Here is a 288,358-nt window from a genome sequence, read left to right on the forward strand (position 1 = left end):
CACAGTATCCACTATCTCCTCCCTAAGAGATCCCATGTGCCTGTCCCACGTTTTCTTGAATTCAGACATAGGGCTCCTTTTACAAAACTGCAATAGCGGTTTTAGCGCCACTCGCGCTAGATGCTAACACCAGCATTGAGCTGGTGTTAGTTCTAGCCGCGTAGCGCGGGTTTAGCGCACGCTAAAATGCTGTGTGCACTAAAAACACTATCATAGCTTAGTAAAAGGAGCCCATAGTCTTTCCCCCTATTTTACAAAGGCGCGCTAGCGGTTTTAGCGCGTGCGCTAGCTGCTACTGCCTCCTCTTGAGCAGGTGGTAGTTTTTCGGGTAGCGTACGCTATAGTGCGCACTAAAAACGCTAGCACACCTTTGTAAAAGGAGCCCTAAGTGTTTTAGCGTGCGCTAATACGCCCATAGATTAACATACACGCATTGGCATGCGCTAAAATGCGTAGCGCACCTTAGGAAAATGAGTTCTTTGTCTCCACCACCTTTACCGGGAGACTATGCCACACATCTACCACCCTTTCTGTAAAAATGTATTCTCTTGGATTACTCCTGAGCCTGTCACCTCTTAATCTCATTCTATTCCCTCTCACTCTGGAGTTTCTGTTCAACTGGAAGAGACTCGCCTCATGTGTATTTATGCCACATAGGTATTTAAACAGTAAAATGAAATGAAGCACTTCACAGATGGAACCAAAATCAGCTGTACAGTGGAACCTCTGTTTGCGAGTAACCCGATTTGCGAGTGTTTTGCAAGATGAGCAAAACACTCAGCAAACTTTTGACTCGTAAACCGAGCACTGCCCTGATAAACAAGCACTTACAGACCAGGAAGCGCCGCTTCGGGGGATTCCTCTTCCGTCTTCCGGCCAGCCTTCCACGTTGGAAGACCTCTGTCTGGGCCTGCGCGGCCAGGTGCTGTCCCGCCTGCACGTTGCGTGTGACGCGCACAGCATCAATCATCGGCGTTGTGTGTGTCGTGTGGGTGGGGCGGCGATCGGCTACGTGGGCTTGGGTGGGGGCTCTCCAGCATGCGAGGGCATCCGACGTGGAGGGCTGGCCGGTGGAAGGAGGAGGCATCCCTCTGAAGGCACTGTGGGTTTCTCTGGCGGACATTACATGCACCCCCCCCCAAAGCGGCTCTGTCAGGTTCTTCTTCTGATGACGGAAGGAGGAGGCAGACGGAGGAGGCGGCACTGTAGCACCCAGCCCCGGCAGGTACAAACCCCGGGTTCTGGAACCAATTGTTGCTGTTGCCACTATTGTCTATGGGGAACTTAGCTTTGATAAACGAGTATTTTGGATTACGCGCATGCTCCTGGAACGGATTATGCTCGTAATCCAAGGTACCACTGTATTATGTGTAGCGAAGCACTGACCTCCCCCCGATATTGCAACTTATTTGTGCTGTACCATAGTTTCCAGAGTGTAGGATGTCATACGTTGGATTTTTAAGAAGGAATCAGTATTATGAATGCTTATTTTGTACCTAGTGAACTTATTTTGTAGGCAGATTGTGTTCACGTTTTCTTATGCTTTTGGTTTACTGAAAAAGAGGGGTGTATAGTTGTTTTTTTCTGGATTGCCTGTATTTTGTGATAGTCTGATCTTAAAGTTGTTTTAGCAGGATCAGACTTGATTTCTGACAGCCAAAACTCAGAAGAGAAAAAATACATCTCGCTTCTTTCTGTCGGTAAGATGTTTGTATGTAATTTTTTTAAGCATTTAGTTCTGTTTTAAACAAGTTGAAATTTTCATTGCTTTAATATTTCCGTAGTGTAACAAAAATACCCTGTGCTTTAGAGCAGCATTTTTGTCCTTAATTTCCTTTATAGTTTTATTAGAATTTTTGTACTGCCTTATTTGTATAAACACTTGGGATTAAGTATGGTACACTTTTTAAATTGAAAACTGAGTAGTAATTAGGAAAAAAAAAATTTCCTTGAGTGTTTTCCTATTTGGTTTTCTTACCCTGTAACTATTTTCCAACAAGGTTGTTATACTTGTTTGATTTTGGTTTGAAACATCTAATCCAGCTCCACAGGGAGAACATCTTTAAACCTACCAGAGACTTTTTCCATTCTATGGACTTTCACAACAAAATTCAAAATTTCTGACCAACTGACTTTCCTGCCAAAATTCTAATTGGTGGACTGCCCTGTTCCCAATCATGTCAGTGAACCCACTGTTTCCAAAGTCACACTGCAGACTTCAGAGCATACCTTGAAGAAAGCAAGAGCACGGTGGCTGAAACGTCAGTTTCTACCTGACAAAGATGCAGCGAAACCCAGTGCAACAAGCACAGTGTCAGCTGTGGAAACCCTGAGAGAATATTTTAATGGAAAACCAGTCTAAGTTGATTTTCTCAGCCAAGTTATGTACCTAGTGCTGCCTTCCCTTCTGTATATCCTGCTAGGGAAGTAACTTAAATAAAAGTTATTGCTGCTCTTATTTTTTTTTTTGAAAGAGTGGTTAAGGTTGCATTTCATTTCCCTTTTCCCACAGATGGAGGAGTGGTTAGGTGGTTAAAAGTATTGGATTGGCATTTAGGAAAATCCTTTAAAAGGCCGGTCAGGAGACCCCTCTGTCACTGACTTTTTACTCTATGGGCTCCTATTACAAAGCTGTGATAGCAGTTCTCCCACTGCAGATGTACTGAAGCCCATTGGAATTGAAGTGGTCTTCAGTGTATTTTGCCGCAGGGGAATCGCTACCGTGGCTTTGTAAATGGAGCCCTATGTGACCTGGGACAAGCCCCTTTATTTCCTAGTGCCTGTAAGATCCAGCTGAAAGCATGTGTTGGTCATAGTTCAGTTTTCAGAAGTAGACAAAATGTAAATTGTTGGGCCCTTTTATTAAAGCACTTAATGCATTTTAACAGCAAAAATGGATTCATGGTAAGTAAAAAGGCTTAGCACTAACTGTTGGAGGGGTTCATAGTCAAAAGCGCGCGCCGACAAAGGCGCGCCGAGACAACTGAGCGCAAGGCGGAAGCCCGCGCCGAAGAAAACAGTGTTTTAAGGGGCTCCGACGGGGGGTGTTGGTCGGGAACCCCCCCCACTATACTGAATACAGATCACGCCGGCGTTGTGCGGCATTGTGGGGGGGTTGTAACCCCCCTCATTATACTGGAAACTTAACTTTTTCCCAGTTTTTTAGGGAAAAATTAAGTTTTCAGTATAATGTGGGGGGTTAAAAAACCCCACAACGCCGGCGCGCTCTATATTCAGTAAAGTGGGGGGGTTCCCGACTAACACCCCCCATCAGAGCCCCTTAAAACACTGTTTTTCTTCAGCGCGGGCTTCCGCCTTGCGCTCAGTTGTCTCAGCGCACCTTTGTCGGCGCGCGCTTTTGACCTGTCACCGTTGGAGGCATGCAGTTAATGCACAGAAAATTTTTTTCCTGTGCATTGTTTATTCACAGTGTGGATGCATTTTTAGGACTAGATTTTATAAGAGGCACCTAAATCGCCATAATGATCTTAATAGCTTCAATTATGAGCTTTAACAAGCTCATAATTGAAAAAAAAAATTAAGTGCCCAGTAGGTGCCTATCACATGGCACTTGCTTCAAAGCAAGTTTACACTGAGACCGTTGGTCAGTGATTACCCTCGATTTATACAGGCTTATGCTTATTTCTGTTTGCGGTTTAATTTGAAACTTTATCAACCTTGGACCCCTGATGAGGGTGTGTTAATTGAAACACGGACCATGTTGGGTCCCTTGGTTTGTTAAAAGGTGGTAACATTAACTGCATTTAATAATATATATAATAAACATAGCCTGCATCTTGAACGGTTGTCTGCAGGTTTTCCGTGTGCTGTTTTGTTTTCACTGCAGACCGTGTTGGATTTTTCTTTTTGTTTTTTCGCTTAGCAGCGTCCAACACCTAAGTGGGTGTATTTTAGGGTGAAGACAGGGTATAGATCCTGCTAGGTGCAATTCTCCAAAGAACTTAGGTGCCTGCAATGTAGGCCAGTAAAACCCTGGCCTAAGTTACCAATGCCTAAGTTTTTTGTTATAGCCCAATTATATATGGTAAACTTTCAGAATTTCACTATTAATTTGGAACTATTAAGAATCAACTTAGAGATTTGGGTCCCGAAATTCAAAGTCCAATATTCAACTTTTCTTTAGGTTTGTACGAAAGCCTTAGCCCCACCGCTGTAATGAGTTTTGACAGCAGGAAGACTTACATGGTTCTCATCACCGGCTTTCACACCCGTAGTTCTAGTTTTCAATTATTTAGTAATTCTCTTTAATATTGTTCCTCAACTCTAATAAAAATCCAGTGTAATCATTATATAAGAACTTAAGTCACTTATCTTTAGGCTAACATGACTCGGGAGAGATAACCAGACATGTTTTGCATGCCTGTGAACAGAAGGAAAAACATTTCAACTATCTTGTAAAACATTAACCTTCCTTATTTTATAAATCCCCAATTCTTTAACCCTCTAATCTTTTAAATAAATCCTTACCGAGGGTGTCACTGTCATCCGACTCTCTGTGCTGCTTAGGAGAGAAAGATGGCGGTGCGTCTCACCCCGGGGTTTAAATACTAGTGCATTTTAAAAGTTACCACCCCCTGTTTGCCTATTGGATCATTCTTCAACCTATCAGAGATGCCCATTCCAGCTCCCCATGCAGCCCTTTTGGTTCCACAGTGTCAGTCTGGAAAATGTATCTCTGTTTTTTTTCATTCAATTCCCTTTCAATATTCCCACCATCCCTTTAATCTTGTCAATGACCCGCCACTTAATTTCCTCCACCTTGTGAGCTTTAGTTATCCAGTGGCTTACCATGGGGGGCCTGAAGATGTTTGTTAGTAATGTGAGATTTATGTTCTGTTAACCGTGTTTTTACCGGTCTACTAGTCCGCCCTATGTATATTAATTCGCACGGGCATACTATAGCATATACCACATTCATCGAGTTACAGTCTGTGTCCATTATGGACTTCAAAATGACCTCCCTTCCCAGGACCTTCCAGCTAGCCCCTCCTATAGTAGTGGCACACCATTGGCATTTGCCGCACTTTCTGTGTTGGCCCCCCTCCCCACTCTCTCTCACCCCATATTTTTGAAAGTTAAACCGTTGTCTTTTCGTTATCCCCCTGGAGTATGCTATCCTAGGAAATTCATAAAGAGCCTGATGTATTTGTACCACATGCCAATGTTGTTTCATAATTCTAACCAAAAAATTAACTGCTGGGGAGAAGGGGAGAACACATGTCAAAACTTCATCTTCCTTCTCATCCACATGACCTGGCTCTTCTAGAAGGAGTTCCCTCTGAGCATATTTAGCTCGTATAAATGCTTGTTTAATGGCTCTACCTGGGTAACCCCTCTCTAGAAAACTCTTGGTGAGCAGTTTAGCCTGGCTTTTAAATTCCTCAAGGGATGAGCATGCTCGGCGAACTCTCAAGAATTGGCCAATAGTTAAGTTAAACCGTAGTTTAAATGGGTAAAAGCTATCGAAGTGGAGTAGCGTGTTTTGCGCCACCGGGTTTCTAAATAAAGAAGTAAACATCTCATCCTCCACCACCGAAATGGTGATGTCGAGAAATTCTATGCAAGTCTGGTGGCATGTCATTGTGAATTTTATGTGCTCATCCACAGTATTCAGGTGTAGTAAAAAAATGGTCTAGTTGCTCCCGTGTTCCTTGCCATAACAGGAACACGTCATCCAGAAACCGGACCCAAAAGGGTATATAGGAATAATGAGTAGTTCCATAGACAAATCAGGCCATGTACAGGGTGGCTACCGATGGAGCCAGGGTAGCCCCCATGGCCAACCCTGCACTTGTTGAAAAAAATCCTTTTTGTATTGAAAATAGTTGGATTGGATGACCCATTGTGCCAACCTCATCATAAATGTTGTGGGAATCTGCTGTAATACTTCCTCAATAATCTTCAAAGCTTGGACCTGCAGAATCTGGGTGTACAGGGACGTCACATCTAGTGTAACCATTCATATGTCGTGCATATCAATCTTAAGTTGTAACAATTTTCTCAAGAAATGAGATGAGTCCTTAATAAATGATGTAATTTTGGGACTTCACCCCTTAAGAAATGATCTATAAATTTTTTAAGAGGTTTCAATATTGACTGCTGGGTGTTTACAATAGGACGGCCGGCTGGTTTGTCCAGAGTTTTATGTATTTTTGGCACAAATGAAATCCTAGGAGCTCTTGGATATTTCTTAAAAAGAAAAACATATTCCTTTTTGGTAAGAACTCCCCTTTTGATCCAAGATGGCTGCTTCGAGTCAGACGCGCTGAGCTGCTCGCGTCAGGCTTGCTCATAAACTGTGAATTTCTTAACAATTGAACTCTGGAAAGGGTTCTTGATTACTTACAGATATGCCCAAGAGAAGACGGAGCACTGCTGCTGTCTCGCGGCGTCCCGAGGTTCCCTCTCTGGGCAATATTGAGCGGCTCTTGAGGCGAGTCCAGGAGGTTTTATCGAGCGTTGGAAGGCGGCCCGCTGAGGACACAGGGAGGCGAACCCGTAGCTGTTCCTCCAGGGCATGGAAGCCCTGATGCAAGGGAGCCGCCCCCACACTCTCAGGTTACCAGTTCTCCCAGGGGTGGGGAAACCCCGGAGTTGGAGGTGTTCTCTCCCTTAGAGGCAAGTTTAAATCCGGGAGAAGGTTTGGAGGTTGGGGCTCATGTTCAAGGAGCCCTAACAAATACACCTGAAGAGAATCCAGCTTTACAAGGGGGTGAAATCCAAGAGACTGGCCCTGAAGATTCTTTACAGAATGGTGAGCACTCTACTAATTTACAAGCTTCAATTTCTTTGGTAAAACCTGAAGTTGTAACCTTAGATTCATTATGGGACTTAATGGCAGGTTTTGTAAAGTTTACTACACCTAAATTTCAATATTTGGAAGGAAAAAATCACAGAACATACAAAAGAATTTAAAGATTTAAGAAAAGAACTGTCTGACTCAGATAAAACCATTCAGAAAATTGAAAAGGAAATAATTACATCAAAACAACTTCAAGAGACTTTAATTAAAGACAATATCAACTTGAGAAGGAAAGTTGAAATGCTTGAGAATAATTCTCGTAGTAATAACTTAAGGTTAATTAACTTTCCTAAATTAGAAATGGTAAATCCAAGAGAAATGCTTAAGAGATACTTGATGGAAATTTTAGAAGTATCAGAAGAAATGTTACCACCATTCTCACGTGTCTATTATTTGCCTATGAAAGTTTCTGTTAATCAACAAAAAGAATTGGCCCAACAAACTTTAAATGTTTCAGAATTATTGGAGACATCTGATAAAGACTTGGCATCACCAGCAACTTTGATCCTAACTGTGGCGCTTCCGCTAGATAAAACATGGCTATTAAGACTTTACTTTAAAAATAGACAAAAAATTTTCTTGGTTGTAAAGTACAGATGTTTCCTGATCTTACAAGGGAGACACAGAAGCGTCGCCGTGAATTTCTTCTTTTGAAACATGGGGTTACTTCTCTGGGGGCAACTTTTTATTTGAGACATCCATGTAAATGTATAGTGTGTTACCGTTCTGTTAAATATGTATTCTTTGAACCATCTCAATTGACAACTTTTGTAGCTACGTCTCGTTTGGATGGAGAATCATCTTGAACCCTAATATAATTAAGAAACCTCATTTTTCAGTGCTTCTGCTTTGAATATCTTGCAAAATAATTTCTAATTTTATTTTTTCGCTAATTCAATCTTGGATCCTTTAGGAGGACTTGAGCTTAAATAGTTAAATAATGTTTTCTTATCGGATGTTTAATTACCTCATGATTATCTTGTTATTATGACTATTGCTTTCTGTACAAGTGTTTAGCTTGATTTAAATTGAAAATTAATAAAGAAATAAAATATAAAAAAAAAAGAACTCCCCTTTTGTAGTGTATGGTAAGCCAGTCCAATATATCCCCTGCCAAATCCCCAGTAGGATCCTGATCTAATTTCTTATATGCCCGAAGGTCACTTAATTGTCGTAGGGCTTCGTTTTCGTAATCTCTTCTATCCATCACAACTGTTGCCCCTCCCTTATCTGCCTTAAGTATAATTATACTATCTTTCGCAAGTAGCTTTTGCAACCCTTGGTGTTCCTGTTTTGTAATATTATAAGGGCCTCCATTCACCCATTGGTGCTGCACTCGCCACAAGTCCTTAGAAACCAATTCCTTAAAGACATAGCACCTTACACATTTCCACAGACTGGATTACATCTTCCTCTTCCTGGTCAGTGTCTTCTCCTTGATTTTGGTTGGCAGGTAGGAAGCAAAGGGTAGGAGTGAAGGGCCACTACTCAGACTGGAGAAGGGTCACGAGTGGTGTTCCGCCGGGTTCAGTACTTGGACCGCTGCTGTTCAATGTATTTATTAATGACCTAGAAACAGGGACGAAGTGCGAGACTATAAAATTCGCAGATGACACAAAACTTTTTAGTGGGGTTAGGACTAAAGAGTACTGTGAAGATTTACAAAGGGACCTGAACAAACTGGGAGAGTGGGCGAATAAATGGCAGATGAACTTTAATGTAGAGAAATGTAAAGTCTTGCATATAGGAAACAGAAACCCGATGTGCAGCTATACGATGGGAGGACTGGTAATGGGTTAAAGTAGCCTAGAGAAGGACTTAGGGGTACTGGTGGATAAGACGATGAAGCCGTTGGCACAGTGCACAGCGGCCTCAAAGAAGGCAAACAGAATGCTAGATATTATCAAGAAAGATATTACAACCAGAATGAAGGATGTTTTCCTGCCGTTATATCGGGCGATGGTGCGCCTGCTTCTGGAGTACTGCGTCCAATATTGGTTGCCGTACCTTAAGAAGGATATGGCAATACTCGAGAGGGTTCAGAAAATAGCGACACGATTGATAAAAGGTATGGAAAACCTTTCATAAGCTGAAAGATTAGAGAAACTGGGGCTCTTTTCCCTGGAGAAGCGGAGGCTTAGAGATGTACAAGATCATGAAGGGCATAGAGAAAGTGGATAGGGACAGATTCTTCAAACTCTCGAAAACTACAAGAATGAGAGGGCATTTGGAAAAATTAAGAGGGGACAGATTCCGAACCAATGCTAAGAAGTTCTTCACCCAAAAGGTGGTGGACATCTGGAATGTGCTTCCAGAGGGTGTGATAGGACAAAGTACGCTATTGGGTTTCAAGAAGGGATTAGATGATTTCCTGAAGGAAAAGGGGATTGAAGGGTATAGATAGAGAATTACTTTACAGGTCTTGGACCTGATGGGCCGCCGCGTGAGCGGACTGCATAGCGCGATGGACCTCTGGTCTGACCCAGCAGAGGCATTTCTTATGTTCTTATGTTCATTCCTTTTCTTAAAAATGTTTGTTCCAAAGTCTCTCTTATTGTAAAGTAAATTTCTGTTGTTCATTAACATAGCTTTGTGCTGAGAGGCAAATTCAACTGTATGTTCTAACAAATTCACATGAGTCTTAAGAATTTTTATTTCTAATTCTTGAGACTCTGGTTCTTAGCGCTGCAGCCTGCTTATGCACCAAGGAAGACTGGAAAGATAGTTTTATCCAGTTCTTCTGTTGCTGATCAAATAGAATCTAGAAATGTTCTCTTGGGCTTCTGTGGCTGGTGTCGTGATTGCTGCTATCGCAGGACACTGAAGAGAAAAAGTGAAATTTAGAAACTCTTCATTCGGTCTAGCTCAGTCCTCTTGTAATCCAGGAGCAGAGGGGGAGCATTGCCCCCAAAGTGGGGAGTTCCTCTTACTCTACTCCAAATGTTGCCGCTATTGCTCCAAAAGCAGCCAAAATCTGTTGGCTGCATCCTCCTCCCTAAAGGGATTGATCTAGCATCTAAACCGTATATAAACTTAAGGTTTAGTTTAGTTTAGATTAGGAGCTTGCTCCCAGCAGTGTGTTCTTGGGTGTCAAGAAACATCCAAGTGGACATTCTCAAAACAAACTTTCTAGATGTCTTTATTTATTTATTCAATTTTTTTATACTGTTCTCCCAGGGGAGCTCAGAATGGTTTACATGAATTTATTCAGGTACTCCAGCATTTTTCCCCTGTCTGTCCCAGTGGGCTCACAATCTAGCTAATATACCTAGGACAAAGGGTGGGGTGGAATTAGGGGACTTGCCCAGGATCATGAGGAGCAGTGTGGCCTTGAACCCACAACCTCAAGGTGCTGAGGCTGTTGCTTTTACCACTGTGCTACATACTCTTCTCTGCTTGTTTTGTCTTTTAGTGCATCCAAATCTTAAGGAGGCGTGTTTTTGGCAGGCTTATGACTTGGACGCTAATCAGGCATAATCAAACCTTTAACAAAGGGTCCTGGGCTTTTTTTTAGATGTTTGGAGCTAGACCTGTTTTTAAAAGCATTTAAATGCTAAAAAGGTGCCTAAACTAACCATAGGTGCCTGTATCCCCACCAAGATGGTGACTGGGGAGGTTGCCCCCCTCCTATGCCACTATAAGTAACTTTTTCTTCTATGGGAGCATGTTAGGGGTGGAGAGTAGGCATGACAGTGCGGGACCCTTAACGTCTACTAAATAAGTGGTAATAGGGCTCACGTGGTAATTTTTTTTATTAATGGCTGATTGCTAATGGCATAATTAGCATGTGACCATTAATCCAGAAAATATTCCATTTTCCGGCCACGGCATAGATCTGCAGTTTGTCTTTATATCTAGTGGGTTCTCAAACCTGGTTGACTGGGGTTTGAGGTGGGTAGATTCCTCAATTTCCACTAAAATCCACCCTCCCCCTTCATGAGGAAACGTGGGGCTAGAAGCACAAAACTGTCCGATCATGTACTGATGGTCGCTAAACCATTTTGACTGGTTTAGCGACTGACAGAATTTGCCGCCCTGATGCTCAAAACGGCTCACCATTTGGTTTCCTGTGTGGTCGTACATTCTCTGATTCTGGCATTCAAATGAGGTAATTTAATATTAAAACGAGCTATGTGATCGATGGCCTAACATTGCATGCCATAAATGGATTGCTAAGACTGACCCCAAAAAACTGAAAACCTGTCAGTAACTGTGTACTTAAATAAAAAGCAGGATGGATGTCCACTCCCTCCTGCTGCCGCAAAATCCCTCCTGACCTAACACTCCTTCTACCAGGATTCACTCCCCCACCCCACCGAACTGACTCCTCCCCTCCCTCGGGGCCTTAGGTATCTGAGCCAATTGGCCTTAGGCCTCTCTCTGTGCATCCCAGGAAGGGGAAAGCCTGCCATTTTGGAGTGACAGGCCTGCGAGCAGGAGGGACTGGGCATCCCTCCTACTGTCTACTTCTTGAACAGGTATGGGGATGGTTCAGTGTGTGTGTGGGGAGTGGGCAACCCTCTCAAATTTTATTCAAGTACCAGGGTGGAGGGGTGTTTTGTGTTGGAAGGAGGGAGTAGGCATCCCTCCGGCCTCTTTGGGTTGGGGGGAGGGGGGCTGCTTGCATTTTTTTTTAAATGGGGTAGATATTGTGCGTGTGTAACACACACACATCTATGCTATTAAAGAAAAAAGCCCCAACAGCTGAGTGGCAGGAGGCTGCTTTGGGGCTTCCCTTGCTGCTTAGCTGTTCGGGCTTCCCCAAACAGGCTATATGCATGTGTCAAAGTCAATCTCACAGCGACCAATCAGATGGGATTACGGCACACCTCCGCACAAATCATTTGCATGCAAACTTGTTGGAACATTGATTGCTGTTACAGAATTGGCCAAAAAATTGGCCCACAGCGATCCACACAGTCTTCTTAGTGACTGTGTTTTGTGTATCTAGCCCTTAATCAGCATTGCCAGGACCCAGACAACTGCTGTAATCATGGTGCCAGCTGTGGAAGCCTAAGAAATTAAAAGTTTTAGTTCACTTTCCTTTTTCCTCAGATTCTGGGATGTTTTTCAGTTTGTTTCAGTAATTTTTTTGTATGTGTGTTATAAAATTTTGAACATGCACAAATCAATTGTTCATACAGTTATCTGTAGATCTATGCATATGATATTTTGTGCGCACACACAATTTTTTTTTAGGTTGCCCACACGACCAGTGTAGATAAAGAAAACAAAATACCTATCGCAAAGAGCCAGCCCAGCAGGAATAGCCAGTGGCAGCAGGGGGGCACAACAGCATGTCTCGTAGTCATGGATTTATTTCTTGCCCCTCTGAAGTTTTGTGTACTACATTTTTATGTTGCAAAAGTTAGAAATATGTATCTTTGCGCATTTCTGTGTGTCTCTGCATACTATGACCAAGAGAGTGGAGGTCGAGATAGTTTGAAAAGCACAGTTCCCTAATGGCTCGTTTGCACGGTGTCTTAAATCGCTATGCTGCAGAGGCTGGAACTGCTTCTGTCCCATATATGTGCACTGGGCCTTTTTATAAAGGGTGTGTTGGGGAGGGGGGGGTCTTAGCCAATTTTTAAACACATCTGTGCCAAATTTGGTCCCATACTATATTTTTGGACAGTTGTTTTGCTTCTTATGAATTTATTTCTGACATCAGTTGAGTTGGTGAGCTTTCGGAAAACGGTACTGCATACTCTCCGATCTCTCTTTCTCGCGTCCCCCCCCAGCGCACCCAACTTCTACCCTTCAAAGGGAGGTGGAGCTTCGGTGGCTTCGCTTCTATGATCACTAACCTGTTGCCGTGGCAACGGAGCCCTGACACTCGAGAGCGGGGGAAACGGCGGTGCGGCGGGCGTGCCTGGGCCCAGGCGTCTGTGCAGCTCCCAGGTCAGGAAAGACTAGGCACGGCGCTCCGCCCCGGAGACGTCCAGCAGCTGAAATGGACAATGCGTTCGTGGAAGCCGTGGCCTCCTCCCTGGTGAGGGAATTTCTCAGCAGGAAGGTAAAAATGCCCGGTCCCCGCTTTTTTTTTTTTTTTTTTTGGGGGGAGGGGAGAGAGAATGACAGATTTCCCTTCTCGCAATTAAAGCTGTTTTATAATGGATTCTATATTTGTTTTCTTCTCCTCAGCCAAAGCATCGTTTTATGTATCGACTCTTCTGTTCGTCTGTTATAGTTTTAGAAACTACAGCTCCCATGAGGCCCTGCTGTACTGTAACAACCTTGAAAGTAGAGAGATGCTAGAAGCTGCAAATTTACTCCCATGAGCTTTATTCCTTTAAACACTGGGCTATCAAATCTTGTTTTTCTTTTCGGAAAGATGAATTTTATTGTTGTCTTGTTCCTAGGAGACAATGGGTTCAATATGCCTGTTTATCACATTTTTCTTATGAAATGGTGCATATAGCAGAGTTCTGGTTATTACCTGAACAAAATAATGTTATGACTAGTGAAACTTGATAGGGATTGCTTGGCTGTTTATTGCAGCTTTTTAGTTATTTGAAAAATATTTTACATAAGAACATAAGAAGTTGCCTCCGCTGGGTCAGACCAGAGGTCCATCACGCCCAGCAGCCCGCTCCCGCGGCAGCCCATCAGGTCCATGACCTGTAAAGTGATTTTTGTCTGAAACCCTTCATTCCCCTTTTCCCTTCTATCTATTAACCTTCTTAGTCCTATCTGTATCCCTCAATCCCCGAGTCCTTCAGGAATTTATCCAATCCCTCCTTGAAACCCCGTAATGTACTCTGTCCTATCACATCCTCCGGAAGCGCATTCCAGGTGCCCACCACCCTCTGAGTGAAAAAGAATTTCCTAGCATTGGTTCTGAACCTGTCCCCTTTCAATTTCTCCGAGTGCCCCCTTGTTCTTGTGGTTCCCAATAGGCTGAAGAATCTGTCCCTCTCCACCTCTATGCCTTTCATGATCTTGTATGTCTCTATCATGTCTCCTCTGAGTCTGCTTCTCCAGGGAGAAGAGCCCCAGTCTTTCTAACCTGTCTGCGTATGAAAGGTTTTACATACCTTTTATCATTTTTGTCGCCCTTCTTTGAACCCTCTCAAATATCGCCTTGTCCTTCTTTAGGTATGGTGACGAATCGCATGATACAGCGGCATGATGACTTCCTTTGTTCTGGTTGTGATACCCTTCTTAATAATACCCAACATTCTGTTTGCTTTCTTTCAGACTGCTGCGCACTGTGCCATTGACTTCATTGTTGTATCCACCAGCACACCCAAGTCTTTTTCAAGGTTACTTTCCCCTAGTACAGTGGTCTCAAACTCGCGGCCTGGGGGCCACATGCAGCCCGCCAGATACTATTTTGTGGTCCGCAGTCTGTACTAGTGATGTCTGTACTAATGCTACCCGCTCTTTGCAGCATCCTCCGGCTTTCCCCCTGGCCTCTCACTCTTACCTTCAGATTATTGCCGCAGCCTGCAGAGAGGATTGCCGGTGCTATAGCGATCCTTGCAGGCTGCTGGCGTCCTCAGCAGCATGTTCCCTCTGCCGTGATCCTACCCCTGACGTCAGAGGAGGGGTGGGTCCGTGGCAGAGGGAATGTGCTGCAGAGGCTGATGACAGCCTGCAAGGAATTCAAGTTTCAAGTTTCAAGTTTAATATGTATTTGATTAATCGCTTTGTCATTATTCAAAGCGATTTACATGTAATTAAAATTACAATATAAAAGAAATTTTAAAATAGATGCTACAGTATCGGCGATCCTCTCTGCAGGCTGCGGTAATTAGCTAAAACTAAGACCGGGAGGCCAGGGGAGAATGCTGCAAAGAATGGGGGAACATGCAGGCCTTCAGGGGGGGGGGGAGTTTTATAAACTATAAGATTTTACGTCATGCAAAATTGTCATTTCTTTAATGACATTAACTATTTTTTTTTCTGCGGCCCTCCAAATACCTACAAAACCAAAATATGGCCCTGCAAAGGGTTTGAGTTTGAGACTACTGCCCTAGTACTAACCCCCCCATTTTATAGCTGAACATTGGGTTTTTTCCCCTATATGCATGACCTTGCATTTCTCTACATTGAAGTTCATCTGCCATTTGTTCGCCCACTCCTCCAGTTTGTTCAGGTCCCTTTGTAGGTCTTCACATTCCTCCACGGTTCTAACCCTGTTACAGAGTTTAGTGTCATCTGCAAATTTTATAACTTCACACTTCGTCCCTGTTTTTAGGTCATTTATAAATACATTGAACAGCAGCGGTCCGAGTACCGACCCCTGTGGAACACCGCTCGTGACCCTCCTCCAGTCCGAGTAGTGTCCCTTCACTCCAACCCTATGCTTCCTGCCTGCCAACCAGTGCTTTTACCCATCTGTGTACGTCCCCTTCCACCCTGTGGTTCCACAGCTTCCTGAGTAGCCGCTCATGGGGTACCTTGTCAAAGGCCTTCTGGAAGTCGAGATAAACAACGTTTATGGGTTCTCCTTTGTCCATCTGGCTGTTTATCCCTTCAAAAAAGTGCAGTAAGTTTGTTTGGCACGATCTTCCTTTGCAGAAGCCATGTTGGCTCGCTTTCATTAGTCCATTTTTTTCTATATGCTCACAGATGCTGTCTTATCAGTGCTTCTACCATCTTGCCCGGAACTGAAGTCAAGTTTACCGGCCTGTAGTTTCCCGGGTCAACTATCGATCCCTTTTTAAAGATAGGTGTAACATTTGCTATTTTCCAGTCAGAACTTGGGAGACTGGGTAATATAAAGAAATAAAACTACTACTACTAATCATTTCTGTAGCGCTACTAGACATATGCAGCACTGTACATCAAAGCATAGAAGAGACAGGTAATATAATAAATCAAAAACATAAAAGAGAGAAGGTGATATCTTTTTTAACGAGGACTAACAATGCATTTTTTGATTATCTTTCAAAGGTAGCTCTTCTTCAGATCTGGAGATTGGGAGGAAAGAAGGGACTGGCCCAACCATTAGACTGAACTTGTTAGTTGCCTAAGGCAGCAGCTTCTGGTAGCAAGAGCAACTGTAGTCATGACAAACCTTTGCAATTTTAAACAAGACGTAGAGGGGTATCGCCTACATGAATGGTAGATATAACTCTGGCCATCTTGTCAGGCAGGCTGGATATTTATCTGCCATCATTTACTGACAATCACATGAACATAGCAGTGGTCTTCACTAATTTTTAAGCTGGGGCCACTTTGGATCCAATTTAGTTGAAGGAGAGCCGCCAAATATCTTCCTATGCAAGATCATAACTTTGTTGTGTCAATGATATCCATTCCTACCAGCCTACCTCCAAATTTTTATTGGGTGTATCCTCATGGAGTTGGGCATTTCCAAATGCACTCTCTTCACCTATTGAGAAAAGCCTTGCCCTTCAAGCATGCAGCTTTTCTTCCCAACCAATTTCCCCTTTCTGTCATGTATGTGATTAGAGAAGCAGAGAGTAGCAGAAAAAAAGCCAGCATGGAGGCCTCTGGGGCAACACACATCATCGAGGGCCACCATTGACCTCCGGCCTTGCATTGAAGAACATTGACATAAAGAAACTATAAGAGGTATTTCTAGCAACAGGGATGGTGGTCAGTTTTCAAGTGGCCCATTTGTCAGATTATTCTGTAAAGTGGAGTATTTGGAGTGATTATGATTGTTGAGGGATCAAAAGGCCTAAAAGATAGGGGGGTATAAAAGGCTGAGGGTTTGCCTAGGCTGCCTAATACTGTTGCAACCAGCTCTTGTCATTCCTCTGATTCACCTCCCCATCATATTCTCCTGTTTTTCTCATTGTCGGCTTTCTCTCCCTTCTGAACCCCATCCCTAATTCACTCTCAAATACACACCTACTCTTGATGCTAATCCTCTCTCAGACTACCAGTGTCCACTTCCTTTTGCTCTCTCTTCTTCTCTCTTAACCCCTCCTCAGCCAATCTGGTCTTCCTCTCATCTGAAAACTGAACCCTTATTTCTGCTGTCCTCTCTTTCTCTCTCTTCACTCTCTCTTGGATGCACATCAATGTTTGGCATCAATTAAGGATACTCTCTTGGTGCTGTATTCTCTGGCTGTCGCAAAATAATAATGAGGTCATTTAGGAGCACCACGTCTGTTGAAGAAGTGCATTGCAATGGTGGGATTTCTGCCCAGCTTTGTGCTTTAACTACCGAGAAGTCTATTCCTGGTCAGAGTGAGTTAAAAGGGTTCCAGTGGTGATCTGGGAAATTAGACTGGCAAGCCTGACATCAGTCCCAGGCAAAATGATAGAAAGTGTTATAAAGAATTACAGTTACCAAACATATAGTCTAACACAGTGGTCTCAAACTCAAACCCTTTGAAAGGCCACATTTTGGATTTGTAGGTACTTGGAGGGCCGCAGAAAAATAGTTGATGTCTTATTAAGGAAATGACGATTTTGCATGAGGTAAAACTTTATAGTTTATAAATCTTTCCTTTTGGCTAAGTCTTAATAATAATATTGTAATTTATAGCTAAAGATCAAGAAACTGTTTTATTTTACTTTTGTGATTATGATAAACATACTGAGGGCCTCAAAATAGTACCTGGCGGGCCGCGAGTTTGAGACCACTGGTCTAACATGATTTAATGGAGCAGAGTCAACATGGATTCAGTCAAGGACATTTTTACTTTGCCAATTTTTTACATTTTTTTTTAAAGGCATGAATAAATATGTATGTAAAGTGAGTGAATTGATGGTGGTACATTTAGATTTTCAGAAAGCTCTTATCCAGAATATTGCCTTCTATCCCATGGCATTTTAATTTTCTTGGGAATCTCTCATGAGAGACTTTGTCAATATTCTATTGTGGTCTGGGAGCTGGTTAAGAGATATAAAACAGAGAGTAGAGTTAAATGGCTAGTTTTCTCAATGCAGTGCCCCAAGGAGTTATACTGGGATCCATGCTATGTAACATTTATAAATGATTTGGAAAGGAGAACGAGGTGTGTGAGGGGATTAAATTTGCAGATGACACAATAATAATAACAATAATTTTATTTTTTATATACCGCCTAACCAAAAAATGGTTCTAGGCGGTTTACAACAAATAATAACTAGTCATACAGTGAAGAGTACAATTTAAAAGGAAAATACAATTCTAAGCAATGTACAATAAATAGGAACTGATCTTACAGTGGAGAATATGATTTAAAAGAAAAGTACAATTAAAAAGAATGGTTCTAAGTGGTTTACAACAAATAAGAACCGATTGTACAGTAAAAATGCAATTTAAAAGGTGATACCTTACATAAAAGAAGCATGGAAGTTTTAAAAGAGAAAACCAGTTAGGGTACAAATTTTTCAAATAGTTGGGTCTTCAATAATTTTCTAAAATCAAGATAAGAAGAAGATCCTAACATAGGGCTCCTTTTATGAAGCCGCGCTAGCGGCTTTATCGCACGCACTTTTTTATTGCACGCTAACCCCTGCGCTAGCCGAAAAACTGCCGCCTGCTCAAGAGGAGGCGGTAGCGGCTAGCGCAGCCGGCAAATTAGCGCACGCTATTACGCACGTTAAACCGCTAACGTGGCTTCGTAAAAGGAGCCCATAATTTTACCGAACCAACCATTCAGTTTAGCAGCTTGAAAAGAGAGAGTTTTCTCCAGAAATACTATTAAAAATTGCTAAATTGCAAGTAGACTGAAGAAATTTCAGGAGAACCTTAGGAAACTGGAAGACTGGGCATCCAAATGACAGATAAAATATACCGTGGACAAGTGAAAAGTGAGCATAGTGAGAAAAATAATGCAAATCATACCTACTTGAAGCAAAGTTCCACATTATTAGTTATCACCCGAAAATTAAATCTCGATATCATGAAATAAGGATTAGTTTTTTAATTATGTAGCATGAGGCTGTTTATTTATGCAATGTTTAATTTTTTGGAAATGATTGCCATTAATCCATTCATAATGTTGCAGGAAATTTTTCTGTCTAGAAGATATCACAGATGCTTGGTTTTACATTTCTCAAAACTGTAAATTTGTGTTTGCAGAGATAACATGCTGCTTCTTCACAGAAAAAAATCTTTCTCTAGAAAACCATGATTTAAATTGATTTTAAATCAAATCCACCCTGATGGTGGCAGACATAAAAAAGTAAACAATGCTGGGAATTATTAGGAAAGGGATAGAAAACAAGACAGACAATTATAATGCTTCTGTGTCGTTCCATGGTGTGACCTTACCTTGAGTATAGTATGCAATTCTAGAAACTGCTCTCAAACAAGATTTAGCAACATTAGAAAATGTTCAAAGAAGGGTAGCCAAAGTGAATAAGGGGATGGTACTCATATGGGGAAAGGCTTAAGAGGTTAGGGCTGGTGGGAGAATAGATGGCTGAGGTGGATTATAATACAGGTTTACAAATTCATGAGTAGGATAGAATGGATAAATGTAAACCGATTGTTTATTCTTTCAAAAAGTACTAAGGCTAGGGCCTAGATGCACTAAAGCCAGTGATCCTCAAACGATCATCGCTAAACCGGTTTTGACTGGTATAGCGATCATCATGGTTTTCCGCAGGATCGCTCATTCTCTGATCCGGCCTTGCGAATAAGCGCATTAATATTGAAATGCCATGTAAACTAGCAGAGCGATTGATGCTCCAACATGGCTTCCCAATGCACAAAAAAATGCAATTGCTTTTAGTGATCCGAAAAAAATGACTGATCAAGACCAGTTGCTTACCTGTCCCACCGATAGAAAATAACATACCAAATCTTAAAAAAAAAAAAAAAATGAGCACAGCTACTGTATGTGTGTTACACACAGCACAATATCTACCCCATTAAAAAAAAGAAAAAAGCCCCCCCCACCAATGACAGCCCTCCCCATTTTCCTGACGAATTGGCATCAGGGACCGAACCCCCCCACCAGCGAAAATTGGTAGGAGGGATGCCCACTTCCTCTGGCCATGTTGATGCCCCCCCCCAGGCGCAAGAAAAAGTCGGCAGGAGGGTTGCCAACAGAGGCCGCAGCTTTACAAAGAGAAGTGTGGCTGGGAGAAGGCAGCCAGCCATGGGAGGTAAACGCCTGTGGGAGGGAGTGAGGCACGAATTTGGGATGCAGACTGGAAGGAAGGACTATGAGGGGCACGTTGGGACATGGAAGGGAGGAAGAGAGTCGCGTTGGGACAGGAAGGGAAGAAGAGGGGGGGTGCTTTGTCACAGGAAGGGAGAAGCAGGACCCCACTTTGTAAATATGAGTCTGTTGTAAGTTGGATGTTCTTAACCCAGGGACTGCTTGTATTCTTGTCCCTCATCTGCATGTTGATGAGGAGGGGTGGTTAAGTGAATTAAAGTAAACTAAACTAAACTAAGAGAAACAGAAAGGAAGAGCCTTGACATGGAAAGTCTCCATGTTTCCATGATTCCACGGGTTAAAGACACATAAGTTCTGTAGTGGGGACTTGATTTTGTGGCTCTTAATCTTGGTAGCGCAATAGTTGGAAGAACAGGCATGCTGACTGACTATTAAAAAGTTACAGATATACAACTGTATGTGTTTGGAATTTTGCAGGGTTTGAAAAGGACATGTACCACTATGGATCAGGAATTTCCACGATCTGAGCACAGCATCAATAATAGAAATGAACTTCGAAATATCTTACGATTGGAGTCCCTGTACAAACAAAACAAGGTAAACTATAATGCCTGTGTTTAATGTGGCTTGCTTGAATCTATATACCGTATTTTCGCGGATATAACGCGCACCCGTGTAAAACGCGCACACGGGTATAGCGCGCAGAAATCACTATGATATGTACAAAAACTTTTGTATACCGCGCTCACGGGTATACCGCGCATGATGCCCGACGCTCCTTTCGCCCGCCCTGACTTTCCGTGCGCTGTCCCGACTCTCCGTTCACCCCCCCTGACTTCCGTGCACTGCCCTGACTTTCCGTGCGCTGTCCCGACTCTCCGTTCACCCCCCTGACTTTCCGTGCACTGTCCCCCCTTGAAGTCCTGTCCCCCCTTGAAGGTCTGTCCCCATCCTGAAAGCCTGATGCCCCCCCCCCGACGTCCGATACATCCCCCCCCGGCAGGACCACTCGCACCCCCACCCCGAAGGACCGCCGACTCCCCAACAATATCGGGCCAGGAGGGAGCCCAAACCCTCCTGGCCACGGCGACCCCCTAACCCCCCCCCGCACTACATTACGGGCAGGAGGGATCCCAGGCCCTCCTGCCCTCGACGCAAACCCCCTCCCCCCAACGACCGCCCCCCCCAAGAACCTCCGCCTGTCCCCCAGCCGACCCGCGACCCCCCTGGCCGACCCCCACGACACCCCCACCCGCCTTCCCCGTACCTTTGTGTAGTTGGGCCAGAAGGGAGCCCAAACCCTCCTGGCCACGGCGACCCCCTAACCCCCCCCCGCACTACATTACGGGCAGGAGGGATCCCAGGCCCTCCTGCCCTCGACGCAAACCCCCCTCCCCCCCCAACGACCGTCCCCCCCAAGAACCTCCGACCGCCCCCCCAGCCGACCTGCGACCCCCACGACCCCCCCACCCCCCTTCCCCGTACCTTTGGTAGTTGGCGGACAGACGGGAGCCAAACCCGCCTGTCCGGCAGGCAGCCAACGAAGGAATGAGGCCGGATTGGCCCATCCGTCGTAAAGCTCCGCCTACTGGTGGGGCCTAAGGCGCGTGGGCCAATCAGAATAGGCCCTGGAGCCTTAGGTCCCACCTGGGGGCGCGGCCTGAGGCACATGGTCGGGTTGGGCCCATGTGCCTCAAGCCGCGCCCCCAGGTGGGACCTAAGGCTCCAGGGCCTATTCTGATTGGCCCACGCGCCTTAGGCCCCACCAGTAGGCGGAGCTTTAGGACGGATGGGCCAATCCGGCCTCATTCCTTCGTTGGCTGCCTGCCGGACAGGCGGGTTTGGCTCCCGTCTGTCCGGCCAACTACCAAAGGTACGGGGAAGGGGGGTGGGGGGGTCGTGGGGGTCGGCCAGGGGGGTCGCGGGTCGGCTGGGGGGGCGGTCGGAGGTTCTTGGGGGGGGCGGTCGTTGGGGGGGGAGGGGGGTTTGCGTCGAGGGCAGGAGGGCCTGGGATCCCTCCTGCCCGTAATGTAGTGCGGGGTGGGGTTAGGGGGTCGCCGTGGCCAGGAGGGTTTGGGCTCCCTTCTGGCCCGATATTGTCGGGAAGTCGGCGGTCCTTCGGGGTGGGGGTGCGAGTGGTCCTGCCGGGGGGGGATGTATCGGACGTCGGGGAGTCGGCCGGGCAAGAGGGCTTGGGCTCCCTCTTGCTCCGATCGTGGATGCGGGTGCGGGTGGGAGCGCGTGCGAGCGGTCGTTCGGGGTGGGGGTGCGAGTGGTCCTGCTGGGGGGGTGAATCGGGCGTCGGGCGGGGTGGGAACTATGTTTAAAAACTTTTGTATACCGCGCTCAGGCATATAACGCGCGAGGGGTATGCGCGGTAGGTAAAAACGCGTATAACGCGCGCGTTATATCCGCGAAAATACGGTAATTGGTCTGAGGAACTGAAAACCCCTACATTAAGACTAAAACGTGCAGAAGTCATTTAGCAAACAACATGTGCTAATGGAATTCATGAGTCTAGTTTACTGCAATTAACACATGGTAAAGAACTTTCTCTGCATAACTTAATGGCAAAATGCAGTGGTACCTCGGAATCCGAACTTAATCCGTTCACGAACTCAGTTCGAGTTCCGAAACGTTCAAGTTCCAAGACAATTGTTCCCATTGAAATCAATAGAAACTGCATTTTCAAATAAATATAACAGTAAACACACTAGTTTTGTTTTGTAATGTTTTATTCATAACACTCTCAGATATTAACCAATGATAATACAGTACAGTAGAGTAATTTTCAGTACAGTAATGTAAAGAAACCAGATTGTGAAAAAGAAAAGCAAGCAAGCTGGACTTATTTTTCAAAGGCTTCTGTGTTGCCGGTCTTGTCCACTACTTCTTATTGTTTTAGACACTACAGCACTGAAACTAGAGAACTGAACGTGGGACAACTACTGTTCTCACAATTCCAGAGCGCTGAAGAAATGATTATCTTATCATGAAACATTGACCATCGTCTAGTTTCAGCGCTGTAGCATTTAAAACAATAAGAAGCAGTGGACAAGGCAGGCAACACCGAAGCCTCTGTGAAATAAGTCCAGCTTATTTTGTAATTTTTTATTCATAACACTCTTAGATACTGTATTAACCAATAATACTGTAAAACAGTACAGTACAGTAGAGTAATGTTCAGTACAGTAATTTAAAGTAACCAATGATTACCAATCATGATGTGGAATCTGGAACATGAGGTAGATTATTGTTAGGAAGGCAAATCACTTTCCAGATTAGCCTCTGGTGGTTCAGGTGGAGATAGAATGTGAAAGCATGTGTTACCAGGCAGGTGTCTTCATTCTGCTCCCTTTTAGGCTCTTTGACAAAGTACCACTTGTAGAGAGCTTGGGATCACCTTCTGTGTTGGCATCAGGTGGTTCTGGTGTTAGTATTATGCTTCTTTTTAGGCTCTTTGACAAAGTGCTACTTGTAGTGGGCTTGGGATCACCTTCTGTGTTGACATTAGGTGGTTTAGGTGTCTTCATTCTGCTCGTTTTTATGCTTTTTGCCAAGGTACCACTTGTAGAGGGCTTGGGATCGATCACCTTCTGTGTTGATATCAGGTGGTTTAGGTGTCTTCATTCTGCTCCTTTTTATGCTATTTGCCAAGGTACCACTTGTAGAGGGCTTGGGATCACCTTCTGTGTTGGCATCAGGTGGTTCAAATGGTTCTGGTGTCTGTATTCTGATGGTGTCTTTTGTGAACTAACATTCCATAGTGGTTTGATGATGACCTTTTTGAACTTTTCAAAAATGTTCAATGATATTATCATTGAGTAATTTAACACACCTGTTAACAAGGGCTTTATCAGGGTGCCACTTCTCTACGACTGCATGTGTTTTTTACCAAATGCTGAGCAGATCCTTGATTTCAGCTGTAGGTATGGTACCTGTGTCTCCCTCTTCCCTAAAGAAATTTCTTGGGCTACTTCTTTCTGCTGCTGCTGATTGAGGTGCTGAAGCTCTTCCATTGTCAGCTCTGTCTTGTGATCATCCACTAACTCGTTGACATCCTCTTTGCTGACTTCCAAACCCATGGATTTGCCCAGAGATACGATGTCAGGAACAACAGGTGGTTCTTCAAAGCCTTCAATGTTCCTTTCAGCAACACATTCTGGCCAGAGGTTTTTCCAGGCAGAGACCAATGTTCTCAAAGTCACTTCCCTCCATGCTTTCTCAGTGATTCTTAGGCAATGGAGGATATTATAGTGATCCTTCCAGAACTCTCGCAGAGTCAGTTCCGTTTCATTTGTAACTTCAAAACATCTCTGGAACATAGCCTTGGTGTACAATTTTTTGAAGTTTGAGATCATCTGCTGATTCATTGGCTGAATAAGAGAAGTGGTATTGTGGGGCAAAAATTTGATCTTGATGAAGCTATATTTGCCCACCAAATTATCCTCCAGCCCTGGTGGATGTGCAGGAGCATTGTCGAGGACAAGGAAAGCCTTGATCAGGAGGTTTTTCTCCTGCAGATAAGCCTTTACACGAGGAGCAAACTCCTCATGTATCCACTCACATTCGATCTCTACATAACATTAAGTTTGCTCTTAATGATGTTATTCTTCTTAAAGACCCCTGGGTTTTCTGAATGGTATACAAGGAGAGGTTTGATCTTGCAGTCCCCACTAACATTACACCAAAAGAGTAAGGAGGTCTTTCATTGGCTTATGGCCTGGTACAGACTTTTCTTCCTTTGAGATGTATGTTCGCCTGGGCATCTTTTTCCAAAAGAGGCCAGTTTCGTCACAATTGAACACTTGGTTCGAAACATAGCCCTCACTGATCACAAACTCCTTTACAAACTCTTCAGCTGCTTCAAGATTAGAACTAGCTGCCTCCCCATGCATAACAATACTATGGATCCCAGTCCTTTTCTTAAAATTCTCGAACCACCCTCTACTGGCTTTAAACTATTCCTTTTCATCAGTAGTATCAGGCAGGCCTTTCACTAGATCATCGTGAAGAACTTTGGCTTTTTCACAAATGATTGTCCCTGAAATCACATCACCAGCAAGCTGTCTTTCATTAATCCAAATAGCAGTTTTTCCATCTCTTCCATGCTTTTTGATCTCCTAGAGGTTAATGTAGTAACCCCTTTGGCCACAATAGCTGCTTTGATAGCTTCTATATTTTTCAAAATTGTACACACAGTCGATTTAGGCATCCCAAACATAGCAGCAAGATCAACCACACGTGTACCGCTTTCATGCTTAGCAATAAGCTCTTTCTTAACTTCAATTGTAGCTCTAACAGCTTTCCTCTTGCTTTTATTTTCTGCTGGACACATGGTTAATATAGGTGGCCTGGGGCTGTGCAGGAACAAGATCGGACCCACGTGGCAGAAACAGCAAGATCAGGTCCCCTTGGCAGAGGCAGCAAGATTGGCCCAGTTGCAGAAACAGCAAGATCAGGTCACCTTGGCAGAGGCAGCAAGATTGGCCCAGTTGCAGAAACAGCAAGATCAGGTCACCTTGGCAGAGGCAGCAAGATTGGACCAGTTGCAGAAACAGCAGGATCAGGTCACCTTGGCAGAGGCAGCAAGATTGGCTCAGTTGCAGAAACAACAAGATTGGGTCCCCCTGGCAGAGGCAGCAAGATTGGGTCCCCCTGGCAGAGGCAGCAAGATTGGGTCCCCCTGGAAGATGCAGCAAGATTGGTCTCACGTGGCAGAGCATACAGGAACTGCAACCATTTCGCAGCCCAAAGCTTTCCTCCCAGGCGGAAACAGGAAGCTGCGTTAGAGGGAAAGCTTTGGGCTGAGCAACACGTGTTCAGATTCCAAAGCAGTGTTAGGATTCAGAAACAAAATTTACTACAAAAAAAAGTTTGGACTCCAAAATGTTCGAGTTCTGGGGGGTTCAGATTCCGAGGTACCACTGTATTGGGAACTTCTCCAACATGAAAAGGGGCTCATTTTACATTGAAAATAAAGATTAGAATTGTATATATCAAGGTCAGGCTGGTGCTCGGTACCAGTGGTATTTTAGAAATGGCTCTGCCTGTATAGAATATCTTCAAATACTAAATAGGGTAATGGTGAAATACAAAACTCATGCATTTGTAATAATACCTCTACCACAACTTTATATGTATACATACATTAAGAAGGAGGAAAAAACCTCAGATCACTCAGGATACAACCTGTTATAGCACTAAATAATTATAGGCATAAAAAAACCCTCCAAATCCACGGTCTACTATTTATTATATTGATCACAATTTTGTCCACATAAGTAAAAGCCACACTTATTTCTAATGGAAGAATGTTTCCATCTTTCAGCGTTGACCAGCGTTCCACCAATCTACATCAGGGATTTCGAGAGCTCTGAAAATTCCTTGGTGCTAATCAATACAATAAATAGACTTAGGGTTTGGAGGTTTTTATGCCTGTGATTGTTTAGCGCCATAACATGCTGTGTACCTGGTTGTTCTGAGGTTTATCCTTCTTTTAAAAAAAAAGTATACGAGGGTCAATTTAAATGTTTCCGGCCTAGTCAACAAAACCACAATTTTGGAGGGAAAATGAAATTTATTTTCAACATGGTCTCCTTTTAACTCAATATATTTGTTCCAACGTTTTTCCAGACCTTTCATGCCTTCAGTAAAATGTGAAACTTCTAAACTGGAAAAATAGCTATTTACAGCATCTATGACCGCAGAATCCGAAGAAAATTTCTTCCCAGACAGCCATTTACTCAGTTTCAGAAACAGAAAGAAGTCGCAAAGGGACAAATCCAGAGAGTACAGTGGATGGGGAATTAATTTAAACTGAAATTCATGCAATTTTACTATTGTGATTGCTATCATGATTGTTGATGTGTGAGTCAGGGTGGCATTCTGCTAGAAGAGAACTTTCTTCTTGGCCAAATGAGGACATTTTGTCTTGATTTTGGCGCTTAGACTTTTTACTAAGCCAGTATAGTATTCACCATTAATGTTGTCCCCTTTTCCAGATAGTCAATAAAAATTATCCCATGGAAATCCCAAAATATGGTCACCATTACGAGTTTTCGCTTTCTTTGCTGTCGGTTCATCTCTTGGAGTCTGTTTTTTGGATTGTTGTTTTGTCTCGGGAGTATAATGATGAACTCCAGTCTTATCTAGTCACAAAATGCCACAAAAAGTCATTCTCATTGTGCTTAAAATGCTCGAGACATGTTTTTGATATGTCCAATCAAACTCCTTTTTGGTTAACGGTTAGCAAACATGGCACCCATCACGCACTCAACTTCCTCATGTCTAAATATTCATGTAGTAGGATGGTGTGTACATGTTCTGATGAAACACCAGAAGTCTCTGCTATCTCATTTAGGGTCAATCGGTGATCTTCCATCACGATTCGGTGAACTTCATAAACCATTTTGTTAGTTGTTGCTGTTTTTGTAAGTCCGGAGTGTTCATCAACAATGCTTGTCCAACCACGTTTAAACTCAGCAGCTCACGCTTTCACCATTGAAAATGAAGGAGACGCATCAACATACACTGTGGGCTCCTTTTACTAAGGTGCGCTAGGGCTTTAACGCACGGAATAGTGCATGCTACATTGCTGCGCACGCTAGACCTTAATGCCAGCATTGAGCTGGAGTTAATTCTAGAAGTGTAGAGCGCGGTGTAGCACGCGGTAATTTCCTGCGTGTGCTAAAAACGCTAGCGAACCTTAGAAAAAGGAGCCCTGTGTCTAACATGAATTTAATTTCAGTAGATGATTTTCCCTTCAAATGAAGACATTTTTTTCTCAGTGCGATACTTGGTTTTGTGCAGTTTTTATAAAGTAGAGCAGTTGTTCACTTTAAAGGCTGATACGACAAAATTAGATGTTAATTAGATGTTAGACTGATTTGAAAATCTAGCCATAGACATTTGTCAATGCCATCTGCCGGACAGCTATAGAATTGTGATGCTAATCTTGCTATTTCTTGATCAGGCTGGAAACTTTTCAATTGACCCTTATATATATAAGTTTGCTGGCATAGAATCTTTTCTTAAATTCTTGTGTGATTATATGTGTATTTGTCCACACATACCAGAGGAGTAGCCATATTATAAATAAACACATTGAAAAAAATGAACACCATGAAATGATAACTTCCTTGTGTAAGTGATGTCACTTCCATATGTATCTAATTCTAATTTTAAGCCTAGGAGTGTATGTATTGCCAATTGTATAGTCTATGATTTCTCATTGATGTTCCATTAATTTTATTAATAGTAAAGCTTTTGGCTCTGTGTAAATTATGCTGACAGTCCACTAGGATACTTGATATTATTTGGCTCTGATTTATACAGTATTTATTGTCTAAAATTTCTAGGAGTATTTGCTTTAATTTGATTTTGGTTGTGATTTTGATTTTATCAATTTTGTAGATTTTTAGAATTTGATTTTAATTTTTCATTTGTTTTCAATATATTTTATGTAATTGTTATGCATTTTACATTGTATGCTTCACTAAGTGAACCCTATAACAAAATGTTTGCTATAAGGATCCATCCATAAGACCAATGATAATACTAATAGAACCAGTAGTGCCATATTGCCAGCTTTATTTCTATACAGCTTCTGCTGGTGAATTACAATCACAGGATTTATAAAAGCCCTCATTGTTATGTTCTTGAGGTCTGCTTATGTTTCCTTTTCAAGGAGAAAGGGGTCTTGGTTTGAGGAAAGAGAACTAATCTAATCTAATTTTCTATTTGTGCATCACACATACCTATGCAGGCTCTAGGCGACTTGCATAGAGAAGTGAGTGGAAAAAAGAGAGGCAGGGAGGAGGAGGAGAAGAGATACATAAGCAAGAAGGGAAATAGGGTGTAGTTTAAATATCAAAGAGGAGGGTTTTCAGTTTCTTCCGGAATGTGGTGTAGCTGGGTTCTGTTCTGGTCATTTCTCTGAGGTCATTCCAGGTTTTACTCCTAGGAAGGTTAGCATGGATTGAAAAACACGCTTGTTTTGGAGATTTTTTGTTGATGGGAGGTTTAGTTGTATCCTGTTGAAGGTCCTTCGGGAAGTAGACCATGCCTTTGAGAAGAGCTGGATGAATGGAGTTGCTGAGTTTCCATGAAGTATTTGGTGAATGATGCATCATGATTTGAACTTTATTCGTGATGTGATGGGTAGCCAGTGTAGTTGCTTGATGTAGGCTGTGATCGAGTCAAATTTTCTCAAGTTGAAAATTTTACAGCTGTGTTTTGAATGAGTTACATTTTATGGACCAGTGCGGTACTAATTCCCATGTAGGCAAAGTTACAGTAGTCCAGCTATGGTAGAATCATCAACTGTACAATCGGGGCAAAGTGGTTTTTATGAAAGTATGGTCTGAGTCTTAGTTGTCTCATGGTGACGAGGGATTTTTTCTGGAGATTGGAGATTTGAGGTTCCGTGGTAAGTGCAACCTAGGATTTTGGAGGTTTCATTGACAGTGAGGATGTTGCCCGATCAAAAAGTGATGCTGGTTGGTGCTGTCTGCTGTGCAGTGTGAAAGTATAGGACTTTTCTTATCATTAATAGCAGATGAATCCAGAGATGAGTGGGATTATGTCCATCAACCAGCAGGTGCAGATAGAGAGCACTGAGTTGTCCTCAGGTATATCTTGGATGCACAACCTCCTGGCTAACCAGTATACTCTATCTCCAGCAGGCTGATGGATGGGTTCCTCACAGCTCCTGGTTTCTGCGGTGGATTTCAAACCAGGCTTGGCTGCAGCTACCGGCTTCAGTTTCCTGGATTAGAAAAGAGAAATATTCCCGTGGCTTAGGCCTCAGTTGAGAAATATTCCCGTGGCTTAGGCCTCAGATGAGAGAGATTCCTGTGGCTCAGGCCTCAGTTGAAAGATATTCCTGTGGCTCAGGCCTCAGTTGAGCTGCAGGATGTTGGCTGTATGCTCTCCCAGGTCCCTTCCCACCCTACCCCAGAAGAACCTGGATACCTGAATCCCATAAGCTCACTTGTTCTGTGGGCTACAGAGGTCGCCTTTCTCTTCGGAAAGGCACTGGCAAGAGGAGTTTTTTTTACTCCTTTCCTGTGTAGGGAAGCTAAGGCTGTTTAGGCCTTAGTCACACGTGGTCATGTTTGGAAGTTGATTTTTCATCCTCCCCGTCTTTTGAGAGAGCAGTTGGTTACTCTGTTCCCTCCCTCCCTGTCTTTGGGCAGGGTGTGTGTGTGTGTTTGTGTTTTGGAGTGGAGTGCTGCTGTTAGTGATACGGGAGGGGTTTCGTGATTCTGCTTCCCGCTCCTTGCGCCGTTCTGGGTTGGCTGTGACTGTATGGGCGAGTGTGGTGTCATGGCAGCTGTGCTTTGCCGGAGTCCACTGGTTGTAGCTAGGTCGGTCAGCAGTGGGTGGTAGGAGGCCCTGAGGGCGGTCGGCCAAGGCCCTTCCTTCCCTCTGTGGCTCAGGGGAAGGGGGAAGGCTGTTGCAACAGCTGCCATCGCCGTCAGTCTTTCTCCTCTTGGAGGAGGGACGCCACAAGCGCTGGGCCCACAAGACTTCACCTCCAGTCACTGCCTGGCTGGCCTAGAACTTCCTCTCTGACGTCTGAATTGACGTCGGAGGTGAAGTCTTGTGGGCCCAGTGCTTGTACGCGCCAGGCCTGGCTCGGGGAAGCAGGGAGAAATCGGCATGGTGATTTAGGGGGAGGGGGGGCAACAGGGAGAGAGAAAAAGAATCGGGGAAGTGGAGAAATCGGCATGATGGCTTTGGGGGGCAGGGGGAGAGCGAAAGAAAGGCAGGCAGGGGGAGAGCGAAAGAAAGGCAGGCAGGGGGAGAGTGAAAGAAAGGCAGGCAGGGGGAGAGCGAAAGAAAGGCAGGCAGGGGGAGAGCGAAAGAAAGGCAGGCAGGGGGAGAGCGAAAGAAAGGCAGGCAGGGGGAGAGCGAAAGAAAGGCAGGCAGGGGGAGAGAGAAAGAAAGACAGAAATAAAGAGGGGGGCAGGGGGAGAAAGAAATAGAGACAGAAAGAAAAGGGGAGGGGGCAGAAAGATAGAAAGAAAATATTGGATTTACAGAAGAAGGAAGTGCAACTAGAGACTCATGAAATCACCAGACAAAAAGGTAGGAAAAATGATTTTATTTTCAATTTAGTGATCAAAATGTGTCTGTTTTGAGAATTTATATCTGCTGTCTATATTTTGCACTATGGCCCCCTTTTACTAAACCGCGATGAGGGTTTTTAGCGTCAGGAGCTGTGAGGGGCATTCAGCGCAGCTCCCTGCGCTAAAAACCACTATCACTGTTTAGTATAAAGGGAGGGGGTATATTTGTCTATTTTTGTATAATTGTTACTGAGATGACATTGCATATTTTAAAGTCATCTGCCTTGACCTTTGAAAAAAAACCCGAATACAAATGATAATTAACATTTTCTCTGCGTACAGTGTGTTTTATGTTTTTTAAAAATGTTATTGTTGGTAGATCATTTTGACTTGGTCATTTTAAAAGTAGCTCGCAAGCCAAAAAAGTGTGGGCACCCCTGCTATAAAGGTATTACAAGACTTTGGGAATTTTTGAGGTAGAGATTGTCATACCGTGCTTTTAAAGAGGTGATAGGTACAGTGTAGAGATGCTGCTGGAAGTATATTAGCTAAACATAAAGGAAAAAGATTACATACAGTAAGAGAGCTAATATGTTGGATGAAAGATGCCATGAGGTACAGATATTTTTTCAGTCAGTGCACATTTAGGGCTCCTATTTTAAGGTGTGTTAAGGCCTTAACGCGCGGAATAGCGCACGCTAAATTGCCGCTCGCGCTAGACCTTAACGCCAGCATTGAACTGGCGTTGTTTTAGAAGCGTACCGTGCGGTGTAACGCGCGGTAATTTCGTGCATGCACTAAAACTGCTAGCGTACCTTAGTAAAAGGAGCCCTTAAAGTTGAAGGCTGTGATCATAGCTAGAAATATACTCAATCTTATAAAAGGTTTGGACAAGTTTCTGGAGCGTAGCTCCCATTATCAGTTGTTAGCTGGATATGTGGATCTGGGAGTGAGAAATAGATACTAGATCTGCTGGGTATGTCCAGGGAATCCTGATGGGCACCTGTTGGAGAAAAGATGCTGGGCTCGATGGTTGCTCTGAGTCATGTTTCATCTGACATGGCAACTTTTTCAGAAAAAGGAAGTTGGGAAAAAAATATTGTGTAGACCTTTATAGCTATACATTGCCCTCCAGATTCTGTAAAGGTTGTTCATAGTTGGATGTGAATCTCAGATGTGTGCAGAAACTAATCAATCAGGTGCCAACAATCAATTATTGGAGTTAATTGGAATTTAATTGACATTAATTATGAGTTACAGCATTTTGCAAAAATCTAAAAACATGGATTTTTAAGGAATCCCTACCATGGGTCCAAAGAAACTCAGACTAATATTATAAGTCACCTGAAACAAAGACAATGTTAATGCTATTTATGATATATTACCTCAGACTGTATGTATAGTTTGATAACTTTATGTTGCTTGTATTATTCTTTGTAACATATTTAACACTATACAAAATTCTTTGTAACACTATGGGCTCCTTTTATGAAGCCGCATTAGCGGTTTAATGTGCATAATAGCACGCGCTAAACTGCCGGCCGCACTAGCCCCTACCGCCTCCTCTTGAGCAGGCAGTAGTTTTTCAGCTAGCGCAGAGGTTAACGCGTGATAAAAAGTCACGTGCGATAAAGCCGTTAACGCGGCTTCGTAAAAGGAGCCCTATGTTGCCTGTAACCCACCTAGAGCTGTAATTAATGAAGATTTGGTGGGATATAAAATTGCATATAACATGCATCTGCTCTGTATTGTATTCTATAGCATGGGCACCTAAATTTCATAGCGTGCAATTAAAAAGAGGGCATGGCCTGGGAGGGTCAGAGGCATTGCCAGTAACTAAGCACCTTATTATAGAATAGTTGGATTTTTGCACCCAGCCCCTAAAATTTGGTGCAGGAATTCGCTTTTAAGCGCCATTCTAGTGCAATGTATCTAGTGGTCTTCAACTTGAACCATAGTGGTATCTGAACCTGCAAGTTGCTTGCAGAAAACTGTCAATCATGTTTTTAAGAACATAAGAACAGCCTTACTATGTCAGACCAATGGTCCATCAAGCCCAGTAGCCCGTTCTCACGGTGGCCAATCCAGGTCCCTAGTACCTGGCAAAACCCAATGAGTAGCAATATTCCATGCTACTGATACAGGGCAAGCAGTGGCTTCCCCCATGTCTTTCTCAATAACAGACTATGCACGTTTCCTCCAGGAACTTGTGCAAACCTTTCTTAAAACCAGGTACACTACCTGCTCTTATCACATTCTCTGGCAACGCGTTCCAGAGCTTAACTATTCTCTGAGTGAAAAAATATTTCCCCCTATTGGTTTTAAAAGTATTTCCCTGTAACTTCATTGAGCGTCTCCTAGTCTTTGTAATTTTTGACGGTGTTAAAATTGATCCACTTGTACCCGTTCTACTCCACTCAGGATTTTGTAGACTTCAATCTTATCTCCCCTCAGCCGTCTCTTTTCCAAGCTGAAGAGCCCTAACCGTTTTAGTCTTTCCTCATACGAGAGGAGTTCCATCATCTTTACCATCTTGGTCGCTCTTCTTTGAACCTTTTCTAGCACCACTATATCTTTCTTGAGATAAGGAGACCAGAATTGAACGCAATACTCCAGATGAGGTTGCACCATGGAGCGATTCAGCGGCAGTATAACATTCTTAGTGTTGTTAACCATCCCTTTTTTGGCCGCCGCCACATATTGGGTGGAAGGTTTCATCGTATTGTCTACAATAGAAACATGGAGTATGATGGCAGAAAGGGGCCGTTGGCCCAACAAGTCTGCCCACTCGAATAACCCACCCCCCTAAGCACTTCCTTGAAGTGAACCGACATGTTTATCCCATTTATTCTTAAAATCGAGCACGTTGTTGTCCTCTACTACCTGAAGTGGAAGATCGTTCCATCGATCAACCACCCTTTCGGTGAAGAAATACTTCCTAGTGTCACCATGAAATCTCCCAAATCCTTTTCTTGGGCACTTACCCCCAAGGTGGACCTAGTATCCGATAACTGTGATTCATGTTATTCTTCCCAATGTACATCACTTTGCATTTGGCCACATTAAATTTCATCTGCCACTTGGATGCCCAGTCTTCCAATTTCCTAAGGTCCGCCTGCAATTTTTCACAATCAACAAGTGTTTTAACAACTTTGAACAATTTAGTGTCATCTGCAAATTTAATCACCTCACTCGTCGTTCCAATTTCCAGATCATTTATAAACAAGTTAAATAGCACTAGTCCTAGTACAGACCCCTTCGGCACTCCACTGTTTACTCAATTCCATCTCCTTCCCAGGGAGCTGCTCCTGCCCCCTCAGTGACCACCTAGCTTGTTTCATGGTTAATCTGTCCCTGCTAATTTGTTTCATAGATAATATTGCCACTGTGTTGTTTTCAAGTTTCAAGTTTTATTAGGATTTTATATACCGCCTATAGGGTTATTGTTGTTTTTTTTTGTAAATGCTCCTTTCCAAAATGAATGAATAAATGAGTGGTGGTCCCATGGAGAGCTCTGTATCCCTAACATTAAAATAATTTTGTTTCTCCATCGGTTAGAGCAGTGGTCTCAAACTCAAACCCTTTGCAGGGCCACATTTTGGATTTGTAGGTACTTGGAGGGCCGCAGAAAAAATAGTTAATGTCTTATTAAAGAAATGAACTACCGAATAGAGAGATAATTTACTCAGTAATCTGTGACACTTATAACTATATACTCTTATGATCACAGCTATAGTTCAAATAGAATTATTCTTCATTAACTTTGATTTTTAAACTCTTGTTAATTATTATATAAATTATTTGTGAAGTGCTCAGACCAAGAAACCCATAAAATAGTGATGTCACTACAATGAGGTTTTCAAGGGGACCATCATTGCCTTCACAAGTCCCCGGCCCTCCCTATACCTATCTGGTTGATGTATCCAGCAATTTATGTTGTTCTATTTCGGGGAGCTATCTACGATATCACTTCTCATTGGTGACATTTAACTTAACAACTAAATATGTGAAAAGGAGAATAAAAATAAAAAATAAAAGTGCTTATCTAAAATGTAGTGTTGCTCATGGGAGGGACGGGACTCCAATCAGACAATGAAACAATGAGCAACACTACATTTTAGATAAGCACTTTTATTTTTTATTTTTATTCTCCTTTTCACATATTTAGTTGTTAAGTTAAATGTCACCAATGAGAAGTGATATCGTAGATAGCTCCCCGAAATAGAACAACATAAATTGCTGGATACATCAACCAGATAGGTATAGGGAGGGCCGGGGACTTGTGAAGGCAATGATGGTCCCCTTGAAAACCTCATTGTAGTGACATCACTATTTTATGGGTTTCTTGGTCTGAGCACTTCACAAATAATTTATATAATAATTAACAAGAGTTTAAAAATCAAAGTTAATGAAGAATAATTCTATTTGAACTATAGCTGTGATCATAAGAGTATATTATTAAAGAAATGACAATTTTGTATGAAGTAAAACTCTTTATAGTTCATAAATCTTTCCTTTTGGCTAAGTCTTAATAATAATATTGTAATTTAAAGCTAAAGAGACATATGATGAAGATACTGTTTTATTTTACTTTTGTGATTATGATAAACATACCGAGGGCCTCAAAATAGTACCTGGCGCTTGTGGTCCCCGGGCTACATGTTTGAGACCACTGGGTTAGAGGATGTAAATTTAAAAGACATCATCAATATCTTTTCTCATATCAGGCAGCATTATGGGGTAAAGATCTGGAACAATTGCTTATGACTACTACTTATGGGGAATTTAGGAAACACCTAAAAACATATCTGTTCCTGAAGTATTTAGGCAACTGACCTGTACAATCTTATTCCACAATAACTGATCTCTAGAGCTGATAATCGCTAGCTTTTAACTTTGTTAATTCTACTCAATTTGTAGCATCTTTTAATCATTGTAAACCGCATAGAACTTCACGGTCCCGCGGTATATAAAGGGCTCTTTTTACAAAGGTACGCTAGCGTTTTTAGCGCACGCACCAGATTAGCGTGCGCTACCCGAAAAACTACCGCCTTCTCAAGAGGAGGTAGTAGTGGCTAGCGCACGTGACATTTTAGCGCGCGCTATTCTGCGCATTAAGGCCCTAACGCACCTTTGTAAAAGGGGCCCAAACTGTTGTTATTATTATTATTAAAAGTATCAATAATAATAATAATACCCTTAGCGCACATGCGCACTTCAATGCTTGTGGCTCCGTGCGTCTGTTGCTCCAAAGCCGGCAGAGAAATTATACAGGGTAGCAGAAAGTTGGTAAAGTGTGCGCGAGCGCGCGCGGCGCTTATGACGCGTGAGGCGCGCACGTTCATTTTTCTATGAGTAGTGGTTTACTTCTCCCAGCAGCGGTTATTTTGTGCCGGATGCCGTTTGATGCTTGATTAAAAAAAAAAAAAGGTAGGTGGGAGAAGGCGCACAATAATTTACATACCCCCTAAGATAATTTACATCCTCAATATTCCCCCAACATCACAGACCTCCATCGACATCCCCCTGACATCTCTACACACCCGGACAGGGGCCAAACAGACGGGACATTGACAGACTGACAGAAAAGGTGGCAGTGAAAGACACACACAGAAGGACAGGGAGCCAGGGAGAGAGATTGAAAGAAAAAAAACAAAATAAACAGTGGACAAGGAGAGAGAGACACACAGAAAAAAAGACAGACATACAGCGGCCAAGGAGACAGTCAGCAAAAAAAGACAGACAGACATACAGTGGCCAAGGAGACAGTCAGCAAAAAAAGACAGATAGCGGCCAAAAAAAACAGACAGCGGACAAGGAGGGAGACACACAGAAAAAAAGACAAACATACAGCGGCCAAGGAGACAGTCAGCAAAAAAAGACAGACAGACATACAGTGGCCAAGGAGACAGACAGCAAAAAAAGACAGACAGACATACAGTGGCCAAGTAGACAGTCAGCAATAAAAGACAGACAGACATACAGTGGCCAAGGAGACAGACAGCAAAAAAAGACAGATAAAACAATACATACAGCGGCGGCCAAGGAGACAGACAACACGGTAAGTTTTCAGTAAATTTGCTTAATTGTTAAGTCTGCACATCTATTCTAGCACCCGTTAATCTAATGGGCTTAAACACTAGTAAATTAATATAATACATAATTACAAGGCAGTGAGGCAGAGGAATAGCAGTGTAATTATTATGACAGCATTTCTTTTTTTTCTGGCATCGTACATTCTCTTACAGGTTTTTTTTTCTATTTTGTAGACGAAGGAGAATCCTTTAAAAACTATTCTTGAAATTATAACCAAATACTTTTTAGAAAATTTTGGGAAACCCAAAAATGCAATGATGGGAGGAGTGGAAAATCCAGAACATTCCATGCCAGAAAACATGCATTCACAAATGGCTCCAGTGACTTTGTGCGACATCTCGGATGAAGAGAGAGGTGCGAGTACAGCTGTGTCTGATACAAGCAAAATGGACACATGCAGGTATTTTCTAGAGTTTCTTGAAAAACATAGCTAGATGAATCCCTGCAGCTAAACTGCACCCTGCTGCATCAAAACTCATAGTATAGCATTTATTCAGTTTATAGCATAATAGCTTACATGCAGCTATTTTTTTATATTTTATTTTATTTTTGAAAGAAAAATAATAATAAATATATCACAAGGCCTTCCAATGAAATACTGTGTTTCTTCAATATATAAAATACCTTATTTCCAAGAAGACCATTCAAACTAAATAGCCCATCCTTAAACCATAACCCCCTCCCAACTCAACGCTAAGTGTAAGATCATAGGAGAAAGATGAGGCAATCGTAAGTTTTAAATTCTTATATATCCAACATCCTTATAATATAGCTGTGGTCCTTCTAGCTATTGTTTATACGCTTTCGAGGAACTGTATCAATCTGTTTTGTTGTAGTGCAGTAAGCTTGGACATCAAAAAAACATAGCTAAACCCTAGAGTCTTTTTCTGCTTCTATTCCGGCACAAGCACCATTCCATTTGCAGTCATTATACAGAACACTGGGTTAAGAATGTCCGACTTATATTGGACTCATACTTATGAACCGGGGTCCTGCCTTTCCCATCTTCTGCTACTACTACTACTACTACTACTATTATTACTACTATTGTTTATCATTTCTATAGCGCTGTAAGGTGTACTTCATGTCCTAACATGTTCTTCTTAATCCTGGCTAGCTCCCTCCTCCCAGCCACATTTCTCTTCACAAAGTTGTGAGCAGTGGCTCCTACATGCTGCCCGTGGCTGACCCAGAAGCCTTCCCTCTGATGTGAGAGGGAAGACTTCCTGGTTAACCTTGGGCCACATGAAGGAACTGCGGCTGCAGCTTTGTGAAGAGAAGTGTGACTGGGAGGAAGGAGCTGGCCAGAACAGCAGTGGTACCAAGGGGGCAGGGGGAGCTGTTTGCCCTGGGTGCAGCATCCTGAACTTCTTCCGGCAATGGCAGAGTTCACAATCCATTGCTCTACCAGCATAGGGCCTTCTTCTCTGCTGGGTCCTACTAGGAGAGAGGGAAGGGGAAGGGGAGAGAAATGCTGCACCCAATTTGGAAGAGGGAGGGAGGGAGAACAAAGACCAGGGAAGGGAGAGAAAAGGAAAGAGATGTCAGAGGAAAGGAGGGAGGGAAAGGAAGGAAGGAAAGGCAATATCAGAGTGAGAGAGAGATGCCAGGGCATGGGGGGATGAGAAGGAGACAGAGATGCCAGACAAGGGGGAAGGAAAGAGAGAGGGAAAGGAAGGAGATGCCAGATCATGGAGGTGGAGGGGGAGATGGAAGAGAAAGAGAGGAGAGGGATGCCAGGGCATGGGGAAAGGGGAGGGAAGGGAAGGTGTGGAGGCATAGGTGAGCTGTGGAGGAGGAGAGAAAAAGCCTGGTGCTGGTGTAGAGGCACAGGGGAGCAGTGGAGAAGAAGAAAATCCTGGTTTGGAGGCACACAATTGCGGAGGATGAGAAGGAAGGCAGAGCTTTGGACTGGGGTAAGTGAAACATGAGTTACACACAAATTCTCCTTAAGAATGGTTTTAAAAATGGAACTCGTTCTTAACCCGGGAACTTCCTCTATACATGGAGATGTTGTTTTCTTAGCTCTGAGGCCAGTGTTCAAGAGACAAGATACAATTGTTTTCACTAAAAGATGATTTATTTAGATGCATAACTTGATCCCAAAAGGTTTGTGTGCTGAGGCATGACCACCAAATACATTATGAGGTACATAATCGAAATGAAATTACGTCTAAAAATCTGCCTAAATCGGCAGTTGGACAATCTAAAAGACAAGTCGTCCAAGTGCCAATAATCAAAATGGGTTTTAGATGTATCTAGAGACATCTTAGGCCTTTTGACTGCCGCTGTGCGTCAAGAGTGAAAAGGGGCTTTTTTTCAAGGAGTGGTTAGGGTGGGAGGTGGGCTGACCAAACTTAGTCATCCTTCAGCGATAATTGAAAGTTTGACGAGACTGCCTAGATGGGACTTATACATTGTGACTTAGACGATCTAAAACGGGTATAAGTGCCCAAAAGGTATCCAAAGTGATCAGATAGGGAGAAAGTACAGACCCCCCCCCACACTCCCCTATTGATCACTGACCCACCCACATTGCCTTAAAAATCGGAATAAAAACATACATACCTGCCTCCAGAACATCAGCACCTAGCGTTGGAAAGCCTAGTAGAACTGCACAGAGATGGCTTAAGTAGTCTGGGGGGGGTGGGCTAGTGAATAATAGAGAGGAGGACCCAGGCCCATAAGCCATTCATGGTGGAACATGTGCGCCCCCCAAAACCCCCAAATCCCTACTGTACTGCTATATAGGTGCCACCTGCAGTCATAAGGGCTATTGGGGTTGTAGACAGATGGGTATAGTAGGCTTTGGGGGTGTTTTTGTGGGGCTCACCATGACCTGCAAGGGAGTTGTGAGATGTTTATGTGGCACCCTTTTTATGAAGTTCACAGCAGTGCCCTGTAAGGTGCCCCACTATTCTGTTGCCATGTCTGGGTGGCCAGTCCCTCACTTTGCTGACCCCTGTCATGTCCAAAAGTTTTTTTCTAGGTGTTTTGGTCTTGGATAATTTTTTGGACGAGAATGCGGTATAAAGATAGATGACTTTGTGGTCTGGACAATAAAACAGGGTGATTCTCGAAAAAAAAAAAAAAAAAAGGTTTGGATGTATTTTTTGAGAATGAACTTTAGACACTGCCGATGTCGGGCAACTAGCGCCCTAGGCCCAAAATGGACTTAGACTTTTTTTTTTAAATTATGCCGCTCCACGTATTCTGTTACCTACAGTCCATCAAACTCAAGTCAAAAACCAGTGATAGATTATCTTATAACCATTTTCTATCAGATATCTCACTTGATATTGAGACCTGGATTAGATTTTTGAATATTTGTGTTCATTCCTTGGCCTCATAATGATTCCACAGTCTGCTATGTTAAGGTACTTTTCTATACCTTGTACCTTCCTCCTGATCAGCTTGGTGGCTCAGTGGTAGGGCTGTGTATTTGGGTTTGATTTCTGGGCCAATTGTTGAGGTTCCTGGGCTGCCTATAGATCCCGTGGAGGCAGTGTTCACGGGCCTTGTGTGGAGGGAGTCTTGGACATCATTCATGTCTTAAGGTCCCTGTTGGCAAGATTTCAGAAGAAAACTTGAGTCTTTCTTTCCGCTAAGATTTGTTGCTACAGTCACTGGGCTAAGAGTTTGGGGGGATTGGGGAAAAAAAAGGGAGAAGTCCCTAAGCAGTTCATGGGAGTCGATTCCAGTTGAACTGAAAACCAACTACCATTAAAGAAGTTCATTAGGGGAGAAATAGTACATGGAATGATTTTTATTTTTAAATAGCTGCCCTTACTTTTGGACCTGCTTCAGTGCTGATGTAAAGTCCACAGGTATGTACAGCAGCCAAAGAAAATCCTTGGGGAGATCATCTCGGATCAGCAGGCTGTTCAAGGGGTTTGAAAATTATTCCCTTAGTGTATAAATTGACCTCTAGAAGTTGCTACAGCCTGCTTGGTGTTCCCCTCAAGTGTAATAATCTGCTCTAATGGGTAAAAGAAGAAGAGAGAAGAGTGATGTGGCATAAGAAGGGAGAGAGGAGGATAGCAGAAGAGTAAGAATAGAAGGCTGTGTTTTGATGAAATGTTCCTGCTTTGGGAGTCTACCATCCAGCTCCTAGATAATAAGTTTCAAGTTTTATTTGAGTTTGATGAATTGCTTATTTAGTTTTACTAAGTGAGGTACAAAATTGCTAAAAATATAAACATATTTAGACATACAATTTAAAATTAAAAATAATAGGTTAGACAAATAGACTTACAGACCAACTAATACAAAAGGTGAGAGGGAACAGAACTACAATTCAGTATTTTTTTTTTAAAGTACAGAGGAGAACCATATATGGAAAAAACAATAGGAAGGGAAAAGTGCAATCAAAGAAACAAATATAAAGGATACTCTACTTTTGTGTCCTGAAGAATCCAGTGTAAATGTTTCTGTGTGTCAACCTGTCTAGAACATTTCTGCTTGTTTAGAACCCATTCACCAAAGTGCCTTTTTCTTTACTGCTCTAACCCTCTGGAATTACCTGTCACTTTTCATATAGAGTCCTCCTAGAGGAAATTCCATTTTGGCCTAAAGATCCACCATTTCATATAGGCCTTTGAGGTTGGGGACACATAGTAGGGTGAAGTTTTTACCTTTCTCTCTGTCTGACCTCACTCCATTTTTTTCTCTCTTCCTTTTCCTGTCAGGATGAAGAAGAGCACGTTAGGACAGGGTGCGCTGTGCCCTTCCTGGATTTCACCCATGTGTGCGTCCACCTTCAAACTATGCAATATCACATTTAAGTGCCATTTTATTGAATAGATTGCTAGCTAGAATATTGGCAGATATGCACACATGTGCATACTAGTGTGTAAATGTCAGAATTCCGATCACTTTCACATGTGCTTGACACCTAAGCATTGGCATTCTCCATATAAATGAATCCCCTTTGGAGTAGGGAAGGGAAACTACTAGACTATGGAGGTGGGAGTTTGAATAAAAGAAAGGAAGATATTGGACTTTGGAGGGGGGAGACGATGCAAAGAAGATGCTGGACTGTTAACGTGGGATTGGGGGGTGGGTTTGGGTTAGGGTTTTGAGTTTCCCCCTGAAAGTTTGCTTAGTGTCGGGTATCCTTGGGCCGGCCCTGCTTAGAGGTGTTTATGACATTGATTTTATCATTCAGCAGAACTTATTTTAAATGTACCGTATGGGGCTTCTAATAAAAACAAAACAACTTGAGAATGTGATCCTGTCTCACTCTGAACATGTGACTTTTACTTTAGAGTTCTTAAAATGCAAAGCTGGATGTCTTAAATTTTTAAAAATACCTGGAGGCTTGGAGGTTATTAAAATTTAAACACCGATTAATAAAATATATTCCTTCAGTAGGTTTTGCATTCCTGTTCTTAGATGGGAAGAGGACGCATCTGTTTATAAACCAGCTACATCCAAGAGATGCCAACACAGAAGTAAGGGAGATTATGAGGCAAGAGCAACTAGCGGCAGTTCACCCAGGGAGGAGAATCTGAACCTGAAAGACAACTGTGCGCGTGCTTTGAAAATGGAAGAGACTGCAATGGAGACAAAGACTATGGCATCATTGTCGCACAGACCCAAGTTCTGTCGGATTATTCGAGGAATGATGACTGGACCTGTGGCCAGCTCAGAAGAGGTACACATTGGACACTTTATTTTAGATGGGGAAAACAGTTGCATGTCTATTCCTCTACAGTGCTGAAGCAAACAGATGCAGGTTGTTTTCAATTTCTTCATACTGCTGCCTGCCATTTTAGTAGAGTGAGACCGCTGAGTGATGAATCATAAGCGCTTAGATTCTGTAATAATGGAATTTTCAGTGGTTCAGTTTGATTTTATGTGTTGTTCCAAAGCACACAAGCTTTGTTTTGAGAGCTTGCATTTTCTTATATTGAATATTTAATGATGAAAATGATAAATTGTACCATACTAGTGTTTTTAAGCCCGTTACATTAACAGGTGCTAGAATAGATATGTAGAATTTTAGCACAATGGGGGCTGACGTTACTAATATAAAAATAAAATCATTCATCACCTTTGTTGTTTGATGATTTTATCTTTCTAATTTCTCAGTCCCTGACTCTGGTGCTGTTTCTCTATACATGCAGCATATTTCTGTGTTGTCAACTCTGTTTCCAGGCCTCCTCTCTGCTCATTATTTCTTGTTTTTCTCCTCCTTCACTTCCTGCTCTATACCAATATTTTGCATTAAACTTTCTTCCATTTTTCTTCCTCCATCTCAAATCTATCTAGTTTTCATCTATTCCATTCCCTTTTCCTCCATCTCTCTTCTCCTACCTTCCCCTCTTCTCCATGAGCATCATGTCCTCTATTCCAGCATCTTGTCATGCACTTGACTCTTCAACCCCCCCCCCACCCCATCCACGTACTCTGTCTCTCCTACCTGCCCTCCAAATGCCTACTTCTCTGCTCTGCGGTTAAATTGTACTATCTCGGTTTAGTTTTCAGCCCATATGTGCACTATCTCTTTCCATCTCCCCTCCCTGGGCAATATCTCTTCCCTTCCCTCGATCTATAGTCCACCACTTCTTCCTTTCTCTCTTTCCACTGCTGTCACAATTTGTCCTCCCTTCCATCCATGTTCACCATCTACTTTCATTGTTTTTATATCCTCTCCCTCTCAAAAATCCTCCCATTTCCACACCTATTCCAGCCTCTTTTTATGCACTTCTGAGTCTTCACCCCCACCCCATCCACGTACTCTGTCTCTCATACCTGCCCTCCAAATGCCTGCTTCTTTGCGCTGCTCAGTGGTTAAATTGTATTGTCTCAGTTTAGTTTTCAGCCCATGGTGCCACGGAGCATTTGGAGTTGGGCCTCACCCATTCTCGGCTGCCATTGGACAGCGTGCTCTGCGCAACACTCCCAGTTGGCCTTCTATTGGTCGTGGCTGCTGCCTGATTTTTTTCAAGCCTTCCACACCTCAGGCATGGCGCTGAGGGTTTTATTATTATAGATTCCATTATTGTCGAATCTTTTAACCAAAAGTTCTTCAGACTGAAGTTATGTTGCCATGACCAGTTTACTCTTGTAAGAATGCCCTAATTTGATTTCTTTTGATATGAGAGCTGGAAAATACATTTGTAAATTGTAGATATTAAATTAACCCTTTATTTACAGAAGCAATATATGTTTTTATGGCACAGGGCTTGATGAACCATTGGTCTGACCCAGTAAGGCTATTCTTATGTTCTTATCTGCATCTTCAAATGCCTGTTACTTAGCACTGTTGCTCTCATTCAATATCAAACATAGAAACATGATGGCAGACAAAGGCCAAATGGCCAATCTAGCCTGACCAATCCACAGTAACCATTATCTCTTTTTCTCTGAGAGATCCCACGTGCCTATCCCAGGCCCTCTTGAATTCAGTCACAGTCTCTGTTTCCACCACTTCTTCCAGGAGACTGTTCCACGCATCTACCACTCTTTCCGTAAAAAAATATTTCCTTGGATTACTCCGGAGCCTATCACCTCTTAACTTCATCCTATGCCCTCTCATTGCAGTTTCCTTTCAAATGAAAGATACTCGACTCATACACATTTAAACGACTCTATCATATCTCCCCTCTCCCACCTTTCCTCCAAAGTATACAGATTGAGATCTTTAAGTCTGTCCCTATATGTCTTATCACGAAGACCACACACCATTTTAGTAGCCTTCCTCTGGACTGACTCCATCCTTTTTATATCTTTTTGAAGGTGCAGCCTCCAGAATTGTACATGATATTCTAAATGAGGTCTCACCAGAGTCTTATGCAGAGGCATCAATACCTCCTTTTCCTACTGGCCATACCTCTCCCTATGCAACCTAGCATCCTTCTAGTTTTCACCATCAACTTTTCAACCTGTTTGGCCACCTTTCTAGCTTTCACCATCAACTTTTCATCCTGTTTGATCATCACATGCGATCACTCCAAGTCCCGCTCTTCCGTCATGCACATAAGTTCTTCACCCCCCTAAACTGTACCGTTCCCTCAGGTTTTTGCAGCCTAAATGCATGACCTTGCATTTCTTAGCATTAAATTTAGCTGTTCCTGACCCAGCCTGTCACTTTGGGATCTTTCCCAAGGGCACTCAGTTTATTTATTAGACGTCTGTGTGGAACACTGTCAAAGGCTTTGCTAAAATCTAAATACACCACATCTGGCGCACATCCTCTAACCAATTCTTGGTCACCCAGTCAAAGAAATTGATCAGATTTGTCTGACAAGACCTACCTCTAGTGAATCCATGTTGCTTCCAGTCCTGTAATCCACAGGATTCCAGAAACCTGACCATTCTCTGTTTTAAAAGTGTTGATGATACACTTATTATAAGTTTAGAAAAATGAATAAAGATTAAAAAAAAAAAAAAAAATTTCTATAGCGTTACCAGACTTAAGCAGCGCTGTACAGAGTCACAAAGAAGACAGTTCTTGTTCGAAGAGCTTACAGTTTAAACAGACAAGACAGACAAACAAGATGTCATGGATAGTGTTAAGTTGAATACAGTTAAGGGCTAGGGGAAATCCACTTCTTATTCCTGTTTTACTCTTTGGGATCTTGCCAGATACTTGTGATCTGGGTTGGCCACAGTTGGAAATAGGATAGTGGGCTTGATGGACCTGTGTTGTTTCCCAGTAAGGCAGCTCTTAGTTAACAGTGATTTTTAACACACCAACATCAATGTAAAATATATGCAAAATAGATAACTACCTATGGCTAGATGATTAAATAATGTGTGTTGAAACATATAGAGCTCCTTTTATCAAGCCGCGCTAGCGGGGTTAACGCGTGCAACTTTTAATCACGCATTAACCCCCTTGCTGGTCTAAAAACCACCACCTGCTCAAGAGGAGGCGATAGCGGCTGGCACGGCCAGCGGTATTAAGCGCATTGAACCGCCAAAGCGCCTTTGTAAAAGGAGCCCATAAATTAATACAGACCTATTAACATGAGAAACCTAAGTATATCTCTTTTTTTTTTTTTTAAACATAAGAACATAAGCAATGCCTCCGCTGGGTCAGACCTGAGGTCCATCGTGCCCAGCAGTCCGCTCACGCGGCAGCCCAACAGGTCCAGGACCTGTGCAGTAATCCTCTATTTATACCCCTCTATCCCTTTTTCCAGGAGGAAATGTCCAATCCTTTCTTGAACCCCAGTACCGTACTCTGCCCTATTACGCCCTCTGGAAGCGCATTTCAGGTGTCCACCACATGTTAGAAACATAGAAATTGACGGCAGAAAAGGGCCACGGCCCATCTAGTCTGCCCATGCCAATGTCCCACCCCCTGACTCCCTCCGTGAAGAGATCCCACGTGCCAATCCCATTTTTTCTTAAAATCTGACACGCTGCTGGCCTCAATTACCTCTAGTGGAAGACTATTCCAGCGATCAACCACTCTTTCGGTGAAGAAATATTTTCTGGTGTCACCATGAAATTTCCCACCCCTGAGTTTCAACGGATGCCCTCTTGTTGCCATGGGACCTTTAAGAAAAAAGCTATCTTCCTCCACCTCAATACGGCCCATGACATATTTGAACGTCTCAATCTTATCCCCCCTCTTTCTGCGTTCCTCGAGTGAATATAGCTGCAACTTATCCAGCCGTTCCCCATACGGGAGATCCTTGAGTCCTGAGACCATCCGGGTGGCCTTTCTCTGAACCGACTCAACTCTCCGCACATCTTTGTGGTAATGTGGCCTCCAGAATTGTACACAGTATTCCAGATGGAGTCTCACCATGGATCTGTACAAAGGCATTATGACCTTGGGTTTACGGGTGACGAAGCTCCTACGGATGCAACCCATGATTTGTCTAGCTTTGGATGAAGCTTTCTCCACTTGATTGGCAGACTTCATGTCTTCACTAATGATCACCCCCAAGTCTCGTTCTGCTACAGTCCTTGCTAGGGTCTCACCATTCAGGGTGTAAGACGTGCATGGATTTTTGCTGCCAAGGTGCATGACCTTGCATTTTTTGGCATTGAAACTTAGTTACCAGGTCCTTGACCAATGCTCCAGTAGGAGCAGGTCATGTGTCATACTGTCAGATATTGAGCCTTTGTCAGGCATTGTGCTTTTGTCTGTTGTGTTCTTGCCCACTATGTTGCATAGTTTGGTGTCATCGGCGAATAACGTAATTTTACCTCGAAGACCCTTAGCCAAGTCACTTACGAAGATGTTGAATAGGATCGGGCCCAAGACCGAGCCCTGGGGCACTCCGCTGATCACCTCTGTCATTTCTGAGGGGGTGCCGTTTACCACCACCCTTTGAAGTCTACCACTAAGCCAGTCCTTAACCCATGCACTTAATTTGTCGCCTAATCCTATCAAACTCATCTTGTTCAATAACCTGCGGTGTGGGACGCTATCAAATGCTTTGCTGAAGTCCAAGTACACGATGTCTAGGGATTCCCCCGTATCCAGCTTTCTTGTTACCCAGTCAAAGAAGCTGATCAGATTGGATTGACAGGACCTTCCCTTTGTAAATCTGTGTTGATGGGGATCTCGTAGATACTCCTCGGACAGGATCGTGTCCAATTGACGTTTGATTAGAGTTTCCATTAATTTGCTCACTATCGATGTGAGACTCACCGGGTAAAGAAAAACTTCCTAGCCTTCATTTTGATTCTTTCCCCTTTCAACTTTTCCGAATGCCCTCTTGTTCTCTTATTTTTCGAAAGTTTGAAGAATCTGTCCCTCTCTACTCTCTCTATGCCCTTCATGATCTTGTAAGTCTCTATCATATCACCTCTAAGTCTCCTCTTCTCCAGGGAAAAGAGTCCCAGTTTCTCCAATCTCTCTGCATATGAAAGGTTTTCCATACCTTTTATCAGATGTGTCGCTCTCCTCTTTACCTTCTCGAGTAACGCCATAACCTTCTTAAGGTACGGCGACCAATATTGGACGCAGTACTCCAGATGCGGACACACCATCGCCCGATACAATGGCAGGATAACTTCTTTCATTCTGGTTGTAATACCCTTCTTGATTATGCCTAGCATTCTGTTTGCCTTCTTAGCAGTCACTGCGCACTGTGCCGTTGGTTTCATTGTCATGTCCACCATTACCCCCAAGTCCCTTTCTTGGGTACTCATTTAATAACATCCCTCCCATCGTATAGTTGTACCTCGGGTTTCTGTTTCCCACATGTAATACTTTACATTTCTCAACGCTGAATTTCATCTGCCATCTCGTCGCCCATTCCCCTAGTTTGTTCAAGTCCCTTTGCAATTCTTTGCAGTCCTCTTTAGTCCGAGCTCCACTAAATAGTTTGGTGTCATCCGCAAATTTGGTGTTTGCTTGTCATTAACATGACAGGATAAATGGGCCAATAATACACATTTATCAACGTATGTTAGTACCTTGGTCCCATTATTTTGAAATGAGAAAACACTTTAAATAGAGACTGATTAAAGGCCTGCTATTTACAACTTCTTTTTTTTTTTTGTTAATAAAAATTTAATATATCAACTTTGGTACAAAACATGAATTTAAATCTTTAATGGTCTTTCATTCTCAATTTATTTTAGGATTTCAGCAAGAAACGAATGCCTAGGCGCTCCTCAAGAATTAATAGTGTATTGCGGGCCAAAGATGACGATCAGGAGCAAAGTCTTTCACAAATCCTAAATACAAGTGTGCAAAACACTATTGGAACTACACAGTATGTTAGCAATTACATTTCCTCAAACACATTTCTGAAACATGGGAAAGAGTTTTCGGATAAAGTTTTTGACAACTGCCTTACCGGTTCCACTCCTGACAAACTTGGAAATACATCACCTTGGACGTATGACTCATTTACTAAAAATCAGCCTGTAGGAGAGCTAACTCGGACTAAAAGCTGTCAGGAGAGTAATCACTTTCTACTTGAGACCCAGCCAAAAAGCTTCATGAGTAATCATTCACACGGGAATTCAGGAGATGGACAGGATAAGAAAGAAAGTCATATGTCTCTCAACAGGTGAGCTCTCCCCCTTTTTTTTCTTATCCAATTAACCCCCTCCCCCTTTACAAAACAATACAAGAGGTTTTTAGCTCCGGCTGGTGTGCAGAATGCTCTGTGCTGCTCTGATGCTTATAGGAACTCTATGACCGTCGGAGCAGTGCAGAGCATTCAGTGCGTCGGCTGGCACTTAAAACCTCTTGCGCAGTTTTGTGAAAGGGGGGGGGGCTGGGGAGCAAATGTACCAGTCAATTATTCAAAGCAATTTAAGCAACTAGGAGAGGCTCCTGATCACTTAAATCGTTTGTGTGGGGCTGTCCACTGATGTTCTTTTGCATTTTAACTAGTTAGGGCTGCTGAACTGAAAGCCGGTTTTTCACTTTTTCGGCAGTCCAGCACTTATGCAGTTAAGTGTTACTGAATCACTTAAGTGGCCAAATCAGACTGCATAAAACACAGTCCTGTTCTTCTGGGTGTCGCTTAGGAGGTTAAGAGCTGATTATCTCACTTGAATTGAAAGGAAACACCAGAGTGAGAGGGCATGGGATGAAGTTAAGAGGTGAAAGGCTCTGGAGTAATCTAAGGAAGTACTTTTTTTTTTTTTTTTTTACAGAAAGGGTGGTAGATACGTGGAATAGTCTCCTGGTAGAAGTGGTGACGACAAAGACTGTCTGAATTCAAAAAAGCGTAGGGCAGGCATGTGGGAGTTCTTAAGGAGAGGAGGAGATAGTAGATGCTTTGGAGGGGCAGACTGGATGGGTCATTTGGCCTTTATCTGCTGTCATGTTTCTATGTTTAAGAGATAGCTGGCTGCATAAACCCGGATATTCAATGCTGGTGCCTAGACATGGTCTAGCATTGACTATTATATTTTTGTAAGGCTAAAAAACTGCCGCTGACTGAATATCTATCCGTAGTATTATATTTAAAAGAAATGATTAGAAATCATTAAAGCATGTAACTTCACAATTAATATCCTGAACCTTGGCTTTGGAATCAGTAATACCAAAAGGACCCAAAATATATGAGGAACTACGTATAAGATCCTGGCACTAAGGAAAAGGAAGAAGGACTAGCTTGGGTGGGAAGCGAGATGATTGTAGGACTGCTCTGTCTTTGGAACAAATACTTATTTATTTAAGGTATTTTTTATTTATCACCTATCAGAGTTACCTAAGCAGTTTACAATCGAGTACTGAAGCATTTTCCCCTATCTGTCCCAATGGGCTCACAATCTATCTAATGTACCTGGGGCAATGGCAGATTGAGTGACTTGCCCAGGGTCACAAGGAGTAGCACAGGATTTGAACCCACAACCTCAGGGTGCTGAGACTGTAGCTCTAACCAATATGCCACTCCATCCTCCATATGTATAAAACCACTTTGGTTCTATCACAGAAAGGCAATATATCAAATATATGACCCTTGATAGAATAAAGTTTAGCGGACATTTAGGGCCTGTTTTACAAAGCCACGCGGCAACACCCTGGAAGCCCTTTAAATCTCTATGGGCTTCGGGGCTGTTACCGTGCAGCAGCCGCTAGCTCAGCTTTGTAAAACAGGCCCTTAGAGATGAATAAAACGGTTTTAGTTTAAATCTAGTCTTTCCTATGGGTTTCAAATAAAATTGAAATGAGAGGCCACTAATCGACTGATATATATTATTCTTTTGAGGCCCATTATGAATTTTGAAACTCCAGCATAAATGATTTTTCAGGATTCTTGGAAATCATGTGACATTTTCATAAATTTGTGAATATCTGCATATATTTTCATTAAAAAGTAATTTTCCAGAATGGATACATTTATTTGATTCTTTCTGTGAGAGAAATGATCTTCATGATCAGTGCTGGAAAGTGAAGAGGAAGTAGAGAACAGAGGAAAGAGATGAGATCTAAGGTGTGGGGAGAGAAGGGGGATATCTCAATAGCAGGCTCATAGAGGAAGGAAATTGAAATACGAAGGGTGCTGAAAAGTTCTCAACTGAACCAGCTTCCAAAATTCTGACCATTCTACTATACCTGAAAAGAGTGTTATTTTATTTTTCAACGTGCCAGTTTGCAGAATCGTAATTCTATATTTTGACATTATTTCATATCATTGTTTGAACCATGTCAACGAAAAGTGTGGATTTTTCAAGTGTGGAATTCCAAGCAGTCATGAAGTTCCTATTCCTGCAGAATAAAACTCCAAAGGAAACCCATGAATGTATGATAGTGACAAATGCCCATTGTACTCCACAGTGAAGAAGTGGTATGCAAACTTTCAGCATGGAGATTTTGATACTGAAGATGCAGCAAGGTCTAGGAGGCCTCAAACGATGTCAACTCCTGAAATTGTTGACCATATCCATGTCCTGATTTTGGTAGATTGGCGAATATTGGCTAAAACAATTGCTGAGATACTACAGATATCCAGGGAATGTGTTGAGTGTGTAATCCACAAGCAGCTGGGTATGCGGAAGCTATCAGCTAGGTCAAATGTTTGAGTGCTGATGAGAAACATCATTGAGTGGATACTTCCAAGTTGATTTTGCAGCATTTTCAGCGAGATGGTAGTTTATTATTGATGAAACATGGTTACACCACTATGATCCTGAAACAAAACAACAGTGCATGCAATGGCGGCACTCAGGTTCTCCAAGGCCAAGGAAATTCAAAACCCAAAAGTCAGCAGGAAAGATCATGGCCACAGTGTTAATGCAGAATGCTACTGTAACTTGCTGTGCCAATTAAAGGAGGAACTGGGAAAAAAATAAAGAGGGAATCTGCAGAAAGGAGTTTACTTTTTGCAAGACAGTGCACCTGCTCACAAGACTGGCAAAATGATGGATGTTTTGACATCCTCCCCAAAGAGCCCAGAATGGGTTACAGTTTACATTCACAGTGTTACAAAATAGGGTTTACATACAGTGTGTTGCAATATATCTTCATATGCATAGACCAGGCATGGACAACTCTGGTCCTCGAGGGCTGGAATCCAATTGGGTTTTCAGGATTTCCCCAATGAGTATGCATGAGATCTATTTGCATGCACTGCTTTGAATGCATATTCATTGGGAAAATCCTGAAAACCCAATTGGATTGCGGCCCTCGAGGACCGGAGTTGCCCATGTCTGGCATAGACCATTCACCCTACTCACCAGATCTTAATCCATCTGACTATTTTCTGTTTCCAAACCTTAAAATGTGTTTGAAAGAGTGACAAATTTTCAGTGATTCAGAGGTGATTGTAGCAGTGGATCAGTATTTCAGTGACCAGACATCAAAGTATTTTTGGGAAGGGTTACAGAAACTTCAGACATGATGTGCCAAGTGTGTTGAACTTAGGGGTAAATATATGGAATAACTTGTATGTTTCATGGCTCTACCTCATTTCCTTTTCAGCACCCCTTGGTAGAATCTGTAGGTGCCAGGAAAAAGAGGTAAAAGGGTGAGCAGAGAGTATCCATGATCAGGAGAGGGAGGGATAATTTACTTCCAACCTTATCCTGCACACTGATCCTATTCTTACTTAAATCCAAGACACTTTCATATTCTCTCCATTCCCTCATACTCTTGTCACATCTCTATCCCCCTCAACACTCCACAGTACTTTTCACCCCCTAACATGATCTTCTCCCCTTATCATCCTTATCACTTAGGTTGCTTGTGCCTAATCCCTCCAAGTACTTTCCTGCCCATTGCTGCCCTCCTATTCATTCACTTGCTTGTGCTCATTGTCTGTTATCCACTCCCCTCACTGTTTCTGTCCACTTGCTCACTCTTCCTTGCCCCTAGTCCCAAACAAGCTGTTCTCTGTGCTCTATTCCATCCCCATTCAAAGTCTTTTCTATGGAGAACCCCTGCCCTTTTGATCGTAGCAGGCACATTAGACCATGCGCTTCCAGCTGGATTGTCAGGATTTGAACTACATGCTTTAAAGCAGGTCTGCCCAAGTCCGGTCCTTGAGATCTATTGGCAGGCCTGGTTTTCAAGATATCCACAATGAATATGCATGAGAGAGATTTGCCTGCACTGCCTTCTTGGCATGCAAATCTCTTTCATGCATGTTCATTGTGGATATCTTGAAAACCTGGCCTGCCAGTAGATCTCAAGGACCTGACTAGGGCAGCCCTGCTTTAAAGCTAGAGAGTCCAGCTGGAAATGGAAGGGAGAGAATGCAGCTTGAGGTACTGGGCTGCTGCCAAAACTATGCAGCACTAGAAGAATGAAGGCAACAGTTATCGATGTTCTGAACTTCATTCTCCTTTGGTCATTCTACAAGGAATGAGGAATTCTGCTGGAAGGGATAGATTTTTCAGCTCTTATGTAGCTGTGGAATCACAGGAGGTGGGGCACCCTGTCATAGTTAAACCTGATAGACAGCAACTGAATATTCAAATAAAATTGTGTCTAATACTTAGAGATCTAAATTTAGATCTGAGCTAGACTGGAAGTGATTTGGCCATCTAATATAATTCATTTAAACTTATTCTCTTTTTTGCCAGATAATGTGGGTTAATTGTTTTCTGGCCCTTAAAAATAAAGTAAAAAAATGAGTGGTAACAATTCTTGATTCAGATTTACTGTATATATTCGAATATAAGTCAATCCGAGTATAACATGAGGTACCCTTCTTTTCCCAAAAAAGGAGGGAAAAAGGTTGACTCGAATTTAAGAGGGGGAGGGGTTAATATTCATGAGCCTTGCCAGGCTCATGCGCCCAACCCCCTCCCTCCCTGCACTGCCAGGCTCTGCACCCAGCCGAATTCCCTGTCCCCCCTCTCTCCCAATGTCCTGCAGGCCTCCACTGAGCCTGCCGTATGACCTGGTGGGCCGGAACAGGAGGGATCCCTCCTGTCTCCTGTCCTGGCCAACTCTGCAATATTTTTTACCTCCCTCCCGCCTCCACCCCATATCCCCCCTGCATAACTTCTTGCGAGAACTCAAGGCAGACATTCAGTGAGCAGCTCAGTGCCTGGCAGAAGCGAGGAAAACTTTCATATGCCTGGTACACCACTGGGCTGTGAGAACTCGAGGTGGCCATTCAGCGAGGGGCTTAGCGCCGGGCAGGAGAGCAGAAAGCTCACTTCTGCCCGGTACACCGCTGGACCACCAGGGATTCAAAAATGTACTCTGGAGGAGGCGGAAGGGAGGTAAAAAAAAAAAAAATTGGCAGAGTTGGCCAGGACAGGAGACGGGAGGGATTCCTCCTGTCTCTGGCCCTCCCTCCCCCAGGCCATGCAGCAGGCTCGGCGGAGGCCTGCAACAAGTCCAGGAGGGGGGCAGATGGGCAATGATCTGAATATAAACCGAGACCCCCATGTTTGGGCCCCAAAATCTTGATTTATATTCGAGTATATATGGTAAATAAGAACATAAGAATTGCTGCTGCTGGGTCAGACCAGTGGTCCATCGTGCCCAGCAGTCCGCTCATGCGGCGGCCCCCAGGTCAAAGACCAGTGCTCTAAATGAGTCCAGCCTCACCTGCGTACGTTTCAGTTTAGCAGGAATTTGTCCAACTTTGTCTTGAATCTCTGGAGGGTGTTTTCCCCTATAACAGCTTCATCGACTTGTCGATCAGAACTCCCAAGTTTCTTTCCTGGGAGGTCTCTCCAAGTACTGCCCCGGACATCATGTATTCATGCATGAGATTTTTGTTACCGACATGCATCACTTTACACTTATCCACATTGAACCTCATTTGCCATGTTGATGCTCATTTCTTGAGGTTGATTATGTCATGTTGCAGATCTTCGCAATCGCTCTGTGTCTTCACTACTCTGAATAACTTCGTATTGTCCGCAAATTTAATCACCTCACTCGTCGTACCAATATCTAGATCATTTATAAAGATGTTGAAGAGCACGGGTTCAAGCACCGAGCCCTGTGGAACCCCACTGGTGACGCTTTTCCATTCCAAGTATTGTCCATTTACCCCCACTCTCTTTTTCCTATGCTCCAGCCAGTTTTTAATCCACGTGAGTATTTCACCCTCGATTCCATGGCTCGCAATTTTCCAAAGTAGTCGTTCATGTGGAACCTTGTCAAACACCTTCTGAAAATCCAGATATACAATGTCAACCGGGTCACCCTTGTTTATCTGCCTGTTTATTCCCTCGAAGAAGTGCAACAAGTTCGTCAAACAAGATCTGCCTTTGCTGAAACAGTACTGGCTGGTCCTTATCTGACCGTGTCCGTCAAGGTGATCAATGATGCAGTCCTTTATCAGCGCCTCTATCATCTTTCCCAGTACCGAGGTCAGACCCATCGGTCTGTAATTTCCCGGATCTCCCCTCGAACCTTTTTTGAAGATTGGCATAACATTCGCTACATTCCAGTCTTCCGGAATCTTTCCCGATTTGATTGACAGATTGGCTATTAGTTGAAGCAGTTTAGCTATAGTCCCTTTCAGTTCCTTGATGACCCTCGGATGGATGCCATCCGGTCCCAGGGATTTATCACTCTTAAGCCTATCGATCTGCCTGCATACCTCTTCTAGACTGACTGTCAACCCTGTCAGTTTCCTGTCTTCATTTCCAGTATATAGCCTGATGGGTTCCGGTATGCTGTGTATATCCTCTTTGGTAAATACAGACGCAAAAAATGTGTTCAGTTTCTCAGCGATTGCTTTGTCTTCCTTTAGCACTCCCTTTATTTCAAGGTCATCCAACGGTCCCACCGCTTCCTTTTCGGGTCGTTTCCCCTTAATATATCGAAAGAACGGCTTGAAGTTTTTCACCTCCTTAGCTATTTTTTCCTCATAGTCTCTTTTGGCCCCTTTTACCACCTTATGGCATCTGTGTTGATGTTGTTTGTGCTTATTCCAGTTTTCGTCCGTTCTTGACCTTTTCCATTCCTTAAACAAAGTTTTCTTGTCTCTGATCGCTTTTTTCATCTCTACAGTGAGCCACACCAGTTCCTTGTTCTTTTTCCTCTTGGATCCCTTTTTGATATGCGGTGTATATAGATTTTGCGCCTCAGTGACTGTGTCCTTAAAAAGGGACCAAGCTTGCTCTAGCGTTTTTACAGTGCTTCTCTTCTTCTTAATCTTCTTCCCCACCATGAGTCTCAACCTTTCGTAATTCTCTTATCGGAAGTTCAGTGCCTTGGCTGTCGTTCTGGACTGATGTTTCGCCCCTGCGTCCAGGTCGAAGTAGATCATGTTGTGATCGCTGTTTCCCCAGCGTCCCTTCTACTTCTACACCTCGCAGTCCATTTAGAATTAAGTCCAGAATTGCATTTCCTCTTGTATTTTCCTTGACAAGTTGTTCCAGGAAGCAATTGCCTACAGCATCCAGGAACTTGGTCTCCCTAGAACATCCGGAGGTGCCTAGGTTCCAGTCTATCCCCGGATAGTTGAAGTAACCCATGATAACTGCGTTGCCTCCCTTGCAGTTGTGTTTAATCTCGTTTGTCATTTCTCCATCAATTTCTTCAGACTGCCCTGGGGGTCGGTAGTAGATGCCGATCTTCGTTTCCAGTCCATTTGTTCCCGGAATTTTGACCCATAAAGTCTCTAACTTATCTATCATTTGTGGTCATGACCTAGGTGGCCTTTCCATAGGTTCATCATGGTTCTGCACTTCCAGGACATCACAGAACTTTATTTGGCCACAGTCAAGGGGTCACAACCATAGAAAGATTGGGAAGCTTTGACTTTCATTTATGTTCCTATATTGTGACCTTACCATTAGACCAGGGTTCCCAAAACTGTTTTGGGGCCCCCACAGCCAATCAGGATATCCACAGTAAATAAACATGAAATCAAGCTGCTCGTGCTGGGTTTCCAGGGCATGCACATTTGCTTTCTGCATATTCATTATGTAAGTAATTCTGTGGGAATGATATCTCGTAAAAAATAATCTTGGTATTATTTTTATGTCCAAATAAATATGTTGCATAATTGCTATGGGGTCCTTTTACTAAGGTGCACTAGCCATTTTAGTGCACGCTAAACGCTAACGCGTCCATAGGATATAATGGACATGTTAGCATTTAGCATGCGCTAAAACAGCTAGCGTGCCTTAGTAAAAGGACCTCCATATTTTTTAGAGTGCTTTGCAATTTCTTATAGGAGGGAGAGCATACATTTTTTTTTTATTTTGCTTACAGTACGTGAGTCATAGTAATAAAATCTTTACTCCCTGCAATTTTAGTTTTAATTTTCCAGAATTTAAATACACCAGTACAACCAGTAGATGGCAGCAAATCTAGACATTTAGTAGTAGGAACAAATTAAAAATGTACCTAAAAAGTTGCAAGTAGTTACAATGTGACCATCCTAAGATAGCAGCATATCCTCAACACAATATTTTATTACAAACAAGTATATTCGCCAACCCTATATATCAAGTATGTCTGTTCAAGTTTGTAAGCTCTTCCGAGCAGGGACCATCTCTAAATGTCGAAATGTACAGCGCTGCTTATGCCTTTCAGTGCTATATAAATGATAGCAGTAGTAGGTGCAGAAGGGTCCTGATTTCATTCTCAGGCCAGGGCTTAACACTCCACTGGGTTGTCTAAGAATGCTCTGAAGGCACGGTTTATAGCTCCTAAGGGCAGGAGGCCAAGGGAACTGTGGCCACTTCTTGGGAGTTATGTCTAAATGGTCAGAGTCTGGCTTGCAGGGTTTCAAAAGAAGACAGGCTAAGCAGCCCCTGGCCCAGGATTTCACTCACTTTGGCCAAGAGAGTTGCTAATTTTACATTTCCTTTATCTTCACTCTCTGATACATTTGATACTCTTCCCATCTGCTATTCAAGCTGGCTTCTTAGCGTGTTACTACATTCAAGAATATCAAAGGCTTCCTAGTGAGACTCACTGTTTTGTGCTATTAGAAAATTCTCATCTTCTGTCATGGATAAATCACGTTGGCTAACGTGAACATGTGTATAAACTGAAAGGGAGTCTTGTTTCTGTTGAAGGTTGCTAGAGGCAGGCAAGAGCATAGCCAGGATTTGAGACAGGGGGGTGCAAATGATCTTAGACTGAGAAAACTACACTGGGATTGCACGTGAGCTTGAATACCCTGTGGGTCCAGCAACCATATCCCTTCCTCTTCCCTTCCCTCCACACTTTTGGTCCATCATCCATGTCCCCTTTTCTCCCCACCCCCAGTTGTGGTCTACCACCATCTCCCTTCCTCCATCTGAAGGTCTGCCCTCTCACTCTCTGACTTCCCTCCCCACACCTAGCATCTCCCTGCCGTCCTGTTCCTGACCTGACAACCCTCCCCCCTCTCCCGCATGGGTCTTGTCTCTGATCAACCCCCCCTCACTGTATGGAGCCGGTATCCACAAACTCTCCCAAAGTAGCAGTGGCAGTTGGCCAGCAGAGGCTGCTTGTGGCCAGTGCTGCCAGGGCCTTTCCTCTGATGCATTGGAAGTGAAGCGGCAGACAAAAGGCCCTGGTGAGGCTGGCTGCAAGCAGCATGCTTACAGCACTGTTCTGTTCTAGATTTTGCACAGGACAGGAAAAACAATATCTTAACAGAATAATAAGAAAGAAAGCAAACATTTTGCCAACCTTTGTTGGTTAATATTTTAAAATATGAAGAATTGCTTGTATTAGTTTTCAGTTGGGGAGGGGGTACAAGTGCATCCTCCCTACACCCTGCTGTCTATACCCAGGGAGGCAGGTGGAAAAGGATACCCCACATATTGCACGCTTTGACAGTAATCCCAATATAATAAACACAGAGATGTAGTGCTGAGAATCAGAGCCAGATTTCTAGTACTTGTTACTTCCTCCTTCATTTTTCCTTGTCTTTCTGGCTTTTTGCCATAGCCGTCGAAGAAGGTATAGTACTCCATCCTAATCTGGTGTCTGTGAGCCTACAAACAGGAAGGTCTACAAGAGTGTAGTTCAGCCAGCATCCAGCCTTAGAGCCAAAACTCATCACCTCTGTAGCAGGCAGTAAGCTTGAGAGTAACTTTTCATGTGACTCACATGGCACCAGTTTTAATGGCTGACACATTACGACGCCAGGTTTTATGTTTATGATTTCATATGGTACTATGAAACAAATCAGGGAAAGGAAAAATGTTGAACCGATACAAACTTGCATAACTCTTCTGGTGGCAAAAGATCTGGCGGGATATAAAAGCAAACATTCAAGAAAGATTAATAATCTATTGTGAAACATGTTGGTGTGCGTTAGCACATTCAGAGCTTTATGGATGGTGACGAACAACAGTTCCCCTCATTGTCTTCTGATTTTTTAGTAGTTCCCATAATAGTGTGAATAGAGGGACTGTATATTACCAGGAAAGGCAACCACCTTATTTTGTTTTGCTGCTTTGGAAAATGCAGGACTATAAAATAATTTTCCATGCCCAAGGTCTATTTGGTAAACCTGAACACCTTGAGTAGATTGACCACTGTGGAAACAAGACACTGGCTAGGTGGATTATTGGTCTAACCGAGTATGGCTATTCTTATATTCTTATCTCTGATGAATTTAATATTCATATCTTCTTGTGCAAACAGCGTATGATTCCTTTAGGATGGTTATGCATCCCAACTTGCAAGTTACTTGCAGAAGATATCAATCATTTTCTCTCCATCCCCTTATCTCTGGGCAGCATCCCCTTTCCTCAGTTTTAACTCTGCAAGCTAAAAGCAGTACTGTCTATAAGAGTTGTGGAGAATAATATCTGCTTAATTAGGATATACTCTCCTCATTGCCTAAAGGCAGATGCTTTTCTTCTGGAATGGACGAATCTCTTCCTATATGCATTCCCTCCATTCCCTCTCATTCTCCAGACTCTGGTCAAGTTGAAGAACCACCATGATTCTGATTGCTCCTCGGTGGCTGAGACAACCTTGGTACTCCCTTCTTCTTCAACTCAGCAGCAGGGAGCCATACCTTCTGCCAGTTTTTCCATCTCTCCTTACACAGAGTCAGTGTCTCTTCCTCATCCCAACCTGCAGTCTCTACACCTGACAGCTTGGTACCTCTCAACATGACTCCTCTTCAGTTTTCTCAATCTGTAAGAGATGTTTTAGAGGCTTCTAGGAAACCTACCACTAGACAATGGTATCACCAGAAATGGACTAGATTTTCTACATGGTGTTTTTCTCATGATAAGCTTCAACATTCCTCCTTATCTTCTGTTTTGGATTACCTTTTGTACTTATCCACTTCTGGCCTCAAGTCTATATTGATCCGAATCCATCTCAGTGCAATTGCGGCTTTCCATCAGCCTATTGAAGTGAAACCTCTCTCTGCTCATCCGGTGGTTTCCAGATTCATGAAAGGACTTTTCAATGTCAAACCGCCTCCTGTGGTTTGGGACCTCAATGTTGTCCTTGCTCAGCTGATGAAGCCTCCATTTGAACCAATTGACAAGGCTCATCTGAAGTATCTCACTTGGAAAGTGGTGTTTCTCATCGCCCTCAGTTATGCTCGACGAGTCAGTGAGCTGCAAGCTTTAGTTGCTGATCCACCTTTCACGGTGTTTCATCATGACAAAGTGGTCCTACGTACTCATCCAAAATTCCTTCCTAAAGTGGTATCGGAATTACATTGTTCTTCCTGGGTTCTTTCCAAAGCCTCATTCTCATCCTGGAGAAGTAGCTCTTCATACTCTGGACTGTAAACATGCTTTGGCCTTCTATTTGGAACGCACCAAACCACACAGAACTGCTCCTTAACTTTTTGTCTCCTTTGATCCAAATAAGTTGGGACATCCTATCTCTAAGCGTACCATCTCCAACTGGATGGCTGCTTGTATCTCATTCTGCTATGCCCAGGCTGGATTACCCCTACATAGTAGAGTCACAGCCCATAAAGTCAGAGCAATGGCAACTTCCGTAGCTTTCCTCAGATCTACACCTATTGAGGAGATTTGCAAGGCTGCTACTCGGGCCTCGGTTCATACTTTCACGTCTCACTATTGTCTGGATACTTTCTCCAGACGGGATAGACAGTATGGCCAAATAGTTTTACAAAATTTATTCTCCTAAATTGCCAACATTCCCACCATCCCATTCTGGTTAGCTTGGAGGTCACCCATATGTGAGAATAAGCTGCCTGCTTGTTCTGGGATAAAGCACAGTTATCCTAGGACAAGCAGGCAGCATATTCTCTACATTTGGGTGACGTCACCGACGGAGCCCCCTAGCGGACGTTTTCACAAGCAGACTTGCTTGAAGACCTTCAAGCTTGCGATTGACCCGCGCATGCGTGCGTGCCCCTCCCGCCCGGTCTAGGGCATGCGTCTCCTCAGCTTGTTCTCAGTTCTATGTTTCCGCGGAGCCAGAAGCACTGCTCCCTTTCTTCGCGCGATCTCGTTGTCCCTCATGCACCGTGGCTTATTTGGTTAATTTCAGTTAAGTGGCTGTGCCAGTGTTTTTATTTTTCTTTTTTTCCGTTCATATATTTTTTACCGGGTTCACCGGTCTTGCCCATGGCCTTCGGGCTCCCTTCCTCCTGGAGCCTTCCCCCCTCCCCATCGTGGGTCGTCTCCATCATTTCTATACCCAGTGGGAAAGTCTTACCACTGACGGGTGTTTTCTATCATCCGGGTGGGGTACTCTCTTCACTTCAGTCACGTACCCCCGGACCTTCCTCCAAGAGAGTTTCCTTCTGCCCGGGCTCAGCTGCCTCCTTCTGCAGGAAGCTGGGGCCTTTTTCACCTTCGGGCAGTCGAGGAGGTTCCTCCGAACCAGTGGAATATGGAATTTTACTCCCGGTACTTTCTGATGCCCAAGAAGACGGGGGATCTGCGTCCGATCCTGTACCTCCGTGCTCTGAACAAGTTTCTGGTCAGGGAATGGTTCAGAATGCTCACCCTTCCTACGTTGTACCCCCTCTTGGACGAAGGAGACTGGCTGTGCTCGCTGGACCTCAAAGAAGCGTACACGCACATTCTGATAAACCTGGCCTCTCGCCGGTATCTGAGAATCCAGGTGGGGGATCTCCATCTCCAGTATCGTGTTCTTCCCTTCGGACTGGCGGCCTCTCCAAGGGTTTTCACAAAATGTCTAGTTGTGGTAGCTACGGTCCTGCGTCTCCGTGGCCTGCAGGTGTTTCCCTACCTCAATGACTGGTTGATCAAAGCGTCCTCTCGCCACGAAGTTCTGCGGGCGACGAATCAAACCATCTTGCTCCTTCAGAATCTCGGCTTTGAGGTGAACTTTCCCAAGTCTCACCTCTGCCCATCCCAGTCTCTTGAGTTCATCGGAGCGGTCCTGGACACGGTTTGTCTCCGCTCCTTCTTGCCTCGGCCTCATCAGAAGGCCCTTGTCCGTTTGTGCCAGAGGGTGACCCGTCTGTCCTCGGCACCGGCTCAGCTTATGATGGTCCTCCTAGGTCAAATGGCCTCCACAGTTCACGTGACTCCTTTTGCCAGACTTCATCTCCGTATTCCTCAATGGACTCTGGCGTCCCAATGGAACCAGGACCGGGATTCTGTCTCTCGACTCATTGTCGTGACTCCTTTGTTGCGACGGTCTCTCCGTTGGTGGATGCTCTCTTCCAATCTTTCCAGAGGTTTTCTATTTCATGCTCCTCCTCCGCAGAAGGTCCTCATGACGGACTCGTCGGACTATGCTTGGGGGGCTCATCTGGACGGTCTACGCACTAAGGGGCTTTGGTCCAGTGCCGACCGGCTTTGCCACATCAATCTGCTGGAGCTTTGAGCGATTTTCCTCGCTCTGAAAGCTTTTTGTCACTTGCTTCGCGACTGAGTGGTGCTGATTCGCATGGACAACCAGGTCGCCATGTATTATATCAACAAACAAGGGGTCCCAGGGTCCCAGTCCCTGTGCAAAGAGGTGTTGCGGCTCTGGGATTGGGCCATCAACCGCAACATATTCCTTCGGGCAGCCTACATTCAGGGCCAGCGCAATTGTCTGGCGGACAAGTTGAGTCGTCTTCTGCAGCCTCACGAGTCGTCCCTCCATTCCTTGACCCTGCGTCAGGTGTTTGCTCGTTGGGGGACTCCGGATGTTGATCTGTTCGCGTCCCCCCTCAATCACAAGTTGCTCGCTTCTGCTCCAGGGTTTACACCCCTCTCAGGATCGAGGCGGATGCCTTCCTGCTGGATTGGACACACCTGTTTCTGTATGCGTTCCCTCCATTCCCTCTGATTCTGAAGACTCTCGTCAGGCTCAAGTCCATGCATGCCACCATGATTCTGATAGCTCCTCGGTGGCCCCGACAGCCATGGTTCTCCCTTCTGTTGCAACTCAGTTCCAGGGAGCCTCTTCTTCTGCCTGTTTTTTCCTTCTCTTCTTCTGCCTGTTTTTTCCTTCTCTGCTTACGCAGAGTCGGGGTTCTCTGCTTCATCCCAACCTACAGTCTCTGCACTTGATGGCTTGGTTCCTCGCGACTTGATGCCCTCATTCCAGTTCTCCCAGCCTGTGCTGGACGTTCTGGAGGGGTCTTGGAAGGAGTCCACTCACCAATGTTACCATCAGAAGTGGACCTGCTTTTCTTACTGGTGTGCTACTCGGCAGCAGGAGAAGCTATCGGCCTCCTTATCTGCTGTCCTGGATTATCTATTACACTTGTCTGGCGCTGGACTCAAGTCCTCTTCGGTTCGAGTTCACCTTAGTGCCATTGCTGCTTTTCATCAGCCGATTGACGGGAAGCCTATCTCTGTTCATCCTGTGGTTTCCCGCTTCATGAAAGGCCTTTTCTTTAAGAATGTATCCAGATGTGTCTTGTCTCACTCAAAGGCGAAGGAAATAATTATTGATTTTGAGACCGAAGGCCGTTCAGTTGGGAGCAACTTTTGTTTTGAGATATCCCTGTAAGTGTGTTATGCTTTATAAAGGGAATAGATATGTATTTTATGAGCCGCAGGAACTATCTAAATTTATTTCCTCTAAAGTACAATTTGTAGAAGCTTCCTGAGTTATTCCATTAAGTCAGCTCGAAAGAAAGAAAGGTTTAGGATCTGTATCGCCACATCTTTAGTTTTCCTTTAATATTTATTGCTTCATTTTATTTCAGCTCAATTTCAGCTCCTTCTTCATATGTATGGTGGACTAACTACAATCTGTATAATTTCTCATTTTTCCTGTAATTTGAAATATTTTGTAGTGATATTCCTTTGATATATAGACTGTTATTGCTTTTTGACTTTTTTTTTAAATTGTCAATTGTTAAAACTGAATAAAGAATAAAAAAAAAAAAAAGGCTTTTTTCACGTTCATTCGCCTCTTAAACCTCCTCCTGTGGTTTGGGATCTTAACGTGGTCCTTGCTCCATTGATGAAACCCCCGTTCGAGCTGCTTGTGCGGGCTCACTTGAAGTATCTTATTTGGAAGGTTGTGTTTCTTATTGCTCTCACTTCTGCCCGTCGGGTCAGTGAGCTTCAAGCCTTGGTTGCGGATCCACCTTTCACTTTCTTCCATCATGATAAGGTGGTTCTCCATACCCATCCTAAATTCTTGCCTAAGGTTGTTTCTGAGTTTAACATCAACCAATCCATTGTTCTTCCTGTGTTTTTTCCGAAGTCCCATTCTCACCCTGGAGAAGTGGCTCTACATTCTCTTGATTGTAAGCGTGCGTTGGCTTTCTACTTGAAGCGCACTGCTCCTCATCGTTCTGCTCCCCAGCTGTTCCTCTCAATCCTAATCGCTTGGGTCGCTCTGTTTCTAAGCGGACCATTTCTAACTGGTTGGCCGCTTGTATCTCTTTCTGTTGCGCTCAGGCTGGTCTTGCCCTGCCGGGTTGAGTCACAGGCCACAAGGTCAGAGCGATGGCGGCGTCTGTTGCTTTCCTCCGCTCGACTCTGATTGAGGAAATTTGTAAGGCTGCCACTGTTGAGAATATGCTGCCTGCTTGTCCTGGGATAAAGCAGAGTTACTTACCGTAACAGGTGTTATCCAGGGACAGCAGGCAGATATTCTCGCAACTCACCCACCTCCCCGTGGTTGGCTTCTTTGCTTGCTATCTGAACTGAGGACATGCTGAGGAGACGCATGCCTTAGGCAGGGTGGGAGGGGCACGCGCGCATGCGCAGGCCAATCGCAAGCCTGAAGGTCTTTGAGCAAGTCTGCTTGCGAAAACGTCCGCTAGGGGGCTCCGTCAGTGACGTCATCCACATGTTGAGAATATCTGCCTGCTGTCCCTGGATAACACCTGTTACGGTAAGTAACTGTGCTTTACTTACCATAACAGGTGTTATCCAGGGACAGCAAGCAGCTATTCTCGCAACCCACCCACCTCCCCTGGTTGGCTTCTCTGCTAGCTATCTGAACCTAGGAGATGCGCCCTACGCTGGGCGGGAAGGCACTCGTGCATGCGCGGTGCGGTTGACTCAAAACTTCGAGTTTCTTCAAGCAACTCTGCTTGCGAGCTTCCGCATCTGGGCTCCGCTGGTGACGTCACCCATATGTGAGAATAGCTGCCTACTGTCCCTGGATAACACCTGTTAAGGTAAGTAACTGTGCTTTCTGTCAATATGCAAGTATCTTTTATAGTATGAATTTTATAGATGGTCATGCACATAGGCAGAGTTTGTGCATGACTTATGTTTATGCACATTATTAATACTGTAAGTTACCTATGTATCTCTGGCATTTTCTCCGTGATGGTTCCAAGATGGTTGAATGCCCTCCTGAAGGAACTAAAACTAGAAAAGGATACCGGAAAGGTCAAGAAAGTCTTCATAGACTACCGAATTTTCTCGCATATAACGCGCGCGTTATACGTGGTTTTTACATACCGCGCATACCCTTGCGCGTTATACGCGTGAGCGCATTGTACAAAATTTTTTTTACATAGTTCCCCCCCACCTGGGGCGGGGCCTGAGGCACATGGGCCCAACCCGACCATGTGCCCAAGGCCCCGCCCCCAGGAGGGACCTAAGGCTCCCGGGCCTATTCTGATTGGCCCAGGCGCCTTAGGCCCCACCAGTAGGCGGAGCTTTGGGACGGATGGGCCAATCCGGCCTCATTCCGTCGTTGGCTGCCTGCCGGACAGGCGGGTTTGGCTCCCGTCTGTCCGGCCAACTACAGAAAGGTACGGGGAAGGGGGTGGGGGTGTCGTGGGGGTCGGCCAGGGGGTTCGCGGGTCAGCTGCGGGGGCGGTCGGAGGTTCTTGGGGGGGGCGGTCGTTGGGGGGAGGGGGGTTTGCGTCGAGGGCAGGAGGGCCTGGGATCCCTCCTGCCCGTAATGTAGTGCAGGGTGGGGGTAGGGGGTCGCCGTGGCCAGGAGGGTTTGGGCTCCCTCCTGGCCCGAACAACTAGCGGGGGGGGGGGGGTCGCCAGGGTCAGGAGGACTTGGGCTCCCTCCTGGCCCGATATTGTCGGGGAGTTGGGGAGTCGGCAGGGCAAGAGGGCTTGGGCTCCCTTTTGCCCCGATCGTGTCGGGGGTGCCGCAGTTGGCTGGGGCAAGAGGGCTTGAGCTCCCTCTTGCCCCGATCATGTCGGGGAGTCGGGACCGCCAAGAGGAAGCAGCAGGACACCGGTAGGAGCTTGTACATGATGGGGGGGGTCGGGAGGCTGTGGGGGTGCGAGCGGTCCTTCAGGGTGGGGGTGTGGGTGGGAGTGCGTGTGAGCGGTCCTTCGGGGTGGGGGTGCGGGTGCGTGCGAGCGGTCCTTCGGGGTGGGGGTGCGAGCGGTCCTGCGGGGGGGGGTGAATTGGACGTCGGGGGGGGGCATCAGGCTTTCAGGGTGGGGACAGGACTTCAAGGGGGAGAGGCAAGTCGGGGCGGGCGAAAGGAGAGTCGGGGTGGCCAGAGGAGAGTTGGGGCGGGCAAAAGGAGAGTCGGGCAGCATGCGCGGTATACGGGTGTGCGCGGTATATAAAAATTTCTGTAAATAAATTTGTGTTTTTCGCGCGCTATACCCGTGTGCGCGTTTTACATGGGTGTGCGTTATCTATGTGAAAATACGGTACTTTAGTCAATAAAACAATGTAGAGGAGACAGTTGGCTAGTCCCTCCCTCCCCCCCTCCACCATCAGGAACACGATAGGATGAACACATAAATAGACAAAGCCCAGAAAACTAGACTCTGAGGAAGATAGTATTTCAAAGATAAACATGATACAGATATGGGTATATCGATTATATTTAGTTGAATTGGCCAGCCTCCAAAGGAGGTGTGTAAATATTGTGTACGTAGCCGAAATAGTAAATCTAATATTAGATGTGAATATACGTAGTATGATTGATTTGGTCTAAACATATGCATATAAGTAGGATGATTGATGTGATGGTGGCATAAGTAAGACTGATTATGGCATAATTATGTCAGTATTAATAACTCTGTATTGTAACACGGCTACAGAAGCCCCTGCAACTCAGTATAGAGCCCATGTATTATAACATTCGCAGAAGATCTTTGTAATTCTGTATTGTAACACATTTTTTTGTTTAAAGCTTTATTGATTTTCAAAGCTAATACACAGTGCCATAAATTATACAGACATGAATAACAAAATAAGCACTTAAATTCCACTAGTAACAATGCATGAGATAAATATCCCTCCCCTCCATCAATTTAATCAAGAAATAATCCAAGAAGATATCTCACACACACATTTAAAGAAGCTCATACAAACTTCTCTGAACTGATTCCCCAGTCATTAGTAGCGGTATAGAAGCTCACAATAAACAATTTAGATGTGAGCATTTACACAAGGTGAATGTTTAAGTGTAACCTGTTACATTAGTATTCTTTAACGGAAACTGGGCACCTACCTTCCATTATAGAATAGGATCCTACTGTGTGCACTCCAGGTGCCTAATTTGAAGGTGCTCAGTTTTAAAATTGTTATATGCAATCTTATATCCCACAACATAGAAACATAGAAACATAGAAATTGACGGCAGAAAAGGGCTATAGCCCATCGAGTCTGCCCATACCAATGACCCACTCCCTGATTCTTACTCTCCTAGAGATCCCACATGAATATCCCATTTTCTCTTGAAATCTAACACGCTGCTGGCCTCAATCACCCTCTGAGGCAGCTCGTTCCAATGATCTACCACCCTTTCAGTGAAGAAGTACTTCCTCGCATCACCCTGAAATTTCCCTCCCCTGATTTTCAGCGAGTGTCCTCTGGTTACTGAGGGCCCTGTAAGACTGAAGATATCATCTTTCACCTCTATACGCCCAGTAATATGATATCAAAGCCTTGATTGCTTTATTGCTCATATATCGCAAAATTCTCGGAGAGAGCGAGACCAGAAGGCTTTGAGCATTTGCGCATGCTCAAAGCCTAGTCCAGCCCGGCGCAGGAAGAAGGAGGACCTCTCTCGCACCGCCCAGCCCAGCCCAACCCAACAAGGGAGGATCTTTGGGCACTGGCACTGGCACATCCTGTGCTTTGGTGCCGGTGCCGGTGCCCAATCGGGTAAGAGTTGTCTTTGAGATGCTGGGGGGGATGTAGGATCGCGGGGGAGGGGCAGGTGATGCGAGTGGGGGGGGGGGGAGGATGCCGGTTCGCAGGGGGAATGCCGGATTCGAATGAAATAAAAACGTGTACAACGCGCTCACACGTATAACGCGCATGGTTATGCACGGTTTGTAAAAATCGTGTATAACGCGTGCGTTATATGCGTGAAAATACGGTAGGTAGAATAGAATTGTTAATCAATGCATTGGATGTGCTTGTTTTTGAGTGCAAATTAACTCAAAACATGGCTGGATAGTCGACAAGCAAACACGCATTTCATCATCCACCATCTGCACTTATGTTCTTTTCGATGAATTTCTGTCAGAGCTGAAAATCCAAGTTTGCAAAGATATCAAGTTCAAAATGATATCAAAGCCTTGATTGCTTTATTGCTCAAGTTAGGATAACTACTACATAAAAAATAAAACTCAAATTACTTGCTGTTAGTTTTCAAGGACTAATCATGTCAAAGAATGATACTTGTCTGGGCCGTTGTAGCCTTATGCACACAGATGCTCATAACATTGACAGACTCTTGCATATGCAACATACGAGTACATGTCATCTATTCTAGTGTATACTTATGAAGGGAATTTTAAAAATAAAGTAAAATTCTGGAATCTCTCATGGCACACCCAGAATTTCTTCAGGGTATACCACTGTGCCTTGACACACAGTTTGAGAGACACTGTTCTAGAGGGACCTCTCTAGGGAGTTTGTATTATCTACCCAAGATGATTGGTAGAGGAGGAAAGCAAACAATCTTAAAAGCACATTTCCCATCTCTCCCCTTTCAATTTCCATTTCCCACTGGGCTTGCAGGGTGGGAGCGTATGTATGAGTAAGTAGGTAGAGTTTTACTATCAAGTGAGTGAAGGAGTTTCTGCATGCATTTTATCTGTAGATGGTTTCTGACTCCTCCTCATTCCCAATTTCTTCTTTTATCTTTGTTTCCTTCTCATATATTTCCCTCCTTTCCCTCTTTTTCTCTCTAACTTCTTCCATATTACATCTGCCTGTATTCTGGTGGCAGGTGGGCTCCAAATTCCCCACCTTCTATATTGCATGCTGTTCCCAGCTTGTTTTTGATATGGAAGGCAGGTCTTGAGCTCCAAAATTGCTATGTCACAACATAATTCCTCTGGTGCTGCTGTAGGGTTTGCATTCACATTTAACCAATTGGATACAGAACAGTGCATCTCAAAATAAGTGCAGATAGATGGAGAGATGTGAGCTTCACAACAGACATTCTTACTCTAGTGAGGCGTACATTAAAATACTGTTCTAGATAAGGAGAGATTTTGCAGGTGGTCATAGTCTATGACTGGCAGATGGAATGTATCCTTAGCAGCATGAACAGAATAACAGGGCAAACTCGATAAATTATGTTATGCTGAAGTTTAATTGTGATATAACATAGGTCAGTGGTCTCAAACTCGCGGCCCGGGGGCCACATGCGGCCCGCCAGGTACTATTTTGTGGCCCACGGTCTGTACTAGTGCTGCCCACTCTTTGCAGCGTCCTCTGGCTTCCCCCCTGGCCTCCTGCTCTTACCTTCAGATAATTACTGCAGCCTGCAGAGAGGATTGCCGGTGCTGTAGCGATCCTTGCAGGCTGCTATCATCCTCAGCAGCACATTCCCTCTGCCGCGATCCTGCCCCTGACATCAGAGGAGGGGCGGGACCGCAGCAGAGGGAACATGCTGCGGAGGCTGATGGCAGTCTGCAAGGAATGCTATAGCACCAGCGATCCTCTCTGCAGGCTGCGGTAATTAGCTGAAACTAAGACCGGGAAGCCAGGGGAAAGCTGGAGGATGCTGCAAAGAAGGAGGATGGGAACATGCAGGCTTTTAGGGGGGAGGGGGAAGATTTATAAACTATAAAGAGTTTTACCTCATGCAAAATTGTCATTTCTTTAATAAGACAGTAGCTATTTTTTCTGCGGCCCTCCAAGTACCTACAAATCCAAAATCTGGCACTACAAAGGGTTTGAGTTTGAGACCACTGACATAGGTGAACTTTGCTTAAGGCCCCATTTTACAAAGCTGTGGTAGTGAGTCCATGTGGCAAATGCAACACAGCCTATTCAAATCCAGTGGGCTGCTTTGCATTTGCCATGGCAGTATTCACTACCGTGGCTTTGTAAAAGGGGCCCTTAATATGCTAAATTGTTTTTTTATGACCTTTAATCTACAATATTTATGAATGAGGAGATACATTGCAGTAAGGAAAAAAAAATTTCTAAGAGAAATACAGGAAAGAATACTCATCAGTACAGCACAATCTCTGAGTTACATACTTACTAGGTACCATAATTCATAGTTGGGAAATCTGTATAAAAATGTACTTTAATGATACGCAAATTGTACTTCCATGTATTATGTTTATATAGTTTCCCCAAGAGCTCCAGTCTAGATCTCCTGGGATGAGCAAGTTGCATGAGGAGAACTATTTCCATAACTCGAGTAGGAGAAGGAGTGAGTCATTTCCTTCTTAAATGTTCGAGTATATGTTATGGAGCACTGGATGCGTGAGAGTCTCCTTTCAGTGCACTGAATGCTTTTGACAAAGAAAAAATTATCGGCATGGGAGGTGCAGTAAATCCTTTTGACTAGGAAAGCCCTGCATGTGTATTCTCCTTTATATCACTTATCACACTCAGAAGAGGAAATCAAGTTAGTGGAAAGTACCCAGGGCAGCTATTGTTGCGACAGCATTTTGCGTTGGAAGGGTGTTGGTGGGAAAACTATTCAGTACATTTTTCTAAAAGAACATGCTGTTAATGATGATTCTTTCATAATAGGTATGTTAAAATGCTCAAGTCAAAAGTAGACACCAGTAATGATCAAATGAAAATTAATTATAAGTATGTTGACATCAAAATCATTTTATGTACCTACATCTGAGAATTTTTAGTAGCAGAATATCATGACATTTTCTTTCTGGCTTCTTAGAATTTTTAAGGTAATTTTCTGGTAGTACTACATTGAAATTTGTTTTATTTTCTTATTTGATTTACCTAGAATGACCTCGCAATACATTTCAAACTTTGGCCATCAGAAAGAAGATATAATAATAGGTATGACTTGATTTTTTTAAAACTTCCTTCCTTAAAATCGTTCTTATTCTCTATTCACATAATGTGCATATTACTGTTATACTTGCATGGTTTATGTGGTGTGTTTTTTTTTAATAGTTTCCAACCAAGATCTGATTATCTGTCCAACTGTCTGGGGGCAAAATAACTCTGTAAAGAAGGAAAAGAAAGTTACACATTTGGCACCCAAAGCCATTCACACACAAACACATGCACATACCGAGAGACTCATTTGTTCATTCTCCAGGTTGATTAAAAAAAAACCAACCCCAAACCTGTGAGCTCAGCATGCTGTAAACACTGAATGTAACAGATAGCTTTTCAGTGGCACCACTGATGGGGGGGGGGAAAAAAAGATAATTGCAATACTTACCAATATTCCTGTGTTTGTTTTTTTTCTAAAAATAGGCTCAGTTACTACAAACCAGTCTGTCATAATTTTATACTTTAGGAAGTAGGCAAGGAAAATGGGCTCTCTGTACCAAACAAAATTATACAGTATTTTCCATTGATAAGAAACACTGTGGCTTTGTAAAAGGGGCCTTTAGTATGTTAAATTGTCTTTTATGATCTTTAATCTACAATATTTATGAATGAGGAGATAGATTGCAGTAAGATGAACTTCTTTCTATGTTTATAACAGTCATTCGAGTTCAAATTTTCTACCCCCACTTGGAACATGAAAGGGTAAACTCGCAAATAATACAAAGAAAGATGAATATATGACAATACAGAAACAATAATTATAATATATGTATATAAATGGTATATATAGGTAAGATTCACATATATTTAGCTCATGTATTGTAACACCATTACCGAAGCTCAGGTATTGTAACACCACTACAGAACTCAGGTATTGTAACACCTGTACTGAAGCTCATGCAAACGGCTCAGAATTGACTCCCCAGAAATTAGTAATGGTATAGAAGCTTCCAATAAACAATAAACCCTAGAACTGCATTGATTTACATTTTACCCAAGATCCCACTGGGATCCCACTAGGAAGGCCAATATTGTGTGTTATTGGGTCAATTTTAGAACCTCTCTATGGACTCATTTTTAAAACCCTTGGTTTTCTCTATTCCATCCTACATAGGTGATTCTTCATACATTATCAGCATCCTTGATGGTCTGTCATTTTCAGGTTATATCACCCTCAGATGATGGATATAGACTTCATTTACACAAATATACCCCAGCAGACCCAGGCACTTGAAATAATCTGAGATTTGTTGTAGAACAAATTTCCTCACAGGCACTAATGGGCAGATTCTGTAAAGGATGTCTAACTTTAGGCATCCACAATGTGGGTGTTCTTCGACTTAGCGTCCATATAAAGTGAATAATGAACCCAGTTAACGACTTTTCCAAGCAGTAATTGAAAGTTAGATGTCCAAAGGCTGGATGCGATTCACAAAATAGGCGTCCACAATTTTGTGGACGTCCATCGGAAAAAGCTGCGCCTAATGGGATAGATATGGATGTGGCTTTGAAATAGATGACCATTTACAGAATCGCATGCCACTCAGCATGCTAACGTGTCTACCTAATGCCTAAAATGTAGGTGTTGCAAAAGCAGTTCTACTTTTGAGTGTGAGTTGGGTGCAAGTTAGATGGACATGACTTAGGCGTCACTTAGGCATGCTGGAAGCATCCGCATATAGGTGAATGGGGCTTTATTTTTTGGGTATAGAGGACTCCATTTTGATATTAAGGTCAAAAGATGTTTAATAATGCATTACTTAAGCAAAGCACATGCAAAAAAAATATATTGTATACTAAACCTATTTTGGGGATAAAGAGGACTCCTCATTGATAATAAAAGAAAAAGATGGGGGGGCGTCGCGTGCCTGCTTTCAAGATGGCCGCTTAGCGACTTTTCTCCGTTGCAGCCTCGCTCGCCGATCATTTTTACAGCCCTCCCGTACACACTCTCAACACCCTAACCAGCTCTCGCAGCCGCCGGAATGTCCGCGAAAGCCAACAAGCAGGACGCCGCTTCTTCTGCGGGCTCCGCCGTGTCACACTCGGCTTCAAAAAGATCCAAGCACGAGCCACCATCACCCGCCAAGGCCTCCCACGCTGGCGCCACGGAGACAAGTTCCTCCATATCACAGGATCCCTAATGCAAGAAAATCTTGCTGCTACAGCTGACATTAAAAATGAAATGAGTACTATTCTAGTACAATTAAAACAGCATAATGCCCGTATTGATCTCGCTGAAGAGCGCCTGTCAGCACATGACTCTCAATTCTTGGCAGTTCAGCGAGATCTCAAAAAATTAAATACCCTGCAAAATGATCTGGAAGATATTTCCAACCGGATGCGCCGCTCTAATATACGCCTAATCGGTTTACCTGAATCTTTGGAAGGGAAAGACATGATAACATTCCTGCATGCTTTTATTCCTGAAAAACTGCATCTCCAATTCACTCCTCCACTTGAGATAGAACGGGCCCACAGGGTCCCCTCGGGCCCTCCTTCACCCTCTAAGCCTCCAAGGCCCATAGTTATGAAACTTCTGCGCTATCCACAAACTATTCAAATACTACAAGCAGCGAAATCTGCCTCCGGTCTCTCTATTGAAGGCAAACGTATTTTCTTTGCTCCTGATGTATCTAAACTCACAGCGCAGAAACGGAAGGCCTTCCTGTCTATGCGCCCTCAGCTCAAAAGTATTGGGGCACAATACGGGTTATTTTATCCGGCCCGAATGAGAGTTACATATCATAATGTAACCAAAAGCTTTGATAGCCCAGAAGATCTCCAAAAATACCTGGATGAGCATGTGGGAGTAATGACCTAAATTATTGTCACTATCTCTCATTTTTTCCACCATTCCAGAGGGCTGTAACTGACTTTCAACCTTCTTGTTAATAGCGAGATGAGCAATGGAGAATTTTGCTGAGCTCCTCTTGCCAACATGCGATCCCATCTTCGGTTCTTTACTTCTCTTACTAATCCAGACTGTTGCAAGTATGAATCCGTTACTTCTTTTTTCTGTTTACTTTTCATTTTGAATCAATGGAGTGATCGTTCACTTTTTGTACCTTTTTTGATGCACCTCATAACTTTCGCATTCATCTGGTTTTCATCACTTCTTGATCCCTCTTATGGTTAAGCTACATCTTGTCTCACTTAATGTTAAAGGAATTAACAACCCAATCAAGAGGAAAAAGATCCTGCACTACTTCAAGCACCTAGGCGCTGACATTTGCTTGCTACAAGAAACCCACCTGTCTTCGGAAGAAGCACTGAAGCTAAATGGAGGTTGGGTCCAACACTGTTTTGCTGCTCCTGCTCACAATAAGAAAAACGGAGTCATCACTTTAGTGAAGAAGTCACTCAACTTTCAGCTCACCTCTCACATCTCTGACCCTCAAGGCCGCTGGTCCCTCATTGAAGGTTCAATTGCAGGCCAACCTTTGACTCTTTTCAATATCTACGCACCCAATAAGGATGATCCCTCTTTCTTTCAGTCCTTACAGACAGTTTGCAACTCCTCATTAATGTCGAATACCATCTTTGCAGGGGATTTCAATTTCCCAATTGATCCTTTTATAGATCGATCTTCCACCTGCTGTCACAAACCCCCTTGCAGTCCAGGGCTGGCGTGTGACAAACACACTGCTTCGGGCGCGTCCCCTTTAACTAGGGGTACCTCCAGGATTTTTAGGCGGCCCCAGACAACGGTCTAGGCCCCTTGAGATATAGGGGAAGTACAAGGTTTCACTATATCACCAAGCAAACGAGTTCTTTAGGAAAACATAAGTGGTTTATTCTGACCTCCAGGTCAAAAGATATGCAACAGCAAAACAATATCACTTTGCAGGTCATTGAACAAAAATAGTAAATTGGCAAAAATCAAACTTACAGTACATTTTCAAGCAGACAAGAACTCAGTAGGCAAAAATCGTCACAGCACACTCTGTTAGCAGTACAGCTTTTCTCTCAGCTCCTACGTGCAGGCACAAATCACACAGCTGATTAGCTCCCTGCAACGGGAGTCACAGTAACTTTCCTACAGTTCCAACAGCACTTTAAACAGTTCAGCCTGCATCTGGTTCACAAACTTGTCTTTGAATGCATAACTTGATTCAGACTTCAGGCAAGTATTATTCTCCAACTTCCTATGCTTATACAGCTCAATATATATATCCCCTTCTTCAGGTTTAACTTGGGCAGCAGAGAGAGAAAAAAAACGATATGCAAAAAGAAAACACAAAGCACAAACAGTTTCCCTGTTGCTGCATTCTTTCATTCAGAATTCCATACCTTCTAACTGGCCTTCTACCCTAGGGCCAGCTATTTCTATCTCCATGCCTTCTACCTGGTCTGGCACTGGATAGTTTGAAGGGGTTAAGCCTTCCTCCAAATCCTGCATGGGATAATCCAGCACGTTCTCCTCTCCTGCCCTGTTCCACAGCTCCTCTCCTGCCTTGGGCTGTGGGAGTGACTCGCCCTCGTCACTCGCTCCTCCTCCTCCTGTTTGTCTCTGCCTGCTTTTAAACAGACCAGAGCCAATCCCCTTCAGCCTGTAGCGGGGGATGGGTTTTGGCTCTACAGCAGTTTTCCTCTGCCTGGGTTTTTCAACTGCAGCTACTTTCCTTGTGGCTTCTTTAGCTGTTCTAAAGCCCGGAAGCTGCTGTTGCCAACCTGCCTGCCTCTGTTCCAGCTCACTATCACTTTGATTATAGGGGCAAGGGAGGTCAGCCTCAAGTTGAGCGCCAGAATCAATCTGGTCCATTCTTCTGCACTTAATCCTATCAGGGACTGGGCTAGTGCTGGTGCTGGGTTTGTCACATTCCCCCACCCTTAAAGGATGACCCTCACTTGTACCCGGAGGAGTCCCTATATTCTCAGGCATACGTGACAGAATATCTACATTGGTGTTAAGTTTACCTGACCGATGCACCACCTTAAATTTCAACACCTGAAGGGCTAAATACCATCGTGTAAGTCTAGCGTTATTGTTCCGCATGGTATTTAACCATTTCAAGGCTGCGTGGTCAGTCACTGGCGTAAACTCCCTGTCCTGTAAATAATGCTCAAGAGTCTGAACAGCCCATTTTACCGCTAGGCATTCCTGTTCCACCGTTGCATAATTTTGTTCATTAGGATGGAGCTTCCGACTCAAGTACAGAATGGGATGTTCTAACCCTTGGCTTTCTTGACTTAGGACTGCTCCTAAGCCTGTGCCTGAGGCATCAGTTTGTAAAATCAATGGTAGGTCAAAATCAATAGCTTTGAGCACGGGCCTTTCACACAAACTAGCCCTTAATCTTTGAAAAGCCTGCCTACTCATATTGTCCCAACCCAGTGTCTCTGGTTTCCCTTTCTTCAACATGTCAGTCAAGGGTCCTGCCTGGGACGAAAAGTGAGGGATAAACCTCCTGTAGTATCCTACCAGTCCTAAGAAAGCCCTGAGTTGTTTTTTGTTGTTAGGAGCCGGGTATCCCCGAATGCATTGCACCTTATCCACTATAGGCTTTATCTGCCCCTTTCCCACAATATATCCCAAGTACTTTACCTCTTGTTGACCAATGAAACATTTTTTTGGATTTATTGTGAGACCGGCCCCCCTCAGCTTCCAGGACAGCTTTAAGGTGTTGCACATGCTGTTCCCATGTACCTGAATGGATCACTATGTCGTCGATGTAAGCGTCCGCGTACCCATGGTGATCCCGTAGCACCTCGCGGACTAGGCGCTGGCATGTAGCCGCCGCCCCATGTAAGCCAAATGGCATGCGCCTAAATTGAAATAGGCCCCGTGGCGTGCTGAACGCTGTTTTAGGTTTAGCCGATTCGGTCAGTGGTATTTGCCAGTAGCCTTTTGTAAGGTCAATGGTAGTTAAAAACTGGGCTGATCCTAATCTATCCAGTAATTCATCCACCCTTGGCATTGGGAATGCATCAAACTGCGACACCTCGTTTACCTGGCGAAAGTCAATACAAAAACGTGGTGTCCCATCAGCTTTAGGCACAATAACAATGGGGCTACACCATGGGCTTTGCGAGGTCTCTATAACCCCTAAAGTTAGCATCTCTTGTACCAACTCCTCTACCAGAGCTTTCTTTTCCTCTGACAGCCTATAGGGGCGTACCCGTACCACCTTCCCTGGTACTGTTATAATATCATGGGATACTACCCCCGTTTTCCCTGGCACAGAAGAGAACACATCCCCAAACTGTCGGACTACTTCCTTCACCTGATGGACCTGTACTTGTGTGAGGGCAGTTCCTACATTCACTTCCCCCTCAGCCTTGAAGTCCGTAACCTGAGGTCCTAGGTCATCTTCCTGCCCTTGTTGTGCTACCAAAGCCAACACCTCCCGATCTTTCCATGGTTTCAATAGGTTGACATGATAGGTCTGCAGTCTCCCCTTATCATCCTTGACCCGATAGTCCACCTCCCCTATCCTTTCCACAATGGTGGCTGGGCCCTTCCATTGTGCAAAGAATTTGTGAGTGTCTGTGGGTATTAATATAAGGACTCGATCACCTATCTGTAATTCCCGTTCCTTTGCCCTTCTGTCATAATAAGTTTTTTGCTGTCTTTGACTCCACTCCAAATTCCCTCTTCCGAGTTCCAGGGACCTCCGTAACCTATCCTTAAGCTGAGCTAAATATGTTATTACGTTACTCCCCAAGTCCTCGGGAAACACCCACTTCTCTTTCAACATATCCAGCACCCCCCTAGGTGGTCTCCCAAACAATAGTTCGTACGGACTAAGTCCCCGAGAATCCTGCACCTTCTCTCGCGCTGCAAAGAGTGCAAAAGGAATAAACATATCCCAGTTCTTAGAATCTCCTTCTATGCCCTTTTTCAGCATTTGCTTAATTGTCTGATTAAAACGTTCCACCATACCATTAGCTTGAGGGTGGTAGGCAGACGTTTTAATATGACGGATGCCAAATCCCTCATAAAACAACCTCATTTCACTAGATAAAAATCTGCTACCCTGGTCTGTAAGAATCTCCCGGGGAAATCCTACCACACAAAACAACCCTAACAGTTCTTTCATAATACTGGTAGATGTGGCCTTCTTTAATGGAAAAGCCCAAGGGAACCGTGTGGCTACGTCCATTACTACCAACATGAAATTATATCCCCTAGGTGTTTTCTCCAATGGTCCCACAATATCCATGGCCAACCGCCGTAATGGTTCCTCTACCACCGGTACAGGAATGAGGGGTGCTCTGGCCGGTTTCGCCAAAGACAGTTTTTGGCACGTGGAACAGGACTGACAAAAATTTATCACAGCCTGCCTTAATCCCGGCCAAAAAAACCGTCTTTCTATCTGTTTAATAGTGGCTTCTGTGCCTTTATGACCCGATAACGGGTGATCATGGGCTAACCTAAGTATCAGTCTTCTAAACCCTTGGGGAATCAATAATTGTTGTACCATTTCCCCTTCTAGGTCACCCGGGCCTTCTTTATACAGCAAGCCCTGTTTCTCGATCCAGCGTTTACCCTCTATACACCCCTTTCCTATTCTCTGCCATTCTTCTCCCAGGGTTGGATCGGTTTTCTGCTCCTCCCGAAATGTAGGAAAAGCATCCATAACATCCTTGGGGAGCCACGGGACTTCCCTGGTTTCCCCTGCCCGCTTCATGGCTCTACTTCTCCCTTGCTGTTGTCTTTTGTTCTGGGCCCGTGTCCTACGCCCCTGCCTTTGTTCATATTCCTGAAAGGCTTCTCCTGCAAAAGGAAATATCCTGCCTAATGTCCCTTCAGGTTCATGGTTAGAGGATCCCTGTGCTCTTGTGTTAACTAGACACTGTTTTTCCTGTAATGCTACCGGGAACCCTTTCCAATCCTTCCCCAGTATAACATCATATGGTGCCTCTGGCACTAACGCAAAGGAAGTTTGATACACTCTATCTTTATACCTAACTGTGGTAGGTCTCAATGGGTATTGTTTACTATCCCCATGGATACACTTGATTCTTACTCTCCCTACAAAATCATGCCCCTTTTCCCTAGGGAATACTGTGTTCCAGCACCGGTGGGCTAACATTGACTGGTCCGCCCCTGTATCAAGTAAGGCCTCCATGTCTTTGCCCCCTATTGATACCACCACCAGATATCTCCCCCCTGGTGTAATCTTACCCTTTTCCAGGTCACAGGGTACCGTAAAACCTTTTCTTTCAACACACTCCCCCTGTCGGTGACCTTTTCCCCCACACCTGAAGCAAACGATGGGAGCAGGGTTAAAGGGTTTCTGTACTCGCTTCTGAGGGTTCCTGGGTGGTATGTTATTAATAGTAGGAGCCTGAAGTGTAGTGTCCCTCTGGAACTGTGTCTGGGGTCTATAACTTGGGCCTGGTTTCTCGGGAAGTCCCTGGGCATCCAGATAGGCTTCTGCCACAGATAGTGACTGTGTCAGATCCTGGCATCCCTGCTTCTGGATCCACCCCTTTATGTTCTGGGGCAGAGCCTCTAGGAATTGTTCCCTGACTAACTCAGCAAACATAGCTCGTGGGTCTGCCAAGAAAGGCTGTAACCATCTCTCCGCAGCTTTCGTTAGGCGTTGTAACAGTGCCTTAGGTCTCTCTTTTACCTTTAACTGGAGAGCACGAAAGGTTTGCCTGTAATACTCTCTTGTATATCCCAGAAAATCTAGGATATGTGCTTTCACAGCTGGGTAACTACTGGCCTGATCCGCAGCAATGGTCTGAAAAGCCGCAAGGGTCTCGCCAGCCAAACATGGCAGAAGGCGAACCGCCCACTGCTCTGGAGGCCAACCTGCTGCAGCAGCAACCCTCTCAAAAGAGTTTAAAAAATCATCTGGGGCATCCTGTGGTGTTATTTTGTTCAAATTCAATAAACCTAGAGAGTTTTGCCCTACCACAGGTAGATTACCCCCAGTCCCCAATACCGGTATATGCATCTGTCCACCAGTCGTAGGCTTCAATAGCTGCGCCATTAATCGAGACTGCTGCTCCATGGCTCGCATAAAGACACTGTGATGACGTTGACTAGCCTCCTGGCTTGCTTGCCATAGTCCGTGGCTAGTCTCCAGGACCTTCTTTAAGTCCTCATTCTGCCTCTGACGTTCTCCCGCAACCACTGCTAACGCCGCCGGCTCCATGCTGACTCTGTAAAAAAAAAATGAAAAAACACACACTCCAAGTGCGATACCACACAGTTCTTTCTCCCCGAAACTATCTTTACCAGCCCCTCTGTTGTATATGCTTACCAGAGGTACTGATGCATCATCGCCTGCGTGCTCATTACAGGGTGCACCACCCTTCTTCAGAGACCTATTGGTCCCCCTTTTGTTCCTCGCCAGCTCAGGACGATGGCCTTGACCCCCGGTCTGCTATCCACTCTTCCTGCAGCCGCCAAACTCCGGACGCTGGAACCGATATCCTTGGAATGTTCAAGCCGCTTTCATTCACCAGCATTTATAATCCTGGTTCCGATGAACCAAACAATAGTAGAGATAAAAATAAAAAAAAAAAATTTTCCACCTTTGCACTCCTCAATCTTCACCTGAAGAGGTAACAGACCGCACTCCTGATACCAAACTGTCACAAACCCCCTTGCAGTCCAGGGCTGGCGTGTGACAAACACACTGCTTCGGGCGCGTCCCCTTTAACTAGGGGTACCTCCAGGATTTTTAGGCGGCCCCGGACAACGGTCTAGGCCCCTCGAGATATAGGGGAAGTACAAGGTTTCACTATATCACCAAGCAAACGAGTTCTTTAGGAAAACATAAGTGGTTTATTCTGACCTCCAGGTCAAAAGATATGCAACAGCAAAACAATATCACTTTGCAGGTCATTGAACAAAAATAGTAAATTGGCAAAAATCAAACTTACAGTACATTTTCAAGCAGACAAGAACTCAGTAGGCAAAAATCGTCACAGCACACTCTGTTAGCAGTACAGCTTTTCTCTCAGCTCCTACGTGCAGGCACAAATCACACAGCTGAGACGGTTAATCTAATTAGCTCCCTGCAACAGGAGTCACAGTAACTTTCCTACAGTTCCAACAGCACTTTAAACAGTTCAGCCTGCATCTGGTTCACAAACTTGTCTTTGAATGCATAACTTGATTCAGACTTCAGGCAAGTATTATTCTCCAACTTCCTATGCTTATACAGCTCAATATATATATCCCCTTCTTCAGGTTTAACTTGGGCAGCAGAGAGAGAAAAAAAACGATATGCAAAAAGAAAACACAAAGCACAAACAGTTTCCCTGTTGCTGCATTCTTTCATTCAGAATTCCATACCTTCTAACTGGCCTTCTACCCTAGGGCCAGCTATTTCTATCTCCATGCCTTCTACCTGGTCTGGCACTGGATAGTTTGAAGGGGTTAAGCCTTCCTCCAAATCCTGCATGGGATAATCCAGCACGTTCTCCTCTCCTGCCCTGTTCCACAGCTCCTCTCCTGCCTTGGGCTGTGGGAGTGACTCGCCCTCGTCACTCGCTCCTCCTCCTCCTGTTTGTCTCTGCCTGCTTTTAAACAGACCAGAGCCAATCCCCTTCAGCCTGTAGCGGGGGATGGGTTTTGGCTCTACAGCAGTTTTCCTCTGCCTGGGTTTTTCAACTGCAGCTACTTTCCTTGTGGCTTCTTTAGCTGTTCTAAAGCCCGGAAGCTGCTGTTGCCAACCTGCCTGCCTCTGTTCCAGCTCACTATCACTTTGATTATAGGGGCAAGGGAGGTCAGCCTCAAGTTGAGCGCCAGAATCAATCTGGTCCATTCTTCTGCACTTAATCCTATCAGGGACTGGGCTAGTGCTGGTGCTGGGTTTGTCACACTGCCGACCAGCCAAACTTGGAGTTCGCTCCACAGTTGTTAAAATGATGGATCTCTATGGGTGGTCTGATCTTTGGAGGATCCTGCACCCCACCACCAAAGACTACACTTTTTACTCGGCTCCCCACCAATCATACTCCAGGATTGACTATATTTTAGGCTCCAAAGACATTGTAAATCTTGTCTCCTCTTCAGGAATTCATGACATTACTATATCAGATCATGCGGCTGTCTCCTGTACATTCAACTGGTCTTCTTCCTCCTCTTCACGACAGTGGCGAATGAACAACTTTCTTCTTCACGATGAAGCTTTTGTTTCTCACATTAAATCGAATCACAAGCCTTCTTTGCCAACAACATCACTTCGGTTTCGGACTTCTCTATTGTGTGGGAATCCTACAAAGCCTGGCTCAGAGGAGAGATAATTAGTTACTCTGCTTTTCAACTTAAAAAAAGGAAATCCACTTTGCAACAGCTTGAATCGGACATTCATATATATGAATCACAACTATATCTTCACCCTGACCCTCTCCTATACAAGAAACTACAATGTCTGAAATTCCAATATAATGAAATCTTCAGTTCACTTGCCTCTGCTTCCATATTTCGTAGTTCTGCTACCTACTATTCTTCCGCCAACAAATCTGGACATCTGCTTGCTACTTATCTTAAAGGCAAACGCTCCAAAAATTGGATCACACATATTAAATCCTCTACTGGTCAACTCCACACCACAACTAAAGATATACTAGAGGATTTCCGTTCTTTTTACAATAATCTCTACTCTTCAGAAATCTCCTCATCCACTGGTTCCACCATGGACTTTCTTCAATCGATCGATCTACCCCACCTTACGGTGTTTCAACAACATTCCTTGCAGCAACCAATTACTCCAGTTGAGGTTCTTCAAGCCATTTCCTCTTTACCATCTGCTAAAGCACCTGGGCCCGATGGATTATCATCTGAATTCTTCAAATCATTTTCATCTGATCTGGCACCTCATCTAACATCATACTTCCAAGGTTTATTGTCATCTCCATGTGGTCCAAGCCGCTTCCTTGAAGCGAACATCGTTGTCCTCCCAAAACCGAACAGAGACCCTCAGCTAGTTCAAAACTATCGTCCTATTTCTCTATTAAACATGGACTATAAAATCTTTGCAAAAATTTTGGTGTTCCGTTTGGAAAAGGTTATATCTTGTCTGATCCATAGAGACCAAGTTGGTTTCATGAAAGGTCGCTATGGAGCCGACAACACCAGACTTTTATGTCATGTACTCCACTCCACTCTATCGGATGCTAACCCCGCTGTTCTTGTATCCTTAGATGCCGAGAAGGCGTTTGATAGGGTGGAGTGGAGATATCTCTTTGATGTCCTATCTAAATTTGGTTTTCCTCCTATGTTCATTCATATGATTTCCCTTCTATACAGGGCCCCCTCAGCTAAACTGATAGTTAATGATAAGGCCTCTTCCTCATTCACACTGCATAGAGGTACTCGCCAAGGTTGTCCCATGTCCCCATTATTGTTCAACCTGGCTCTTGAGCCTCTCCTGGTAGCTATTAGGCAATCACCAGACATCAGGGGCATATCCGTTGCTGACATTGAATTTAAAATCTCCGTCTATGCGGATGATGTATTGTTATATCTCTCAGATCCAAAAACGTCAGTGTCTTCATTAATGCAACTAATCTCTTCCTTCTCTCTTTCTGGATATAAAATTAACTGGGACAAAACCGAGTTCATGCCTCTCAATGACTCCTGTCTCCCTTTCACCATTTCTTCTCAGCCTTTTACTTGGGTTAAGAATAGTATAAAGTATTTAGGATTACAATTTGACAGAGACCTCCGTTCAACCATTCAACTGATATCTTCCAAGCTTCTAACTCAGATTTCTGCCTTAGCATCATGGTCCCCTCTACATCTTTCTTGGTGGGGTCGCTTAGACACCATCAAGATGATGGTGGTTCCTAAACTCACTTACATTTTCAACATGTTTCCCCTTCTTTTTCCTCCTTCCTTATACAAAGTATTGGAGTCAAAAATGCTTCGCTTTCTCTGGAATAACAAACCCCATAGGATTTCCCTCCCAAAACTGAAAACTCCTACCGAACTAGGCGGTGTTAATTTCCCTGACCTTAAACTCTATCACCGAGCTTTCATACTGAGGCAAGGTGCGGAATGGTTCTCTTCTTCTCCCTCGTCAGATATGCCCAATTGGTTGCGACTGGAAACGTCTCTTATGAGTCCATTTCCCCTACTCAGATTGATGGGCACAAAGAACTTTCCTAATCTCGCCAAAAATCCCATTATGTCCACCACTCATAAAATCCTCTCCGAATTAGACACATAACTCGATATTCCTTGGAATAAATCCATATTAAGTCCCTTATGGTTCAACAAACTCCTTCTGATTGATAAAAAATCCCTCTCTTGGCCCTCTTGGTATGCTCACGATATTTGGGATATAGGCTCCCTCAAACATCCAGATGGGTCCCTTCTTACCTTCAATGAACTGATGGATTCCTTCTCGCTGGAATCATCTCAGTTTTACAGATGGCTGCAACTTAGATCCTCGCTCAAAAAATCTAGCCTCCTTCCAAGTGTTTCCAATTCTCCTCCCTCCTTATATACCCTTTCCCGACAATTTTTAGCCTTGGGGCATACCGCTTCCCACTTTTACAAACTTCTCAAATCGATTCTTCCCTCTTCTATGACCCCATTACTAACTAAGTGGGAAACAGACCTTGGGATGTCGATCCCGGAAGAGGCTTGGTCCCATATTTTTCACTCCACCTTCCATACATCAAGATCAGCATCGAATCTCCAATCTATGGTCTTCCTACTCCACAGAGTGACATGGACTCCTCTAAAATCTCATAAAATTAATCCAACTTACTCCAAAAACTGCTGGACCTGCTTAACACAAATTGGCTCATTGAAACATCTTCTATTTGCCTGTCCCTCAATAAACGCATATTGGACCACGGTTTGGGAAACCATTAGTGCCCTCTTTCGCATTAATATTCCTTTAACATTTCAAATGCTGCTGTTGAAATCATTTGCTCTCTCCTCCAAAATCTCTGAAGCGGACCATTTTCTTTTTGACATTCTCCTCTCATTGGCCCTAAAGGTTCTCCTCTCTCACTGGAAGGATCTAGCGAAAGCTTCTCATTCACAATGGTGGAATTTAGTTTGTCTCACCTTTAGAACTGAAGCTTATTTAGCTAAATCTACTAACAGATTCACTCTCTTTCAGAAGAAATGGTCCTTATTGAAATCTTATTTACAATCTATTTCTACATGAGTTACTCACTTCTTCCTCCTTACTTTCCCTTCTTCTTTTAGATTCATGCTTGCTTGTTTAGTTGGGATATTTTCTTGTTATATAAAGGATATGTTTATATTACTGTTACTGTTATGTAGATGCATAATCATCGATTAGATATATATCTTTAAAGATATCCTGCTTGATTTTGTGCATATCTTTCTCTACTTGTTACTTATGCCTGTTTATATCCGTGTCTTGTAAATTGAAAACTTTAATAAATAAACCTTGACACAAAAAATAAAAGAAAAAGATATTTTATAATTCATTACTCAAGGAAAGCACATGAAATATATGTAGCATACTAAACCTCATTCCCAAAAGGCTAAGAAAATAAGAAGAAAATCCCTACTCACAACAGCTGTGGTTCAGAGCAAGTGGACATGTCTGATATACAATCTTGACATCATTGTGACATCATCAATATGCACCTAGATGGCAAAATGTCACAAAAAAATAATAGGAACCCCTGCCTAAATGAAAGCTCCTGTTGCTCAGTGGTTAAAAGCACTTTCATCTTCCACAGGTCATGAGCTCAAGCCACACAACCCACCACCCAGTACCTTAACAGCTTCTTTTTGGTCTCATAAGAAAGTATGGGTTGTGGACTTTTCTATTTACATTTGCACTCTTATCGTTTCTAGGATGCAGAGGAAAACTTACCTTTTTCCCCTGAGATGGCTATGATCTCTTAAGATATCATCTCACAATGCAGGAACCCCTGCCTAAAAGAAATCTCATGTGGCTCAGTAGTTAAAGGCACTTCTTCCATCTTCCCAAGGTGGTGGGTTCAAATCCCAGCACACATTCCTATTATTTTTTAGTGACATTCTGCCATCTAGGTACATATTGATGATGTCACAATGATGTAAAGATTGTGCATCAGATATGTCCACTTGCTTTGAACCACAGCTATTGTGAGTAAGGATTCTCTTCTTATTTTCTTAGCCTTTTGGGAATGAAGTTTAGTATATTATACAGTGTTCCCCCGGTTGTCCACGGTCGGTGGTTCGCGGTCCCGGTCATTCGCGGTATTTTTGGACCGCCAACCGCCAACAAGGAGAGGGCAGCGGGAGAGGGTAGCAGGAGAGCAGCCAGAGCACCCCGAGTGCAGGAAATCATTCGCGGTTCGCTCGGACTGCCTCTTTCTGCATGAAGTCTGGCCTTATCCAAGGCCAGACTTCATGCAGGAAGACTGCTTTGACATGCAGCTCCTGATTGGATAAGGCCCGACTTCGTGCAGGAAGAGGTGGTCGGAGTAAACCACGAGTTGTGACAGGGCCGGTACCTGTATTTGCCGTAACCCGGCCTCTGCTCACCCGAGCGCAACTCCGACGTGCTTCCGATGAAGGAAGGAAGTCCTGCTGGAATATCTTTTCTTGTCAGGAAGCAAAATAGCAAAAATAAACAAATCAGTTCACTTGTTCAAAGTCCCTTTATTCCTTGAAACGAAGTTGGGAGCAACGTCTCCCTTAAGCATTCATAAAAAAAAAACCCCAAAGTCCAAATAGAATGCTGCACACAGATAACCAAAAATAAAGTCTGGAGTGGACCCACTGGAATGGGTTGCCACTGCTACCTTCAATCAGGCAATTAAGGTAAGTATCATTTACATCCAAAAATAGCAAACAGAACTGTAGTGGGCTTGTCTTTACCTTAGGGAAGATAAAGCAACCTTACACCCTCTCACTCAAGTTCTGGGCCTCTAAGCTCAGCAAGTTTAAAGCTGGGCTGAATCCAACAGAGAAACTGTTGGTGGGGGAGGGGAGTAAAGGAATTCACTTATTACTTTTCTGAAGTATCAGAATGCCAATAATGGCCCCACTATCCCGACCTGGATCTTAAGTGAATTCTCCCCAAAAGTTATGACATTTACTTCCCTCACAGTCACAGAAATGCATCCCCAATTCAGGCCACTTGAGTTACAAAACAACAATAAAAAAAAACGTTTTTTTTTTTCTCAGCACAAGTCCCTGCACTTTCTCACACACAGCACAACTGCACAACAGTGTTCTAATAAACAGAGAAAGGCTCCAAACCTTCAGACCTGCCACTTATCTTTATTGCATGAGCGTATCTTCAGGCAGTCCAAGGCTCTCTACCCATTCCATGGGTTCAGGTGGGGCTGGCTGGTTGGCAACAAGGTCAGTGTCAGTTTCCATCATAGTCACATCCTCACAGTCAGGAATATAGTCAGGAGAGACCCTTCCCTGAGCTGGCTCAGGGCCAACTAACTTTCCTCTCCTCAGAGCAGCCTCTATATTGTTCAAACGAACACACCCTGCTCTCTGAGGGGGAGGAGTTACCTGCCTTGATTGCTTAGCTTGTTTTACATTTCTCACCATGGGCCTCAGCTGGGAGTGAACAGGAGGAGGGAGGTCCCTCTCAGGCTCTTCTGAGCTGTTCTGCTCTCCTTCCTCTACTCCCTGCAGTTCAGCCTGCTTCCAGTTAAAGGGAAATGTACCTTTTTTCCTGGGACTAGTCACAATCCTATCCCCGTGGTTAGCTCGCTGAGTGGCTGGATAAGGTTTAGCCACCGGCAGCTCTGGAATGAGCGGAGCCACTGGGGACGGATTGTGACAGAGTGCTTTCCTGTATTCGGGGCGCTCTGGCTGATGTCCTGCTACCCTCTCCCGCTGCCCTCTTCAGGTTCCCCCATGAAAAACCGTATTCACGGTTTTTCGAGATTCGCGGGGGTTCCTTGAACGGAACCCCCACAAATCTCAGGGGAGCATTGTATATATTTCATGTGCTTTGCTTGAGTAATGCTTTATTAAACATATTTTTCTTTTATGAAAGAGTCCTCTATACCCCCCTCCAAATAGAAGGTTTAGTATGCTCCTCTTGTTCCTCTGCTATGGAATGTTTATAGATTTTCATATGCGAGAGGCATTCATCGATTTAAACATTCTCTTCCTTCTAGGAAAGGCATTCAAGGAGTTAAGAATTTTAGCAGCTCTCTAGTGTTAAATTTCCTCAATTATGGAATGAACTTCCCCTAATTTTGAGGTGTCCCAATTACTTCCAACTCTTCCATAAACTTGTTTAAAAAAAAAAAAAAATTCTTTATTCATTTTCAACACATTCAATAAGTGAAAACAGAACAAAATTAAACATTTACACTTTAGGCATCACTTAAGTTTTATAAGATTCATACATATTAATACCCTCACCCAATCTAATCTTTATCATTGAAATAACTATAAATTTTTCCATATCTTCAGAAATATACTATATATATTGTAAACAGAAATTACATATATATAACCATTCAGACTTATTTATCAAACCACAAAAATTTACCACTCTTCCCCCCCTATTTTCATCCATAAAAATAATCAATAAAAACCTTGTATACCTCCCATCCCCACCCCCCTCCCTGGATGTGCATTTTATCTAACAACAAAAACATAACTATTGTGATTCTACAAAGGACGTCAATGGGCCCCAAATTAATTTAAAGTTTTTATTATTTCCTAATAGAACAGCGTTCCTTTTCTCATATTTATAGATTAAACATAGATTGTAAAGTTGAGACAATCCCAGTTTTTCCAATTTCTTGTAATCAGTTGTATAGCTGTACTTGTCACAATTAAAAAGAGACGTCTTTTTTGTTTATCTAGAGGATTTTTGATATGCAAAACAGTACCACAAATTACTATTTTATAAGTTAAAGGAATCTCAGAATCTAAAATATTATTATGTCCCAAGATTGATCTCTAAAAAATCATTATTTTAGGCCAATAAAACAATAAATGATTTAATGTTCTTATGTCTAGGTTGACAGTGCCAGCATCTATTAGATCTAGAATTATCTAACTTATTCAATCTAATTGGGGTCCAAAAAGAACGATGTAACAAAAAGAACCAAGTTTGTTTCATAGATGCTGACGCTGTACACTTTATCCTCCAAAAGCAAATACATGGCCATCGAGATGCAGAAATATGCTGCTTAATCTCGATGCTCCAAATGTCTCTAAAAGCATTTTTGGGTTTCTTATTCATAAGTTCAGATATTAATTTATACCACTTGGCGGCTTGATGTCCTAACATGTCTGCCTGAAAACAGAGGAATTTCAGGCTATAAAAATTTCTCAAATTACGCCACTCGGGGAACCCTTTCTGAATAGCCTGCTTCAGTTGCAACCATTTATAAAATTGAAATTTTGAAATACCAAAAGATTGTTGCAACCGTGAAAAATCCAGCAACTTTCCATTTGAAACAACATCCTCCAATGTTCTTATGCCTACTTGCATCCAATCTTTCCAGGCAATTTTAGACCCGCCTTTTTGTATCTTGGAGTTCAGCCATAGGGATTGACACATAGACTGTTCTATAGGAATTTCAGTTAATTTATTTATACATCTCAGGGTCTTCCAAGTATCCAAAATAATGTTATTATCCTTAGCATAACTCGGTAGTTTAATGCCCAATACATGAGACAGACGCATTGGGGACATAATTTTCTATTCCAAAATTAACCAGTCTGGATAATGTTCCATGAAGTCAGTACATACCCTGACACAGAATATAGGCCTGATGATACCTATAGAAATTTGGAAAATTTACCACTCCCTCCACAATTGGTTTTTGTAAAGATACTAAAGCTATTCTAGCAGTTTTGCCCATCCAAACAAATTTGATAAGAATACTATTCAATTTCTTGTAAAAAGAATTTTGAAAATAAATAGGTAACATTTCCATTTGGTAACATACCACAGGCAAAATCATCATTTTCACTGTTTGAATTCTCCCCCACCAAGATAAATGTAATGGATTCCATTGCTCACACATTTCTGTTACCTTTAACAATAAAGATTTTTCATTTATTTTCATTGTTTCTTCCAGTGTCTTATAAATCCATATTCATAAATATTTTATACCCTCTTCTTTCCAAAGAAAAGGGAAATGATCAAACAATCCTTTTTGAGAATGTATATTAAGCGGAAGGATTTCTGATTTATTCCAATTTATTTTATATCCTGAAAATTTTCCAAATCTTTCAATCAAGTTCAATAAATGTGGATTAGTAGATTCAGGATTCCTCAAATAAAGCAAAATATCATCTGCATATGCAGAAACTTTATATTCCTGAATAGCATAAGGGATACCCTGAATCCCCTCTGCCTGTTGAATAGCCAATAGTAAGGATTCCAATACAATATCAAACAACAGAGGAGATAAGGGACACCCCTGCCTAACTCCCCTCTTCAGACGAAAACTGTCCGAAAAAGAATTATTTATATACAATCTGGCCAAAGGGCAGCTATACAAAGCTTTGATCATTTGTATGAATCCATAACCCACCCCAAACCAATCCATTGCTTGGTACATAAAAGTCCATTATCCCAGGACAAGCAGGCAGCTATTCTTGACTGATGGGTGACGGCACCGACGGAGCCCCGGTACGGACACTTTTAGAGTGATTGCACTCTAAGAACTTGGAAAGTTCTGGATACCGCACCGCGCATGCGCGAGTGCCTTCCCGCCCGACCCCGGCGCGCGGTCCCTCAGTTTTCTAGTTTCCGCGGAGCTAAGAAGACGCGTTCACTTCAACGGCCGTTGAAGAGATTTTTTCACGCCTTCCCGCTCGCGTAAACCCCCCTTTTTACAATAAAGTTTTCTTTATTTCTTTTCTCTTTAAAAAAAAAAAAAAAAAAATTATAATAGTTTTTTCTCCTCTTTTTCGATTCGGCCCGGCGGGGCCTGTTGCCACGATCGAAGCCTCGGCTTTCGATTTGGCAGAGGCTGTTTTCCCGTTCATGCCCCCTCAGCCCGGTTTTAAAAAGTGCCAGCGGTGCGCTAGACCAATTTCACTGACAGACCCCCATAACTGGTGTCTGCAGTGTCTTGGTCCTGACCATCGAGCATCTACTTGCTCCCGCTGTGCAACTTTAAAAAAGAGGACCCTCAAAAACCGCCAAATCCAGCAGCGGATCCTTTTCGGTGCCGAGATGTCCGACTCCGCAACTCCGGCACCGACATCTGTTCCATCCCAGTCGGCTCCGACTTCGTCGACACCGCGTGATTCGACGCCGGTATCGCATCCCACAGGTAAGCCGGCTAAGAAGCCTTCCCCGTTGGAGCGTCCTCCGGTCTCTACAGCAGTGAGCCCAATCCTGCCGACCTCGAGGCGCCCACGGAAGCGCTCCGCTCCGATCGAAGTTAGTCCCTCGACATCGGGCTCTTCGTCGGAGTGTCGAGCGGCACCCAAGGCACCGCAGAAGAAAAAAGCGGTGCCGGTGCCATCCTTGGACGAGCGCATCGCTGCCGTTCTGCAGGTGCAGCTTAAGGATCAACTTCAAAAGCTGTTTCCTGCTCTCTTGACCCCGAACCTTCCAGTTCCAGTTCGGTCGGAGCCTCCGGTACCGATAGAGGAACGCCCTCTCTTATCGGCATCCACTTTATCGGTACCGGCACTTACCACATCGTCATCGATGCCGGTTCTAGCTCCTGAACCTAGGTCTCAGCACCAGGCGGTACAGACCTCGGTACCGATACATCAGGTTGCATCGCCTGATACCGTTTCTATGAGATCGGGCAAATCTACACATAAAACCCGACACGTAGACCCCTCCACACCTGAGTCTCGACACCATGGCTCTCAGGTTAGAGACCCTGATTTGTGGGGAGATTCAGAAGAGCCCTTCCTATCTGAAGGAGAATGCTCTTCCGATGAGGAGGAACACCTGGTAACAGACCCTCCTTCTAAACAGGATTCCACCTCTTTTACCTCCTTTTTGAAGGAGATGTGTGAATCCCTGTCAATTCCCTTGGAGGCTGAATCCAAGAAGTCCAAAGCATTCCTTGATGCTCTGGATTTTGACCAGCCTCCAAGGGAATTCCTTAAACTTCCTCTCCATGATATTTTACGAGAGACGTTTTATAAAAACCTTGAAACTCCCCTGACTGTACCAGGAGCTCCTCGTAAGCTGGACTCTCTATACAGGGTAATCCCCATTCCTGGGTTTGACAAACCCCAGCTCCCACATGAATCTCTTTTGGTAGAGTCTACATTAAAGAAATCAGCGGGGGCTAATGTGTATGCTTCAGTCCCTCCTGGCAGAGAAGGGAAATCTATGGACAAATTTGGCAAACGGCTTTATCAAAATGCCATGTTGGCCAATAGATCAGGAAACTATGCTTTTCATTTTTCTTTTTATTTAAAGCATTTGGTCCAGCAGTTGTCTTCATTTGAACAATTCCTTCCTGATCGTAAAAAACCTTCTTTTCATTCCTGTGCTTCCTCTCTCCTTCAGTTGAGGAAATTTCTTGTCAGATCAATTTATGACACCTTCGAATTGACTTCTAGAGCCACGGCTATGTCAGTGGCTATGCGCAGGTTGGCATGGCTCAGGGTCTCAGAGCTAGAGGTGAACCACCAAGACCGTCTAGCAAATGCTCCTTGTCTGGGGGATGAGCTGTTTGGAGAATCCATGGATTCAACAACACAAAAACTGTCTGCTCATGAAACCAGATGGGATACTCTTTTAAAGAACAAAAAGAAGACTCCCCCTGCTAGACCGTTTCGCCAACAATCGGCATACCAACGCCGATATGCTGCTCGGCCTTTACCTCAGCATTCCCAACAACCTAGGCGTCAGCGACAACAACAACAACGTCAACCACCTAGGCAAAATCAGCAACAACAGGTGAAACCTCCTCCACCTCAAAAGTCTACTCAACCCTTTTGACGTGTTTCTCCAGAACATAGCCATTATGCCTCCATCAGTTCAACTTCCCCTACCCATTGGAGGCCGTCTCACTTATTATCTCAGCCGTTGGGAGAACATAACATCCGATCAATGGGTTCTCAACATCATCCGCCACGGCTACTCTCTCAACTTCCAAACACTTCCATCTCAAAGTCTGCCAAGAGAGTCTGCTTTGAACACTCCCCAGGCTTCTCTCCTTATTCAAGAGGTTCAATCTCTTCTTCTTCTAAACGCTATCGAAGAGGTTCCTCTGGACCAGAAGGGGCAGGGGTTTTACTCCCGTTATTTTCTGGTTCCAAAGAAGACAGGAGATCTCAGACCCATCTTAGATCTTCGAGATCTCAACAAATGTTTGGTCAAGGAAAAATTCAAGATGCTCTCTCTGGCCACTCTTTACCCTCTTCTCAATCAAGACGACTGGCTATGTTCCCTCGACCTCAAAGAGGCATACACTCATATTCCAATCCATCTAGCCTCCAGGCAATACCTCCGCTTCATGATCAACAACTGTCATTACCAGTACAAAGTTCTCCCCTTCGGTCTTGCCTCATCTCCACGAGTATTCACCAAGTGTCTAATTGTGGTAGCTGCTTACCTACGCTCCCATCACCTTCAGGTGTTTCCTTACCTGGACGATTGGTTGATAAAGGCCAATTCATCTCAAACAGTTCTCCTGGCCACCAATCAAACCATCTTGTTCTTACAGCTTCTGGGGTTCGAGATCAATTTTCCCAAATCTCATCTCCTCCCCACTCAACGACTTCAATTCATTGGAGCGGTGCTGGACACAGTCCTCATGAGAGCATTCCTACCGTCCAACCGTCTTCAAACTCTCCAATCTCTGTGTCAGCAGGTACTTCCACAACGTTCCATCTCTGCCAAACAAATGATGATACTCTTGGGTCACATGGCATCCACAGTCCATGTCACCCCCCTCGCACGTCTTCACCTGCGCATTCCTCAGTGGACCCTTGCTACCCAGTGGTCACAAGCGACGGATCCTTGCTCACGGCACATATCTGTGACATCATCTCTTCGTCAGTCTCTACAATGGTGGTTGATATCCTCAAATCTCTCCAGAGGTCTTCTATTCCATCTACCTCCTCATCAACTGATCATCACCACAGATGCCTCCCCTTATGCCTGGGGAGCTCATTTGAACGAATTCCAAACTCAAGGTCTTTGGACAGTGCAGGAAATGAGACATCACATCAATTTCCTAGAACTCAGAGCGATGTTTTATGCCCTCAAGGCTTTCCAACATCTTCTCTATCCTCAGGTCCTTCTGTTGTGCACAGACAATCAAGTGGCCATGTACTACATCAACAAACAGGGTGGGACAGGCTCTCGCCTCTTGTGCCAGGAAGCCCAGAAGATTTGGACTTGGGCCACAGATCACCATCTCTTTCTGAAAGCGATTTACATTCAGGGAGAGCAGAATTACTTAGCGGACAAGCTGAGCAGAATTCTCCAACCTCACGAGTGGACACTCGATCCCTTAACTCTACAGTCCATCTTTGCTCAGTGGGGCACTCCTCAGATCGACCTTTTCGCAGCTCCTCAAAATTACCAGCTGCCTCTCTTCTGCTCCAGACTATACACTCCTCACCGTCTGGCAGCGGATGCATTTCTCCTCGATTGGTCCAATCTGTTCCTGTATGCCTTTCCTCCTCTGCCTCTCATGTTACGAACATTGTTCAAGCTCAAGAGGGAAGGAGCCACCATGATTCTGATTGCCCCACGGTGGCCCAGACAGCATTGGTTCTCCCTTCTACTTCAACTCAGTTCCAGGGAACCTTTTCTGCTTCCACTGTTTCCTTCTCTGCTTACGCAACAACAGGAGACTCTTCTACATCCCAACCTCCAGTCTCTGCACCTGACAGCTTGGTATCTCTCGGGCTGACTTCACAGGATTCTCTTCTGTCTCAGCCCGTTCGTTCTATTCTGGATGCTTCCAGGAAACCAGCTACTCTGCAATGTTACCATCAGAAGTGGACACGGTTTTCTTCCTGGTGTCTTCTTCATCATCATGATCCCACGTCCCTTGCAGTGGAGACCCTATTGGACTATCTACTTTCTTTGTCTAACTCTGGTCTCAAAACTACCTCCATCAGAGTCCATCTCAGTGCTATTGCTGCATTTCATGAGCCCATCCATGGAAAACTCCTTTCAGCTCATCCCCTGGTCTCTAGATTCATGCGAGGTCTTTTTAATGTAAAACCACCTCTTAAAGCACCTCCTGTGGTCTGGGATCTTAATGTGGTTCTCTCTGCTTTGATGAAGCCTCCTTTTGAACCCTTAGCTACTGCCGCTTTCAAGTTTCTCACTTGGAAGGTACTTTTCCTCATTGCTATCACCTCTGCCAGGAGGGTCAGTGAGCTCCATGCACTGGTTTCTGACCCACCTTTTACAGTCTTTCACCACGATAAGGTGGTTATGCGTACACATCCAAAGTTTCTCCCAAAGGTTGTCTCTGAATTCCATCTCAACCAATCTATTGTACTGCCTGTTTTCTTTCCAAGACCTCACTCTCACTCTGGTGAACAGGCTCTTCATACTTTGGACTGTAAGAGGGCTTTAGCTTACTATTTAGACCGTACTAAACCCCACAGATCTTCGCCCCAACTTTTCTTATCTTTTGATCCTAATAAGTTGGGACGCCCTGTTTCTAAACGTACGCTATCTAATTGGCTAGCAGCGTGCATTTCATTCTGCTATTCTCAATCCGGACTGGCACTGGAAGGTTCTGTCACGGCCCATAGAATTAGAGCTATGGCAGCATCTGTAGCTTTCCTCCGCTCCACGCCTATTGAGGAAATCTGCAAAGCTGCTACTTGGTCCTCAGTTCACACTTTTACATCACATTATTGTCTGGATACATTCTCCAGACGGGATGGTCACTTCGACCAATCTGTTTTGCAAAATTTGTTTGCCTAATGGCCAACCTTCCCACCATCCCTCTTGTTTGTTAGCTTGGAGGTCACCCATCAGTCAAGAATAGCTGCCTGCTTGTCCTGGGATAAAGCACAGTTACTTACCGTAACAGGTGTTATCCAGGGACAGCAGGCAGATATTCTTGCGTCCCACCCACCTCCCCGGGTTGGCTTCTTAGCTGGCTTATACTAACTGAGGGACCGCGCGCCGGGGTCGGGCGGGAAGGCACTCGCGCATGCGCGGTGCGGTATCCAGAACTTTCCAAGTTCTTAGAGTGCAATCACTCTAAAAGTGTCCGTACCGGGGCTCCGTCGGTGCCGTCACCCATCAGTCAAGAATATCTGCCTGCTGTCCCTGGATAACACCTGTTACGGTAAGTAACTGTGCTTTCTACACGATTAAATGCCTTCTCCACATCCAAAGATAAAGAAAAGGCAGGATCCTCCATGGATTGTGTAAATGTCAACATATGAAGAGCCAATCTAGTGTTATGTGAGGAATGCCTGTGAGCAACAAATCAGGTTTGGTGCATGCCTAGAATATAAGGGAGAGCCTTAGCCAAGCGTAATGCCAATAACTTAGCCAACAGAAAACTTTTTTATTCGCTAAACATTTTGAAAACTAAGGGCTCCTTTTACTAAGCTATGCTAGCGTTTTTAGCACGCGCTAACCCTGTGCTATACAAAAAATATTAATGCCAGCTCTATGGAGGCGTTAGTGTGTAGCGCGCATGACAAAAACTTCTAGCGCAGCTTAGTATAGGAGCCCCAACTCTCTTGTATTTCAGTTTACTTTATTTTTTTAATTTATTGTTAACCGCATCGAGCTTCCTTTGGTTGAAGACCCGGTATATAAAGTTAAGTTTTAGTTTAGTTTAATATACAGTGGTACCTTGGTTTACGAGTGCACCGGTTTGCGAGTGTTTTGCAAGACGAGCAAAACATTCGCAAACTTGGTGCCTTGTAAACCGAGCTTGCCTCGCTGTACGAGCGCCCCCCCGCGAACCAGCACCTTCCCCCACCGTGATCAGGCACCCCCCGCCGCCATCAGGCACCCCCCTGCCGCAGCCTGAGATCCCCCAACCTATCCGAACCCTCTTCTTACTTCCAGTGTAGCCTCTGCATCGGCACCGGCATCAGCATGTCCTGTGCCCGAAAATCTGCTTCCTGTGCCGGGCCTTGAGCATGTGCAGATTTTCGGGCACTGGACATGCTGGTGCCGATGCCGATGTGGAGGCTACACTGGAAGTAAGAAGAGGGTTCGGGTGGGTTGGGGGATCTCAGGTCGCGGCGGGGGGGTGCCCGATGGCGGTGGGGGGGTGCCGGATTGCGGGGGGGAGGGTGCCGGTTCGCGAGGGGGGCCTTCGGGGGGAGCAATGTCGGTTCTCGGGGGGGGGGGGGAGCAGCGCTGCTGGCCTCGGGGGGGGGGGGAAAGGTGGAGGGTGGGAACATATCAAAGCAAGTTTCCCTTACTTCCTATGGGGAAACTTGCTTTGATATACGAGCATTTTGGATTACGAGCATGCTCCTGGAACGGATTATGCTCGTAATCCAAGGTACCGCGAGTGTTTTGCAAGACAAGCAAAACATTCACAAAATCGGCGCCACCAGCACCAGCACCAATGCACAGGACATGCCGGTGCCGGTGCCCGAAGATCTGCGTCTTCTTGTTTGCTGGGCATTGAGCATCTGCGCATGCTCAAGGCCTTCGAGTTCACGCTCTCTCCAAGCAGGGGGGATGCTGGATCATGGGGGGGTGCCGGATCGCGGGGGGTGGGGATGGCGGGTCACACGGGGGGGCCTTTGTGAGTGGGGGCAGCAATGCCGGTTCTCGGGGGGGTAGAGCAGCACCGCTGGCCTCGGGGGGTGGGGGTGGGTTGGAACGTATCAAGCAAGTTTCCCTTAGTTCCTATGGGGAAACTCGCTTTGATATACGAGTATTTTGGTTCACGAGCATGCTTCTGGAACGAATTATGCTCGTAAACCAAGGTACTACTGTATATATTTGCATGTGCTTTGCTTAAGTAATGCATTATTAAACATCTTTTGACCTTAATATCAAATTGAAGTCCTCTATACCCCCAAAAATAGAAGCCCTGGTCACATATATGTGGATGCCTCAAGTACGCCTAAGTGACTCCTAAGTTGCATCCACCTAACTTGAACCTATTTAGCACCCAACTCGCGCTCAAAAGTAGACCTACTTTTGCAAGAAGTCCTCTTTCCACCAAAAAATAGAGAATTTAGTATGCAATATATATATATATTTTTTTTCCGTATGTTTTGATTGAGGAACATAGAGGCCAAAAGAGGAATTGGACAAGTGTTGAAGGTACATGTTTGATGTTTATCCTAGAGAAATGACTGCTTGTAAATCAAGAGGATATAAGCTTGGCTTTGGAATTGACATGCAGTTTGCTATTTGAGTGTGTGTGGTGCAGTGGTTAGAGCTACAGCCTTAGCACCCTGATGTTGTTGGTTCAAATCCCCCACTGCTCCTTGTGACCCTGGGCAACCGGAACAGAAGAGAAATGTGATAAAGGAGCCAAACGTAAATACCACATAGGATATAAGTAGTATATAAATAAATATAATAGTGGTGCCAGCATTTTACTGCATGCAATTTTTAATGGAAAAAAACAGCATAAAATCTCCATTCTAATGATGTCATAATGCTAACACACAATAAGGGTATAGATGTTATTAGGACATCTATGTAACGCCTAAAAGGCGATTCTACAAAGGACGTCTAACAACATAGACACGCTTAGATTTGCTTAGCACTGCTGAGCACGATTCTCTATAGTGTATCTATGAATTATAGAATCACGCTCAGCATTCTGCTCCTGGACATCTACACAACGCCTAATTTTTAGATGTCCTTTACGGAATGTGCCCCTAAGTTTTTAAATCTCTTATGTTTTAATAAATTTTCTACAACTTTTACTTTCTGGTATATTCTAGTCTGCACCCACTTGAATATTTGCAGATCATCACCGCCTTGTTTTCTGCTGGTATAAAATTATCCTCTTGAATTAAATATTTGATACTCTCAGTAACTGAATATTATATCTCTGCTAAACTTGATGTTCACTAACTAAAATATGCTGTAGTTAGTCTCACTATAGCAAAGCTTATTTTCATAGATGATTTTGAGATGGACATGATGGCTGAAGAATTTCAAAAAATCCTAGTTCCTGCACCAACAAGCAAAATTCAAGTAGCAGTGACGCCAATTGATTTATCTTTGGCAATAGTAAGTACAGTTTATACTATTTAAAAAAAAAAAAAAAGAATATAGATATTGCACGCGATGTTAAAAAACCAGTATGATTGTTCCATAAGACTGAGACCAGAGAGGAGCAGAGGTGGCCAGGGAGAGGTGTAGCAAGATCTAGCAGTCACACTGTAGATAAAAGCTTTATTGATTGACATGACACGCCTGCATTGCAACATGTGCCTTCATCAGGGGTCCTACCATAAATAAAACCAATTATGTGTACAAACATTGTATATGTAAAGAAGAGTACCAGAAAATAGAGCCAGCAAGGAGGAACAAATTTGCTGACACATGGTTTAATTAAATAATGCATTTTACCTTCATCCACAAAACAAAATATTAAGCTGAAAAAAAGCAACCAAAAGGAATAAAAAGTTGATTATGGCTAATGGGCATTAATAACTGTATTTATTCATTCAATGTTCTATACCGTTCTCCCAGGAGAGCTCGGAACGGTTTGCATGATTTTGTTCAGGTACTCAAGCATTTTTCCCTGTCTGTCCCGGTGGGCAATGTACCTGCTAACTCAGGGGTAGGGAACTCCGGTCCTCGAGAGCCGTATTCCAGTCGGGTTTTCAGGATTTCCCCAATGAACATGCATGAGATCTATTTGCATGCACTGCTTTCAATGCATAGTCATTGGGGAAATCCTGAAAATCTGACTGGAATACGGCTCTCGAGCACCGGAGTTCCCTACCCCTGTGCTAACTGATCTTTAAACCAAGTATTGTATATGTATTGGCTCTTCCTTTGTCCGCAATACATGTCAAAATGTGGATGTCATGCCAGTACAGCCCATTGTAGTCTATGGGGAAAAATAGAGGGAGTGGGGAGGGTGTGTGTGTGTGTCTAAATTTGTTGAATTTGAGGGTTAAGCTTATAAGAATAGCCTTACTGGGTCAGACCAATGGTCCATATATTCCAGTAGTCCGTCTTCACGGTGGCCTTCACGGTGGCCATTCCAGGTCATTAGTACCTGGCAAAAATCCAAATAGTAGCAACATTAGGGCCAGAGACAGGGTCCCATACCTGTAAAAACCCCTTCCCTGGCTGTTTTGGCACAAAATCACTGCTGCAATGGCCATCTTGGATTTTCTCTTTTTTTTAAAGCCTCTATCTACCTCAAAACCCCTCGTTTTTGGTTAAAATCAGTAGGGATGGATTCCTCTCGCTGTTCCACTACTATATATCATGCCAGATTTATGCTGGATGGTTGGCGGAAGAGTGCTTTTAAATATATGCCATTTTGTCATACTTATGTGTGCATATACCATTCATTCATTCAATTTTCTATACCGTTCTCCCTAGGGAGCTCAGAATGGTTTACATGAATTTATTCAGGTACTCAAAACTTTTCTTCCCTGTCTGTCCCGGTGGGCTCACAATCTATCTAATGTACCTGGGGCAATGGGGGAGTTAAGTGACTTGCCCAGCGTCACAAAGAGCAGCATGGGTTTGAACCCACAACCTCAGGGGGCTGAGGCTATAACTTTGACCACTGCGCCACACTCTTCCCCTCCCTCCCTGCTTAGTTTTACAAAAGGCTTTTTCATGTGTTAAACAGTCTTTACATATGAAAACACAGTTTCATAAAATTACTCCGTACAGTCTTAACTTGTCAGCTTTAAGGAAGGACAGCTCATAAAAGTTTTTCACAAAAGCCTAGAATAATTAATCTCTTTGCAATGTATTTTGGGAGAGGACATGTCTAATAAATACTGTCTTGGCTAAGTGCTATTCTCTAAATGGTATTTCAAGTTAGTCAAATAGGGTCTGATTCTGTATAGGACGCCTAGTCTCAGCAGCCGCCTAAGCGGCTTTTGAGAATCACGCACAGGTGTTCTATATGGGGATTGCTTTAGGTATCTACCAATTGAAGTCTTAGGTCATTCCCAGTGTATCCCAGAATGCACTGGGAAGGAGGTCTGACTCCGGTTGGCCCAGGTGCCTAAAGCCCTTCTTATGGGAGGGGCCTTAGCCGCCTGGGCCAATCAGGGCCTTAGGCCCCTCCCCAGTGCATCTCACAGGATGCACCTGGAAGGGGAAGGCCTGCCATTCTGAAGAGGTGGACCTGCTGGCCAGAGGGAGAAGGCATTACTCGGGCCAGCCTTGCAGATAAAGGTACCGGGGGAAAATCTGGGTGGACTTTAGGGAGTTGGGGGGTCATGTGTTCGGGGGGGGGCTGCCAGCAGGAGGGAATGGGCATCTCTTCTGGGGATGTTGTGGGGGGTGCCGGCAGGAAGGATTGGGTATCACTGATATGCATTCACGTGCCTCTCTGTCCCCTCTGTTTACTAATTTTCCTCCAGATTTCTTGTCACTCTCTCTGGAATTATAGTCTCAAACATGGAATCATTCTCTAGAATCACCAATAGTGGAAAAAAATTCCTTTTAGGAGAGTTTATTTTAATTCACGGAATAAACCTTGGTTTAATAAAGATTGCTGATTCTTTAAACGACTACAAATGTTGGAACGTAAATGGTGTAAGTCTCAAACTGCTTTTGATCTTCAGAATTTTCGCTTGTTATATTCTGCGTATTGTACTCACTTAAAAACAGTTAGACGAAATTATTAAACTGCTAAGAAAAAGCATGCTACCAATTGCCCCAAGAAGCTGTTTATGATTTTAAATAGATTATCTAATTCTAAATCTTTCTTTTTCTACTGATTCCACTTTGTCAGCTCAGAATTTAGCAGATTGTTTTTCAACTAAAATCTCAATATTGAGAGGAATTTTCCCTAGCTCAACGCCATTAGAATCTCTGAGGAAAGATGATGGCTCAATTTCTGACAATGTTTCATTTCATATTTCATCTACTTGGTCAAAATTCATACTTCGTTCTTTAACTTCTTTAGAACAGACTGTGAATTCAATGAGGAAGACAACCTACTTACTTGATCCTCTTTCTTCATCTTGGATCCTTGAACATAAGCATGGTTTGTCTCCACTGTTGTTAAATATGATTATTACTAGCTTGAAATCTGGAGTCATCCCTCCAGAATGGAAAACAGCAATTGTTCATCCTATTCTGAAAAATCCTACATGACTCTTCCTACATTAGACTCTTTCGCCCAGTTTCTAACTTACCTTTCATTTCTAATTTTCTCAAAAAGATTGTTTTTTTCCCAAGTTTCCCGTTTAATCTTCTTTTATGCTGCATCCATCCCAATCTGGCTTCAGAAGATTTCATTCCACTGAAACAATCTTAGCATCTATGCTTAATGATTGTTATACTGCCTTTGACCAGGGTAAGGCAGTAATATTAGTATCTTTGAATCTTTCAGCAACCTTTGATCTTGTTAGCCATTCTCTTCTCTTCTTATAAGTCGGCTGGAGTATTTTGGAATATCCGGAGAAGTATTGGAGTGGTTTAAATCATTTCTCACAGAGAGAACTTTTAAAGTTTCTTTTTCTTCTATTTGTTCATCAACCAGTAGTCTTCCCTGTGGTGTACCTCAAGGCTCTATACTTTTGCCTTTGTTGTTTAATATCTTTTTGAGTCAGGAACATCTAATTAAGTTCTTTTTATGCAGATGACACCTTACTGATTTTCCCACAACCAATTGCTAATCCAGATTTAGCTACTTTACAATCTGACCTCGGTACCGGGAAAGATGGTAGAGTCACTGATAAAGGACAGCATCATTGATCACCTTGACGGACATGGGCTGATAAGGACCAGTCAGCACAGTTTTAGCAAAGACAGATCGTGTTTGACAAACTTGCTGCACTTCTTTGAGGGAGTAAACAGACAGATAGACAAGGGCGATCTGGTCGCATTGTATATCTGGATTTTCAGAAGGTGTTCATCAAGGTTCCGCATGAACGACTACTTCAGAAAATTGCAAGCCATGGAATTGAAATACGTGGATTAAAAACTGGCTGGAGCATAGGAAACAGAGAGTGGGGTTAAATGGATAATACTCGGACTGGAAGAGCATCACCAGTGGGGTGCCGCAGGGCTCGGTGCTTGGACCCGTGCTCTTTAACATCTTTATAAATGATCGGGACATAGGTACGACGAGCGAGGTGATTAAATTTGCGGATGACACAAAGTTATTCAGAGTAGTAAAGATGCAGGGGGATTGCGAAGATCTGCAACGTGACATAATCAAGTTTGAGGAATGAGCATCGACATGGCAGATGAGGTTTAATGTGGATAAGTGTAAAGTGATGCATGTCGGTAACAAAAATCTCATGCACGAATGTCCGGGCGGTACTTGGAGAGACCTCCCAGGAAAGGGACTTGGGAGTTCTGATCGACAAGTCGATGAAGCCGTCCACACAATGTATGGCGGCAGCAAAAAGGGCAATCAGAATGCTAGGAATGATAAAGAAGGGGATCACGAACAGATCAGAGAAGGTTATCATGCTGCTGTACCGGGCCATGGTACGCTCTCACCTGGAGTACTGCGTCTAGCACTGGTCGCCGTACATGAAGAAGGACACGGTACTACTCGAAAGGGTCCAGAGAAGAGCGACTAAGATGGTTAAGGGGCTGGAGGAGCTGCCGTACAACAAAAGATTAGAAAAAACTGGGCCTCTTCTCCCTCGAACAGAGGAGATTGAGAGGGGACATGATCGAAACATTCAAGGTACTGAAGGGGATGGACTTAGTAGATAAGGACAGGTTGTTCACCCTCTCCAAGGTAGGGAGAACAAGAGGGCACTCTCTAAAGTTGAAAGGGGATAGATTCCGTACAAACGTAAGGAAGTTCTTCTTCACCCAGAGAGTGGTAGAAAGCTGGAACACTCTTCCAGAGGCTGTTATAGGGGAAAACACCCTCCAAGGATTCAAGACAAAGTTAGACAACTTTCTGCTGAACAAGAACGTGTGCTGGTAGGGCTAGTCTCAGTTAGGGTGCTGGTCTTAGAACAGAGGGCCGCGTGATGGACCACTGGTCTGACTCAGCAGTGGCAATTCTTATGTTCTTATGTTCTTGTATCAATATGATTAGTAATTGGTTAAATGATAATAAATTAGTCTTGAATCCACAGAAAACAGTTGGGATGTGTGTCACTAGTTCATCACAAATACCATCTTCATCACCTCTTTTGGGTACTCAACCCATAAAGCTTTCAAATCACTTGAAGTATTTAGGTGTCGCACTCACATTTCACTTACAAATTTCATCAGTTGTGAAATCTTGTTTCTGTTCTTTACGAAAGATTCATTCTATTTGTTCTTACATCGAGACCTCGAGCTGTGAGTCTCTCATTTATTTATTTAATTCAATTTCTATCCCGTCCCCAGTAGCTCAGAACGGGTTACAAGCCAACATTCACAGTGGAATACATTTGAACAGTACAATGACTATATAGCAACTTAGTACAAGTTAAGAAGAATGGAGAAGAGAGAGCAGAAAGGAAGGGGTAATTTAAGGGGGGGTTGATTGCAGTTAGAATTTTAGTTGAAGAGAGGGGTCTTCACCAATTTCCAGAAGGTCATCAATGAGTTCTGTAATCTGATTTGCGGGGGGAGTTGGTTCCAGAGTTGGGGATGAAGTGGCTTTAGGAGAGTTTGTGGGCAGTTTCTGACAGGAGAGACCTTCCTGGTGGGATGCATAGGCGTTTTCCGTTTCAGAGCAGAGGAGGCAGATGGGGGTGTACAGACTTAACTTGGATCCTATGTAGGCTGGGGTGGTTGCGTAGATTCTTTTATGAGCTATTACCATGAAGGGCAAGGAGAAAGTGGAGAGGGACAGATTCTTCAAATGTTCGAAATCTACAAGAGCAGACTACGCTTTCTGATATAGATTGGGAACTTTTCTGGTCCTCTACAAACCGTCCTCTTCTATCTTCCAGAGTCTCGCAATCAATGTTCTTCGTTATGTGGAATGCAGTATGGACCCCATTTCGCATGTGGAAAGCGAAGCTAAAACAAGACTCCAACTGCTGGAATTGTTTGAAAGAGTCTGGAACTCTTGATCACATGCTTTTTCATTGCACTATAGTTCACTCCTTCTGGATTCGTATTTGGGACACTATAAAATCTATTACTAAGTGTTCAGAAGAGATTTCCATGGACATTGTAATTCTTCGTTCTCAACACCCTTGTTTCGCACAAACAAACTGCCCACCTAAACTCATTGATGCCATGTTTGTAACAGCTCTTATGCATATTCTAAAAAATTGGAAATCATCCTCGCTACTTGACTACACCTTTTGGTGGAACTCTCTGAGCATGTATCACAAATTTGAATCTTATGCATATGAGAAAAACATGATTTCTCGACTCTCCAGAAACATGATGCGAAATAAATCACCTTGGTCATTCTTAGATTCATATGTTCATTCTAACCAGTAGACACTTCTGCCTCTCTATCTATCTATCTCTCTCTTTTTCTTTTTCTCCCTCTTTCTTTCCCTCTCTCTTATTTCACTTTCCCTGCTTTTCTGCCTTTCATATATCTTCTATTAGCAGTTACAAATACCCTGGATTCTTTTTATTAATCTGGTTGTATGTAAATGATTGTAGACATAGACTTTTTCTACACCATTGTGTCTTATTCAGATTTTGTGTGTTTGAACTGCTTTCTGTAAATTTCTTATAATATTCAATAAAAACTAATGAACCTCGAAAGCTACAAGAACGAGAGGGCATTTGGAAAAATTAAAAGGGAACAGATTCAGAACCAATGCTAGGAAATTATTCTTCACCCAAAGGGTGGTGGACACCTGGAATACGTGTCCAGAGGGTGTGATAGGACAGAGTACGGTTTGGGGGTTCAAGAAGGGATTAGATAATTTCCTGAAGGAAAAGGGGATAGAAGGGTATAGATCAGGGGTGGGGAACTCTGGTCCTCGAGAGCCATATTCCAGTCAGGTTTTCAGGATTTCCCCAATGAATATGCATTGAAAGCAGTGCGTGCAAATAGATCTCATGCATATTCATTGGGGAAATCCTGAAAACCCGACTGGAATACGGCTCTTGAGGACCGGCGTTCCCTATCCTTGGTATAGATAAAGGATTACTATACAGGTCCTGGACCTGATGGGCCGCCGCGTGAGCGGACTGCTTGGCGTGATGGACCTCTGGTATGACCCAGTAGAAGCACTGCTTATGTTCTTATGTTCTTACCAGGGCCTTGAATGCGCAGCATTTGTTGATCGGGAACCATTGCTCTGTGTGGAGGGCTGGGGAGATGGGGGTCGTGATAGTTGAGGTTGTGTAGGAGGCGATTGCTGCATTTTGTACACGCTGGCCTCTCCATTAAATAGGGAGTTGCAGTAATCTATCCTGGAGAGAACATAGGTGTAGAGGAGTTGGGCTAGGTCTGTTTTGGAGATGTAGGGTTTGATCCTTCTTAGTTGGCGGAGGTAGTAGGAGGTGGAAACTACTTGAGATATGTGGATGGACAGGGACAGGTGGCCATCTAATGTTATTCCTAGGCTGCGTACCTGATCTGCCGCTGTTAGTGAGGTGGAATCCCATGATAGTGTTTGGGCGTGTGTATTTGATACTTTTTTTCTTGATCCATAAGAGTTCGGTCTTGGAGGCGTTCAGCTGTAGTTTGTTGTTTGTCATCCAGGTTTTCATGTCAGAAAGGCAGAGTTGGAGGTTGGCGATTTGGGATGATCGGTTTTCGCCTAGTGGGAGGAGTAGCTGGATGTCATCGGCGTAGGAGTGGATTTTAATGTTGCACTTCTGGGCTATATCAATGACAGGTCTGATGTAGAGGTTAAATAGGAGGGGGGATAGAAGGGCGCCTTGGGGAACACCGTATTTGATAGGTTTGGGGTCAGATTTGTGTGGCCCTAGTAGGACTGTTTGGGTTCTTTGGTGAAGGAAGGAGGTGAACCACTGGAGGGCAGAGTCCTTGATTCCGAGGTCACAGAGTCTGGATAAGAGGAGGTGGTGGTCGATAGTGTCAAAGGCAGCGCTCTAGTCACTTCCAAATTAGACTATTGAAACATTGTTTATGTTGAATTGCCATCAGTTTTGATTAAGAAACTGCAAACTATCCAAAATACTGCTATCAGAGTCCTTGTTAATGCTCGAAGATCCAAGTTTTATTAAAATTTGTTGAAACACCTATCATGAATTCTAAGTGTTTTACAATATTAAAAACAAAGGAGAGATATACAAGGACATATAGACAGGACAAATTAAGGACTTAAAATAAAAAGAAAAGGTAAGTTTTAGTGAAATACAATATTTGGAGGAAAAGCAAAAATATAGAGGGAAGAAACACGAGCAGGGAGAGGGAGAAGGTCCTCTTTGATAAGGAGGCTGGAAGTAGAGAGAGTGTAAGAAAAGTATGAGGTAAAAGGAAGATGATATTACTCAAAGGAGTCTTTAAAAAGGAAACACTTTAGTCCTCCTTTGAATTTGTCTAAGTTTTGTTCTACCCTCAGGGTATTTAGTAGAGAGTTCCAGAGTGAGGGGTCTGTAACCAAGAAAGAGGTGGTTGAACGAGTGCTGAAAATTTTTAAGGAGGGGACGTGGAGAAGATGTTGAGAGGTGGATCTCAGAGCTGTGGGAGGATCATAGGGGATAAGGATTCTATCAATGAAAGTGGGTTCATTGGATTGTAGAGTTTAGAATGTGAAGATGTCTATTTTATAAGTTATTCTATGGGGAATTGGGAGCCAATGAGCTTTTTTTAAGTGAGAGGTGACATGATTGTATTTTTTGGAATTAGTTATGACTTTTATGGCAGTGTTTTGGATTAATTGAAGGAATATCATTTGCTTCCTGTAAAATTTCATCTTATGCCTATCAAGAAAGCGCGATTACAATCAGGTCCACCAGACTATTTAGGGAAATTATTAGTTCCCTATAAGCCTTCTCGTTGTTTAGATTCATTGACTGCTCACCAACTTGCCTTACCTGCTGTTCATTTGGTACTTCTAGCATCTATTCAGAAGTCTGCCTTTTTGGCAGCAGTTCCTCAACTGTGGAATTCCCTTCCAGTCATTATTTGTTCTGAGTTATCCTATGTAAAATTCAGATCAATGGTTAAAGACACACCTTTTTGGTTTAGCATTTTTATGAGATGATCAGTGACTTAGGATCCTGTTTCTTTTTGGCAACTATTTAAACAAGACTTAAATTTTTTAAAAAATTATTTATTTTTGCTTTGTCTTTGCTTTCCTATTTTAAAAGGCGTTTTTTTGTTTTTATATATTATGTACACTATGCTGTTGAAAAATCGAAGTGCGGTTACAATTTTTTAATAAACATAAATAAACCTAAACTTATGAGGCTCACCTTGGAAACCTCTGATGATCCTAATATAAAACAAATAAATAAATAATAGTGTAGGGGCACAATTATATGTTGGTGTACTCTTGTAAACTGTGCCGAGCTCTATCCTTATAAAGAAGATGCAATATATAAGCTTAAGGTTTAGTTTAGTTTAGTTTAGTTTAAAGTTAGGTACCACTTGTAGAAAAGCACCAGGATTCACGCCTAAATCAGTTGAAACCTCGTGCCAAAATTAGGGGAAGAGAAAGGGATTGGGATTTGTATACCACCTTTTTGTAGTTATAAAACCACACTCAAAGCAGTTTACATACAGGTACTTCAAGCCTCTGTCCAAGTGGGCTCACAGTCTATCTAATGTACCTGGGGCAATGGAGGATTAAGGCCAAATTCTGTAACCAGCGCCTAAAGTTAGGCACCTATTTTGGAGGCACCCAACTAGATAGGCGCCTATCTAAATTGAATAACAAGCTCAATTAAGCTTTTTAATCAGCAATGATTGAAACCTAGGCGCCTATCAAGAAAGCGCGATTCTGTAACAAGGCACCTCTAAAAATTTAGGCGGCCTTCAATAAAATACGCGCTATGCACGTTAGGCGTGGGCGTGGCTACATGTTAGGTGTCTTCTTACAGAATCACCGCTCTTAAGTGTGCTTATGCGCTCAACTAGGAGCCTAACTTTTGATTGTGCCTAGAGCTGGCCTATTTCTGGGGCGCCTCCAAAATAGGTTCCGCTCAGCGTGATTCATTAAACAGCACCCAATTTTACTTGAATCGCGCTGAACAGTGCCTAATTAGGCACCTAACTTTTGGTTGCTTCATATAGATTTTGCCCTTAAGTGACTTGCCCAGGGTCCCAGGGAGCAACACAGGGTTTGAACCCACAACCTCAGGGTGCTGAAACTGTAGCTCTAACCACTAGCCATACTCTCCTCCAATACAATATCAGAAGTGAGCCAAGGATAGAACAATGAAGCCATTGTGCCATCACTTATAAGGTTGGCTCTTAGGCATTGATGGAATGAAGCATTATGACATCAGGGAAAGGGATAAGGGACTTGTATATCACCTTTTTGTAGTTTTACAACCACACTCAAAGTGGTTTACGTACAGGTAATTCAAGCATTTTCCCTATCTGTCCTGGTGAACTCACAATCTATATAATGTACCTGCCCAGGGTCACAGGACTTGCCCAGGGTCACAGAAGCAGCGCAGGGTTTGAACCCATAACCTCAGGGTGTTAAAGCTTTAGCTCTAACCACAATGCCTATGCCCCTCATATAGCCATACCCCCTTCTCCGATCCATGCATAAGAATTTACATGCACTTCTTTTTAGAAAAGCATCTAGAAAAATGAACTAATTAGTGCCCAATTATTGGCACTAATTAGTTCATTACTCAGATTGTGCATGCAAATTGTATACATTACTATAATCTTTTGTTAACCGCATAGAACTTCATGGTCCTGGGACATGATAGTATTTTTTGGAAATGTCCAGTTAGATCTTTTTTAATCTGCCTAGAACTGCAAGGTACAGGCGGAATAGAAGTCACTAATGTAATGTAATGTATACAAGCTGATTGTTATGTTATGTTTGATCCATTTGCTTTCAAGAACTATAAAATTGTTTTGTGTATTTTTAAGGATATGAAAACTCTTCTGTTTGGTTCAAGCCTTCGTTGCTTCAATGGGGAATGGAAGATGCAAAGTTTTACATTTAGTGACAGACCTCAGCTAAAATACGGAATTGTACAAAAAAAGGTAAACAGCAATTCCTAGTGAACTATAAACAGTTCATTTCTTTCCTGCCTGTATTCATTTCTTTTAAGATTCCTTAGGGTATTTTAAGATGAGCAAAGCAAAATTACTTCATAGGTTGACTTACATCAGTCTTAGCAGTGCCATTTGTTGTGATCAAAAGATAAAGCATTTATTTTTAAACTGCATATATGATTCTGAAATGATTCTATGATTATGAATTGGGCCAAATCCATGGGTACATTTTACATTTTACTTGCACACTTTTCCCAAATTCTCTATATGGTACTCAAAATTTGTGCACATGCCCAATTTGTGTGCATGATTTCATTGAGTAATGAGCCAATGAACGCTCATAATGCATTAGGGGATTAATAATCGGAAGGAACTATATATACTGGGAAGTGAGAGGCTGATATGCACGGATTGGGAGAGGGACCTTGGAGGAAAGGAGGAAAAATGGTTGATTTGAATATAAGTTGGGTGGCTTAATATTCAAGTGCCCTGCCCTTCCAGGCACTGCATTCAGCCCCCTTCCCTCCATCCTCTGTCAGGCTCTGCACCCAGCCTCCTCCCTGCCAGGCACTGCACACAGCCCCCTTCCCTCCCTCCTTGCCAGGCTCTGCACCCAGCCCACTTCCCTCCCTCCCTCCCTCCCTCACAGGCTCGCCACCCTTTCCCCCCTCCCTGCCCTATCCATTGTACTTCCTCTGCCGCTGGAATCCCTGATGATCCAGAGGTGTAGCGGGTAAGAGTGAGCTTTCCGCGCTCCTGTCCCGCTGCTAACACGGTCAGTCTGTTGCCATGAATTCCAGCTGAGCGGTACCGAGCAGGAGCGCTTTTTGGCACTGCCGCTGCTGCTCAGCACTGAGCAGCTTCCTGAATGGCTCCTACAAATTCTTGCGAGAATTCGCAGGATCCATTCAGTAAGCCGCTCAGCAAGAATTCGTAGGAGCCATTCAAGAAGCCGCTCAGTGCTGAGCAGCAGAGGCGCCAAAGCGTGCTCCTGCTCGGTACCTCTCAGCGGCTGATGCCAGAACTCACAGCAGCGACCTGCCAACTAGGTTAGCTGTGGGGCAGGAGCGTGGGAAGCTTGCTCCTGCCCGCTACACCTCTGGACCACCAGGGATTCCAGCAGCAGAGGAGATAAGATGGGCAGATAGGGGGGACAGGGTGCAGAGCCTGGTGGCCTGGCAGATGTCTGCAATAAGTCTGGGAGGGGATTGGGTGGGTGCTGAGCACTGGCCCGAATATAAACCGGGACCCTCATTTTTGGAACAATTTTTTGGCCCCCAAATCCCGGTTTATATTTGAGTATATACAGTACTTGCAGGGGATAGACAAACACAACCCCTTCCATTTAGCACTTTCAATCCTCAAAGCCTAAAAACAGGAATGCAACACTCAATTCTTATTCACTGTGAAAATAAATAACTGAATACCGGGCACAATTTGGGAACATAAAAACAGGATAAAGAAGATAAAAACTGTACTTACAAATCAGAGTATCTTCTTTCAAACTGGCATAATTTTTATGCTCAGAAAAGCCAGTAAAGAAACTGACATGCTCAAACAGCAGCTAGTTACCCCCCCCCCCCCCCACACACACACATACTTTTACTAAGCCACTTTGACACTCATAGAATTCCAATGAGTGTCGGAGCAATTTAAAATTGAAACAAATACATTTCTGAGAATTATAAAGTTAAAAGCTGATTATAGCACTACAATCCTTGACTGATGGCAACCTTAAAAATGCAATTTTTAAACAAAAGTGTTATCAAATGGTCAAGAAATTGCACAAAAACGGCAGCTATATTGTATGATGTCATTGAATCACTAAAAGTTGAAAAAGCAAAATATAAACATCCAAAGTACCCAGTATCAATAAAAATACTTATAATGGGACAAAATAATAAAAAGAAAATATGGCAATAAAAAATAACATTTATATAATTAAAAAATGAAACCATGTTTGGGGCTCTGTGTGTGGAAAGCTAAAACATGAAGAAACATAAATACGTATAAAATTGCACAGATGTTAATATAAAATACATAAATATATATTTTTATATTCATAAACACAATGAATTCAAAGAAAAACAGATTGTGGAAATCCTGATGATGGCAGTAACCAAGGACTCATATTTTTCTGGTGAAAGGACAATAATGCCTTGATTCAGCTTTTCTAAAGACTGCTTGCTGCAGGCTTAATATCACCTAGATAGATTTCCACTTGCGTCCTAACAGTGGTTTTCCCACTCTCTCTCACTCTCAAAGTGTTTTAGCTGATCTTTCAACCCATTTTCTACCACCTTCATATCTATCCCAAAGATGCCAAAAATGTGTTTTAAGTTTCGATTTATTTGATATACCCCCCAATACAACCACAGTTAATCTAAGCGGTTTATAATATGCGGTTTCATGTGCTGCCTTCACTACTTCCACTGGTAGACCATTTCAGGCCTTGTCATCGTTTACTTTTATTCTTAGCAACACTTAATCCAAGACACATGCCTTTTTCCATGGTTTATTACCATAATGGTTCCCAAAGCCATTAAACATTGTGAAGCTACTGTTGAAAAATGTTTATACTATTTGATCTCTCATCTCTCGCCACCAAGGGTGACAGTAGTTTGCATTCAAATAAATATTAGTAGCATACATGTACAGATGGGGGAACAGAAGCTGATGTTGGACAAACTTCTACAGTCTGTGTCCTGCGAATGGCGAGATAAAGGTGAATTTTTGAAAACTCCAGTGTGTTAGATCATTTTTTGTCAAAAATTGCAAGTTGGAGTGCTGTGCAGCTTAGGGGGAGGTTGGGATAAGGCATCTTGACTGGTGAGTTGAATACTGTCAGCGATACTTGGAGTCTTGGTTATAACCGCGTATCATCCCCATTATGTTTGGAAGCCTAAATGGTATGCATGGTGCTGACTTCACAACCCGCACTTAAACATGGGTGAATAGGGCCTGCACAGAGTGGCAGGCATGACTGGCTACTTTGTTGGGCAGACTGGATGAACCATGAGGGTCTTTTTTTGTCATCATTTACTATGGGCTCCTTTTACAAAGGTGCGTTAGGGCCTTAACAGGCGGAATAGCGTGCTAGCCACTACCGCTTCCTCTTGAGCAGGCGGTAGTTTTTTGGTGCGTGCTAATCCGGTGCGTGTGCTAAAAACGCTAGCGCACCTTTGTAAAAGGAGCCCTTGAGATCTAGCCTCCCCATGTTTGTTAATGTTTGGATTTTAACCATGATCTGCCTAACCACATCACCTAATCTCTTGGAAGCCCAAAGTACCATTATTGCTTTGTTGAGGTTACTCAAATACCTTCTTGGAAGCCTGATGCAGTCATATAGTAACTAATACAGTAAAGTCAATTACTTTAGGGTAACATGTCTTAAGAGTTCTCTTATCTCATTGCCTTGACCGATAGACCATATCCCCGTAAATTACTGCAAGTTGGTATGCTTCCAGCAGCATGAAGAGAGAATTGGTAAATCTTTCCTGACAAGACAGATAAGGCAAAATCAGGGTAATTAGGATTTAAATGAATTCAAAAAGAAGATAAAAATATTATAAGCCAGATCACTCTCGCATAGACAAAAATGTGAAGGCTTTTAAAAGTGGCTGTATTTCAAGTTGGTGGAGTCTCTTTGAACTTGCACCTAGTATTCTATGCCAGCTTGTTTGTCCAATCATTTCACATTATTTATTTTAGGGTGGTCCTTGCGGAGTTTTGGCAGTAGTTCAAGGCTGTTTCCTGCAAAAGCTTCTGTTTGAAGAATGTACTGATAGTAGGTAAGTTTTATAGAAAAGTTATTTTTGTGATAAATAAGCTCTAACAGAACCTCATGCAGTATAAAACATTTATATTTTGAGTGTAATATTCAGAGGCACTTATCCAGATAGGAACAGCTAACTGATTTCTGTAAAGAATGATAAAAAATTTTCCCATGATAAGATTTTTGATTAGAGGGGATTGGGGTGGGATTTTATTTCTGATTATTATATACTATACCAATAATTGAATGAATTCTCAATAAAGTTGATTTTATATATTATTGTTTGGGAGGGAGGGAGGGGTGTGGGATTATTATATTAAATAAGAAGTATATTGATTTAGATATCTTGCATAATATTATAACTATATATAATATTAATTTTCTAATGAAATGTTAAAATTAATATTAATATGTAAGGTAATCAAGTGTGTATATTCAAGTTTCTAATAAGTTTATTTGAAACACTTGTTGTAACATAAGAAAATGAATAAAGATTTATAAAACAAAAACAGATAGGAACAGCTCCTATCTGGATTAGTGCTGCTCACCAGGGCCACTCATGGACTTTCAGATGCTGGAAATTATTTGACTGCCCCAGCACTGTGGTGGGGAATTCTGGGAACAAAGCCTGGGTGAAGTTTCTAGTTACTTGGTTAGCGGTGATATTCAGTCCGCTATCTAGGTAAAGTTAGGAAAACAAAAAAGCCATAAAAGATGTTCCTCATAATGATAAATTGATACTTCAAGGCATAGGAGCCAGTTTTTCAAAATTATTGGAGGTGCTAACTCAAAACAAACTGTTCCTCGTGGGGCACAGTGAAAGGGCGTTCTCTCAATACTGGGGATGCTGAAGCACCCACAACACCCACAGAGCTGGCACCTATGGGTGTGATGTAGCTTCCTGGAGTTGAAGGGTGGAACATCATGGCATTGGCTGAGCCAACACTACAGGCCTAATGCTTCTGTCCAAATGCACAGAACACAACTTGCAATCACTAACAGCATACTGTAAAGGAGTCTATAGGATACTGGAGATGGGGGATATAATAGAGATGTTTAAATATCTCCATGGTGTTAATGTACAGGTGAATCTTTTTCAAATGAAGGAAAACTATGGAAGGAGAGGGCATAGGATGAAGTTAAGAGATGATAGGCTCAGGAGTAATGTAAGAAAATACTTCTTTACAGAAAGGGTGGTAGAATAATCTCCCAATGGAGGTGGGGGCAATGAAGACTGTATCAGAATTCAAGATAGCATGGGACAGGCACGTGGGATCACTTAGGGAGATAGCGGATATTGTAGAAGGGCAGACTGGATGCACCATTCGGCATTTATCTGCCATCATGTTCATGTTTCTGTGCTACCACTCCCCCTGGTGAATACTCCTTCAAAGTGTGAGTGCCACTTTAACATATGTAGCTCCTCCTTAGGAGGAAGTGACATGGGATGGGTGGACTCAGGAAAGCAGCTACCAGAAAGTATAAGAGCCAGGGCCAGAGCTGGGTTAAGGAGTCTTAGGGAGTGGAAGGAAGCAGCGCCCTCCAGTATATCCCTTGACTGCAACCACTAGATACTCTTCTTGGCTGAGGTAAGCCAACTTCTTTTGCTGAACACTTGCGAGTCTTGTTCTGGGGTCTAGCTAGAACCAGACTGTGTTACCTGACTGGAGAAAGACTGTTGCAAGACTGTGTTTGGGGCATGGCAATCACAAACCACGGACTGTGTCTTGAGTCCTGTATCCACAGACCCATCTCAAGAGTTTTGCCTTTGAATTAAGAAACTATTTTCCTTCACCTGACCCTGTAATGTAACAGGATTCAGGTTACTGAGTTAATAGATTTTGTTGCACCTTTTACAATTATGTCTGACTGCATGTGTGCACAGGCCCAAATTCAAAACTGCTCTACACAGCCAAACAAGTATAAAAATATATCCATTCCAAATAATGACATCATCTAGACCAGTGTTCTTCAACCTTTTGACACCTATGGACCGGCGGAAATAAAATAATTATTTTGTGGACCAGCAGTTGAAGAGCACTGGGCTAAGTCGTGGGCCAGACCCCATCCATCTCCACCCCAGACCCCGCCCCATAATAGTACTAATTGTAACACCATTTTTTCCATTCATTTTTCATATATATACACACACATAATATAATCTTATTAACAACACAATGGTTAGCCACAAAATTAAACTACACAAAGCACACTGAATGCTTCTCAACATTCATTCCTACCAGAAAACAGATAACTCCATGCAAATACGGGACCAAAAACTAAAAGTACTAATATATACAAACAAACCCTAAGATGCAAGACTCTGCATGCAGTACAACCCCCAGAGAAAAAGAAACAAATGCATTTCTTCCTGAAAAGTGTAAAATACAGACAGCAGATGTAAATTCTCAAAATTGATTATTCAATCACTAAATTAAAAAATAAAATCATTCCCCCTACCTTTTGTTGTCTCCCTCCCTCCATGCTGTGCTTTACTTTCTGGCCTGCTCCTGCCTGGCCGTTTTATGCCACCCCCAGTATTATCTTCAAGCTGGTTTCCTCTTCCTCACTGCTGCAGTGCACAAAGCTGCGGGCAGCAGCTCCTTGCACATCCCATGCTTCATCTGGAAGCCTTCCCTCTGATGTCAGAGAGAAGGCTTCCGGTTCAGGCGTAGGAGCCACTGCCTGCGGCTTTGTACAACGCAGCAGTGAGAAAGAGGGAGCCGGCCCAAAGATAAGGCCGCATCGATCGCACTGCTGACTGGCGGCTGAAGAACACTGTCTCGAGCCCGATGCATGTGCTGACCCTGCGGACCAGCAGGAAATTTCTGTGGACCAGCACCGGTCTATGGACCGGTGGTTGAAGAACACTGATCTAGACTACAGCAAATCAATCTTTTTGATTTTACTGAGTTTCATCTAAACTTTACTATTGTCAGACAGAGGGTCATTCTTGCTAAAAGAGGGGCAGATTGCTGGTCTGATCACAGTGTAGTCAGAAGCCAAATGCCCATATTCAACTGAAAAAGCAACATCAGAGACAGAAGACTTAAAAGGAATTTAACCTTTCTAAACCTAAATATCTAAAAACTAAAGAGGAGTTAACAACATAAACTATACTTGCCCCTCCTGATTCACAGTTTTAGGACTTGTGATTTCGATAATTCACAATTTCCTAAAACCAGAATCACCCCACCTCCCGGACCTCCCCTGACCTTACCTGGTGGTCTAGCGGTCTTTCAGGGCAGGAGCGATCTTCCTATGCTTTTGCCCCATGTAGATCACTGATCCAAAATGGCTGCCGTGAGTTCCCATCATAGCCTCGAGAGCCATTTTGGATGAGTGATCTGCACAGAACGGAGCAGAACGGAGTTGTAGTTTGGGGAGTTTTCCTCGTACCCCTCATTCGCATGTGTTTCTATATATAGGCTATCGCCTGCTTTGGTATAAACTGAAGTGGGCAGCAGAACCCTCTGGTGAAAGAGGTGGTGTTGAAAAGCTGGAATGGATTCCTTCTGCATGGCTTGTGAGCAGGGGGGGGGGATTACCCATCTGTCCAGAATGACACACCAATCTACTAGAAAAGATATATGCAAGGTAAGAACCTAATCTTTTTATACTGCCCGTCATAATTGTAGTCTAGATCTGTACCTATACTAAGACAATCTACCCTATATTTTGTGTGCTAAATATTCAAAGGGGTGTAAGCAAGTAGAAGAGCAGGACTAGCTCAGGGGATTATGGTGTGCTGAGCCAACTTGCTTCAGCTCTTCCGCCCTCTCCTCAGTCCAGCATCACTCCCTCTCCCCCCAGGCTCATTCTGTATTCTGTCTATTCCCTCTCTGCATTCCCCTCCCCATGGATCTGGCAATTACTCTTGCTCTCTCTTTTCTTCCCTGTTCTCCTGTAAATGTTTACCCTCAAATTTTATAAATGGTGCTTAAAATTGCACAGGCAATTTAATTGAGTAACAAGCCTGGTAATGCCAATAATTAGGTGCTAGCAATCAATTACTGGCGCTACTTGGCAACAATTTTGATCTATGCGCATCTTGCTAGGCATAAATATTTTAGCATGCAGCTGAAAGGAGGGCATCTCCATGGGAGGGACATGGTCAGCTCAGGGACATTCACTAAAGATGCATGGTGTTAATGGAATTCAGGGGAACCACGTCTAACTTAAGTGCGGGGATTTACACCAGGTTTCAGTTAGTGTAAGTCCTCGTGCTCAAAGTTGGGTAGAGATCCCGATGCTATGCAATATTCTATAAACAGTGCCTAACTCTGAGCACGCTTTTTTTTGCACCCAAATTTGTGCATTATTTCCTTAATTTAGTCATTAATGTCATTTATCATGTTCCAGGAAATTGTAACAGAGGGAAGACCCAAGGGCTGACCAAAGGCTGTCTTCATGCAGCTCCTGCTGGCAATCCACGTAACATTTACAGCACTGTGAGGGAGTAATGCTGAATCAGCAGGGAGCAAAATGTGGAGACAGGAAAGAGAAATTGGGCCTGGGGATAGGGTGGAGAGAGATGATGGACTGACTGAAGGAGGGAGCGAGGGATGACCAGATTTTCAGGGAGGAGGATAGGAAAAAGAAGGCTTAACCTGTAAACCAGAAGCCCTCCTACTGGATCTACCTTGAATAATCCTTGGAGTCTAGTGGGAAGAGGCAATAGTGTTTCCCAGTTGCCTTGCTGGCACTGGCTTCAAAATGCCCTTATATATGACACCTTGACCCCTAGCAGTAGAATCACAAGATATTGCTGGTTCCATTTTGAACCTAACACTGGCAGGAATGATGCCCCATCTGCACTGAATCCTCACTAGTTTTTTCAAGAAAGGAAAGGAATTGGGGGGTGGGGCTATAAAGGTTAGGGCTCTTCAGCTTAGAAAAGAGACGGCTGAGGGGAGATATGATTGAAGTCTACAAAATCCTGAGTGGAGTAGAACGGGTACAAGTGGATCGATTTTTCACTAGAGAACACTTGATTAAGTTATAGGGAAATACTTTTAAAACAAATAGGAGGAAATATTTTTTCACTCAGAGAATAGTTAAGCTCTGGAACGCATTGCCAGAGTTGTGGTAAGAGTGGATAGCGTAGCTGGTTTTAAGAAAGGTTTGGACAATTTCCTGGAGGAAAAGTCTATAGTCTGTTATTGAGAAGACACAGGGGAAGCCACTGCTTGCCCTGGATCAGTAGCATGGAATGTTGCTACTCTTTGGGTTTTGGCCAGGTACTAGGGACCTGGATTGGCCACTGTGAGAATGGGCTACTCTTATGTTCTTATCAGAGGGGATCTTTAGGTCATATGTGGATACGGAGGCCCTGGGGTTAGTATATGCTGAGAGAGGCATCGGAAGAGGAGCATGTAACATAGTAAATGATAGCAGAAAAAAACCCTCATGGTTTATCCAGTCTGCCCGACAAGGTGACCAAAGCCTCGCCCACCACTCTATGTTGGCTCAGGGGGCTTTGCAGGAAGAGGCAGTTCAGTTATTATTGGCTGGCCCCTTTAAGATGTGGCTCAGGATCATCAGGCTGTGGCTGCTCTCAGGCAGTATGAATAACACTGCTTGCAAGGTCAGTCACTCCTGCAGTGGTTAAAGTCCAGATTTTACCACATCTTAATAACTACCCTCCTTACTTGGGCAGTGCTGTTGAATATCCCATCTAACTGCTGCAGCTCTGTCCATCTAGTGTCAGGAAAGCCTGTAGATGGAGACGTGTGGCTTCTGTTGATATTCAGAATATCAGCCAGCACTGAAGATTCGGATATCCAGGGCCGGCTCAATCTAAGAATACAGTGAAGCCTTGGTCCAGGGTGCCAGTGATAAAGGGCAACAAAATTCCAGTCCACGGTCCAGTCTACGTTCAAACTTCTAGATACCGGACTGAGATTTTGGCAACCTTTATCATTAGTGCCCTGAGCCAGTGCCTCACCTGGTCCAGAGAGAGAGGGAGACTCTGGATCACAAGTTGGGGTGGGGGGAGGAGGAGAGAGATACCAGATCGGGGGAGGGCACAGTCTCTTGAGCTGGCTCTGTCTAATTCAGCCTCTGGCTATCAGCAGTTTTAAAAATGCTGAATGCCACAGGCTGAATATTGCCCAGTTTTGTTTTGTTTTTAATCTTTATTCATTTTCAATTCTTCAACAAGTATACAATGTTATAATGAATAATATACAGAATCACTTGTAAATCCTAACCAATATTCTTTAAGTATTATAAAAATTCCACCCCCCCTCCCATCCCTCCCCACATCAACAATGAATTCCTGCAAAACATCTACTATACCCCTTATTTATTATAATGTTTCAAATAGATAAAGGTGTCTAATCATTTGAATATACAATCAATGGACCGGAATCTTTTTAAAATTAGCATAATTTCCATTTTGTAAAGCAATGACTCTTTCCATCTTGTATATATGACATACAGAATTCCACCAAAAGGTATAATTGAGTCTTGTATAATCTTTCCAGTTCCTAGTAATATGCTGAATGGCAACTCCTGTCAAAATTAGTAATAATTTATTATTGGACAATATTGCCCAGTTTTTATTTATTAATCTGTACATTTATGAAGGGAGTCACAGAAGGGTTTTTTGTTTTGGATTTTTTGTTTTTGCCAAGAACTAGATATCTGATATCTCTAACCTGAGCTTTTTTTATGATAGCCTAGTGCTAATAGGTCACCCTTGATCTTTTTTTCTGGTTCACTTTTTCTGCAAAGTGTCTTCCTCTCTTCTCTTCTTTTTTTTTGCGAAACACACACTGAACAATGATCACCATAAAAAAAAATTCTTGACCACTAGTCTTCATGTGTAAACTGTGACATGGATCAGCAAGCATCATACTGGTTTCTGCCACTCTGCAGTGGAAATTTTTGGCTATTTTTGATTTGTCTGAATCTAAATTTGTCATGTTGACTTATATATTTCAGCAGGTGTTTGCAGCCTTCGTGTGCCCAGAGGACAAAATGTCTTCTCATGGCTATTGCAGATATTTTGTGGCGTGCAGGTGACAGGAGCAGTGCAGTTGTGGCACTGTAAGTGAAGCATTTTCTTGTTTGCTTTGTGTTTTATGTAAAATTCAGGTTGATCATTTCTTACTGCAATTGAAGGGCTTATTTCCAAATCACTTTTAGAATGTAGCGGGTTTTGGAAACAAGCCCTTCAATTGTTTTGTCCATGTAAGATGGTCACTTACTTCTTAATCACAGCTTCTGCAATTACACGTTTGGCTACTTTAATATCATAAGCTATTTTGTCCACACGATGAAAGATTGTGAAGGTTAAAACACAATCCACAGAGCACATTCTAAGACAAAGTGCATTGTAATGTCAAGATCAGCAAGCACGCACGTCATTTCCTGTTATGAAAAGGCAGAGGAACTTTACTGAACTCTGATTATTTTTTATACTAAAGAGAGAAAAAGGGTCTTTTGTCATATCACAATTGCCCCTTTCACAGTTTTATTAATGATGCTCTTATTTAAAAATTAAGTTGAAATAACCACCTGATCAATTTATTATTAAATTGCCACTCCCCACCCATTGCAATTAAGTTTTAAATACAGTAGCTCCTGGATGATGGTTAATAATGAGGCTTGTCCACAGGGAGAATCTAAAGCTTTTTCTTTTGAAGTTTTTCTGGCTGCTGTACACAAATTACTGAATCCAGGAGATACTACTTTACAAGGCACTCATTTTAGTGTAAACAGCTGAATTTATTGCTTTTGAACTCAGTAAGGCAGCACCAATGGAGAGGTGTATATCATTGAATATACAGTGAAACCTCGGTTTACGAGTAACGCAGTTTGCGAGTGTTTTGCAAGACGAGCAAAACACTCACAAATCTTGCCTCGCACACCAAGCATTGACTGGATATGCGAGCCCCTACTCCCGAGAACCAGCATTGCCTATCCGCTCGCCCAAACCCTTACCACGATCGGGCACTGGCACGCAGCACCAACCCACAGGACATGCTGGTGTCGAAAGAGCCTGCCGGTGATCTCTGCTGGGCCTTGATTATCTGTGCATGCTCAAGGCCTTTTGGCTCCTGCTCTCTCCGAAATTCTCATGTACCTAAAGCCCTTCCCACAGGAGAGACCTAAGGCAACTGGAACAATTCCGGTTGGCCCAGGTGCCTAAGGCCCCTCCTGTGGGCGGGGCCTTTGGAGCCTGGCCCAATCAGACCCTAAGGTTTGCCATTTGGCAGATGGCAGGCCTGCCGGGCGGACGGGCTTGGGATCTGTCTGTCCGGCCAACTTCTTTTAGGTAAAGGAGGGTCACGGGGTCGGCGGATGGGGGGGTTCAGGGAGGGTGCATCGTTGGGGCATTGGGGGGGTGCATCGTTGCATGCATTGGGGGGGTGCATCGTTGTCAGGAGGGCCTGGGATTTTAGTGGGTGTAGGGGGGTCGCCAGGACAGGAGGGGTTGGGCTCCCTCCTGCCTGATCCGATCAGGAGTGGGGGCTGCCACCAATAAATAAAGCATACTATCTACCTTTCTCTAAAAAGAATTCCACACTTAATGATATACCTTTCGGTGAGAAACTGGTTACTGAACACGAGCTACAAAATCTTTCAGCGGTTTTGGAAAATTATTTTTCGGATGTCAAGGAGAAAGCTATCTTATCTTGATGGTTAATTTCATCTTTGAACAAGACCTCAATGCTATTATGAAATTGTTCTTCAGAAATTCTGGAACTCTTTTTGTGGTCAATGCTTATAGTTATATCCTCATGTAACTAAAACTACACAGGATAGACAAAGACAGTTTCTTGCTATGAGAGATGAAATGAAGGGGTTGGGTGCTACTTTTATGTTGGCCTACCCCTGTAAATGCATTGTTAAATATTTGGGTTTAAAATATGTTTTCTTTATTCCTGATCATGTAAGATCTTTTTGGGACCTTAAGGGTTAATCAGTGGTGAGGGTAGAAGCTCCTAAATGTGAAGACCAAGGGTTGTTAGTCGTATATTAGCCTTTGCTTTGAATAGTATTGTTATAATTTTTTCCCTTTAATTTCTATTTCTCTCTCTCATTAAGTATTGTGGTCTAAGGAAGAGTTAGATTCCATTTTTTTCCCTTTAAATATTGTTTCCTGAAGGGATGTTTAAGTTTGGATATGACTCTGAATTTCTGTTTATTGTGTATGAAATGAGTTTATTTTATTTTTAAAGAATCTGTCTTGGCATTTCTGAATTGATGCACATTCATTGAGAGGCTCATCCGGTTTTCTTTTGAGGTTTAGAGATCACTTTTGACTTTGTCCTGAGAGTCTAGAGTAGGAGGATATATTTTTATTTATTATTCCTTTACTTTTATGTCACTTTCTCCTTCAATCCCTTTTCAGGTGTTCAGGGAGGAAGCAGTTCTGTCCTGCAGGAAAGTACAAAGCTGATGGAATCTCAGAAACGGTATGCATTATACCAGTTCAAGTACAAATCTCCATGTATTTTGTGATCCTTTAAAATGTCTATCTATTCTGAATTACAAACTTGCATTTTTATTCTGTTGCATACGATGTGTAATGTATCATGCCATAAGTGGAAACATATTTTCCACTGAGTTAAACTTTACTGTGCTGGGAGCTAAGATTATTGATAAGAAGGCTGTTCACCCTATAGGAGGGACCTTAGGCATTTGAGTCAATCAGAAAGGGGAAGGCCTGCCATTTTGGAGTGGTGGGTCTTCCGGCGTAGGGTATAAGCATCCCTTCAGCTGGACATTCAACTACAGAGGTACAGGGGTGGGGTGGTGGTTTAGGAGGTGTTGGAGGATCTTAGGGTACTGGAGAGCCCATAGGTTTGGTAAAGTGGGTCACTGCTTTTTTTTTTTTTTTTTTTGGGGGGGGGGGAATTTCCGGGAGGATGAAGGCAGAAAGTGCCTGGAAATTTTTTGGTGGAGAGGGGGGAGTCAGAGGTTCCTGCAGGAGGGAGTAGGCATCCCTCTTGCTGGGAGAATTCATGGGGGGGAGGGCTGCCACAACCGCTTAGCTAATCGCAGAAGGGGATTCCCTTGCCATGATCAGCTCAGCAGCTGCAACTATTTGAAATATAGGCCAGCATTTCAGGCATCTGCCGCAGCCTTAGGGAGATGCCTAGGGCTGCTTAAGCTTGCCGAAGGCCACTTCCGAGCGAAACCACATCCATGCCCAGCCTTGGGCAAGCTTGTGTCCCGACTCCTCTCCCTCAACCGTGACAAATGCCTTCAGTGTAAGGGTTCTGCCTTGGGTTTGTTTGTTTTTAAATTTGCATTCTGATTGGTTGCTAGACAGTGATAGGATGCCTACCACTGCCTAAAATCAGAACACCCATTTATAGAATCTGCCCTAAAGAGTTTGAAAATGGGCCATATTGAACTGGGGGGGTTCCAGAGAAAAAAGCCCTTTCAAAAATGATCCTTACCATTGCTATGGGAGAAAGAATTCCCTGCTTCTGTAACAGAGAAAAATGGAATGAAACTTGGCATAAGGGAAAAAAACAGTTAAAAAACATATTATACATATATCTTCTAGATTGTTAAGATCAGAGTCTGCCATGAGGTTATCGACTTGGTGAAATCCATTACAAAATAACACAAATAGCAGCCATTTCTGTGGCGGGTCCTCTGAAATGGAATTCCTTACCAGGATATTTGAGATTATGCAAAGATAAGATGTCCTTTAGAAAACAACTAAAACCATATTTGTTTGTGAAAGCTTTTTATTAGGTAGTGGTATTTTAGATTTGATAATCTGTTATATCTAAATTTTTATTAGTTATATGCCAGTCTTAGTAGAAGTGTGATGAGTTGAGAGGATTTGGTAGGAAAATGCCATTATTGACTATGTCTGTTTATACATGATTATGTATCAAGAAAGGTATTGCTACCAGAAGCAAGGAGGTTATCCTCCCGCTGTATAGGGCGATGGTGCGACCTCATCTGGAGTACTGCGTTCAATACTGGTCGCCGTACCTTAAGAAGGATATGGCGATACTGGAGAGGGACCAGAGAAAAGCAACAAAAATGATAAAGGGCATGGAGAACCTTTCGTGTGCTGAGAGACTAGACAGGCTGGGGCTCTTTTCCCTGGAGAAGCGGAGGCTTAGAGGGGATATGATAGAAACTTACAAGATCATGAAAGGTAGAGAGGGACAGATTCTTCAGACTGGCAGGGGCAACAAAACTAGAGGGCATTCGTAAAAATTGAAGAGAGACAGATTCAGAACAAATGCCAGGAAGTTCTTCTTCACTCAGAGGGTGGTGGACACCTGGAATGAACTTCCGGAGGAGGTCGTAAAGCAGAGCACGATTTTGGGTTTCAAAATGGGACTGGACAAATTCCTGAAGGAAAAGGGGATGGAAGGGTATAATTAGAGGAGTACTATACAGTACAAATGCTTTAGAGTAATAGATCACTTACAGGTCATTGACCTAGGGGGCCGCCGTGGGAGCGGACTGCTGGGCATGATGGACCTGTGGTCTGACTCAGCAGAGGCGATTCTTATGTTCTTAGGCATTAAGCAGAGAAGAAATTTTAAAAATAAATAAATACTAAGGGCAGCAGATTAGTGCGCGCTAACCTTGCGCTATGCGGCTAGAACTAACGCCAGCTCAATGCTGGTGTTAGCATCGAGTGCATGCAGCATTGTAGCGCGCGCTATTCCATGCATTAATGCCCTAACGCAGCTTAGTAAAAGGAGCTCTAAGTTTGAAAATGGGCCAGATCAGACTAGTGTTTCCAGATGAATAAGCCCTCACCCCCAAATGCATTTCTATACAGTTCTATGTGAAATGGAGTTCCAACTAGAGAATGACATGGTGACTGTTATCCGTGGCTAGCCGCGGGTAACCCGCTGAAATGGAGATGAAAAAACCCTAGTCGCTACAGGGACAAGGCCATTCACCGCCCCGTGGAGTGGTAAAAGGCCTTGTCCCCGCAGTTAATTGAGGGAACGCACACAAAATACTTTAAAATCCGATCGCGCAGTCCGAGCATCTCCCTCCCTCCCTTGCCTTTACCTTTGCTGGTGATTTTCTTCTTAACAAGCAGCCGGAGCATTTCCTGAAGTCACATGCGGCTGGCTGGCTGCCTGAAACTTCTCCTCTAACGCAACTGGAAACAGGAAGTTGCGTCAGAGCAGAGGAGAAGTTTCAGGCAGCCAGCCAGCCGCACGTGACTTCAGGAAATGCTCCGGCTGTTAAGAGGAAAATCGTCAGCGAAGGTAAAGGCAAGGGAAGGAGGGAGATGCATGGACCGTGGCGGGCTGCTGCTGGGGACAGAGGATCCAGCTGAAATGAACCTTTTTTTTAAAAAATATATTAGTTTCCCATAGAGTTTGGGGGGGGGAAGGACACCAAAGCAAAGTGGCTGAGAAGTAGGAAAGAGAATGGGCAGAAGGACAGGTAGATGAGCCAGATGCTGGAAGCTGGGGGAGAAAGAGGGAAAGAAGCTAGATGAGGTTGGAGAGGAGAGAGATACATTGGTGTGGAAGAGGAAGAGAGGGGAAATCTGGACACAGGAAGGTAACAAAAACAGAGGGGAAATTATGTGCATTGAGGCATAGGGACAGAGACATAAAGGGGAGATACATGGGGATGGTATATTGACACAGGGTGGGCAATGCCGGACACAGGAGGGAGTATACAGATAAAGAGGGGAGATATTAGAAATGGGGAAAATAGGAACACAGAAGGGAGATGGTTTGTGCGGATGGGATCAGATAGTTTGCGGGGACGGGATGAGGACTAAGCTTGTGAGGACGGGATGGGGACGAGCTCACAGGGACGGGGTGGAGACAGGGACAAACTTTTTCCCCGTTCCAACTTCTGTAGCAAAGAAATAGGGCAAGGCAGTTTATAAAAGGTGGAATGCCCTACTTTCAAACATCCTACACCTCCAACTGCCTCAAGAGACCAAAAACTACTTTGTCGTACGAGCCTTCAACCTGTCCAATTTCCAATATCTACCCCCTGCAACTGCCTCATGACCCTGAAAGCTTCCCCTACAATGGCTCTCACACCTGAAAACTACACTTTCTGACTTCCATACCTCTGAATACTGCCCCCCAAACCTAAACTAATCCCCTGCAACTGTATACCCTACTTAACCTGCTCCCATCCATAAAACTCTCTTATAAACTGTTCCTCTTCAAAACTACTGCCAACTGCCCTACAAGTTTGCAAACTGTCGTGCCCACCCCTCAAAAACCCTACAGACTAATTTACACCCAGCTGACACAACACTCCAAAAACTATTCCTCTCAAATGTCCCACCTCAAAAACTATTCCCCCACAACTACCTCTACATCAGTGGTCTCAAACTCAAACCCTTTGCAGGGCCACATTTTGGATTTGTAGGTACTTGGAGGGCCTCAGAAAAAAAGAGTTAATGTCTTATTAAAGAAATGACAATTTTGCATGAGGTAGAACTCTATAGTTTATAAATCTTTCTTTTTGGCTAAGTCTTAATAATAATATTGTAATTTATAGCTAAAGAGACATATGATCAAGAAACTGTTTCATTTTACTTTTGTGATTATGATAAACATACTGAGGGCCTCAAAATAGTACCTGGAGAGCCACATGTGGCCCCTGGGCCGCGAGTTTGAGACCACTGCTCTACATGGTGCAATTTAATCCCTCCCCTTCAAACTTGCTACCTCATACATGCACAAAACAGAATTTACATCCATACATACAGACCCCCATAGATGGACACACAAAGTTAATCTGTCTTATCTCTCCTTATACTCCTCCCCGGAAGGGTTACCAGATTGGTTCATGCAAAACAGAGGACACGTGGCCCGCTCCATTCCACCTCCAGTTCCATCCTGTTCTACCCTCAGCCCTGCCCCGTTCCATCTCCAGCCCCACTCCCATACAAACCTCGTCTCTTCTTCCCTGAGTCTGAGCAGGTGCAAATGCAGCGGGATGTCACACGCCTGCGTGCATGCATGTGATGTGTCATTTCCACACATGCTCGGTGCCTCTCCAGATGTGGCCCTGAGCTCGGGGCCTTCCAAAACCTGGATAAACTGCCAGGTTTTGGAAATCCATCCGGGCACCCAGACAGTCCTCTAAAAAGAGGACATAACCGGGTTTTCCCGGATATCTGGTTACCTTACTTCCCGGGAACTCCATTCATCGGGCAAGTCTCTCTTATCTATACCCTTTTCCTCTAGTGCCAACTCCAGTCTACATTCCTTCTCTTTTGCTACATCATACGCCTGGAACAGAGTGCCTGAGTCAGTACATCAAGCTCCATTTGTGACAATATTCAAATCTAGGCTAAAAGCCCACTTTTTCAAGGTTGCTTTTAACTTCTAACCCCCGCGTGAACGGACTGCTGGACGCAATGGATCATTGGTCTGACCCAGCAGCGGCATATCTTATGTTCTTATGTTCACGTGCTTGTAAAACACCCATGCCTGAGAAACTCCCTCCCTACTTGTTCTGTTTGACTGAATTGTAAGCTCTACTGAGTAGGGACTGTCTTTTGAATGTTTTAATGTACAGAGCTGTGCACGTCTAGCAGCGCCATAGAAATAAGTAGTACCTGTAGCAGTAGTAATATTTCTCTACCCTTTTATTTTATTTTCTTAGTTTTTTCACAATAAAATGAATGACAATGTCAAATATCAGACGATTTTCTTGTTGGTTGCTAAGAAACATCTGTTGCCATCGGCAGGAACAAATTAAGACATTGGCGAACTTTGTGCATACTGTGTGCCCACATGTTTTGGGGACCTTGTGAGACATGCATGGAACTTGCTGAAATGCCAAATTGTCCAGTTCCAGGCTAGAGACTTTTTAGCCAGTCCAGGTTTTGAACTTACATCCCAAAGAAGTGTGGGATTTGTACTCCCTGATCCTATCCATTGAAATCTTTGCTGCAAGTTTTGTAATGCACGAGAATTGGGAGGTAAGAAATCTAGAACTGTTTCAAAATCTCTGGGTGACTTTGCACTTCTGTACTGAAGAGGTTAGGATAGCCAACTGTCTGGCTTTTTTTCACAAGTTAGCAGAATGTTACCCTAATATCCAGTGGTAATATGCCTAGATATTTCTCTTACTCAAAACATTCTATCTTAAGTTTTCTAGTCTTCCCTCACCCACGTGAGTGTGTGTGTGTCCTGTCTGCCTCCAGTGTAACTAGCAGGGATGTCTATGTTGCCATTCTTCTAAGAATAATGCCAGACAGATGTCCTTGTCTTCTTTTTTTCTGTTCATATGTTGGATGTTTGGAAAATAAATGTAAGATGGACATCTGTTTTGGATGTTATGAGCTGGATGTTTCTCTTCTAAATTGGTTTTGCTTTTGAAAATTCTCTGTGGTAGGGTTACCAGATGTCTGGGAAAGCCCGGACATGTCCTCTTTTTAGAGGACTGTCCAGGTGCCCGGAGGGATTTTCAAAACCCGGCAGTTTGTCCAGGTTTTGGAAGTCTCTGAGCTCGAGGCCGCATCTAGAGGCCCTCTGCACGTGCGCAGATGTCAACATGATGATATCATATGCAAGCGCAGACCTCAGGGAAGGAGGCAGGAGGTTCATGTGGTAGCAGGGCTGGGAGACAGAATGTGGTGAGGCTGCAGCTGAACAGGACGGGGCCAGATGTCCTCTTTTTTTAAAAAAAAAATAGGAAATCTAGCAGCCCTACTCTGTGGTATTTGGCCAGTGAAAAGGCAGTGGAGGCAGAGGATTGGAAGGCATCGTTGGGATAGAAGGAAATGATCTGGAGGATGTTTCTGTGCTGTTAAAGTGAATTTTATGCAACTAGTGGGAGATTTGGACCTTTATGTGATGAACCCTTATCGTATAAGAATTGTCAGTTTATTCTCTTGGGTGGGGGGGGGGGCGGGGGCAGATCCTTCAAATGGCCTAGTGGGATAACTAATAAGCACCGCAAAATAATAGTAATTGTTACTAATTATTAGTCAATGGGTGTTCCATCAGAGGCCAAAAAGCAATTATTAATAAAAAAAAAGCCTCAAACCTAAGTAAAAGCTAAACTACTATTTCAATTTATAAGTTGTCCTCAGTAATATCATTGGTGTATTTAGAAGTGACTCCGAGCTGGAACTTGAACTGTATCAGCAGCACTGAGCTCTCATTTGATATAACACAATATCTAGTGGATTTCTTTTTGAAGATAAGAGGTACTTTTATATAAGATACGCATTTTAGCCTATTTTTGAATAGTATACCTGTAAAAAATATATTTGAATATTGCACTTTAGGTGGAATGGAGTAATTTTGAGAACTGATGATGTTTTGAGAGGTCCACTTCCTGAACTATTACATGGACCTGCCTCTTTGGGTTTTTTTTTGTACTGAGGTCTTTTTTTCTAGTACCCTTTTGTCTGATGACATTTTGGTGGTGTGAAAAGGTTTAGTGTTAATTTGGGGTGGTTTTCTCTCTACTCTCAATGTTTTTGTTTTAGTCCTACAGCTAATCAGTCATAAACAAAAACTTTATAAAATAATTCAAAAGTTTAAAGTACAGGATCTCAGCGTTCAACTCCGCCCTCCTTTTTTAGAAAAAAAAAAAATCTGTTTAGGGTTTAAATTCCACTGAACCTATACAATTATTGGTCCTGCGATCACAATAGGTGGAGAAAAGGACCCATAACTAAAACATTAAATTGGTAAAAAAACTCTGTTTAAAATTTCCAAAGCAAAATCCAGAAATGGTTCTTTGCCGAAAGTCAGAAAACTCAAAACACAAAGGGCTCCTTTTACTAAGCTGCGATAGCGGTTTTAGCGCGTGCTGAATTGCCCCGCACGCTAGACCTTAACACCAGCATTGAGCTGGTGTAAGTTCTAGCCACGTAGCACGGGTTTAGCGTGCGCTGAAATCCTGCGTGCGCTAAAAACACTATTGCAGCTTAGTAAAAGGAGCCCAGAGCTTGCCAGCCAGTCTTCAGTTATGTGTCTTTATGTATAATAATGATCAAAATTGCAACTATACAGTAATAAAATAGAGCAGATATGTGCCACTATCTCATATTAATGCATAATTTTGAAACTTCCTGCAAGGGCTCCTTGTTTTGCTTCAGGTTACAAAAAGAGGAACACGTTCACATCATACCGAGACAAGCTATTTCCAAGATGGTTCCCTTTATACTAGATGCCATCATTCAAAACCACCAATCAGCAAACAGGAGCTCCTGAAACAAAAAAAATGTAATCTATCCAATATCAAAATTTAATTAAAATAATTCCATTCAACATGTTAGTTAAGTCCATATGGCTCAACCGTTTTCAGCAAAGAGATCCATGTGTCTCACATGGCATAGCTTGCAAGTATAGTACACTAGATAAATCACACTGGAAGATTGAAAGTTAGTTGCATATTTTCAAGGCAACAGTCATTCTGTTTGAAAGTCTACAATTGTGGGATGCCTTGGGCCTCAGAAGAAATCAAACAGTGGCCATGTTTGCTATGACCTTATTTCAATACTCTTATCATAATTGCTTAAATGCAAGATAAAAATGAGTGGTTAGTATTCTCCAATTTTTCCTAATAAGACATGATGGTATATTTCAATAAAGAATCCTTTTTAGCTGGTTTAGCTATATCTTGTAATATAACTCAAAATAATAATAAAATGATCTGTTACAAACATCCTTTAGCATCTGTCTAGAATAAATTTTGACTGACAACTTTTACGCTAACAAAATAAAACCCATACAATAAAGAAAAATGTACCCTGCAATAATGCAAAATGTGAGCAATGAGGTAGGCTAGATTTCACATCTATAGGATGCATACTGTCATAGTGCAAAATAGTATTTCTGTAGGTTTCTCATAAACTGGTAGTATTATTTGTCAATTCTGGCAATCAATTCTCGTGTTCAGGAATGCGGTAGTGGTATCATCAAATTTAATTGTGGGATGGTAGTAATTCATTTAACTCACTATTTAAAACCTTTCCATAAAACAAAAATATCATAAATGTGTATGTGCCATACCAGCACAAACACACAAAAATTTTGACGAATAGATACATCTTTAAAGAGAAGACCGCACCTTCAAAAAAATATAAACAGGATTGAGTAGATGATAGAGACATTTAAATAGCTCCTTAGCATAAACTCACAAGGAAGTGATCTCTTTCAGTTGAAAGAAAGCTCTGGAATGAGGGGGCATAGGATGAAGGTAAAAGGGGATAGACTCTGGAGTAACCTAAGGAAATACTGCTTCATGGAAAGCGTGGAGAAACCATGGAGGTGGTAGAGACGAAGACATCTCAATTCAAGACAGCTTGGGACAAGTACATAGGATTTCTAAGTGAGCAGAAGGAATAGTAGATGGTATGGATGGGCAGACTGGATAAACCATATGGGGCTCATAATCGAAAGAGAAAAACGTCCAAAAACCGGCCTAAGTCGGCATTTGGACAAACATTTCTCAAAAACGTCCAAGCACCGATAATAAAACCGGGTTTTGGACGTATTTTAAAACGACCTAGGCCTTCATAGTGCCGCTCAACGTCCAAAGCTAAACGGGGCGTTTCGGGAGGCGTGTCGAGGGCGAGAGTTGGGCGGGATGTGGGCTGGCTTAGACTTAGTCATACAGCATGTATAACCGAAAGTTTAACAACAGAGCCTAGACAAAACTTGGACGTTGTGACTTAGACCATGTAAAACATGGACTAAGTCACAAAAACCCACCTAAACTCACCAGATAAGCACTGCAAACACATAACACAGATCCCCACACACTACCCCAGTGATCACCAACGCCCCTCCCACCCCCATAAAAATTTTATTCACAACTTTAAATTTCAGCCTCCAGACCACCATCACCTGGCCGCCTGGCATAGGAAAGCCTAGTCGTCCATCACAGAAGCAGCTTAAGTTGTCTTGGGGGTGGGTTAGGGACCCATAGAGAGGAGGACCCATGCCCATAAGCCCCTGTAATCACTGCATTGATACTGAAACATGTGCACTGCCCTATACACCCCCAAAACCCTTTTTTTACTGGCATATAAGTGGCTCCTGCAGCCATATGGGCTATTGGGGTGGTCCAGGGGATTCTGGAGGTGGTTTGGGGGGCTCACCGTCACCTATAAAGGAGCTGTAGTGAGGAGAAGCCATGGCATCCTTTTTGTGAAGTTCACAGTGCTGCCCTGTAAGGTACCCCACTATTTAGGTGGCATGTCTGGGTGTGCAGTCCATCACTTTGCAGACCCCTCCCACGTCCAACAGGGCTTGCTCTAGGTGTTTTGGACTTGGACAGAAAGTTGGACGGAAATGTGGTATAAAGATGGACGATTTAGTGGCTTGGGCGATCAGATCGGCAGGACATATAATTAGACGATTTTTGAAAGAAAAAAAAGTTGGACGTATCTTTCGAAAATGTGTCTTAGGCTCTTTTTAACTTTGGACGATTTGCGAGATGGACGTAAACGGACTTAGACATCCCTTTTGATTATGCCCCTCCACGGTCTTTCTATGTAAAATCTGCCACAAACACGCTTGCTAGAGCAGGGGTAATTGATTGTAACGTGATCAAATTTGAATTAATAATTGGAATAAAAACACTAATCAAATCGACTGCATTAGCATTATTTTCTTTCAAAAGGGCAACTATGATAAAATGAGGAAATTGGTAAAGAAAAAGCTTAAAAAATGAGCAGCTACAGAGCTTTTAGTAAGTATAGTCCTAAATGTGATAGCCTGCCACTGCAAACCTCTACTTGTAGTTTTTCTGATTCCGCCAGTCTACTCCCTTGGCTACTTGTACAGTATAGAAGGAATACTAGAACCCATATAGTGACTTATATTATTTTTTCTTTCTTCTTCTCTTCATCATCCTTGCATAGTAAAACTTTCTGGTTCTCTTTCACACCACCTTTTCTGTCAAGTATGCATGTGATTCCCAAGATAGACGATTTCCATTTGGCCTGTGCTCCTGCTGTGATCAATGGCACAAAGCTAGCACTCTTCAGTCCTTCTGTCATCTGTAGCAGTGTACCTTTGCTCCTTGTTGCCCACTTAGAACCGACAGTATTGACTGCTGATTCTTCTCAGCAGCTTGATAGTGAAATGTCTTCTGGGGCAAGACTGAGAACATCTCAAGGGAAAAAGTCATAGGGCTCCTTTAAATCACGCGCTAAAAACGGTAGCGCACCTTAGTAAAAGGAGCCCATAGTAAATAGTCTGGCATTGTGCTTTGTTTCATTGGGTCAAAAAGGGATATTATTTCCATTATTTATTTATTTGAACACGTTCTCAGCTAGTTTTGGATAGCATATGTTGAGCTGACATCCAGAGAAGCTTGACTGATGTAGTGATGTCTACGTTTCACAACAGAACTGTGGTAACGTTTTTGGTTCTAGCTTATGGTAGGATTTTCTACAATTCATTTGGAATGTCTTCTTTCAGCTGCTGCTGCACACGTTCACTAATTTTGAAGATATGACTGTTTTCCTTCAGCAGTGCATTCATCAGGTACGGAAAAGTATAATCTAGAATTTTTTGTGTTAAAGTTCTTTTTGACATTTGGTACAAATCCATAGAAACTGAAAGCCAAAATTAGATGGATAGGAAGAATTTGTCTTTTATAAACCAACAACAGTTGTGTAAAAGTTATACTTTAACTACAAGAACTGTCTTATCAATACATTTGCTAACGTTTGTTTAATTATCACTGCTAGACTTGTAACAAAACATAAATATATTTACACTTATTCACAAAGCAAAGTATCACCTAACTTTCAGTTCTTTCCTTGCCTGGAACTTCTATACAGGGCAAGATTAATTCGTCGAGGGCCCTTAGGCACACAAGTATACTGGGCCCCACTGCCCCGCCCCACCACACCATGCCCTGCCCCCATGTATTTACTTCTTTATTTCCACTTTATTTTTTTATTTTAAAATTCAAAATCAAAGATTACCATACCAGTGCCAGTGTACAGTTTTTCTTTTCTGTAACCTCTGAACAAAACTCCCCTTCCTTCCTAGAGGAAGAGATCTTCAGCTGGCAGGGCTTTGAGAAGCCCACCAATTTATATTTTGCATTTGGGTAGGAGGCATGGGGCATAGCGGGAAGAAAATTTAGTGCCCATCATTTTATTGGACTAATACATTTCTTTCTTAGCTTTCAGAGGTTAAAACCTCTTTCTTCAGATCAGTAAACTATACTGCTGTTACAGTATCCCTGTCCTGACCTGAGGAAAGGAGTTATGGTCTCTGAATTTGTAAAAAATGTATTAAAATTAGTTCAATAAACAGTATCATCATTTCAATTTTCTATTAATAAACAATTATCAACTCAGCTACAATAATACCTTATCCTAAAGCAAAAATAAATAAATAAAACAAATAGAAATTTATTTCTACCTTTGTTGTCTGGTTTCTGCTTTCCTCATCTTCTCATCATTCTCTTCCTTCCATGCACTGTCTGCCCCTTCCAGAAAATATTTGTCTCCCTCTGCCATCTCTGCTCCTGCCCCCTCCCCCCCCCCCCTCGGTCTGGCATCCATCACCTTCCCTCTGTTCCCTCCATAGTCTGGCATCTCTCTCCTTCCATCTCTTCTTCCCTCCCCCCCCTGTGGTTTTTTTTTAGCATGTCTCTTTTCATTTCCTTCACTCGGATGTGATATCTCTGTGTCCTTCCCCGTTCTTTGGCATCTCTCTCCCCTTTCCTTTCCTCCTTTCCTTTTCTTCTCTGGTCTTCCTTCTCTATTTTCTTCCTCTATCTAAATTAAATTCTTTCTTACTATTCAGCCCTCAGTTTCCCTCTTTTTACTGTGTCTACTCACAGCTTGCCACCCCTTTCCTTCACTCCTCCACTATCTCACTGTGTGGCGCGGTGGTTGAAGCTACAGCCTCAGCACCCTGGGGTTGTGGGTTCAAACCCTGCGCTGCTCCTTGTGACCCTGGGCAAGTCATTTAATCCTCCATAGCCCCAGGTACGTTAGATAGATTGTGAGCCCACCAGGACAGATAGGGAAAATGCTTGAGTACCTGATTGTAAAACCGCTTAGAAAACCTTAGAACCGGGAAGTGGCTCATGGGAGCGTGAGAGCCACAGAAGGTGAAGCGGGGTTGTGACTGTTCGGCATTTCCCTGAAGAAGCGGATAACGAAACGGGGCCCTGTTGGAAATGGGCATTTGAAGAAGACGCTGCAGTTCTAGTTTGACCACTTTTCTATATTAAGCATTGGCTTCATTTTGGCGATTTTTTTTCTGCTTCAAAACAAGTCCAGCACTAGGATACTTTAAAAAGATAAGTAGGCATGGTTTTTTTCGAGCATTTGTCAAAATTTAATGTGGAAAGCTGCGCTATAGACACTTTATGAGACTTTGGATTATGCACTTTATATGATCAATTGCCTTTCGTAGATAGTTGCCCTTTGGAGTTTTTTAGAGTGAGGATGTGTCTCCCTGCTTCAAAATTTGTGTAATATTGAAGCAGGAAAGTCTATGTGGAGAGATTGTTTTTTCAACTCCTATTACACCTTGAGGTCTTTTTTCCAATTTTTAGTACATAGTGCTGTGAATAATATTGGATGTTTTTTTTTGTTATTGAGTTGATTATGTATTAGCATCCTCACTTGAGTTTGTTGTTCTTTTGTAAAAATATTAGATATTAAAACATCATCTATTTTATAAAATAAAATATCACTTTAAGGCAGGGGTGTCAAAGTCCCTCCTCGAGGGCCGGAATCCAGTCGGGTTTTCTGGATTTCCCCAATGAATATGCTGCAGATTCATTGGGGAAATCCTGAAAACCCGACTGGATTCTGGCCCTCGAGGACCGACTTTGACACCTGTGCTTTAAGGCAAATATGATTAGGTTTTGAATATTTTGCTATGTGTATGTCACAAAATGGATTAAGAGCCTGATTCATACAAGTATCTCTCCAATTCTGGGCATATGGAAAAAATACTGAATCAGGCTGTAAATATAAATAAAAAAATGGTAATTTTATTAAATTTAACACATGGCTGGTTAATCTAATATACAAATGTGGCCTATATTTTCCTATATTATTAGAGAGGCCTTAGTAGGTTAGCATCATGAATCACTGTTATACTGTGCCTTAAATCAGTGCTTTTTAAACCTCTCCTAGACATACACCTTGCTAGTTCAGATTTCAGGATCACCAAATATGCATGAGACATTTACATAGCATGGGTCTTTGCTGTTTTTAGATCTATCTCACGCATATTCATTGTTGTAATCCTGAAAACCCAAATGACTAGGTATGCTTCAGGTAAGAAACACTGATATAGTATCACATTAATTTGTCATAAAGAGTGCAATGCAGTTTCTTTCAAAATAAATTGCATTTGCTTTGTTCTTTATAGCTATACACTCATGATCAGATATCTTATTTCCTTACAAATGATAACCAAAAATATTGCGCTATACTTTGTTATGTAATCAAGGATCACTTGCCTTTGTTTTTATCCTTTGTAAATTCTGGGATTTCTTGTTGGTACTTTAATCTCCTATGTTCCTTATGTCATTGTTGATAATCTACCTTTTGGCTCTAACTACACATCATAGTTCATGTAAACTGAACGTGTCAGTGCCACAGTACCCTTCCAGTTGCGGTAAATGTAAAGTTCAAATGAACGCAGAAGTAAGCAGTGGTTATTTTTGCAGTTTGAAGCTGGTCCTTTTGGGTGCATCCTTCTTACATTGTCTGCCATCTTTTCAAGAACCATCGAATTGTGAGTATGTTCAACTTACTTAATTTGGTATGCTTCAAGTGGAAAGCTTTATAGTATCATAGTAATATAGTAAATGATGGAAGATAAAGACCTGAATGGTCCATCCAGTCTGCCCAACCATATATGCGCACTAAAAACTGGTACTGTAAAAATACAATCCCCGCCAAATAAATCTGAACCAACAATGGTATGAGAGAATGCACCACCAGCTAAATCCTACAAACAAGATATGTAAGGAAATTTAAAAAAAATCAAGAAAATCAATCAAACTGAAGACACTATTCAGTACGAGCCTGTATGAACCTTTGGGTTGACCAATGGCTCCGGGCAAGTATTTATTGAAGTGACAAGCACTTTAGATTGAGATCTAAATAAATCCTGCCCCGTACATCATCATGCCGTTTATATCAGTGTTTTTCAACCGCTGTTCCGCGGCACACTTGCCTGGTGTGCCGCAGGGCCGCCATCAGGGCAGTACTACCAGTCCTGCATTCAGGGGCCCGGAGCTGACAGGGGGCCCGGGCTCCCCCAGGGTCCTAGGCAGTGTTCTAAGGCAGGGGCGCCAGTAGCTCGCCAAGGCAAAGTGAGTCAATCACCCAGGACTCACTTTGTCTTGGCGATCTAATCTATCGAGCCGATAAGTCTTCTTCTCCTCGACGTCAATTCTGCAGTCGGAGAGGAAGTTCGGGCCAGCCAATCGCTGCCTGGCTGGGCGGAACTTCCTCTCCGATTGCAGAATTGACGTCAGGGAGAGCATGCGTCGGCGTCGGCTTTGGGGCCTGTTATCCATTGGTGGGTCCTGTTCCCCGATGGCAGTGGCAGTGGCTTGGGGAACGGCAGGGAGAAAGATAGAAAGGGGGCAGGCAGGGAAACAGAAGGAAAGAAGAGAAACAGAAAAAAAGAAAGAAAGGTCAGGGAGAGAGGAAGAAAAAGTTGGGGGAGGGAATGAGGTGTGGAGGAGAGAAAGCATATAGTGGAAAGTCTGCAGTTAAATGTGCCCACAGATTTTTTCCCAGTGCAGACAGTCTGAAATCTACATGCTTTAAATATTTGAACTAGCTTTATAGTTCTGTGATGGACAATTCTATAACTGGCTGCTTGCAGTTACATACCCCATCCACACATTAATGTACAACACTCGTACTAGCACTTATTTATGTGAGTGTACAATGCCTGTGTGGCAGGGAAGCATGGCACCTAAGCCCTAATCCATAATTGCGCACATATGTAACATGTCACAAAAATGCAAATGGGTGGGCAAGGAGTAGAGCGTTCATGTATGCACATACAGAGAGATATAACAAGAATTACAGGTGTATATGGAGCTCGAACAAGGAAAGAGACCACTCACAAATGCTTAACCACAAAATTGATATAAAAAATATGAATGTGTATAAAAAAAATATAAAATGTATAAAATAATAAATATAAATAAAATATATATAAGGCATGGCATATTACATTACATTACATTAAGGATTTCTATTCCGCCATTACCTTGCGGTTCAAGGCGGCTTACAAAAGATTTATAAACGGGGGTTACAATGGGAGAACGATTGATTTACTAGAGTGGTAAAGAGTAGATCTTCATATATAACATAAAAGACAAAAAACCAACAGCACATACTTCAAATCACAATGTCGCCCCCACAAATTTCATAGAAAAGCAGTATGATCAATCTCCTGGTTTATATCAAAAAGTTTTACAGTGTTCAGATCAAAAAACAATTTTTGTTCTTGCAACAGATGGCAATCAATATTTCCTTTATGCAGGATATAGACAAAAGACATGACACACAAACTTTTTGATTTTTGAAAATATGACCTACAATTTGGCAATATGCTACTAAAGGCTTGCATTCATTTTTTTTTTAAACATTTGTGTTCAGCCAAATGTTTCTATAGTTTTACACTTGTTTTCACAATTATAAACTAACCCCCTCTTCTACAAAGCCGTGCTAGCAGCTGCCGCACGCTAACAGCCCCGAAGCCCATAGAGCTTTGTAGAAGAGGGGGAAAGTTACAAGGACAAAGAATTTGTATACATCTTATTAGTAGAAAAAACTGCAATATAGTAATTAAAGAGCTAATGGGTGAAAATTTGTCTTTTATCATTTGTTTGCAAGATATACAATTTCCACATTTAAAAATATCCAGTAGCTGTTAAATCTCTCCTCCTCTATGGTAGAACTGAAGAGGTCAATTAATTCTATCCCCTTGTGAGTGCTATCAACAACCTTTTGCCCTGAAAATCATCCACATTCTGGACAATATGCTTGTGGGTTTTTTTTTTAATGATCTTAAGGTCGGAAACTAAATATGAAAACTGAAGTGTATAAGCCTTTCCTTACAAATGTGCTCTATTAATAGTCTTAGGGCTCCTTTTACAAAGGTGTGCTAGCAGTTTTAGTGCACGCTAGCCGCTACTGCCTCCTTTTAAGCAGGCGGTAGTTTTCAGGTAGCGCGCACTATAGCACACACTAATCGTGTGCGTGCGCTAAAAACGCTAGCACACTTTCGTAAAAGGAGCCCTTAGTTGTGATATATCTTAGTGATGCATTTATCTGGATACTTTTTTCCTTATATCTATTATACGTCGTGTGCTTTTGTTTCTCATTCAGTTTGTATAATGCATAGTCTTCTCAATTTCAAAAATTGGCTTATTGATTGGTTTTCTTTTAAACAATGAATATGATGGTTTTTATAATGCAGCAATTTGTTCCTATTGGTTGATTTTCTAAAAACTGAACTTTTCAGAATGAGCAGCTTTCTTTTTGACGAGTATATTTAAATGGAGATTTCTGTTTCATTATACTTCATTTGGGATTTGGCCTTAGGTATTTGGGCCAATCTGAGCCTTAGGCCTGTGGGAGTGCATCCCATCCTATGGGAGAGGCCTTAGGTATCTGGGCTAATCAGGGCCTTTGGCCCCTCTGTGGTGCATCTCAGGATGCACTGGGAAGGAGAAGGCCCTCTATTTTGGAGAGGGGGTATCGAGGTGGTGTATTGGTGGTTCGAGAGGTGTAGGGTTGGGATGTTGAGGATTTGAGGGGGCCTGGCAGCAGAAGGGAGTGGGCATCTCTTTTACTGATTTTGGGAGAGGGGAGGAGTGCTGGGGATGAAAGGCAGGAGGGAGTAGGCATCTCTCCTGCTGATCTTGGGGGTGTGTGTTGGGAGGTCCTCTGCTGCAGCCGGCTCAGCTGATCGCAGCAGGGGAATTTTCCCCCAATCAGCTGACCTGACAGGACTCCCTAAAGCTGTGGTTTCGGGGGAGGGGGGGATCCTGCTAGCTCAGCTAATCAGGGGGGAAATTTCCCTGCCACGATCAGCTCAGATGGCTGGACGTCAACTTTTACTGTTGGGAAATGTAGGCCAGCATTTTGTAGGCCTACATTTCAGGCATCTGTCCCTCGCCTACAGAGACGCATAGGGACACTTAAACACGTCTAAGGCCACTTCCGGGCGAAACCACCTTGGGCATGTTTAAGTGTCCCTACATATCTACCTAGACCCATGACAGACACTTACAATGTGGGTGTCTTTCCTTGCCTGCGTTTTTTTTTGTTTTTTTATTTTAAACATATGTGCTGATTGACAACCAGATGGCAGTAGGACACTTACCACCGCCTAAAATCAGGACGCATAGTTAAATCAGGCCCTTTGGGCCATATTCTATAAACGACATCATACGTTAGGTGGTGATAGGTGCCTTACCACTGCCTAACTTAATTGTTTTAATTGGTGCAGTAATTGACCATGCCATTTAAAACCAATTAAAAGCTTGTTAAAACAAGTAGATGCTGCTATCACATCTACAGCAGGATTCTTAATGGCGCCTTACGCCTAAGTGGGTGTGGTTAGGAGTGGAGTGGAACTTAAGGTGCAGTTAGGTGCGATTCACTTAAGAACTTAGGCATCTGCAATGTAGGTCAGTAAAATCCTATGTTTTCTTGTAGGCGCCATTGGAAGTGATTCTTTAAACGGCGCCTAAGCATGATTGACAAGCAGTTTTGTAGGCAGCTGCTGATTCAGGTGCCGTTTACAGCAGTGGTTCCCAACCCTGTCCTGGAGGACCACCAGCCAGTCGGGATTTTGGGATAACCCTAATGAATATTAATGAGAGAGATTTGCATATAATGGAGGTGAGAGGCATGCAAATCTGCTGCAAGCATAGTCATTAGGGCTATCCTGAAAACCTGACTGGCTGGTGGTCCTCCAGGATAGGGTTGAGAACCACTGAGTTACAGAATCTGGCCCTGTGTATATTTACAGAGACTCCGAAATTCTGACATATTGTCGTATCACTTGAATGGCGTTATTTTACTGTGTTTTAGCTCGAGCATTTTTAATGTGCAAAAATTCTAAGGTAGTAATGCTAAAATGTTAGTAACATCAACATAGCTTAAGATAATTATGTGTTGTTTAATCGTAATATGTAATTGTGATCACTAAATAAGTATGTGAAATTTCACATTAAAATTCAAATCGGTTGCTGAGAAAGCTGCAAAAAAAACCCCCAAAACCCTCAACAGTAGGGGATTATTTTTTTTTCTCATCTTATGTATATCTATCTACGTGCAGAGGCACACGCACACGTAGGGGTTGGAAACAATTCTGTGATCCATGCTCTACATGCTTTTTCTACTTGTTATCTGATTGCAGCAATAACAGTATGCACCATTTGCTACAAGATTGCACTAATGTGCACTGATCTGTTGCGTACAGAAAATAGGCAGAAGGCAAATTGTGTGAAAATACTAACCAAATGATTTAGTCAGTTACATATACTATGCAAAGTCATAATGTAAACCACACTGAGCTCTCTTTTGCAGGGATGATAAGGTATATCAAATGAAGGATTAGATTAGATTAGAACCCCATTTAGTAAAGGCATTCTAATCATCTTATGTTTCTCAAGATAAAATAGTGTGACCTACCCTTACTGGAAATTCTGCCATTTTATTGCTGCTGCAAACATTTGTGATTGACCTTTGTTTACATATTTCACATAGTTCTGTGAGTTCAGAGAGAAGAGCACAATGTTGCACAGAATCTTAATTGGAAGAAATAGAAGAAAAAATAACCAATAAGGTAAAATCGGGGGACAAGGCATTTTTTTGTTATGTTGGTGATAGGTGGCAGTGCAAACGTGACATTGTGAGACTTAAGGGTGAAGGGGAGCAATAGGTAGAAGTTGAGGATAAAACAAAATTGCTTAATAAATATTTCAGTTCTATGGTCAAATATGGAAGGCCGGAGTAGGACTGCAGAAAATAAATGCTAATAGGAATGGATGTGTGATAAACTTCTGATTTTCAGGACACTGTATTAATGAGTAGCTACATCCCAGGGTACTGATGGAATTTAGAAAAGGTTTTGCTGTCTGACCTTTTCGATGCTTCTATAGAGTTTGGAGTGGTCCTAGAAGACTGAAGAAGCATGGATGTGGTCCCTTTACACAAAAACAAAATATAGGCGGGTCAATTTGGCCTCTGTGGTGAGTAAATTAATGAAAACGCTTCTTAAAATAGAGAATAGTGCTCTGGAACCCAGTGGATTACAGGACCCAAGGCAGCATGGTTTTACATTGGGGTGCAAAAACCCAAGCTACAGTATACAGGGTGAAGTATTACTTTGTACGAAAGAAGAGCGGGACTTGGAGGTGATCATATCTGATGATCTTAAGTTAACCAAACAGATAGAAATGTGATGACGAAAAGCCAGGATACTTTGGTGCATAGGGAGATAAAAGGCCAGTAGGGAAAGGTGGTGATAGTGGCTCAGTATAAGTCCACCTTCAGAAAGATATAGATAGGATGGAGTCGGTCCAGAGGGATAGCTATTAAAAGGGTAAGCGGTCTTCATCATAAAGTATACGAGGACAGACTTAAAGATCTGACTATGGGCTAGATTCACTAAGAACAACGATTGTATCCCAACCACTTTGCATCCCGATTATTCCCCGACCCGATTCACTAACCTTTGTGCCGATCAACCTCCGATCTGATATGCACATGCAAATGAGGGGGAATGGCATGCAAATGTAGGCAGGAAGCGATTCACTAAAAAAATGAGGTACACCGACTGGGCTAGCCATTCAAAAAAAAAAGTGACTGCTGAGGACCAGTCGCTCAGGTCATTTCCGACTGCCTTCTCTCTGCCACCCTGCTCTCTGCCCTGATTCTCCACTCTTGCTGCCCTTCTCTCTGCCCCGACTCACCGTCCTGCTCTCTGCCCTGATTCTCCTGCCCTTCCCCGCAGTGCAAGCCCGTGGTTTTAACCAGCGGATTTAAAGCGGGTTAAAACCGCAGGCTTGCAAAGTAAAAATGTGTGAACAATTGCCAAAAAAATAATGTAAAAAAAAGTTTCCAGCTCTGCCGGGCACAGTGGGCCAATGCATGCGCAGACCATCTACAAGCAAAGAAGATGGTCTGCGCATGCGTCGGGATTGCTGGAGAATGATCCGTGCGGTCGGTTGGGGGCGTGATTCCGATCACCCTCATTTGCAAGAGGACGCTTCGTGAATAAGCCCCATGGCCACGGATTGGATCGGTTCACTCACTGATCGGATCAGATCTATAGGCTTAGTGAATCCTGGAAGAAAGGCAGGCCGTCATCTACTATGTTATGTTCCTATAGCTTTATCACTTGTTTAGTGCAAAATTATCAGCCATTTTAAGGGAAAACATAGATTTTGGTGGTGCTTCTATTCATTGGCTTTGAGTGACCCCAGGATGGGTCTAAAAATTATACAAAAATATTTTGTGATCAAGCACATACAAATTAATGGGAAAAACTTCAATTAGTAAAGTTTCTCAAACTTTAGATTTTTCTGGACAACACTATTGTCGAGATCCCCTGGCAAAGATAGGCGCCAGAAATGTAAGTCATGGTTTTCCGGCATTGGCTACGACTACTTTGACTTTTGGTGGCCGAAAGTGCCTACTTAGGCACAACTCCGATGCCTTTTATTTAGGTGCTAATAGGCGCTCCAATCCTACTGTTTTTTGCCATTTCTAACGGCATTCTTCAATTAACTTAGGCTTCAGTAGGGCCTTAGCGCACACTAGTGAATCAACTCCTTACATGGTAAATATGAACTCTTTTTAAAATTTTTAAATTGTTTCATGATTACAGAAAATCAGAAACAAGCAAAATAACAATTGAAAAGTCAATCTTGTGCATGCCCTAAAAACGCTAACGCACCTTAGTAAAAGGAGCCCAAACAGTTCCCAGAATAGGTAAACATCTACAGGGGAATCGTAACAAGAAAGTAGAACCCTATTAAAATCACCTGTGGTTTAAGTGCCAAGAAGGCTTTATGTCTCAGCTGAGTTGAATGTACCACATCTGGGAAAAGCTGAAGTTTTTGACCACAAAAAGGTACTTCTACGACATAATTTTTATCCTTTTCAGAAATAAATGAAACCAGAAGGGTTGCCCTATTAGAAAAACTGTCTTGCGAAGTTTCCAAGAAGGCTGTGAGATCACTGCTCTCAACTCTTTCTAAAACATCTAGGTTTCCCTCCGTTCCATCAGTTTCAGGATATTCCTACACAGATAATATAATGTTGAGGAACCAATTTCACTAGCATTCAGTGGCGTACCTAGGGGGGGGCGGGGGGGGCGGGCCGCCCCGGGTACCAGCCCTAAGGGGGTGTTCCCGGCCTTGCCGTTCAGTCCCCCGCCACCCCCGAAGGACCGCTCGCCCCCCTGGCCTCCCCGCACCACCTATGAACAGCCGCAGCAGGATCGCGAAGTCAGCGTCAGCATCCCTGCGCTGCTTCCTACGACGCGATCCCGCCCCTCCTCTGACGTCAGAGGAGGGGCGGGACCGTGGCGCAGGAAGCAGCAGGGATCGCTGACGCTGACTTCGCGATCCTGCTGCGGCTGTTCATAGGTGGTGCGGGGAGGCCAGGGGGGCGAGCGGTCCTTCGGGGGTGGCGGGGGACTGAACGGCAAGGCCGGGAACACCCCCTTAGGGCTGGTACCCGACGCTGACTTCGCGATCCTGCTGCGGCTGTTCATAGGTGGTGCGGGGAGGCCAGGGGGGCGAGCGGTCCTTCGGGGTGGGTCGGGGCATCAGGCCTTCAGGGTGGGGCGGGCGGGCAGGCAAGCAGGCTTTCAAGGGGGAGGGGGGTGACAGGCAGGCAGGCAGGCCTTCAAGGGGGGACAGGCCTTCGGGGGGGGGGGGGTGCAGACATTCAAGGGGTGCAGGCCTTCAAGGGGGGCAGGCAGGCCTTCAGGGGGGTGCAGACCTTCGGGGGGGGGTGTAGGCCTTTGGGGGGGTGCAGACCTTCAAGGGGGTGCAGGCCTTCAAGGGGGGAAAGGCAGGCAGGCCTTCAAGGGGGGGTGCAGGCCTTCAAGGGGGGGTGCAGGCCTTCAAGGGGGGTGCAGGCCTTCAAGGGGGGAAAGGCAGGCAGGCCTTCAAGGGGGGGGACAGGCCTACAAGGGGGGGGGACAGGCCTACAAGGGGGGGGACAGGCCTACAAGGGGGGGGACAGGCCTTCAAGAGGGGGTGCAGGCCTTCAAGGGGGGGTGCAGGCCTTCAAGGGGGGTGCAGGCCTTCAAGGGGGAGACAGGCCTTCAAGGGGGGGAAAGGCAGGCAGGCAGGCCTTAAAGGGGGGACAGGCCTACAAGGGGGTGGGACAGGCCTTCAAGGGGGGGACAGGCCTTCGGGGGGGTGCAGACCTTCAAGGGAGTGCAGGCCTTCGGGGGGGGGGGTGCAGTCCTTCAGGGGTGGGGTTTAGGCCTTCAGAGGGGGACAGACCTTCGGGTGGGAGGTAAAGTCCTTCGGGGGGTGCAGGTCTTCAGGGGTGGGGTGTAGCCCTTCGGAGGGGGGACAGACCTTCGGGGGAGGGGGGTCCTGGTGTAAAAGTACACAGAGGGAGAGAGGGAAGGGGGGGTTCAAAGATACATGCATATGCCAGACTTTGGGGGTTAGAAATAATGGGTCAAATAATGGGTCTAAAAACAGAGGAGTGGGAGAGAGATGGTGCATAATGGGATTTAGGGAGGGAAGGAACAGAAAGGGAGAGAACTTGGAAACAGGGGATGGTGTGGAGGGGGGATAGAGATACTGGATAGGAGGATAGTTGGGAACAGAAAGGGAGAGATGGTGGATCCTGGGGTGGTGGGGAGTTGAGAAAAGGTGAATCTGTGGATGGAGACAAAAAAAAGGAAAGATGCCAGATCTCCGGGAGAGGGAAGGGAAACGGAAGGGGAGAACAGAGATGGCAGACGGATGGTTAGCACGGAGAAAGGAGACCCTGGCAAGCAAGACAACAAGAGCCTGGGACCAACAAGATTTGAATATTGATCAGAGAACAAAAGGTAGAAAAAATAATTTTATTTTCTGTTTTGTGATTACAATATGTTAGATTTGAAAAGTGTACATGAGACAGCTTGAAATGGGAACTTTTCTATTTTTGTGAATGGCAAGGCTGAGTTCAGTTAAAATATATGCTTTATAAGAAAATATAATAATGTGTTTTATAAAGTTTATAAGCATTGCTGGCATACTCGGTGAGGTGTTCCTAGTGTTGGTGGTGGTGGTAGCATGTCAGTGTGTTGAGAGGAAGAGGTAGTCTGGGAAATTCTGCTGAGCAAACTCTGGGCCCATTTCCACCCCCAGTTAGTCCACTCCACTCAACTGGTTCACACACTGAGTGGGTCTTTGGGTGTTATTTCTGGGTAGTTGTTTTAGAATCTCTTCCAGTGGTTTGTCAGTATCTCCTTCTGGTCCAAGGAAGGAAACTTTGTCAACCTTAGCATTGAGCTTCAGAATATGTTTGTAACAGCGCTGCTTGTGTGGCATTAGGCTATGTAGTGATCGAAAGAAAAAAACAGACCTTTGCACATTTTTGCACTATATGGTGGGTGTATGAGGAGATTCATTTCCTGCACAGTTAAGTCCATTTTTTCTACTGAATAATAGTATAGGTACAATGAAAGTAAATAGCAAAAATGTTTGAGTAGATAATTAAGGAAATCTTTTTCATATTGCTTGCTTATGGACTGGGAAAAAAGACTGTTCAAGCAAATGTCTCCAGAACTGCTTTAATGGAAAAATGTGATTTTTTTTTTTTTAAGTACTTTGTGAAATTTATTGTTGTTGTGAAATTTATTGTTATACTTTGTTTAAACTTAAAAAGCGGTGTCATTAACAGTGAATCTAATCGAAAAATCGATTCAACAGGGTGAATCGGATCGAATGAAATATTTTTCTCTGAATCGGGCAGCACTATTGGCTACCATGAGAATGGGCTACTGGGCATGATGGACCATTGGTGTGACCCAGTTAGGCTATTCTTATGTTATGTTCTCATCTGTAGGGGCCTTTGTTTTCACTTCTTATTTTAATGTATTTTTTTCCTGGGAACTTATTAGTGTTTTTTTATAATGGGAACAAAAATGGAAGAGAATTAATGTGTGTGGAATGGGGGGGGGGTAACTAATTTCTTCAGCTAAATAATTCAATCCACTTCAAACAGACATAGGAGAACTCACGCACCATTCACACACCCTCCAACCAAAAACGTCAAAAGAAAAAAACTGTTCGACAACCTCCTAGCCATTCGAGCTGCAACACTTGACCCCCAACTCTACAACCTATTGACCTCGACCACAAACTACAAAACCTTAAAAAAAGAAATAAAAACCCTTCTATTAAAAAAACACATAAAACCAAACTAACATAATCAGAACTGTCCCAAGCATCACCTGCAACTACTCCATATGTACTTCTGATGTCATGACAATTCAGACATAATTTATGTTATGTTATGTTTGGAATAATGGTTACATAAATGAGGTTCAATAAAAGAAAATTTTCTGTGGGAGCATTTGTTGGAACTTCTGTTATCCTGATTTCTTCTATCTGTGGGCTTTCTTTAGCTAACCTACTTATCTGGGGCTTTCCACTTCTGCAGCTGCCCTTTTCACGGTCCACTTTGCGCTTGCACTCTCTGGGGAGGGGGGGTTGGGTCTGGGCTTGGTGGGGTAGGTGTGTCTGGTAGTTTTGTCTGGGTGGTGGCTGGGTGTTTCTTGGGTGCTTGTTGTGCGGATTGGTGTGTCTGGTGAGCGGTCTGGGTGTTGTTGCTTGTGGGGGTTTTTTTCATTATAAAATATGGCTGAGGGTCTAGTCCGGCTTATTATTCTTGTGGGTTCTGGGGTGGGATTTGTTTGCTTGCCCCAAGTTTTGGCCTTTTGTTGTGTATTGCTATGCCTCTCATTGGCAATTTTCTCTTGGGAGAGGCTTGTTCATGCTTGTTGTTGCTGTTACTCTCATTCTGTGTTCTTTTTGATAATGTATAAGTTTCTGTACAGACCATGGTTGCTTGTCTGGACCTTTTGCCATTCTCAATAAAAATACTTTGGAAAAAAAAAAAAAAAAAGAAAATTTTCACTGCCTGTTTCTATTCTGACCATTTATTCCATTTCATGGTTATTGCAAAAAAAAAAAAAAAAAAAATTTTACATGAGGGGGGAGGGGGGGTGTCAAAAAATGATGGGCCCCGGGTGCCACATACCCTAGGTACGCCACTGCTAGCATTAGAAAACTTTAGTATCTGAGAGAAATACTCTAGGGAAAGGATGTAACAGCAAGATTTAGCAATCTTAAATTCCTAGATCGATAAGTATTTTCCATAAATTTCAAATGCCTATGAAGCACCAGATTCTTAATAGAGGATATTCCAGTTGCATTGAGTCTTAACTTGAGATTCCAATGCAGTAACATTATTTTCCACTTTGACAATTTTCCTATCAATTTCATCTAATTTCTCAACTGTTAACCTTGGAGAAGTCATACAACTGGGGAACAGTCCCTCTCAAAATGCCTTCAATATAAGTAACGACATTCCAAATGTCCATTAAAGACATATCAGGTTTTACACTTTCTACTGGTTAGATGAGAGAATCGGGAAATTTCACAGACAGTGGAACAGGTAATTTTTGAATATGAACCCAAAGATGAGTCGTCATGCAGAATTGGTCCCTTCGACAAGAATCTCATGCTAACTTCACCAAGGAGTTCCAATTTGGGCCCAAGTTTGGTGACCAATGGGTGGGGAGGAGTAATATTCCCTCCTGGATTTAAGGAGGGTCCTGTTTTCAAGGTTGAGGCACTACATAAACTCAGCTTCCCAAACATGTTTATCCATAGATCCTAGAATTTTAGGAGAGGAAGACTGAATATTGGGGACGCATTTTTTCTTTCCCCATATTAAATGTGTGTGTTAGTCTACTTACCGGTACGTACAAAATATCTTCTAATAGAGCACAACAAAAGACATAATATATTACACACCAGATTGGCATTTTCTCGTGACTTTAAGGGGCTCACAAGGAGCATGCCCCAAAAGCCACATGCCAACAGCCAAGCGTCATTAGTGTTGCTCACTCATATACCCCTCCTTAGTGACATCAATGATGTTCTTAATTCAGTTTTGTTTTTTTACCATATTTCAATTATATTTCAAATAATTTGGTGCAATTAGCTACATCTATTCAGGCGGCATCAACTACCAATTAGAGAGTTGCACGGGGACAGAAATCCCACCCGTCCCCGCGAGGAATCCCTCCGTCCCCACCCGTCCCCGCGAGGAATCCCCTCCGTCTCCACCCATCCCCGCAAGGAATCCCCTCCATCCCCACCCGTCCCTATAAACTTCAGAAATAGTTATTTTATTTAATTATGCTACTGAATTAAAGGCTCTGGTAGAGACCCATTTACAAATAAGCAAAGAGACTTTATTAATTTGGAAATATTAATTGGTAAGAATACATACTTTATAAATGGGTTTCTACCAGAACCTCTAATGTAAATATAAAATATAAATACTCAGCTGATGAGAACCCCCAAGTTGTCAGCTGAGGACTTCCTTTGCAGTTGGCCGGGGGTCTATTTTGCCAAGCTTGGCAGGCAGCAGTAGCGTCCCTGAGTCACAGATGCTGGCACCTCAGTGGCTCATGGATGTTGCCAGCAACTGCTGTGCTTGGTGGAGGGGAGTTCTGGCCGTCTCTAGAGGAGGTCCTCTGCTGGCGGTGCTTGGGGATCCCCACCAGTCACAGCAAGGGTCAGTAAGTACTTCAACACTGTAAAAATAAAACCAGAAATGCATTTCCTTTTCTTTTGAACACAATACAAAGACATCTGCTATATACATTTCCCACAGCTAACATATTTTAGTCAATAAATTCTGTTTTTTACCTTTGTTGTCTGGAGACTTATTTTTCCATAAAGTTAGTCCCAGTTTCTTTTTTCCGCTTTCCCATCTTCTGTAAATTTTTCTGTTGCTGTCCATTGGTTCCCCCTACCATGGTCCAACATTTATCTCTTTCTCATCTTTCGTGCCTGCCCACCAGCCCCATGCCCAACATTTCTCCTTCTATCACCCCTCTCCAACACCATGCCACATCTCTCTCTCCATTCCCTTCACCACTGTCCAACATTCCTCCCTCTTGCATCCTTTTCAATCTGTTCCATTGTTCCCTTGCCACATTTCTCACTCTCATCTTTTTCTTCCCTATCATATTCTGTACCTCCCTCCCTACGACCAAAAATTCTCCTCTTTCTTCCATTTGCCGTGTGTACACAACCATCTCTCCTGCTCACTGACACACCCACACACAATTCTCCCTTTCTATTCCCTCCTCCACCTCAGCATCTCTTTCCCTCCCTTCCTCTCTCCCCAGTTCATGACTTCTGTGTCCAAAAATGCACTCCCTTCCACCACTTCATTCGAATCCAGATAACAGCAGGAGTTGGAGGCAGCCTGCAGCACGCCATATGTAGCCGACCCAGAAGTCTTCCCCCGAAGTCAGAGCTGACATCGGAGGGAAGGCTTTGCATCAGTCTGGCGGCAGCTGAGGTGTCAGGTGGGAGGGGGTAGATACTGGATATAGGAGGTGAGAGGAGACAGACTGTAGATAGAAAGGGGGAGGGATCAGACACACTGGATGAAAGGGGAAAGATAAGACAAGCTGGAATGCCTGGGGAGAGAGAAAAAGACAGATGATGGATGTAAAGAAAAGGAGAGGGGAGGAAGACATTGAATGGAAAGGAGGAGAGGGGGAGGATACGGATGGAAGGGAGGAAAGAGAAAGATGGGGCAGACACTGAGTAGAAGGGGGAGAAAGAGAAATGAAGCAGATGCTGGGCTGAAAGGGGGGAAAGATGGGTAGATGCTGGATGGAAGGGGGAGAAAGAAGGGTGGATGATGGATGGGATGACAGAGGGGGCAGAAAGGAAGAGAGGAGACAGATCAGATGCTGGATGGAAAGAGGGGGAGGGGCAGATGCTGGATGGAAAGGGACCTCAGGTCAGCATCAGAATGACCGTGCAAGTCTACATGGGTCCAAATGGTGCCACACACTGCTAGACCCCTCCCTAGTCCATTGTGCTTTCTAGAAGCCAGTATTGTGGGGCAGCCAGGTCCCTGCTAGGTTTTCTCCCCCTAGAATGGGACAGACTGTGCTTTTGCCGGCAGAGTGGTAAGCCTGCACGATGGCACAAACAAGCCCCCCTCCCCTCCCCACCCCACAAGTGTCCTCCATCCAGAACAGGACCGAATCTGGGTTCCCAGTGGCTGAGCAGTGAGCCAGTGCCGTGACGCAATCCAGCCTACCGAGGCATCCCCTACCGAGAACGGAACCAACTCTTCATTCCCGGCCTTTGTATGAGGGAGGGCTGGTGCCCCAGAGTAAGGGGACCTGGGGCACCACGGGGATGAAAACAGGCCTACCTAAATTCTGGCGATGCAGGCATGCAGCTTAAATACAAGCTCCGGCGTCGCGGCGGAAATAGCCATGCTGAGCAGTGAGCTCAGCACGTACACAGCTGAGAGCCTTGCTTGCTGATCCCGCCCCGCCGTGCTGCCGGACCAATCAGCAAGCAAGGCTTTCAGTTGTGTACATGCTGAGCTCACTGCTCAGCATGGCTGTTTCTGCCGCGACGCCGGACTTGTACTTAAGCTGCATGCCTGCATCGCCAGAATTTAGGTAGGCCTGTTTTCATCCCCGTGGGCCAGGGGAGCGTCCCCGTGGGAGTCCTGTGGGCCAGAGGGGAACCCACGGGATTCCTGCGATCCCCGTTCCTGTGCAGACCTCTACTACCAATGCTATCTACTGCATTAGCAGTTAACATGCAGTTACTATTTCTGTATTAATGATATGGTGCGTTCTCCACTCTGTTTTGTGTTACCTATGCATTAACGTGTTAATTGCTTCATTAATAGCTAACACAACTTAGTAAATAAGCTCCAAATTGCATTAAAGTTTCCATTTCACACAATTGAATATCGAATGCATAGTCAGTACTGTTCTATTTTACACTTTTCAAGCAAGCAAAGAGTATGCGTGTAAGTCAGCTTAAAATTGTGTGATATTTAAAAAAAAACCCAAACTAAACAGAGGGAATTCCTACACATTGTTTTTTTAACAAAATAGATGAAGTTTTAATGGCACTGTTTAGACGGTAGTTATAGAACTGCTGTTAAAATTAACAACCACTAGCATTTTGGCACAGGAAAGCATTCCAAATGAAAGTATTTGCATTTATCTCTTGAAAAGAAGTAGGGAAAATAATGCCTCGTAGTTGACCAAGTCTTGTTTTACATGCACTGTACATGATGGAATCAAATACAATATCTTTTTACTTTAAAATGTGGTACTTTTTTAAAGCGGACTTTTCTTCCAATTTAAACAAATAAATATAATTTTTCAAAGAAAGTGGTTTAAAATGTAGGGACTGACTGCAGTTATTTTTGGTCCTTATGGGACATGAGAAATCAGGAGTGCGGCGGTCAGGACCAAGCTCTACATGCTCCCGCTTGGGCTTGCGCCGCTTTCCAACTGGCTGATGGCAGTTCTCACGAGACTCGCGAGAACTGCCAGGAGCCATTCGAAAAGCGGCACAGGCCCAAGCGGGAGCGTGTAAAGCTTGGTCCTGACTACCGCGCTCCTGACTCGTGCGCCTGCTGCCCTGAAGTAGTGCGGAGCCATTGAGGGAGGGATATGCGCTAGACCACCAGGCTGCTTGAAAAAGGTACGACAGCGGCCCGGGGGGGGGGGTTTAAAAAGATGGTCCTGCGGCAGCGGGGGGGGGGGGGTTGTTTTACAAAGGTGGTCCGGCAGCGCTGTTTAAAAAGGTGCTGGGGAGGGAGGGAAGAATTTAAAAAGGTACAGGGTTTTTTACTGTATTTTAAAGGTACAGTGGGGGTATGATTGAAAAGGTAGATATGATAGACAGCTGGGGCTGAGCCATGGACATTGAGGAGTTGTGAGGATGATCATCTTTGTTTATAGGTGGCTTTCTGCTTGTGGAAGGTGAAAGTACTGTTAGAGAGCAGGCTTTCTCTGGGTAAAGTGATTCTTTAAAGATTGATTGCATTGTACTTTTGATGAGTACAGTGACATACAAATAGCTCCTCCTCACATCTCTTTCTCATCTCCTGTAATTTAAGCAGCTGCCAGGTGCTGGAAGCTGTGGTCAGAGAGGAGGAGGTTGTTGGAGTCCTTTAATGCCAGTTCTAATAAACTGTGCTATATCTTAGGAAGAAAGAGGTTGGGATTAAATAATGGTAATTGTACCTGGGTGGGTGGAGATGATGTACTGGGGCAGCCAGGTACTGAGACTTCTTGGATTAGACTGAGAGAGATCCTGAACCACTTTTGATTTAACAGCTACCACCACCAGGCCAGATGTAAATACAATGTCTTGAGGTCCCCACACCACTTTTTCTCCCAGGACTTATCCTTATTACTTCATGAAGACCAAGCCTGGATTTTTTTGCATGTGTGTGACACCTTTTATTGGACCCACATACAAAGTTTCCTAAGACATTGCCATGCAGGAGTTTTACAGACTGCTTCAATAACAGGTGTCACAACCTTCAAGGAATCCACTTTTCTCCAGGACCAATATGCACAGCATTAGCTTAAAAGAAGTCTGCTTCTTGGAGAATATCCTTAGTTAACCTTGTCCTTGTTTCATAATGTGATCTGCTTTTGTTTTCAAACTGTTAACCATCATAAGATTTTCATTTGGGCTAAACCAAGTGCTTTCAAGGAAATCTTCTAGCCTTTCTGCCCATTTTGGTCCCATTCAAAGGCTCTGCTTTCCTGGAGCCCCAGAGTTCAGCTGTATTAACAAGCCCCCCCCCCCATCCCCATTGTTTCCCTCAGGAACCTCCATTTCCTCTTAATTTTCCAGCTCGTTTTATGATTTCCAAATACTTTTTTTATGTTTTACTTTTTTTTTCTATCTAAAAATAAACTTTGAAAAGAAAAAAAAAAGGTACGGGGGTATGATTAAAAAAGGTACTGAGGGGCATGTGGGGAGTATGGGGCCTGCCTGCCTGCCACTAGGCCTGCTTGTTCTATGCCCTGTCCCGACCTACCACCAGAGGGGAGGGGGGGGGACAGGGTGCAGAGCCTGGCAAGGAGGGGGGATAGGGTGCAGAGCCTGGCAGGGAGAATTTGGTTCAGAATGGGGTTTTTTCTTGGTTTCCTCCTCTAAATCTAGGGTGGGTCTTAAGGTTAGGTACGTCTTATGCAGTGAAAAATACGGAAATGAGAAGAATACAGCATCATTTATAAAAGAGGGGTTTTGTGTGGAATGATAAAACTGAAAATGAATCGATCCATGGGTCTAGATCTGGGGTCCACAACCCAAGGTTTAAGAGCCACATGTGGCTCTTTGACCATATGGCTGTGGCTCTTCTCAGAATGATAGATGCATTCAACTCATTCGTGGAGCCATCGTCGCTCTTGCCAATTATTTTACCCCCTGCATTGAGCTCCCGCAGTCACTGTATCTTCTGCACATCTTTTACTTCGAGTTAATGGCAGCGATTCCTACAGCCACAAACCCGGAAGCCTCTCCTCTGCCGCCACAAACCCGGAAGCCTCTCTTCTGCTGTGTTCTACCTCTGTCAGAACTTCCTGTTTCTGCCTGGGTGGGACATGGAAGAGGAGAAGCTTCCGGATTAGCAGTAGGCAGCTATAAGAATCGCCATTGACCCATTGAAGCAAGAAAGAGCATAATATTTGTGAATGGGATTGGGGTTGGGGGAAGGAAATATATTGTAGGAGGATTGAGAGAGGGAGAAATGGACATAAGGGTTTTGTTTTTGTGTTAAATGCATAAACTGTATACAGTCAAACCTTGGCTAGTGAGTAACGCGGTTTGTGAGTGTTTTGCAAGACGAGCAAAACATTTTATTAATTTTCAACTCGCTAAATGAGCCTTGTCTCGCTAAATAAGCGTATACGCATGTGTCACGCACAACGTCGATGAGCGCGACAGACACACACAATATAAGCGCACATCTTATGCAGGTTTTTATAGCAGTGGCAAGCATGGCGTCGGGTGGGTCCTCAATGTAGACTTTGGTGATCAAAGTGCCATTGATTTCCTTTCAGGCCGGCAACTCTTTCGAATAAGATGGTACATCAGATTAGGTGGGTCCAGGTCCGGGGGTGGCTCTGTCATTACTGCTGTGCAGATCAAACTCTGCTGCTCTTTCTGCACTGGTGATCGAGTGAGCGGACGTCGGGGGGAGAAGGAGCAGCAAGGTGGCGGGGAAGCAATTGCATTCTAGGGTGGTTCCCACAGCTGAGTTGGATGGCAATATTATCAGAATTCCCATGACTGATCAGGCAGGACAGGCCGGCGGTAGCCTTGCTGTGGCAGGGCCTATTGCCAGTTCTAACCCCAACATGGATGTGGGTGGGGCCTCCTCCAGGGCAGGTTTACTGGGGCTCCTTGAGCTGGTGTGGAGCAAGTGCAGTCCTCAGGTCCCTCTGGCTTTTCCCCTTTTTGTGTCAGGGTAGTAAGGGCCCACTTAGGGGCCATCTCCCTGGCCTTCATTTGTCCTCCCATACCCCTATGCTGGACCCTCTCCTTCTTGGGGCAGTACTGGGACTGAGGTCTGTCTTCCAGGCCAGGTGCTGGGTGGAGCAGAATCCTTTGGGCTGGGGCTCGTTTCTTCAGGTTATTTGTTTTACTTTATACAGTACATTGCATGTATTTTATGTTATAGTTTTTGGGTTGTGGAACAAATCTGAGTTTCCATTATTTCCTATGGGGAAATTCGCTTTGATATACGAGTGCTTTGGATTACAAGCATGCTTCGGGAACGAACTATGCTCACAAACCAAGGTTTGACTGTACCTATATTGCATTAAAAATTGTATCTCAAACCCCCTTTTCTACCCTTTGCAGCTCTTTGTAAATCTTAAGTCAAACATTTAGGATAAAATGGCTCTTTGTTTTAAAAACGTTGCTAACACCTGGTCAAGATGAATGCATCCCACTATCTTAAGAGAGCACAGAGAGGTTTCTTGCTGGATTACTGTAGCACCTGATCAATAGGTCTTTGGAAACCGAAGTGATTTTAGAAGCCTGGAAAAGAACTATAGTATTTTTGTCATAAAACTGTTTACAGAGGAAGTTGGAATCTGTAAGCCAGGGGCCAAAATCTAAAACACAGGCTAAGTCAACGGCCAAATTTTTTATTAAGATACTTAGAAGTTTAGATCTTTCCTCACCCTAGACACCATTCCGTCGATTCACCTGGTTATTTTCACCTTATAAATGTTACTATACTTAATCCCAACTTTATTCAAATAGTCATTCTAGGCATAGGCAGCGGAACGCTTTTTTGTTTAGGGGGCCCAGAAAGCTCTGCCTCAGACCCCGTCCCTATAATAGTACTAATTATAATACTATTTTTTCCATTCATTTTTCATATATATACACAATATAATCTTATTAACAACACATAATGGTTAACCACAAAATTAAACTACACAAAGCACACTATATGCTTCTCAACATTCATTCCTACCAGAACACAGATAACTCCTATGCAAATACTGGACCACAAACTAAAAAGTACTAATATATACAAACGAAACCCTAAGATTTAAGACTCTGCATGCAGAACAACCCCAGAGAAATAGAAACAAATGCATTTCTTCCTAAACAGTTCAAAATATAGATAGCAGATGTAAATTCTCAAAATTGACACAATTCAATCACTAAATTGAAAATAAAATCATTTCCCCTACTTTTGTTGTTTGATGATTTTGTTTTTCAAACCATCTTTCCCAGTCTCTGGCTGCACTTCCTTCTGTCTGTGCTCTTAACTGTGTATCCAGGGCAGCCTTATCCATTTGCTGTTTTTCTCTCCTTCACTTTCTGCCATACATCCATCTTTGCAAGTAACACACAACCTCTCTCCTATCGTTTTCAAATAATCAATATGAAATCAGTTATTGATTGATATTACTCTTCATACGCTCAGAGATATGAAGCTCTAATGGGGAGCAATTGCCCCCCTCGCGGAGCTCACCGTCCAGTCATAGCATATGATATAATATTTTAATCAATTTCTGCAACATATTTCATCTTCTTTTTATTTTCACTTTTTTACTTGTTACTTTTTATTCTTTAATTTTCTTCTGTAGCCTGATATAGGTAGATACATTCCATAAATTTCAACAAGCAAGCAAAATGTGCAAATACAGCAAGACTTTACAAGATTTGCAACTTCCAGAATGGGTACAAAAAAAATCTACCCATATGTCCACTGATTGTAACTCCCAACAAGTAATATACAGAAAGAATATTGAAGGTATAAGCCTAATCTTCCATTATTCATTTTCTATAATAATGAGCTGATTGCCATCTCATTGTTTTCTAACATTTGTTTGATGCAATTTTTTTTGTCTATTGTAAGTTATGATATGGTCAAGTAATAATGTCTGTGGTTGTCAAATATGTGTAACTGAGTCATTGGAGGGTAAATTGACTTGTCCAAAGTCACTAGTAGGGGCATATATGTGCCACCTGCAGCCGTAAAGGTATTGGGGTGGTAGACATGTGGGTTTAGTAGGTTTTATGGGAGTTTGGGAGGGCTCATAATAAATTATAAGGGGTTTATGGTGAGATGTACATCTAGCACCCTTTATATGAAGTTCACAGCAGTGCCCTATAAGGTGCCCACTGCTCTGTTGGCATGTCTGTGTGGCCAATCCATTACAATGCTAGCCCCTCCCATGTCCAAATGGTCTGGATTTGGATAGTTTGAACATGGACATTTTTGTGGTTGAAAATGGTGAAAAAAGTTAGGCATCATAAGGTTGGATGTCCTGATGACCAAGACATCCAAATAGATCATTCTCCCGCCAAAATATTTGGACATCTAGCGGTTTCAAAAATGGACGTTTCCCCTCCCTGACTTTTGGACATCTTGCAGGAAATGTCCACTCCAAAGTTGGATTTAGACATCCTATCGTAAATGCTCCTCTAGGAGTACCATCAGAATTTAAATCTTGGTATCCCTGGCTCTAACCATTGGGCCACTCCTGCACTCTAAGGTTGATTTGGATTTTTAGATGATACTGATTGAGACAAAGCCCATACTAACTGGGCCACAAATCTATGAACTCATGCTATAGCTCAAAAACCAAAGGAGGAGGAATTCCTGAACCAAATCTATTAAAATAGTCCTCATTAAAAATAATCCTTATAGAAGTTTCACATAGAACAATAATGATCTCTGGAGTTTGGCCTCTTTATTTATAAGAAATATTTGCCACTTGGAAGTCCCATGACTCTGTCTAAAGTGAATTTACTTTGGAATATGCGTCAGCTAGGCGCTTTGGGACAAAGAAACAGAACAATAGGAGGAAGTGTTAAAGTCATCTTTAGGTGCAAACTCTATGGGAATTGAGATCTGTATCCCACATCTTCAAGGAGCAACACATCTGCATTCTGAATTACTTCTACTGATGAGGAAGCAGTATGCAGTTGCAAGCCATAAATCACTATGTAAGTTACTCAGCGCTATCTAAATATACTATAATAAATCCTTCAATATATGTTTGTTTTACTATTCTCAGAGCATACACCATTTTGTGTAAATTGATTGCCCTTTGTATTTTTTATACTTTGTTTATTTTATTAACGTAACTGAAACAATAGCACAACATTCCATGATCAGTGTGTGTGTGTTTCGTACATGCAGTGACAAATACAAAATATCATAACACAGTCATATAGCTAAAACAAGGAAAATATTCAGATATATTACCCAATAACACCCCCTTCCCTGTCCAAACAGCTAGTTAAAAATTCAAAGGAACAGCCACAAGCATAACTGCTATAAGAATTAAAGAATCAACAGTACAGTATTTGCTTATTTAACAATTATGTGTGTTAGCAGAAAGTGTATTTAATGAGTCTCCCAAATGGATTGAAAATTTTTCCACTCTTTTGAGATATGCTGCCAAATTTTCCATGGTTAACAAAGATTTCATTTGTATCTGTCATTGGAAGATTGATGGTACTACTTTCCAATTCAAAAGAATGCACTTGCATGCCATCATCACAAATGCTTTCCACAAAATCTTCTGAATCCTTTTGGTTTTAATTTGATTGGACTCTGTCTTATAAAATACTTAAGGGGTCCTTTTACTGAAGTGTTCTAAAATCTGGGCTTAACCTGTTTTGATGGGGCAAATCTCTTTTACTCTGTGGTACCGTGAGTGAAGGATGAGGGTGGGCCTTCAATGACACAGCCGGACAAGATTATGAAAAGTTAAAGTAAGCACTTTATTAACTCAAAAAACCTAAGGCCTGTTACTGTACAGCAGGAATCTCAAAGTCCCTCCTTGAGGACCGCAGTCCAGTCGGGTTTTCTGGATTTCTCCAATGAATATGCATTGAAAGCAGTGCATGCACATAGATCTCATGCATATTCATTGGGGAAATCCTGAAAACCCGATTGGATTGCGGCCCTCAAGGAGGGACTTTGAGACCCCTGCTGTACAGGGTCAGGAACAAAAAGAGACAGTTTCTTAATTCAGAGGAAAAGGTCTTGAGATGGCCTTTGGCTGGCAGGGCCCGTCACTGGCTGTGGCCTGTGGCTGTCATGCCCCAAATAAAGTCTGTAAAGTGTTTCTCTTTTTAGTTACAAAGTTTGCCCCAGCCAAACCTCAAGATGGGCTCCCAAGAATTCAATATAAATGGTTAGCTTACCTCAGCCAAGAATTGTAGCTAGATGTATTGTACGTAATCAAGGAATACTGGGGATCACTTCTTCCTTCCCTGTTCCTTCTTAATCCCACTCTGGCCCTGCCTTTTATAATTCCTTGTCTATGTCCTTTTGGGTCTTCCCTTCCCATCTTACTTCCTTTCTGGGCAGGACTAGGAGTTTTAAGATGGCCCGTACTACCTGAGGAACTTTTCTGAAGAGTGAGGGGCAGTGTTCTATATACTCCCTCACATATCCTTTAAATGAAAGTGTCTACAAATAGTATTCAATTATGAAAATCTTATGTAATATACAATTCTAGTTTCAGCTTAGGTCCAGGATTAAAAAATCTTAGGAAATATGTCTGGCAGCAATGAGTTGATTGAAAAGTAAAATAAATATATCATATTCAGCATGAACTATTTGGGACAATGGAAAAATGATTCTGATCTGATGGGCTGATGAATGCTGCAAATAGAAAAGTCCAAGAACATAAGAAGTTGCCTCCGCTGAGGCAGACCATAGGTCCATCCTGTTCAGCAGTCCGCTCCCGCGGCGGCCCATCAAGCCCATTGCCTGAGTAGTGGTCTATATCTATCTATACCCCTCAATCCCTTTTTCTTCTAGGAATCTATCCAAACCTTCTTTGAAACCATTTAATGTGTTCCTGTCTACCACAGCCTCCGGAAGCGCGTTCCATGTATCCACCACCCTCTGAGTGAAAAAGAACTTCCTAGCGTTTGTTCTAAACCTGTCCCCTTTCAATTTCGCCGAGTGCCCCCTTGTACTTGTGTTGCCCCATAATTTGAAAAATCTGTCCCTGTCTACTTTTTCTATGCCCTTCAGGATCTTGAAGGTTTCTATCATGTCTCCTCTAAGTCTCCGCTTTTCCAGGGAGAAAAGTCCTAGCTGCTTTAATCTGTCGGTATATGAGAGATTTTCCATTCCCTTTATCAGTTTAGTTGCTCTTCTCTGTACTCCCTCAAGTACCGCCATGTCCTTCTTGAGGTACGGCGACCAGTACTGGACACAGTACTCCAAGTGCGGCCGCACCATTGCACGATACAGCGGCATGATGACTTCCCTCGTCCTGGTCGTGATACCCTTCTTAATGATACCCAACATTGTTTGCTTTCCTTGAGGCCGTGGCGCACTGCGCCGATGCTTTCATTGTTGCGTCTACCATCACTCCCAGGTCTCTCTCCAGGTTACTGACCCCTAGTAGTGTTCCCCCCATTTTGTAAGTGTTGTAAGGTTTTATATGTTTTTGCTTTGATCTTTTTTCATATAGCAGAAGTGTTTATGTAGTGCTGGAATTGGTTCTTGAGCTACCACCCTTCCCCCAAACCAGTCAAGTTTGCAGTCTACTCCTGATAAATATGCATGATATAAATTTTCAAACAATGGAGTGAATGCATACAACTACTGTAGATCTCCATATACCTTAGGAGTACTGTGAAAATTATACTAGCTGGTTGAGGTAAGGGCAGGGCCAGTTGAATACCAGCATTTGGTTTTTAGGTACTATAGGCTATTCTGTTACATAAACATATAATAATAATAATAATAACTTTATTTTGTATACCGCCATACCCAGAAAGTTCTAGGCCGTTCACAGCAGTTAATAAGATTGCATACGAAATTTTACACACAGATTAATAAGATTACACACGAAAATAGCCTTGGAATTTACAATTTTTTGGAGTGTACAAGTCGTTGAAGTTAAACAGGAGTTTAAAATGCCATCAGTAGGAATATACAAGGAAATATACAAGAAGTATACAAGGAGTATGATATAAGGAATATACAAGGAATATGCGAGGAATATACAGGGAACATAGTACATGGGATATACAAGAGTGTCCAAAAATTACTATAGGTGAATATCCTCTGGTTGTGAACTGTTGCAGAAGGATGTCATTCACATCTTTCAGCTCCTCCTTCACCAGTGAAGTATAATGTTGTCTTCAGTTTTTCCTTCTGCAAGCAAACTGCGAAGGTGTGTTCTGATCTGCTCTGTTTGTTTTTTATTATTTTCGTGTAATTTTTTTTATCCATTTTGAGAGGATTTGGTGCCTAAAGGTCCCCAATTTGGGGTAGCTCTGCCCAGGTGCACCTGTTGAGCCAGCCTGCTTGGTGCAGTGTGGAAGCTCAGGGACCATTCCCCTAGGAGTAGATTATGGTGGATGCTCTTTATGTAACACAAACAGGAGAAAGACAAGGTGGCTGTCCAATCAACCAAATTGGGTCTTTATTGAATTGTACAGTCATTTCTACCCACAGGATGTTCTGGATCAGTCAATGTGTGAGTGATTCAGTCTCCAAGGCCACCTTAAACAGTCTGCCCTTTAAAGGGCAGATTCTATTTGGTAAGGGCTTAGATGATCTCATGGCCAGTGTGAGATCGCCATTCTTCTCCCTGACAGCAGACCTCGCTGACCTGCCGGGGGAGGCAGATGCAATTTTCGTTCCTCATGCCATTCTCATAAGTATTACACAGGTACCTCTGCTCAGAGATCTTATCAGGGTTCCAGACAGAGATTTGGCAGCTCTAAAAGCCAGCAACCCTCAGAATCTCACGTCAGCCCTGCGTCCAAGAAGACAATGATGCCAGGGCAGCAGCATCACTCCCGCACATTGGTGGGTGGGTGGCTGTCGGCATTCTGGAGGGCATGGGAGCAAATTTCCTTGGACTGCTGGGTTGTAGATCTTATTTGGGAAGTCACAAGATCGAGTTCTATCGCCCTCTCCCAGATCTGTTTGTAGATTCTCCAGCCGGATGGCCAGACAAGGAGACCAGGGTCCGAGCAACAGTGCAAAGGCTGCTAGATATTCATGCCATATGCCATAGAACCAGTCCCTGATGGAGAATTGGGCTCTGGCAGATACTGCATATACTTCTTAGTGCCCAGAAAAGGGAGACCGATTCTGAACTTCAAGTCTGTAAATGCAGCCCTCAAAGTACCGCGCTTCCGCATGGAGACAGTCCGGTCAGTAATTGTGGCAGTGGAACCAGGGGAATTCCTAGCCTCCTTAGACCTGATGGAGGCATACCTTTATATTCCCATTTTTCCAGCCCACAGGAAATATTTGAAATTCCATGTTGGTGCTCTTTATCATGAGGTGTACGGGGATAGATTTAAAGATCTTAATATGTATACTTTGGAAGAAAGACGAGAGAGGGGAGATATGATAGAGACATTTCAATATCTATGTGGCATAAATGTACATGAGGCAAGTCTTTTTGAATTGAAAGAAAACTGTGGAATGGGGGTGAGGCTTAGGATGAAGGTGGGGGGTGAAGCTTAGATTCAGAAGTAACTTCAGAAAATACTTTTTCATGGAAAGGGTGGTGAATGTTTGGTGCAGCCTCCTGGTTGAGGGTGGTGGAGGCAAAAATTGTATCTGAATTCAAGAAAGCTTGGGACAAGTATGTTGAATCTCAAAGGCAGAAGAGGGGATAGTAAATGGTTGGACAGACTAGATCAGTGGTCTCAAACTCAAACCCTTTGCGGGGCCACATTTTGGATTTGTAGGTACTTGGAGGGCCGCAGAAAAAATAGTTAATGTCTTATTAAAGAAATGACAATTTTGCATGAGGTAAAATTCTTTATAGTTAATGAAACTTTCCTTTAACAGTTAAAAGGAAAGATATATAAACTATAGAGTTTTACCTTATGCAAAATTGTCATTTCTTTAATAAGAAATTAACTATTTTTTCTGCAGCCCTCCAAGTACTCTATTTTTTCTGCAGCCCTCACGTTTAAAGTTTAATATCTTTTGTTTCTCAAAACTAACACATTTCAATCACTATATTGAAAATAAAATCATTTTCCCTACCTTTGTTGGCTGGTGACTTTATTTTTCTGTGCTTTTAACTATGTTTCCAGGGCCTTCTTGTCCTTTGACTGTTTTTTTCTCCGTCTTCACTTTCTGCCTTGCATCCATCTTTGGCATTAACTTAATATTCAATTTTTCTGCTTTCTTTTCAAAATCTACGTTTCCATGTCTTACCTTTCCTTCTATCTCTCTCTTCTTCCATCCCTATTTCAATGGTCTGACATCTCTTTCCTTCCTTTTCTCCCTCCCTCCTTCTTTCCTTTTCCCTGGTCTTGCATCTGTCTCCTTCCCTCACCCCTTGCCCTGGCATCTCTCCCTCCCCCTCTATGGTCTGATATCTCCTTTCCTTCCTTCCCTCCCTCCCATGAACTTGGCATCTCTTGTTCCTCTCCTCTCCCTTGTCTTCCTTCTCCTTCCTTCCCTCTCTTTCCCCAATTGGGTGCAGCAGCAACAAAAGCAGCATTTCCCTTCCCACTTTCCTGTGCAGGAGAGGCATTTCTCTTCCCCTTCCCTTCCTCCCCCTTTCCCTATGCAGCAGCAGCAGAAGCAGCATTTCCCTCCCCCCCTTTCCTGTGCAGGAGAGGCATTTCTCTTCCCCCTTCCCTCCCTCTCCCTTTCCCTGTGCAGCAGCAGCAGCATTTCCCTAGGGTCCTCTTTTCCATATGCAGCAGAGCATTTCTCTTTCCCCTCCCCTTCGGTTCCCTTCCTTGTGTAGCAGCAGCGTGTCTGGCCGGCTCCCAATCGATCGTTCGTTCAAAGCCGCGGGTGGCGTCTCCTTGCGAGATCCACGCCTGCGTCAGAAGCCTCTCTGATGTTGTGACGTCAGAGAGGCTTCCGATGCAGGAGTGGATAGCGCAAGGAGCCGCCATCCGCGGCTTTGTACGGATCGATCGACTTGAGCCGGCCAGACACGCTGCTGCTCCACAAGGGAAGGGGGAAGAGAAATGCGCGAGGAACCGCCGCCGCTTTACAGTTGATCATCGCATCCAGACCGTGGGCCGCAAAATAGCACCTGGAGAGCCACATGCGGCCCGCGGGCCGCGTGTTTGAGACCGCTGGACTAGATAGACCATATGGTCTTTATCTGCCTTCATTTTTCTGTGTTTCTACTGAAGGAAAAATTAGTGCATGACTATTAATATGAAAAAGAGGAAAATGAGCCATTTTACCCATTGGTAAAAATGGCCTTACTGGACAGAATGACTGCATAAGGGTGTTTTAAAGGCTACTTTTTAGTGCTATTTGGTAAAAGGGCCTCACAGGTTGTGAAATTTCCACTCACATATTTAGAACCCTGAGTGATGTGTCTTTTTTTTTTATGACTATATGTTGTTTTATAAAATGGCCTCTGCTGCTGATGTGCTCCGAACTACAGATGTAGTTCCTGCAGCCTTATAGGAGTTTTACCAAAGGGACTGTATTCCGCATGACTTCTGTAAAATACTCTGCAAATGCTGAACACCCTGACTTGATTTTTCTCTTTTTCTTTGTAGACTACCTATGTAAAATTGGACTTCATAGACAGAAGTTTAATTAACCTTTAAATATGTATAGAGGAGAGAGGGATATGATAGCTTTATTCAGATATTTCAAATGTGTAAATCTATGCTGGCCTGTGGTGAATGATATGTTCACTAGTAGTAATGCTCATTTAAAAAATGTATTTAGTTTTGGGTGCCCTTTATTGTTAATATGTATTCATAGCCTTTATAATTGGTGATCAAGTCAGTATTTTTTAAACAGAGCTTTAAAATAGAAATGTATCAGTAGATATTAATTTATCCCTAGCAGTGACTACAAAATGTAATCAAACATAGTTTATTCTGTTTATTTCTTTGTGCTTCCAAGTATGCAAATTGGAAGTTTTAAAGTTTCTGAAACTTTTTTCCAGAGTACGTAAGGATTTTGATGAGCCTACTAACTACTTGATTGGAAGTCATGGATACTGTACTCAGGTAGGTATTCTTCTATTTTAGAAGTGCTTTTTGTTTGCTGAATTCTGATTTACAGGACCATTAAAGACTCAAAATGGGAAATTTTCAGACTCCTCACTTACTTACACACTGGTCAATATTCATCTGGCTGTAGTCAGCACGTTTTAAAATGCTGACCATTATTGTCTAAGTTAGATCCGGATATTCATGTTGAGCCACGTGTGAAAACTGGCTGAAAGAATTGTTGCTGGATGTCCAAACTTTTGCAGGCCACAACCTATATTCAATCTGAACCTGCTTAAGATAGTTATGTGGGTCCCGACTAAATATCAGCTGAGACCTGCATAAGTCCATGTTAAATTTTCCCCTGATTCCTCTCACCAATTCAGTCCTCCTGTCCCGCCCCCTCCCCCCAAACAGCCCCCTCTGGGTCTACCTGTATCCCTGGTGGTCCAGTGGAAGTATCCTGGGCAGGAGCGATCCCCTCTCGATCCTGCCCCTGGTAGCCGAGTTAAAATGGCTGCTTCCAGCTCTAGCTGTGTTTTCATGGTACTACTGCTAGAGGTCAGGTTTCCATATAAGGGCACTGCCTGGTTAATACTTCAAAACTACCGCTAGTTCTCCCTATACAACCCCCCCAACAAAAATTGGGAGTCCCACTGGGCCTACTTTCAAAGTTCCTTGGTGTTTAGTGTAGTCACATAGGAGCAATCCCTAGTTTGGTGGTGTTGGGTTTCAAAATGGTGCCTATGATCCCTAGCAGTAGTTTAAAAGTGCTACCACTAGGGGTCATATTCCTTTATACCTTAAGTCTAAAGGAAAAGATAGTCTATCCCCAACAACTTCCCATTTGTGTAATCTGTTAAGGCAAGGTTGAGCCAAGGGGATGCATGACCACAGAGAGTCTGGGAACAAGATGCAGAAGAGCAATTAGAAACTCATAGTCGAGCTTAATTCTGGGAGAAATCTCTTTAATATCATTATCAAATTTATTAATACAAAACCTGTATTTTATTACACGTAGGGCCTTATGAACTCTTTATAAATTTACTAAACTGTCAGCTGACAATTTGGACAAATGCTAACTCTGTGGAATCTGGTTCCTCCCCATGTGAGGTCGATTAATGATTTATTGGGATTTTGGAAGACTGCAAAAACTTACTTATTTTAATTTCAGTACTTTTAGGCATTGTAATTTTTAGGCTGTCTTTTGTTTTATGATTTTAAATATATCTGTGGAATTGATATGAATGTAGTTCGACCCATTCTGGGCATCATTGGGAGGACAGGCTAAAAACTAGAACAAATGAACGAATAAATAATAACTTACCACACTTTGTTTTTAATTTTTTATTCTTTATTCGTTTTCAATCTTACATCAAGTGCACAAACAATAAAACAATACAATTAAACACATCACTTGACAATCTTTCTGATTTATCTTACAATACATAAAATTACCACCCTCCCATTGTTCCTCTATTATTTCCCCAATCAGAAAAATGTAAAATATACCTCCCTCCCCCCCAATCATTAGACGGTGTATATTACAACAGAAAATGGTGTTTACTCATTACAATAAGAAGTTAATGGCTCCCAAATTTTATTAAATGTCTTATTTAATTTTATTAAATGTCTTCCTTGTTGTATAGCTATTGCTCTTTCCATTTTATATATGTGACATAATGAGTTCCACCAGAAATTGTAATTGAGTCTACTGTAATTTTTCCAATTTCTTGTGATATGCTGAATGGCGACTCCTGTCAATATCAATAAAAGTTTATTGTTATGTGATGATAGTTGGCTCTTTTTCCTCATAGACATACCAAATAGTACTGTATCATAAGATAATGCCACATGCTTTTCCAATAAACAATTTACTTGATCCCAAATTGAGTTCCAAAAGGCTAAGATAAAGGGACAATAAAACAAAAGATGATCTAAAGTCCCTACTTCAAGATTAAAGTGCCAACATCTATTAGACTTTGAACTATTTAACTTTTGTAGTCTAACTGGGGTCCAAAACGCTCTATGCAGAAGAAAAAACCAAGTTTGTCTCATAGATGCAGACAATGTACATCTCATCCTTCAAGACCAAATTTGTGGCCATTGAGATGCTTACCACACTTGTTGCTCTTAACAATCTCTTAACAAGATATTTATCAAAGTATAGTTGGGAGATAGCTAGCTTAGGAATCGGCATTATTCAAGCAAAACAAAGTATTTGATAACTTGATTTCATTAGCAATTGCATGTATAACTTTTTTTAAATTTGAAATTTACAGAAATTTCACAATAAAAAAGTAAATCAAGGAAACAGAAATCAAGTACTATAAAAAAATACCCAAAATAAAGGAAAAAAAAAAAGAATTTGTAACTGATCTACATTGAGGGAAGTGCCAAGAATAATTAAACCACATATGAACAAGATCAAACATTAGAAAGAGGATCCCGGTGAACTTAAGACCTGTATATGTAATATATTCAGTATATTCTTGATATTTTTTTGTAAAACTGTTTAGAACTAATTTCCTCTTTAGTCTGTAAGACTGATGTAAAAAAGAATTAATCTTTTTTAATATCAACAGGAACTTGTAAATCTTCTTCTGACTGGTAAAGCTGTGTCTAACGTGTTCAATGATACAGTAGAGCTCAGTTCTGAAAATGGGTCTGCCACACTTTTAAAAGGCATTTCTGTTCGCAATGATATCGGCTTTTTATCTCGCTTTGAACACTACGATATATGTCAGGTATGTATTGGTTAACCATTAGACTATGGCACAGTGTATCACATTCATTTTTAATTAGTACATATGTGTCTGCTAAATTATTTGAATTGGCCGTAAAGTCATATTTAAAATAAGGATGTAGCTGTTGTATTTAATACCATGGAAAACCCACTTCTTAGCATGATTTTAGAGAGAATTTGGAAGCAACATAGCAACCATGTACTACCCCTTGTCTTAAAGCAGATTGTCCTTGCATAAGAAGAGTTCTGTTACATCTACACAGGAGTTCGTACATTAGGTGATCAATCCATTGCCATGAACTGGCTTTGTGGACATGTGTCAATCACAGCTTTCAGCACCTCCCTCATTCCTGGTGGAGTGGAGTGCCCCTTCAGTTTTTCCTTCTACGCACAGGGCTCGCAGGGCAAACTTTCAGGTGGACCTGTGGAGCCAGCCTGCTATGTACCAATTCAGGGCTTGAGATCCATTCTCCTGGGAGCCAGCTTGCCTTCTCAATTTTTCAGAGGCTTGAGTGCAGGCTGCAGGCTCCCTGTGTAACAATCCTCGGGGTATTTGCCCTGTGTATTTGTCCTCACCCACCCATCGTGCTCCAAGGTTGTGGGGGGGGTGGAGGTCTTGGTTGGGGTCAGTCCAACTGGCTGCCCGAAGATTTCCTCGTTTGGAGTTGTTTCTATGAAGTTCTGAGGCAGAAAGTCCTTTCCTTTCCTTCAAACTGCAAAGAAAGCTAACAGGCAGGCACCTTTACAGAATTGTAGGTACAGCCCTATGGGAAATCGGGGGGGGTGTCAAAATTCATTTTTGAAGGTTTCTGTGGTCAGGGTTCAGGTCGCCCACCTCCAAAACCCCTATTTCAGTGTTTTTATTTTTTCAAAAAAGTCTCCACTTTGAGCTAAAAAGCTCTCCACAATGGCAGGCTATGCTAAGGCTTCCCATTCTGGATATCCTTGCCTTTCTACAGGCTGATCTGGAAAAGGGCTTGCAGTGGCTTCCCTCAAGGTTACGGTGACCATACGTCCCGTTTTCAACTGGACAGTCCCGTTATTGGACCGACCATCCCGTTGTCCCGAGCCACTGCTTCGGGACTCCAAAATGTCCCGTTTTCAGGGACAGCGTCCCGAAGCTGTACGCGGGGACAAGGGGACGGTCGGTCCACTGCCAAACCCCTGTAGTGTTCTCCGCGCCTGGCTAATCCTGCTGTTACCGCCGATGCTCCTTCCCGAGCTGACTTCAGCATGCAAACTGAACCCACACTCTGGGCTCTAAAGTGTGCATGCTGGCTTCCCTTCTCTTCCCTCCGAAACCGTAAGTTACGTCCCAGGTGGAAGAGAAGAGAAGGGAAGCCGGCACGCACACGTTAGAGCCTTGGAGCAGGAGTTCACTACAGGCAGCGACGGAGGGAAGCTAAGCAAGAAAACAGAGGGAAGCGTACAACTTGATTCGGGCCTTCCTCGCTGCCGGGTCTGACTCCTGCCTACTTTCTGTTTCCGCGAAGGCAGGACCCGGCAACGAGGAAGGCCCAAAGCAAGGAAGAGCAGCAAGTTATAAGCTTCCCTCCATCGCTGACCTATGGAAGATAGGTCAGCGATGGAGGGAAGCTTGTGGCTCTGCCGATGGGAGGGGTGAGAAGAGAAATGATGCTGCTGCACCCAAGGGGGGGAGGGGGGAATAGAAAAGCTGCTGCTGCTGCACCCAAGGGGGGAAGGGGGGAATAGAAAAGCTGCTGCTGCTGCACCCAAGGGAGGAGGGGAGAGGGGAAGAGAAAAGCTGCTACTGCACCCAATTGGGGAGGGGAGAGGGGAAGAGAAGTGCTGCTGCTGCACCCAACTGGGAAGACAGAGGGAAAAAGGAAGACCAGGGAAGGGAGAGGAGAGGAGAGGAAAGAGATGCCAAGAGCATGGGAGGGAGGGAAAGGAAAGGAACTACCAGACCATGGAGTGGGGAGAGATGTCAGGGTATATGGGGGGAGGGGGAGGAGACAGATGCCAGACCAGGAGAAAGGAAGAAGAGATGCCAGATAATGGAGTGGGAGGGGGAGATGGAAGGAGAGGAGAGAGATCGGAAGCAGATAGAGATGCCAGACCATGGGGTGGAGTGGGAAGGAAGGAAGGAAAGGAGAAGAGGGAGATGCCAGAGCATAGGGGAGGGGGTGGAGACAAAGACTGGAAGGCAGTGATGGGGACATAGGAAGGAGGAACCGAGGACACTAAGGATATAGGAAAGGGCACTAAGGACATAGGAAGGAAGTACTGGGGGCACTAAGGACACAGGAAGGGGCAGTAAGGACATAGGAAGGAGGGAGGGAAGGATTAGAAAGAGACCATTGTTGGGTCTTGAGTGCAGAAAGAAAGAAATGAAAGAAAGGATGCACAGTCAGAAGGAAACGCAACAAGAGACTTATGAAATCACCAGACAGCAAAGGTAGGAAAAATGATTTTATTTTCAATTTAGTTATCAAAATGTGTCAGTTTTGAGAATTTATATCTGCTGTCTATATTTTGCACTATATTTATCTATTTTTCTATAGTTACTGAGGTGACATTGCATATTTTAAAGTCATTTGCCTTGACATCTTTGAAACCCCCAAATATAAATAATAATTAACATTTTCTTTGCGTATAGTGTGCTTTGTAGTTTTTTTTTAATTTTAATGTTACCATTATGAATTAATATGAAGATATGTGTACATGAAAAATGAATGGAAGAAATTGGGGGTGGGATTGGGGGCGGGGCTAGGGTGGGATTGGGGGCGGGACTGAGAATTAATAGATATCCCCGTTTGATGGAAAAAATAAATGGTCACCTTACTCAAGGTGTAAGTGGCAGGCTTCTCATGCTTCCAGGCACAAGGAGGTAAGGTTCAAGTTTAAGTTTTAATAAAATTTGATAAAATCACTTCTCTACACTTCTAAGCGAATTGCAATAAAATATATCGGGGATTAAAAAATACAACACAGATAAAACTAAAACTAGGATAATTTGACTAAACGGGAAATGTAACATAAAGGGTATGAAATACAATTATAAAAGAAAAGAAGAACATTTAAAGGAAGAACAATAGGGACGGGATGTGACCAAATTCTTAAGAGGTGTGCAGCCTCCACTCATTCAACCCTTTCTGTCTTGGAATCTTAACATTGTTCTCAAAGGTATCACAAAAGCTCCATGTGAGCCACTGCAGGAAACATCCATCTTGGATCTTACAGTGAAGACTGTGTTCCTGATGGCAATCGTCTCAGCAAGATGAATGTCAGAATTGCAATCTCTCTCTCCTGCAGAGAGCCCTTTTTCAGGATCATGGAGGCTGGCTTAGCTCTCCATACTGTTCCTTCCTTCCTTCCAAAGGTTGTATTAGATTTCCACATCAACCAAGAGGTTCGTCTGCCTGCCTTTCAACCCTCAGGCTCAGGTAAGCAGAATAGGATTTTACAGAAACTGGATGTGCGAAGAGTTTTACTACACTACCTGGAAAAGACCAATGAATTTCGCCTTTCAGACCATCTGTTTTTGCTAACCAGCCATCATATCCTCAAAGAGACACCAACCATGGTATAATGACAAACTAATTCTTCTCCGCCGACAACTTCGTTCATCTGAAAATAAATGGCGAAAAACACACCTTAATATTCATCTTATTCAATTCAAAGAAAAAGCTATTCACTACAAAACTACTATTCAACAAACAAAAAAAGAATATTATTCAAAACTTATCTCCTCTACTCGTAACTCTTCTATTCTTTTCAATATCGCCCATTCTCTTTCAAAATATTCCAAAAATAAAAAACAAAACTCTCATACTTTAACTTCTCCTTCTGCAGACGAACTATCTCTATTTTTTGATACAAAAATTAAAGACATTAGATCTCATCTCGGAACATCTATACTTACCCCCCCCCACTCAAACTATCAACCCTCCTACCCAACTTTCTTTTAGCTCTCTCAGTCATTTCAAGATGCCCTCACTATCACAACTTTTTCTTACAATACAATCTTTAAACTCTCCTAATAATCTCTTAGAGAGCATTCACCCATTCTTACTTAAAAAATTCTATTCCTTCTTCGGCCCTTTCATCTGGGAAATGATTTCAAAATCTCTTTCAGAAAGCACAGTACCCAACACTTGGAAATCTGCACTCGTCTTCCCAAAACTTAAACAATACAACTCAGATCCTTCTCTCCCTAAAAACTATCGCCCTATCGCTAATCTTCCCTTACTCTCCAAAATTACGGAAAAAATCATTCACTCCCAATTAACCGACTTTCTCGAAAAAACTCATGCATTACACCCTTGTCAAACAGGCTTTCGCTCTTCACATTCCACAGAACTATCTTTACTTGGCCTTATTTCAACCATACAATACTACCATGAACACCAAAAATCTGTCATCCTAATTTCTCTAGACCTCTCCTCAGCTTTTGACACTATTGATCATTCTCTTCTTATCTCAAGATTAAAAGATTGCCGCATTTCAGATTCAGCACTTTCCTGGTTCTTATCTTACTTTCAGAAACGCAGCTCTAAAGTCTGGGTAAAAAACGAAATTTCTTCAACTATATTTCAAACTTTCGGAGTGCCACAAGGTTCAATATTATCACCATTATTATTCAATGTATTCCTTTCTCCTCTCCTTACATTAGCCCAATCGATAGGATTCACCATTTTTGCCTATGCAGACGATATTCAACTTCTTCACCCTATTAATATCACTAACACCTCTGACATAAAAGACATAAATAATAAACTGGATAACATAAACGAATGGCTATACACAAATAAACTTTCACTTAACATTGACAAATCTTGTGGGCTACTACTCCCGATCAAAAAATCTGAATCATTACCAGGAACTATCTCTATCAAATCTGTCCCACTACACATGGAAACTAAAATTAAACTACTTGGCGTTATCATTGATAGAGATCTCTCTTTTCACGAACATATTAGCTCCGTAGTAAAAGTCTGCTTCTATAAACTTCGCATCATCAGATCATTAATATCCATTCTAAATACTGACTCTATTACTATATTAACCCACTCTTTAGTAATTTCTCACTTAGACTACTGCAACTCGCTCCTCAATGGCCTTCCACAAAAAGAATTACGACGCCTTCAACTGATACAAAATACCGCAATAAAACTTATCTACAAAAAAACCAAATACGATCATGTCACTCCTCTCTTAAAGGAAGCCCACTGGCTTCCAATTTCTTATCGTATCACTTACAAAATTATTCTACTTACTTTCAAAATCAAACTCTTACATCAACCTACATTCCTCGATAAACTTCTTATTCCTCAAAGTTCCACTCGTACATTAAGATCATCAGACCAAAAACTTCTCTATATTCCATCTCTTAAAGATTTTTATTATACACGCAAAACAAACTTCGCTATAACAGCCCCTACCTTATGGAACTCACTCCCACAATACCTCCGCGACGAACAACAACTAGTCAAATTCAAGATCAATCTAAAGACTTTCTTATTTCGAGATGCTTTTAATCAAACCTAAAAGCATCTCCTCTCTCTTCCTTCGGTCAGCAAACTTCCATTATCTTAATGTTCCCCTCCCTTTTGTTCAATCCTCCCCCCCACTCTCTCCTTTTCATCTATACAATGTAACTTTTTCCCCTTCCGCTGTTACTGCCCTCACACTCCAGTTCGTCAAGTCTTTGTCATTTATGTTTAACTTAAGACATCTTTTTGCACATACTGCTACTTTTAATGCTTTTTTTTTAATAATTTTATTGTAAACCGGCCAGACAATTGTTTGATGGTCGGGATATTAAAAACCAATAAACTTGGAAACTTGGAAACTTCAGACAGGGCCTCTATAGCCAGATGAATTCGCATGGCCATTTCGTCGGCATGCATCGCTTGTGGCAAGCAGCCGCCAATTTCTTTTAAGGCGCACTCGACCAGGAGTGTCACATCTTCATAGGCAGAGTCTTGAGCATTTCCTCCTACAGAGATTTAAAGAGTAGCTACCTGATTACTCTTTACATCTTCATGAGGTTTTATAGAGTGGATGTGGCAGCTCGAGAGGACACCGCCTTTGGGTCCTCAATCTCGTGGGCAGGCTCCTCTGTCTCACCCTAGACATCAGCCATTGCTTTGGTATGAGAGGATTATGTTCTTCACCTGGATAATATTTTTTTCTGTTAATCTTCATAGGAGTCCATACAGCCCACCCTCAGTATATTTATTTATTTAATTTGTTTTCTATCCCATTGTCCCCAAAGAGCTCAGTCCGGGTTACGGGTTAAACATACATAATTTCAGTACAAGTTTGTGATACAAGTTTTTATCCTAACTTGTTACATACTAGGGTCTAATATTAATATACATAATATACAGTTTACTGGTTGCAATTTCCCATAGTTATTCTTACAATGTAAGGTTTTCAGTACAAGTTTTTCCTAATTTGACACACTGATCATTTACAGGTTAGTTTTACAATACAAGTTTTCAGTATGTGACATATACTGGTTCTGGTATCAATATACATTTCTTTGTAGTCCATCAGTCAAAAGCAGGGGTTTAGATGAAGAGGTATGTTTTTACAGCTTTTCTAAAGCTGAGGAGTCCTATTTGAGTATATCCTATTTCGCCTGCTTTCTGCCTTGGATATTTCTAGACTCCAGGCCTGGAGTTCTTCTCCTGTCAGCCAGATGACTAAGCGTAAAGAAATCCTGTACAAGTAAGTGAATTGTTTAGCCTCTGGCTCCTTTGATGTTAGTGCTTGTTGTACATAGCAGGTTGGTTCACTGTTGCTGTTATGTTATAAATTCCTGTTGAAAATTGTTCTTTGTTTTCTAAGTTGCTGAGCAGAGCAGAAATGTATGATGTCTGTGAGGAAGTTCCCCATACCCCTCCTTCTTTCTATTCTATTCCAGTGAAGATCAATTGCTTTGGAACAGAGAATGACATGGGGAAAAAATTTGTCCCCGTCCCCGTCCCCATGAGTTCAGTCCCCATACCCGCTAGCTCGGTCCCAGTCCCTGCCCCATCCCCATGAGCTCGGTCACCGCGCCCACCCATCCCCGTAAACTATCTGATCCCATCCATAGAAGCCTCGAATAGATTTATACTGAATTTATTTTATTAAAGTATAAAAAGAAACAATATTCTGTACCATTGTCATTTTATTAGCACAAATAATATAGAGCAAGGATCAACAAAACCCCTGTCTCCCCCCTCCCCTTCACAAATATCCCCTCCACTATCAAGAAAACTGAAGTCAAATTACTACATCATGCTACATAGAAAAATCAAGCTAACAGAATACTACAATCACACATGGCAAGATTAGTGTTAGGGGAGTGCAACTAGGGCAACTACTCCCCTGGTCAGAGAGCCCTAAGCCAGCTGAAAGCTAATGAAGTACAGCCTGGGCTTTGCAGTCCCCAGTTATGTCTAACATCAGCTCTAGCAGGACACATATTTCAAATCTGATATTCTAATCACAAAATAGAAAATAATTTTTTTCTACCTTTTTTTTTGTCTGGTCATTTTATTCTTCACATCACATTAGTCTTAGGCTCTGATTTCTATTTCTGTCTACTCTTAACTCACTTGCCAGAGTTTCCTGACCATTTGCCAGGTCTTCTTTCTCCATGCTCACCATTCATCTTCCATCTCTGTATATGTTTCTCCCCCCCCCCCCCCCCATGTTCAGCAAGCATCTCCCTTCTCTCTCGCCAATACTTCCCTTTCTAGTATTTCCCTTGTGCCCATTTCCCTGCCTTCATCAACTCACTATTCTATGATCCCCTCCTCCTGTTTAGAGTATCAGTCCTCTATATCCATATGTCCCCCCTGTCTAGCATCTTCCTTCTGCGTTCTTATTCTCTTCCATGTCTAGCCATCTTCTCTCTATGTCCATATACCCTTCCATGTCTAGCATTACCCCTCTGTGTCCATATACCACCCCCAGGCAGATACAGCATTCCCCTTTTTGTCCCTGTTTTTATGCTCCCATCCATGCCCACCATCTCCCCTCTTTTTGTATATCTCCCTGTGTCCAGCTTCTCCCCTCTCTTACTCCCTTACACCAACATGTCTCTCACACATTCTCTTTCCTCCCTCCCTCCGCTATTTTCAATATTTCACTCACTTTTCCTTTATCCCCTTGGTTCAGCTTTTCTCTTTCCCTTTCCTTCACTCTGTTCCTCCCTGCAGGTCCTGAACCTCATTCCCTTCCCTCTAGCCCCCTTCCCATGGGTCCAACACCTCTATCCCCCTCCCTTTAGCATCCAGGTGTTGGTCTGGCACTTCTCCCTTCCCTCCAGCTACACACAACCCTCCACATGGGCCCAGCACTTGTTTCCCTTCCCCCCAATCCCCTAACCAGATACAGCAACTGTCTCCCTTCCCTTCAGCTCCAGCCGGTCCAATAGCTCAAGCAACTCCCTCCCCCCTTCACGTGTGGAGCAGCAACCCCCCCACCTCCTGAGTTCAGCAACCCCCTCCCTATCGTGGGTCCCACAGCCCCCCACCCTATTACCCTCCCTCCCTCGCTCCCAATGGTGGGCGTCAAAAATAACAAGTAAAACAACCAGCAACTCTCCCGAGTTGGCTCCTTCGCACCTCCCGGGGAGGGCCTACCAGCCTGTTAGAAGCTTCCTGCACTCAGGGCTGCTCCGACTGGAACCTTCTTGCCGCTGAGTCCCTCCAGCCAGAAGTTACATCATAAGGAGGGACTTGGCGGGAAGAAGGTTCCGGTTGGAGCAGCCCCGAGTGCAGGAAGCTTCTAACAGGCTGGTGTAGAACCATCCCGGGAAGTACAAAGGGGCGGACCCAGGAGAGTCGCAGGTTTGTTGTTTTGTTTTTGCCCCCCCCCCATCGTGAGGGTGGGAGGCTGTTGGACCCATGATAGAGAAGGGAGCTGCTGGGGGGAACTGCTGCTGTACCTGCAATCTCGAAGGGGGCTGCTGGACGTGTGATCGTGAGGAGGGCTGCTGACTGGGAGGGGTGGGCAGGAAGCCAGCTCACGGCAGATACAGTACTTTACTGTGGGGACAAGGCCTCTCCTTCTTGCCAAAAGCCTCAAGTTTTCACATTAACCAAGAAGTACAGTGGCCTGCTTTCACGCCCTCGTTTTGAAGGTGCTGGATGTTCGCAGTGTTGTTGCTTGTTATCTGCAAGTGATGAATGAATTATGACTGTCAGATCATCTCTTTGTGCTGGCAGGTATTAGCCGCCAGGGCAGGCCGCCTTTTAAAGTGACCATTTCTAGATGGATTCACACGGCCATTTCTTTGGCATATATCAGAAATGGAAAGCAACCTCCAGTTTCCTTAAAGGCACATTCCACTAGGAGCGTAGCATCCTCCTAGGTGGAGTTCAGAACAGTTTCCCTTGAAGAAATTTGTAGAGTGCCCACATGGTTCTCCTTCCATACTTTCACAAAGTTTTATAGGGTTGATGTAGCAACCAAATTGGATAACACGTTCTGTTCTTTAGTACTTTCAGTAGGCTCATCTGTGAAGACAGTTTGATATCATTGGGGTCATGTAATATTGAGGCAGTAGAGAGGAGTCGCAGGTAGAATATGATGACAAAAATGTAAATATCCATTCATAAGTTATAAATATGAAAATGCTTTTCAAAATTACTGTGATAAAACAGGATTTTCGGTGTAAGACTGAAATTTTCTTTCCCACCCTTTAAAACCTAAGTAAAAAAAAAAAGTACCCAGAAGTAATACGGAGTCAGACACAAATGACTATGGGCAGCTGTTCAGTGTGAAACTGGATGATATAAAAAAATGTATGCCTGATCCCAAGGTCATTTGGATTTACAGTCAGGGAGTTTATTTCTGAAATGGATGGCTAGATAGCAGCAACTAGTGATAAATATATTAATAATGATGAATCTGAAATATCTCTTAGGGCTCCTTTTACTAAGCTGCGCTAGACACTAATGCCTCCCTTGAGCTGGCAGTAGTTTCCCTGCGTAGCGTGGGGGTTAACGCGTGCTAATCTGCAGCGCACGCTAAAAATTCTACCGCAGATTAGTAAAAGGAGCCCTTAGTGTTTGTGCAGGGGAGGGCCTGAATGATCAGAAGCATATTTTTGGGTTGTTTATTAGGGGGCGGTATTAGTTTTTGAGACTTAGAGTTGTGTGTAGAGTATGTCAGTATTGTGCGTAATTGCATGTGCTTGTGTGAGGAGAGAGTGGATGGGCCTGACCATGTATATTTGGGGGAATTTGTTGAGAAGTGTGAGAGGAGACTGTTTGAAATGTGTGTTTGGTTTTTTTTATAATCTTTATTTATTTTTTTCAGCTTACACAAAGTGCAACAATTATACATTCAAAAATACCAAAGAACAGCACTTACATACTTGCAAATTAACTGTAACAAATTACCCATCCCTTCCCCCCACCCCAACCTTCCCATCCCTCCCTACCTGGATGTGTGTATCTGTTAACTAAAGTTTTTAATCATTCCGTTGTTTAACATATGACTCCAATGGACTCCAAATAACTTTAAAAATCTTACTGTTCCCAGATTGTTCCGCTAGCATCCTTTCATATCCTCTATAATAAAACCCTAAGCGCGCATATGCACTGCCTGCCTTCTGCCCCGCTATCCAATGCCGGCTGACTTCCTGCGCTGCCACTGCCGGGACACCTCTTTGTACCCCCCCCCGGGCCAGCAAATGCAGCAGCCACGATTTCATCTTACAGCCGTGGAGCATTTGCTAGGCCGGCCAACTTCACTAATGCGAGGTGGGCCAGCCTAGCAAAAGCCCCGAGGCTGCCCAGGCTAGCGGATGCTGGACAGGGGGAGCAGGGAAAGGAGAAGGGGGTACTACTGGACAGGAGGAGCAGGGAGGGGTGCTGCTGGACAGGGGGGGAGGTAAAAGGAAGGGAAAAGGGCTGCTGTTGGACAGGGGGAGCAGTGAAAGGGGTGCTTCTGGACAGGTATTGATGGACAGGGGGAGCAGGGAAGAGGTGCTGCTGGACAGGGGGAGCAGTGAAGAGGTGCTGCTGGACAGGGGGGAGTTAAAAGGAAGGTAGAAGGGCTACTGCTGGACAGGAGGAGCAGGGATGGGGTGCTGCTGTACACGGGGGAGGTAAAAGGAAGGGAGAAGGGCTACTGCTGGACAGGGGGAGCAGGCAAGAGGTGGTGGTGGACAGCCGAGGAAAGAGAGAGACGGAAAGACAGACAGACAGCGGCCAAGGAGAGAGAAAGAAAGAAAGATAGACACACACATCTATTCTAGCACCCGTTAATGTAATGGGCTTAAAGACTAGTCTATAATATAAACAGTGTTTCCCACCAAAAAGAAAAGTTCAACCTATTCCAATTTTTCCAATTTCTAGTTATTAATTGCATGGCCATCTTTGTCATAATAATAATAAACCTATTTTTATATTTGTCAATTGGACTATTAAGTTTCAACAATGTCCCAAATAAAACCATGTCATACGACAATGGAATAGACACCTAATACCCCTAATAAATTAATTTTGCCTCAAATTGACTTTCAACAGTTGAGTATCAACGGGCAATAAAATAAGATGATTCATTGTCCCTACTTCAAATTGACAGTGCCAGCATCTATTAGATTTTATCTAATTTTTGCAAACAAACAGGAGTCCAAAATATTCTGTAAAACAAAAAAACCCGTTTGTCTCATAGATGCTGATGCTGTACATCTGATTCTCCAAGTCCAAATCCGTGACCATTGCGTAGCAGAAATATTCTGCTTTGTTTCTATACTCCAAATGTCTCTTAAGCTTGTTATAGATTTTAGATTTTTTTCTCTAAATATTCAGATAATAATTTGTACCACTTAGTGGCCTGATGTCCTTGAAAATCTACCTGGAAACATAGGCCTGGCAGACTATACAGACTTTTTAAATTATGCCATTCAGGGATTAAAAACTGGCTGTCAGATAGGAAACAGAGAGTGGGAGTAAATGGACAATACTCTTACTAGAAAAGCATCACCAGTGGAGTGCCGCAGTTTCTCTTTATTGACAACCACCGAATCAGGGAAACAAGGGACAGCAGACAGGTTACAGGGAGAGGAAGCACCCAGGGTTTTTTTTTTCTTTTTTGGGGACTGGAGGAAGGAAAAAGAGAGAGATAGAGGAGGGAGGGAGGGGAGGAGGGATGGGTGCAGAGTCTGACAGGAGGGGAGTCTGAGAGGGGGAAGGGGAAGAGGCTGGCTGCAGAATCTGACGGAGGGAAGGGGGGCTGGGTGCAGAGTCAACAGGGAGGGGAGGGGGCTGGGTGCAGTGCCTGACGGGGAGAGGGAATGGGGCTGGGTGCAGAGTCTGACAGGAGGGGAGGGGAGTTTGACAAGGGGGAGGAAAGGAGGCTGACTGCAGAGTCTGACAGGGAGGGGAGGGGGGCTGCATGCAGAATTTGACAGGGAGGAAGGGAAGGAGGCTGGGTGCAAAGCCTGACCGGGGGGGGGGGGGTTGAGAGAAGGGGGAGTGAGGGAAGGGAGCTGGGTGCAGAGCTGGGAAGGGGGCTGGGTGCAGAGCCTGACAGAGGGGGGAGGGAAGAGGCTGGGTGCAGGCAGTTGTGAAGACAGATACTGCACATAATGGGAGAGAGTTGGGAAGGACATAGGTGTGTGACGTGAGAGGGAAAGAGAGATGATGTATATGGAGAAAGGAAGAAAGAGGAAGAATTGTTGGACATGATAGTGGTGGAGGTGATAAAGGGAGAAATGTTACACTGGGAGGGAAGAGAGATGACTCAAAGAATGGAGAGATGTCCGACCACTGGAATGGGAAGGAGAGAGAGATGCCAGACCACAGAATGAAAGGGAAGGAGGGGAGAGAGAGATGTTAGACCTCAGGAAGAGGGAGGGAATGAGAGGAGAAAGATGCCAGACCATATGAGGGGAGGGGGTTTGGAAGGGGGAAGACAGAGATATCTGACCATGGGAGAGGGATGAAATGCTGCTTAGGGATGGAGGGAAAGGGGAGACAAAGGGAGGAGATGGTGCACAGCAATGGGTGCAGCAGGGAATAAATAAGAAGAAATGCTTCTTATGGATAGATAAGAGTAGGGGAGAAGAAAGAGGGAGGAGATGATACATATGGATAGATGGCAAGGGAAGGCATTGAAAAGTACATTTTGAGAAGAAAGTTGAATGTTAATTCTAAAAATGGATATATGGCAGAAAGTGAAGGAGAGAAAAACAGCAAATGGATAAGGTGGCCCTGCAGTTAAAAGCACAGACAGAAGGAAGAGCAGCCAGAGACTGGGAAAGATAGTTTGAAAATCAAAATCACCACACAACAAAGGTAGGGGAAATGATTTTATTTTCAATTTAGTGATTGAATTGTGCTAATTTTGGGAATTTGCATCTGCTATCTATATTTTGCACTGTTCAGGAAGAAATTCATTTGTTTCTATTTCTCTGGGGTTGTACTGCATGTGGAGTGTTGAATCTTAGGGTTTCGTTTATATATATATATTAATACTTTTAGTTTGTGGTCCCTTATTTGCATGAGAGTTATCTGTGTTTTAGTAGGAATGAATGTTGAGAAGCATACATACAATGTGCTTTGTATAGTTTAATTTTGTGGTTAACCATTATGTATTGTTAATAAGATTATATTGTGTGTGTAGATGAAACATGAATGGAAAAAAATGATATTACAATTAGTACTATTATGGAAGGCAGGGGCGGAGCCTGTGGACCCCCCCCCCCCCCAAACACAAAGCATTCCGCTGCCTATGCTTACACACACACTGCACCAGTATCAGCCATCATTGAAACTTCTAGAAAACCTTCTACACAATGGTTTTTTTGCTTTAAGTGGACTCGCTTCACAGTCTGGTGTAATCTCAACTTGTTAGATCCAATCACTTATTCTCTCCCATCGGTTCTGTACTATCTTCTACACCTTTCCAACTCTGGTCTCAAAACTACTTCAGTCAAAGTTCCTCTCAGTGCTTTTACAGCTTTTCATTCACTTCTAGATAAAAAGCCATTATCTGTACATCACTTAGTTTCCAGATTCATTAAAGGCCTTTTTCATACAAAAACACCAATTGAGCCTCCTTCAGCTTCTTGGGATCTTAATGTTATCCTTTCCTCTCCGATAAAACCACCATTTGAACCACTTTCAACATCATCTCTCAAGTTTCTAATTTGGAAAGTGGCATTTCTCCTCTGTATCACATTGGCATGCCGAGTCAGTGAGCTTCAAGTACTTGTGTCAGATCCACCTTATACAACTTTCTACCATGACAGTGGTTCTTTACACACATCCCAAGTTCCTCCCAAAAGTTATCTCAGCATTTCATCTGAATCCATAGTTCTTCCTGCCTTCTTTCCAAGACCACTTTCTCATCCTGGTGAAGTAGCACTCTATACATCGGACTGTAAACATGATCTTGCATATTATATGGATTGCACCAAACATCATAGAACATTCACTTAACTATTCATTTCATTCAATCCAAACAGATTCAGAGTTCCTGTCACCAAGAGAACCCTCTCACTTTGGCTGATGGACTCTTTCTTTCTTTTTTTCTTTCTTTTTTTTTTTTTAATAAACTTTATTGATTTTCAGATCTGGAACAGTGCTTTCAAATTATACATACAGTTATCATCAGAGATAGCACTTACAATCAATCAGAAATTAATACAAAATAATTATCCCCTCCCTCCCCCTCTAGTTTGAGAACAAAAAGAAATGCTTTAAATTATATATGAAATTAAAATCCCAGATAACACTTAACATAGTAACATAGTAGATGATGGCAGATAAAGACCCGAATGGTCCATCCAGTCTACCCAACCTGATTAAATTTAATTTTTTTTTAATTTTTTCTTCTTAGCTATTTCTGGGCAAGAATCCAAAGCTCTACCCGGTACTGTGCTTGGGTTCCAACTGCCGAAATCTCCATCAAAACCTACTCCAGCCCATCTACACCCTCCCAGCCATTGAAGTCCTCTCCAGCCCATCCTCCCCCAAATGGCCATATACAGACACAGACCATGCAAGTCTGCCCAGTACTGGACTTAGTTCAATATTGAATATTATTTTCTGATTCTAGATCCTCTGTGTTCATCCCACGCTTCTTTGAACTCAGTCACCATTTTCCTCTCCACCACCTCTCTCGGGAGCGCATTCCAGGCATCCACCACCCTTTCTATAAAGAAGAATTTCCTTATTTTGCTTTTGAATCTACCACCCCATAACCTCAAATTATGTCCTCTGGTTTTACCATTTTCCTTTTTTCTGGAAAAGATTTTGTTCTATGTTAATACCCATCAAGTATTTGAACATCTGAATCATATCTCCCCTTTCCCTCCTTTCCTCTAGGGCAGCGATGGCGAACCTATGGCACGCGTGCCAGCTGTGGCACGCGAAGGCCTTGCAGCTGGCACGCGGGAAGGTCCGCAATAGAGAGCTGCACGGGTCGCGGGGATCCCGTGGGGACGCCTCCTAGGGTCGCGGGGTTCCTGCGGGCTGGATGTACTAAGTCACGCGGCTTTTCTCCTACCTGCTCTGCTTGCAGCACAGAGCCGAACGTAAGTCTTCCCGACGTCAGCGCTGACGTCGGAGGGGAGGGAGGGCTTAAACAAAGCCCTCCCTCCCTCCGAGATCAGCGCTGACGTCGGGAAGTCTTCCGTTCGGCTCTGTACTGCAGGCAGGGTAGGTAAGGAGGAGTAGCCTCGCGGCTCGAGTGGCTACCAAGGGAGGGGGCGGTCCGCCCCACCCCGCCCCGTCCCGTGTGCAGCACAGCCGGCCAGGTCCCCTTACTTTTGTGGAGCTAACCCGACCGACCGACAACAGCCCTGGTCCGACAAACCTCCCTGCCCTTAACCGCGAATCTAAATTACCTTCTTACAGCAGCTGTAAGAAGGAAATTTAGATTCGCTGTTAAGGGCAGGGAGGTTTGTCAGACCGGGGCTGTTGTCGGTCTGTCGGTCGCGGAAGCACCACAAAAGTAAGGGGACCTGGCCGGCTGTGCTGCACCCGGGGCGGGAGAGAAGGAGGGGGGAGAAGGACGCTGAAAGCACTGGGGAAGACAAAGGGGTGAAGAAGGACGCTGAAAGGCCATGGGGAAGACGGGGTGGGGGGGAAGGACACTGAAAGCATTTGTGGAAGACAGAAGGGGAGAAGGACGCTGACAGGACATAGGGAAGATGGGGGGGGGAGAAGGACGCTGAAAGCACATGGGGAAGACAAAGGGGTGGAGAAGGACGCTGAAAGGACATGGGGAAGATGGGGGGTGGGGTGGAGAAGGATGCTGAAAGGCCATGGGGAAGACGGGGGGGTGGAGAAGGACGCTGACAGGACATGAGGAAGATGGGGGGGAGGAGGACGCTGAAAGGAAATGGGGAAGAGAGAGTGGGGAGAAGACGCTGGCAGGGAAGAAGACAGAGATGCCAGACTATGGGGGGAGTGGAGGGAAGAAGATGGGTGCCAGACCAATTTGGAAGGGGGGAGAAAGAGAGAGGCACAGTAACAGAGCAAATGGAAGACGCAGAAGGAAGAGAGACAGTGGATGGAAGGAACTGAATGAGAACATGAGGAAAGCAGAAACCAGGCAACAAAGGTAGGAAAAGAATTCTATTTCTTTTTTTCTTGCTTCAGGATAAAGTAGTATATTAGTTGTGTTGATAAAAATTTATAAACAAAAGAGGCTCTGGTAGAAACCCGTTTACAAAGTGTGTATTCTTCCCAATTAATATTTCCAAATTAATAAAGTCTTTTTGCTTATTTGTAAATGGGTTTCTACCAGAGCCTTTAATTCAGTAGCATAATTAAATGAAATAACTATTTCTGAAGTTTATAGGGACGGGCGGGAATGGAGGGGATGCCTCACGGGGACGGGCGGGGACGAAGGACATTCCTCGCGGGGACGGGTGGGGACGGAGGGATTCCTCACGGGGACGGGTGGGATTCCTCACGGGGATGGGTGGGGACGGGTGAGACTTTGGCGGGGACGGGTGGGGACGGGTGGGATTTCTGTCCCCGCGCAACTCTCTAGTCCACAATTAAGATATGCGGTGCGGCGGGAGGCGAGGGTGCCGGTGTCTGCTTTGCAGCTCACCTGGCAACAGGGCCGAACTGGCCATTGGGAGGACCGGGCATTGTCCCGGTGGGCCGCAGCCCATCCTCCTGTGCTGGCTGCAGTCCTGTGAGTGGATGTTTAGCCTGCCTGTCTTCCCCTTAGTATCCTATGAGCCAGGCAGTGTGTGAGGGGGAAGTGGGGGGAGGAAGAGAAGCTTCATACTGAGTCTGTCACAGGAACTCAGTGAGGCTGTAGTGTGACTCCACATGTGACATCTGTAATCAGGAACAGTTCCTAGTGCTCCCATGCTAGAGAGGTGAGGATATGGGGGGAAGTTAATGTGTCTAATAATGTGCTCCTCTGTAAAAACCTCTGTATCTTCCATGGGGGACATGCTAAATTCGATGAAATAAAAAAGCTGCTTATGATGATTGCATAGAGAAGTTCAGTAAGCTGAGAGGAGGGCTGGGCTCTCTGTGAACAACCAACACACTAATCCTCTGCGCTGTACCTTATGGAAAACTCAATATAGCAAAAAACAGTAAAGTGTATATGTGGCCCTTCACAGTGCTTTTGTAAACATCATAATAAAATAACAAAGGCTCCAATAATGAAAAATAAAAGTCCTTTTCCCATACACTCAGGTTGCACAAGTCCGGTTTTCACCCGGACAGTATATTTTTTGACCAAAACGGATGTCTACAATTAGTAAAATTCCCCAATCACATATTTTTTTATGGGGACGGATTTGTATACAGCACTTCATTAGATTTTTTTTATTATACAAATTTTATCTTTTTGTAGACTTGAAGTCTTGAACAAAGAAAATGAGTACAGCAAAAAAAGCAAAAACAGATAGTGGAAGACCATCCCAAGAGGCCTGGACAGAGTACATATGGAGTGATTGAATGCAGTGGGAAAGCATTGTGTATTATGTGTAATGAAAGTGTTGTGTCTCGCACATCAAGTGTCAAACGTCACTTTGAGACCAACCATAACAGTGTTGCTGAACTTGGTTTAGCTCAAAGAAAAGAGTTCCTTGTAGGAAAATTAAAGAAATATCACTCCCAGTCTCTTAGTTTTAGCAACTATCTTTCAAAAACTAATCATCTTACAGTTGCCAGCTTTCAAATTTCACTGTGCATGGCAAAACATGGTAAGCCCCTCTCTGATGGAGATTTTATCAAAAAGGCAATTTTGGCTGGGAGTAATTCACTCTTCCATGATTTCCAAAACAAGGATAAAATTGTGCAGCGCATCTCTGAGATGCCGCTAAGCAGAAATACTGCAAAAGATAGGGTTCTGCGAATGGCTGCTGATGTTAGTCAACAGCTTACTTGCGACTTACAAAAAGCACCCTTCTACTCCATGTGCTTGGATGAAAGTACAGATATTACTAACCATGCAAGACTAGCGCTCATTTTGCGTTATGCTACTGGTGACATCATGAGAGAAGAGCTGGTAAAACTGCTGTCTTTGCCTGGAAGAACACAAGGGATAGATATCCACAATGCTGTGATGGAGGCTTTTTCATCACTAGACATAAGTCCAGAAAAAGTAGTTTCAGTTACTAGCGATGGAGCACCTAGCATGGTGGGGACAACATCAGGATTCATTCATTTCTTTGCTAAGGAAGCAAAACATCCACAGATTCAATTTCACTGCATAATACATCAAGAGGCTCTCTGCGCCAAAGAAAGCAGCAAAAAACTTGACGATGTCCTCAAAGATGTAACAAAAATGGTGAACTTCATCATGGCGCGTGCTCTTAATTTTCGACAATTTCAAGCCCTTCTTGATGAGGTTCAGGCACAATATAACACTTTACTGATGTACAATAATGTCCGGTGGCTGAGCAGAGGACGAGTGTTAGAGAGATTTGTGGCCTGCTTGGAAGAAGTTAGGCTATTTATGAACGAAAAGGGGGAAGTCTATCCTCAACTCACCAACATGGCCTGGCTTACCAACCTCATGTTCTTTACAGATTTTACTAACCACTTTAATGTACTAAACAAAAAATTACAAGGCATGGGAAAAACAGCAGAAAGCATGTTTAGTGACATCAAAGCTTTTGAGAGAAAATTGCATGTTTTTGAAAAAGACCTTGAGAGTGGACAGCTAAAATATTTTCCCAACCTAAAAATACATTTGGATAATTCTACAACATTTGTGGACAGTCATAAAAAACACCAGGAAATCCACAAAGCATATTCCACCATTGTAGCCGAAGCAAAGGAGAATTTTAGTAAAAGATTTTCTCAGTTCCGTAAGATGGAGACAACCCTTTCATTTATAACTTCCCCAGAAAAGTCCACATTTGAAGATCTTGATCTTTCCTGCTTACAGTGGTTGGATATTCAAAATTTGGAAATGGAGCTACTGGAATTTCAAGAAAGCTCTATCTGGAAAAGTAAATTCAATGACCTGCTTGCGGCTCTTGAACGTATTGAGTGTGAAAGGGTGACAAATGAAATCACTGCTAGCAGTTCTGAAAATGAAATCCTAAAAGCGTGGAATTCTCTGCCAGACAATTTTAAGTCCATGAAAGCACTTGGGATTGCGCTTCTTACTTTGTTTGGGTCATCCTATGCTTGTGAGCAGCTGTTTTCGGCTTTGAATCATATAAAATCTGATGCTAGAAACAGATTAACGGATGACATGAGTGCTGCATGTGTTGCTCTGAAATTAACGCACTATGAGCCAAGGATTGACAAGTTATCAGCATGCATGCAACAACAAAAATCACATTAATTTTTTTTCAGAGCTTGCCCAATGCATATGTTTACATGAAGCAGTGTTTTCAGTTTGCAGTTAAGACACTTTCTAAGTTATTTAAATATTATTTAAAGATGTTATTTAAAAAAGGGACTTTACATGGCCCTGTTGTATTCCAATCTGGAATTTCCAATAAAAACGGTTGGTTTAATTGAAAGCTCTTTTGTTTTCTTTACATCATATTATTAGAAATGTAATGATTTAACTATTTTCTAATTTGATTGTAAATTTTACAAAAAAACATGTATAGACTCTTTGGGAATACACACCGAGTCTTGACACAGTTAACAGTTTTAAGAAGTTTATCTTTTTTTTTTACTCAGGATACATTTGACATGTTATGTGAATACATTTAAAATATATTGTGTAACTGAATCAAATTCTTCCTAAATTCATTAAATTGAATGAAATCATTAAAACATTATAAATTGCCAATAAATTGAAATGAAAACCAAAGGATTGTGAATCAAATTGATTCTCTGACAATACAAAGATTCCAACCTTTAAAAATGATGTTACATAATTCAGGCAACTTTATAAAGAGTTTTTAGTTACTAAAATCTTGTTATTAAGGTTTAATTGACGTGCTGGCACTTTGAGGAAATTCTTTGGTTTTGTGCGGCAGTTTGGGCACTCGGGCTCAAAAAGGTTAGCCATCACTGCTCTAGGGTATACATATTCAGAGCTTCCAGTCTCTCCTCAAACGACTTCTGGCGCAAGCCTCCTATCATTTTCATCACCCTCCTCTGGACCGCTTCAAGTCTTATTACATCCTTCATCAGATGCGGTCTCCAAAATTGAACATAATACTCCAAGTGGGGCATCAACACCTTCTTCCTTCTACTGGCTATGCTTGTCTTTATAAACCCAACATCTTTCTGGCAGCAGCCACCACCTTGTCATACTGTTTTTTCACCTTTAGATCTTCTGACACTTATCACCCCAAGGTCTCTCTCCCCGTCTGTGCATATCAGCTTCTCATCTCCCAGCATATACAGTTCCTTCCGATTATTAATCCCCAAATGCATTACTCTGCATTTCTTTGCATTGAATGTTAGTTGTCAGGCATTAGACAATTCCTCTAACTTTTGCAGATCCTTTTTCATATTTTCCACTCCCTCTTCCGTGTCTACTTTGTTACAAATCTTGGTATCATCTGCAAAAAGGCACACTTTTCCTTCTAACCCTTCAGCAATGAACAGGATCAGTCCCAGCACCGAACCCTGAGGGACTCCACTACCCACCTGTCCTTCCTCCAAGCGACTTCCATTAACCACCACACTCTGGCATCTGTCCGACAGCCAGTTTCTAACCCAGTTCACCACTTTGGGTCCTAACTTAAGCCCATCAAGTTTCTTCAAGAGCCTCCTAAGAGGAACCGTATCAAAGACTTTGTTGAATTCTAAGTAAATTACATCTAGCATATGTCCTTGATCCAGCTGTCAGGTCACCCAATCAAAAAATTCAATCAGGTTCGTTTGGCATGATTTACCTTTTGTAAAGCCATGTTGCCTCGGATCATGTAACCCATTACATTCAAGGAAGTACACTATCCTTTCTTTCAGCAACACTTCCATTATTTTTCCAACAACCGAAGTGAGGCTCATCGGCCTGTAGTTTCCTGCTTCATCCCTGTGACTTGTTAAGTATATAACCCATCTCCTTCTCACCCATCCTGGATATGCAATCCTTTTGCTATTTTCTCAGGCTCGGCTGATGCTGGATGGCAACTAAAGTAGCTCACCTACATTCTGCTCCTGTTGAGGACATCTGTAAAGCAGTCACCTGGTCCTCAGTTCATACATTCACATCCTACTAATATTTTGAAGAATCATTCCAGACAGGATAGTCGGTTCTGCTAAGCAGTTCTACAGAATTTATTCTCCATTTAAATTCCAATTTCCCTGCAGCCCTTTTGGTTTCACCAGGATCATAAGTATAACCCTGGTTGCTAGAAAGTCCCACAAGTGAGAATATACTGCCTACTTCTCCCAGGATAAAGCACAGTTACTTACCCGCAACAGGTGTTATCCAAGGACAGCAGACAGATATTCTAACAACCCTCCCACCTTCCCTAGTTGTCTTCTTAGCTTTTTTACTGAACTGATGGTCCCGTGAGCTGCCGTTGGGCGGGAAGGCACCGGCACATGCATGGTACGGGCAGTCTCAAGAGTTTCAAAATATTTTAAGTGACAGTACATTTAACACTGTTCGCACTGGGCTCCAAGGATAACATCACCCACATGTGAGACTATCTGTCTGCTGTCCTCAGATAACACCTGTTATAGATAAGTAATTATGCTATTTTGCCCAATGGGGAAGAGATGTATCTCTGTTTCTCCCTCAATAGTCATTCTGTCCCTTAAGAATGACCCTGCTTATAAATACTGGCATCTTTTTGATAGAAGATAAGCACTGTATGTGTGTGTGTGTCTACAGGGAGGGCTTGTTTGTGTATGAAGTATGAATAGGAGGTGCATGTCGGAACATATATGAGATTTGCATGGGCGTTGCTTGTATGGAGTAATATGTGTATGGGAGTAAATATGATTAATCAAAAAAACACTATGGTACGACGATCCTGAAATGGATTTTAATGAAAGACTCAAAGTTCCAAATGCACAATGTAACATTCCACATGAAAATAAAATAATCCACATAAACACCTATAGGGCCTAGTCCCCTGGTGGCGCAGGACCCAACACGGTCCGCATTTCGACAAAATGTCTTCCTCAGGAGTCCCTTTGAGTCCTATGGTGATAAATACGTGGAAAAGTTGATATGTGGAAAGAGAGGCGCTACTGAATCCAAAGCATATGATTAGGCATATAAATGCTGTGGAGGTGTGTGCACAGGGGGCTCAGGTGTGTGAGAGAAGAGGATGTGTGGTGGTATATGTGTTTGGGATAGCTATGTGGAGTGGAGATTGACTTAAAAGATTATTTCCTTCAACAGCTTGTTCAGACCCTTTTACATCATTCTTTCTAATATTTCATAAATTGGAAAGCCTAAAAAGAAATAGGACTTTATGGGATTACTAATATTTTGGGAACACAAGAACATCAATGTGTACTACTTTAAGTAAATCCTCATTCCTATGAGGATAATAAAGATTACATTTAATAAAAAAATGATTAGAAGATTTATAAGGAAACAATGTGCAACTGTATTTTTCAGGACAGCCTTTGTTTCATTAAGACCCCTTGTCTCTCTGCCTGATATAGTAATGACAGTGATAACTAACATAATTTATCACAAATCATCTCAGCTTGTTTAAATGATAGATGATTTAATTACCATAGCACAATCTGGTACCTCAGAGAAACAGATGATCACCATAAGGCCCATTATAGTCTGCCCAACTTTTTTATTAATTAATTTTAATTTATTATGTGAGGTCAATATTCAAAGCAATTTAACTGGCTAGAAATGTCTCCAGGGGTAACTGTTAATTTTCAGAAGCACTGGTTAGTGAAACTAGTTAAAGCCACTGCAAATGTCTGGTTAGTGCCAAACTCAAAACCGGAAATTTTAAGGGCGTTCCAGCACTAGAGGTCTGAAGTCATCACTAGAGGGTGAAGTCAGCACTAGAGGTCTGAACGGGGATCGCGGGAATCCTGCGGGGGGCCCCGCGGAAATCCCCCCTCTGGCCCACGGGACTCCCACGGGGACCCCTCTCTGGCCCACGGAACTCCCACAGGGACCCCCCCTCTAGCCAACGGGACTCCCACAGGGATGGAAGGCTTTGGAAGCAGGGTTCGTCCATATAATATAATGGACACGTCAGCCTTAGTAAAAGAGGGGGTTTATAAGTGAAATACCTGAACAGAAAACCAAAAAAGGGTTCCACCAAAGAGATTCCACAAGGAAAACAGCAACGCAAACACAAAAGAAACTGTGGAATTGATGATCCTGTCAGAAGTAATTGCTGCTTTTTATGGGGATGGGAGGGGATGGAGGTAATTCCTTGCGGGGATGGGTGTGGACGGAGAGGATCCTGACGGGGATGGATGGGGACTGAGAGGAATCTGGCGGAGATGGGCAGGGATGGGTGGGATTGCTGTCCCCGTGCAACTCTCTAGTCAGCACTTGACCAATTAAGTGCTGATATTCAGCATTTAACCAGCCAAGATAATTGAATTGTATAAAAGTCAGTCCTATTTATAGTTTAGTCAGTTCTATAAATCCAGAAATTCAATGCCTGAGCCCAGACATGGTCTAGCAGTAAATTTTTGGGCATAACACCAACAGCAGTCAGCAAAACACTGAGGCCCTGATTCTATAAAGTCCACCTAAAGTTAGGCACCAGTATTAGCACCGATTGTTTAAAACATAGGTGCCCATTATAGAATCACACTTAGCATCAATCAGCATCCTTATGTTTAGGTGTTCCCAATTTATGCCAGGGATTTCTTTGCTTAAAGTTAGGCGCTGATATCAGAGCCTAACGGCACCTAATTCACAAAGAGGCGTCTAACTTGAAAGCATGTTCCCTAATGCCCACTTTTAGTATAGGCACTTAGATGCCCAACTTTCAATTAAATCCAATTAAAGCCGATTTTGAGGTGTTGAGTGCCAGGAATGGCACCAATTAAGTCTGTTGACCAATTAAGTTAGGTGAACGATATAGAATCAGGGCCTGAGCGCCACCAGCTGAATAGCAGAGTTACTTAGCTGTAAGGTATTATCCGAGGACAGCAGGCAGATGTTCTCACATGTGGGTGACGTCATCCAAGGAATCTGGTATGAACAGTGCAAAAGAGTACTGTCACTTTAAACTTTTTGCAGGTGTCGAGACTGCCAGTATTGCGCATGCAGCGGTGCCTTCCAGCCTGATGGCTCATGGGACTGTCAGTTCAGTAAAAAAGTTAAGAAGCCAAATAAGGAAGATGGGAGTGTTGCAAGAATATCTGCCTGCTGTCCTCAGACAACATCTGTTACTGGTAAGTAACTGTGCTTTGTCCTAGGACAAGCAGGCAGTGTATTCTCATGTGGGACTTCCTAGCTGGAAACAAAAGGATTGGAAGGTAGTTTGCTTTTAAGTTGAGAATACATTTTTTAGAACTGTTTGGTTGAATCGACTCTCTCGGTCTAGAATGGCTCTCCAGCCAGTAGTGTGATGTAAAGGTATGAACTGAGGACCAAGTGACGGCTTTACAGATATCTTCAATTGGAGTGTAATGCAGATGAGCTACTGAAGTTGCCATAGCCCTAACTTTATGTGCTGTGACATGACCTTCTAGTGACAGCCTAACCCAAGCATAGCAAAAGGTAATACAGTCTGCAAGCCATGTAGAGGTAGTTCTCTTGGGAACAGTTGAATAGAAGACCTGTGAGGTTTGGTTCTATATGAGTAGTAAGCAAGAGCACATTTACAGTCACAATATGTGGAGTGCAGATTCACCAGAATGAGAATGTGGTCTTGGACTGGTTCAAATGAAAATCTGAGATGACCTTAGGAAGAAATTTTGGATGTATGTGGAGAACTACCCTATCATGGTAGAACGTTGTATATGGTGGATCTGAGACAAGCACTTGCAGCTCACTGACTCAGCATGTTAAAGTGATGCAGATTAAAAATACCACTTTCCATGTAAGATATCTGAGAGATGAGGACACCATTGGCTCAAAGGGAGGTTTCATCAGGGCTGATAGGCCCTTCCTGAATCTGGAGATTAAGGGATGGACACCTAGTACTTTTTTATCCATAGATGTATGAAAAGCATAGCATTACAATGAACTCTGACTGATGTGATTTTTAGACCAGAGTCGGAGAGGTGTAGGAGATAGTCCAGGACTGATGGGAGAGGACATGTGTCCGGATGTAACAAGTATTGGTTACATCAGAGTGTGAATCTAGTCCACTTAAAGTGGTAACACCATTTTGTTGAAGGTTTTCTGGAAGCTTCGGTGATATCTGATGCCGTTGCAGATGGTACAAATATATCTACTGCTGAGAGAAAGAAACCACACTCTGAGGGTCAATGAATGACGATTGGATGGAGAAGAGACCCCTCATTTTGTGTTAAGGATGGAAAGATTTGAATTAGGAAGGGTTCCCGGATATTGAGTTGAAGAAGAAGAAGAAACCATGGTTGTTGTGGCCTCCGAGGTGCTATGAGGATCATGATATCTTGTTCTTGGCAAAATTTGACAACTATACAAAATAGGGTAAATATAGTCAATTACTGTTATTCAATTCATTAAAATGCTATACCAAGAATACCATAACATAAAATTAATTAAATATTTAATATATTGATTTCTTTAATTCAATTCATATCCTAAAAACTAACAAAATTTATTTCATCTACATTTAAAATCTACAATAACATGTAATACAAAATGCTACTAATACTAATAACAAAATCATATCATTTAAGGCCAAAACTGGCCAAACCCACACATACATCAAAATATAAAATTCTATAAGTCATACAAGATGCCTTAATAACAGACATCCTTAAACCAAATAAAACAAACCAAACCATCAAACTCCTCCGTGACCACTCAAGAATCATCACTCCTCCTCCCTCAGCCAAACTCAGACCCTATATTTCATTTTACAGAACAGATGTCTTTTCAGCAGTTTCCTAAAGTTCTGAACATTTTGCTGCTGACGAATGTATCCTGGAAGATTGTTCCACTCCCAGGGGCTGATGCAGTGAAAGACACTGTTTCTGAAAGAGGAAAGCCTTAACTCCCACACAATCCTGTTTCCTCACAGGTTTAAAGCACTATAAGACTGTTCTCTATTTCACTTGTTAAGCAGTCCAAACAGAAAAATATTTAGGAAAAAGAAACCCCTTTTCCTCAAGAGTCTCAACTGGCTTCAGCTCAGCTGCTATACCCCAAACACAGGACAGTCACCTTTAAACATAAAGGTTCAGTTTACAGAGGTCTTGGACTAGAAGTTCGACTGAATGGGTTCTCAGCTAGCTTTCTCACTCCAGTCCTCCCCAGGGCTTGGATGCAGCCACAGCTAGGGAATCTCTCTCTTAGGACACACTTGAGACTGCACTGCTTCCCAGGGCTTCTCTTACGCCTACGGCTAGGAAAGCTTCTCTCCTTTGGGGACCTCACTCTCTCAGGAACCTCGCTCAATGATTCCATACTGAGCATATAAATCTCTTCCTGCCTGAGTTCCATCCCATGTCTGTTCTGGCAGTTTAGCACCACTTGCTGGATGAGGGTTGAGCTCAGCTACAGAGCTCAGTGCATTCTGGACCCTGTAGTTTACCCACTATTGGGCTAGTGCCCTCAGCTGCCCAGTGGTAAAATGACAGCCTTACAGAGAGAAAACCCCTAAATCCTTCACAGGAATTACTTGGAATAGAACCCTCAGCCCCTCTCCTGCAGAGGAACGTGTTCTATTGTGTTGAGCTGGAGAAGGGTTGAGAACTCTTGGCAAAGAAATGTGGTCTGATTGGAATTGAAAGTAGACTCTTTGGGAGGCGGTTTGGAGGTGTACCTTTTAGATGAAGAGTGTAACCTTGGCTCACTATTTGTAGTACCCAGTGGTCTGATGTTATGAGGGACCAGTGGTGGTAAAAGTGAGTGAGATGACCCCCAATGGGCAGAGTCTGTGGTGAAGGCTGAACTACGCTGGCTAGGTTCTCTAGAAGAAAGTCAAAAGGACTGCTGTGATTTTTGCTGAGACTGTGACTGGAGCTTCTGAGTCCTTTGTTTTGAGCATTTATGAGGAGAAGCTCTAGGAGAGGTAGATGATGGTATGTATCTGCGCTTATGGTATTAGGAAGAGTGCTTATCATTATGAAATCATTTGGCAGGTTGAGATTTGAAAGACCTTGAGGATGAGAGTAGTCATGGACCTCTCATGCCTTGTGATTTTCTATCTTGTCACCAAAGAGCTCATCATCCAAACATGGAATGTTGGCCAAGCACTCTTGGATGTTGGCATCCAAATCAGAAACTCTTAATTGAAAGGGGATAGATTCCGTACGAACATAAGGAAGTTCTTCTTCATCCAGAGAATGGTAGAAAATTAGAACGCTCTTCTGGAGTCTGTCATAGGGGAAAACACCCTCCAGGGATTCAAAACAAAGTTAGACAAGTTCTTGCTGAACCAGAATGTACGCAGGTAGGGCTAGTCTCAGTTAGGGCACTGATCTTTGATCTAAGGGCCACCGCGGGAGTGGACTGCTGGGCATGATGGACCACAGGTCTGACCCAGCAGCGGCAATTCTTATGTTCTTATGCTTGTCTCCTCATGGTGATGGATAATGCTGATGCTTTTGAGGTGATGTCAAAGGCATCAAATACAAATTTCGCCATAAATTTTCTTGTTTCCAACACATCATTAGAAATATGTTGAAAATCAGAGTTTGTCATCCAAAATAGCACATATTATATGACTCCTGTAAAAACTTATCAACTCTCTTTTCTATACTAATTATCCCCCTTTTTCATTATTATTTACCTATGAATGCCGTTCAGTCCACTTCTCACTGCCCTCAGTGCAGTTCAAAATGGCTATAGCATCCTGATTTAAAAAAAAACCAAAAAACATTTGGATGTCTAGCTATTTCGAAAATGGATTTTTTTCCATCCTGACCTTTGGACATTTTGCGGGAAACATCCAAAGTCAGACTTAGACATCCTATCTAAAATGGCGTTCTATGTGTTTATCTGGGACAAGGTATTCTGTTAGAATGGGGATTCTATATAGGGATGTTTAGTGATTTGACTTGTTTAGTTTCTAGAGTAAGTGTACTGACATTCTAGAACAGTGCTTCTCAACCCAGTTTTCAGAGCACACTCAGCCAGCCAGCCAACCTTCTTGGCATGCAAATCTATCTCATTCATAGTCATTGTGGATATCCTGAAAACCTGACTGGCAGGATGTGCCCTGAGGACTGGGTTGAGATCATCTGACAGTTCAAAATGGTGCCACTGACTCATAGTAGCAATCTCGCAGTATGTCTGTTTATTAGAACACTTTATATACCACTTAGCTAAATTTAAAAGATTAAAGCAGTTTACAAAATAATTTAAAACAAAATTAAAAACAGAAAACAACTCCATTAAAAATAGGAAAGATTCACATCATGCAAGATAGCAAAGCCAATTATGCCCTCATGATCACAATGTTATGCCCTTCCAATTCTCAGAGGAAAGCTTTTTGGAAATAGAATGTTTTCAAATGCTTTTTAAAATTTAGCGAACTCTCCACCAATCTCATTTCCATGAGCGTTTTTTGGAGAATGGCTCGCTTTTTTTTTTACATTGCTACAATAACTGCTGTGACAGTGGCCCATCGGTTTTTAATGCAAATTTTTGAGAATTTAGCCCTAAGTGAGCCCTTGCATCACACCCCTTCCCTTGTTCAAAATTTGTCTAAAAACTTACCTTTTTGTAATAGCCTTCAACTCATAACTCTATTCCCTACTGCCCTCACCACCGTAGCCAACAGTTTAACCATCTTTGCTAACTGTATCCCCTTACCTAGCATCCTGTTTGTCTGTTTTTGTTGATTAGATTGTGAGCTCATTCGAACAGGGACTATCTCCTTTGTGACTCTGTACAGTGCTGTGTACATCTGGTAGTGCTCTAGAAATAATTAATAGTAGTACGAGAGAGAACTACACCATGCTCAGATTACCATATTTATATCTCAAACATTTTCTTGGAACATAGTTTAATATTCATAGTTTTTAGGAACAGTGATTCTGAATGTAAAGAAAAACATCATTTTCCCTTTATAAATAAATGATAAGTCTATGTTATACTACCTGACTCTCAATGGGTGCTGGATAGAAAAGAGATTTGTTACAGGTTGTGCAATTTTTTATTGGGCCAATATGAAAATTATGTAAGGGTGGTGTAACATGAGCTATTTTTTTATATTAATCCTTGTTTGTAGTTTATTATTTATAGTCTGCCTTTAAACAAGGCAGATTACAACAATACATACATAATTAAAACAATAACAAAAACAAAACAAACTAAACATAAAAATCAGCAAAAGTGCTAAATCGCATGAAAAGCATCAACCATCATACTTCATTTTATGAAAAAGATGACATTAAAACTACACAGATTTTTTTGTTGCCTAATGTACTGTATACTGGAAGCTTGTTCCACTCTACAGGTCTCACATGAAAAAGTACTAGTTCTCATGTCATTTCTTATGAGTAGGAACAACCAAATCACATTGTTGATATATCTGATTTCAAATATTTTTATTGAGTTTTCAATAACAAAAGTTGAAACAGGTAAGAAACAAAAATAGCAATGAGCAAGTGAACAGAGAGATTCAACAGAACCATCCAGAGACCCAAAAGATTAACATACAAAATATCTCAAAGAGGGCCGTGGGGGAGAACCAGGGGGTTCGGGAGAACCAGAAATAAACCTGAAGAGGAGAGGAGACAAAGAAAGGAGTGAAAAGGAAGAAAGGGCGAAGAAGAACCTAATCAGAAAATCTGAAGGAAGGGCTCATGTGATTGTAAGAGCTCAGGTACAGCACCATTCTTGTATACATTCTGTGACCACACAATAAAAAATGTCTCAATCTGCAAGACGTGTTCTCCACTGAGGTACCAGAATTCTGTACTCAGTAAAGACTAAGGGCCAGATTCTGTAATTGATGCTTAAAAAAGATAGGCGTCTATTGTATGTCAATCACACTTTGACGCCCATTACAGAATCATGTTTGGTGGCACCTAATTTAAAACTTAGGCACCCATAATATAGGCCAGGGTTTTAAAGGCCTAAGTTATAAGCGTCTAAGTCCTTTAGAGCAGTTTTTTTCAACCTTTTTACACCTATGGACCGGCAGAAATAAAAGAATTGTTATGTGGACCGGCATCGGGACGTGTACAGGCGTTTGAAGAACACGGGGCTAAGTCGTGGGCCAGACCCCGCCCATCTCTACCCAATCTCCACCCCAGATCCCACCCCCATAATAGTACTAATTGCACCTTGCACGTCCCGTGCCTCATCTGGAAGCCTTCCCAACGTCAGAGAGAAGGCTTCCGGTTCAGGCGCAGGATGCCCATAGGAGCCACTGCCCGTGGCTTTGTGCACTGAATCAGTTAGGAAGAGGGAGCTGGCTCGAAGATAACACCACATCGATCGCACCGTGGACCGGCGGTTGAAGAACACGGGGCTAAGTCGTGGGCCAGACCCCGCCCATCTCTACCCAATCTCCACCCCAGACCCCGCCCCCATAATAGTACTAATTGCACCTTGCACGTCCCGTGCCTCATCTGGAAGCCTTCCCTCTAACGTTGCAATGTCAGAGAGAAGGCTTCCGGTTCAGGCGCAGGATGCCTGTGGCTTTGTGCACTGAATCAGTTAGGAAGAGGGAGCTGGCTCGAAGATAACGCCGCATCGATCGCACCGTGGACCGGCGGTTGAAGAACACTGTTTTGGGCCTGATGCATGTGCTGGCCCTGTGGACCGGCAGGAAATTTCTGTGGACCATGGTCCATCGACCGGTGGTTAAAGAACACTGCTCTAGAGAATTATGCCTAGTAGCGCCTAAGTCTTTCTTCACTCCTAAACATGCCTACTTTAGTGTTAGGCATCGCTAGGCACCATGCAATAAGTGCTTATCTTTTGTAGCATCGCACCAAAGAGGATAAACCCATCACCACACCCACCCACAAATGACAATTAATTAATCTAGATAAACACACTGCTTTTATTTGTCTCCCCATAGCCTCTATTCTGAATAAGTCTATTCCATCTTTGGGGAAAAGTAAATCAAGCTAAACTCTTGTTTGCTCACCCAGATCTTATTTCCTATGTAAATAAAAATGAACTTTTTATTTTGTTCTCCTGCATTTTATACTAGTGTTCTATAAAGGAATGATTTAGGGGAAAATTCCCATTTGAGCTGTTTCTTGCCACTTTTCAATTTGTATTGCATTTTACATGTTATCACTTACCTTTTCTAAATCTAAGCTCAAAATGATTTAAAAATCATGTCATTTTCCTGTCCAGGTGGACTTGAAGTCAATGGTCTTTACTAATGTTTAAATTAGAGTTGCTCTGGGTTTAAAAGGGCTGAAGAAGAGCCAACCTATATCTTCCAATGCATGCCAACATCTGTCCCCATCCAGAATACCTGGCCTCAAACACTAAGGGCTCCTTTTACTAAGCTGCAATAATGGTTTTAGCGCACGCACTAGACGCTAACGCCAGCATTGAGCTGGCGTTAGTTCTAGCTGCGTAGCGTGGGTTTAGCGTGCGCTAAAATTCTACATGCGCTAAAAACGCTATTGCAGCTTAGTAAAAGGAGCCCTAAACATACTAATATAGGTAGAAATTAAACTGAAATCCTAAGATGCCAGACTCTGCAGTATAACTCCAGAGAAATAGAAAGAAATTCATTTCTGTCTTTACAGTGCAAAATATAAAGATAGTAGATGTAAATTCTCAAAATTGACATATTTATTTTATTTTATTTATTTTATTCAATTTTCTATACCGTTCTCCCAGGGGAGCTCAGAACGCTTTACATGAATTTATTCAGGTACTCAAGAATTTTTTTCCTGTCTGTCCCAGCGGGATCACAATCTATCTAATGTACCTGGTGCAATGGAGGGATTAAGTGGCTTGCCCAGGGTCACAAGGAGCAGCGTGGGTTTCAACCTACAACCTCAGGGTGCTGAAGCTGTAGATTTAACCACTGCGCCACACTCTCCCCTTTCAATCACTAAACTGAAAATAACAAAATGATTCTACCTTTTTTGTCTGGTGACTTCATTTTTCTAATCATCTTGTTCCTAGGTTTTGGTTTGGTTTTCAGGACCTCCAGTCCATTTGCTAGTCTATGGATTTGTCCCATGCCTTTGTACCACCTCATCCAAAAAGGATAGCCTCCACATTCCTTAACGTTTGCTTCAGTAAAAGACATTGTGCAAAGATACCATAAGCAATGTATGTGCAGTACTGGGGGGGGGGGTGAACAGAGCAGATGCCCCGGACCCCTGACTGCTTGGTGAGGTGAACTTACCTCCCTGTCACTCACTTGCTGCCCTCTGCCACATGCAAACAAATCTAAACCAAGCTGCAGGGCCCCAACACTGCGTGCCACTACTGGCTTCCCTCCATGAAATAGGAAATTACGTCATGAGGGGGAGGAAGGAAGCTGTCAGAGGCAAGCACAACAATAGGGCCCTGCAGCACAAGTTAGTTTTGTTTGCATGTGACAGCGGTGAGAGGGTGAGCAAGTGAGCGACTGGCAGGAAAGGGTGGGAAGCTGGCAGCAGCATGCATAGGGGTAGGACCCTATAGCATGGGTGGCAGGCAGGGAAGTGAGCTCCTGATTCCTACAGGCATTTCAGAAGGAAGGGACCAGGAAGAGGCTTCCATGAGTGACCAGGAGAAAGAGGGGGAGAGAATGGGAGATTAGTAGGATGAGGGAAAGAGAGATAGAATAACGTGGCATGATGGGGGAAAGAAAAAATGAGTGACACAAGGGTATTGGGGTAGAGACAGATGATACTGAATGGGGGGAGACAGAGTAATGCTGGAGGATGAGTGACAAAAAGGCATGTTAAATGGGGAAGAAAGAGATGTTAGATTGTGGTGACAAAGAGAGAGACAGGAGGTACTGGATGGCTGTAGTAGAGAAAGGGGAGGGGGATATATTATGGATGGAAGGGAAAAAGGGCAACACTGAATTGAATTAGAGGGGGAAACAGTGGATGGAAGGTGAAAGAGAAAAAGGGAGATGCTGGTTGGGAAAAAGAGAGTAGAGAATCTGGATAGAATAGGAGGATAGAGAGAAGATATAAGGAGGAGGAGGACACAATTAATAAAAGTATGAGAAATATGAGGAAAGGGAATGGGAGAGCCAGGGTGAGGGAAGGAGATGGAGACCTTTAGGAGACGTAGTAAAAAGAAGGAAATTGAAGACTGGGTAGCAATAATGAAATCTGGACAGAGGCAGAAAAATAAATGGAAGAAATTGAAAGGAAAAGATTAATGCTGGAGATGGATATAATGGAGGAAGTGAAGAAGACAGGAGAAGAGAAAAAAAATGGAAACCCTGACAAGACAACGTTAAGAGAAGGCAGAGGAAGGCAGAAATCAGAGACTGGAATCAACATAGTTAGAAAAATTAAATGACCAGACCACACAGGTAGAAATTTTTTTTCTTTCATAAAACAATTTATTAAAGTTTTAAAGAACAATACAGCACAATAAAACAAAACCAATACAATGAGTTAGTCCTAGGTCATTGCAATAATATCATACAATCTAACATCATAATACACACATTAATCAACATATTTATGTAAAGATTCCCAATTTGCCACATTAACTGCAAATATTTTCTCATATTTAACATATAAACACACCAAATTCCACCAGCTATTGTAATCCATCTGGCTTAAAATACAGGTGAAAATTGAGACATACTGACCTCTATGTCTCAGTTCTCACAGTTAATATTAGTTTTCAAAGGCAGCTTGATATACTATCATATTTAAGATTCAGTATATGTATTTCTACTGAGTATAGAATAAGTTAATGAGAGATAAGAACATTTTATTTTGATATGATACTTCATAAATAATTCTATAGGAGGCTTGATATTTAAAAGGTGGCATTTGACTAAAAATTGTTTTTTAGCCAAATTATGGATTCTTTAACTCAGTGGTTCTCAACTCAGTACCTGGGGTGCATCCAACCAGTCAAATGTTCAGGACATTCACATGTACTATGACATTGGCATGCTTAATTGTGGATATCCTGAAAGCCCAACTGGTTGGGTGTGCTAGGACTGGGTTGTGGACCACTGCTTTTAAGTAGCTAACTCCCCCCCCCTTTTTTTTTTTTACAAAACTGTAGCACAGTTTTTAGCGTCGGCTGCGGTGGTAACTGCTCCAACGCTAAAAACCGTATTACAGTTTTGTAAAAGGGGGGTGGGGGGTAAATTTGTATGCTTAAAAATCACAAATCACACACATTTATATTGGTAAAAAAAGGAGGGGCAAGCTATTGAGTTTAGCCATTGCTAACTACCTAAATTTAGCTGGGTAATGCCAGCTGAACAAATATTAGGCCTATGTTTGCCCACTCAGATTTGCCCATTCTGCCACAGGCAAGTGTGGCTGTGTATGCATTCAAAGATAAGTGGGTCAATATATTCTGCTCTGTGGGCTTTGCAATATTGTCCTCTAGTTGTCCAAGAGATAAATAAGGACGCATCTTTGTGAAATTATTATTTTTCTTGTCTGTTCTCTCTTAGGTTGGTTCTTATCTGAAGACTCCAAAGTATCCAATTTGGGTGGTGTGCAGTGAAAGTCACTTCAGCATCCTCTTTTGTCTACGGAAAGAGCTCATGAATGACTGGAAAATAGAAAGACACTTTGATCTATATTACTATGATGGTTTAGCCAACCAACAAGAAGAAATACGCTTAACAGTAGGCATGTAACCTCTGATTTCCCCCTTCATAACAGGGCACATGTTTTCTATTGCTTCTGATAGGCTCAGCACCCAAATAATGAATTCTGAGCAGACTTCTAATGATACTGCGGGTCTGACAATACGTGTGCTAGACAGTTTGTCTTTAAGTGCCCCTAGGCATTCAGGACACTTCAGTACAAATATCTTAGCACATTATTCTCCTCATTGAAAAACAGATCCAGTGGTATAGCGAAGGTGAGAGGGGGCGGTGGCGCCCCCACACCCCCCTTCTCCACCTCCACATGCTCCGCCCCTGCCGCTTCCCTTCCCCTGTTCCTCTGTAACGTTCCTGGAGCGAGCAACAACCCCCAACCTCAATCTGCTGTCGCGCCAGTGTCGGCTCTTCCTCTGACATCACCTACTAGATGTAGGTTCAGGAAGTGACGTCAGAGGACGAGCAGAAGCTGGCGTGACAGCAGGTTGGGGGTTGTTGCTCGTGCCAGGAACGTTACAGAGGATACGGGGGGGAAGGGAAGCGGTGCGCATGCATGGCGTGGGGGGGGAGGCGGGGAAGGGGGTGTGTGTGTGTGTGTGGAGAGGAGGACAAGTACCTGTACCCGGGGCAGACCGCCCCCCTCACCCCCTTACTACACCACTGAACAGGTCACCTAAATTTAAGCACCTTTCGAATGCTTAAATTATTTATAGAGTACTGCTATCCACATTTAAAACACTATTCTATAATTAGAAACTAAAATGGCTATAGTGCGTAATTGTTTGAGGGTGTTTAGAGGAGGGGCATAGATAGGGCTGACATTTACGTGTCCAACTTTCAGAATACTTTATGCTAAAATATGTAAATGTCATATCTAGGTGCTAACACTTACGCAAGCTGTAGAGCTAAAATGTATATGCTTACATTTTGACATGTTGATAGGACTTTACGCTTGTGTTCTGTAAGATTTCATATAGAATAGGCTCTCTACCACTGGAAATATGACATCTAAATGGTGGCACATTTTATTAAAATGCTTCCTATGGTGGCAATTTTTAAAGGGATTTCTGTAGGTAAATGAATGTTTACCTGCAGATAAAACTCCTTGAAGCAGTGGGCTTCATTAATTTTTAAGCTGGGGCCAATTTGGATTCTAATGAGCTAAAGGAGAGCTGCCAAATATCTTCCCATGTGGGGCCACCATACTGCTTGCCAATGTGTGTCAATGATACCCATCCCTACAAGCCAGCCTTCATTAGGGGAGGGAGGGTATTCTCAAGGTTGGGAGCATGTCCAAATGCATTCTCTCTTGTCTATTTGGAACTCACTTGCCCATCAAGATTGCGGCTTTTCTTCCCCCCCCCCATCCACTTTCCCCTTTCTGTTCCAAGTCTATGCAGAGAAGCAGAATAGTAGAAAATAAAACCTAGAAAGCCAATAGGGGCCACCCTAGAGGTCTCCAGGGGTCTTGCATTGAAGAACATTGTCACGCTCTCTGTATAAGGAAAAGGGGCAAATCTGAGAGTTAAGGTGGGTGATGTCCCAGAATCTATGCTGTCTATCTTGTGCCAGAATCCAAGAGATTACGGAGAGCTTGCTAAGATTTATCAAGCCTAATAACTATTCTAGTGTAATAGGTGCATCATTCTAGACAAGCGGGTTATTTCCCCATGGCCACAAGCCATATGCATAAGGAATCCACTCCAAATTTTTTTCCGTGTCCCTTCTACTTCACTGTGAGCTCTACTGCCACCTGCAGTTTTTCCCTTTTGCACTCGAGCTGGAAGGAGTGTTTCTGTTCTGCTCTCTCTTTTATTATTTTATTTGGTATTTTCTCTGTTTTCAGTGCTCGGAGCTTTCACCTTCAGCTCTGCCTATGTAGAGAAGCAGCAGACTGTGGTCTGCAGCTGACAGGACGATCCCTTGTGATACCTGTTGGCCAGTCTGCACTAGTATCTTTGGAGCCCTGTGTTTAATCCTCACCTATTGTTTAGCAGGGGTTTGAGAGCAAGCTGCTCGGCATCCTTAGGAGGCTTAGCGGTGTCTCGCAGGATGCTGGCTGCATTTTCACCTCCCCTCCTCCTGTATTCATGTCCATCAGTCCATGAGGGTGGGGGTACGGTCAGGCTCCATGTCTGACTGGCAGCTGAAGATCAGCATCGAAGAGGCATTTCCACCTTGAGGCAGTGATTCTTCTCATTTCCAGCTACTGTAAAAGGCTGAGGCAGGCTGCAGCACATACCCATATTTCTCTGTGTTCCCCCCTCCCCACCTGAAAAATCCTAATTTTGCTGTTTTTTAATTTTTAGTAAGTGTATTTTATTAGCGTTTTTAGGCATAAATTTCTTAACGGTGGCCATCTTGGATTTTAGCAATTTCTTTTTCAAGTTTCCTGCACTTCCAAAACTACAATTTTTGCCTCAAAACTGGTTGGCATGGAATCCTTAGGTTCTTCTAACTTAAATTCATGCCAGGATTGTGCACAAATTGCACCTCAGGAGTGTCTTTGCGCCACGTGCTATATTTAATATTACATATATTATAATTGAAGTGGCCTGTGGGTCTTAGTTGAAGATTTAGACTGGTTCCCAATATCATCCGGAATAATTTTCAAAACGTCATGCATCCTATACCAGATTCTTTACTGAAGCTCAGTAGCCCCTCTAATCCAATTATTCTCTACTGTTTGGTCGACATCAAAAAGAATCCTTAACGGAATCCAACTAAACCTGCCATCCATAAAATACCTCCACTATAAGCAAATTTTCCACTCTATGCTAACTTATCTGGGTGTAAAAACTTGGAATGACCTACCAGAAGCAATTGGGAAAGAGACAAACTACACCACATTCAGAAAAAACCTGAAGACCCACCTTTTAGACAATTAATTCAGTTTCTGTATATTACCCCCCTACTTCTAGGTCCCTCCTCTTGCTTCTCCAGGCCTCCATCACCTACTACTTTCCCCTTCCTCTTTGATCTGTCGCTTTGAGCTTGTATAGGTTTGTGCGACTCACAAATGGAAGATTAAATTAGATTATCATATTGTTCGCTCCATAAGACGTACCTGACCATAAGACGCACCCACCTCTAGAGGAAGAAAAACCAAGAAAAAAAAATTCTGAACCAAATGGTGTGCTCTGTACCCTGTCCCCCCTCTGGTGGTCTAGTGATAGGCCGGGACAGGGTACATGGCACATCTAGTGGTGGGCACATCTAATGGTAGGCATCCGCAAGCCAGCCCGCCAGCCCGAAACCAGCCTGCCAGCCCCAAGCCAGCCAGCCCGAAACCAGCCAGCCAGTTCCAGGCCAACCAGCCAACCCCAGGCCAGCCAGCCAGCTCCAAGCCAACCAGCCAGCCAGCCCCAAAACAGCCAGCCAGCCCCACACCAGCCAGCCAGCTCCAAGCCAGCCAGCTCCAGGCAAGCTAGCCAAAGGCCAGTCAGCCTCAGGCCAGCCAGCCAGGAAGCTCCAGGCAAGCCCTGCCCCCCCCCATACCTTTTAAAATTCTGCCATCAGTCGGCTTCGCTCCCTTCCTGCCTGCCGCGGCATCCTTCATTCTTCTGGGCTCCTCATTTCCCTACCAGCGGTGAAAGAAATCAGCACGGCCATCAGGAACAAGCTTATGCTCTCCCACTTAGCCCTGCACTGCTTTCCGAATGGCTGCTGTAAGTTCTCGCGACGTGCTGATTTTTTTCGCCACTGGCCGGGAAATGAGGAGCTGGCTGGATGCTGGACCACCAGGTAAAAAAGGGGGAACGGCAACGGCAGACGGATGGATGGACCGGGGGGGGGAGGGGTAAAAAAAAAAGGTGGTTCAGCGAGTTTAAAAAGGAGGTGTGGCAGCAGCGAGCGGGTGGGTTTAGAAAGGTGGTGCAGCGGGCGGTTGGGTGGGTTTAAAAAGGAGATGCAGTGGCAGCGGGTGGGTGGGTATAGAAAGGTAGTGCGGCGGGCGGGTTTTACAATGTTACGGGGGGGTAGGGGATGGGGGTAACAAAATTTGTACCTTTGCTTCATAAGACGGACCAAGATTTCCACCCACTTTTGGGTGAAAAAAATGCGTCTTATGGAGCAAAAAATACGGTAGATTTAAAGTGATTGACACTACTTTGTTCTCTATTATATATTTTGGACTGTATTAGGTAATGACAGCTAAGTTATCAACACTATTTTTTAAAATATTTAGGAAATATTTAAATAAAAGCATTTGTAGTTCATGTTTTTTTGTTACATAGAGATCTGTTCTTGAAATGGGGGGAACAGAAAATTGTCATGTCATGTTGCTTCCAATGTTGTTTAAGGGAAAGTTTGCATTGTTCATTTTTTTCTGGTTTTCTTTTTTCATTTCAGGATGAATGTCATCAGAAGTGTGCACTCTTTACAAAGAGGGCATCTTCTTAAAGAGTACAACTTGTTTGGTAACAGTGCACCTTCTTTACAAAGAGGGCATCTTCTTAAAGAGTACAACTTGTTTGGTAACAGTGCACCTTCTTTCCAAAGAGTGCACACTGTTATTGGCAAATGAAAACCAAATGTTGTGGGGGGGGGGGGGTGTTCTGCTTATTTTCAATTAACGACATGCGATAACTTAGGATATATCATTGTCATTTCCCATGTCATTGCAAATAATAGTCTATCCCTTATTTTTTCCAGATATTTTAATTAGGAAATCATCTGTCCGTATAACCAAAAATATCACCCAGACAATTTTTATTGGTAGCTGTTCTGTACGTGATCTTCTAAATTATAAATTAAACTCATTTATTAAATTATGCAGATTCAAAGGTTTTATTGAATTTTAGGTCCTAAACTGCCAACTGTATTATGCTTAAGGATTAAATACTGTGTGAAGAAAACGTTATTAAATGCTATACGTGGAGGAGCATAATCGAAAGGAACATCTAAGTCCGTTTTCGTCCAAGTCGCAAGTCGTCCAAAGTAAAAAAATAGCTTAGGACACATTTTCGAAAAATACATCCAAATTTTTTTTTTCATTTCGAAAATCATATAACTATATGTCCTGCTGATCTGATCGTCCAAGCTGCTAAGTCGTCCATCTTTATACCACATTTTCGGCCAACTTTTCATCCAAGTCAAAAACGCCTAGAACAAGCCCTGTTGGACGTGGGAAGGGTCTGCAAAGTGATGGACTGAACACCCAGACATGGCACCTAAATAGTGGGGTACCTTACAGGGCACTGCTGTGAACTTCACAAAAGGGTGCCATGTCATCATCTCACTACAGCTCCCTTATAGGTCATGGTGAGCCCCCCAAACCACCTTCAGAATCCCCTAGACCAGTGGTCTCAAACACGCGGCCCGGGGGCCACATGCGGCCCGCCAGGTACTATTTTGAGGCCCTTGGTATGTGTATCATAATCACAAAAGTAAAATAAAACAGTTTTTTGATCATATGTCTCTTTAACTATAAATTACAATATTATTATTAAGACTTAGCCAAAAGGAAAGATTTATAAACTATAAAGAGTTTTACCTCATGCAAAATTGTTATTTCTTTAATAAGACAGTAACTATTTTTTCTGAGGCCCTCCAAGTACCTACAAATCCAAAATGTGGCCCTGCAAAGGGTTGGAGTTTGAGACCACTGCCCTAGACCCACTTATTTTCCTTCAGCAAATGCATGTCGTTACAAAAAAATTTTAGATAGGACCTTAGCATTCCAGGCAGGATTAATGAATTCATGTTTGAATCTTCTTGTTTCTCCATTTCTTACTTACTATCAATTTCGAAAAGATCTTAAAACCCACTTATTTAAACAATATAATATACATTATTGATTTTTATATTATCATGTAGTTATAATGTACTTTTTAATCTTTTTTTCTATACTTATTTTACTTTATATTGCGTTTTCCTTATTTATTAGTATTAATGCTTGTATTAGTTATTTAGAATTTTATTATGTATGTTATTATTAAATTGTATGCTGAGTACCTATTGTGTAAACCGCTATGAACTGCTGGTTAGGTGGTATATAAAAATAAAATTATCTACCACCCCAATAGCCCTTATGGCTGCTGGAGCCACTTATATGCCAGTACAAAAGGGTTTTGGGGGTGTATAGGGGAGTGCACATGTTTCAATATCAGTGCAGTGATTATAGGGGCTTATAGGCATGGGTCCTTCTCTCCATGGCTCCCTAACGCACCCCAAGACAGCTTAAGACACTTCTGTGCAGCACGACTAGGCTTTCCTATGCCAGGCTGCCAGGTGATGATGTTCTGGAGGCACAATTTTCAAGTTGTGATTAATATTTATATGGGTGTGTGGAGGTCTGTATATGTGTTTGCAGTGCTTATCTGGTCACTTTAGGTGGGTTTTTGTGACTTAGACCATGTTTTAAAAGGTCTAAGTCACAATGTCCAAGTTCCATCAATCCTGTGCGGTAAAACTTTCGGTTATACATGCAGTATGACTAAGTCTAAGCCTGCCTACATCCCACCCAAATCCTGCCCTCGACACTCCTCCTGAAATGCCCCGTTTAACTATGGTCATTCAGCGGCACTATGAAGGCCTAGGTTGTTTAGAAATATGTCCAAAACCCGGTTTTATTATTGGCACTTGGACGTATTTTGACAATGTTCATCCAAGTGCTGACTTAGGCCGGTTTTTGGACGTTTTTCTCTTTCGATTATGAGCCCTTATTTTACAATTTTGTGACCTTAAGCTGTCTTTCCAGACACAATGCAGATCCATATTGTTGATGATGATGATGAAAATACACTCATTCCTCCTCTTGAGGACTGCATTAGGACAAAGTAAGTAAATTCATTCTAGAAGTTTAAGCTGGTAATTCTATATTTTATTAAAACAACTAACTGTTCTGAAGAGATGCCTCGGATTATCCCAACAACTTACAACTAGCTCCATTGAAATCACTGGTGCTGATAAAGGAGGCCATAGAAACTATCAATAGATATGACAGTATGTTGAAAAGGCTGGTACTATATGTCAGTCATATTGCTTATAGATTATTCTGTTATATCTACTCCAGATTCCATACGTGTGATGATCAATCCATTCCCGCAAACTGGACTTGCAGAAGTAAGAATACTTACAGCTTTGATCACCTCCCATATGGAGTTGGAGCCCAGTGCACTCTCCATTTCTTTTCTGCAAGCAAGCTGTGCAGAGGTGTTTCTGATCTGTTCTGCTTAGTTTTTTTCTTTATCTCATCCAAAGTTTGTTTTATCAAGGCTTTCCCCTGAGATGGGGGATTTTCTGCCTGAGAAAGGTTACAGTTCTGCTTAACCGAACTGCAGGGCAAGCCTGCAGGGCAAGCCTTTGGGTGAACCTGGAGAGCAAGCCTGCTGTGTTTCTTCTGGGCTTGGGGTCCATTCCCCTGGGAGCCAGCTCGCCTTCTGAGCTTGAGCGCAGGCTGTGTGCGCCCTGAGTAAGATATCAGGGCACTGGCTGCATATTTATCCAACCCCCGTTGCGCTTTAAGGTTCCTGGGGGGTGGAGGTTGGTTTCAGTCCATCTTACAGCCCAAATATTCCTTGGCTTTGGAGAGTCTCAGGAAGTATCTGAGGCAGAAAAGTCCTTTCCATCTTTTCAGCTACATTGAAGAAGCTGCATGCAGGCACCATAAGAAAACTGAGTAAAACCCCATTGATTCCTATGGAAAATCAAGGTGGGTCAAAAAATCCCAAATTTGAGTGTTTATGGGCTTAGGGCTCAGGTCTCCCACCTCCAAAACCCCCTTTTTCTGTGTTTTTGAATTTTTCAAAAAGTCTCCATGGGCTGTTTGGTGCGATTTTATTGGCAGTGGCTATCTTGGATTCAAATTATCTTTTTTTCAAAAGCATGTCTAAAAAAAACCATTTTTGCTCCTAATCAGCTGGGATGGACTCCTCAGAGGACGAAGATGCAAATTCATGTAAAATTTGTACTGAGTTACCAGTGGAAGAGTGCCCGTGTATTGCATACTACAATGTACGTGAGAGAGGGGCGGGAGCTTCGGGCTTAGCCTCATCCTTGTTCTCCAGGGCTGGTGAACTACTATGGGTCTGTGACATGGGTAAAAATTACCACTCAGGTCCTTTTTCTCGCCATGATGTGAAGCGGAGGCGCATGACATCTGGGGACCCCATGAGAGCCTAGCCGGAGGGCTTGCAGGCTTCATTTATTTCCTCTGCCACCAGGCTTCTACCTGGAATTTGTGAATCTCATGTGAAGAGCCTATCTGACACATCCGAGACAGGTGGCACAGTCTACTGAGGTACAGCCATCGACCTAGGGAGCGTCTTCTCCTCTGGTGTCTGCTGTTCGAGTAAACCAGCTGGCCTCATGCTGCTTTTATCCCAGAATTCTAAATCAATCCTGGGTGACTCCAGTTACTTGTTAAGGCCTGGCAGCCAACAGACCTCCCTGGCTCCTGACCAGGAGGATGATCCTCTTATCCACCGCCTTTTCTTTTCTTTTTTTAAATTATTTATTCATTTATCATTATTTCAGCAAAATATAGTTATTGAACAAACAAAAGTTTAACCAAACTATGATATATAAAGAAAATAGAATACAGTACTCATTCAAATTAAGTACATACAAACTTTTGAATAGCCCACATTAGAGAGAGAAACAATTCACATTCATTGGGAATGGAAAATTAAAGAATTTAAAGATTACAAAATCAAATGGTAGGTCGTCTTCAATTTGAAATCAACCAGTTATTGGGATCAGTTGGAACTCTGCATTGACACTCCTTTCCCTTCCAAGAAGAACTGCAATTGGGAAGGTTCATAAAAAACATAAGTATTCTGATCCAAGTAAATTATACATTTATAAGGCTAACGCAGTTGAAATTTTGCCTCCAAAGTTTTAACTTTGTCTTTCAAATCCAGGAATCTTTTCCTTCCTGATTGTGTCGTTCTTGAGACATCTGAGAATATAGAAATCTTGCAAACCATAAAGGAGACTTCTTTCAACCTAAAAAAATAGGCAAAGAAGTGCTTCCTTGTCTTGTAGAAATACAAATGTCACAAGAAGCGTTGATCGAAATACTACTTCTTCTGAGGTCTCCAATAGTCTAGATCAGGGGTAGGGAACTCTGGTCCTCGAGAGCCGTATTCCAGTTGGGTTTTCAGGATTTCCCCAATGAATATGCATTGAAAGCAGCGCATGCAAATAGATCTCCTGCATATTCATTGGGGAAATCCTGAAAACCCAACTGGAATACAGCTCTCGAGGACCGGAGTTCCCTACCCCTGGTCTAGATAAATTCATAGGGCTTAGGTCCACATTAGATTGAGCAACTTCTGAAGAAAAAGATTTTGTAACAGAAACAGGTATAAAGTATATTTTATGTAGAGGAGGAAGCCCATCTTCAGAGTATTTAAAGGCTTCTTTCAAAAATTTATAAAACAATTATTTTGGGGACATTGTAAATGTTTTTGGGAAGTTCAAAAGTCTTAAATTCAACTGTTTAGTAGTATAATTCTCCATTTTCCTCAAAAACACCAATTTGTCCTGAGTAATTAAAGTACAAGAAGACTGAACTCCTTGAACCGATTGTTCTAAAGATTTAACCTTTTCCCCTTGGGCTTTTAAATCCTCTTCAAACATTTTGAATCTGGACAAGTGGTAAGATTCCCAGGCATACCTTGTGAAGGGAGTCCAGTGCAGACCAAATTGATTCCAAGGTGATTTCAGCAGGTCTCTCAAGGCATTGAAGAGTTGGTAGTGCCCCCTGGACTGCTGAAATTACTGTAGCTGCCTGCGGTAAAGATGATCTGGCCGGGGAATCCTGAGAAGCCAGCAAGCCCGAGAGCTCCTTAGACAGCTTAGCTTCCGCTGTCTGTGTTGCAGCCAGCATTCTCCTTTCACCCGGCTACGAAGGAGGTGCTGGTCCCGCGGGACTGAGTGAAGTCTCGCTCCCCAATGCCGATGCTTCCCATGCGTTCAACTCAGCAGGAACGCCCCGAGGCGAAGACGCAAAGAAAGTGGTGATGGCTCCCTGCCATGGAAAGGTAGGCTCCGACGGTCGGGCTACCGCCTCTCTACCCCTTCTTTTAGGCATAGCAATATTGAGAGCTGGTAAGCAATGTTAGGCAAGAGCTGAAATCGCCACGTCCTGCTACCAAGACGCCATCTTGAATTTCCGCCACCTTTTCAAGTCGGTCTCTCTCCACCATTTTATTTCTGATGTGGTGTCAGAATGGAAACTGAAAGCGCAGCCCTCCATTTCTCGATGCACGATCATGAGTGGTTTTAATGACCAGACCTCTTTCTTTCCAGCACATTTGGACAATACTGCCCTGGTCACTGAACAGTGGGAGACCATGGAGGGGTCCTTGCAGGTTGCTAAGGCCATAGCTAAGCTTTATCCCATGTTACCTGAGTTATAGCAGCTCTTTAACCAGCCGAAGTTGGATATGGCAGTCGTTCAGGTCACCAAGCGTACTGCTCTCCCAAGCAAAGGCAGTGTTATGCTGAAGGATGCTCATAACTGCAGGGTGGACATGATTCTTATGAGGCAGTTTGAAGCTCTTGTTCTGGGAATCAATGCTGCTTCTTCCACTTCATTTGCTTTGTGGGTCTGCCACACCAGACTCCCTCTGCGGAGAAGGATGCCTGTCCCCATCTTGTAAAGGAAGGGTTGGATTATGTGGCAGATGCTCTCTTTGATCTTATCAGGGTCATGAGCATGGTGTCAGCTTATACAGTCTTGGCTCGCAGAATGCTCTGGGATCCGGCAGTGGGCAAGCAAATCAGCACTCCTGCATATTGGGAGGGGGGGTGGTTGTCGATGTTTCTGGGAGAGTGGGAGAAGATTTTCTCAGCATGTTCACCAAGGTTATGGTAGTGGTTGCAGCTCATCTCTGGCACATGGGTATTAAATTTCACCCCTATCTGGACAACTGGCTAATGAGAGCCCCATCTAGGCAGGAGTGCAAGTTGGCGGTGCGTCAGGTGGTAGAACTGCTCCAGCATTTGGGCTGGATTGTCAATTTCAGAAAGCCACCTGGGCATTCTCTTTGACACGGTCTGCAGCCAATTGTTTCTTCCTGAGCAACGCAAACAGAAATACAAAAGACAAATTCTGTCTGTCCTGGAAATGCAAACTCCGACTGCTTGGCATTATCTTCAGGTGCTGGGGTTCCATGGTAGCCGGGCTAGAGGTTATCCCCTTGGCCAGGACTTGTATGCATCCTCTTCAGGACTCCCTTCTATACTGATGGACTCCGCAGAGACATCCTCTTCAAATGCAGCTGCATTGGACAGGGGCTGCAAGGGTCAGCCTATGCTGGTGGCTTCAGGATACATCCTTGTCGAAAGGCATGCCTCTCTGGATCTCAAACTGAATGACTCTCATGACTGATGCCAGCCTCTTTGGCTGGGGAGCTCATTGCAGGGACTGCTCAGTTCAGGGCCAGTGGACCCCACATCAAAAGAAGTGGTCTATAAATTGTTTGGAACTTGGAGCCATTCAACTAGCTCCGAAGGCTCTAGAAAACGTCCTAGAGGGAAAAGTTGTAAGATTATTCTCCAACAACGCCATGGCAGTGGCGTACATGAACAGGCAGGGGAATCACAGGGAGCGCCCCATTGCGTCTAGAAGCTCATATAATAATAATAAGTTTATATACCGCAGGACCGTGAAGTTCTATGCGGTTTACAATGATTAAAAGATGCTACAGATTGAGTAGAATTAACAAAGTTAAGAGCTAGTGATAAACAGCCCTAGAGATCAGATATTGTGGACTAAGATTGTATTGGTCAGTTACTTAAATACTTCAGGAACAGATATGTTTTTAGGTTTTTCCTAAATTCCCCATAAGTAGTAGGCATAAGCAATTCTTCCAGGTCTTTACCCCATAATGCTGCCTGATGTGTGAGAAGATGTTGATGATGTTTTTTAAACTTACATCCTCTAACCGGTAGGCAGATGCTCTTCCGGTGGGCAGAAGTACACCTTTAGGCTCTTTCTGCTGCCCATGTGGCCGGAGTGAAGAATGTTCATTCTGACTTTCTCAGTCAACAGATCTTAGACCGACCCAGGGAAATGGTCGCTGTCACACAGGGCATTCCATCTAATTGTGCAACATTGGGGCAGACCAGCGATGGATTTGATAGCTTTGGCCAAGAACGCAAAAGCCAATTCTTCAGTTGAAGAGCAGAACCAGGAAGCTTGGGGTTGGACGCTTTGGTTCAACCCTAGCTGCACGTTGGTTTCCTTTACGTCTTCCCTCCTTGGCCCATAATGGGCCGGGTCATCCACCGGATTGCAACTCATAGAGGCCTTGTGATCCTGGTGGCTCCAGATTGCCTTCATCGGCCTTGGTATGCGGACCTGGTACATCTTCAGTAGGACAAAGGTTTCTAGCTGCCTCTTCACCACGGTCTTCTCAGTCAGGGGACCAGTACTCATGAAGAATCCTCAGCAGTTTGGTCTTATAGCATGGCTCTTGAGCACTTGGTGCTAGTTCGCAAGGGATATTCCAGCGTGGTTATTGCCACGTTGCTGCAGGCCAAGAAGCCCTCTTGTGGCCTGCGCAAAGGCCTGGTAGGCTTTTCAGCAATGCTGTGCTAAGGACTGGTGTAGCTGCTTCAGACTCCCATTCCAGTTATCCTGGCTTTCCTGCAGGTAGGCCTGGAAAAAGGCCTGGCAGTGGCTTCCCGTAAGATGCAGGTGGCCAGTCTTTCTTGCTTCCTCACAGAAAATCACAAGTCTTCACTGATGGCTTATCTTAATGTGACCAGATATCTCCGAGGAGCTCTCCGGTTGATCCCTTTACTGCGGCGTCCCTTTCTGACCTAGAACCTTAATGCTGTTCTAAAGAGCCTCACTAAAGCTCCTTATGAGCGCCTCAAAGATGCCTCTCTTTTAGACCTCACAGTTAAGACTGTGTTTCTGGTGGCAATTGTTTTGGCATGGCGAATCTCAGAGCTGCAGGCTCTATCCTGCAGGAAGCCCTTCCTCAGAATCATAGATGAAGGTGTCACTCTCTGTGCTGTGCCCTCTTTTTTTTCCAAAGGTGATCAGATTTCCATATCAATTAGGAAGTTCTGCTTGCTTTTCAATCAATGGGATCTTCCAAACAGGACAGTTTTGAAGAAGTACTTGAAAAGACAAATGACTTGCGTCTTTCTGACCTTCTGTTCATGCTTACCAGCCACTCCTGGCTTGGCAAGCTGGCGTTTAAGGCCTCTATTGCTAGATGGATTCGCTTGGCCATCTCTATGGCGTACATTACCTGCAGAAAACAGTCTCTCTCAAGGCACACTCGACAAGGAGTGTTGCCTCTTCCTAGGCAGAATCTCAGGCAGTTCCTCTCGCAGATTTTTGTGGGGCAGATTTTTGGTCTACTCTGCATACTTTTTCCAAAATTTACAAAGTGGATATGGTGGTTCGGGAGGATGGCACTTTTGGATCCTCAGTCTTGCAGGCAGGCTTTTCTGTCCCACCCTATTATCACCACATTATGTTTCTATGTAAGGAATCTGGAGTAGATGTAACAGAATGAAAGATTAGGTTCTTACCTGGTTAATCTTCTTTCTGGTAATCTACTATGGATTCTGCACAGCCCACCCTCTGTCTATCCTATATCGCCTGCCTTTCTGCCTCGGATATTTTTGCGTTACAGGTCTGGAGTTTTTCTGCCAGCCAGATGGCTAAATGCCGTGAAATCCGGTATGAGAAAATGTATTCCTCAGCCTCTGGCTCCCTTAATATTCGTGCCCAGTACACACAATAGATTGTTTGTCTGTGGTTCTTTTCCGATTGTTATGTTGAATTGTTCTAATTCTTGTTTTCTGAGTTAAAGAGCAGAACGGAATTGTTTATTGTATGTGGGGAGATCCTTATTCCCCTCCTTTGTCCTCTGTTCCAGTGGAGATCGATTGCTTTGGGACTTAACTGAAAAGTGCACCAGGTTCCGCCTCCATATAGGAGGTACTCAAAGCTGTAAGTATTCTCACTTCTGAAAGTCCAGTTCACAGGAATGGATTGATCACCACACATTCAGAATTTGCAGTAGATTAACAGAAAGAAGGTTATCCAGGTAAGAACCTAATCTTTCATTATGGAAATTTTCTAACAATTTAAAAGAAAATTCCTTTAATATTTTTGAAACTTTCATATTGTAAAATCAGTTTTGCTTAGGATTTTCATGTAACCCTCCATGGATTGTGAACCCATTTGTACCACAGAAAAGCGGTATGTCAGATCCATGACTCTTTACCCAAAATATTTGTCCCGAGTCCTATAAAATACTCCATTTCAAACTGGGAGATTTAAAGCTTAGTTTTTATATTATCTAGGTTGGAAAAGGAGAGCCCCTTTTATTAAAACTTAACATGTGCTAATGGATGTTAGCATGCGCTAAGTGCCATGTGACTCATAAGTGTAAAATAGGGCATACAGCATTTATCGCACACTCAGGTCCATTAGCATGTGCTAAACATGACCAAGTTGGGCAATTCAAAATTTGCAAGGTATTTTACAAAAGGCTCACTGAACCCAACGGATGGGTTCTGGAAATGACACCTACAAAAATGGTGCCATCCACGTGTCAGTCATGCGTAGGCACCATTGCCAGAATCATGAATTACATCCAATGTAGGTGCCAGTAATATAGGCCAAGATTTATCAAGCCTACATTACTGGTGCTTATGTTTGACAAGAATTGCAGGTACAGAAGTGCCTAAGGTAATTTCCAGCATAATCCACACCTACATTGACCTTAGGCGCCTCTGTAGACGTGTTTATGACGTCCTATTTTGTAAGCACCTGTGGCACCTACATTTTTTTTATAATGACTTTTTAATTGGTTTTAAGCAATGTGGTCAATTACCGCACCAATTAAAACAATTAAGTTAGGGCATCTACCACTCCTAACTTACAGTGCCGTTACTAGAATCGGACCCAAAATCTTTTCTAAATTACAAATAAGACTATGGAAAATTGTGTATTTGACAGCACGTTCAGTAGGAATAGTCATTCCACAAAAAACCTCTTAAAAAATAGGGGTATCACTTGGGACTTTAAACATGTAAGTAGTGGCACTTAGACATGTAGGCAGTGAACTTTGCTACCTACACATATAGGAATCACAACTTGCACGTGTACATGGATTTTATAAAACACCACACAAACAAGCTTCTATAACTTAGCAATAAAGTTCTCAGCCAAAAAAGACACACTCAAATTGGAGAAAAAAAGAGCTCAGCTACTCAGTTGCCAGCATATTAGCAACAAGCTTTAGCGGCAACCCACAAACGCTTTCATAGGATCTGAAAAAAAAACTCCACTCCACTTTGAGTGTGGGGTTTTTTTTTTAGCTGAGAACTTTATTAGTAAGCTATAGAAGCTTGTTTGTGTGGTGATTATATTGAAGCTTCTTCTCTTGTATTTGTGGTGGCATTTTACAAAACCCTACATCCAAGAGAAGTCAGTTAAGGAGCCAAGATACAAAACAGAATTTTTATTTTTTGCTTTTTCAGGTTGTGCCCTATACCTCAGACATAAACAAAATTCTCTCCTGAATCACTTTTCAAATCTCAGGTCCAGATGAGCAGTTTGCTAAAAGTTATGAGTGTCGGAGCAGTTACCACCGCTGCGGTGCTAAAACCCACGCTAAGCATTAGTAAAGGAGGGGTTAAATCTTGGAACAGTGCATGCAGAAATCCTCAAGGTTCACCTTAGCCCCTATTATGTTTAATGTGTTTTTATATCAATTTGGTACAAAAATTCCATAACCTTGAGGTTTGTTGTTATTAATACACCAATGATAGTTTGTAATTGATTTCATTCCAAGACACTTTCTATACTATTGCCTCCTGAGGTCTCTGATCTCTGTATTTCCTCTGAATATCTACTTATTGTATTTCGCTGAATGTCCAGCACTCTTGATTGTAAACCGCCTAGAAGTCGCAAGATTGTGGCGGTATAGAAGAATAAAGTTATTATTATTATTACACTTTATAGAATGCTATTTGTTGGATGATTGCTTTCTGTATGTCATTTCTTGAATGTCTGCTCATTATTTGAAACCGAACACCAAAACAACCAGTCTGCTTTAGATTAGTAAATTTTGCAAAGCATTCTAGTTTACAAGTAAGGATAGTATTAGACTCAGCTTTAATTGTGGATGTTCATCTGAACATTATGGTTTAAAAAAAAAACCTTTTTCATTAATGACTTTTTATTAAAGGTTATTAATAGCATTCAAATTCAAATACAGTCATACAGTCATTCAGTAACCATTGCAAAGTGTACCATATCTGAGTTTCAAAATCAGTACAAAGCCATTTTGGTTTTCCCTTCCCTGCTTACCCATCTCCCCAAACAAATCCATAACCATGACTACAGAGAAAATATTGTTTTCAACGTATCCAGCCATCTGATTGCAGGTCACCCTCTTTGCCTGGTTGCTTCAATCTTCCCAAACATGATGTCCTTCTCCAGTGATCTCTCTGTTCTGATGGTGTGACCAAAATAAGACAGTCATAACTTCATCATTTGGGCTTTGAGTGATATAGCCGGTTTGAACTCTTAGAGAATTGATTTTTTAGTTTTTCTGGCAGTCCATGGCACGCCTAAAATCCTTCTCAAGCACCAAAGCTCAAATGAGTTAATCTTCTTTCTGTCTTGTTTCTGTAGTGTCCAGCTTTCGCATTCCTAACTGATCACTGAGAAAATGAGTGCATGGACAAGTCTGATCTTCATTTGGAGTGTTATCTCTTTACCTTTGAATACTTTGTCGAGAGCCTTCATTGAAGAGCAACCAAGTGCTATTCTGCAGAGTATTTCTTCCCTGCTAGTTATATCTTTGTGTACAAAAGAGCTCAAAATCTTCATCATTTTCCATGTTCATGATCTTTGTCTTATGTTCAGTTCTAATCCCATGTTATGACTTTCTGCTTTGACATTTCTCAGTAGATATCGCATGTCTTCTTTGCTTCTGGTGATGAACGTTGTATTATCTGTATAGTGCAGGTTGTTTATATTTCAGCCACCAAGGCGAAGAGGTGACCTGCTATCAGATGGCTGGACACATTGAAAACAACCGTGGGAATGACACTGGAGGACCTTTCCAGACTGACACAAAACCAATTTCTTTTTAGATCCACAATTCATCAAGTCACTAGGATTCAAGCATGAGACAATGGCACCTAACAACAACACAGAGAAAACAAAATAAGCATAGCATTGAGTCCAGTCTAAATATTCTAAGCAAAACAGTTAAACATGCTCATTTATTTAAATATAGTGTAACAAATTTGGCTGACTTTTGGAAGCTTTCCCCCTCAACTCATAGGTTAATTTCTCTATCACACTGATCTCTCCTTCAAGTCAACTAGATCCCTCCCAGAGTTCCCGACTGCTGACTTTTCCTCATTGCCATCCCTGTCCCCCCCAAGAATCTGATCTCCATCTGCCTCTCCATTTTGGCAGAGCCTCTTGTAAAATAGTGTGGAAGTTTTCCATATCCTAGCGTGCATGCCTAAATTCCCATCTCAAATCCATTTCTTCGTTTTCGTGCAGCCTTCAGATAAAAGAAACCAAACAACATTCAACAAGAGATACATTACATGAATTGTAGACTTGTCTAAAGCCTTTTTGATTTCATAAGTTTCTCACCTAAGAGAATGTTGAAAAAATATTTTGTGTTTTGGATATTTTGAATATTCTATGTAATAACATACTGCTTATATGCTGACAAAAGTATTTATTTTTCATTTTGGAGTATTTTTGTACTACTGTTATTATATAATCTCTTGTAATCTGTTTTGAAAAGGCAGACTATTAATGATTGTATCACATTAAATTTTATGGTATTTCCAACCATTCTGCCTAAAAATACTGGTCAGTCAAACAATTCTTCGTTTTAAGTTATAGATGTCAATTGAAGTTAATACTAAACAAATTCTTCAACTGAGCTAATTTTTTTCATGTTTTCTAGATGGACGGAATCATCCATTGATTGGAATGGCTCTGAACCTATACTATGACTGCACAGACCAAATCTGCTAATATGAAATACCATTAAATGAGTGCATTCCACTTCATATTCAGCACTGTATATACAAGAAGATTCCCTATAGTTCTATGATGGATGATGCAGAAGAATGCCTATGAGTCACAAATCAGTTTTTAGATAAACCCAAGCCATTTGCAACCTGACAAAGCATAAATCCTGATCCTTTGCAATTTTACTTAGTTTCATATTTGCCTTGTTTGGTAAAGATAGTTGCACAAATGTTGCAAATATTTCAAGATTAATATTATCTTGAAATAATTCAAATAGTTTGAATGTGCTAATATTCCTATGAATCTGAAGCAATCTGATTATGGATTTAAAATATTAGAGTCTGATTCAGACTGGATTGAAGTTGACTCTGATTATCCAAGTAGAGAGCAGTTCATTGATCTGAGCCTGGGTTCATATTTGGCTGGAGATTGTTCCATCTCAAGCCATTTCTCTCTGTGCATACTTGTTATTTATTCTGATAAAAGTAAATGCACATATGTTCTGCCTTTTATTCAAATTATGTTAAAGGAAACTGAACATTGTCTGCAAATAAAAGTACTTATGCCATAAAGATTTTAGCATTTACTTAATATTCGTGTTTGGATTCATTGTTCAACCCACTATTTTTTAAAATTTTATATCTCTATTAATTTTCAGCGTCAGACAATTTTCACCAGTAATTACAACATACTCTCAGTAGGGGTAAACTTGCTAAATACAAAATTGTCAGAATACACTAACTGGCAGTTTGCTATTGTTTGTTGCAATGTTAGAAAGAGCTTAATTGCAAATGAATTTTTAAAAAAAACTGAGCTTCAAAAGCCTCAGGTACAGATTTTCAACTCGTCTGATATCCAACAGAGCCCCGACAAACAATAGCAAACTACCAGTTAGTGTGTTCTGATAATTTTCAACAGTACCATTTCCAGTAATGCATTTCATTTATCTCCAGCTACAACATTGCCATCCACATCCTATAGCCATTTTTTGAATAATATTTCCCACTTCTCTCTGCCAAACCTAACCCCTTATACCTTTCCCCTCCCCATCAATATAGTTGTAACTTAGCTCATTCTTCTGCCTCCTTGCTTAGTTGTAGATGACAATTATCAGTCAACTTTTCCATCTGAGAAATAAACTCAAGTCTCTTTCTACACGCTGACAAAGATGGGGCATTCACCTATTTCCAATCCCCTGCTCTAACAGTTCTCACTACCATAAGCCCCCATTTCACCAAAGGGAGCTCAGAGAGGTTCTGGCGAGTCCTATTAAAGACTTGTTCAACAAATCTCTGGAGACGGGAGTGATTCCTGGGGATTGGAGGAGAGCGGATGTGGTCCCTATTCATAAAAATGGTCACAGGGATGAAGCAGGAAACTACAGGCCGGTGAGCCTCACTTCAGTTGTTGGAAAAATAATGGAAGTGTTGCTAAAAGAAAGGATAGTGTACTTCCTTGAATCTAATGGGTTACAGGATCCGAGGCAACATGGCTTTACAAAAGGTAAATCGTGCCAAACGAACCTGATTGAATTTTTTGATTGGGTGACCAGAGAGCTGGATCAAGGACATATGCTAGATGTAATTTACTTGGATTTCAGCAAAGCCTTTGATACAGTTCCTCATAGGAGGCTGTTGAACAAACTTGAAGGGCTGAAGTTAGGACCCAAAGTGGTGAACTGGGTCAGAAACTGGCTTTCGGACAGACGCCAGAGGGTGGTGGTTAATGGAAGTCGCTCGAAGGAAGGAAAGGTGACTAGTGGAGTCCCTCAAGGTTCGGTGCTGGGGCCAATCCTGTTCAATATGTATGTGAGTGACATTGTTGAAGGGTTAGAAGGAAAAGTGTGCCTTTTTGCAGATGATACCAAGATTTGTAACAGAGTAGACACCGAAGAGGGAGTGGAAAATATGAAAAAGGATCTGCAAAAGTTAGAGGAATGGTCTAATGCCTGGCAACTAAAATTCAATGCAAAGAAATGCAGAGTAATGCATTTGGGGATTAATAATAGGAAGGAACCGTATATGCTGGGAGGAGAGAAGCTGATATGCACGGACGGGGAGAGGGACCTTGGGGTGATAGTGTCCGAAGATCTAAAGGCGAAAAAACAGTGTGACAAGGCAGTGGCTGCTGCCAGAAGGATGCTGGGCTGTATAAAGAGAGGCGTAGTCAGTAGAAGGAAGAAGGTGTTGATGCCCCTGTACAGGTCATTGGTGAGGCCCCACTTGGAGTATTGTGTTCAGTTTTGGAGACCGTATCTGGTGAAAGACGTAAGAAGACTTGAGGTGACAAAAATGATAGGAGGTTTGCGCCAGAAGACGTATGAGGAGAGACTGGAAGCCCTGAATATGTATACCCTAGAGCAGGGGTCTGCAACCTTTAAGACATAAAGAGCCACTTGGACCCGTTTTCGAAAAGAAAAAAAAACTTGGAGCCGCAAAACCATTATAAAACAAATCTAACACTGCATATATTGTTTCTTATCTTAATGCTATATACAGGATCACTAAATTGAAAATAAAATCATTTTTCCTACCTTTGCTATTTGGTGATTTCATGAGTCTCTGGTTGCACTTTCTTCTTCTGACTGTGCATCCAATCTTTCTTCCTTTCTTTCAGCCTCCTGTATGTTTCCTCTCCTCCAGACCTCATTCTCTCCCCCAACTTTTTCTTTCTGTCTCCCTGTTCCCCCTTCTTTCTGTCTCCGTGCCGTCCCCCAAGCCACTCGGTTTGCTGCCACCGCAATCGGGGAACAGCCCCCAAGCCACCGCCGTCCCAAGCTTTCCCTGCAGAAGTGTTGCGCTGACCAGCATTCCGCTCCCTGACGTCAATTCTGATGTAGGAGAGGAAGTTCCGGGCCAACAAGGCATTTCTCCTCATTCCATCCAGCCTGAGCCCCATCTCTCCTTGATCCAGCATTTCCCTTCTGTGTCTGTCAGAATTACCATTCCACCTATTTTCCAGCATCCCCCTTCTTTGTGTCCATCTCACCTATATCCCTATCTCACCACTTTTTCAGAATCTTCATTTGTCTCTGTCCTTGTCTTTACCCCATGTTCACCATTTGCCCTTTCAATGTCTTTATCTCCCCCCCACACACACACACACTTTTTCAGTATTACTTCTATGTCTCTATTTCACCTCCTCTTCATGTTCCCTCTGTATCTCTATCCTTATTCAGTAGGTCCTGCTTACCCTTTCTCTTCTTTGTGTCACTATCTCCATTTTCAGCTTTCCCCCCCTTTTCCTTTGTTACTGCACCCTGTAGCTAGAATCTTTCCACCCTCCCTCCACTCAGGCCCAGCCCAGTATGAAATATTTCCTTTTGTTTCCCTCCCCTCTCTCTTTCTTTCTCTCTTCTGCTCCCTCACCCACGAGTCCTGCATCTGGCCCTCTCCCTTCTACCTGCACCTGGTAACACCCCCCTGCTCCGCGGCTCTCTTCAGCAACTTGTCAGCAGCGGTGATCAAGACAAGCTGCCGACATCGAGGCCTTCCCTCTACGAGTCCCGCCTTTGTGGAAAAAGGAAGTTGAAACAAGCGGGACTCGCAGAGGGTAGGCCCCGACGTCAGAAGCTTGTGTCGATCGCTGCTGCTGAGTTGCCGAAGAGAGCCGCGGAGCAGGGGATGTGGCCGGAAGCAGGTAGAAGGGAGAGGGAGATAGGAAGGCTGTAGATCTCTGGAGCATGACACCGACCCCGGCCAGGATTTCTTTTTCAGCGTGCACCTTACAAGTCTGGCGTCGCGGCGGGAAATAGCCATGCTGAGCAGTGAGCTCAGCACTACACAGATGAAAGCCTTGCTTGCTGATTGGTCCGGCGGCACGGCGGGGCGGGGCCGCCGGACCAATCAGCAAGCAAGGCTTTCATCTGTGTGTGCTGAGCTCACTGCTCAGCATGGCTATTTCCCGCCGCGACGCCGGACTTGTAAGCTGCATTCCTGCGTGACACACTACCGGAGCCGCAGCAAAGGTGGAAAAGAGCCGCATGCGGCTGGGGTTGCCGACCCCCGCCCTAGAGGAAAGGAGAGACAGGGGAGATATGATTCAGACGTTCAAATACTTGAAGGGTATTAACGTAGAACAAAATCTTTTCCAGAGAAATGAAAATGGTAAAACCAGAGGACATAATTTGAGGTTGAGGGGTGGTAGATTCAGGGGCAATGTTAGGAAATTCTACTTTACGGAGAGGGTAGTGGATGCCTGGAATGTGCTCCCGAGAGAGGTGGTGGAGAGTAAAACTGTGACTGAGTTCAAAGAAGCGTGGGATGAACACAGAAAATTTAGAATCAGAAAATAATATTAAACATTGAACTAGGCCAGTTACTGGGCAGACTTGCACGGTATGTGTCTGTGTATGGCCGTTTGGTGGAGGATGGGCAGGGGAGGGCTTCAATGGCTGGGAGGGTGTAGATGGGCTGGAGTAAGTCTTAACAGAGATTTTGGCAGTTGGAACCCAAGCACAGTACCGGGTAAAGCTTTGGATTCTTGCCCAGAAATAGCTAAGAAGAAAAAATTAAAAAAAAAAAAAAAAATTTAAATTGAATCGGGTTGGGCAGACTGGATGGACCGTTCGGGTCTTTATCTGCCGTCATCTACTATGTTACTATGTTACTATGTTCTGTACTTTTATTAACTCTGTGTATCAGTAGGCGCAATAAGCATACAAGCTTGTCCTGATAGGGCATAGATATCCATACTCATTCCTTTCCAAAAATCTGCTCTTAGTACATCCCTACCACAGGCCAAATTCATTATATGGTGCTGAAAAAAAAGTGCTTAGCGCTATTCAATAAATTGCACCTAATGTCAACCATGGACTATAGAATATGCATAGTAACTAGCCCCACGACTAAAGTTTAGGCGTGACCCTTTATGCCAGTTAAAACCTGGTGTAAATGCTCAGGCTTAAATTATGCATAAATCAGGCTTAATCTATGTGTGTGTAATTTATAGGAACGCCTGTAGCCTACCTTCTTTTGAGATCAATGCATTAGAATTTACATGCACTACTTTATAAAATATACTTAAAAAGCTGTGCATGTAAATTTTTTTTTTTACTTTAACATTTTATTGATATTTTAACACTAAATTAGTACCAGTTAGTGCTGATAATTGCTTGTTAGTGGCCAATTATCTTGCTGATTGGCTCATTAAACAAGTTGTGTGCGTAATTTGGCTACGCAGCCAAATTTGCATATGCAACTTCAGTTTTCATATAGAATATGGGAGTGTATGTGCCAGAATGTCCTCTCCTGACCACATTGCCTCCATCAAATACTGCAGGCATCCAGAAACGTTTTCCTCAATCTAGACTGGTGTTGTGATGTGCCATCTAGAAAATGAACTTACTGAATCGGAAGCCAAGGACAGGCCTCAACGACGAGACGAAAGCACATGCGTGACTTTTTCGAACAATACACCCTTGGCTGAGATCTTGACATCCTGCCCTCATGACTCCCTCATTGTGTGCCATCTAGAGAATGACACAGGGACAGATTTGTCCCCGTCCCTGCAGGAATTCAATTTCCTCATCCTGACCCCGTGAGTTTTTTCACTGTCCTTTTTCCTGCCCCATTCCTGTAAGCTCTGCCTTAACCGCATAAGCCTCGAACATTTATGATTTTAAAGTGTTTGAGGCTTGTACAGATGAGGACAGAGCTTCCAGGAATGGGGCAGGGACAGGAAAAGAATGTGCGGGGATGGGACGGGAAAATGAGTTCCCGCGAAGACGGGGAAAAATTTGTCCCCATGTCATATTCTAGTACCATTTATAGAGTACCTTGTAACCTTTTTATTTAATTGAGGCACTGACAGACTATTTCCTAGCTATCTGGTAAACTCACCTGTGAGTGTTTTAGTGAGGCTATCAGGGCCTCCTACATGACCTGATGGAAAACCACATCCTGATGGAAACCAGGACACTGGAAAACTAGGACAGGGTTTATTGTCAAATATATTTTATTGAGCTCAAGAAAGAAATACAAAAAACATAAAATATTGAAAACAAGCTCACTTTGTCAATAAACACAACATGACCCACCATCCTCAATCCCCCCCAAACCACCCCCCATCCCCAGTTCTCTTTCAAGCTACAAACCAGAATGTGAACCAGTAAAGAAAAGTATGCACAGATACTCATACATAGACAAAGAACTCAGAAAAATTCAAAGAACAGCAGGTCAACATTTCAATAAGGGGCTCCCCCAGTCACAATAGGTTTACTGACTAGTAAATAGATCAGACTCGGTGTTAGCAAAATAGAATATTTATTTATCTTGCAACTGGCAAATAATGTTCATAACGTGCAAATTAGATATGAGACTTTTAGGGACAGATTCTATAATTGGGTGCCTACAAAGATAGGCACTTAAAGTTAGACACCTATTTAATGTCAATCACACTTAGGTGCCCATTATAGAATCGTGTCAGACTAAAACTTAGGCACCTAAAATGTAGGTCAGAGTTTTTAAAACCTACATTACAGGTGCCTAAGTCCTTCACGCCTAAACATGCCTACTTTGGAGATAGGCACCTTTCTTATGTAAAGTCGTGCCTAAGAAGATAGGCGTATATTACCCAATTAATAATTTTTTTTTCCATTATGAGCTTATTAAGGCTCATAATTGAAGCCAATATACTAATTAAGTTAGGTGCCTTTTATAGAATTTTCCTCTTAGTGCTTACAAAAATTAGAATGTATAAGGAATACAATTACTCACTGTTGTATGGATTGTTTGGGTGTTTTGGAGGAGGACTGGCACTGAGTCCAGCAACTCTCTTCAGACTCGGTCACACACCTGATAGTGGTTTTTCTCATTGCTCTCACGTCTGCTCGCAGAGTCAGTGAACTACAAGCTTTAATAGCAGACCCACTTTTCACAAGTATTCCATCATGACAAGGTGGTCCTTCGTACTCATCCTAAATTACATTACATTGATGTCTTCTATCCTGCCAATACCTTTCAGTTCTAGGCGGGCATTCCCAGGGAGATTACAAAGTTGATAGCTATATACCTGATATGCTCTGAAGTCTGCAGTGTGACTTGTAAATAGTGGGTTCACTGACCTGATTGGGAACAGGGCAATTCACCAAAGTCTATTCTATGAACTTTCACAACAAAACTCAAATTTCTGACCAACTGACTTTCCCGCCAAAATTCAAATTGGTGGACTGCCCTGTTCCCTATTTACAAAGTCACACTGCAGACTTCAGAGCATACCCTGAATAAAGCCACACAGCATGGTGGCTGAAACGTGGGTTTCTATCTGGTTTCAGAATTTCATCTCAAACAATCCATTGTAAATCCAATGTTTTTCCCTAAGCCTCATTCTCATCCTGGAGAATCAGCTCTTCATACTCTGGACTGTAAGCGTGCTTTGGCTTTCTATTTGCAATGCACTCAACCACACAGATCTGTTCCTCAACTTTTTGTCTCCTTCGATCCAAACAAGTTGGGACATCCAATCTCCAAACGCACCATCTCCAGCTGGATAGCTGCTTGCATCTCTTTCTGCTATGCTCAGGCTGGACTGCATCTACAGAGTCGAGTTACAGCCCACAAAGTTAGAGCCATAGCGGCATCAGTAGCTTTCCTCAGATCCACTCCTTTTGAGGAAATATGCAAGGCTGCCACTTGGTCCTCGGTTCATACCTTCACCTCTCATTACTGTCTGAATACTTTTTCCAGATGGGATAGCCATTTTGGCCAGGCAGTTCTACAAAATTTATTCTCTTGAATTGCCAACTCTCCCACCATCTCATTCTGGTTAGCTTGGAGGTCACCCACATGTTGATAATAGGCTTGTTCTGGCCGCCTGGCCTCGCGGGGCAGCGGCCGTATTTTTTCTTATGTCCCGGCCTCTTTCCGGGTTTAAAAACTGTACTAAGTGCAATCGGGTTATCTCCATCACCAACCCTCATTGTTGGTGTATGGAGTGCCTGGGTGCGGAGCACCGTGCTGAGTCGTGTCCACGTTGTGTGACTTTGCAACCGCAGGCTCTTCGTCGGAGGGTGGCCAAGATTCTCCAACTTTTTGGCCCCATGGATCCTGCAGGATAGGCCTCGAGCTCGGCCTCGACGCCCTCGTTGGGTGCCTCGGTCTCAAAGTCCTCGGCCTCAAAAGCTCCGGCCTCTGCTCCTCCAGTCTCGGGTAAATCTCCTCTTTCCTCCTCAGGTGTGCTGGCAAAGAAGCCTGCCTCAGAGTCTCATGTCAGTGCCGCCTCGTCGGCGTCTTCGAGACATCATTCTAAGCGTGCCTCCTCATGTAGGGAATACTCTTCCTCGAGGTCGCCCCCGAAGGAGCGCACTGCTGCACCTACGATCCAACAGCCCTTGGTCTCGGTGCCTATGTTCGAGGACATGCTTAAGGCTATACTTTCCATGCAGCTTTCCTTGGTGGTGAGCCTACTGGTCCAAACCTCGACGCCTCTGACCTCGGTCTCGACCCAGCCTCGGTCTGACCAGCTTGAGCTGGTGTCTCGGGGCCATGCCCACAAGACTCGTTGGGTTTCCTCGAGCAATTATTCATACCTGAGTCACCTGTGACTTTTCGAGGGTCCAGGACAGGGGCCCGCTTTACACCTGCTTCTATGTCGAGGCTTGCCCCTCCTAAAAAGCTCCGGTTTTCTACGCCCCTTTGGGGCAGGTCTCCGACCGCAAAGTCTTCCAGGCACACCCTTTTCCTCGAGTTGGACTCTAGTTTGCGTTCCCCAACGAGGCAGATGCCAGCCTCTAGGGGGTCTTCTTCAAAACCGGTGGAGGAATTTTCCTTTGCCCCGTCTTCTCCGAGGCTCCGCCAGCTGATTTCTCGGACTCCGGGGTCCTCCCCTGTCCACCTTGCACGGGGTCGTTCCTCACGCCCCCCAGACACTTTAGTCGAGCCTCTTCGATCTCCCATTCGCGGGACTCCGAGGCCACGGCTTACTATTCGAGGGAAATTTCTCCCTCTTTCTCGGCTGCCCTAGATCTCGCTCAGAGTCTCCTCCGGAGGATGAGTCTTCTTCTCGAAACTCATCCGTCCCGTGAGGCATTGCGCTTACCATTGCACCAGGTTCTCCGGCAAACATTTCTCCGGAACCTGGAGACCCCCTATGCAGTCACGGCCATTCCCTCCAAGTTGGAGTCCCGTTACCGGATGATCCCGGTTAGGGGGTTTGAAAGTTCTCAGCTTTCGCACCAATCCTTGGTGGTTGAATCTTCCTTGAAGAAATCCAACCCATCGAAGGTGTATGCAGCTGTCCCTCTAGGTCGGGAAGCCTATACAATGGACAAGTTTGGTCGCTGTCTTTATCAAAATTCAATGATGGCAAACCGTGTCCTCAGCTATAACTTTATCTTCACGTCCTATCTCCGGTTCTGTGTGGAAGCCCTCCACTCGTTACAGGCGGATGTGCCGGATTCTCGTCGTCAGGAGTTTCGTCTCCTAGAGGAGACTCTCTCCCAGCTTCGCCTCTATATGTTTCAGGCGGCCTATGATGCCTTCGAGTTGTCCTCGAGGGTCACGGAGTTTGCGATCGCCATGTGTTGCCTCACTTAGCTCAGGATTGTGGACAAGGATCCGAATCTCCAGGATCGTCTTGCCAATCTCCCTTGCGTGGGTATTGAACTATTTGATGATTCCATCGAGGCAGCTACTAAGCGCCTCTCGGAACACGAACGGTCCTTCGCCTCTCTGAGACTTAAGCCGAATACCCCTCCGGCTCGGCAATACAAAATTCCTTTCTGGAGATATCCGCAGAAATCTACTCATGCATTCTCTCAGCCTCCTTCAAAGTAGCCGCAACAACAACAGCAGCGACAAGCTAAGGTCCAGCCGCCGGCTCCGGCGAAGCCTGGGCCGTCTTTTTGACAATTCCAGTCTGAGCCTTCAGGCTCCCTTACTCCTGTAGCCTTCCCCCCCCTCCCCATTGGGGGGCCGTCTCCATCATTTCTATACCCAGTGGGAAAATCTTACCACCGACAGTTGGGTGCTTTCCATCATCTGGGAGGGGTACTCCCTTCACTTCAGACACGTGCCCCCCGGACCTTCCTCCAAGATAGTTTCCTTCTGCCCGGTCTCAGCTGCCTCTCCTTCTGCAGGAAGCTCAGGCCCTTATTTGCCTGGTTGAGGCGGTTCCTCCGGACCAGTGGAATACCGGATTTTATTCCCCGTACTTTCTGGTACCCAAGAAGACGGGGGATCTGCGTCCGATCCTGGACCTTCGTGCTCTGAACAAGTTTCTGGTCAGGGTATGGTTCAGAATGCTCACTCTTCCTACCTTGTACCCCCTCTTGGACGAAGGAGACTGGCTGTGCTCGCTGGACCTCAAGGAGGCGCACATGCACATTCCGATACACTCGGCCTCTTGTCGGTATCTGAGATTCTGGGTGGGGGATCTCCACCTCCAATATTGCCTTCTTCCCATTGGCCTGGCGGCCTCTGAGGGTTTTCACAAAATGTCTAGTTGTGGTAGCTGCGGCCCTGCGTCTTCGCGGCCTGCAGGTGTTTAACTACCTCAACGACTGGTTGATCAAAGCGTCCTCGCCCCACGAAGTTCTGGGTGCGATGAATCAGACCATCTTGCTCCTTCAGAGTCTCGGCTTCGAGGTGAACTTCCCCAAGTCCCACCTCTGTCCGTCCCAGTCTCTGGAATTCATCGGAGAAGTCCCGGACACAGTTCGTCTTCGCTCCTTCCTGCCTTGGCCTCGTCTAGAGGCCCTTGTTCGTTTATGCCAGAGGGTGGCCCATCTGTCCTCGGCCCCAGCTCGGCTCCTGATGGTCCTCCTAGGTCACATGGCCTCTACGGTTCACGTGATTCCTTTTGCCAGACTTCACCTCCGTATTCCACAATGGACTCTTACGTCCTAATGGAACCAGGATTGAGATCCTGTCTCTCGACTCATTGTCGTGACTCCTTTGTTGAAGAAGTCTCTCCATTAGTGGATGCTCTCTTCCAATCTTTCCAGATGTTTTCTGTTTCATGCCCCCCCCCCTCCGCAGAAGGTCCTCACGACAGACTCATCGACCTATGCTTGGGGGGTTCATCTGGATGGTCTTCGCACCCAGGGTCTTTGGTCCAGTGCCGACCGCCTTTGTCACATCAATCTGCTGGAGCTTCGAGCGATTTTCCTCGCCCTGAAGGCTTTTTGTCACCTGCTTCGCGACCGAGTGGTGCAGATCCGCACGGACAACCAGGTCGCCATGTATTATATCAACAAACAAGGGGGCATGGGGTCCTTGTCCCTGTGCCAAGAGGCGATGCAGCTCTGGGACTGGGCCATTCGCCACAACATATTCCTTCGAGCGGTCTACATTCAGAGCCAGCACAATTGTCTTGCGGACAGTTTGAGTCATCTTCTACAGCCTCTGCAGTGACCCTGCATCAGGTGTTTGCTCATTGGGGAACTCCAGATGTTGATCTGTTCGCGTCCCCCCTCAATCACAAGTTACCCCGCTTCTGCTCCAGGGTTTACACCCCTCTCAGACTCGAGGCGGATGCTTTCCTGCTGGACTGGATGAACCTGTTTCTGTATGCGTTCCCTCCATTCCCTCTGATTCTGAAGACTCTCGTCAGGCTCAAGTCCACGAGTGCCACCATGATTCTGATAGCTCCTCTGTGGCCCCGACGGCCGTGGTTCTCCCTTCTGTTACAACTCAGTTCCAGGGAGCCTCTTCTTCTGCCTGTTTTTCCTTTTCTGCTTACGCAGAGTCAAGGTTCTCTACTTCATCCCAACCGTCAGTCTCTGCACTTAATGGCTTGGTTCCTCGAGACTTGATGCCCTCGTTCCAGTTCTCTCAGCCCGTGCTGGACGTCCTGGAAGTGTCTCGGAAGGAGTCCACTCGCCAATGTTACCATCAGAAGTGGACCCGATTTTCTTCCTGGTGTGCTACTCGACAGCAGGAGCCGCTGTCTGCCTCCTTATCTGCTGTCCTGGATTATCTGTTACACTTGTCTGGTGCTGGACTCAAGTCCTCTTTGGTTCGAGTCCACCTTAGTGCCATTGCTGCTTTTCATCAGCCAATTGAGGGGAAGCCTATCTCTGTTCATCCTGTGGTTTCCCGCTTCATGAAAGGCCTTTTCCACGTTCATCCGCCCCTTAAACCTCCTCTGGTGATTTGGGATCTTAACGTGGTCCTTGCTCGATTGATGAAACCCCCGTTCGAACCACTAGCGCGGGCTCACTTGAAGTATCTTACCTGGAAGGTTGTGTTTCTGATTGCTCTCACTTCTGCCCGTCGAGTCAGTGAGCTTCAAACCTTGGTAGCGGACCTACCTTTCACTGTCTTCCATCATGATAAGGTGGTTCTCCGTACCCATCCTAAATTCTTGCCTAAGGTTGTTTCTGAGTTTCACATCAACCAATCCATTGTTCTTCCTGTGTTTTTTCTGAAGCCTCATTCTCACCCTGGAGAGGTGGCTCTGCATTCTCTTGATTGTAAGCGTGCGCTGGCCTTCTACTTGAAGCACACTGCTCATCGTTCTGCTCCCCAGCTGTTCTTCTCTTTTGATCCAAATCGCTTGGGTCACTCTGTTTCTAAGCAGTCCATTTCTAACTGGTTAGCCGCTTTTATCTCTTTCTGTTACGCTCAGGCTGGTCTCTCCCTGCTGGGTTGTGTCACAGGCCACAAGGACAGAGTGATACGTTTACCTCGCACTACTGTCTGGATACTTTCTCCAGGCGTGATGGCCATTTTGCCCAGTCCGTTTTACAAAATCTGTTCTCCTAAATTGCCAACTCTCCCTCCATCCCATTCTGGTTAGCTTGGAGGTCTCCCACATGTTGAAAATATGCTGCCTGCTTGTCCTGGGATAAAGCACAGTTACCGTAACAGGTGTTATCCAGAGACAGCAGGCAGATATTCTCGCAACCCACCCACCTCCCCGTGGTTGGCTTCTTTGCTAGCTATCTGATCTGAGACAACGCTGAGGAGACGCATGCCCTAGATTGGGCGGGAGGGGCACGCGCGCATGCGCGGGCCAATCGCAAGCTTTAAGGTCTTCAAGCAAATCTGCTTGCGAAAACGTCCACTAGGGGGCTCTGTTGGTGACATCACCTACATGTTGAGAATATCTGCCTGCTTTCCCTGGACAACATCTGTTACGGTAAGTAACTGTGCTATATTGAGCTAATGGATGACATACAGAAAGGCCACCTTCTGTCTATGGATCCATCCTAAAGTCTAAGGCAGCCGGTATGCTACTTGTTCAGCAGAAGAAAGGAGGTGTTGATGCCCCTGTAAGGCCCCACCTGGAGTACAGTTTTGGAGGCCATATCTGGCTAAGGATGTAAAGATACTTGAAGTGGCCCAGCGAAAAACAATGAAAATGGTATGGAGTTTGTGCCAAAAGACACAGGAAGAGATTGGAAGACCTGAATATGTATACTCTAGAGGAGAGGAGGGACAGGAGAGATATGATACTGATGTTTAAATATTTGAAACGTATTAATATAGAACCCGACTCAAATCGGGAAAATGTGAAATTTGTTCAAAAAACTATTAATCATATAATAGAGAACAAACTGATATCAAGTAATATTGAATTACCAGATACAGATCTTTTTTGGACAGGACTCTTGCATTTCAAGCAAGTAAGCAACAATTCTGGTTGAGTGGAGCCATGCTGTCCTATGGCGCATTCCAAAAAGAAATTAAGACTGTGTTGTTTGATAAATTCATTTCTTAACCGAAGCTTTATTGATAACAAAAATTTTACATTGTGTATATATAGGAAACATGTTATATTTCTTTTAACTATTTGTATTTCACTGAGTGTCCAGCTCTCTTCTGTGTAAACTGCCTAGATTTGATTGAGGCAGTATAGAAAAATAAAGTTATGTTATGTTATGTAATAGATGCTGGCATTGTCATCTTGATATAGGGACGCCGGATCACATGTACTTTTACCCCTTAATATTAGGTTTCTGGAAGTCGATCTGGGTTACAATTAATAAGATATTAGGTACCTCCATGTCCATTTCTTACGATGTGGTTCTCTTTGGAACTATACTGCAACCCAAGTCCCTATTTTCTGCAGCTGAGAATAAATTACTTCTTATAATGACTGGGATTGATCTCAAAAAACTTGAAGAATTGCGATAGACTGAATCACACCTTTTGGTGGGAATCCCTATGCTTGTGTTATCGATACGAACGTATGAATTCAGAAATAAAGGGTTATGGTAAAAATTTTAATAAGATTTGGGGCCATTTAGCTAATTTTGTATCCACCAATTAATAGTCCAAGCCTTCCATTTTATTGAGTTTTACACACATCCGGATTGGGAGGGAGGGATGGGGTGGGGAAGATGTTTATATTATTATTGTTAGTAATAAGTGCTGTTATTTGGTTATTTTTGTATGCACTTTGTATGTTATTAAAATTAATAAAGATTAAAAAAAAAAAAATTACCAGACCAGAAACTCCCAAGGCACTACTTGATTGGTTTTTCATGCCCTTACTGGGGTGATATGTTCATCATCGGTCTTGGTAAAGTGACGTGTGCCCAAAAATTCTTTAATTTTAACTTTTCATTTTTCACAGGCTCTATGACAATATAAATATAAAGTGCTTAAGGTGCTATGAAAGGAAGGCACTTATCTTTCATGCCCGATGGCTGCCCTACCGTTTCACTAAACTAAACTAAACCTTAGGTTTGTATACCGCGCCATCTCCGCAAGCGCAGAGCTCGGTACGGTTTACAGAGTTAAGAGGAAAGGAACTACAATAAGAGATAAAGGAGAGGGACTAAGAGGAAAGAGAGGAACAGAATACTGGAGAATGGGAGGTGATTAGGTTTTTGCAAAGAGCCAAGTTTTCAAGTGTTTGCGGAAGGATTGGAAGGAGCTTGAGTTTCTGAGTGGGGATGAGAGGTTGTTCCAGAGTTCTGTGGTTCTAAAGGGGAGAGATGTTCCAAGTTTTCCTGCGCGGGATATACCTTTTATAGAGGGGAATGATAGTTTCAGTTTTTGGGAGGGTCTGGTGGAGTGTGGTTTTGAGGAATTCCAAAAGAGTGGGATAACGAGAGGAGGGACGCCATGTAGGATCTTGAAGGCTAAGCAGGCACATTTAAAGAGGACTCTTGAGTATACTGGGAGCCAGTGAAGCTTGGAGAGGAGTGGGGAGACATGATCGAACTTGCCTTTTGCGAAAATAAGCTTAGCCGCCGCGTTCTGAATTAGCTGAAATCTATGGAGGTTTTTCTTAGTTAGGCTTATAAAGATGGAATTGCAGTAATCCAGTCTAGAGAGGATAGTAGATTGAACGAGAATGGTAAAGTGAGAATGATGAAAGCAGGATCTCACCTTCCTCATCATATGAAGGCAAAAGAAGCATTTTTTTATCAAAGAGTTGAGGTGATCATTGAAGGAGAGAGAGGAGTCTATGACGATGCCTAGGACTTTGCTTGAGAACTCAAGCTGAAGAGTGGATCCAGAAAGTAATGGGATGGAGGTGGTTTCATCAGGGGTTATGCCTTCATGGGTACATGCACCAATCTTTAAAAGAAATCAAACTTGATAAACTAAACCTTAAGTTTATATACCGCATCCTCTACACGGAAGTGGAGCTCGGCACGGTTTACAAGAACTTAAAATATAAGACGAGAAAGGAAAAGGTTTACATGAGCTTATATATCTATATATATAAAATCGGATGTATGTATGTATGTGCCGTGATCACGCAAAAACGGCTTGCCCGATTTGAACGAAACTTGGTATGCAGATCCCTCACTACCCGGGATGATATGTTCTGGGGGTATCGCGGCCCACCTGCACATGTGGGCGGAGCTACAAACAGATAATCGGATTTCACCCATTCATGTCAATGGAAAAAATGTAAAGAGCTGCCAACGCAAAAACGGCTTGCCCAATTTGAACGAAACTTGGTATGCTGATCCCTCACTACCTGGGGTGATATGTTCTGGGGGTCTCACGGCCCACCTGCACATGTGGGCGGAGCTACAAACATAAAATCAGATTTCACCCATTCATGTCAATGGAAAAAATGTAAAACAGCTGCCAACGCAAAAACGGCTTGCCCGATTTGAACGAACCTTGGTATGCAGATCCCTCACTACCTGGGGTGATATGTTCTGGGGGTATTGCGGCCAACCTGCACACCTGGGCGGAGCTACAAACAGAAAATCAGATTTCACCCATTCATGTCAATGGAAAAAATGTAAAAACTGCCTCCGCAAAACCGGCTTGCCCGATTTGAACGAAACTTGGTATGCCGATCCCTCACTACCTGGGGTGATATGTTCTGGGGGGTCTCACGGCCCACCTGCACATGTGGGCGGAGCTACAAACATAAAATCAGATTTCACCCATTCATGTCAATGGAAAAAATGTAAAACAGCTGCCAACGCAAAAACGGCTTGCCCGATTTGAACGAACCTTGGTATGCAGATCCCTCACTACCTGGGGTGATATGTTCTGGGGGTATCGCGGCCAACCTGCACACCTGGGCGGAGCTACAAACAGAAAATCAGATTTCACCCATTCATGTCAATGGAAAAAATGTAAAAACTGCCTCCGCAAAACCGGCATGCCCGATTTGAACGAAACTTGGTATGCCAATCCCTCACTACCTGGGGTGATATGTTCTGGGGGTCTCACGGCCCACCTGCACATGTGGGCGGAGCTACAAACATAAAATCAGATTTCACCCATTCATGTCAATGGAAAAAATGTAAAACAGCTGCCAACGCAAAAACGGCTTGCCCGATTTGAACGAAACTTGGTATGCAGATCCCTCACTACCTGGGGTGATATGTTCTGGGGGTATCGCGGCCAACCTGCACACCTGGGCGGAGCTACAAACAGAAAATCAGATTTCACCCATTCATGTCAATGGAAAAAATGTAAAAACTGCCTCCGCAAAACCGGCTTGCCCGATTTGAACGAAACTTGGTATGCGGATCCCTCACTACCTGGGGTGATATGTTCTGGGTGTCTCGTGGCCCAACTGCACACGTGGGCGGAGCTACAAACATAACTTCAGATTTCACCCATTCAAGTCAATGGGAAAAATGTAAAAAGCTGTGGGACCGATTTGAACTAAACTTGGTATGCTGATCCCTCACTACCTGGGGTGATATGTTCTGGGGGGTCTCGCAGCCCACCTGCACACATGGGCGGAGCTACAAACAGAAAATCAGATTTCACCCATTCATGTCAATGGAAAAAATGTAAAAAAACTGCCATTCTCACAGTAATTCCAACTACCTGGGGTGATATGTTCTGGGGATCTCGCGGCCCACCTGCACACGTGGGCGGAGCTACAAACAGAACATCAGATTTCACCCATTCATGTCAATGGAAAAAATGTAAAAAGCTGCCATTCTCACTGTGACCGATTTGAACGAAACTTGGTATGCAGATCCCTCGCTACCTGGGATGATATGTTCTGGGGGTCTCGCGGCCCACCTGCACATGTGGGCGGAGCTACAAACAGAAAATCAGATTTCACCCATTCATGTCAATGGAAAAAATGTAAAAAGCTGCCATTCTCACTGTGACCAATTTGGACGAAACTTGGTATGCAGATCCCTCACTACCTGGGGTGATATGTTCTGGGGGTCTCGCGGCCCACCTGCACACGTGGGCGGAGCTACAAACTGAAAATCAGATTTCACCCATTCATGTCAATGGAAAAAATGTAAAAACCTGCCATTCTCACAGTAATTCACAAACGGCTTGACCGATTTGAACGAAACTTGGTATGCAGATCCCTCACTACCTGGGGTGATAGGTTCTGGGGGTCTAGCGGCCCACCTGCACACGTGGGCGGAGCTACAAACAGAACATCAGATTTCACCCATTCATGTCAATGGAAAAAATGTAAAAACTGCCTCCGCAAAACCGGCTTGACCAATTTGAACGAACCTTGGTATGCAGATCCCTCACTACCTGGGGTGATATGTTCTGGGGGTATCGCGGCCCACCTGCACACGTGGGCGGAGCTACAAACAGAACATCAGATTTCACCCATTCATGTCAATGGAAAAAATGTAAAAACTGCCTCCGCAAAACCGGCTTGACCGATTTGAACGAACCTTGGTATGCAGATCCCTCACTACCTGGGGTGATAAGTTCTGGGGGTCTCGCGGCCCACCTGCACACGTGGGCGGAGCTACAAACATAAAATCAGATTTCACCCATTCATGTCAATGGAAAAAATGTAAAAAGCTGCCATTCTCACAGTAATTAAAAAACGGCTTGACCGATTTTAACGAAACTTGGTTTGCAGATCCCTCACTACCTGGGGTGATATGTTCTGGGGGTCTCACGGCCCACCTGCACACGTGGGCGGAGCTACAAACAGATAAGCAGATATCACCCATTCATGTCAATGGAAAAAAATGTAAAAAGCTGCCATTCTCACAGTAATTCAAAAACGGCTTGACCGATTTGAACGAAACTTTGTATGCAGGTCCATCACTACCTGGGCTGATATGTTCTGGGGGTCTCACGGCCCACCTGCACACGTGGGCGGAGCTACAAACAGATAAGCAGATATCACCCATTCATGTCAATGGAAAAAATGTAAAAAGCTGCCATTCTCACAGTAATTCAAAAACGGCTTGACCGATTTGAACGAAATTTGGTACGCAGATCCCTCACTACCTGAGGTGACATGTTCTGGGGGTCTCTCGGCCCACAACTCTATGTTGCTTGCTCAAGGGTGGGTTCACCCAACAATTTATATGTTCTTGCTCCTGGAGGTGAAACTAAAAATGTTGTTTATAATCACGTTTTGCGTTAGTTGTATTGTATTCATTTTGTCAAATATTTAACATTATAATTTGAATATTGTACTTTTTATTAAGCTGTAAAACAATAATTTCATTCACCACTATAAAGTATCTTTATTTGAATCCATTTACAGTGTTATTGCTATAATTAAATACCTGTGCAATGCCGGGTCATCAGCTAGTAAGTAATATAAAATGTGAAAATCCCTACATTACCAATCTAATTAATTAATATATGGATAAATCTCCCACAAAACAATCTGCAATACAAACATGTTTTCCATTCCATGCTCACCTTTCTAGGCGTAAAAACTTGGAATGACCTTACTGAAATGACCAGGATGGAACCTAACCACACCAAATTCCAGAAGAAACTAAAAACTCATCTATTTGGCACCTTATCACTTGTATCCTCTTCTCCTCCTCTATCTTCCTGCCCTCCATTGTCCTCCCTACCCTCTTCTAACCCCTTCCTCTGTAATGTCGCCAAGAGCATGTATAGATATGTGTGATGCACAAATGGAAGAAAGAAATTAATAAAAATAAATATCCCTTCAAACATCTTTTTAATATAGAAGATTCAAATTCATTAAATAGTTATAAAAATTCATTAATTGATATATTATTTAATATTAGATACTAGCTGATGACCCGGCGTTGCACGGGTATTTAATTATAGCAATAACACTGTAAATGGATTCAAATAAAGATACTTTATAGTGGTGAATGAAATTATTGTTTTACAGCTTAATAAAAAGTACAATATTCAAATTATAATGTTAAATATTTGACAAAATGAATACAATACAACTAACGCAAAACGTGATTATAAACAACATTTTTAGTTTCACCTCCAGGAGCAAGAACATATAAATTGTTGGGTGAACCCACCCTTGAGCAAGCAACATAGAGTTGTGGGCCGAGAGACCCCCAGAACATATCACCCCAGGTAGTGAGGGATCTGCATACCAAGTTTCGTTCAAATCGGTCAAGCCGTTTTTGAATTACTGTGAGAATGGCAGCTTTTTACATTTTTTCCATTGACATGAATGGGTGATATCTGCTTATCTGTTTGTAGCTCCGCCCATGTGTGCAGGTGGGCCGTGAGACCCCCAGAACATATCAGCCCAGGTAGTGATGGACCTGCATACAAAGTTTCGTTCAAATCGGTCAAGCCGTTTTTGAATTACTGTGAGAATGGCAGCTTTATACATTTTTTCCATTGACATGAATGGGTGAAATCTGATTTTCTGTTTGTAGCTCCGCCCACTTGTGCATTTGGGCCGCGAGACCCCCCAGAACATATCACCCCAGGTAGTGAGGGATCTGCAAACCAAGTTTCGTTAAAATCGGTCAAGCCGTTTTTGAATTACTGTGAGAATGGCAGCTTTTTACATTTTTTCCCATTGACATGAATGGGTGATATCTGTTTGTAGCTCCGCCCACGTGTGTGCAGGTGGGCCGCGAGACCCCCAGAATATATCAACCCAGGTAGTTGGAATTACTGTGAGAATGGCAGCTTTTTACATTTTTTCCATTGACATGAATGGGTGAAATCTGATTTTATGTTTGTAGCTCCGCCCACGTGTGCAGGTGGGCCGCGAGACCCCCAGAACATATCACTCCAGGTAGTGAGGGATCTGCATACCAAGGTTCGTTCAAATCGGTCAAGCCGGTTTTGCGGAGGCAGTTTTTACATTTTTTCCATTGACATGAATGGGTGAAATCTGATGTTCTGTTTGTAGCTCCGCCCACGTGTGCAGGTGGGCCGCGAGACCCCCAGAACATATCACCCCAGGTAGTGAGGGATCTGCATACCAAGGTTCGTTCAAATCGGTCAAGCCGTTTTTGAATTACTGTGAGAATGGCAGCTTTTTACATTTTTTCCCATTGACATGAATGGGTGATATCTGTTTGTAGCTCCGCCCACGTGTGTGCAGGTGGGCCGCGAGACCCCCAGAATATATCAACCCAGGTAGTTGGAATTACTGTGAGAATGGCAGCTTTTTACATTTTTTCCATTGACATGAATGGGTGAAATCTGATTTTATGTTTGTAGCTCCGCCCACGTGTGCAGGTGGGCCGCGAGACCCCCAGAACATATCACTCCAGGTAGTGAGGGATCTGCATACCAAGGTTCGTTCAAATCGGTCAAGCCGGTTTTGCGGAGGCAGTTTTTACATTTTTTCCATTGACATGAATGGGTGAAATCCGATTTTCTGTTTGTAGCTCCGCCCATGTGTGCAGGGGGGTCGCGAGACCCCAAGAACATATCACCCCAGGTAGTGAGGGATCTGCATACCAAGTTTCATTCAAATTGGTCAAGTCGTTTTTGAATTACTGTGAGAATGGCAGCTTTTTACATTTTTTCCATTGACATGAATGGGTGAAATGTGATTTTCTGTTTGTAGCTCCGCCCACGTGTGCAGGAGGGCCGCGAGACCCCCAGAACATATCATCCCAGGTAGTGAGGGATCTGTATACCAAGTTTCGTTCAAATCGGTCAAGCCGTTTGTGAATTACTGTGAGAATGGCAGCTTTTTACATTTTTTCCATTGACATGAATGGGTGAAATCTGATTTTCTGTTTGTAGCTCCGCCCACGTGTGCAGATGGGCCGCGAGACCCCCAGAACATATCACCCCAGGTAGTGAGGGATCTGCATACCAAGTTTCGTCCAAATTGGTCACAGTGAGAATGGCAGCTTTTTACATTTTTTCCATTGACATGAATGGGTGAAATCTGATGTTCTGTTTGTAGCTCCGCCCACGTGTGCAGGTGGGCCGCGAGACCCCCAGAACATATCACCCCAGGTAGTTGGAATTGCTGTGAGAATGGCAGTTTTTTACATTTTTTCCATTGACATGAATGGGTGAAATCTGATTTTCTGTTTGTAGCTCCGCCCATGTGTGCAGGTGGGCCGCGAGACCCCCAGAACATATCACCCCAGGTAGTGAGGGATCAGCATACCAAGTTTAGTTCAAATCGGTCCCACAGCTTTTTACATTTTTTCCATTGACTTGAATGGGTGAAATCTGAAGTTATGTTTGTAGCTCCGCCAACGTGTGAAGTTGGGCCGCGAGACCCCCAGAACATATCATCCTGGGTAGTGAGGGATCCGCATACCAAGTTTCGTTCAAATCGGGCAAGCCGGTTTTGCGGAGGCAGTTTTTACATTTTTTCCATTGACATGAATGGGTGAAATCTGATTTTCTGTTTGTAGCTCCGCCCAGGTGTGCAGGTTGGCCGCGATACCCCCAGAACATATCACCCCAGGTAGTGAGGGATCTGCATACCAAGTTTCGTTCAAATCGGGCAAGCCGTTTTTGCGTTGGCAGCTGTTTTAAATTTTTTCCATTGACATGATTGGGTGAAATCTGATTTTATGTTTGTAGCTCCGCCCACATGTGCAGGTGGGCCGTGAGACCCCCAGAACATATCACCCCAGGTAGTGAGGGATTGGCATACCAAGTTTCGTTCAAATCGGACAAGCCGTTTTTGCGTTGGCAGCTCTTTACATTTTTTCCATTGACATGAATGGGTGAAATCCGATTATCTGTTTGTAGCTCCGCCCACATGTGCAGGTGGGCCGCGAGACCCCCAGAACATATCATCCCGGGTAGTGAGGGATCTGCATACCAAGTTTCGTTCAAATCGGTCAAGCCGTTTTTGCGTGATCGCGGCACATACATACATACATCCGATTTTATATATATAGATTAGATTCAATTTTAAAAACCCTAAGTTGTAGAAAGTATTATCTAATATAATTGTAAACTAAATAGATCATATTGCAGCTTTTAATGAAATAACAATTAGAAGTCTTAACCATATTTGAAACTCACAAAGTATACGTCTAAACTAATTAAATCAATATAAGGAAACCTTCATAAAGGGTAAAATAGAAGGAAATGCTAGTATCTAATAGCATAAAATAAAATGCTACATAAAAAATATATCAAAAGGAAATGCTGATATCAAATTGCACATCCAGCTAAGGTGTCATAAAAGCTAACATTTTACTGGTGTCTATTTAATTCATTATTAAGCTTTACAAAAAATGTTAATAATATTAAAGAACATTGTCCTTTATTTGATTCTTTGAAAACTTTAAAAGGCCTACTTAGGCATTCAATGGCCTAAAATGCCTATATAGGTGAGATTCTGGCACCAGTTTTCTAGGGAGGTACCTCAAATCTTTGACGCCTAGAAACTCTGAACTGCTTTGAGAATCTGAGCCTATGTTATTATGTAAGAATCTAACCTAAACCATTGCATTATTTGAAAAATGCATTTTAGTGTTTGACTACTCTTATTATTTATAGCATTTATGTACCACTTATAGCCTAAGGGGCTTATAATCGAAACAGAAATACGTCTAAAATCCCGCCAAATACGGCACTTGGACGACCTTAAAGACAGGTCGTCCAAGAACTGATAATTGAAACGGGTTTTAGACGTATCTATAAACAGCTTAGGCCTTTTCAGTGCTGCTATATGCCCAGAGCTGAAAGGGGCGTTTTAGGAGGAGTGGTGAGGGCAGGATTTGGGCGAGATGTAGGCTGACCTAGACTTAGTCGTACTGTAGTATAACCGAAACTTATATGTAATGACTTAGGCGATCTAAAAACAGGTCTAAATGCCCAGAAAGGATCCAAAGTGACCAGATAACCACTGCAGACACAAAGTACAGACCGTCACACACTCCCCCGCGATCACTGACCCTCCCCCCAACACACACACACTGCCATAAAAATCGGAATAGAAACGTACATACCTGCCTCCAGAACATCAGCACCTGGCATAGGAAAGCCTAGTAGATCTGCACAGAGGTGGCTTAAGTAGTCTGGGGGGTGGGCTGGTGAACCATAGAGAGGAGGACCCAGGCCCATAAGCCACTCTAACACGTGCACCCACCAAAACCCTATTGTACTGCCATATAGGTGGCACCTGCAGCCAATAGGGCTGTTGGGGTGGTAGATAGATGGGTATAGTAGGTTTTGGGGGCTCACCATGAATTATAAGAGAGTTGTGGTGAGATGTTTATGTAGCACCCTTTTTGTGAAGTTCACAACAGTGCCCTGTAAGGTGCCCCACTACTCTGTTGCCATGTCTGGGTGTCCAGTCCATCCCTTTGCTGACCCCTCCCACATTCAAAAGGTCTTGTTCTAGGCAGTTTTGACATGGACAAAATTTTTGGACGAGAATGGGGTATAAAGATAGACGACTTAGCAGTCTGGATGATCAAATGACTGGACGTACAAGTAGACAATTCTTGAAAAAAAATTATTTTGGATGTATTTTTCAAGAATGGACTTTGGACATGTCCGACTTTGGGTGACTAGCGACTTAGGCCCAAAATGGACTTAGACGTATTTTTTATTATGCCCCTCCATGTGGTTTATATTCAGGTATTCAAGCATTTTTCCCTATCTGTCCCGGTGAGCTTAAGGTCACAAGGAGCATCATGAGATTTGAACTCACAACCTCAGGGTGCTAAGGCTGTAGCTCTAACCACGGTTCCACACACTCCCCAGCACATAGTCTGAACAACTTAAACTTGAAAATAGAAAATGACACGGGGACCATTTACCGCAGTAAACCGCAGGTCACCGCAGTAAATCCACAGGAATGGAGACATTTGCAACTGGTTTACCACAGGAATGGGGAAAAGACCTTTCACCGCCCTGCGGGAATGGGGACAAGACTGGGGACTGGTGGTGAAAAGTCTTGCTCCTGTGGTAAAAAAAATTGTGCCCGTGTCAGACTCGGCATCTTCTCCCCAGCTCCTCTTGCGCCTATTTTACCTTCAGGAGCCAGCCATGCTACGATGAAGACAGAAGGAACCTAAAACCAAAGCCTGAGACCAATGTGATTTGAAGAATAAAATTACTAGACAACAAAAAGAAAAAAAAAAATTTATTTTATATTTTGTGATTAGAATATTTCAGATTTGAAATATGTATCCTGCTAGAGCTGGTATTAGACATAACTGGGGACCGCAAAGTCCAGGCTGTGCTTCTTTAGCTTCCAGCTGGCTTAGGGCTCTCTCTCTCTGACCAGGGGGCAGTTGCCCTAGTTGCACTCCCCTAACATTATTCTTGCCATGTGTGACTAAAGTATTCTGTTAGCTTGATTTTTCTATGTAGCATTCTGTAGTAATTTGATTTGTTCAGTTTTCACAATAGTGAAGGGGATATTTGTGAAAGGGAGGGGAGATGGGATTTGTTGAACCTTGCTCTGTTTTATTTGTGTTTATAAAATGACAATTGTCAGAGGAGAAGCTTCCGCCCACACACACGCGACTGCATGGCGGCACAGGCAGGCTTCGCTGGCATCAGTTTCTTTTCTAAAGCACCGCGAAGGTAAGGGGGAGGGAGGGAGATAGATTTGGCCGGAGGGAGGGAAGGGGCTGCGCGTGCAGTCGGTGATCGCGCCTTCCCTTAAGTTTTTTTACGCTGCGAAGGTAAGGGGAACGGAGGGAGATTCTCAGGCCGCTGAAGGGCGGTGAGGTTGCGAGAGGGAAGGGTGGATGCTGCGGGGACGGGGCGATGAAGAGGACGATGGGGACGGGGTGGTGAAGAGGATGGTAGTCCAGTGACGGGGCAGTGTCGGGGACAGATTTTTTCCCCGTGTCATTCTCTACTTGAAAATAACCAAGTTTTACAAGAATGCCATTATTGCATACACTTGAACTACAGATATCACATTCAGTTTGTACTAAATTTATTTCCCCAAGTCACCTGTATTTGTATGTTCCAAATTTTTCTTGGTGGTTGTTATTATATTTAATAGTTTAAAAAAAAAAATGAGACTGTGCCAAATTATTTAGTTTTCTTGATATCTACATACTTAACCTCTTTTCTAGTACCATAGTTCAAACGTCAAAAGAAAATGCATGATTCATATATCATGTATGCCATTAGAGCATAGCGGTCTGACCCTTCAAAACAAGTTTGTTTTCATTTAGGGAAAAAGTGGCAAGGTGCCTGGTTGAGCAAAAGTTCAATTGGAGAAAATACCACTGCTGGAGGTGAGGATTTTTATAACTTTTTTTTTTTTTTTTAAGATGGTGTGGGATGTTTAATACATTTTGAAAAGCTGGGAGTGAATTAAAGAATGCTAAATCAGCAGTCAGTAAGCACCTAGCCCAGCTTCTCTGCACAGCTCCATAATGGATTCTGCTGTGTATGAGGAGCCGCTGCAAAGTTCTCAGCCCAACCAACAAAGTTAGGGCAATCTCCTTTGATGACTATACTGTACACTTTAGACCAGTGATTTTCCACTTTTTTCGTTCCATCGGAAAAATATGGAACAAAAATTGAAAATTGCTGGACTCAGTCCCAGATTCTCAAAAGTTTAATGCTGTCAATAAACTGTTTTCCAGCGGTTCAGCCTGTACGCAGTTTAGCGGCGGATTATCAAAAGGGATTAGTTCTGTCTTTAGCGAGGTTTCTAACAGTCTCTGACACTGACATGCAAATGGGCTCTTCAACATTGAAATGAGCCCTCCAGTGGATTCTTAAAAAATGCTGAGCCATTTTCAAAAAGCGGCGTCAGCTTAGGCGACAAATGAAAGCAACTGGTCCAGGGGTGCCAGTCAGTGTCGGAGACTGCTAGAAAACCCCTGTGTTGTGATGCAGTGGGAGAGATCTCTCCGCTGCATCACAACACTTCTTCCCTGCAGCGGCGGCAAACACAACACCTCACCCCACCCGAACGGCAGTGACATCCCCCCTTGCAGCAAGAGCGATACTTACTCTCTCCTGCTGCACTAACATACCCCCCTGTCTCCACTGCTCTCCTCCCCCCTTACCTCAACAGATGAGCCGGATGGACGTGGACACCCTCCTCCCAGCTGCTGCTGCTGCGTCATCCAACATGGGAATTCCCCTCCCCGGTGCATCTTAAATAACCTGGGCCAATCAGAGCCTCAGGCTCCTCCCCAAATGCATCGTGAAGGGTCCTAAGGCTCTGACTGGCCTATGGCCCCTCCTATGGAGTGTCCGGGTGGGGGGCAGTCAGGTCGCGGCGAGGATTTTAGTGCAGCAGGAGAGTGTGGACATCTCTCCCGCTGTTGTGATTTTGTTTTAGTTTTGATGACGCTGATAGCGTTTTTCCTGAGCACATGCAAATTTAGTGAATCTTTGCTGCTGTCCGCCAACCTCATTTGCGATTTTTTAAAGAATGTCTCGAGTTTTTAGATTCGATATCAAAATGGCTGCGTTAGCATAATCAGGGCCGGATTTTCCTATAGGCTAACTAGGCTTCAGCCTAGGGCCTCAAGATCAAGAGGGGCCTACATTCAAATTGTTAGCAAAATTAAAATTACACTATTCTAAAAACAGTGAACACTAAAACACTGAACCGAAAATAAGGAGAAATTCTACGCATATGACTAATAAACAAACATAAAAATGTATTGGTTAAGATCAATGCGTTCAGCTCATTGGGTCTGTTCGTTTGTATATACTAGATTGCACCAAAGTATAGTTCATACGTTCACTGATTGTTATGGCAAATATTGACGTGCCTTATGCTACTAAGCTCTGGTTTGTTCTTGCATAAATAAAGTGCAGATTGGTGTAGACTGGAACAGACAAACGAACAGACCTATTGATATCCCGACGTTCGGGATATTCATGTTACTTCGATAATATGAAACACGTGTTAATGTTATTAGAAAAGATTCTTATTTTAGGATTGCGTACACGATCATTTGATTCTCGCCTTTTGAGTTCAGTAGGTTCAATACTTTAGTGAAGTGTTTATAGGCTATTGAAAATTTTTTTGTGACAATATCTTCATTTCGCGGAATTCTAAGTAAGTTCTTAACATGTGTTTTAATTTGCATATTTTAAAATGTATATTACGTGCTTTATTTTATATTCTCATGATTATATCATAAATAATAAAATCCTAGAGCGCGCATGCACTGTTGAAATATCGTGAGTCCTGGTGGCGTGAGGTCTGCTTCTGTGTCACTCCTCACGGTGCCTGCGCCAGCAACTCATCAAAATTCAGCCAGGGGTGGGGAATCCGAATTGCACACGTGCTCCAGCTCCGGAACGGATCCCGCTGCTCGTCTTTCCCCCCCCCCCTTTCCCGGCTCCGGAGGGGAATCGGTCTCAGCCCCGGGTGGGGAGGTGAAAGGGCCTCATAAGTGGAATAGTCTAGGGCCTCTTTTCATCTAAATCCGGCCCTGAGCATAATGTTGCTTTTTAACGCGGGTTTTTGAGAATCCTGGCCTAAGTGTATAGCCCTTGATGGAGACTGCCCTAGCTTTGTTGGTTGGGCTGAGAACATTTCAAAGGCCCCTCTTAAACCAGAGCAACTCTCTTCACAGCAGGCTCCCTGTAAAAATGCTTCCTATAGATTAACAAGTGTTGCTTATTTGTTTTCATTGGCCCAGAAGTGTTAAATCCTAGCCAGAGGCAAGAGCCATTTCCTCCATTGCAGTTTACACTAGGGGTTTGAATATGTGGAGCGTCTTTAGATAAACTGAGTTAAAACGATGCAGGTTGCAACTGGCACTGCCTTATTGATTCAAACATATTAATAATCCCAAATAAAACATACTGTCTAATACTAAATATAACACTAAGTAAAGAGATTTTTAAATTGATTGAAACTAAAATGAACAGAGATCATGGATAAGTGTCCAGTGTTTTTATGTTAGTTTCATTATAAGCTATTGTATATATACATGTATCCATTACACATCAGTTTATCTCACCTATTGCAATCATACATTCTTAAGGATTGCAGACTTTGGGAAACTTAAGTGCCCACAATGGATTTAAGCCAGGTCATAAATATTGTTCAGGTTTTATTGGTTTAATTTCATATTTATGGGCATCTCAAAATAAAATCCTGGACTTTGAAGGACATGTCATAATTAGGGGATATCCATGCAATAATGTCCTCTACAGCAGATCAGTCACTAATTATGAGCTTGTCTTGTCTGTTAACTACATAGAAACATGATGGCAGATAAAGGCCAAATGGCCCATCTAATAACCATTATCTCTTTCTCTCTCCGAGGGATCCCACATGCCTATCTCAGGCCCTTTTGAATTCACAGTCTCTGTCTCCACCACCTCTTCTGAGAGACTGTTCCATGCATCTACCACCCTTTCTGTAAAAAAAAAAGTATTTCCTTAGATTACTCTGGAGCCTATCACCTCTTAACTTCATCCTATGCCCTCATTGCAATTTCCTTTAAAATTAAAGACTCAACTCATGCACATTTACATTACATAGGTATTTAAACGTCTCTATCATATCTCCCCTCTCCTGCCTTTCCTCCAAAGTATACAGATTGAGATCTTTATGTCTGTCCCCATACGCCTTATGATGAAAACCACATACCATTTTAGTAGCCTTCCTCTGGACTGACTCCATCCTTTTTATATCTTTTTGAAGGTGCGGCCTCCAGAATTATACACAATATTCTAAATGAGGTCTCACCAAAGTCTTATACAGGGACAGCAATACCACCTTTATCCTACTAACCATACCTCTCCCTATGCAACCTAGCATCCTTCTAGTTTTCGCCGTCAACTTTTCAACCTGTTTGGCCACCTTAAGACCATGATATAATCAAATTCAATTTAAAAAAAAAACCTATTTCATAAAAAACTAATTTGTTTAAATCAATATAAATTGAATTATATATTGTGAGTGCTCAGTTTAAAACACCATCAAAACACAGCAATAAAGCTCATTAGTGATGTTGAAACCAGACATCATCGCACCCACCTGCCTTAAACATTATAGTCAGCTTGTAAGAATCGGGGTGAGAGTCAGATTAGAAAGAGTCGGTATTGCTCTCAATCCAAAGTGCTCCAAAAATGTGTGATATGTAAGTGTTAAACTCTCAAGCAGAAAAACCACTGCTCCCGCTTTCGCTTGAGGAACCCTGCGGCACTCCACTTGTGACGCTTTTCCAGTCTGAATATTGTCCAGTTACCCCCACTCTCTGTTTACTATCCGCCAACAGTTTTTAATCCACGTATTTCACCCTTGATTCCATGGCTCGCAATTTTTCAAAGTAGTCGTTCATGCGGGACCTTGTCGAACGCCTTCTGAAAATCCAGATATACAATGTCGACCGAGTCGCCCTTGTCTATAAGAACATAAAAATAGCCTTACTGGGTCAGACCAATGGTCCATCAAGCCCAGTAGCCCGTTCTCACGGTGGCCAGTCCAGGTCACTTGTACCTGGCCAAAACTTAAGGTGTAGCAATATTCCATGCTACCAATACAGGGCAAGCAGTGGCTTCCCCATGTCTTTCTCAATAACAGACTATGGACTTTTCCTCCAGGAGCTTGTCCAAACCTTTCTTAAAACCAGCTACGCTATCCGCTCTTACCACATCCTCTGGCAATGCATTCCAGAGCTTAACTATTCTCTGAGTGAAAAAAATTTCCTCCTGTAACTTCATCGATGTCTTTGTAAATTTTGACGGAGTGAAAAATCGATCCACTTGAACCCATTCTACTCCACTCTGGATTTTGTAGACTTCAATCATATCTCCCCTCAGCCGTCTCTTTTCCAAGCTGAAGAGCCCTAACCGTTTTAGTCTTTCCTCATCTTGTACTGATATTATGTATGTTTAACCTGTAACCTGTTCTGCGCTCTTTGGGGACAAGCACAGAACTCCCTCGAAGAAGTGTATCAAGTTCATCAAGCAAGATTTTCCTTTGCTGAAGCCATGCTGGCTGGTCCTCATCAGATTGTGTCAGACCAATGGTCCATCAAGCCCAGTAGCCCATTCTCACGGTGGCCAATCCAAGTCCCTAATACCTGGCCAAAACCCAAAGAGTAGCAACATTCCATACAGAATCCCCCCAAAATAGCAAGATTCTAGAATCCCAGAGAGTAGCAACATTCCATGCTACCGATCCAGGTCAAGCAGAGGCTTCCCCCATGTCTTAAAAACAGACTATGGACTTTTCTTCCAGGAATTTGTGCAAACCTTTCTTAAAACCAGCTATGCTAGTGAATACAAAGCAATAAATGAATCGAATCAAACATGTAAAAATGATACTATGCCATGCTATATATTGTTGTTTGAATATTTTAGAGCTTTAATTGTCTGTTGCTTATATTCAACTTATTGTTGCTGTAAACCGCCTTGCTTTAGGGATGGCAGGGTGTGTCAATTTTAGAGAGGTCCTAATTTTAATAAGCACTAGTGAAAAAAAATGGTACAATTTCATGTGGTAAACCAACAACTAGCTTTAAATTTTACATATTATTTACCTCACTGGAATTTCTAAGAAATTACGCAAAAATACACAACTTACTGAAATATGTTTTAAGGGCTCTGATAATAATTTTTATGCGTTCGCATTGCATATCAATGCCTTTTTGTGCCTCTATTATCAATTTATCTAACTTATTTTACCCATGCCAAACCAATTCAATATAAAAATAAATAGCAATTGGACACTAGATCTCGGCCACTTTACGTCTAGCTACAACTGTTGAAAGAACAGTGTGAAGAGGTAAGGAAGACAGTCATGCTTACTGTGAGGTTTGCTTGGTATGGTTTCAACGAGTCTGTTCTACAAGCTATGTTGTCCAGTGAAGAGGAACAGGAGAGAAGAGATGCAGTGGAGAAGATATCGAAGATCAGAGGTGAAGGAGATGAGAAGGCACAGCTTGGAGACAGCAGGGCGAGACCTAGAAAAACACTACCCATCAACACTGAGGCAACTACACTCACCCAGGTACTTGACTGGAACTCCAGAGTCTCTGAGCCTCCTCTTACTTGTACCATGACAACAACCGAGATCAAGGCTTTTCTGAGCAAGTCCATGGTGGTTTCAGACTGGCTAACACACAACCAGTCCAAAGAAAGGTGTGTAAAAATGACAACTGAAGCTGCTGGTCATGGGAGGGTGTGGTGCAGTGGTTAAAGCTACAGCCTCAGCACCCTGAGGTTGTGGGTTCAAACCCACGCTGCTCCTTGTGACCCTGGGCAAGTCACTTAATCCCCCCATTGTCCCAGGTGTGTTTGATAGATTGTGAGTCTTCTGGGACAGATGGGGAAAAATGCTTTGAGTACTTAAATAAATTAATGTAAACCGTTCCGAGTTCCCCTGGGAGAACAGTATAGAAAACTGAATAAATAGTGTGAAAGGTTTCAGCCTCTGATAACCAGAGCTGGTATTGTGACATCACAATGCCTCATTCCATCAATGCCTAAGAGCCAACTTCATCAGTGATGTCACAATGGCTTGATTTCTAGAGTGGCGCAGAGGTTAAAGCAATAGCCTCAGCACTTAAGGTTGTGGGTTCAAACCCACACTGCTTCCTGTGACCCTGGGCAAGTCACTTAATCCCCCCATTGTCCCAGGTACTTTAGATAGATTGTGAGCCTACTGGGACAGAGAGGGAAAACTGCTTGAGTACCTAAAAAATGCATGTAAACCGTTCTGAGCTCCCCTGGGAGAACGGTATAGAAAAAAAAAAATTGAATTGAATTGAATGTATATAAGCAGGAGAGGAGGAAGCATTATATTAAGGGTAGGATAGCCGAAACCGAAGCAAACAAGATATAGCCTCTTTGCTGGATTTTGTTAAATAACATTAAAACACCCCCCTTTACATAAGTGTAGCATGGTTTTTAGCACTGGATGCTGCGGTAACATCTCCCACGCTCATAGAATTCCATAGAAAATCACACTATTCTTTTGTAAAAGTGAGTGTAAATTAACTGTATAAATGACATTTTAAAGACAATTATGTGACCACAGATGTAGCTCAGGCAATTTGTACGTTCAGATAAATATGATAATTTCTGCATATTTCAACTGTCAGTTGTTGTAGGTATGACCCACTTTAAGCAGTTTCTCAGGTTAACATTAGATTCAGCATACAAAACTGCATAGCGTGGTCACTAGTAGTTTGAAAAAATAAAAATCCACTCCTAAAATTGGGATGGAATTAAATTAATAAATATATACATGTCTGAATTAAAAGAAATCCATACTACTTAAGCTGAGAATAATCCCCAAAATGGTTGGCTAGACTGAATTAGAACATCTTTCTCCTCTCTCCTAGGTCCCCCTCTGCATCTTTCCTCCTTCCCTTGTGGGCATCTTTTGACCCTCTGTTCTTCCTTCCTCTTCCAACCTTCCACTCCCCTCTTGTATGTATCCCTTGTGGCTCCTTGCCCTGTGATTGCTCTCCCCCAGTCCCTCTCTGTCTCTTTTCCTCCCTCTGCTAGGGGATTTCAGCAACAGGAAGCAGCATAATTTATAAACGAGGCAATTGTATTACAAACTAGAATGGGGGAAGTCTTGTTACTAGAGTTAGGAAGTGTGGCAAAATTAGATTTTATGGAAGCATTCAAGCAGCAAGAAGATAGATCGTAGGAGAAACTTCAATAAATGTTTCCTCTCCAAATGACTGTGGCTTGTAGAGGTAAGAGATGAAGAACCCATGAATTAGAAGCTCCTATCTTTCTACTCATTTCCTATCCCCTCCTCTCGCCTAGCAAGAACACAAGAACTGAAAGCTACCAACACAAAAGCATAAATACAAAAAGCAAAGCAAACTTTTAAAAAAATAAAATCTTAAACCTCCAACACAAAATTAACAAAGCTATGACAGATGTCATTTCCAAGCAATGGGTTCAAGGTGAATGTATCAAACAAAAAGAAACCAGAAAAGGTATTGGATATAGTAAAGCAACTGGCTTCAATAATAAACGAGTCAATGGAATGTGACCCTATGTAGCTTGTAAAAAAGCTCAGAAAGATGAAACTCTGAAGGGAAGGCTTTTAAACCTCCCTAAAAAAGAATTCACCTTTCAGTCATAGCAACTCAACAAGTACATAGGGCACATTCAAAAACTCGGGAGGTCACAAGGTTTTAGAGTCTTTCTGCTTTGTGAAGTAAATGTCTTCTCTTTGTTACAGTGTAAACTGCCACCACAGGTTACTTAGCTCTGTATATTGCTTTGGGGGTCCCAACGCGGCCCCGTTTCGATCTCTGCCTCAGGAGACCCGATATAGATGATCATCAGCGCAAAATCGGTATATACCCAGATTTAGGAAAGGGTGCAGAAAGAATCAAGCAAAAGACCCAGCATGGTTAACCAATGAAGTTAAGAAGGTGATAAAGAGACAAGAAAAAATCTTTCAGGACGTGGAAAAAGGATAAAACCGAGGAAAATTGGAAAGAGCACAGGAAGCATCAAAAAGAATGTCACCGCGTGGTCAGAAAAGCAAAGATAGAGTATGAAGAGAGACTGGCCAAGGAGGCACGGAACTTCAAGCCATTCTTTTGATATGTCAAAGGAAAACAACCGGCGAGGGAAGAGGTGGGACCCCTGGATGAGGGTGACAGGAAGGGAATGGTAAAGGAGGAAAAGGAGGTGGCAGACAGATTAAACACGTTCTTCTCGTCAGTTTTCACGAAAAGAGGACACATCCAATGTGCCGGAACTGGAAAAATTCTTCAAGGGGGATCAGGAGGATAAATTATCGTGCATGGAGGTAAGCCTCGAAGACGTACTTAAACAGATAGATAGACTAAAAACTGATAAATCTCTGGGGCCAGACGGAATCCACCCGAGAATACTAAAAGAACTTAGAGGCGAAATAGCGGAGTTACTGCAGCAGATTTGCAACCTATCCTTGAAAACAGGGGTAATCCCGGAAGACTGGAGGATAGTGAATGTTACACCTATTTTCAAGAGGGGATCCAGAGGTGACCCGGGGAATTATAGACCGTTCAGCTTAACCTCGGTTCCGGGGAAGATGGCCGAATCATTAATCAAGGACCGTATCAATGAACATATAGAATAAAATAGGCTGATGAGAACAAGCCAGCATGGTTTCTGTACTGGAAGATCTTGCCAAACGAACCTACTGCACTTCTTTGAGGGAATAAGCGAACAATTGGACAAAGGTGACCCAATTGACATAGTATACCTGGACTTCCAGAAAGCCTTCGACAAGGTACCTCACGAGCACCTACTAAGGAAACTGTGGAACCACGGGGTGGAAGGGGACATACATAGATGGATCAGAAACTGACTGGCGGACAGGAAACAGAGGGTAGGAGTAAAGGGACACTATTCTGACTGGAAAGGAGTCACGAGTGGTGTCCCACAAGGGTCAGTGCTGGGACCACTGCTGTTCAATATAGGGACCAAATGCGAAGTTATAAAATTTGTGGATGACACAAAACTCTCTGGTAAGGTTAGATCTGTTGAGGAATGTGAAGAACTTCAAAGGGACCTGAACAAGCTGAGTGAGTGGGCAAATAAATGGCAGATGAGCTTCAATGTAGAAAAATGTAAAGTCATGCACATAGGGAAAGGAAACCCGATGTATAACTACATGATAGGGGGGATGATATTGGGGGAAGGCAACCTAGAAAAGGACTTGGGGGTTTTGGTGGATAAAACAATGAAACCAGCGGCACAATGCGCAGCAGCCTCAAAAAAGGTGAACAGAATGTTGGGCATTATCAAAAAAGGTATCACTACCAGAACCAAGGAAATTATCCTCCCACTGTATAGGGCGATGGTGCGACCACAACTGGAGTACTGCTTTCAGTTCTGGTCACCGTACCTCAAGAAGGATATGGCGATACTCGAGAGGGTCCAGAGAAGAGCAACAAAAATGATAAAGGGCATGGAAAGCCTTTCATATGCTGAGATGCTGGAGAAGCTGGGGCTCTTTTCCCTGGAAAAGCAGAGACTTAGAGGGGATATGATAGAAACTTACAAGATCATGAAGGGTATAGAGAAGGTAGAGAGGGACAGATTCTTCAGACTGGCAGGGGCAACAAAAACTAGAGGACACTCAAACAAATTGAAGAGGGATAGGTTCAGAACTAATGCTAGGAAGTTCTTCACTCAGAGGGTGGTGGACACCTAGAAAGCACTTCCAGAGGAGGTGGTAGAGCACAGTACGATTTTGGGTTTCAAAATGGGATTGGACGAGTTCCTGAAGGAAAAGGGGATTGAGGGGTACAATTAGAGGGTTACTGTACAAAATGCTTTAGAGTAATAGATCACTTATAGGTCATTGACCTACGGGGCCGCCGCGGGAGCGGACTGCTGGGCATGATGAACCTATGGTCTGACTCGGCAGAGGCAATGCTTATGTTCTTATGAAAGGGTAGGGTTTGGGTGGCGTCAAACTTTCTACCATAAATGTAGTGGTTAGAATGGCTTATGGGCCTGGGTTCTCCTCTCTATGGCTCACTAGCCCACCCAGCAGGCTACTTAAGACACCTGCTGTTTCATTCAGGTCTTTGTAGGGTAGAAAGGGCTTAGTGACTACTGGAGGAGTGTGCGGAAGTCATTACTTAATCCCTCCAGTGCTCATCTGGTCAGTTTGGATACATTTTTTGCTGCTATCAATAAAGTGAACTTTCCACCCGTGGCTGAATTATTGACATCTCATCCTCACGACTCCTTTGTTGTGCCTTGGTTCTCGTCATTGAGGCCTCCTTGGGCTCCCTCTTTGGTGGTAAGTTCTGTCCAGGACATCTTGGCAAAGGTTCAATTATGACTGCAAGATGTTTAAGTCTAAGCATGTCCAAAGCCCGTCTCAAGCCCTCCTAGAACACGCCTCCAGTGCGCCCCCTTTAGTTTTAGATGCACAGCAGCCAGGACGTCTCACAGAACATTCAGAAAGATGGTTTTGAAAATCGGCACTTGGACATCCTGGTGATTAGGATGTCCAAGTACAGATTTATGATATTTTTGGGATGTCTTAGTGTTTTGAAAATGGCCTCTATATGTAACTAAATTATTTTTTTTTTGGTTCCTGGGTAATAAATATTTTTTTCTTAATTACCTATGCCACAAAAGTATAGAAAATGGCTATCATTCCCCTCAAGCTTTGGTTCTGTGACCAGGTCATTGATATTTTGAAATTTATCTTTTTTGCACTAATTTTGGCCAGTATAGCTATAGAGATCTTAAGCCCACCGTCAGTTCTCTAACTGCCTATGTAGTAACACATCTGCATTGTTTTAGATGGCTTCCAGAGGCTGCAAATATCTGTATTTTGCTATGTATGCGGCCAATTTATCAAGACAACAGGGAAAAAGTGGTCATAGAAACATATGCTAAGATGTGTGATGCCTACAAGGCATATTTCAGTATGCCTGCTGAGGATCAAGACAAACCTTGGGTACCTCACTTTACATGCAAGCGCTGCCAATAAAAACTCTGGAAGGTAAGACAATTTCAAACTAGGATGGCGGAATTTTCTGCTGTAAAATTTCTTAGAATGTTTAATTTAAAAAAAATATTAAAATTTAAAAATTTTCAATGTTTTAGTAGAATTTCCACTTAAATAGGAAACTCGCTCCTGTGCTTTAGTCACACATGGATGACATCAGTAGGTGATATTTTTTTAAAGACATTGAGTTCTAAGGTGTCACACCCAAGGGGCTTGCCAAAGGGTTATATTCTGCCCCTTTGTATGCACCTTTGCACACATGCTTGCATACATTGTTGTTTGAACTTTCGCATGTATTTTTGCATGCTTCAGTTTATGCTTTTAAGTGCATTGTAAGGTCATTATTGTTTCTGACCTGCTTTGTAATTGTTTTAGCCATGAGTTGGGTCTGTTGAATTGATTCCTGTACATTACTTGACTAGGCCTGTTAGAAGCTTGAGGAGCCCTTCTTTGCCTTTTAGGACATTACTTAATTGTTCGGTTGTAGGTTTTTTTTATTTATTTTATTATGGAAGAAGACCTACTCCTTGCAATTTTCACAGGAAAAGTGGTCAAACCATTACTCCTGTTTTATGTGCACATATAGGGCTTCCTTTACAAAGCTGAGCGACTTTTCATCACGCGCTAACCCTCGCGCTGGCTGAAAAACTACCGCCTGCTCAAGAGGAGGTGGTAGCAGCTAGCGCAGCCGGCGGTTTAGCGTGCACTATTACGCACGTTAAACCGCTAGTACGGCATTGTAAAAGGAGCCCATAGTTGTACAAGATGATTATGTCCCAATTCCTTGCACATACTGAATATTCGTTCTGTAAGGAATAAGGTTTTTTTAAAAAAATAAGAATTTGGCTGCTTGAGCAGCTTATTGATGTTAGAAGCTTTACATTACCAACCCATGACTGTCCACCAACATTAGAGAGCAACTTGCACTGACGTCATGCCTTATGATTGTATAACGTTTGCAACTGGCGTACCAAGTCCTGCTGATTTGAGTTGTAGCACTTTTGAACGACTGGATTGGTTTATATTTAAAAACTTATTTACCAAATATGCCCACTCTTTTTGTTCTCTGGATCCGTGTCTGCCAAAATCATATAAAGAGGTCTCCATTCAGTTTAAAGGAGAAGTCTTTCTTTGGTCACAGCACATGTTAGAGCAAGGCTCTTTCCCTATATAAAAAAAAAAGGTCATATTATTGTAACCTCAATGATAAAGTCGGTCGGTTAACTCAGTTGCCAACTATAGGCCTATAGCCTCCATTCCTTCCTCAGCTAAACTTTGAAAGGTCTAGTTTCTCTTCAATTAACAAATTATGTGGAAAGTTTTGATCTACTGGACAGTTCATAATCTGGTTTCAGATTGTTCCATAGTATGAAAACAGTGTTAGCATCTCCATTGGACCACATATATTAGGAGTCCTCTTGGACAGAAATCTTACTATGCGAGCGTATGGATGCTGTAATGAAAAAGGGTTTCTCTGTACTATGGAAATTATGTTCATTAAGGGCTTTTTTCATGACTACGCTTTTCAATTATTGACGCAGTCTTTAGTTTTATCAGTTTTGGGATACTGTAATATGGTTTATTTTGACAGTCTACAAAAGAATTTCCGGAAGCTGCGGTTAATTCAGAACTCTGTAGTATGACTGATTTATAAAAAAAAAAAAAAAAAAGAACACATTACTCCTTATTTTCGTAAACTACGCTAGCTTCCAATAGAGGCCAGGGTAGTTTTTAAATTTGATTAATTTTGGTATAAGGTGCTTTATGGTCTATTGCCATGTTATCTGATTAATCTAATCTAATCTAATCCTTAGGTTTGTATACCGCATCATCTCCACGTTCGTAGAGCTCGACACGGTTTACAGTAGGAGAAATAGGAAGGAACTACAACAGAGGGTTAGAGGTAGAAGTGTGAAGAAAATTTAGAGGACTTGGGATGCCAAGATATAAGAGTTTCCTTGATTCCTAAGTTGGAGGGAGACTTACATTTTTTGAGAAAAGCCAGGTTTTCAGATGTTTGCGGAAAACTTGGAGAGAGCTCAAGTTCCGAAGAGGGGAGGTAAGGTTGTTCCAGAGCTCAGTGATTTTGAAGTGGAGGGAGGTCCCTAGCTTTCCTGTGTGGGAAATGCCTTTTAGCGAGGGGAAGGATAGTTTTAATTTGTGGGAGGATCTGGTGGTATTAGGGTTTGAGGAATTCCAAGAAAGAGGGATAAAGGGAGGGAGGATACCATATAGGATTTTGAAAGTTAAACAGGCGCATTTATAGTGGACCCTGGCGATTATCGGAAGCCAGTGGAGCTTGGCCAGGAGCGGGGAGACATGGTCAAATTTACTTTTAGTGAAGATAAGCTTGGCCGCGGCATTCTGAATCCGTTGGAGTCTGTGGAGGTTTTTCTTAGTTAGGCTTAAGTAGATAGAGTTGCAATAGTCCAATCTGGAGAGGATGATGGATTGGACAATCAATTTGCTTTCAATATATCGAAGCACCCTTCACATTTTTCTTATTATCTTTTCTACTGTAGGAGCTGCTCTAAATTGAAATATGTGGTAAAGATGTTTTCTTTTCAGATTGCTAGTTGGGAAAGAAAACTAGGCACTATAATACAAACATCTGTATTTTATGAGCGTTATAGGACAATGTTGAAAACTTATATAAAGCAATTTGGGGGGGGGAATAATGTGGACATAATGAATGTTTCCATTGTTATTATGTAATTTTCTGTGAATGTACAGTTCTCTTTATATTAACTGCATAGAACTGCGAGGTGTTTGCGGTATACAAGAGTGTTATGTTATATGAAATATGTTGCAAGAATCTCATACACATTAGTCATAGGTGAAATAAATGTATTGTTTTCATTATCACAGTTTCATTTTGTTCTTCTACAGCAGGGGCATCCAACCTTGGCCCTTGCCAGATCAGGTTTTCAGGATTTCCCAAATTAATATGCATGAGATAAGAACATAAGCAGTGCCTCCGCCGGGTCAGACCACAGGTCCATCCCGCCCAGCAGTCCGCTCCCGCGGCGGCCCAAACAGGTCACGACCTGTCTGAATAACCAGAAGGGGCCCCCTTGCCACCTTAGTTTCCCATTTAAGTCCTATCTTCCCATCGAAGTCTAACCCTCCGGTCTTGCACATTCACGACTTGGTTGGGTTTCCATACTTATTACCTGGTTAGCTTTCTATACTTGTATTACATCCCAGCACCTCTCTCAGTATCCCACAATCCCTTTATCCCTCAGGAATCCGTCCAATCCCTGTTTGAATCCCTGTACCGTATTCTGCCTGATCACTTCCTCCGGTAGATCTATTTGCATACAACAGAAGCAGTGCATGCAAATAGATCTCATGCAAATTCATTAGGGAAATCCTGAAAAATAGGATGGTGTTGTTAGGTGCTTTTGACTCGTGCTTGAGTTTAATGACTTGATGAATTGCGGATCTAAAAAGAAATCGGTTTTGTGCTAGTCTGGAAAGGTCCTCCAGCATCATCCACATGATTGTTTTCAACATGTCCAGCCATCTGATTGCAGGTCACCCTCTTCATCTTGTTCCTTCGATCTTCCCATACATGATGTCCTCCTCCAGTGATCTCTCTATTCTGATAGTGTGACCAAAATAAGACAGTCATAACTTCATCATTTGGGCTTCGAGTGACATAGCCGGTTTGATCTCTTCCAGAATCAATTTGTTAATTCTTCTGGCGGTCCTTTGCATGCCTAAAATCTTTCTCCAGCACCAAAGCTCAAATGAGTCAATCTTCTTTCCATCTTCGGGCTCTCTATCTCCTATATCAAGCATGGCAAACCTGTTGTTTTGTTTTATCCAATAGTCTGATGGAATGTTTTCAGTGTTGTATTTTGGGAGGTCTCTAATGATCTTCTTGTGAAGTTTCACCTTGATCTTGCATGTCAAAAGCTCGTGGTCTCTTCCACAATCAGCTTTTGGTTTAGTCCTTGCAGTCAAAACTGTAGATTTCCATCTCTATCCTATGCAGATGTAGTCAATTGGATTTTAACTACATGCCATTTGGAGAGGTCCATGTGTACTGGCGACATTTGTTTGTTTTGCAAAACTGTATTAAGTTATCACTAGCTTCTTTTCTTTCTTCTATGCCGTGCTTTCCAACCAGCTATTCCCAGGATCTTAAAACCCCAATCTTTAAAGAACAGAGTTAAAGACACATTCTTCAAACACTCTCAGCAAACCAAGAACTTACTTTGATGATCTTAGGATACAGATATTTTTGTGCCTTTGGATTTTGTGCTTTCCACCCACTGCATCTTCAGATGTACTTCCTACTTATGCATTGAAATCCCCCCTAACGATTGGTAGATCAAGCAGATTTCTGGGCATTCCCCAACCCTGAAAAAAACAACTGCATGGAAGGAAGTTCTCTTCAGAAGAAGAAGCGAAAGACGCCAAAGCCACAGCGCTAAAAGTGATGTTGCAAAACAGTTCCTACTGCGCGTCATTGAATCATTTTTGAAAAGCTGCAAAAAATTTATTGAATGTGGAGGATGCTACTTTGAAAAAGAAAAATGTTCAGATCCTGTGGAGTCATCTGATTCTGAATACAAAAAAACCAGCCTCATTACTTTTCAATCTTGTATTTAATAGGTGGAATATCAAATAAACTTGTTAAGGTTGTTCTCTGTTCCCTGAACTTTCCACTTCTTCCCTATAAAAAGGTGAAGTTCACTGAGGCAAAGGTGTTACTTATTTTTTCCTGACTGACTGATAACAGGACGGTGAAGTGTGCATTGAAACCACATTGCTATAATTTATGAGACCATTTTGCCAAGGATTAAAGCTCCTAACTTTTGCTGAACTGTTTGTTTGAATGTTTGAGATAGATTTTACCAGTACTCAGCAGTTTGTTTGGTTTTCTTTTTATCACCTCAGTTCTTAAACCTGTCTGAGAGGAGACAGGGTTTAAAACTGTGGTGAATTGAGGAGTATATTAAGATTATGAGTGACGTGGAAGCTGATAAAAAAAAGTCAAACACATCAAAGCATATTTATATTTTGTGTGTGTTCTGGTTATTTCCTAACCTTTAGCTAGGACTGGTCTTCCAAAAAAAGGCACAAGCTATATATTATCATCAGTGTATGCCAACTATTTGAGATGGTTGCACAAGGTTTATATCGGAAAACTTGTGGAAGAATGTGGGAGAAAATATGCTTTGTCCCTCATTTTCAGTTGCTTGACGTGTTTTTTTTAGGTTATTTGGAAGACACAATAAAGAAATTTCAGTTTAGCAAATGTAGAGAACTTGTAGTGTTCTAAGCTCCTGTAATCTGCACCTGTGGAGGCAGATGGGGTTACAAAAACAGAGAAATACACCTCACTGTTGCCGGGCTTGCATATTAGTTTTAAAAGCAATGAAGAGAAACAAATAGAGTCCTTAAAATGACCATCTCTGGAGAGTCCTTAAAATGACCATATGTGGCTAAGTGCTGTGAAATAAAAAAAAAAAAAAAATACAGGTGTTTTCAGGAGTTGGCATCAGTAGACGGTGGAATGGTCCTTTGAGAGAGCATTTTGGCATGATCACGCATTCCTCACATGCATGCTCTCTAAGTTTTTTAAATGTTCAAGTAATCTGTTTTCATAAAGCATCTCTCTCTGCCTATGAATTTCTTTTGGGGCAGTCAAGTACATTTTTCTCAGGACTTCTGTACCTTGGAGTCCTGTTTTGTTTTCAGAATGGGCTGGTCACGGTTTAATGATGATGCCACTGTTGGAGGAGGATCAGATGCTGCAGAAAGCGCCAGCTCCCTCGTCCTCATTGCTTCTATCCCCCACATTGCTTTGGTTTCAAGCATCGCGTTCTCCACGATTCTCCACATACTTGTTACTCCATGTATCTACTACCATAGGACTCTCAGGGACCCCTGAAGAAGACTATCTGGTCAAAACAAAGACCGTGTTGGGTCCCACACTATCAGTGGACTAGGTACGTCAGGTTTTTATGTGGATTGTTTTATTTCCTATGTGGATTGCTCAATTATACTTTTGGAACTTTGAAATTTTCAATAAAGTCCATTTCAGGAACATTGTCACTCCACAGTGTTTTTTGGTTTCTTCTGGTTTTTCTTCTCTGTGGATCTCTTAGGGTCAATTTTTTGTTTTTGATCCCCCCACAGCCACAACTGCAGAAAGGTCTTACTGTCAGTTGCGTAGTAATTTATTTCTATGCATTTAAAATCATTGATAACCCGCCTATCCACAAATCTAGGCGAGGAACAAAAAAATATACACAATAAAGACATTACAGTCTCGTATAAAAGAAAAACAGCATTACCCAAAATTACAGCAATAAACATAGTCAATAAAACAAGCACAAATCAGTATAACAAGCAGAATAAAATTCAAGCATTCTCAGACTTTACCCCAAGAAAGCGCTCAAACAGCAAAGTCTTCACCCCTTTCCTAAAATGTAAAAGCACATTCAATTGGCACAAAAATAATGGAAGAACATAGTAAGGAGGGCAGGGGGGCGGTCCACCCCGGGCGCCATCTGGCAAAGTGTGCGGCACTCCCTCCTCCTCTCCACTCCCCCCCTCCCACGTGCCCCTTGCCTTCCCTCATACCTTTTTTACTTTCCCGGTGCGAGGTGGCATTGGCGCTCTATCTGATGTCACTTCCGGGACCCATGCCTGGGACTTGACGTCAAAGGGGAGCAGGCAACGACGTGGGCATGCTGCTCACGCCGGCGAAGTAAAAAATGTATGGGACAAGGGAAGAGGGGGGGACGGATGCATGTGTGGCAGGGGGTGGGGAAGGCGGGGGAGGGGCACCACCGCCTCAGGCGCCACTTACCTTTACTACCTGTACTACTCTTCCCAGTACCACTGATAGGGTGAATTAGTCCTTAGGCCTTTGGATGCCATTTGACAGAGGGAAAGTACATGAAATAACGTGTAAGAACACAGGAACATAAGCCCCTTGCCTTCCCTCATACCTTTTTTACTTCCCTGTTGCGAGGTGGCTGCCCGTGTTGGCATTGGCGCTCTTATCTGATGTCACTTGTGTACTTGTGTGCCTAGGGGCCCTCGACGAATTAATCCTGCCCTGCTCATGGCTGCAGGTGGCACCTATGTAGCAGTGGAGTACGGTTTTGGTGGGCTCACACTTTCCACCATAAATGTATTGGTTAGAGTGGCTTATGGGCCTGGGCCCTCCTCTCTATGGTTCACTAACCCATCCAACTTACTCAAGACACTTGTGTGATGCTCTACTAGACTTTCCCATACCAAGTGGTGCTGTTCTAGAGACAGATATGTACTGTTTCATTCAGATTTTTTTGGGGTGGGAGAGGGTTATTGAGCAGTAGGGAAATGCATGGGGATTCATACCTTAATGTATTCAGTGGCCATCTGGGCAGTTTGGGTACCTTTGTGGCACCTAGATTTTTCGAAAACATGTCTAGCTCCGAATGTCTAAGTTCCGTCCAGGACATCTTGGGAAAGGTTCAATCCAAGTTAAGCACGCCCAAAGCCTGCCCAAAACACGCCTCAAAACAGAAGCAGAAATGTCCCATTAGGCGTCCAGGAAAACGGTTTTGATTATTGGCACTTTGCATCTTTGCTTTTACGTTGTTCTATGGAGATTTGCCCCTTTATTTATATACACACTTTCAGTGGCTTCAGGGAATAATAGGGAGGCAGAAATTTTTATTTTTTTATTATTATTATTTATTTTTATTAGGTTTTCCCTCTATTAAAACTGTAAGATAAACTAATATTATGAAATCTATACAATCTTATCAGGCAGCATCTAAACGGAATTCTCTTCCACTTTCTCTATGTCAAGAACCTAATTTTTCTATGTTTCAGAAATTGTTAAAGACTTTTTTATTTAGGAAATTTGTATTGTGGGTAATTTAGATTCAGATCTTATGGAATTCCTGAAGGTTATTTAGTTATCTTTTTGTTAACCGCTTTGAACTCAGGTTGGTACAAAGCAGTTTATAAATGTCTTTTAATAAAATGTAACGCAAAGCTTAGTAAAAGGATCCCTCAGTCTTCATGTCCATCAGATCTTTTTCCTTCAACAAAAACTGCAATTGAGAAGGATATGTTAATATTAGATATGGGTATGATGATTTTATTGGGTTATTGTATAACAATATGTGTATATTTTTATGTGTGTTACTTAGGAAACCGCTGAGATTCCTGGCGGTGTATAAATTTATTAAATAAGTAAAAATAAATACATGCTTTAAATACCAAAATTCATTGGGATTCTGGAAATATCCATAATTTGCTTTTACAAACTAACCCCCCCCCCTTTACAAAGGCGCGGTAGTGGCTGCTGCGCAGCAAACGCTGCAATGCCCATTGAATCCCTACGGGCATCGGAGCAATTACCATGGGTCACCGCAGTAATCGCCTTTCTAAAAAGGGGCCTAAGCTCGGTTCATAGACAAAACCGCCAAAGACAAAGGCGCGCACCGACAACTGAGCGCAAGACGGAAGCGCGCACCGAAGAAAAAGAGTTTTTAGGGGCTCCGACGGGGGGGTTTTGTTGGGGGAACCCCCCACTTTACTTAATACAGTTCGCAGCGGCGTTGTGGGTGGTTTGGGGGGTTGTAACCGCCCTCATTATACTGGAAACTTAACTGTTTCCCTGTTTTTTAGGGAAAAAGTGAAGTTTTCAGTACAATGTGGGGGGCTACAACCCCCTAAACCCGCCACAACGCGGCATGATCTGTATAAAGTAAAGTGGGGGGGGGTTCCTCCCCACACCCCCCGTCGGAGCCCTTTAAAACAGTCATTTTCTTTGGCGCGCGCCTCCGCTTTGCGCTCAGTTGTCTGCGCGCGCCTTTGTCCCAGGGTTCCTCCCCACACCCCCTGTCGGAGCCCTTTAAAACAGTCATTTTCTTTGGCGCGCGCCTCCGTGTTGCGCTCAGTTGTCTGCGCGCGCCTTTGTCCCGGTGCGCTTTTGACCTGACACCCCTAAGCTCACATTGCGCATTGCTCTTTCTATCTTTTTCAGCTTCAGGCTGAGAGGGAATTTAATAGGATATGATTCAGTAAGACCAAAGTGTTGCGTGTTTTACCGAGACTATAGTTTCACCTTGGCCTTCCGGCGAATGTCTGTCTGTGCAATCCAAGGCCATTGAAAAAGTTCTTGAAACAGTGTACAGAACAATGTGTGTCTGCTTTCATTTGCACTAAGGGCCAACGCCTCTCCAAAAATGATCTGTACAGGACAGAGCACAACAATGCACTTCCTTTGCTTTATGGCTTTCTTTCTTCATGTTGTGCCAAGGAAGGTTGATTTAGGAAGTGCTAATAATTAACCATCCATGTTTTCTGCAACCGTTCCCATGAGACTTAAAATAATTTGTGTTAATTGTTCTATAGGAAATTCCTTTGAGGGCCCTTGCATATAATTTAAACACGTATGGTGATTTCTGTACGGATAAGCAGGATAAAGTGTGCTTTGTTTTTAAAAAATTGTTTTGATGTTTCTTTCTCGCAAGTCTAGGACTCCTTTTACAAAGCCATGGTAGTGACGAAGTCCATAGGAACTGAATGGGTTTATCGCATTTGCCACATGGGAATCGCTACCACGGCTTTGTAAAAGGCGCCCAGAATTTAAGTGAAAGCAGCAGAAGTAGCGAAGAAAAAAAAAAAAATTCAGTCTCAGTATTTTTTCTTTTATTTTTCTGATTAATGGCCCTGGGTTCAAACCCACGCTGCTCCCTGTGACCTTGGGACAAAGTCATTTAATCCCCCCATTGCCCCAGGTACATTAGACAGATTGTGAACCTGCCGGGACAGACACGGAAAAATGCTTGAGTACCTGAATAAATTCATGTAAACTGTTCCAAGAAGAACGGTATAGAAAATAGAATAAATAAAGAGAATCCCATAATACTATAGCAAAAGAGAAGAACAATTTCTTTTTCCTTTTTTTTAATGAAATGTCAAGAGGTGTAAATCAAGCAAATCTTGTACATAAAAAACTGATTCATACAGATACAAAATTGATAATAGCAGAATTAAGGGCTCCTTTTACAAAGGTGTGCTAGTGGACCGCGGTCTTAGCGCGCGCTAGCTGCTACCGCCTCCTTTTAAGCAGGTGGCAATTTTTCGGCTAGCACGCGCTAATCTTGTGCATGCGCTAAAAACGCTAGCACACCTTTGTAAAAGGAGCCCTAAATTTCAAGCTTACTGCAGTAAAGTGTTTACCATGGGGCACACTCAGTTGCAGTAATTTTACATTCTGCACACACTTCCCACATGCTAAAATATACATTTTCTTTCTTAGTAGTAGAAGTTTTTTTTTTTTGGGGGGGGGGTGGGCAGAGAGGTACGCGTATTCTGCACTAATCTGTTAGCGCAGCAACATTCTTCATGCTAACCGATCAGCGTGTGAGCCCTGAACACCTACAAAACAGGTGGCAGTAGGGGCTCATGCACTAATGGGAAAATTAGCGCATGGCCATTATTACATAAATAGGATTTCTGGTCATTTTATTGCTACGGTAAGAATGGCCTCAGTGTGCGGGAAAGACCTGCATAAGGGTGCACAGAGGCCACCTTTTACTGCAGTTTGGTGAAAGAACTCCCAAGTAATGAAAAAATAAACATATTTGTTCAGCTCAAGTGTTCAATATTGAGAGATCCAGTTTTAATAATAATGGGGAAATAACAAAAGAAGTATTAATTATCAACAGAAAAGGCCCTCTTCTATTAAACTACGATAGCAGTTTTTAGCGCGGGGAGCCGCGCTGCTCCCGACGCTCATAGGAAGTCAATGAGCTTTGGGAGCAGCCCAGGCCATTCAGTGTGGCTCCCTGCGCTAAAAGCTACTATCGCAGTTTGATAGAAGAGGGTCTAAATTTAGTTCTTCCATTACTACAATTTTCCAGTCAGGAGAGGGGTCCCCAGAGAGCCCCTAGTGGCTAAGAAATGCATATGTTCCCAGAAGTCACATTATTTATATTTTAAAGGTTTTCTTGGGATGGGGTGTGGCATGGAAGCAGTATCCAGCTACTATGTCCTGATTAGTGTGTGCTAACTGGATAGTGTGATAGCATGAACAAGGGTAGGGAAACCCAGACGTATCCGACCGACATTGCTCATTGCTTGTGAGGCTGGGGCAGAACAGGGTGTGGCCAGCCGGAATGGGATTGGCTTGGGGAGGGGCCATGGGTCCAGATTTTCAGTTTGGAAGATCTGGTAACCCTAGATACATGTAACTGGGGATCAACTTTTTCCTTCCCTAGGCCTTCATATCCCAACTCTGGCCCTGCCTTTTATACTTCCTGGCAGCTGCTTGCATGGCTCCACCCCTCCCGTGCCACTTCCCCCTTGGGATGGGTTATGGAATCTAAGGTAGCTCGGACACTGTGAGGGAATATCCAGCAGAGGGAGTGGTAGCATCTTATAGATTCCTTCATACTGGATAACACAGATTTAACATGGGACTTAATGCCTACTCAGTAGCATGTGGTAAGAGTGCTCCCACTTTAATTTTTTGCAGGTCTCATGCCCTAATGGAAAAATTACCACCAAAACTAAGATTAAGAAGCCATAGCCGTGTCATTATTTTCTTGACTCTGAAAGGCCTCTGATCAGAGAGAATGCAAGCTGTGTGTTTACTAGTATATAACAGGATTCACCAGAGGGCGTGCAGTCCTGAATCACTGAATAGCTTATAACAAGCTCAGTCTTCAGATACTGAAAGAAGCGGCTATCCCCCTTAATAAGCATCAAAAGCAGAATAACTTGTACCATGTAGAAATACTTTGAGCTTGGTATAACAGTAGATGGGAAAATAGATGCTTGGAAAGGAAACAGCCTTGACAAACTGATGTGCCAGACTGAATACACACATAGAGCTTGGTTGATGCAGTGACCTTGGCTCTGGAGAGCTTAGCCATCCTGTCGTACATAAAGGTGCCAACATTTCTGAACTGGATTGTTCACATCATCAATAAAAATGAAGATGAAAGGCTGCCTTGGGATTCTCAACGACTGAAGGATGTTTAATACAGAAAATGTTTATAAGAAAGAGAAAATGTTCTAGGTTACATGAAAAAGGGGGATTTATAATTTTCAGTCAGCTGGGTGCCACACTGACCCAGAGCCAAGGAATGTTCCCAGACGATCCCTGTCCAAATCAGCTACTTGGAAACAGCTGTAGTAACCCTTGATGTGCTCAAGAACCTGAGGTGTTTGACTGGTTTAATGGTTCATAGACGAAAGTGGGCGAGGACAAAGCCGCTAAGACAAATTCGCGCAGCAATTCAGCGCGCTGGGTTAAAAGGTAATTTTAAAGCGCTTCGAGGGGGGGGGGTGAGGGGGAACCCCCTGATTTTACTTAGAAGTGGAAAGTGTGATTTTGCCCAGAGTTTTAGTGAAACATTACATTTTCCTCTGTTCCCCCCCCCCCCACGGCAGCGGCAACACTTCTAAGTAAAGTGGGGGTGTTCCCCCCCCCACACCTCTCCTCAGAGCGCTTTAACGTTACCTTTTAATCCGGCGCGCTGACGTCCTGCGTGCATTTGTCTTAGCATCTTTGTCCACGCGCAATTGTCCGGCGCGCTTTAGTCCCGTCACCCGTTTAACTAGCAAGAAAGAACAGCCAGTAAGGTGATAACATGTTAGCTGCTTGTGTAATCTTAACTCAGGAAACAATTTCATTTTTCTCTGCACCTGTGGATGAGACTTGTAAATAACTTCTTCATGTGAATAAGTTGAATTGCTTTTGAAACCACATCACTTGGATTTATTTAATCAATTCTCACCCTATTCATGAGAGTAAAAAAATGATCATATTCAGATATTTCCTGATGTTTCTAGAGAGACTCAAAAAAGAAGAAGAGAATTCCTAATCTTGAAACCTGGAATGACCCAAATAGGGGGTATTTTCTTTTTGAGATATCCATGTAAATGTGTAGTTAGATACTGTTCTCTGAAGTATATCTTTACAGAGCCATCTCATTTGACAAATTTTCTCTCAATGAAACGTCTTGAGAAAGGAATAGCTGCGCCTAAGGAAGTTTGACCTTTTGTACTGCAGTAGACATATGGCTTTCCTTGATAAATTTTCTTGAATTATCTTGATCCACTATTGAGGACTAATGTATGATCAAATGAGTTTATTTTACTTTATGTACTTTTACTTTTAAGGTTAACTGTGTTTTTCAATTTTGGAAAATTTTAGTTAATTTGACTTTTGATCGTACTTTTCTGTACAAGATGTTTATGCTTGGTAAATATTATAAAATTGTATAAATAAAAAAAAAGAAATGATATTTGATGTGTACACCTAACCAAGCACCTGGAGAGAAGTTCCCTGTCTCTATAGGGATCACATCAGCTCTCCTGGTAGATTGTTTCACCACACTGTTCCACTATTAAAAAAACATGGGATAGAAGTCAGTGTTCTGTTGTAGATTGTGAACTAGTTAAAAGATAGAAAACCGAGAATAGAATTAAATGGAGGAAGGTGAAGGTGAACAGTGGAGTACAGCAAGGATCTGTACTAGGACCAGTGCTTTTAAAATAACCTCACGCGTCACTTAGATAAGATATTAGATAATGCTGGGGAGGAAATCCAGATCCTCCAGTGTTGCATTTTCAGAAATACTCCCCGTTCCACGAGCAGGACCCAAGAGGCAGGGAGAGCTCCGAAGTCTCAATGCGTGGTTGAGACGATGGTGCAGGGTTGAGGGATTTAGATTTGTTAGGAACTGGGCTACCTTCTAGGAAAGGGGGAGCCTAGTCTGAAAGTATGGACTCCACCTTAACCAGGATAGAACCAGGCGCTAACATTTAAAAAGGCGATAGAGCAGCTTTTAAACTAAGATGGGGTGGGGGAAGCAGACAGTTGCCCAGGAGCAGATGGTTCGGTGTGGAGTATCCTTGAAAGATGCTGTTGAATCAGAACATTTAGAGAGTCCCAATAGAGAGGTTTCAATAATGATGAAAGAAAGCCAAGAGTGCTTAAGAGGGAAGCAGAGTAAAGATGCCTGTAGATACAAGGAAAAAAACCACAATTTGATGTGTCTGTATACAAATGCTAGAAGTCTAAAAAATAAAACAGGAGAATTAGAGTATATAGCATTGAATGATGAGGTAGATATAATAGGCATCTTAGAAACCTGGTGGAAGAAGGAAAATCAATGGGACACTTGGTACAAATTATATTGCAATGATAGAGTAGATCATATGGGAGGGGAAGGGATTGTGCTATAAGTTAAAGAGGAAATTGAATCAAACAAAATAAACATTCTGCATGACAGAGATAGCAGTGTGGAATCCATAGGGAAAGAAGTTCCATTTTAAAACAGTGCTGGTGGAAGAGGTGGGAACCAAATAGTGAAGGTGATGGAGAACTGAAGAGAGTAGTGACCTTTCATAGTGCTACTTAACACTATTCTAGGCTTGAGAAATGTCCAATGATGGTGGACTCTTGGCTGCCCACAAATACAAAACCCCAAACACAACTTCTGAATACATGGCCACATTTACCTTATAATGCTTCACAAGTATGTGAAGAGACAACCAAATCTCAGTATTTGAAGTATGTGAAGAGACCTGCGATAGCCTTAAGCGAACCTAGGTGGCCCTACACGTCTCCCAAATGAGGCAGGCTTGCCCCTACCCTGCCCAACCCACAAGATCCTAGGACTTGATTGGTCCAGGCGCCTAAAGCCCCGCCCTCTACCTATAGCTGCAATTGGCTACCTCTTTCACATAGGATAATTTATATAATTTTACTTTTGGTTTTCAAAATTTGTGCTGCAGAAAGCCCTTTATAAGTAAGCCGATTTTTAACTCCCTATTATCCATCTAGAATCTTTAAGATCTACTAATGAAAACCATCTCATTGTTTCTTCTTTTTGTCAAATAATATCTAATACTAATAGTTCTCTGTACAAGGTCCCGAACTTTAAAATCTATTATCATCTCATTTAAGACTTCAAAAATCTTGAACTCAGTTCAGAAAGATCTTAAAACATATCTCTTTTCAGATGCCAACTCCTATTTGGACCATAAATTATTGATTGGGCATATCCAATTAGATTGGAGGACCAATCCTTTTGTATTTTTCCCCCTTTCTTTCCTATCCGAATTGTAGTTCTTCCCTATATCCCCTTACTATCATGTATGTCTCAATATCATTTTTATTTTATTTCTCTCTTATCTTTAAATTGCTTAGATATTTTATGATAGGTGGGATATCAAATCTGAAATAAACATGGAAACCTGGATCTTAATTGGGCAACCCTATCTGTAGCAGTAAAACCACCCAAGAGCTCTCCCTTGCTTCATCTGCCACCTCTTTTGAATGTCAAACATAATGGAAACGGATCTTTTAGTTAAAATCCAACCCACAACCATAATAATTCAGGCAAACAGGGTTAACAGAAATATAATTGTCATTTCATGATGATATTTGGCTCAAATGTACCTTCAAACTGTTTTCCTTATTTAATTAAATACTAATCGTCGTTCTATTTTCTCTGTACAAGGTCCCGAACTTTAAAATCTATTATCATCTCATTTAAGACTTCAAAAATCTTTTGAATGTCCCAGCTTGCACGCCCAATCAACGACCTAAACATTGACATCAGGCTCTACAGTGGGTGCAAGTTTTTACTGACTCTGCTGGAGCCATGTCATTGGTATGCCTGCTGCCATGCTTCCACAGGACCATATTAACAGACTGGTATGAACTCCTGCTACTGATTTCTGTCCCCAGTTGGTGCATTGAATAAAGATTGAGCAACCAATCCCAATGCTTAACTTACTTGCTACAAAAAAGTATATCTTTTCAATTCAGGGAAAGCACATTGTGTTTAATCACTCAGTTTATAACTGCGGTTACCTCTAATTGTTTATAACCAAACTTCAACAGGTGAAATATTTCACACGGGGTGTTTAGCCCCCGTGACTCACCACACTTGTCCTCGGTTCACTTTATTTATGACATTTGCTTGTCTAAAAAAGACTGGTCAAAGAAATAATGTCTTTACACTTAAAGTACTCTTGGGACCCGTGGCCAACATGGGCCATGTTTCACTGCACAGATTGTAGCTTCACGGCCTTGTCCTATTAAATGCTGACATATCAATCATTGCTCTACTCAAAACATTCTTTTCAATGGACATAGCAAAGCTTGGAGAATGGTGTGGAATTTGACAGCTATGATTTAATGCTAAGAAATGCAAGGTCATGCATTTGGGCTGCAAAAACCTGAAGAAACGGTACAGTTTAGGGGGTGAAGAACATTTGTACATGAAAGAGGAGTGGGACTTGGGTGCGATACTATTTGATAATCTTAAGGTGGCCAAAAAGGATGAAAAGGCGATAGTGAAAGCTAGAAGGTGCATAGGGAGAGGTTTGGCCAGTAGGGTAAAGGAGGTACTGATGCCCCTGTATAAGATTCTGATTAGACATCATTTAGAATATTGTTTTGTTCAAATTTGATATATTACTTTGGTGGAACCTGTTTTCTTTCTCTGTATTTCATGGAACAAGATTACGCTTGTGAATTGTTGTTTTGAAAAATTTAAATAAAGAATTTAAAAAAAAAAAGAATATTGTGGAGACCACACCTTCAAAAAAAAAAGATATAAACAGAATGGAGCTGGTCCAGAGTAAGGCTACTAAAATGGTTGGTGGTCTTTATCATAAAGTGTATGGGGAAAGACTTAAAGATCTCAATATGCGTACTTTGGAGGAAACGTGGGAGAGGGGAGACATGATAGAGACATCTAAATACCTATATGGCATAAATACACATGAGGCAAGCCTCTTTCAATTGAAGGGAAACTCTGGAATGAGGGGGGGCATATTAAGAAGGTGAAAGGGGATACGCTCAGAAGTATCCTCGGAAAATAATTCTTCACAGAAAGGGTGGTGATTGCTTGGAACAGCCTCCCGGTGGATGTAGTGGAGATAAAACATGTATCTGAATTCAAGAAGGCATGGGGCAACTACATTGGATCTCTATGAGAGAGGAGAGGATAGTATCTTGTAGCCTGTTCTGAGCTCGCCTGGAAGGACAGGATATAAAACCAAATAAATAGATGGCATGGTTAGACAGATTTAATAGGCCATATGGCCTTTATCTGCCTTCAATTTTCTCTGTTTCTATGTTAATAAAAAACAAGCATGTGTCGGGGGAGGGGGCTGGCCGGTGTGGTAGTGGCCTGGGGAATGCAGCAGGTTTCAGTTGGAGGAGGGTTCCTGCCATTCAAAGCAGAAGACAGCATCTCAATTTTGGAGGACTCGATCCAAAATTGGGGGCCCATGGCTATGCTACTGTCAGAATACCTTTATTCGCTCTTCCTGTCTTTCCATTTATTGATCCGTTAGATGAAATCATTTCCATCCTTCTGTCCATTTTTTTTGCTCTTTTTATTCTCCCATTTTTGTTCCGATGTCACTTCTGAAGAGCAGAATATCCAATTTCTGTTAAATATATACATAAAATAAACAGCATTCTATGCACACATACTGATATATACATACAAAGAAAGCTTTTATAAAATAAAAATTGCCCCTACATATGACCCTTAAGAAACTGCTTTGCATCCCTCCCCACAGGATCTGAGAATGCTGCTTCTGCACCGTCCGCCAGCCCCAGATGCTCAGGAAAACGCAAGACCACATTTGGGAATCGATTTAAGCACCTTCTTCGCATTCCAATCTACCGCTATTTAATAAAAAAAAAAAAAACCAACAACCTAAAAAGAACACATCATTCTGTTGTGATTAAACCAACTCAAACATAGCTGATCTTGGTTTTAGTGGAATTTGTTTCTTTGTGGTAGCACAAAGACAGAAAGGTACTGGCATGGCCTTTATAGACTAAATATATCCCCTCCTCTTTTCCTCGCAAAAGCCTCTTGCATCCAGTTGCCGTAAATATTTTGTTTCCTGAGCATTCTGAATGCAGACTATATAAAAAGACAAACATTGATCCCTAACCATGGTAACATAGCTGTGTTTAGAAGGGTTATTTGTGGTTACAGGAATTCCCTTCTTTTGGCAGTCACCTCCCTGGGATGCCGGGTAGAATACAGAAAAAGGCCATGTGCACACGTCAAAATGCATTCATTCTGTTCCTTTTCTCGGAGCTGCTCAAAGAGTGAGGAGAATCCATTCAAAGCAACATGCTGTGTAGGTTCCCTCCAACCCCCAACAAAGGAACTAGTTGCAGCAGAATTATTACTTATAAGGCGTTTTTTATAGCAAAGATAAAAAAAAAGTTGCCGTCATTTTTTTAAACAAACGTTTAAGATTTTTTTTGTGTGTGTGTGTGCTGTTTTTTACATTTAATAACAACTTTATTTTTTCTTTAGTTTTCTATATCGCCAACACCCAGAGTTCTAGGCGGTTCACAGAATAAAAGGACTGAACAATTCAGTGATAAAACAGAGAACTTAAGAAAGTACAGTACAATATTCCATTTATAAAACTACAGTATGAAATACTATGATGTAGTACACTGATCGAGTAACAAATTTTTTGAACAAATAAGTCTTAACTGATTTTCTAAAAGTACAATAAGATGCAGTCTGTTAAATAATATCATCTAACCAAGCTTGAACTTTACCTGCTTGATAGGCCAAAGATCGATCAAAAAAATGTGTGCTGTTTAAGACAATTACATGTGATCAGTTACCCAGTAGCATAGTGGCAGGGGGGCAATCTACCCCAAGCACCATCTTAGTGGGGGGCGCCAACACCCGTCCTCCTCTCTACCAAACGCACACGTGCGCCCCTTCCCTTCCCCCATACGTCTTTTAACGTTTCCAGTGCGAGCAGCAACCTCAAGCTGCTGTTTGCGCTAGCATCAGCTCGTCCTCCGATGCCGCTTCCAATTTGCAGAAACAAAATACTATGCTTTGACATTGTTCCAGATCACTGATTGAGTCATATCCATGTCATTCTCTTCTTGGTTGAGCTGAGAGTTTTTCAGCACCCCCTCGTATGAGTTTCCTCATTTAGAATATTGTATACTATTCTGGAGGCCACACCTTCGAAAAGACATAAAATGGATGGAGTCGGTCCAGAGGAAGGCTACTAAAATGGTGCGTGGTCTTCATCATAAGGCGTATGGGGACAGACTTAAAGATCTCAACCTGTATAATTTGGAGGAAAGTCAGGAGAGGGGAGATAATAATAATAATAACTTTATTCTTGTATACCGCCCATCCATAGAAGTTCCGGCGGTTCACAAAGAAGAAGAACTGTACAATCAGTGAAAAATATACATAAGTTCAGAAAAAAACATAATACAAATACAGTTAAGAACAAATTTATGTAACAAACTTATCAAACAAGTGTGTTTTTAAAAACTTTCTATAAACATTATAAGAATACATTTGAAAGATCAAGGGGCTTAACCAAGAGTTCATATTTCCTAATTGAAAGGTAAATGTCTTATTTAAAAAAATCTCTTATAATGACAAGCCTGAACAGAAGGGTACATAAACATGAAATTATTATGAGTATTTTTTAATGATCTGTAAAAATTGAATTGAGAGGATAGGTATCCCGGAGCGAAACCAAAAAGAACTTTATAGCAAAGACAGCCTAATTTTAAAAGAATGTGTGCCTCGAAAGATAACCAATGTAATTGCCGATAAAAAGGACTGATGTGGTCATATTTCTTTAGGCCAAAAATCAGGCGCACCGCTGTATTTTGTATTAAGCGAATGCGTTTTAAGTTTTTCTTATAAGATACCAAATAAATGATATTACAGTAGTCGAGAGCAGACAGAATTAAAGACTGTACTAAAAGTCTAAAAGAGGCAAAATCAAAATATCTTTTAATAGTTCGAAGCTTCCAGAGGATCAGAAAACATTTCTTAACCATAAAATCCGTATGCTCTTCAAATGTTAAGTACTGATCTAATATAACCCCCAAAATCCTAATAGAGGGGACAATTTCAAAAGATTGATCGTTGATTAGAATTTGTTTGTCTGAAATAGTATCGTTTGGGCTAGCAAGAAATTTTTTTTTTTTCAGAATTAAGTTTAAGTTTGAATCTGAACATCCAAAGTTTTATCTTTACCAGAATTACAGTGATCTGATCTTTTATATCGTCTGTAAAAGATGACATAGGCAATAATATAGTAATATCATCTGTGTAAATATAAAACTTAACTTTAAGATCTTGTAATAAGTTAGCCAGGGAAATCAAATAGATATTAAAAAGAGTAGGTGACAATGGAGATCTCTGAGGGACGCCAGATGAATTACTCCAAGTAGATGAATATATCCCAGAGGAATATACTTGATAAGATCTACTTTGTAAGAAGCCTTTGAACCACTTATAAACTTTCCCAGTGATTCCTATGGACTCCAAGCAGGCCAATATAAGATCATGATCAACTAAATCGAATGTACTACTCAAGTCCAATTGAAGAATCAAAACACTTAAACCTAAACTGAATTGCTTATAATGATAATCTAATAAGAACATAAGAATCGCCGCTGCTGGGTCAGACCAATGGTCCATCCTGCCCAGCTGTCCATTCATGCTGTAGCCCCAAGGTCAAGACCAGTGCTCCAAATGAGTCCAGTCTCACCAGTTTAGCATGAACTTGTCCAACTTTGTCTTGAAACCCTGGAGGGTGTTTTCCCCTATAACAGACTCCGGAAGAGCGTTCCAGTTTTCTACCACTCTCTGGGTGAAGAAGAATTTCCTTACGCTTATATGGAATCTATCCCCTTTCAACTTTAGAGAGTGCCCTCTTGTTCACCCTACCTTGTGACCAGCACGGAAACCAGACTGGTGATCCTGGAGAATGTCAAATCTGTCCAAGTAATTAATCAAAGCAACATTTGCCAAACCCTCCATAAGTTTTACAAACAATAGAATACTAGCTACGGGCCTATAGTTAGTTTTACAAGTAATAGGCTCCTTAGAAATTTTTACAATGGGAGTAACAACAATATGGCCTATTTATACCGGAAATGTACCTTTTTTGAATAAGAATGTAATCCATCTGAATAATTCAGTTTTAAACATAAAAGTCTCATTTCTTAATAGGTTTGGGGAACAATTGTCAAGTCTACAATTGGATTTAGTATACTTCTTAAATAGTTTACAATAAAGGAACCAATCTGGAAAGTCGAACTATGACCAATTCATGTCTGCTCTCGACCTATCTGCTAATTGCAACAACTCAACAACATCCATGTTAGTTATGAAACCAAAAGAAAAATCAGATCTCAGTGTTTAAATACCTACGTAATGTAAATGTGCATGGGTCGAGTCTCTTTCATTTGAAAGGAAACTCTGCAATGAGAGGGCATAGGATGAAGTTAAGAGGTGATAGGCTCCGGAGTAATCTAAGGAAATACTTTTTTACAGAAAGGGTGGTAGATACATGGAACTGTCTCCCAGAAGAGGTGGTGGAGACAGATTCTGTGTTTGAATTCAAAAAGGCCTGGGATAGGCACGTGTGATTTCTCGGAGAGAGAAAGAGATAATGGTTACTATGGATGAGCAGGCCAGATGGGCAATTTGGCCTTTATCTGCTATCATTTGTTTATGTTTCATTAAATCTGTTCTGGGAGATGAACACAGAGTAGGTTCTGTTGGAGAGGAAGGATAGAATCCACATCCACACTTTTCCTGATAGATCAATGGATTGTAGTCTGTTTAGTAGGACTTGATAGTGGATGGTATTGAAGGATGCTGAGATGTCTAGGCTGACCAAGAGATGAAATGGAGACATGTGAAAGAGGAACAGAAGACAACAGTAGGAGAGAGAAGAAATGAAAGAAGACCCTGTAGAAAAACCTAAAGGACCGACAAGAAAAATGGAAAACAGAGATTGACACCAATCCATTTAGAGAAATAGGATGGATAAGCAAAGGCAGAAATGAAAAACATAATTTTCTATTTTTAGGGACTGTTGGCTTGAGATTTGTGCACATCTGCTATTTTTTAATATGCTACAAAGTACAGGAGGAAATGCATTTTGCATTCTTTTCCATCTTTATTTCTCTAGCATTGCTCTTCTCAGTCTAGCTTTTGGGGGAACTTTTGCCTGCATATTTCTGTTTCTAATTTGTGATCCCTTACTCTGCAATAGGGGAGGATATTTTCATGTTCTACATGTGTGACAGAGGTGAAGGATGCAGCTCGTATGTAGCTCCTGTGTAAGGGATCTCTACAGTTTGATTTGCTGTTTCCCTAGTAGGAGGTGACATAGTAGATGACAGCAGATAAAGACCTGAATAGTCCATCCAGTCTGCCCAACCTGATTCAATTAAAAAAATTTTTTTTCTTCTTCTTAGCTATTTCTGGGCAAGAATCCAAAGCTCTGCCCGGTACTGTGCTTAGGTTCCAACTATTGAAGTCTCTGCCAAAGCTCACTCCAGCCCATCTACACCATCCCAGCCACTGAAGCCCTCCCCAGCCCATCCTCAACCAAACGGCCATATACAGACACAGACCATTTAAGTCTGCCCATTACTAACCTTAGATCCTCTGTGTTCATCACATGCTTTTTTGAACTCTGTCACCATTTTTCTCTCCACCACCTCTCTCGGGAGTGTATTCCAGGCATCCACCACCCTCTCCATAAAGAAGAATTTCCTTACATTGCTCTTGAGTCTACCACATCTCAACCTCAAATTATGTCCTCCGGTTTTACCATTTTCCTTTCTCTGGAAAAGATTTTGTTCTACGTTAATACCTTTCAAGTACTTGAACATCTGAATCATATCTCCTCTGTCCCTCCTTTCCTGTAGTCTAGGGTATACATATTCAGGGCTTCCAGTCTCTCCTCATACGTCTTTTGGCGCAAATTTCCTATCATTTTGTCACCCTCCTCTGGACCACTTCAAGTCTTCTTATGTCCTTTGCCAGATATGGTCTCCAAAACTGAACACAATGGGGCCTCACTAACGACCTGTACAGGGTCATCAACACTTTCTTTCTTCTACTGGCTACGCATCTCTTTATACAGCCAACATCCTTCTGGCAGCAGCCACCACCTTGTCACACTGGTTTTTCGCCTTTAGATCTTCGGACCTGTCACCCCAAGGTCCCTCTCCCCGTCCGTGCATATCAGCTTCTCACCTCCCAGTATATATGGTTCCTTCCGATTATTAATCCCCAAATGCATTACTCTGCAATTCTTTGCATTGAATTTTAGTTGCCAGACATTAGACCATTCCTCTAACTTTTGCAGATCCTTTTTCATATTTTCCACTCCCTCTTCGGTGTCTCTATTCTGTTACAAATCTTGGTATCATCTGCAAAAAGGCACACTTTCCCTTCTAACCCTTCAGCAATGTCACTCACAAACATATTGAACAGGATTGGCCCCAGCACCGAACCCTGAGGAACTCCACTAGGGGTCGATCCTGCAGTGGCGTACCTAGCATATGTGACACCCGGGGCCCATCATTTTTTGGCACCCCCCCCATCTGTACGAAAAACATGATTTTTAGTAACAAGCCACACGTCACACATGAGTACCTAGGAAAAGGCAGCATCTTACATATGCAGTGAGCAGTACGACATCAATAACACCCATTGTAAAATTAAACAAGCCAGACTAGTACAGATCAATCCTACACCGTCAATCCTAACAGAAAACCATGTCTTTCGAACACACAGAACACAGAAAACACCTTCGCCTAGTATGGAATGTCATCACAAACTAACCCCTCCCCCTTTTACAAAACTGTAGTGTGGATTTTAGCCACGGTGGTAACAGTTCTGACACTCATTGAATTCTGAGCATCAGAGCTGCTACCACCACGGCTGGCGCTAAAAAATGCTTCAGTTTTGTAAAAGGGGGGATAAAATAGTAATACATAGACAAAGGTTAAATTGAACCAGCAAGAAGCTGGACTCTGCATACAATGCAACACCACAGAAACAATGCACTCTTTCATTCCAGCGATGACTGTAGCTGCTGGCTGCAGGTCCACCCCACTCCGACGTACTAGCTCTGGAGCAGAGTCGGCAGCCACATGCTGGAAGGTCCCGTGATGACTCCAGGCTTTGCTATGGAAGAAGTAAGTTACATCGGAGGGGGTTGACCCGGCAGACGCAGGGAGTTGCGGCAAGGACCCGCGATGACTGCATCTGCCGGGTCCACCCCCTCCAACATAATTTACTTCTTCCGGAGCAAAGCCGGCAGACGAGTCATCGGGGGACCTTCCTGCACCTCAGCGCAGCTGCTGACTCTGCTCTAGAACAGTGTTTTTCACCCATTTTACACCCATGGACCGGCAGAAATAAAATAATTATTTTATGGACCGGCAAACTACTAATACTGAAATTAAAAAAACACATTTCCGCCCCGTCCCCGTAAGCTCAGTCCCCGCAAATCATCTGATCCCATCCGCACAAGTGTCAGTTATGATTTTATATTGAACATATTTAATGAAGTATAAAAAGAAACAATATTCTGTACAATTGTCATTTTATAAATATAAATATACAGAGCAAGGACCAACAAAACCCCTGTCTCCCCTCCCCTTCATATAAATCCCCTCTACTATCTAGAAAACTGAACAAGCCAAATTATTATAGAATGCTACACAGAAATATCATGCTAACAGAATACTGCAGTCACACATGACAGGAATAGTGTTAGGGGAATGCAGCTAGGGCAACTACCCCCTGGTCCGAGAGAGCCCTAAGCCAGCTAGAAGCTAAAGAAGCACTGCCTGGGCTTTACAGTCCCCAGTTATGTCTCTAGAGGATATATATTTCAAATCTGATATATTCTAATGACAAAATAGAAATAAAATGATTTTTTTTCTACCTTTTGTTGTCTCTGGTTTCTGCTTTTATCTTCTTTTCACTCTTTTCCTTCCAGTGTCTGCCCTGTCTCTTCAATCCAGCATCTGCCCATTCCAGAAACTGTCTGTCTCCCCCTGCCATCTCTCCTCTAGACCCCCCTCCCCCTTTGGTCTGGCATCCTTCATCTTCCCTCTGTTCCCTCATGGTCTGGCATCTTTATCCTTTCATAAGAACATAAGAACATAAGCAGTGCCTCCGCCGGGTCAGACCATAGGTCCATCCTGCCCAGCAGTCCGCTCCCGCGGCGGCCCAAACAGGTCACGACCTGTCTGAATCACCAGAAGGGGCCCCCTTGCCACCTTGGTTTCCTATTGAGTCCTATCTTCCCATCGAAGTCCTAACCCTCCGGTTTTGCACATGCACGACCTGGTTGGGTTTCTATACTTATTACCTGGTTAGATTTCTCAGTATCCCACGATCCCTTTATCCCTCAGGAATTCGTCCAGTCTCTGTTTGAATTCTTCATCTTTCTTTCCCTCCCCCCCTGTGGTTTTTAGCATCTCTCTTTTCTCATTTCCTCCGCTCAGATCTGATATCTCTATCTCCTTCCCCGTTCTCTGGTATCTCTCTCTCTCTTCTCTCTTCCCTTCTTTGGTCTTCCTTCTTTATTTTCTGCCTCCATCTAAATTAAATTCTTCCTCAGTTTTCCTCTTTTTACTATGTCTACCCACAGCATGCCACCCCTTTCCTTCACCCCTCCACTATCTCACTAACTCTATCTTCTTCCCCCATCCAGCATATGTCCTTTTTCTTTATCCCTCCTTCCATCCAGTATGTGTTCTCTTTCTCCACTTTATTCAGCATTTGCTCTCCCTTCTCCCCACTTCCATCATCTGCCCTCTTCTCTCCCCCCTTCTCTCTCTTTCCCACTTCCATCATCTGCCCCTTCTTTCTCTTTCCCCCCACTTCCATCATCTGCCCTCTTCTCTCTCCCCACTTCCATCATCTGCCCCTTCTCCCTACCCCTTCTCTCCACTTCCATCATCTGCCCCTTTCCCCCACTTCCATCATCTGCCATCTTCTCTCTCTCCACTTCCATCATCTGCCCCCTTCTCTCAATCTCTCCATCCACCACAGGCCCATCTTTCTCCCTTCCTCACCTTTCCGATTTGGGCAACAAGATCGGCAACGCCCTCCCCCCCACGATGACACTTAAGATCGGCAGAGGGCCTCCTTCTACCCCCAGCATCAACAGAACTTCAGATCGGCAACGCGGTGCTCAGTCAAAAGCGGAAACAGGAAGCTGAATCAGAGGGAAGCTTTTGACATGAGCACTAGAGAATGACAAGGGGAAAAAATCAGTCCCCTTCACTGCACCGTCCCCTTCACTGCTCCGTCACCGCCATTCCCTTCACCGCCCTGTCACTGTCCCCGCAGCATCCATACAAGCCTCAGTACTGCAATATTTACCTTATTCCTTCCTTATAAATCAAAGTTCTGGCTGCTGAACTGGAGAAAGAGATGTTCAGCTGGCAGGGCTTTGTTTATAAATTTTTATCAACACAAATAATATACTACTTTATCCTGAAGCAAAAAAAAAAGAAAAATAAATAGAATTTTTTTTCTACTTTTGTTGTCTGGTATCTGCTTTCCTCATCTTCTCATTCAATTCCTTCCATCCACTGTCTCTCTTCTCTCTGTGTCTTTCATTTGCTCTGTTACTGTGCCTCTCCCTTTCTGCCCCCTTCCATATTGGTCTGGCACCCATCTTCTTCCCTCCTCTCCCCCCCCCCATAGTCTGGCATCTCTATCTTCTTCCCTTCCAGCATCTTCTCCCCACTCTCTGTTTCCCATTTCTCTTCAGTGTCTTCTCCCCACTCTGTCATCCCCATTTCCCTTCAGTGCCTTCTCCCCACTCTCTCTTCCCCATTTCCCTTCAGCATCCTTCTCTCCCTGTCTTCCCCATGTCCTTTCAGCATCCTTCTCCCTCCTCTGTCTTCCCCATGTCCTTTCAGCGTCCTTCTCCCCCCTTTGTCTTCCCCATGTCCTTTCTGCGTCCTTCTCCCCACTTTGTCTTCTCCATGTGCTTTCAGTGTCCTTCTCCCCCTCTATCTTCCCCATATGTTTTCAGCGTCCTTCTCCCCCTCTGTCTTCCCCATGTGCTTTCAGCGTCCTTCTTCCCCCTCTGTTATACCCATTTCCCTTCAGCGTCTTTTCCTCTCCACCCCACCTTTCCTCCCTTTCTCCCTCCCTGCCCCTTACCTTCGTGGCGCTTTCACCCCCTCCCAACAGGCCTGGTCCGACAAAACTCCCTGCCCTGTGGCCAGCGATGTCTAAACTGCCTTCTTACAGCAGCCAGAGTGTTGAAATTGCATATGGCTGCCGTAAAGGTTGTCTCTGATAAGGGGGGGGGGTGTGAAAGCACCACAAAGGTAAGGGGCAGGGAGGGAGAAAGGGAGCTGATTCAACTCGGCGGTGACAGTAAGAAGGGCGGCAGTAAGGAAAGAGGACCAGGCCGGCTGTGCATCCCCCAAAGGCTGCACCCGGGGAGGACCGCCCCCCCCCCCCGCCCCTCCTTGGTACGCCACTAAGGCCCTATAAGTGATTTGTTTTCATATCAGTTTCTTCTCACTCACATCCTCATTAGCTTGGGTATTATAATTGCTTACGCATGGGGGTTTCGTGACAGTTTTCCACAAAGCCAGACATCTGCAATAAAGTACAAAGCATTCGCTGAAAGAAATACTTCATATGCTGACTAAAGTAACCTTTGGCTTGCACATCAGTCCATTCACTTCTTCCACGGGATATGTAATAATGATTTTAAAAAGTTAAAGGAGAGAACTGGTTTGTAAATTCCAGTTCAGGCTTGGCAGCGCAGGGGAAGAGTATCAATTAGGTGGCAAAAACACATCAGGGGCTGAGCCCTAAACGAGATGTTTTTCCTGATGAGATGGTTAGGCACCTCTTACAGAGTGTGTTGGAAACGACCTCTTGTGACTCTAGGTAGCCTTCAATGGCAGTATTTGTACACTGCCAACAGGGTCATAAATAAACTTAAAACCACATAGGCACAATCTCTTCTCACCATCTTCATGGCTCGGGACATCCTCATCTTTAGTTTCATTTTCTTTCCTTGGAGTGAATAAATTGCTTACTCCATCAACACTTTTTTGGCTTCTTTTTCTGTGTGAGCACAACCCCAGTGAATGCCATTCAAAAGGAACTGGTTTCTAGGTTCCCCCAGCACTGTTTGGATGCTTCCGATTAATTCAAATCTTGCAAAGCTTTGGAAAAGGAAGCTGTTCTCATGCAGTGTTTCAGGCTGACGGGCAGCAATCGATGTAAATATTTTCATGATTGCTTCCTGTGTTTGCAAACTAACGTGAAAGAAAAGAGGATTGGGGTGGAATGCAATGAAGCCCAAAATATTTTACATCTTTTGGTTTAAAATGTAATACGCTATAAACTGTATGGGCAAGGGAGTAATTAAAAAAGCATTCATATCCTTGCTATTACCTACAATAAATGTCAGCATATCCTGTGAAAAATATTTTTTTTAAAAATTCTTAGTTTATATATGAGGGTAAGGTTGTTGTTATAAAAAGGTTCTTTATTTGTATGATAAAAATGGGCTATTAGAAATAAACATATCAATCACAATAAAGTAGTCAGACACCAATGTTTCTATAGGTTCTATGTTTCTATAGGTAGTTAGGGGGGTGGGCCATTAGTGTGGGCAGACTAGATGGGCCGTGGCCCTTTTCTGCCATCATGTTCTATGTTTCTAATGTGCAGAAAATTTATTTAAGCAGATTTTGCACAAATTATCCTTTATACCCCCTTTGCTCTTTGATTGACGATAGTTTTGTGGGTTGGATAACTTAGGAAATAATCCGTTTTTTGTTAGCTGAAGCCCACTTAGGCGGCATCTATACGGTGCATCTACTGTAACTTTTATAGAATTGCTCCTTGTGTCGTACTA

General features: G+C 43.1%; 1 protein-coding gene across 4 annotated transcripts; it reads left to right on the top strand.

The window, feature by feature from the left end:
• The first annotated feature begins 12,603 nt into the window (after positions 1-12,603).
• On the top strand, positions 12,604-223,238 carry MINDY4 (MINDY lysine 48 deubiquitinase 4). 4 transcript variants are annotated; one of them, XM_033931767.1, is made up of 18 exons: positions 12,604-12,839; positions 20,344-20,463; positions 37,211-37,437; positions 42,408-42,693; positions 48,594-49,027; positions 71,375-71,430; positions 99,346-99,455; positions 110,335-110,451; positions 114,175-114,254; positions 121,190-121,291; positions 123,603-123,666; positions 134,623-134,688; positions 137,855-137,922; positions 166,699-166,762; positions 169,330-169,491; positions 204,502-204,682; positions 211,358-211,436; positions 222,585-223,238. In XM_033931767.1, the coding sequence occupies exons 1-18, from the start codon at positions 12,777-12,779 to the stop codon at positions 222,631-222,633; spliced, it is 2,328 nt and encodes a 775-aa protein (XP_033787658.1). In that variant the 5' UTR covers positions 12,604-12,776; the 3' UTR covers positions 222,634-223,238. The 4 variants fall into 4 exon arrangements, with proteins under 4 accessions (XP_033787658.1, XP_033787656.1, XP_033787657.1 ...); XM_033931765.1 differs by having other exon boundaries at positions 12,605-12,839; positions 121,187-121,291; XM_033931766.1 differs by having other exon boundaries at positions 12,605-12,839; positions 42,411-42,693; positions 121,187-121,291.
• Positions 223,239-288,358: the final 65,120 nt, after the last annotated feature.

Source organism: Geotrypetes seraphini, chromosome 2 (genome assembly GCF_902459505.1).
Source record: "Geotrypetes seraphini chromosome 2, aGeoSer1.1, whole genome shotgun sequence".
Lineage (NCBI taxonomy): Eukaryota > Metazoa > Chordata > Amphibia > Gymnophiona > Dermophiidae > Geotrypetes > Geotrypetes seraphini.

Excerpts from the sequence above, each read along its gene's own strand:
- MINDY4 (XM_033931765.1), top strand. The coding sequence starts at position 12,777 with ATGGACAATGCGTTCGTGGAAGCCGTGGCCTCCTCCCTGGTGAGGGAA. Across the intron at positions 12,840-20,343 it reads GGGAATTTCTCAGCAGGAAG|GGTTTGAAAAGGACATGTAC; the intron begins GTAAAAATGCCC and ends GGAATTTTGCAG. Across the intron at positions 121,292-123,602 it reads AGCAGTGCAGTTGTGGCACT|GTGTTCAGGGAGGAAGCAGT; the intron begins GTAAGTGAAGCA and ends ATCCCTTTTCAG.